General features: G+C 36.7%; 17 protein-coding genes and 2 pseudogenes across 26 annotated transcripts in view; 8 read left to right on the top strand and 11 right to left on the bottom strand.

The window, feature by feature from the left end:
- Positions 1–23,131: 23,131 nt before the first annotated feature.
- LOC132153268 (protein CMSS1-like) lies at positions 23,132–41,887 on the top strand (annotated as a pseudogene).
- A 487-nt stretch (positions 41,888–42,374) lies between these two features.
- LOC132152465 (cell cycle control protein 50A-like) lies at positions 42,375–46,315 on the top strand. The gene is made up of 7 exons (XM_059561222.1): positions 42,375–42,695; positions 43,676–43,792; positions 44,608–44,715; positions 44,887–44,977; positions 45,081–45,230; positions 45,321–45,533; positions 45,792–46,315. The coding sequence occupies exons 1-7, from the start codon at positions 42,498–42,500 to the stop codon at positions 45,977–45,979; spliced, it is 1,065 nt and encodes a 354-aa protein (XP_059417205.1). The 5' UTR covers positions 42,375–42,497; the 3' UTR covers positions 45,980–46,315.
- A 2,081-nt stretch (positions 46,316–48,396) lies between these two features.
- Positions 48,397–72,911, bottom strand: LOC132152988 (discoidin, CUB and LCCL domain-containing protein 2-like). The gene is made up of 15 exons (XM_059562051.1): positions 72,597–72,911; positions 70,697–70,921; positions 68,695–68,832; positions 66,286–66,337; positions 66,107–66,179; positions 55,119–55,252; positions 54,113–54,153; positions 53,695–53,910; positions 53,485–53,609; positions 52,816–52,963; positions 52,607–52,735; positions 50,975–51,068; positions 50,727–50,773; positions 50,534–50,647; positions 48,397–50,449 (listed from the first exon to the last, which is right to left on the bottom strand). The coding sequence occupies exons 1-15, from the start codon at positions 72,700–72,702 to the stop codon at positions 50,076–50,078; spliced, it is 2,016 nt and encodes a 671-aa protein (XP_059418034.1). The 5' UTR covers positions 72,703–72,911; the 3' UTR covers positions 48,397–50,075.
- Positions 72,912–82,842: 9,931 nt separating this feature from the next.
- LOC132152989 (collagen alpha-1(VIII) chain-like) lies at positions 82,843–94,935 on the top strand. Its single transcript, XM_059562053.1, has 4 exons — positions 82,843–82,915; positions 83,098–83,203; positions 91,610–91,829; positions 91,921–94,935. The coding sequence occupies exons 3-4, from the start codon at positions 91,613–91,615 to the stop codon at positions 93,843–93,845; spliced, it is 2,142 nt and encodes a 713-aa protein (XP_059418036.1). The 5' UTR covers positions 82,843–82,915; positions 83,098–83,203; positions 91,610–91,612; the 3' UTR covers positions 93,846–94,935.
- Positions 94,936–95,415: 480 nt separating this feature from the next.
- LOC132152466 (protein jagunal homolog 1-A) lies at positions 95,416–97,205 on the top strand. Its single transcript, XM_059561223.1, has 3 exons — positions 95,416–95,696; positions 96,244–96,359; positions 96,462–97,205. Exons 2-3 carry the CDS (start codon positions 96,271–96,273, stop codon positions 96,922–96,924), a joined length of 552 nt encoding a protein of 183 aa, XP_059417206.1. The 5' UTR covers positions 95,416–95,696; positions 96,244–96,270; the 3' UTR covers positions 96,925–97,205.
- Positions 97,206–97,913: 708 nt separating this feature from the next.
- LOC132152991 (protein TFG-like) lies at positions 97,914–111,119 on the top strand. Of its 2 annotated transcripts, none has more exons than XM_059562054.1 (8): positions 97,914–98,047; positions 101,651–101,838; positions 102,068–102,151; positions 106,885–107,031; positions 107,596–107,745; positions 107,914–108,072; positions 109,396–109,479; positions 110,254–111,119. In XM_059562054.1, exons 2-8 carry the CDS (start codon positions 101,655–101,657, stop codon positions 110,634–110,636), a joined length of 1,191 nt encoding a protein of 396 aa, XP_059418037.1. In that variant the 5' UTR covers positions 97,914–98,047; positions 101,651–101,654; the 3' UTR covers positions 110,637–111,119. The 2 variants fall into 2 exon arrangements, with proteins under 2 accessions (XP_059418037.1, XP_059418038.1); XM_059562055.1 differs by having other exon boundaries at positions 101,654–101,838.
- Positions 111,120–111,979: 860 nt separating this feature from the next.
- On the bottom strand, positions 111,980–127,541 carry LOC132152990 (target of Nesh-SH3-like; annotated as a pseudogene).
- A 5,304-nt stretch (positions 127,542–132,845) lies between these two features.
- On the bottom strand, positions 132,846–145,123 carry LOC132152993 (interphotoreceptor matrix proteoglycan 2-like). Of its 2 annotated transcripts, none has more exons than XM_059562057.1 (20): positions 144,539–145,123; positions 144,250–144,453; positions 141,620–141,786; positions 141,452–141,477; positions 141,284–141,310; positions 141,105–141,145; positions 140,220–140,350; positions 139,890–140,054; positions 139,694–139,752; positions 139,429–139,449; positions 138,991–139,181; positions 138,848–138,906; positions 138,644–138,749; positions 137,353–138,365; positions 136,262–136,481; positions 135,144–135,354; positions 134,784–134,972; positions 133,921–134,122; positions 133,525–133,780; positions 132,846–133,425 (listed from the first exon to the last, which is right to left on the bottom strand). In XM_059562057.1, the coding sequence occupies exons 1-19, from the start codon at positions 144,615–144,617 to the stop codon at positions 133,664–133,666; spliced, it is 3,228 nt and encodes a 1,075-aa protein (XP_059418040.1). In that variant the 5' UTR covers positions 144,618–145,123; the 3' UTR covers positions 132,846–133,425; positions 133,525–133,663. The 2 variants fall into 2 exon arrangements, with proteins under 2 accessions (XP_059418040.1, XP_059418039.1); XM_059562056.1 differs by having other exon boundaries at positions 141,105–141,148.
- A 1,216-nt stretch (positions 145,124–146,339) lies between these two features.
- Positions 146,340–155,504, bottom strand: LOC132153269 (sentrin-specific protease 7-like). The gene is made up of 20 exons (XM_059562657.1): positions 155,403–155,504; positions 154,743–155,273; positions 154,130–154,367; positions 151,632–151,747; positions 151,322–151,396; positions 151,134–151,167; positions 150,734–150,931; positions 150,359–150,580; positions 150,035–150,179; positions 149,205–149,321; positions 148,700–148,819; positions 148,479–148,571; positions 148,066–148,229; positions 147,908–147,948; positions 147,717–147,760; positions 147,435–147,503; positions 146,936–147,086; positions 146,689–146,841; positions 146,512–146,519; positions 146,340–146,361 (listed from the first exon to the last, which is right to left on the bottom strand). The coding sequence occupies exons 3-20, from the start codon at positions 154,212–154,214 to the stop codon at positions 146,340–146,342; spliced, it is 1,857 nt and encodes a 618-aa protein (XP_059418640.1). The 5' UTR covers positions 154,215–154,367; positions 154,743–155,273; positions 155,403–155,504.
- Positions 155,505–169,072: 13,568 nt separating this feature from the next.
- Positions 169,073–170,308, bottom strand: LOC132152467 (mid1-interacting protein 1A-like). The gene has a single exon (XM_059561224.1). It carries the CDS (start codon positions 170,220–170,222, stop codon positions 169,764–169,766), a length of 459 nt encoding a protein of 152 aa, XP_059417207.1. The 5' UTR covers positions 170,223–170,308; the 3' UTR covers positions 169,073–169,763.
- A 2,909-nt stretch (positions 170,309–173,217) lies between these two features.
- On the bottom strand, positions 173,218–176,238 carry LOC132152468 (ornithine transcarbamylase, mitochondrial-like). Its single transcript, XM_059561225.1, has 10 exons — positions 176,101–176,238; positions 175,692–175,830; positions 175,513–175,594; positions 175,293–175,380; positions 175,049–175,202; positions 174,852–174,974; positions 174,158–174,211; positions 173,765–173,914; positions 173,514–173,651; positions 173,218–173,437 (listed from the first exon to the last, which is right to left on the bottom strand). The coding sequence occupies exons 1-10, from the start codon at positions 176,169–176,171 to the stop codon at positions 173,378–173,380; spliced, it is 1,059 nt and encodes a 352-aa protein (XP_059417208.1). The 5' UTR covers positions 176,172–176,238; the 3' UTR covers positions 173,218–173,377.
- A 5,414-nt stretch (positions 176,239–181,652) lies between these two features.
- On the top strand, positions 181,653–191,108 carry LOC132152996 (sushi repeat-containing protein SRPX-like). 2 transcript variants are annotated; one of them, XM_059562061.1, is made up of 10 exons: positions 181,653–181,850; positions 185,594–185,641; positions 186,003–186,194; positions 186,933–187,109; positions 187,214–187,340; positions 187,548–187,669; positions 188,483–188,662; positions 188,963–189,096; positions 189,337–189,458; positions 189,628–191,108. In XM_059562061.1, the coding sequence occupies exons 1-10, from the start codon at positions 181,784–181,786 to the stop codon at positions 189,803–189,805; spliced, it is 1,347 nt and encodes a 448-aa protein (XP_059418044.1). In that variant the 5' UTR covers positions 181,653–181,783; the 3' UTR covers positions 189,806–191,108. The 2 variants fall into 2 exon arrangements, with proteins under 2 accessions (XP_059418044.1, XP_059418045.1); XM_059562062.1 differs by lacking the exon at positions 185,594–185,641.
- On the bottom strand, positions 190,614–218,286 carry LOC132152994 (synaptotagmin-like protein 5). 3 transcript variants are annotated; one of them, XM_059562059.1, is made up of 17 exons: positions 218,069–218,286; positions 211,367–211,740; positions 210,222–210,428; positions 209,893–210,008; positions 209,165–209,267; positions 208,647–208,749; positions 208,419–208,548; positions 207,305–207,405; positions 207,008–207,085; positions 205,430–205,495; positions 205,084–205,262; positions 195,291–195,393; positions 195,019–195,180; positions 194,807–194,915; positions 194,513–194,645; positions 194,198–194,406; positions 190,614–192,708 (listed from the first exon to the last, which is right to left on the bottom strand). In XM_059562059.1, the coding sequence occupies exons 2-17, from the start codon at positions 211,489–211,491 to the stop codon at positions 192,566–192,568; spliced, it is 2,067 nt and encodes a 688-aa protein (XP_059418042.1). In that variant the 5' UTR covers positions 211,492–211,740; positions 218,069–218,286; the 3' UTR covers positions 190,614–192,565. The 3 variants fall into 3 exon arrangements, with proteins under 3 accessions (XP_059418042.1, XP_059418041.1, XP_059418043.1); XM_059562058.1 differs by having other exon boundaries at positions 209,165–209,273; positions 218,069–218,282; XM_059562060.1 differs by lacking the exon at positions 205,430–205,495 and having other exon boundaries at positions 209,165–209,273; positions 218,069–218,281.
- Positions 218,287–219,111: 825 nt separating this feature from the next.
- Positions 219,112–222,146, bottom strand: LOC132152469 (ankyrin repeat and SOCS box protein 5-like). The gene is made up of 7 exons (XM_059561227.1): positions 221,933–222,146; positions 221,116–221,195; positions 220,783–220,890; positions 220,532–220,682; positions 220,311–220,445; positions 219,473–219,658; positions 219,112–219,394 (listed from the first exon to the last, which is right to left on the bottom strand). The coding sequence occupies exons 1-7, from the start codon at positions 222,027–222,029 to the stop codon at positions 219,270–219,272; spliced, it is 882 nt and encodes a 293-aa protein (XP_059417210.1). The 5' UTR covers positions 222,030–222,146; the 3' UTR covers positions 219,112–219,269.
- A 722-nt stretch (positions 222,147–222,868) lies between these two features.
- On the bottom strand, positions 222,869–228,190 carry LOC132152997 (phosphatidylinositol N-acetylglucosaminyltransferase subunit A-like). Of its 3 annotated transcripts, none has more exons than XM_059562064.1 (7): positions 228,146–228,190; positions 227,325–227,670; positions 226,808–227,240; positions 226,193–226,325; positions 225,981–226,113; positions 225,259–225,465; positions 222,869–223,850 (listed from the first exon to the last, which is right to left on the bottom strand). In XM_059562064.1, exons 2-7 carry the CDS (start codon positions 227,619–227,621, stop codon positions 223,593–223,595), a joined length of 1,461 nt encoding a protein of 486 aa, XP_059418047.1. In that variant the 5' UTR covers positions 227,622–227,670; positions 228,146–228,190; the 3' UTR covers positions 222,869–223,592. The 3 variants fall into 3 exon arrangements, with proteins under 3 accessions (XP_059418047.1, XP_059418046.1, XP_059418048.1); XM_059562063.1 differs by lacking the exon at positions 228,146–228,190 and adding an exon at positions 227,940–228,012; XM_059562065.1 differs by lacking the exon at positions 228,146–228,190 and adding an exon at positions 227,878–227,896.
- Positions 228,191–235,693: 7,503 nt separating this feature from the next.
- On the top strand, positions 235,694–242,557 carry si:dkey-18p12.4 (SPRY_PRY_C-I_1 domain-containing protein). The gene is made up of 12 exons (XM_059562658.1): positions 235,694–235,780; positions 236,057–236,181; positions 236,313–236,357; positions 236,440–236,550; positions 236,627–236,828; positions 236,935–236,948; positions 237,082–237,171; positions 237,278–237,412; positions 241,469–241,523; positions 241,652–241,675; positions 241,871–241,897; positions 241,990–242,557. The coding sequence occupies exons 1-12, from the start codon at positions 235,762–235,764 to the stop codon at positions 242,511–242,513; spliced, it is 1,371 nt and encodes a 456-aa protein (XP_059418641.1). The 5' UTR covers positions 235,694–235,761; the 3' UTR covers positions 242,514–242,557.
- Positions 242,558–248,926: 6,369 nt separating this feature from the next.
- On the bottom strand, positions 248,927–253,453 carry LOC132152999 (gap junction alpha-8 protein-like). Its single transcript, XM_059562067.1, has 2 exons — positions 253,288–253,453; positions 248,927–251,577 (listed from the first exon to the last, which is right to left on the bottom strand). The coding sequence occupies exon 2, from the start codon at positions 251,562–251,564 to the stop codon at positions 249,420–249,422; it is 2,145 nt and encodes a 714-aa protein (XP_059418050.1). The 5' UTR covers positions 251,565–251,577; positions 253,288–253,453; the 3' UTR covers positions 248,927–249,419.
- Positions 253,454–261,476: 8,023 nt separating this feature from the next.
- Positions 261,477–275,216, top strand: LOC132153001 (gap junction alpha-5 protein-like). The gene is made up of 2 exons (XM_059562068.1): positions 261,477–261,755; positions 273,676–275,216. Exon 2 carries the CDS (start codon positions 273,691–273,693, stop codon positions 274,894–274,896), a length of 1,206 nt encoding a protein of 401 aa, XP_059418051.1. The 5' UTR covers positions 261,477–261,755; positions 273,676–273,690; the 3' UTR covers positions 274,897–275,216.
- Positions 275,217–282,935: 7,719 nt separating this feature from the next.
- The window catches only part of LOC132153002 (uncharacterized), a 7,864-nt gene continuing 2,441 nt past the window's right edge, over positions 282,936–288,358 (bottom strand). Inside the window, exons 2-7 of one of the 3 annotated variants that reach the window (XM_059562070.1) lie at positions 288,284–288,357; positions 287,874–288,108; positions 285,243–287,473; positions 284,814–285,023; positions 283,934–284,036; positions 282,936–283,846 (exon numbers count right to left, since the gene is read on the bottom strand). In XM_059562070.1, the coding sequence (XP_059418053.1) occupies positions 283,935–284,036; positions 284,814–285,023; positions 285,243–287,473; positions 287,874–288,108; positions 288,284–288,357 (2,852 nt within the window). In that variant the 3' untranslated portion in view covers positions 282,936–283,846; position 283,934. Of the gene's footprint in view, positions 283,847–283,931; positions 284,037–284,783; positions 285,024–285,242; positions 287,474–287,873; positions 288,109–288,283; position 288,358 lie in introns of those variants that run through there. The other 2 variants (XM_059562069.1, XM_059562071.1) reach the window with 2 other exon arrangements.

The raw sequence follows: 288,358 nt of genomic DNA on the forward strand, positions 1-288,358 counted from the left end.
TCACTTTCACTTTGGCCATTCTGCCAAACATCTGCTTTTGTGTCCCATAGAAAAAAGTTTACAACAAGAAAGGATTGATAATCTAAATAATGGTAAATGACGACAAAATCATTATTACTGGGAGAAATATTATGATTACTAGGCGAGCTACTCCTTTAACAACCCATTTCTGTCTTTAAAAGTAAAACTAACAGTACAGACAAGACTGATGACTTTTTGTAGTAACGCAAATATTTAGGCCTATTCACTATAATTTTTTCACATGCATTGGGTTCTCAAATTCAAAATTCAGCAGTTTGGAAATAAGTTTCTAAATGTTTAAACATTGGCTGCCTGTATTTTGATAGTCAATCAATGCAAGAAGAAAGAAATCTAAGGCATCTATAGATTTGTTCTGGGTTATTTCTGCATTTCTGCAGTATTCTAGACTTCTCTGAACATCGCAGATGGTGTCTAGACAGCCGAATGTATAACTACTACTGCATAGAAAAATGCATGCCGGGTGTTTTAATATTGGCCGCTTAAAGGTGTGCATTTAGAAATTAAGCCGCAAGCTGTGAGATGAGTTTCAGAATGAGCACTTATCCTATTGACATCCCTGGAGTTCATTGATTCAAGTCACATTAGTGGACAAAGGATTCAATTTTTCGACATTTTGGCTTGATGAGTAAATTGACTATGTTTCTTTGCTTTTTCTCCAAGTACACACACACACACACACACACAAACACACACTGATCAGCTGGTGCAGACTCGCTTGGCTACACTCGCAGTCTGTTTTTCTTCCAGATGAGTCTTTACCATCGATGCCCAGTGTGTGCGCTTGTGTGCGCCGGTTTTGGCATGTACTTTAGTTTAACAGCACTCCTGTGCACAAACCACAGGCTTGGCTCAGTTAGATCATGGCAGTTGTATATGACAAGGTTTAACCTCAGTAACTGTATCTGGTTAACAGCAGGGTGACACCAAATGAACAAGCCCTCCTTTTACACCGACACACACTCGCTGACCCAGAACGGAGAGCAGGGACAGGGCGAGGTAAAATCCTGGGGAAAAGCCAAGAAAACAGCAGAAGCACAAATCTAATGTGCAGAATATCACATTAATCCAAGCTAGAACACTCTGACAGTGGCATTTTGCATGAAGCATGGGTTGCCTAACACGGGATGTAAGCAGTGAAAGGCCTCCAGGTTTGTGATGAAATATGGACCGGTTCATCACAGGGATCTAATTTCGATTGTCACATCCTCAAGGTACTAATGAATGCAGACTCTGTCGTTGCTCTGTTATGAGCGCTGTCATAGTAATCCATAAAAACCATACATTATGCGTTTCAGTCGGTGAAGATAAGTGTAACACTCGACTGCTGCATCTTCAGAATTGGCATAAAAAGCCAATAGGGAAAGGTGAGCTATTTTAAAATGCATTTCAAGAAATCTCTCGGGAAAAGAGTGGAATCAATCACTCAACAATCCATAATATTACCTGCCCTGATGACACACAGCATTAAAACCTAGATACAAATAAGTACTGCTGACAAGAAATATAAAGAGATACAGAGGGAAGCCAACCAAAAATGGTTAAATATACTGTATGTGGACAAATGCTGCTGATTAACTAAACAGTTAAGTAGCAAATCCAGTGAGGACAAATCTCAATGCAGTGACATCTGAAGAGGAAAATGGCAGAAGGCCTTTTGTGTAAAATAATCCCTTTGCATATTATCATGAGAAGATTATACATTTAAAGTATAACCCCAATCCTCACTAACTAACTAAATAACCAACTAAAGAAATAAATAAATATAGATATATATTGTTGATACCATTAAGCAGTGTGTTATGACATAATTACCCTAAAATGTAATCTGGGACTATTGAAGTTTTGCTAATTATTATTTGCAAGATACTAAATTAAACTAAATAAATTTTTTTTTAATAAAAACAAATATAGAAAAAAAATCTAATATATATAAAAAAAAACTTACACCAGTTACATAAGAGCTATTATTATGACCATTCTGACCATTCTGATCAATTGAAAACCAGATGCAATATTGTCTAAACACAGCAAAGTGCCTCTCAAACCAACTAAAACAGCTTGTAGAGTATTTGATTAATGACTATGCAGGAGATAATATATATAATGTGTGTGTGTGTGTGTGTGTGTGTGTGTGTGTGTGTGTGTGTTGGGGTGGCAATTGTAGTCCTGAGGGAGTGTATTTGTAAGCGGGGATAGTTGATTATATTAACATCTATCTTCACTTCAGCTCAACTCTAATGTAGAACATATGGAACATTCATAATAAGCACTTCACACAGAACGAGAGGAGAGAGGGAGGAGGAGAGACTCTTAATGGTGTCCTGTTTTCCACCACTTAATAGAAATAGGCAGATGCTCGTTAGGTTTTATAAATTAATTCATTTAAATTCTCATATAGTCCAAAACTCACATTCATTCGGCTGAACAGACCTCTTCCTGAGGAGTTTTTCTATAAACAGCTAAGCCACATGTGTGGAAATCTGGTAAGAACTTTGCAAATATGCATGTCAAATATAACTTACATAAATGAGACCCAGCTGTGAAAAGTTGTAATTTAATGTTCCTCAAGAAAAAAAAAAGTAAATGTGATCATATTAATTAATCATTTTGTCTTAATATTACTACAGTACATTGCAGTTAAATACTGTTAGATTGCTTCTTATTTTGTCTCTGAGTTTGAGGTTTAGACAATGCCATCCAATGAATTTCTCTATGTATTCTATGAGGGTAGCTTATAAAGTTTTTCAGGGACTACTGGTAGTATCCACAGCGTCTGATAATATATAGGCTATAATAAACACTCCGGAAGCAAGGGCCTGTCCATCTCGGGAAACCGGTACCGGAGATAGATGACCTCTCTGATCCATGCCCTTGGTTACGGCTTCATAACTCCTTCCCTGAGCCCGGATTTGGCTCATAACTGGCTTCCAGACTTATTCAGGAATTTCATTGGCCACATTTCATTCAGAAACATTAAAACCGTCACTCTGTCAATGAAGCAATGGGGGAAGGTTGCTATAGTTACTCCTTTGTCAAAGTATGGCAGTCTTCCTGCTATCAAAGATGGACGTGTATTGTTATTTAACACAAATAAATCTCTAAAAACACACACAAATACATGTAAACAGATAAACACACCTATTGATTTATTGTGCAGCCTGTCTTTATTTTTTAACCAAACTCAAGGTTCACAGCTGCCTATATCATTCCTCAAACAGACTTTTTGCAGTACAAATAAGGCCATTATTAGCCTTTCTGGATTTCAAAGCATACAAATGGCTTTCTAGCAGGAGCACTTCTCTCGTATATAGTCAATATATGCAGCAAGATGGATGTTGAAATTTCCTATGTCATTTCACTCTTTGGGTGGCTGCATTTGTGTCTGGGCCATTGTAAAGACCAGAGACCTTGAACGGCAGACCAGATAAGAGGAGGTGAACAGGTGAAAAATGTGCTGTCCACACACACTCAATCCTGCCTACACTCTTGGCATTGCGGAGCATAAATGCACTCTGAAAGCAATCAACCTTCACTTTAAACAACCATAACAACAGCATGACTAATAACAGTGCTAATGATAAGATGAAAAAGAAAGAGAGAGAGCAAGTAAAGAATTTTTGTGTGCTTTTCTCTATCTTTATCTATCACTCCAGTCCTGGCACAGTGATTTGCGACCATATGGCCTGGCCCATGTACTCGAATATCTGCTAAAACAATGAATTCAACAGCTGCACCAAAGAAAAACAGATCCTGAAGAGGAAAACAACAGGAAGATAACTGCACAAGCACCGCACATCGCAGACTTAAATCCAGCAAATAAAGCCTATCTTCAAAATGAAATACTTGAGTACTTATTAATACACATTGTGCATTGTGCCAGCATAAACATTTCAGACATTAATATGCAACATGTTGTCACATGACATTGTAGTGTGGGTTATTTCATTCACCAAAAAATAAATACAGTATGTGCCTTTTTTTAACATTACGCTGTTAAAAAATACTTTTAAACATAACAATTCAATCAACTTGAATCATCCTTACTGGTGTGTGCTGTTATTCAGTCTTTGTCCTGATTCTGAGAGCAACAGTTCATCTCGGTTTGTTTTAACTGCTCCAGAATCCATTGCTTGTTTGGACATTTTTTTTCCCATTCCTATTTATTTTGTTGGATTGGAATGGAAAGTGTCAAGACGGAGAAGGAAGGTGGAGCACGCTACAATGTGGGGTACAGTATTTTGGTATTCCATGCATACAGAAAGTGTGTAGTATACATACTGCATTCTGCAATATAGTTTAAAAAGTACGGTGAATACAATTTTTTATTTAAAAATACAAGCTATTGCAGGCTCTCTGGAAAACTTGCCTATGGTGACATTTCTGTAACAATTAAAAATAAATTACCTATACTCTATTTCCTGCAGTATTCAGCTAAAATGTCCATTATGATGACAAGAGCAGATGACTGATTATCAAAGATTTAACTTTGTGTGGTTCCTTGCTCAATATGTTGTTATGACCTAAAAACACTTTTACCACAGTGCATGATTTGTAAACTAATACATACTGACATATTGACAAATTGTATCACATAACCACACTTGCTTAGTAGCTCAGCTGGTATAGAGTCCAGTGAAACATGAATAACAATAAAACAACTCAACAACTTGTATGAGCAAGCCAAAATGGCATGGTTACTTCAGCAAATGTGTTTTTTTCTATTTTTGTCTTATGTTTGCTTATGTTAACACTATTAGTTATTATACTGTATATTATATTTAATTTACAAACTGCCACAACACGTACAACAACCAACAAAATAAAATGTTGTCAGATTCACATTCATCAATTTTTTTTTATTAATCTGAACACACTTTTAGTGCCACTCGTCAGACATTTCACTTTGATTATGTCGCAAAACATGCAAGAAGCAATATAATATCATTTTGCAGAAATGTTAACACATGTACCCTTTTCCAACAAGTCTGGGTTGAAAAAAAAAAGAAAATTACTACTGCTGTCAAATGATTATAATAAAAACTAATTAATTGCACATTTCTTTCTGAAATAATTATGATTAATCCCACCTAACATTAAAGTTTTTTAATATATGTTTATATTGCAATTCAATCTTTGGATGAATGTAGAAACAATATAAAGACAGTATATTTTTTATATTTGTTTAGTGTATAGGCATTTAGTGGAGGTGAGTATCACTGATAGCAATACTAAAAAAAAATGTATTCCTAATATTTAACCATTGACTATAGACATACATTACAGTATAATTGAGAGCTATCAATTTTAACATTTATTAGACTTTCAAAAATAACAACTTCTAATTTAAGTGAACTTAAAACAATCTTGACATAAATCCATTATAACAAATTTCATATTTACCTGTGCCCTTCAGCAAATTAGAAATATACAGACATTGAATTAAGTTATCAAACCCTAAATTCTAAATTAAATATACTGTAGATTAATCTTTACCTTTTCTGACCCACTTCAGGTCTTAAAGTCTGATGAAGAGCTGATGAGTTGAATCAGGTATGTTAGATGAGGGGGACAGTGCCAAGCTGCTCCAGTGCAGTTTAGAAAACCACTGTGTTTCAGAGACATTTTCTTAAATCTAACTCATATATAAAAGATACTTACATGCACGCACAGTTAAGTAGCTTCAATCGCAACCTTTTTGGTAACTTCATGACTTTACTGATGACAGTCAGTAACTATGACTACGCATGCTCGTAGTTTCTTTTGTGCTTTAATGAAATGATATACAGTGCATGCCACTGCATTTGTGTGCCAACTGAAGAGCACGTGCTACAAACACAGTGTAACGGCTGACTGGACAGGAAAATGTTTATTTTTTTACTGACATTGCCTGACAACATCTCATCTGACCACAGATCACTGTTGTTCTACTGAAGCTCCGTCGTCACCTGTACCTTTTCTATGCTCGCTTGACTAGAGCCTGGCATTGAGGCAAATTTGGATTGTGCATTTGAAAATTCTCCCATGTGATGTGGTTGTAAAGATGTTCTGCATCTAAATAAATTCAATTCTTGTCACGAAAAGAGACAGAAGTAGCAGTTGTTAGTGGGATGACCAATTTTAGCTCCGCCCCTGCATTAATTGTGTTAAATGGCTTAGTAAATCTATAAAAATTTCATCTGACCATATGCACCCATTGTATGATGAGTTTGAGCTGTTGCCTTCAGGTTGAAAATTTTGGATGCCAGTGTTTCTTAAAAATAGGTGTAAAAAAACATTTATTTTCATTTTTTACCACAAGCTGTGAAATGTCTTCATAAAAGATAGTGTGTATTTTTTTAATGTTTGTGATCTTGTTGTTATGTTGTATTGTTTTCTATGTGAAACGCCTGTTGAAACCCACTGAAACAGAATTTCCCCAAGGGGATAATAAACTAGTGCTAACTGTGACAGCACTAAATATTGCTTATCAAAAATGTGTATAAATGACAGGCATTACTGATACATTCATTATATTTGCTGATGTTTGCCATTAGATTAGACATGATACACGCCTGATGTTTGCTATTAGGTAACTCAGAGGGTTTGAATAATTGCACATCTACTTCTCTTGAAATGAGTTTCAATATGAAACAGGTGATGTGTTGCAGGCTCTAAGCACTGGCCCAGCTGCTCGTTGTTGTCATGGTGATCTTAATCACCACACAAACACCTACAGAAGGACAGAAACTATAACAATCACCCAACCAGTGCCTCATAAAGAGTGTGATTATGGAATCTAGAATCTTAAGATTCAATCTTCTGCAGACAAACCTCTCTGTTATTACTTTCATATCTTATTCTCTGATTTTTTAAATGGCTGATTAAAGACCGATATGTGCGTCGATTCTCTCCGATAAGGGAATGCTGGTGTTATTGCAACTGACAAACAAGATGACATATGCAAAGTAATGCATATCATACTGATATTTAACACAATAGGCTACATAGAAAATCTATACCATGTGGGTGTGGGTATGTGTGTGCGTGGTAATTAACTACGGAGTGATCTCCGGTGCTTAGCGTTTCCAACTCTCTCGTGTAGAGGCTGCTAATTAAAAAATAATTAAGAGGTGGGGGAAAAAAATCAAACATTGTTTGCGATCAAGCGCCGCATGCCGGGGGTGGACATAATTATGGTATGCCATCAAGAGGGTCATGTCATCACCACGGCTACCTCTCAACATCGATTAAACACATGCCTTATCAGTGACAAAATCCGAGCAATCCACTTCACAATCAAAGAAAGACAAGGGACAGACATGCAGTGGAAGGGCCGTCTCAGTGGACAGCCAATTACGTGCAAATTACTCTGAAAGAGTGTGAAAGAGAGAGTGGAGTGCAGGAGGGGTGGTTACATTAACTCCAGTAGCTACACTCGCTCCAACGTACAGTCACCGTAGTTACCGGTCTATTCTGGGATGTGAGCCCAGCTGACTGCACATTTATCTCGACTCTCATCTGTGAGCCATATAGGCTTGTGTAGGTGGGCTCAGAGAAGTTCGCAAGCTTGGAAACAGAACTGACGAAAAGTTTGCACAGGAATCTAAACCGGAAGTAGCGGTAAGGTTACACGCGCTGCGTTTCAGCAGAGATCCCCGGTGGTCAGAAAGGCTTCGTAAATGCATCATGTATTGTGTAATATTCTTTTATCCCCAAATTACATCAGGCTAGCTTGATTCCAGAAGACTCAGAGAGCGAGTGAATAAAACTCTGTAAGAGTGAGGGAGGACACCGAGATTAATGACACGTATCTGCATTGAAATTATGTCTGATTCCTCATTAACTCTCCAAGTTCACGTCGCCTCCCTCCACCCCATCAAACATAGCCTACCCTTTGGAGGAGTGCTGTGGTTTTACAGAGAATACATCAGCCCCAATGATAACATGACCCTATGATATGGGCACAGAGCAAATGACAGCTAATTAGGAGGAAGTTCACCATGAACACACACACACACACTCACACTCACACTCAGCCAGCAGGTGTCTGACTGCTCGAAGCCAACTGATGGGAGTCTCGTTAGGATGTAGAAGTGATTTGAGCCCAGAGAACAGGACATTTGTCCCACAGTATACCACCATATATAACGCTTTGCATCAGAACGCTAACACATATTTAGCTTAAACTAGAGCCTGTAATTAGATTAAAAAATAATTAATCTCTTGATTTTCTAACTAAAAAAAAAAAAAAATTAAGCAGTATTAATATCAAATTTCATCGATTTATTTCAAAAATCACTTTGTTAAACACATATTTAACTTTATACATTAGATTTGACTGGATTGTGAAAATGAGAAAAATAAGTTAAACAATATAAATTCTCTCACTTCTTTCACAGACCCTCTAGCACCCTCTAGAAACTCCCTGCAAGTCTATAGGCTCCAGTTTGACAACCCTCAAATCAGGAGACTTAGTGAAGCACTTTTTGTTTTTTGGTTGTGTCATTTAAAATCAACATTAAATTAAAAACCTCTATTGATTGCTCAACACCATTGGGAGAGAGCTAAACTGGATGATGACATCACTGAATCATCAATGAACTGACTTTATTTTATTGATCTTAGTGTGAATAAATCATCTGTACATGTTTTTTTTTTTTGATCTTGTAATTTTTAATCAAAATGTCATAACTGGATCTTCCAGTGACTTCTGATCACGTGCACCTTCTACAGAGGGACCATCGAGAGCATCCTGACTAGCTGCATCACTGTGTGGCATGGTGCCTACAACGCGTCATGCCGCAAGACACAGGGCAGCTTAGAAGATCGTTGGTGTCTCTCTCCCCTCGCTTCAGGACATTTATGGAACCTGTCTCACCCTTAATATCCTCTGCATCGCCGGTGATCCCACCCACCCAACACAATCCTCCCTGATGGCAGCAGACTGCGGAGTCTCCAGGCCAGGACCAGCAGACTGAAGGACAGCTTCATCCATCAGGCTGTCAGGAAGCTGAACTCCTTCCCGACCTTGCCTCCCCTCCTCTCTTTTTCCCCAGTCACCACTGAACTCTGAATCCCTTCCCCTCTTTTTGATCCCCTCCCTCCAGCTCCCACATCCCCAGGTCCTTCCACCCCTTCCCCCCCAACTAACAAACTCTGACCTGCACCAGTCACTGAAGCATTGGTCTGTTCACTACCTCATTCAACTACCTCTTCAGTCAGTTTAAATAAAGAACTGCTCTCTGAGCTTTTTGTCACTTTAATCAAACTAAATAAGCTCTTTTGCACAATACTCATTTTATCTGCATTGTTTGTTTACTTCACTGGTTTGCACTCTATCTGTCATGTACCTTATGCTGCTTTAACTGTATTTTTTTAACATGCCCCTATTTGTATAGTTGTATTTTATATTTAAAATGATTTATTCTGTATCTATCTGTATTTTTATGCTCTACTGTTAGTGTTATCTGTATGTATGTAATTTCAATTCTCTGTGCTGTACATGTGGAAGAATTGACAATAAAGCAGACTTGACTTGACTCTACTTCACAATATGGAACCCCATTTCTATTTCAACACGACTTGAATGAAACTGAGATACTTCTTCTTAAGGTCCTTTGAAACATGTTGACAAAGAACATGCAGGTATAAAATAAGTGGGACTAGTGTTCACGTAAAAATGTAAGGATTGCATCATACCAGCAAAACATAATCAGAAGCTCCTGCAAAAACTCTAAACCCTAGAGACTGTCAATGGCAGTACTTCATAAGATCACAAGACCATTTTAACTGGGGGACAAGCCTCAATCAAATACTGCTGTTCTCCTGTAAATTACTACTGATAAATCCTAAATTAACCCAATATTCCAGCTTTCATGTCATGTTTTTTTTTCGGTCAGCTTTTAGATTTTTGCAGTGGTTTCTCACATCGAAACAGGATACCTTATAAATCAGAAATAAAAACTAACTTTGATGTAAGTCTGTGCCCCTGTTGAAAACAGTGGAAATATATTGGATTTTCTTGAGAACATTGTAGAATATTTTAAGCACCTCCAGAAGAGTCACATCTGTTCAGTAAGCATTTAACTGAATCCTGTTAAAGCACACACACACACACACACACACACACACACACACACACACACTTAAACTTTTCTCAGTGTCATCTCTGTTTTACTTTGCAGGAACTTCATACTGCAGCACTTATGTCACTGCCACACTTACAGTGTGTTGTATTCCTCATTTGAAAGTCACTGTGGATAAAAGCCTCTGCTAAATGAGTAAATGTAATGGTACAAGGGTACTCACGCTGAGAATATTAAAAGATCACCTTTTGAATTGAGAAATCTCAAGTATCAAGTATCTTTTCATTTTTACAGCATAGCACAGATATTTGATGAGAAATGTTAGTATTTGCATCAGAATCTCTGACTTTTGATTGTAGACTTTGAAATGAGAGAAAGAAAACCTCTTGAAATGAGAGAAAGATACGGCAGTGCTGTGTATGTAAGTCACTTGACAACTTACATTTCTGTCACAGATGGTGTTTTGTTTCGTTGCCACTGTCACCTTTGGCTTGCTTAGGGAACACTTCATTTCTGGCAATATGTGGACTTGATTGCACAGATACTAGGGGTGTGATGAGATTTCGTGTTGTAATCTTTATCTAGTCATAAAAACAGAATTAAAATTAATATGGAATCTCACGGAATTTGTCAAACTTGAATTGATTATTCATTACATTTAAATCAAATCCAGATATGTATCTGTAAATATAAAGCCACAAAAGTCAACTTAAATATGAATCCTGCATGTTCTTCATCTCTATTAATGAATGGCGCAGGCGCGTTTAATTTACTACCCACAGAAGCATGCGCCTGACGCTCGCGGTGATTTCAGAGTCTGTTGTCTCACTAAATGAGGATGGAAACAAATGAACAACGTCTCCCAAACTGATCTGAGAGTCACTTCGTAAGCATTTTACCATTAGAATTTAGTAAAACTAGCGTCATATCACTTACACAGAACTGTAAATGTATTTGCGGCACCCCATCAAAATAAAAGTCTGGTATTTTTCAGTTGTCAGACTGTACACAGCCTACTACTACTTCTAATACTACTGAAATTAAACAAACATTATTTTTTAAGGATTAATCACACAACATTTTTTCCATGTATTAATTTGAATAGTAAATTAAATTTATTTATTTTTAAAAAATTAAAAATAAAGTTTATTTCAATAATTAAAAAATAAATTATAAATAATAAAGCAATACAGAACAATTAAAATGGAAAAAAAATATATGTTTTTTTTATTATTATTAAAGTGGATATAATTTTACCAAATAATAAACTTGACTGACTGCTTCACTTCAACTTTAATTCAATTCAATTCAAGTTTATTTGTAAAGTGCTTTTTACGATACAAATCATTGCAAGCAACTTTACAGAAAATTAAGTCTACAATATTTAGTACTAGCTTATAAGTGGTGACTGTCAGTTTCCAGAAAAATGTATACAAGACATTATTAGCTATTATGAACTATTAACAGCAATTATAATGTGATTGCATAGTAAGTAGCATAGTATTGCATAGTAAGATTGCATAGTAAGTATATAGCAATATTTGTTAGTTCTGTATGTTGTTTCAGGGTTGGCATCATCTGAGGTCCTCTGAGGGTCAGCATCATCTCTTCTCAGGTGTTCTGGATCCAGACTGGAGCTTGTGTAAATCCTAAGGCAAAACAGAGAAACAAATACTGACATCATTAGCATAGCTGCTGTTCCAACCAAGTAAAATTATTTAGTTTAACCCAAGCTAAAGAATAACAATGTGCATTTGATCCGATACAACTGCAGTCACAAATTATGAGATGCATTATTTGAATGCTTGGTGAAAGAGATGTGTTTTCAATCTAGATTTAAAGAGAGAGAGTGTGTCTGAACCCCGAACATTATCAGGAAGGCTATTCCAGAGTTTGGGAGCCAAATGTGAGAAAGCTCTACCTCCTTTAGTGGACTTTGCTATCCTAGGTACTACCAAAAGTCCAGCGTTTTGTGACCTTAGGGAGCGTGATGGGTTGTAGCATGGTATAAGGCAAGTTAGATATGCAGGAGCTAAACCATAGGGCTTAAAAGTAAGTAATAATAATCTGTAACTGATACGGAACTTAATAGGTAGCCAGTGCAGAGACTGTAAAATTGGGGTAATATGATCATATTTTCTTGACCTGGTTAGGACTCACTTTAAAGGGATATTTGTGTTATTATTTATTTTTACTTATACTATCTATAATTTTTGTGCACTTACTTGGTGTCAGTTGAGTTTGTGGCAAAACCTTCTGCAGCGTTTACATATTGTTTATTACTGCGTAAAATGTAATAAAATAGATGTTTAATTTCATAAAGTAAAAGTTGATTTAAAAAAACCCATACATTTTTTCTATTTTGTGTTTTTCAGTTGAAAATTATCGAGGATTTCTTTAAAAAAGTTAAAAAAATCTTGTCTCGTCTCGTTCTCGTGAACCCAATCTCGTGTCTCGTCTCGTCACACTCCTAACAGATAGTATTTGAACTGCACTGAGCTGGATGATGACATCACTGAATCAATGATGAACTGACTTGCTATTGTTCTCTTGCATTATCGGCATACAATTTTTCTGATTAATACTGCAAACCTGCTTTGACACAATCTGTATTGTACAAAGCGCTATATAAATAAGGGTGACTTGACTTGACACATGTCCTGGTCACATGGCATAAACAGGCTGTTCTCAATTCATACTACCATAAGGTCTGAAAGTGAGAACACGATAAAACCGTAGCACCTGGTCTGCATTACTGCACAGGTCTGGCATAAGGTGCATACTCGTTCTAAACCTCACAATTAATCACCTTACATTAATTATGAAATAAATAATTAGTCTCCAAGTAGACTTGGAATGATGTGATTAAACCAAACTAATTAATGTATTAATTGATTTTATGTTAATTTAATTTTCTGCTAGAATGGTTGAATCTTTGGAGAATCATACTGAGTTTAATACAGAACCTGATAACAAAGGTCAGCTTAATGAGAGGAATGTCGTTATATGACTAGCCGAGTTTCCTTTAACGTGACATTTACATTTATGATGAGAAATATATTTTAAATAAATAAATAAACCTGGTTGGAACATTGGAGTGCCATTTTCAAAAAAGTCCTTAGGATAAAACAGTGCTCATTGTAACCATGAAACCGTGAGACATAAAAAAGAACTTCCTGCATTTTGATTATTTGGTAAATTTTTAAACATAGCTTGTACTTCTACAAAGTGCCGAACAGTTACCCTTTCCATTGCTTGAATATTAACGACCCAGCATCTGTTTAGCTAGAGGAGCTACTTCTCCCTTTAGATTCTATAGAGTTTAAAAAGTTAATAGGCCCACATGCAAATTATTTTAACATATCTTCAATTAACTTGCTCAGAAGATCCAAGTTTCTATGTTTAATCTTACTTATAACAACGTGAAATATAAAAGTATTTACTGGCTGCTTGACTAGTTTACTGCAGATTTGAAAACATTTAAATTGCATACATTTTTATTCAAATTTCAATTAGATCGTTATAGATAGAAAGGGAATATTCAGATAAAACCATTAAAAGTTTATTGTGGAGTGTTTTTATGCAGAAGTGCATTTTTGTTACTCTGCCTATTAAGCATCAGTTGAGGTTATTTTCACACAAATATACCCATAATTCATAAGCAACCAACTCCAGATAAACATGATAATTGACCCATGAGGGTTTAATTGGCATGATTTACTGAAGGGGGACATGAGAAGAGGCATGACAAATCAGCTGTTGCTCTCAAACTCATTTCCACAGATTGTTCCAGAAGCTTTAATAGCCCCAAGCCCCCAATCAGAGAGTACGATAGTGCCCAGTTAACATTCAAATAATGCTAACGTTACAGCAAACTAAATAATAGATTAAAATGCATTTATCACATCTGTAAAGTCCAGTGAATAACCTTGCTACAAGTGCAGTCTGTCAGCTGAATAGCTGTCAGATTCAGAGTGATGGAATGGGCTCAGTTTCTGTTTCACAGTGTGAATATTTTGAGAAAAGTTAAAAAGGACAGATACAGACCCACTGCAATATCTAATTCACAAACATATACAGTAAGCTATCTTAATAAGGAAAAACTACTATAACATATCAAGATTTGCACATACATACACTACGCCATACTGCAGCATGCAAGATAAGAGGTGATGTACTTCACTGATTTAAGTTCTCGATACCATAATCCATTTGAAATGCATAACACTTCATGCATTTGAAGTCACTTGCTTATTAAAGGATAAAAAAGACACCATGTCATCCTGTCAGATGGGATGATTTTATGATAGTGTTTTACTTATCCAACCATCAAAAGATGCTGATTTTGTGTCTGTTGAGCTATAGTGAGGTCGTAACAGAGGGTTGTTACTGTCTTTCTGAAAGTGGGCAGTTAATGATGTGGCTGTGACAGCGTAACCATGGAAACCCTGAGAAGTCACTGCATCTGTGAGATTTCATTTTATTTTTATATAGCTAGGTGGATATAGGCTATTGGGATGGGCCTAATTATATTTAAGAATTGCAATCACATGTAGCAATGTACAGCTTGAGTGTACAATGTAAACAATGTTTATTGTCGCATTTATTGTTCATTGTTTATTGAAAAAAATGTCTCCGGTAACATTACTGGTTATAACGCTGTGTTAGCTAAAATAAACTACATAACTGAATTTTTTTTTTACATTTTCCAAAATAGATATTCAGCTATAAACTATTTATCATAAAAATATCTAAGACCACATATAGCAAACATACAATTAGGCATTAGGCAAGTAATTAAATAAAAAACAGGCCGCAAGCTCTAAGCAAGCTCTTATGGCACTAACATAACCTTTATTCCTTCACAATTTCTGGCTTTTTGCAAATGAACAGACTTTTTACATGAGCAGACAAACAGATAAAACAGCAAAAGTTAAAAAGGAAAGCAGTTTATTAGCACAAAAAACTCGAAAGAACTCAATCGTAGTACATTTCCACTGAGAGGTGCAGGCGCGATTCTGCGAATCTGTTGCCGAGTCAAGTGTGCCGATACCGGAAGCGCCACTTAATAAATTAATATTTCCAAATAATATTTTTATGAACTGTGACTTATGAATTGGGACAGTCCCGGTTTTTGGTGTCCTGTTTCCGACTGGAGTTGTCCCCGGAAACGTCCCAATTTTACAGCACAACAACCCACAAATACACTAGAAAAGCCCGACCAATTTAGCCAGCTGGCTATCATATGATTGGGATTATTTTCAGCAGCAGAAGGTGCTGTGAACTGATTACTTGGTCGCAAGCCATTACTGGAGCTATGAAAAGCTTGGCCGAGAGCAGAGCACTATTATCATCAGTTATCAAAAGAGACTGCGTTATATACATATTAAACAATGTAATACTGTTTGTGTGCAGTGTATAACAAGATATGTAGGTTGCGGGATTGTTTTGCACACAATAGGCCTATTGAACATTCCTGAAACTTCCCCCATCACAACTCTGAAGTGTCTGATATGAATAATATAAAAAATATTTAAGGAATCAATTATACTTGAACAATTACATTTGCAGAAAGCACATACTTTGTAGTCAATATGAGCCTAAAATGCAAAATATTAACCCTGATTAGGGATAGATAAGATCCATTTTCAGAAGCATATGTTTATAAACATAAATTTCGAAAGTCTGTAGGTATGTACACACAGTTGTGAAAATGTTAAATACAGTTAGAAAATAACATATTTGTTGTTTTATTTATCATATTTATTGTTTTATTATAATGTTTTTTTTATTTAATGTGTTAAGCCATAATTTTGTTATAATACTAGCCTACTGTTTTGAGAGTCTGCTATTTGCAGGGGTGTAAAATAATTGAGTAATTTTACTGGATTACTGTACTTAGGTGTTATTTTTGGGGTATTTGTACTTTATTCATTTAAAATTGAAGTAAACTTTATTTTACTTCAGTAAAATTTAGTAAAATTAGTAAAATTTAAAGTAAACTGATTACTTGTACTTTTACTTGAACTGTACTTTTTAAAGGGTAAGTTTGATCCTCAAACACCACTGTATCAATTATGATATTAATGTATGGAACCCACAACAATAAGAAAAACATATTGCCCCCTTTTTAAATTCATAGATAATGACAAGTGATATTTTGCCCACTGAACTAGGAAATATCCCCAGTTTTAATTTAAGAAATCTGGTTACCAGATACAGTCCAAGCAGGAATAGCGACACATCTGGCGGACGGTTATGATGCTATTGCGGTGGCAGAAGTCCGTCATCCATTAAATGAAAACACATCACTTTTTTTCCATATTCCACTATGTTCGTCCCTAAAATTAGACGAGTTGATACGTTCCTATCTCGTCTCAGTGAATGCACTTAATCACTGTAGCAAGTGGGGCCACTATGTTAGCATTTAGCTTAGCAGCATTCATTCCTTAGGATCAAAACAGAGATGAATTTAGATGCCACCAAACACTTCCATGTTTTCCCTATTTAAAGACGGTTACATGAGCAGTTACACGACTAAGTATGGTGAACCAAAATAAAACTTGGCAATTTTCTAAGCGGATAAAAAATGATAACTATAATGTATTGCAGGAGAGCACTTTGCAGCACTATTGGTAGTAGTTTGGGGGAGTTTTCAGGAGTGATGATATTACTGCGCCGAGGTCAAAGTACTGCAAAGTGCTCTTCTGCCATACATTATAGTTATCATTTTTTATCGGCTTAGAAAATCATCACATTTTATTTTGTTCTAAATTCATCCCTGTTTGGATCCTAAGGAATGAATGGTGCACCATCAATAAAGTAGGCTATGTAGCCTACTGAATCTGACCTTTTAATATTTGACTCTCTTAATACATTAAGCCTAATTTCGTTTTTCACGTTAATCGTTATTGAATATCCATCTGTTTTAGTCAATGAAATACTGCAGTGGGTGCTGTAGCCTGTATGGATCATGGGTGCCCAAAACCTTAAGTTCGTTCACATATTTCTGTTTTGTTATTCTTTTTGTGCCTTAAAACAGGTATAACATGTGCTGTGCTGCAGTTTTATGGACATTTTGCCTGCAAAGTATCTGTCACGTGCTTTATATCCTTTATTTGCATATCCTTCATACAGTATTTAATTCAATGTATTTTCCAAATACAGGCATTACCATATTGTTATTTAATACAGTAATTTTAAATTATAATTTTTCTCATAGTCCCATATATAGATTTTGATCATACTACCACTCTATAGGGTCAGCGGTGTAACTGTCAGTGCAGGGTGCATGACAACATCATGTCTGGGAGGGTTTTGATGATGTCACGCAACCTGTGAAAGGGTGGTGATGTCATTGTGTCACAGAATTGTGCGGAATTCTGATAGTGTCACAGCATTCTTAAAAAGTCAGCGGTGACTGTGCTATCGCTGCACGGCGCAGGATTACGGTGGGTGGCATGTTGAAAAGGGCATCTAACTTCATCTCAGTAATCTCTGTCCTTACAAAAACCACACACGCAAATCCCCTCCAAGAGATTCAGCCTCATGAGACATCACGGCTGACTGCTCTTCCATCCTGCTGCTTTTTCTTTACCTCTACCTTCGTTCTTCCTTCACGCATGTCATTCTTTTCTCAGTCATCTGTGGTCAGGGGAACTGTCCCAGAAAAAGCACTGGGAGGCCCGGTCTCTCTCTCATCTGTTCTCTCCTGTTCCTCAATGAAAGTCCGGGTGGACGACTTTAAAATAACTCAGCTGAAGGGCATGCTCTTCCTTTTTCTTGTAGAAATGAGTGGGTGTCCTCCTGGACCCCTTGCCTTTGAACATCTTTATAAGGTGATATGAGAGCAGGTGACTTTTCTTTGAGTGAGATTAATATAGAAATGAAATTAACTCTGGCTTTTCATATAATGCACCAAAGCCCTGGTGAGTCTGAGCACAACGGAGCCACATCTCAGAATACTGTATGTGCCTGTCCTCTCACCTCTTTTTCCTCTCATAACAGCAGGGTTGGGACAGTGCTGCTCACTTGCATATACATTAGCTCCTGAAACAGCCATTCCATTCAAATCCCTGAGAACATAAGCTTATACTAAAATGAACATCGACATATATTTGAAGTACGTAGGCTGCGACCCTGAAAAAGGGGCGGAGACCTCATTAGAACGATGCCTTCTGGGATATACATATCATGAATGTGGTGGCCTTTTTTTGCTAAGCATTTGAAACCCAAGACTGTGATCCAGCAGACATTAGTTGCATGACTACAGCTCTCTTAAGCTCAAAGAGGATTAAAATGTCAGGCACATGAACCAAAAGAGCTCTACAAACTCGTAGCATGCATTAAGCAAACAATTGAATGGTTATTAGCTGCTTTATTATTTACTTACGAGTCAATTGTTTTGATTACTATAATTGTTTTCATGCACTCTGTTTACACAATAAGAAACAGCTCTGTTCACTTTTAAGTTAATTAAAATGTTTAATCTCCTTCCAGATGCCTCAACCAACTAATCAAATGTTATATATTAAATGATAATGAATAATTTTGATGACACAACTTTAAAAGAAAACATATGAAAATAATACATTGATCAAAATAAGAGTTTTGTCAAGAGTTTTTTCATCTCCAAAGGACCATTCAGACAACTCAAAAGAAGGTTCTACAAAGAACCATTCAAGAACCCTATAGAAAGTTTCTATTTACACTGAGTGAAAAAGACCAAGCTTGGTGACAGGCTATCTATCACCCACCATTATGCTATTTGTTGTTATTTCTGGTTGGGGTACCACTATTTACTTTTTTTACACTTTTGTGAAAGCAATAAATAAATTAAAGGACTTTCTTTCTGTATATGTGTTTACTGAGTAAAAAGTAAACCTTGAGTAAAAAAAAATTCTTCACTTCATTTAATAAGATTTCAATGGAGTTGGTAGACAAACTGTAATTTGATAAAACAAGGAAATCTATAAATGACACGGCAGCTAAACTGAGATCATTTAGACATAATTATTGCAATGTTTGCTTTAAGATTAGCCATGACTCGAATCCAAAATGGCCTCCTTAGAGACTAAAGCCCCATTTATCAGAGCTGTCTCTGAAGTGTCAGCTAGTGTAGAGTTCAGGATGATGCTGGAGTGTGACAGATTGCATTAAATGGCCCATGAATCACCGGGGTAGAAATAGCAGGAGAATGCCTGTCAGAATAAACCTCACGGGTTAACATTCATGACTTCAGCAACCCTGAATTTGACCCCTGACCATATGATTTGACCTTTGCACTGATTAAAGCTACTCAGGTGTATCAGGGCAAAATGTATCCAGGGGAAATTATTTTAACAATATGAAAATACTGCACGCTGGTATTTTTTGTCAAAAACTTAAAAGCTGCATTAATATAAATATAATATGAATACAAAATCAAATCAAAACCAAAGTCAGTAATGTACAAATTTTAATAATTGGAGGGTTTTCACGTTGGATTATTCAGTTCTATATTATCACCATATAATATATGAAATATGATTGATAACAGGTTCCACAAAATGGAAAAAAATTGCTGATGGAGCTTTTTGCCACAACTTTTTAAATATATGAGGTACTTTATCACTTTCGGTAACACTTCTGCCACATCTACTCAAATAAAAACATGCACATATCGTTACTGGTTAGTGGTTACAAGAATAGTTGTATTAGCCATACACAAATAAACAATTCTTAGATGAAGAATCCATATTATTTTTCAATAAACATTATTTAAAAAGTTATATTAATATCATGTATCTTAGTCTTCTTATTCTTTATGTTTTTATTGACGGTGAATGTTCTATGTTTACTGTAGATGTCACAGTGCAGATATAAACAATGACTCTGCAGCCATTTTTCAAATTTAGTTTGACAAGTTTTGTTTTTAGCCTAAGAGCAAATGCCTTGGGTTCAGATGGCATTGTGATAGTGGTTTTCATAGGAAATCAAGTCATTATTTAGTTTTTCTCTAGCTGCGAGCATTCTCTAGGCACGCTTCACGACACAATGTGTAAAACTAAACACTCTGACAGACTTTTCTAACAAACCTTTAATCATAATCACCGACTCCTAATTACATTTATTCTAATTAATTTATTGATGTCTTAGCCCTCTGAACACCAACACTGTTCTAATAAAGGTTAATTTAGGGAGGAAGATTAATGTGTGTGTGTTCGTGTGTAAACGGGCGAGAGTACCCGCAGAAAGGTCATCAGCAGAATTAGCATTGTAATGAATTATTGCACTTTGTTCCAGAATACAGAACAATAACCCATTCCTCATACTGACAATAACATACTAAAATTGGCGTGATATCCAAAAGGTTCAGGGCATAGACGTGCAAACACAGAGTCATGTAGAAGCACTCCAAACAATTACACACACTGACACTCTTTGTTGACCTGTAGTGCGCTTTCTTGTTGGCCGTCGTTGAAGAGATACCTTTCAATGGTCCTTGATAGCACAGTCCTGCCCTTACATTATGTCTGTGCCATGCTGAAAAACAGCAACAACAAAAAAACAACAACTAATGTTTATCTGCGAGCTGGTAGGTCTGACCAATTCAATTCCTGAATTTGAATTTAGTTCATTTATTTATTATTATTATTATTCATTTTTTTATTGGTTTGATACTATTTTCATAAGTAAGGTGTGCATTTTTAAAACTCTTAGTACTTGTATCTAAAAAGTGCAATTTTTTCAAACATTTCAACATATATTCACTTGTCTTACACACAATAACAATGCATCCTTTTCACTACACAAAATAAAAGTTTCTTCTATATAAATGTTTCCTTCACAGTAACAGCCTTTCATAGAGCTCTCACTATCAAACTTTTAATTCACACGTATTTTCATTCAGTTTAATACATTTGTCTATCATTTAATCATCATGGTGCATCTATAGAGATCTGTTGCTGTTGCTCAGTGGTAGAACATGTTAGCAGTGCAAAAGATTGTGGGTTCAATTCCTAGGGAACACACGTAATGGTAAAAAAATGTATAGCCTGAATGCACTGTAAGTCACTTTGGATAAAAGCATCTGCTAAATGCATAGATGTAGATAGCTTCAGTAGATACCTGTGGCAGAGCATTGTGTTAGCAATGCAAAATGTTTTGGGTTTGATTCCCAGGGAACACACATTCTGGTTAGAAAAAAAGTTTATCCTGAATGCATTGTAAGTTGTTATGGATAAAAATGTCTGCTAAATGTGAATGTAGATATAGTTTCTATAGAACTTCCCTCCAGTTTACGGATATTCACATAAAATTTTTCTTAGATAATAACTAATATTTTTTTTTTAAGTGTGTGTGTGGTTCAGGGAAAATTACTTCCATTACCTGTGTGTGTGTGTGTGTGTGTGTGTGTGTGTGTGTGTGTGTGTCTCAAAATCACCCAAAACCTCTCTGAGGACGTCCTCATTTGTAAAACTCTGTCTACTTTAACTTTTGCAATTTTTGAACATACAGCAGGATACAAGGGAGAGGAACTGTTCAGAGATTGATTAGAGATGCATCAGAAGAGGAGGGGCAGATGGCATAAAATACAGCATTTTACATTTTATTATTCCATGTGATACTGTTTGTAAAGGCATATAACATGGCAGAGTCAGCACATATAACTCACCTTCCATCAGAAAAGTTAAGATACAGTATAGATTCAGTCATATGGCACAGTGAGGATGTTTACTGCATTGACAGTAAACTCTGTTCTAGCACAAAAACTTATGGCCATGTCATACCTTCATCACACCTTTATATTACACACTGGATAAATAGTTTTACAAACATTATAGATTTTATGTAAGTTATGCAATGTAATGTAAGTGTATTTTCTAACATGCCAATAATTGCCTGTATTACTGTAATTATTTCAGCAAAAATGGTTGCAACATGTCTTGCATTGTTTGCAGTTTTTGAAAGAATGATTAGTGATGTTACAAGTGTGATCAGTTTGGATTTTTGTATAAGGAGTTTTGAAAATATACACTGTACTTGTGAAAGTAGCACCAAAGTGGAACAAAAAAGTAAAAAAGAAAACTGTAACAGGATGCAAAATTGCGATTTGAATTTGAATGTAGGGTAGTAGAATTAAAATGAACTGAAATTCCAAGAAATTCATTACTCTAATTAACAAACGTTGAATGCTGGGTAGACAAAGTCAGACAAAGTTTATGGATGGATGGATGGATCGATAGAATGACAGACAGATAAATAAATATGTATAGCATTGGTACTCTTTATCTTCTGTTGTCTGTGGAGAGGACATACTGCATTTATAGTCTGATTTATAATAATTTGTTGACATTTTTATATTCATTGCCAGTTTCAAAACAGAAATATTTAGTCTGCAGTAAAATAAAAAATTAATGAATATTGAAACTTGGAGATGCATCGTCCACATTACACGAAGTAGCAATTCTGAGAACGTAAGGTGCAATTACAGCTGTACCCCTCATTTGTGTAATTTAATTTCAGCAGTGACAATTATGTAGACCTCTGTACAACTCCAAAACCAAAAGAAACCCACTTGTTCATTTAAATCACATATTTGGCACATATTCAAGTGCATTTCATCTGTCTATGTCAATTTTATATACAGAGTGCCTTATTTCTAGGTATTGGAGCACTCTGATGGTCAAAGCTCCCAAAACACTTGCCCTATCGGCTCGGGTCATAATCCATCTTTGCCGTCAGCTGGCAGCCAACTGGTATTTTACTGAGTTTACAGTATCTATATCTTCTTCCACTTCTGTCTATCATGTACATGAAAAGAATGACTTATTTACACCTGGGAACAAGAATAATCAGAAAAGTGTGTATATTAATATTGCAAACAATCATCCGAGGGCAGTCTTGTAAGGTGATCAGAGGCCAGTGACTAAATATGAGAGTGGAAGCAATAAATCTCAATCATTTATGTAACAAGCAGAGTGAACAAAGAGAATGTAGTTCATTCTCTTCTGACCTATTTCTCTTTGCCCCACTCATCAATAATGGATGAAGAAGATGAGGCTGCCTGGAATCCATCTGGAGAGGACCAGGCCTGCCTGGGTATATTGGCTCAACTTGTTTAAAAATAAATAAATAAATGAAAAAATAACAATATTTCCTCCAGCTTTTTCTCAAGATGCTCTAGATAAGCTACTTGGTTTCATAAGACAAGTTGCGAGAAGCCTGCAGCGCGAATCAAAGATGCCACAGAGTTAAACGAGGACGTGATCTGTTGCGGCACAGGGTGGTTTGTTTGCTTGTTCGCTTGCTTGTTTGCTTGTTTGTTTAAATATGGCTTGGAAAACTTGCTTTAGCATGCTTCTTTTGTGAGAGCTATAGTTTGATCTTTCACATGGTAATGAATGAGTCACAGACGAGAATAAAACAAAGAGGAGCAGATTTTGTTTGGTGCTCGTCGCATAATGATGTGAGCTGGTACAGTGCGAGCACACGAGTCAGGTTTTGGGGACAAAAAGAGATATATTTTAATCAAAGCCCACTCCTTGACAGACAAAAAGGAGGGATGGATTGAGAGAGTGAGGAGACAGAAAGAGAGTGAAACAGAAAGAAAAAGAGAGCTCAAGACAGCAAGAAAACGAAAAAGAGAGAGAGAAATAATGATGAAGCAGTTTGTTGTAACCTGCATTTCTTTGGTTGAGTGGCTTTGTGATGTTTGTGCAGAAGACAGTTTCCTCCTGTGTACAGTCGCTGTTATTTTGAGATATGAAATCATGGCTTTTATTCTAAAAATGGATGCCCTGAATGTGGGATGATGGAAGCGGATGAAAATAAACATTCAGCTTCAACATTTTATAACCTCAAGAAGTGCTCAGTCCAGATAGGCACTGACATCTCAAGATGTTCACAAGCAAACCTCATCTCGTTCCGCAGGACAGATTTAGCACAGCACTTCAGCAAAAATCTCCTCATGCGGAAGTTAGATCCCATAGGAAAGAGAGTCACAAATGAGATCTCTTTAAAAAGGCAGGCGTTTCTGCTAGACAGCAATGAAATTAATGGAAGAGTGAATGGAGACGTTTGCTTAAGGCTCCTTCTTGTCAGATTTTTCCCCTGAGAGGAAGACTTTTGACTGGTTTTGGTTTAGGATGCATATTTTACATTGGACATTGAGTGGCAACCCAATACAGTATGAACAATTATACAAATTAGCCCTAAAATTAAACATGGAAATGAATATTATTAATATTACTAATATAAACAATATTAATAGAAATAGTATTTATCTTACCATGATTAAATTAAACTCAAAAATAAAAATACATTAAGAATTAGTTGGATTAATAAATGTATTAATACAAATGTAATTAATATTATAACAGTATTATTATTACTACCATGAACTACAGAAGCCAAAAATTCTAACAAGACATAGGTCGAACTGGAAAATGATCAATTTTGGTTTTGAAATTTCTCTGAATTTCATTGTTTTCATGCTTTTGGCAGCCAATAAATCACAGCACAAAACAAATTGCGGTCAGCACAAGCCTCATTTATCCATGCTGCAAGTGAAACTGCATTCATTTTGTCTGGGTCACATTTTTATTATGTTGTAAAATGTGTAGTTTTGTTCATGGCTTTCAAGGATGAGTGGATGTTTTCATGCTGGCATCTGCCTGTTCCTGTTCTTATAAGAGACAGATAATTAGACGCACTACCTTCGACCTCAACAACAAGTATAAGTGTTTTCTTTTCATTTAAAAAAAATACTAATTATGCAAGATGAAATGGTGAGCTGCATCACATTATTTCCATTTATCTTTGTATTTTTAAATCTCGCAAGACTATTTATAATTATTATTTAAATGGGACTTTTGAATTACTACTCAATAAGAGTTGAATTATCATAATTCAATAATTTTAATTGTTTAATAAAGGTAATTCATTTATTAAATTATTATTGTTCTTTTAATTATTCATATTATAAAAATATGTATAGCTCTATATTCTCGTGTCAACAATTCCATCATTTGGTTTCCATTCCAAAGGAGAAATAAAAAGTGAAGAACGATCTGAAACAGTGTTGATGCTTAAATAAAACAGAACTTACATTAAATCTCCTGAGATATGAAAGAGCAACATCTAAGCATAGTCAGAGTATGCATTTTTATTAGATGCACATTAAATGCACAGAACATGAATAAATGATCCCTTATTACTGAAGCGCAGTGGCTTCATAATCAGAGCCGAACACTCTCCAATATAAAAGTGAGTTAAACTAAAGCTTAACTGCACGTATTACTATTCAAAGAATCACAACACAGGCTTCACAATAAAGGCCCCTGGTAAATGATATTTGCACATGTCGGCATTGAGTATTTTTCACTGCTTTTGGGGTTTCTTATGGATATGGAAATTTCAGTAGACCATTTGGGACATCTAGTATGCATGTCCTATAATCTTCTTTATAAGGCATATTGATACTACTGAGAGAGAGACAGAGAGAGAGGAACAAAAAGCTGGTTTATGACTGCAATAGAAGCTCAGATCACTGTTATTGATGGTCTTTGCCTAGCCAAATGCATTAAAGGCAATGTTTGTGTGTGTATGCACAGCCTTTTGCTTAGTTTGACCTGCATTACAAACATTATGCTTTTGTTACGATGCTTTGTGTACAGTGACACATCATTATGATAAATCTCTTCCTTAGTGACAAGATGATCTACAGTTTGTAAGACATGAGATATCTCTTTCTTCTCCCTTCCCACACATAGACACACTGACCCTGGTGTACGACCAAAATGGATTGCTGTCAAAAGGACACACACAATAAATAAGCAAGCAAAGCAATAACAGGCCATTTCCATGCAGATCCAAAGGCATCCATCAATAAATACCTGAAGATTCGCAGGCGGGACATATGTGTGCGACGTCTTATTGTAGAGGTATACAGCTGGGTTATGAATGTAGTCGTCTCTGTAATCTATCAGAGCTGAGTTTTAACTGCAGTCTGACTCTATGGGGGCCAGGAGTGTGTCACAATGACAAATGCAGCATTTTACCACTCATCAAGTACTGCTAATGCGCTCCAAAAAAGAGCTTAGAGACTGCTTCCTGTTCTCTCTCTCTCTATATTCACTGACATTTTTTTCCTCACGAGCACACATCTGCCTTTCAACTAATTAGCTGTGTTTATGTTAAGGTGGCACTCGCAAAGACCTGCATCTGAAAACTAATCACAAGACCAGTACATAAAAAGAGTTTATTGTATCAGGCTAATTATTTTCTTCAATAGGATTTTGTCTTTCTTGACAAGTACAGAAAGTTTTGGCACCAAAAATGATTTGATACTTAAGATACACTTGAAAAATAGTTGAAGGCCACTTGCTGTAGATAGCAACATTTCAAACCTAGTGGAATCTTCAAACATAAATATACATTTAAAGTTTTGCTTGAAAATTGTGCTTCTGCTATCATTCTTTTAAATAAATGTTGCTTGGTTTCATATTTCTAATGCAATGACATTCATAAATTTTTAAGTGTGGCTTCAGTGTCCAAATACTTTATGAGAAGTTATGATACTGTTGAGGCTAGACTAATAAACTTTTGGAATTCCTTTTCATATGCAAACCAAAATGCATTCAGATAAAACTGATAGCACTAACCTCAGCCACTTAAAATGATAGGATGTGGTTCTTGTTTAACCAAGCCATATTTACACGAATTAATTTCCAATAATGTTTAATCATCTGCATAGCACAGTGCCAAACCACTTGGTCTCTTTCAGGATTTCACTGGTATTGCATTCAAATAATCACTGGTTTAAAGCCTTTTACAATTGTAGATAGTTTGTAGGTGTGGTTCTATATGGTCATAATTAGAAATTCTGTAAATACATGGGACAATATTGAATTGATTGCCACTGACAGTGTCGTTCTGACATAATAGAAAAAATTTGACGGCATCTGCAACATACAAAAAAATTCTATCATGATTTATTCACCTGTTCCAAACCTGCAAGACTGACTTTCTTCTGTAACACACACACACACACACACACACTTCAGATATTTTGAAGAGGGTTCTCTTGTAAAGGCATAGATGAACATTTTATTGCTCAGATGTTGCTTTTTCATAACTTTAAAAACTTCTACATTTTGTGTATTGTATCTACACATCCCATTTAAATTTCAAACTGTAATATATCAACTTTATCTCAGATTGTCATAGAATACATTAGAATTCATTAAAATAGAGTGGTATGACACAAGAACCCGGCAAAGCTAATTTAGCATTTTCATTATAAAAATGCTAAATACTTCAAAGTATTGTCAAATTATGCTTACCAAAGGCCTTATATTACTTAGAAATAATAATAGTAATAACAACAATAATAATAATAATAATAATAATAATAAAAACATCACAAAACCAGCAGCAAATTTGTATTTTGGGTTTTAAGGTCAACCACTCTATGAGACAATTGTTGAAAAATTAAAGGGATAGTCCACCCAAGAATTTAAATTCTGTCATCATTTATCTGTAAGGAACACAAAAGATGGAATTTATAATGTTCATTGCTGCTCTTTTCAATAATAATGTGTAAATTAAATTAGAGAGATTTTCAGTGAATAATAACATAAATTCCATTGGAAACTTGGAATATAGTGCTCAAGTCATATTTACCTTTTTTTTTTACTTAATGTGACTGCTTTTGCTTTATCGATAGTCTGTATTCTCTAAAACATCTTTTCAGTTCCACAAATGAAAGTTGATGACAGAGGACAATAACATTTTACAACAAGGTTTCATTTGTTAAAATTAGTTAACTACATCAGTTGACATGAACTAACAATTAAAAGTTGTGTCTGTTAATGTTAGTTAATGCACTTTGAACTAACATGAACAAAAAAATAAAGGCCAGGGAAATTAAATGAACAAAAACAGCTCTTTTGCGACCTCGCTACTGAGAAATTTCATATAGATTTTCAGATGCAAACTATTTATCCAAAACATCAATGGCGGGGCAGCATCGATAAGAAGTTTCTGTGCACGCGTATGCTTTCTTCAGTTTTCAAGTGTGTGTCTGTACTGTATGTCAGTGCATGCAGTGAAAGATAAATAATGGATAATTAAACGTAATTTGGTTGGAAAAACATGGAAATTGTCATTTTAATTCCATTGCTAGTTATATATGTTTGTTATATCTGTGTCTTAGTGCGAAGTGATATGGAACTATAATGCCATTGATAGACCTGCATCTACTTGATTCTGTAACTGTGCTTTTACTGGGAAATAACTGCACACCTTACAATGTTCATCAACCAATCAGAATCAACCATTTAACGGCCCTGTGGTATAACTAATGTATAACAAATAAGACCTTATTGTAAAGCACTACAGCTAATGTTAAGATTTTTAATTAAAGATTACGAGCATGAATAAAAAAAAAATGATGTGCATGGATAAATAATTTATAATAAATACTGCAATATTAAAAAAAAAATTGTCTGGTAACTTTATATTTGTTGAAATAAGATATTTCTTGACCTTGTATACCGTAATTTGTGTAAGCATGTGTGAAACACAGTGTGCAACATTACTTGCAGCTCTCTGCAAGTTAGAGTTCGTTGGGTAATCTCCATGCAGGTCGTCCCAGAGATACAATTACATTTAGGACTCATTAGTATTATATGGACTATTAACGCATAGGCAATTTAAAATGGAGGATTTGCATGCTGGCATGTAGTCGAGGTTGACGACTCTCTTTGCATGCATATAAAACGTATGCACGCCCACACACAAGTACACATCACACAAGGGGTGCAGCTGTGCTTACGTGTTGGATGAAAATCCCCCAGCAAAATGGGTGCTGTGTTTTTGCACATGACAAAGTGCTGGAAGGGCAGGTTTGGAACAGGGATTGATTTTTGAATTGAAGAGTGCAGCAACGGCTATGTATCATCATCTCCCTGCTCCTCCCTTCTCTCTATCTCCCCTCCTCTCTGTCTTCTGATGTTGGCGTTTAGACTGTGTGTGTGTGTGTGTGTGTGTGTGTGTGTGTGTGTGTGTGTGTGTGTGCGTGCGTGCGTGCGTGCCTGCCTGCCTGAGTGCATCTCTAGCAGAGAAGCTCAGAGGGAAAGTGGGTCACACTCGGCTCGTCTAAGACTAAGACCAGATCTACAATGCACACACGTTTAAACACAGCACAACGCACTTACACACACACACATGCATACATGCACAAATCCACCTTCACATTAAAATACATATCATATTGCCCCTAATCCTCCAGAGAGTGGATCTCGGTACATCACTATGAGTCTTGAGTTATTTGAGTGGACAGTTCACTATTCAGAAGAGTGAATTACCCTGCAGCTTTTCAAGGGAGAATAGGACTCAGTTTGTGAGGACTTACCTCTCTCTCTCTCTCTTTCTCAACCCCTCCTTATATCTACTGGGTGGATTAAACCAGTGTCTCTTTCATCCTCATTTGGCAGTATGAGCGCTTCTCTGAGTCATGCTCTTCACGGGTTCTGCTGAGCTGTTGGGTATGTAAAATCTGTGCAGGCAAGTGAGCAGCATCACCTGGGAATACATAACTGTACCATACTGTCACTCTATTTTACAGCATTGTGAGCATTTCAGCCGTTTAGCATATTGAGGACATTTTGTACTGCCAGGATATAGTTTCCATTTCATATAATAACTGTTCTGTATCCAGACCAAACCTCCCTACAATATGTGAAGAAGAAGCTTTTTTTTCTTTTAAAAAAAGAAATCACACAAATAGGATCTGTTTAACTTCTTCTTAAACTTCTTTGTTTAAATAGCTGTAAGTTTAAATGGAGAGCAAATGGAGATATTCAGAGGTCTTCTGCTTCTCAGACTCCTCTGTTGGGTAAAAAGACCTGGGCAATATCATGTCTCCTCTAAAAAGCTCAGTCACATCTCAAACTGCTCTCAGATGAGCCAGGATACCAAATTCTGCAATCAAAAGTTCAGAGATTAAAAAATGTATTCAAATATTTCTCATCAAACATCCAACATCAAAATACCTCTACTGTAAAATCTATGTTAACTAATAACCATGTAAATCGTGACTTTAAAAAAAATGTATACCAAGATCCCCTGACAAAAGAAAGAGCATACAATTCATATTATATTATATTATATTATATTATATTATATTATATTATATTATATTATATTATATTATATTATAATACATAAATATATGTATATTGATTATATACTGATACGTTTAAAAATATAAATAAACTGACAAGACATTCTAATGTTTATAATACACACATATTATATTATATTATATTATATTATATTATATTATATTATATTATATTATATTATATTATATTATATTATATTATATTATATTATATTATATACAGACAAACCCATAGTATATACATACTAATTAAATAAAAAATCAACTTGTTGACATGGTTGGTATAGTCAAATCTTATAATGATGTTTAAATAAGACGGATCCTGTCATCACTCTTGCATGCTTGCCACATGCTGCTTTGTGAACACTGGCAGTATTGAATTGTAGAGTGATGAAATACTTTTTAACTATGTACGCAATTATTGCATAGCACTAACGTCAAAACTAGCAGTGCACTATAGGCCTCATGTTTAGTCAATACTTTGTATGGGTCTATGAATATTTCCACATCGGCATGGACTAATGAACTATTCGGCGTCAGACAGCAGGGAAGAGATGCCACACTCAGTGAATAATTTGTTTATTGATTGCAGCATTTAAATGCTGTATTGATAAAGAGGAATTCACTCTAATAGAAAGGAATGGTTGCAGTATCAAAGACTTATTGCATCTGGGAAAATGCAGGACTGACAAACTTTATTGAATATCACTGGGAGTGCTCGGGGGAGAGATAAAAAGATAAAGGGAATGCTGAAGGGAGGGAAAAGAAAGAGAACAGCATTGCTGTTATTTTTTATGCTGGTGGGCTGATGTGCACAAGCAGTACCACCGCTCCCTATATGCAGAGTACGCAGTTTGCGTAGGGCGCCAACTCCCAGGGTGGCACCATCCCAGTTGCTCAAAAAAAAGTTTTGTTTCTTTATTAATATTAACATGAAGGCCTACATATAAAAAATAAATTTCTGAATGCTTGAGAATATAAAATCAATCAGACAACTGTATTAATAAAATCATAGCCATAATCGTCTAGAGCTACAAATGTAATTTATAAATAATAAAATGTAATTTCAATTTATTTATTTACTTTAATATTTTATTCAAGTTCTTTTTTGAGCCTTAACATAGGTGTTGGTTTATTTTATTTTATTAAAATTTTTTTGAAGGAGGGGGCACAACAATACTATTCTGCAGTGGCCCTGTGCACAAGCCAGACCAGCACTGAACCAGCCTTGGGAATTCATTCCGGTTTAAACTGGTCTTTTTATCATACGAGTGGTATTGTTTTGCCAGTCATTTCTTCCAGGACATCAAGAATCATCTTTAACCCAGTTGTAGCTCAAGCCGTACAGTCCATATGGCAGAAATCTGTGTCCTTGCATTCGACCACACACTAACGGCAGCATGTGTCGCTGTGGGCGGATCGGTCCCGTGCGAGTAACATGCAAGACAACGTGGGCGTATTCATTGGTCTTTCCCGGCAAAATACTATATGTTTTATTTGAATTGAGTTCAAGATGTGTTCAAATGCACATATAAAGGAGATGTCACTATGCCATATGCGCGGAGCTTCACTAAATGATGTATGCACTTGGAGCTGGTTTCCTCCTCATGGCCTGTTTGAATGCAGACTCCATAAATTATTTAATGTGAAGCGCTACAATCTGTGCTTGATCTGAAAGGCCGTTTCTTACACACTTACACTAGATTATATATTACACACACTGTGTAATTTATAGACATACTTTGAATGCTATATTAGATGCAGAAAATGCTAAAGAAAAAGGCCTGGAAGTGGCATAGTATACCAGAGAGATTTGACTATCGTCATTTACGGTCATTCACTATTCCAAGTCATGGGTGGAAAGATGAAAAAAACCTCATGGGTCTGTCAAGGAATATTAGACTGCAGATATTCAATTCAATAGTGGCTTTATGAGTTTCTGCATTACCCTAGAAACAACTCACATGGTAGCTGCATTGAAAGAATCAGTGACAACCTTTCTTTCCATCTATTTTCAATATCGGATGAGACATAAGAAAAGGAAAGAGAGAAAGAAAGAGAGAAAATGGGAGCGTGGGTAGAGTCCCATGCTGCCACAGTAGGGGTAAATTATCCATAATCAGGGCATCAGTGTGGATGGGTCCATCGGAACCTAACACTTATACCCCATAATCAGCACCTCCCTGTCAACCAATCGCTTATAGCCACACAAATTGCCACCATTTGAGCTCCCACACAGTCTATATTACAGATGCGTTTGAGTGTGTGTTTGTGTGTGTATCAACGCACACAGCCTCACCACAATAGAGAGGTCAAATTCTCTGAAAAAAAGAGGACGATTAGAAAGAGCGATTAGATTGTTGCCTTTCAAAGCCGTGTAAAATCACCTTTCTTCTTTCAAATGGGGACCTGGTAAATTGCCCTCTAATCTTAAAATCATCATCACAGAGAGGAAGGCAAGCAGTGACAATGACAATTCAAAAAAAGCAGAGGAGATTCTGTGCCTTGTGAAAGCAATTGCAGCAGTTGTTTTCTACTTTTCTGAGGCACTCAAATCTCCAGCCACAATAAACTCTTATTATTTCCAAGTGAGAAGCGCTGACCTGCATTTGTCAGCTCTACGTTTGAGTAAGGATTCTCAGCTCTGAACATAAACCACATTCTTTTGTGCTGCTTAAATTGGGGCTCTCAAAGCTCTGTTAGATTCTCTAGCATGACCTCTTCCTGTTATTTCTCAACCTCTGACAAAAAAAAAAAATGCATCATATGCCATGCTGATATTAAACAGGCTGCTGCAATGTAAAGTCCACATCCACACAGGGAATTGTATTTGTTATACAGTACATACTTATGGCATGTACTAAATGAGGTGCCTGATTTGAGGGAAGTACCTGCTTGGGGCATACAATAATCAATATTAGTGGTATGATAAAATTGAGCAGGCAAGGTTCATTGTATTCTTACAATGAGAGCAGTTGTGGCTAATCGTTAGAGAGTCTGACTTCTTGAGGTCCGAGTCTCTAGTCCAGCAGGAATTGTCAGTGGGGGGAGTGAATAACCAGTGCTGTCTTCCACCCTCAATACCACAACTGAGGTGAGACCCTTGAGCAAGGCACCAAACCCCCAACTGCTCCCCAGGCGCTGCAGCATATGGCTGCGCACTGCTCCGGGTGTGTGTTCACAATTTGTTGTGTTCACTACTCACTTGTGTGTGTGCACTTGGATGGGTTAAATGCAGAGCACAAATTCCCACACATCACTTCACTTTTTTTAAAGGGGTAGTCCACCCAAAAATGTCATTACTTATCCTCATGTTGTTCCATACATGTATGACCTTCTTTCATCTGTGGAACACAAAAACATAAATTGTATAGACCAAAAAACCCCCCAAAAAAACACTGAGGTACTGTTTACACCAGGTTTTAAGATGTGTTTTGGTTAATTGGGTGACAGCCGGGGTTTTAATCTGTCTCTTTTGTCTGATTTCAATCACTATGAGTCTATGGGTTGTTAAAGGTAATGGACGTTTTCTGATATTTCAATCCAATAGACAAAATATGCCATTTTTGCAGCCTGAAATAAAGACAGACACAGTTTTTGTTTTGTCCAGCTGTATTTACTCAGTGCAACTTATAACATGCAAGTGAAAGCTTTAACACCAACTTGTCAGAAAAATAAAATAATAAAATAAAAAAACACAATCACGGATTTGTAAACAAAGCCAATTGACTTTCAGCTGTGCTCAGCTGTGTTCATTTTGATTAAGCTCAGCATGAAAAGAGCTTTCCTGGAGCATTTCAGTCATTGGTAGTCCAACTGAAGCAAACAATCAACTTATGAATGGTAAGTCATAATATCTCTGGGATAAAGTTGTTGACAGGACAGGCACAAGTCAGGAGATGCATACAAAAAAAAAAGTCAAATGCTTTATCAATGCCTACCAAAGCACAGTGATGTCTATCAAGAAGTGAAAGGTTTTTGGTACAACACAGACCCTACCTGGTTTAGGACATTGCTCCAAACCAGGAGGAAACTTGCCAGAGAGGCTACCAAGAGACATACGGCAACTATGAAAGAGGCTGCAGGTGTTTATGACAAAGATGGTTCATTGTGTGCATGTGACCACAATATCGCAAATTCTCCACAAATGTGGCTTGTATGGAAGGGTTGCAAGACCACATGAAGTCACAACTGAGCTTTGCCAAAATGCACCCCGAACATTCTGAGGCAGATGAGACTAAAATGTAATTATTTGGACTCACCAATATATTGTAAAGAAGGTTGACCTTCCAATGTGACAATGATCCAAAGCACACAGCAAAACTGACCACACAGTAGTTGGAAGAGAAAAAGGTGAATGTCCTTGTAAGGCCTAGTCAGCCCCATTGAAAATCTGTGGAATGACTTGAAGGGATAGTTCATCCAAAAATGAAAATTCTGTCATTAATTACTTACCCTCATGTCTTTCTAAACCTGTAAGACCTCCGTTCATCTTCGGAACACAAATTAAGATATTTTTGATGGAATGTGACAGCTTTTTGACCCTCCCATAGAGAGCAAGGGCACTACCACGATCAACTTCTATGGGAGAGTCAGAGAGCTGTCAGAATGCATCAAAAATATCTTAATTTGCATTCCGAAGATGAACGGAGGTCTTACGGGTTTGGAACGACATGAGGGTGAGTAATTAATGACAGAATTTTCATTTTTGGGTGAACTAACCCTTTAAAGACTGCAGTCCACAAATGGTCACCATCAAATTTAACTGGACTTGAGCAGTTCTGCAAAGAAGAGTTGGTTTATGTTATTATTTTAAGGGGAGGGGGGGGGATTCTTTTCAATACCCACTGTACATATGAACACAAAAATGTAAAACTATAAGGAAAGCAGCAGCTTTCGTTTCTGCTCTGTTAGCCACAAAACCATGCCGAACACTGTGGATGCATGTTAGAAATCAGGACTGGTGCATGGAGAACATTGTGCTTGCTACAATTTTTCTTTTGTCTTCAAAACACACTTGCCATTTCTATGTGCTTTCCATAATGTTTGGTCACAAGTGGATAAAAGTGGTCCAAAATGTATGTGTGTGTGTGTGTGTGTGTGTGTGTGTGTGTGTGTGTGTGTGTGTGTGTGTGTATACAATAGAATATTCAATATACAATTTGTAAATTCATCAAAGAATCCTGAAAAACGTATCATAGTTTCCACAAGATTATTATGCTTCACAACTGTTTTTCAAAATTGATAATATGAAATGTTTCATGTGACACTGAAGACTGGAAATTCAGATTTGACATCACAGAAATAAACAACGTTTCAAAATGTATTAGAAGAGAAAACATTTACAATAATTTATTGTAAAACTATTTCATGATATTACTGTTTCTTCTTTATTTTTGATCATATAAATGCAGCCTGGGTTACCATAAGAGACTTATTTAAAAAATATATATATTAAAAAGCATTCACTATTCCAAAATTATATAACAGTTACATAATAATAATAACTATATAATAATAGCTGTAAATATAAAAATATGTTTTTTTGTTGCCATATGAGTTTTGGGGGCCGATGGGTCATGCTAAATAACCAGAGAAACCTTGAGCTCTTATAGAATTACTCATTTGTACTAATTTTTTGTTTCAATAGACTGGGGGAAAAAATACATAACTGGCCATATTATACCAGAAATGTCAGTTACTTAATATTAACTTGTCTAGGCTATATAATTGTTGTAGGGAAAGCAATATCACACAAGCAAGAGCAGTGTTGTTCTGAAAACTTACATTTAAATGAATCACGCACGTCTAAAACCCACAATGCGGTGATCTATGAACTATAACCATTGTGCTCTTGATCAAAGCACTCAACCTCAGGTTACTCCAGAGGGACTGGCCCGGTAATAAAGTTAGGTACTGCAAGTCAGTTTGGATCAAAGCCTCAGCTAAATTACAAAATGTAACATGTCAGTGACTACAATCTGCACTCAGTTTTAAGAATTTATTTGATTGCTGCATTACCTCATTGCGTTCCCGTGAGCCTTAAGTGTTGTTACTCAAAAGAGAGCTCTTAATAACACAGAAAAACTACTGAAACAATGAATCCCATAATGTACTGAACACATTCCACAGTCCATCAGTCTTTTGACCACCGCGGCTTGAATCAAACACAGCTTCACAGTCTATTTCAGAGCATGTTGCCATGACGAGAACCTACTTGTTACTAAGGAGCACTAAGGGAGAGAAGAAATGAGAAAGAAAGAAAGAAAGAAAGAAAGAAAGAAAGAAAGAAAGAAAGAAAGAAAGAAAGAAAAGGAGACAATAAGAGAAAATGGTTGTAATTAAGGGCAAATTACAATTTTTTCTTTTTCTCTCTTTCTTTTTGTGAGTGAGTGATTGAGTGAGTGTGCATGTATATGTGTATGTAAAGGTTGCACTTGAAAGTCTAAGGCTGTAAAATATCCCCCCTTTTCGTGGACCAAAATGAAATTGCCTAATCTTAATGAAATCACATAAAATGCAGCTGCACAACTCCAGTTCATAATAAGAATTTGTTCTTTACTGTAAAATTCAGAGAACCTTCACCAGTAATTGGGACAACAGCATTAAAACAAACTGTTAGGCAACCTTCTCTCAGTTGCCAACTGCTCTTGAATAATTAGATATGGCTTTAGAGGATTTCTCTGCAAAAACATTTCCATCTTTGGTCAACCACAAGTGATCTCTGCGTTAGATGAACAGCCTGTGAAGTTGCTTTCAGTGCTGTACGCTGAAGGGAAACAGAAATTTTTAATTCATGTTTGTGATTAATAAATAATTGCGTGCGCGTTCTTGCTTGTGTGTTTGTGTGTGTGTGTGTGTGTGCGAGAGAGAGAGAGAGAGAGAGAGAGAGAGAGAGAGAGAGAGAGAGAGAGAGAGAGAGAGGAGTAATTATAGAGTTATGACCAGTCAAACAAGTGTGAGGGACAGTGGAACAAATGAACGCACGCACACATTTTAAATGATCCTTCCCCGTCCAACATTCACACAATAACAGAGAGAGAGAGAGAGAGAGAGAGAGAGAGAGAGAGAGAGAGAGATAGAGAGAGAGAGAGAGAGAGAGATAGAGAGAGAGAGAGAGAGAGAGAGAGAGAGATAGAGGAGTAATTATAGAGTTATGACCAGTCAAACAAGTGTGAGGGACAGTGGAACAAATGAACGCACGCACACATTTTAAATGATCCTTCCCCGTCCAACATTCACACAATAACAGAGAGAGAGAGAGAGAGAGAGAGAGAGAGAGAGAGTAAACACCCTGCAGAGTGATAATTATAAGATAATTATAATTTTAAAGGGCTCAGCGCCGCCTAGTGGTTCAGACCTAGTTAATCTGAACACTGCTATAAAACCACACGGAAATAAATAAATAAAAATCACACCGTCTCAGTTAATTTTAGACGTAGGCTATTTTGGGTTAAAAAAAATCCAAAATTAAGTCAACAATCATTTAGATAACTAAAAATAATAATGTACTTTTTAGTAGTAGCTATTTATTTTTCTTTTTTCTTTTTTTTTTGCTTCAAATTATATAAAAGTTGTACTATGAAAATGCTTTTATTTGACTATTCAGGTGGCAAACAAGTACTTCAGCTATAATTTTAGCGTAACGTGTAGTTTTGTTCTGCGCGTGTATGTTTTAAACTGCCTGGTGTGCCAGTGAGTGCACACTTCGTAGTGCCCTAAAGTATTTTGCCTAACAAGATTCTGTTAGATCTTTAAAAATCCAGCTGTATCTTATATTAAATGGAACTCCTTTAAATAAACGAACGCCATTTCGAACTTGGTTAGTTGCATCTTCACAGATCTATAATCGTTATTAAACATCTCTTACTAGACTATTTAAAACACGTGCTTGCCCTGTCCGCAGAGCATCCCGGGATATGTAGTTTTCTGCCATGTAAATAATTGCAGTTCGTAATGTTTGTATTGTAGTTTTTATATTATTTTGGTGTAATTAATTTGCACTGTGACATTATCTTGTGATCCTCAGTTTTTATTTATGTGCCAACTGCTTTCTCATGTAAGAGGAGGACACAGCCACTTGCAGAAGAACAACCGATTAAATCTACATCAGGGTGAAAAACTGATTTAAGACAACACCAAGAAAAAGAAAAGGAAGAAAACGGTTGAGGTAACCCAAACACATTTACTGGTGGAGATAATCGTGAGGCCATTAAAAATATTTTCTGAAAGAATAGTGTGTGACAGTAGGGTTCCGGAAGTAAAAATCGCATTCATTTTCTTTTTAGGGAAATTAATTAGCTACGAACTATAACGTATAACAAAAAACAAAAACAAAAAAACAATCCCATTAAGACCTTCAAATTACATAATCGAGTCAATCTCTCTGTGCTTTCAGACTACTTATATATTTGTATTTGCAGATTTTGCATTACACTGAAATGAACATGTTATATACATATGCATATTATATGAATATATATATATATATATATATATATATATATATATATATATATATATATATATATATATATATATATATATTCAAATAATTTTTTAATGTTCTGCTTCGCCTCTTAGTGGGCTGTTATGGTTTATGGCTTATGACTAGGACAGTCAGTCAATTAAATTTTTTTATCTAATTAATGACATTGTCCTGCAATTAATTAAGCTAATTACTCGCAAACTAAAAAATGTGAAAATACCCCCAAAAGATCGTTTAAAGCTATTATTGTGTTAAATGTTTAGGCTACAGCAGATTAAAATAAAGTATGGAACATAAAAGAAGATAATTTGAGAAACATCTCGGTATTCTTTTTTTCATGAAAAGAAAGTCACTAGTGATCAAAACAGCTTAGTTACCAAGTATTCAAAATACCTTATTTAATGTTGTGCAAAAGAAAGGTCTGAAACAACATGACGGTGAGTAAATGATGGCAGAATTTTTTCTTTATATATTTTTGGTGAACTATCCTTTTAATGTTTATTTATTTATTATTATTACTAGTATTATTATTATTATTATTATTTTATTATTTAATAAATTAAATGATACGCTAAACAAGAAACTAAAACTAACAGGTTAATGTCGTTGAGTCGATTCGTTCAAAAGGCTGATTCATTCAGGAATGTTGTAAACGGTCTTGCTGCGTCCAAAAGCCTAGGCGGCCGACTTCCTTCCCAAAAATATGTTAAAATATAAAGTGCTAACTTTGTCAAGCACTGGCATATCCTTTAGAAACCTGTTAAAATATTCTTATATTTACAAGGGCATCTACTGGTTTTTTTATTTTATTTATTTATTTATTTATTTATTTTACCTTACTTTAAATCATGTAGATGTGTTCTTTCAGACCCCAAAATAAAAACAAGTTGTAAATGAGCATAACATGGGCACTTTAAAACCTGTAGAAACCTTGACTTTGTAAGTCATTTTTTCTTGGGTTCAGGCATTTTAAGGTTTTTCATCAAAGAGATGTATTTGAGACAAAAGGTCTAGCAAAAACAGAACCAGGGCATCTTTAAGCAGGTCTTCCCTTCCCTGCAGAAAGAATGTTTCGTCACACAGGAGATACAAGGAAACGGGCGATAAGGAGTCAAGCAAAAAGAGAAGAAAGGTAAGAATTATGATTCACATGTCGGTTAATGTTACTGTAGATGTCAAACTCTTTTGCCCAGTTCAGTATGCTGCTTCAGAATATTTTTCACTTCATGCATGATAAAAAAGAGGCAAAAAGACATAATAAATAGAGCAAACTTACTGCAGAATTGTTTCACTAAACATAATTCTCCAACTCCTTTCTCATTTTGGTTAACATTTTCTATGTTGAGAAACTTGCTTCTTAAATGATATTAGAGGACAAAGCTTATCTGAATTCATTCATTCCTTTTCTAGTCGCTGTCTCTGCCCCTGATGTATGTGCTGTAAAACATGCTATTGTTGGATAATTCTCCTTTGTCTTTAGAAGAAGAAAACGATCACAGATTTGCTGACGAGCTCTGAGTCTGTGCTGGGCTCTACAGCTGACCTTCTGAGCCTTTTGAAGAGTCACCACAGCCAGATCCGCTGGATCTGGATAAGGAGTCGTCTTTTCTGTTTCAGAGTCTTGCTTCCTCCGCTGTAATGACCTGACACATAGCTTGTCTGCCTACCTCAGAGAAGGTGAAATGCCTTTTTATGCACTGCATCTTGACAGTCATTTTGAATATGTATCGTTATTTCCATATTCGAGAATTTACACCAACATTAAAAAGTTTGGAGTCAATGTTTTTGAAAGATCTCTCTTATGTAGAACAAGGCTGCATTTATTTAATTAAAAATAAAGTAAAACACAAATATTGTATAAAAATATAATAATAATAATAATAATAAAAAATTTATTATTATTTATTAATAAATATAAATATATATTTTTTACATTTCAGCAGCTAATACTCCAGTCCTCTGTGTCACATGATACTTCAGAAATCATTATAATATGCTGATTTGGAGCTCAAAGAACATTTCTTCTTCGTTGTAAATGGTTGTATTGTTTAAAGGTATAGTTCAACATTATTATTAATGTTGAAAATGGTTGCATTGTTTAAAGGTATAATTCACCCAAAACTGAAAATTGTCATGATTTGCTCACCTGTTATTTTTCTCACACAAAAGAAGATATTTGGATAAAAGTTGGTTAACAAACAGTTTCTGGTTTGCCATTGACTTCCACAAACTTTCTCCCATCTTCATCAACCAAACTGTTCAACTTCTCAAGTGTTAGACCCCCCCCCCCCTCTCTTTGTGTTTAAGGCAGTTGATGATGTTCAAAGGACAAGCTAAAGTGCTGAAGCTGTTTGTAAGACACATCAAGGTGGATAATTGAGTTAAGGTGTGACCCAAACTGCTGTTGGAACTCCTGGGAGAATTTGTGCCCTGTTAGAGAATGGTTTGTTTTGATTCACATTTCTTGTAAATTTGTTTTACATGATTCATTGCTTGACTTGTGATGCTTTTGACTACACAAGCACTGTCTGAGATATCTGGTTCTGGACTGGAACTATCGAGACTAGAAGCACAAGAGAATGATGGATTTACCAGAGGTAACACTGATATATGAACTGCTTTCAGATGGGACAGGCTTGTTTATAATTGCATTATAAAGATAAAAAAAAATGTAGTCCTGATAGCAATGAATATAAAATGTGTAACATTTGAGATCTTGTGTAGATTTTGCCAAAATTAATCGGTGACGGTGACAGCACTGAATACAGTTTCTTTCCTGTGTCACTGTTTCTTGTTGAAATGGTACTTAATGAATGACTTATTTTTGTCGTCGTTTTGTTTTTTTTAAGTGACATCACGCAAAAAAAATAAAATAAATAAATGTTTTGCTACTTGCTGACGTTAGTTGTGTGTACAATAATATAATTTGTCAATTTTCCCTGGAAAGAAAGACTAGCTTGTAAATGTTCATATCCGATAAACAAAATTTTTATTATTTAGGATTTAATTAACTTTAAACTTGAACTACATTGTGATAACTGAAAAATAAAAAACAGCTAGAATTATTTTGTTGTTGTCTCAGGTGGAAATGACGGACCATGGTCTATTCCAGAGCTGCAGTGAAGGAACAGTTAAAATAGGACTCTATTAAGCAAGTGTTCTTTAATTACACATTCATGTTCCCTTACTTGTTCAACATAGAATAGAGCCATTGTAATGTATTTTTGCCATATGTCTGCTGCAAGAAAAAAATATTCTGTGTGAATTTTTATTTTATTCTATGATTCTTAAAAAAAAAACTGATTAGTCAAAAACATCCATCCTTTTTTTTTATTTTTTATTTTTATTTTTTGCCAGGAGCCCCTCCCATGATAGACTGTTGATACTTTATTCATGATATACTGTTACAATACACAAACTCGGGCACCAAACACACACACATTCACCCAGATGCTGCTCCCACACATTTCGGCAGAGTCCAGGAATGAGGAGAGACTGAGTTCTAATGGAAAAGCATGTGTGGTGTGCCGGGGAGGTTTAACAGTCTGAGCTAAAAACAGGAAGAACAGTTCTCTGTGTGTATAAGGTGGAGTGGTTGTAGTTAATAAGTAACAGTCCCTTCAGGTTCAAAGGTTCAGTCACACTCGGAACTGGGAAAACTTCCATGGGTGGCAGTTAAAAAACATTTGCGTATTTGAATTTGTGTTGTTTTGTGAAGTTTTGGAGAACTGAGATGGGAAAGAAGCAGGCAGGTACAGGGCCTCTGTCGAGGCGTCCGGATAACTCAGCGTTTAAACAGCAGAGATTACCTGCCTGGTCTCCATCTCTCACCGCACAGACCGTGCTGCCAACCTTCTACATCCTCTCTCTTGTGTGTTTGTTCCTGGGCATATGGCTCTTCATCACTGTTGAGAACACATACGAACTGAAGGTTAGACATGTTTTTATCATGTGCGAGTTTGCAAGGCAGCAGGAAGAGGAGAAATAGACCAGGAAGATGTGTTCCTTTGTGGAAACAAATCCATCAGAGAGTGATTTTAGTGTGTTCTTATAGTGTAACTTAATGTGTTGGTCACGTTCTTTTGCTATATTTTTGTTGTAATAGACCTAACATGTAATTTGATACATTTAACATCTTAGTTTTGCAAAAGACAAACTGTTAATAATACACTGATAAAGACATTCATTCGGTTTTTTAATTAAAGTATAACTACAATGGACAGTGAGCCAACTGTGTTGTTTGTTATTAGCACTGCATGCTAGGGCAGCCATACTGTAGAAATCACTATGGGGTGATTTTTTTTTTTTTTTTTTTTTTAACAATCCTTATAAAAAAAAAATTAAAAAGACATACCACCTAGCAACAGCTTAGCAACTGCATAGCAACATGACAACATATCTATATATATATATATATATATATATATATATATATATACTGTATATATACAGTATACACACACACACACAAACGCACTGTATATAAACTTTTTAATATAAAAATGGTGTTTAATGATTAGACTGGGCATTCAGTAGATAAATTACACTTATGAAATATAGGCCTAAATTGAAACCAGTTGTCGTTTTAATGAGAAATCATGATTTTACACTTTGTTCCTGATGTGAAATACCCTAAATTATAGAATGACTAATATCTGAATTATAGAATGACTGAGGGCTACAGCTCAACATGTTGAAGTATGTCGAAAATAAAAAGTGCATTCCATTGAAAAAAAATACAAATCCACATCCAGGCACTCACATAGCAAGCAAAGGAAAAAGCCTTCAATTATCACAGAGGGTTACATATTAAAAAACACCAATATTGGAGTACGTGTTGCCACGTAACTCCAACAAGTCACATTTTATATTCATATTGTATGTGTCTCTTTTTTCTTTTTTGTTGCATAGGTCGACTACACCAATGCTGGAACATGTGAACGGTGCTTTGATTTGAGGAAGCATGTCATCGCCTCCAAAACACCCTGTACATGCACAGTCAGCTTCCAGGTTCCAAAAACATTTCAGGTGGGTCTGGCCATATAGTCTACTAATATGACTATTTACAATACCTTTCAAATGTTTCGGGGAAACATTTTTTTAAAGAAATTAATACTTTTGAGCAATAATGACAATAAAGACATTTAGAATGTTAGGTTACTAAACGTTTTTATTAAAAAATGCTGTTCTTTTAAACATTCTATTCTTAAAATAATCCTGAAAATAATGCATCCACAAAAACTATTAAGCAGCACAACTGTTTTTAACATTGATAATGTGTCTTGAGCACCAAATCAGTATTATTATAATGATTTCTGAAGGATCATATATGACACTAAAGACTGCTGGTGCTGCAAATTCAGCTTTTATAATATACAAAATTTCAGGCAGATTTTTTCATCCACTTTTTTTCTTTTCTCTTTTATGTAAAGTACTTTGAATTAACAATGTGAATGAAATGTGGTATATAAATAAACCTGCCTTGCCTTGTACAGTCCCACTGCTAAAAGGATGATTTAGGCTACATAAAGTAGGCTAACACATTATTTTATTATCTAATATATCAACTTCTAAAAAATGAGCTGTATTCTGCTCAATACTGTAGATGTCCATTTATTTTTTTTGTATAAACAATTTCCTCCAATTGGCTCCAATAGTTTTCTATGGCAAGTTTCTGTTCTTAGACCACTTAAAACTCAGTTTTTATAAAAGAGAAGATGTCCTAGATTAAAGTCATATTTACAAAAAAGTCTGCTGCCTAATTTCAACGAGACAACCTTGTGAACCTCATTTATCAACAGCCAGTTTCCTTTTAACATGATGTAGTAATTTGTCTCCCTCAGGGCGATGTATTCTTTTACTACGGTCTGAGGAACTTTCATCAGAACCTGCGGAGGTACATGGACTCCCGCGATGATGCACAGATGGTGGGGAGGAAGAACAACCTGAAGGTGCTCGACATCTCTCTCACTCCCCTTCTGTTTTGCACTCCTCTTTCACGCTCTCTCCTCATTCCTCCCACACACTGATTAAAATAACGTCTGTCTTTATTTGATCTCTCATTATGCTTCACACTAGTGCCACTGTTATCACAATTTAAGATGTTGTTCTTGCTCACGTAGGCACCGAGTTCGTACTGCGCTCCGTTCGATTACGATGCAAACAGAGTGCCCATTGCCCCCTGTGGTGCTGTGGCCAACAGCATGTTCAATGGTAAGACCCACTGTAGAATTATGCCATTAAGCTGTTATACTTTCTTCTGTTTGTGCTTGTTTTATATATATATATTATATATATATGTTGTTGTTTTTTTTAGACTCATTAACAGTGATGTATAATCCAGCGGATGGGGCAGAAATACAAGTTCCACTCTACAGGAAAGGCATTGCATGGTACACGGACAAAAACGTCAAGTTCCGTAACCCTCCGACTAACAACACGTTCACACTCCAACAAGCCTTTGAAGGTCGGCTACACACCATATAGGCCTACACCACCTGTTTATGAACATAACGTGTCTTGTTTTTCTCACTGTTGTCTCTCTGTTTGTTTTCAGGCACGACTAGGCCCTTATATTGGCAGCGTCCGGTTTATGAGCTGGATGACACAGACTCCAACAACAATGGCTTCATAAATGACGACCTGATTGTTTGGATGAGAGAAGCGGCCTTCCCTAATTTCAAAAAGCTTTATGGGGTTCTCAATCGTGCTCAAGTGCCTTTCACTGAAGGCCTGCCACCTGGAAACTACACCCTCTCTATAAATTACAGTATCCTTTGCTCGACGGAGAACAGAATTGGTTGTAAATGGAAGGAAATTGTTTAGCAGCACTGACAGGCTTTTGAGTTTGGTGACAAAACCTATTAAACGGCTTACAAATTTACATAGTCACAATATGAAGTCTTCTTTTTTTTTTTTTTTCTTGGTTGAAAAATTCCTTGAAGAGATTATATTTATCAGTGTCAAATGGTTTTCATTTATTTGTATTTTTTTCATAAGCAGGTTTTGCCTTGACCAATAAATCCAGATTTTCCTGTCGAGCCCTTTAGAGGTCGGAAGGAGCTGGTGATCTCCATGGTGACCTGGTTTGGTGGGCAGAATTACTTCCTGCCCATAGCGTACCTGGTGACCAGTGCACTGATTTTGGTGGCAGCTGTTGTACTCACGATGGTGTATGTGAAAGTGGGCAAATACGGCAAGAACATGGAGGACTAAACCAAAAGAAGATGGAAATGTCCAACAGGAAAGAATTACATAAAATTGCACTTCAGAGTCATTATTAGGCACATTGAAAGCTATTGGAATTAATTTTAAAGTTTACATATCAGCCTCTATAACTTTGAGAAAAATGTGTTGACCAAAGCCTATTTGATACGGTTCTCTAATTATATTTATAGTCTGATATAAAGTGGGAATTCTGAGTTCACACTAAAATATGAGTAAAAATAAAATAGTGTGATTTGTGTTTATTATATAATATAATTTGGATGGGAAACAAACAAACCTTTATGAAAGCAGAGAGTTGCAAAAAATTGCATTTTACACATGGAATGTTGAACCCCGCTATATGCTTCATGATTATATTCTGTTGAACTGTAAAATTGGCCTGTATTTTCAGACAAGAAATTATAATTTCAAACGGACTATTAATATTAATAATAGTCTGTAACTGCACACTGTTTAAAAACTATTATATATATATAATAGTTTTAAAATAGTATGCCGACATAATAGTCTGTAACTGCACACTGTTTAAAAACTATTATATATATATATATAATAGTTTTAAAATAGTATGCAGTTACAGACTATTATTAATATTAATAGTCAGTACAAAGTATGTTCCGCATATTTGCAGTTACCAGTAATGTGTCCTAAATGCCAGCAGGAGGCGCCTGTGACAATCCTGCTCTGTGAACGCGCGGCGCGATTACAAACCTCCTGTGTGTGTTTACTGAACACCGCGTTTACTTATTTTACAGCACACGAGTGGCGATTTTTCATTTGAAAGTTGCATTAGAATGCATCAGTTTACAAACTTAGCTTATGTATTTGCTATGGGCTTTCAATACTCCAGACAGTTTACAAAGTAACTCCTTGCTCGTCAGTAGCCTATGGTATAATTCCACTCAGTCGGGCGCTAATATTTGCAGGACATTTTAGGACACTTGTCGGTCTGAATTATTTTTGAGGAACTTTGTATACACAGGGGTGGAAATTCAATAGGAGTAGATGACGTATCAGTGAGTGACAGAAGTGTTTTCTAATTCTTTTGTAATTATTATACGTGCATGACCTATGATATTAATTGAGGGACGACATAAAATATTTGAACTTTAAAATGCTCTGGTCATACTGCAACACTACTTGAACGAACTACAAAATAGTGGGTCATTAAAATATTAAAAAATAAGTGGTGAAATGTGTGTAAAAATATTATTTTCCACATATGTAATTACATTATTTCAATATGAAATTTTGATGTTGAAAAAGACATTTTGGGATTTTAACTGGAGTCGCATTAATAGATGTGTGTTTATATGTTAATAGTTATGTGAATATTAAAAATAAGAAATAGCACTGCTGAATAAATTTGAAAGCCAGGATACATTAATTAATCCAGTTGTCTAAAAAAAGATATATATAAAACTTCAGTTTAACATTTAAAATTGTTTTTTATACAATCAATCTACAGTACCAATCATCATTTAGAGACAGATGTAGTGAACAGCAGACACACATGAACACAAACAGACTTGCACAGAAACACATTACATACAACTCTGACAGGATTTCAAAGCAGACATGCACATACACGACTGAATCTGGTATACTTTTAAACTCACAAAGACATTGAAACATACAGGCACGTCCACAGAGACACCACTGTGGACATTGCATTGCTTTAAGCCAGTAAACTAGCGCAAGTACCGAAATATGACTTTTTTGATATTGTAGTAAAGGACAAATGTAACAGTGTACAAATCTGACTCTGAACATACATCACCCTGGCATCCAAAATCCATAGTGTGAGGCAATGTTTGGTCTGATAACATTAAATCAAATGGATAATATGCTTGGACTGATTATCCATCAGGTTGTTTGGTCAAGTCAACAATAATAAAAATAAAAAAAAGACATATAAAGACAACTTGGCACAGAGTGAATCTTGTTATAGGCAAGAATGTCGGCATCCTGTGTTTTGCTCTTTAACCTTTGACTGCTATAGGGTCACATCTGGTAAAGGTACCCATTAGGACAGTGTAACCATGGAAGCAGTGCATGCTTGGTAGCTTAAACCTGACCTGTTAGTGGTTTGGGAGTATTAATACAAGACACATCAGCAGGAAAAATAAAATGGATGTTTGCGTGGCACAGATATTGACGTGCATGACTAATAATATATTTGGCATGAATGTGTATGTGCAGTCAAGCACGGAGGACTTTTCCATAGAAATTGAAAATGCAGCACCTGCACCATTGCTGTACCATTATTTTTAAGAAAGGCCTTGCTCGTTCCTGCGCTGAATAAATGTTAATCTACTGTAATTTATTCAGACTAAACTAAACAATGCATGCTACCAACATCTGTTCCAATACCTTGTGAGCTGCATACCAAGACAGCAAAAAAGCAGTGCACATTGCAGTGAGTTCAGTAAAAAAAGTTCATCCAAGATGGCTGACAAGTTGTAACAAATATCTTGATAATTATAAATAACCACATCATTCAATAATGAAAACTGTCTATAGCCTAACTAGTTAAATGTATGTAAAAACTGACTATTTTGCCCAATATTTGTGTGTAAAATTTATTTTTGTGCTTATTAGACTGCTTAGGAGTTAGCTTAGCAACATGCTAACCATTCTAAAGCATTCCAAAATAGTTACCCCTAAGTTTCCATATAATGGCTGGAATACACTACAAGATCTTTAACACTAGGCATCACACATTTGCAGACTTTGGTTACAGAGGAAAAACTGGGCACCATTGGGAGTTTGTGGTCATCATAAACTACACAATTTTATGTGAAATCAGTCACTTCAAATTTGTAGACTGACTCTGACTTTTTCGGCAACAAGCATTGATTTTTCCAGATTGTAAATTGGGGCAAAATTCAGGACAAAAGTTGTGTATTCAAGCTTTAAATCAGTTACTTAAGATATGGTGCATCAATGCAATGTTAAAGCTATATATTTTTGAAATATCTAAATGTTTACTAGAAAAACTGTTTGTGATAATAAGACATCAAATTGTCACTTGAGCTTTAATCAAATATTTTAAGCTTTAACCGTATTTTTGACATTTGTTTATATATAAAATACATTTATTTTTCTGTATAAATATATTGTTTCAACAACAGAGTACCTAATTTGGATGTATTTCTTAATGGGGACACTAGATTTGCACAGAAGACTGAAACACTTCTTTGACTGTTGTCATTGCTGTCATTAGATTACTGATGTTCTTGACATGTGCGACTTGATTTTTTTGTCGAAGATACAGGAATTGCAATTTTCAGAGATTTTAATTATATGTTCATGTTATATTTTGACTGGATTTGTGAGTAAAAAAAAGAAAAAAAAATGGACACGTAACATCATAATATTGATATATTGATCGCCGACCCCTGTATCTATTAAACTATCCAAGTCAAGGCATGTTTTAAGGTACGGGCAAATATTGTATCTTTGGCTAAGAAAATCAATGCCAGATATACACCCCTATAAGTTAGTATGCTGCATTGTTAAGGCAGATGTCTATGTAGGCAAGTTTACTCACTAGGTTTTGGAACAGAACTAGAGGAAGCAGCACAGGCCTGTGTAGCTATGTCACAAAGAAGGCACCTATGTAACATCAGAATACAATACAACAGTGCAAAATGAATCACAGTGTTATAAGAGTGTTTGTCTATTAATTTTAAATGTGATCATTATTCTGTGAGGGCGGAATATATCTTTGCCTAAAGGGAAAAATGTGCCTTACAATGAGCAATCAAGATGAATACATCTCCGCTCTCAGAAAAAATGCACAGATATCTAAGGACTCACAGTTTGATAGCAGAGCACAGTCACATATATGCACTCGTACACACACATTTAGACGTATGAACACACACAACACTTACAGAACACAGTAGTGTAACGATATCTCTGCTGTTCTCTCTCTCCTGACATTCCTGTGTGTTATTTCAGTGATAGGACTTACACGGTGTACAATTTGAGACGGCACATTCTGATCTGATCTGCAGATTTCTGGGAAAGGTAGTGTTCAGCCCAGGGTTTCCAAATGGGTCCGCCCTTTTGTGATTGGTCAGTCTTTGTTCTGAGACTGTGCACTGTGGCTATTCTGTGGCACTTGGTACAACTGTCCCTCTGTGGGTGTGGCTTGATCAGATGTGCTCTTGGGTGTGTCATAGGCTGAGCTTGCTGATTGGCTGCTGTCTGTCCGAGCCACTAAACTACGCGCCCTGAATGGTAGAGTGCCTCCTGATAGGTGGTTAGCCCTGTCAATCATGATTGGCGTAGCGTATTCAGTGCCAGAAGCAGGAAGGGGCTCAGCGTAAGCATGGTAATGTTCCGGGGGAATAGGTGCATCATACTCGGGGCCACCAGCCTCTTCGGGCTTAAACGTTGACCTTTGTCCAAGAGAGGCCATAGTACCGGTGACAAGCGGTTGGGCATATTCTACATGGATGGGCAGAAAACAGATTGTTCAATGGTTTGTTGGAGAACATAAAACTAATTTCACCAGTTTGTTTGTATGCTTACCTGCAGGCACCACCCGGGGTCTCTGGTGGTCTACTCGTGCCGTGGTACTGTAACGAACACAGTCTTCTCCATCCAACTTAGAGGGCAGCAACTGTTTCATACTCTTCCACCACACTAAAACACACATCCATGCATGTTTAATAATTAATTTAGGTGTTGATGCAAAAGAGTAAACAACTGAGAACAGACGCACCTGTGCGCTCCCAGTGTGGAAGTTCGTAAGTCACCTCTGGGCTTTTTCTGTAGGTTTGAATACAGATGGTGAAGATGTTATCTCAAATGGGTTGTCCTTTAAGGCTATTCATATTTAGTTTAAAATGTTCATGCACAACAAGGTTTTAATATGTGGCTAAAATATTGTAGCGTAATGATCTCTTGGTGATTTTTAAAAACTATTCAGAAATCCAATAATTTGTTAAGATATTGAAATGTTTTACTGACCTGTTCTTCCACAGCCATGAGCACACCATCACTAACACCAGGGTTGTCAGGACCACCACCAATACAGGAACCAACACTGCCACCAGCGCCACTTCTGTTACATTTACACAGCACATTATTATCATCAATCTTCTGTTAGCGTAGTTATCAAAATGTAGTTAAATATTAATATTTATACTGTTTTGTTTAAATAAATGAATAATAAAACACTGAAATCAAGATTGCTGCAAATATACTGACGTTAAATATTGTATTCAGTATTAAACAAGAATGAAAGATGGATAAAAGAACTCATTAAAATTGGGCTGTTTCACCCATTTTTTTCCATGCAATTTGTATTTTTATAATTAGAGTAATTATAGTTGTTAACTTAGCAACATGCTTAAATGAGAATCAACAGGAATTAACAGAAATGTCTGAAATGTGTGCACTTCATATGAGAAGCATGTGAAAAGCAAGTTTGCTGCCTAGATAAAACATCTTAAATTCAGACATTTTTGAGGTTCCATTTCACCAAGAATGCTGCCTGAGGGGCCGTTCACACAGAATATGCTTTTGCCTTCCAGTGTGCTGCTTTTTCATTGTTTTTCTATGTAAAGTGATTGACCATCGCATTCACTGCTCGCTCATGACAGCATTCTAAAAACCCAGCGGGCAGGTTAAAAGGCCTTGAGTGCATTCTGTGTGAACGAATGACCCCTAAGAAAGTAGATGCCTATATATAGACAGCAAGGCAGCTCACTAATGTTTATTACAAAGCTCATATGTTAAATAACTAAATGAACTGTGTTCTTACTAGGGGTGTAACGGTTCGTATATTCGTACCGGACCGTTTCGGTAGAGGGCTTTCGGTACGGTGCACGTGTTTACCGAATGACCGAATGCAATATTTTGTGTGCGGAACATAGGTACATTTTCGTGTTTCCACACGAACATATTAAGTGGCGGAAGTCTCCGCGTTCAGCGCAAATCCTGCCCTGCAGCTGATTCTAAAGTTTTCAAAAGGCATCACGCGAGTGTGAACATCACAACAACTAGGAAAAAAAATGACCGTAATTCAAATGCAGCTCCCGTCGGCATTTAAACAGACCTTTGCTCTTAATTGCGATCGGGCCAACGCTATAACGAAATCTGAGCAGGTCTAAAAACTGAAACTGTTGTTGCTACATATATATATATTTTAAATATGAGCAGGACTACAAGCTGGGATTGGTAATGCTGCACTGTAATCATAGTTATTTATTTATATTTTTCATTATATTTTATTATATGATATTGGTTTGAGACAGAGTATTTTATTTAGTGGAGAACAGCAGTATTTTATTTCTTATTCTTTTTTTATATTTTATTTTGCAGCAGTATTTTATTTCTTATTCTTTTTTTATTATATATATATATATATATATATATATATATATATATATATATATATATATTATTATTATTATTAAAAAGTGTTTTAAAAAAAATGTAAACAAATTGTTAAAAAAAGTTTATAGTAATAAACAACCTGCAGTTTAATGTTTGCATTTCTTTCCCTTACTGTACCGAAAATGAACCAAACCGTGACTTTAAAACCGAGGTACGTACCGAACCGTGATTTTTGCGTACCGTTACACCCCTAGTTCTTACCATCGTGAGAGTGCGGAGGCATGGTGGTGTTTCGGATGTTGGGTGTGTGTGTCGTCCTCTCCTGTAGGGGGGGCACTGTGCTTTTTCTGCGAGGGGGAGGAGGAGCTGAATGGAAGATTCTTGGCCTCGCTGACCAACAGAAAGAGGTCCAATCATATTAAGCACAGATAGTTAGCCAAAAATGGGACACTTTCTCTGATTAGTCTCACCGGCATGAGGTTGGCAGCCCAGCAGCTCCATTTTAAGGGCGATCCTTTGGTGCCACTGCAAGGGACATATTCTGATAAAGCGTGCTTCAATTGGAGGAATAAAGTTGTTCCGCACTTCATGGAGATAGTTGGTGTTGCCTTGGAAAATCTGTTACAGAGACACAAGGACACATTGTCTTGGCAACAAAGAACATTTGGCCTCATACCAAGGTCCATCTTATTTACGCCTAATCAATGCGGTTCTCGTTAAGCTCACTGACAGTCAATGGACATTTATTATTAATGACAACAGAGTGCACTTTAATTTCAGGCTCCTTAAACCTCAGGAAGGTGAAACCCTTTTTCCTGGAAATATACAAACAGTGATGTCATTCTGCAGCAGTTCTATAATACCCCCAAACACAAAAGAAGATTAGGAACAAAACACATGGTCTGCTTCAAAACCTACTGCACTGGAAATGCTAGTCAATGTATGGTGCCTTAAATTCAATTAGGGTAATATAAATATCTGTTGAAATGAATTGAAAGTCAAGTATTCTGTGCACAGTGGCTTTGCTGCCAACGTAGAACATTCCAAATCATTCATTTATAAAGTTTCTGATGGTTAGGATCCTTTCTTAAAAGATTTTGGAACAGTTAAGCTAACACAATACAAACAATCCTCCACACCTTGTTTTTATCTGATCCCACTTCTTGATAGGGTTTCCACTGCTGTCCATCATGGCTATAAAACACCTCATAGGCTGAAATGTAAAACTGATATTCTTGGAGGCTGGAGCCAGTGGTGGTTATACCTGAGAGGCAGATGCAAATGATTGACCATTCAAGATACAGATGCAAACACACTGATCCTTTCTTTCGCTCTCTCACAAACTCTACCTGTTATTTTTTTTTCTTTCTTCAAGTCCACTTGAATCCATTCTTTTGTGTCGCTGTTGGCTGCTGCCCACGGACGTCCCGGTGATTTGAGGCGAGCCCCTGTGGGGCCCCAGACAGTGGGCTCCTTTCCGTGACCGCCCCATTCCCACTCTGAGGAGGCTGTGATCTGAAAATCACTGACCACCCCTGACTCCAATCCCAAAGTGCCATAGCAACCTTAAAGAGAGTGAAAATTAAAGGTTCTATTATTAGATCATCAATGTGTTGGGCATTTCTTTAGAAGTGACAGGAATAAAGAATTTTGTAAAAAAAAAAAACTTTATTAAAGTATGTAAAATCTCTATTATATTTCTCCTTTTCATTATTAAATTAAAGTTATAATACATTTTTTTTTTATATACATTACTGATTCACTCACCGCTAGTCTTGAAAGTAAAAAGGCTGGGGGAGAGATTTCCACTGTAAGAGGGACAAAGACGCAGAGCTGTCATTCTTTTTACCAATCAATCAGTTTATTACACACAAAAAAAACCTCAAAGAGAGAACTCAAATCAAACTGGATTTGCATTTCCAAACAGAAATAAATACCAGTGGTTGCAAGGCAGTAAAATGCTTTACTAAGTTTAAGGTTTGAGCTTTGATTCTGTATAAATGAAATGCTGCATCAGAGGTGTTTTGCACACAGCATGCATCTAGTTTTCCACTGGCTGTGCACGAGAATCAACAAACAACATAATATCATCTTTGCGGTGTAGACAACCACAGTTAGCTCCAAATAAATGCATCAAGTATGCAAATGTTAAGCTGTCGTTTAAGCTGTGTTCACGTCATGTCTGAATTACCATAATTACCAGATGACAGTTTAGAGCAGTTCAGGTCCTCTGACTCACAAACTGTTCGTTCCTATGGCAACGCTCAATTCATAATAAAAAAGATGAATCCATGTGCCACTTTGCTGTTCATGAAAGTACTTAATTCACTTCTATACGCTCTTGCAAAATACTGAACAAAAAAAAAATATATGAGTAAATAATAAAATAATAATAATAACACAATATTAACTATAATATAAATAAAGCTTAGATAAAATTTATTTTCCAACTTTTAATTGCAAGTTCAAGAAAGACGGATTTTACTTTTAATACACATATTTTAATATACAATATTTACTTTTTAAATATCCATTTTAACTCCCCCCACACAGATAGATAGATAGATAGATAGATAGATAGATAGATAGATAGATAGATAGATAGAAAAGGGAAAAAAGGGCATTAAAAAGTTAAAAGTAATTGATTTGCAGAAAGACTCAGAAAAGCAAATTAAGAGGAATTTCAATACTACACTGCCTTGCAAGCCCTGTAATCAAATGAAAGAGATTTTCCCATGAAGAAAGCCAGCAAGAATGCAAATGGGTTACTCACGGCACAGATGTCACATTGTTGGCCAGTGAGCTTTCGTAGTGTGGGATGCCTTTGCTGCTGACCACACTGATTTGCCCCCCCAGAGTGTTGGAGACCACACCCGCATGAATACCGGCCAGACAGATAGGAGAAGACTGCAGAAAGAGACGGTGAGACATTAGGACAGCTGACACTGACTCACTATCCTTAAACCCACAAGCTGTGACTTGGCACAATGAGGTCGCATCCTTGAAGCAGAACTGCAGTGTTATCATTTATGCCACTGTGATAAAGAATGACATATGATTCATTAGACTAACTTCTTCCAAAGTTTAGACTGAGACTTACACAAAAAACATGCACATACAGTCTTCTTACAGGCCAAATACACACACGCGATTCTATTCATAAGTTTGGGCTTGGTTCATTTTCTTTTTAAGAAATTTATATTTTTTATTCAGCAAGGACACATGAAATTGATCAAAAGTGACAGTAAATATATCGGTAATGTTACAAAAGATTTCCATCTCAAATAAATGCTGTTCTTCTAAACCTTCTATTAATCAAAGAATCCTCAAAAAAAAAAAATCCACAAAGTAATTAAGCAGCACAACTGTTTTCAACATTGATTATAATAAGAAATGTTTCTTCAGCACCAAATCAGTGTTTTTAAATGACTTCTGAAAGATAATGTAGAAAACAGTTATTTTACATTGTGATAATATTTCAAATGATTACTATTTTATCAATATTAATAATACTTTTTCACATTATTAAACAAGTGTAGCCTTGGTAAGCATAAGAAACTTCTTTCAAAAACATTTTTTTTTATCTTACGACCTTAAACTTTTGAACAGTAGTTTATTTCAGTGTTGTGTACAGAATAAATGAGTTGCTCTTATAAACTCAGAACCGCTAACATAGTGGTAACCATACCAACATATGAGATGTTTTTCAAGAAACTAACATTGGCGACCAGAAATGCATTATTATTATCCTGTAATTCTCAGTAAACTACAGCTGACAGACATCCACCATTTAATTTGCTCATTAAAGGGATAATCCTTTAATCACCCTCATGTTGCTCCAAACCTGTATGACGTTATTTCTTCTGCATGTGGAACACAATTTTTTTTTTGTTTTTTTGATCATGTAATGGATGTCATAGAGGGCCAAAAAATAAGATTTTCATTGTATACACTTTTTCCAAAATATCATCTTTTTTTTCTCAGGAGGAAGTTAGTTATACAGGTTAGGATTGACACAAGGTAAATTATGACACAATTAAAATTTATTCTGCTTGCTTTTTTTCTGCTCTCTTTTTGAACATTTGAAACCAACTGAAAAATTGGCTGTCAATGTGAATTCTTAATGAATTCAGCTGTTAGTTGCAGTTGACGCTCAAATAAATAACCAAATATGTTTGTGTCCATTAAAAGAATCAGGTCAGATGCAACTTGGAATTGGTTGAGTTTCAATTGTGAATGTTGACAATACAGTGTAATTCTGCCTGGATTTTGTGAACTATTGATGAAGAATAGAGATAAATTGTCAGAAAATACAACTCATTTAGCAGCTTATGAGGAGACAGGAAATGTACCACATTTGCCATCTTCTGTGGCAGCACATAAAGGACAAAATGCAAGTACCATTTACACACCTTATGTGCATTCCTCCCTCTATTTAAGGGCCTTAAAAGCTCCCTGTCTTTCCTAACTTGCCTAATGTGTCCAAGGCTTTCACAATTAATCACATAAACAAATCAACAGAAATGTCAGTTGTGCATGTGAATGCAATAAATTCAAACGGATTTAAATCAGTCTTATAGTCCTGTAAAAAAAAAAAAAAACAGTCCTAATAAACAATTAAACAATCTGATCCACAGATGCGTGTTTTATGGCACACATACTGTATATTCTCGGTAGCACTCGAATGCACATCATGCTGAAATCACGATTTCCAAACTCATAAGTAGGAACTTCCCAGAAGGACTTCAAGAAAATAACCTCAATGTGTATATGTCCAGAGCCACTTGCTGTCTGGCACTAGAAAAATAGTAAAATTGCTAGTTTAAAAAGAAAAAAAATGACAGTTCTGATTAAACATACACACACAGTTGGGACTCCAAACCAAAAAGAGACCACAAACACTAGAAAAACTCTCAACACCCACAAACACTAGGCAAACTTTCAACACCCACACACAACGACACCGCAAACATACACCACTTCCTCTGGGCAAAATAAAACACTGCTCTCGCCACAAACAACGTTGCGCACACATGCACACACACACTTGTTTGTTTGTCACTCCCTGACTGCGGGTGTCGCTGTTGGACAGTGTTTTCTCTACTTCCTGTTGGCCTTCTGTAGCTAATCGTAGCTCCGTGTAGCTGTTTTTATTTTTATAAAAATAAAAATGTGATATCTAGGTGAAAGAGACTCTTTCACCTAGATATCACACTATAGAGACTGTGTCTGTTCCCCGAACTAGAAAATACAAAAAAACGTCCAAACCAAGTTAAGATTAACAATTTAATTGAGGTTCAACAAACAAAAAACAGATGCAATATGGATAAACAAATGATAAAACTTGGCTTATTGAATATCAGATCCCTTTCTACGAAAACACTTTTTGTAAATAATATGATCACTGATCATAATGTAACCTGATGATTACATTATTTTAAATGAGTCCACCCCCCAAGATTACTGTTATAAACATGAGCCGCGTCTAAAAGGCAAAGGGGGGAGGTGTTGCTTCAATTTATAACAACCTTTTCAGGATTTCAGAGGGCAGAGGGCAGACTTCAAGTATAACTCGTTTAAAGTAATGGCGCTTCATATAACATTATCCAGAGAAACAAATGTTAATGATAAATCCCCTGTTATGTTTGTACTGGCTACTGTATACAGGCTACCAGGGCACCATACAGACTTTATTAAAGAGTTTGGTGATTTTACATCCAAGTTAGTTCTGGCTGCAGATACAGTTTTAATAGTTGGTGATTTTAATATCCATGTTGATAATGAAAAAGATGCATTGGGATCAGCATTTATAGACATTCTGAACTCTATTGGAGTTAGACAACACGTTTCAGGACCTACTCATTGTCGAAATCATACTCTAGATTTAATACTGTCACATGGAATTGATGTTGATAGTGTTGAAATTATGCAGCCAAGTGATGATATCTCAGATCATTATTTAGTTTTGTGCAAACTTCATATAGCCAAAATTGTAAATTCTACTTCTTGTTACAAGTATTGAAGAACCATCACTTCTACCACAAAAGACTGCTTTTTAAGTTATCTTCCTGATGTATCCAAATTCCTTAGCATATCCAAAACCTCAGAACAACTTGATGATGTAACAGAAATTATGGACTCTCTCTTTTCTAGCACTTTAAATACAGTTGCTCCTCTATGCTTAAGGAAGGTTAAGGAAAACAGTTTGACACCATGGTATAATGAGCATACTCGCACTCTAAAGAGAGCAGCCCGAAAAATGGAGCGCAGCTGGAGGAAAACAAAACTAGAGGTATTTCGTATTGCTTGGCGGGAAAGTAACCTATCCTACAAAAAAGCATTAAAAACTGCTAGATCAGATTCCTTTTTACTCTTTTAGAAGAAAACAAACATAACCCCAGGTATTTATTCAATACAGTGGCTAAATTAGCGAAAAATAAAGCCTCAACAAGTGTTGACATTTCCCAACACCACAGCAGTAATGACTTTAATAGTATCGATTTTAGTAGTAAAGTAGTTCATAGAGATAAAATTGCAACCATTCAGCCGTCAGCTACAGTATCGCATCAGACAGTGCACTATAGACCCCCTGAGGAACAGTTACTCTCATTCTCTACTATAGGAGAGGAAGAATTGTATAAACTTGTTAAAGGCCGTGTTGCAGGGTAAAAATTTTTACGAATTTGTGCAATTTTCTTGTTGGTAATAAACATTTAAACTGTTATCCATTGTATTTTATGTTGTTGGGTATCACAAAACGGAATATAATACGAAAAAGTAGGTACTATCTTACAGCGGTCTCCTTTCCCCCACAATGCATTGCATCACGTCACGTTGGGGAGAGAATTTACCAAAGCCCGCCTTGAGAGCATTGAGAGTGACTAGAGAGAGACGAGTAGTAGACGAGAGTATTCAGATAGCGCAGATTATAGATAAATACATATATATAGATAGACTACATATATAGATAGATAGACAGACAGACAGACAGATAGATAGATGGATATCGACCAACAGCGACCCAAACGCACTCACTTCCCTACAGCACAAGCTTTTCAGCGCAGTTTCCATGGGACAGCACCGCCCACACAAGCACCTGCCAAACACAGCGACACACACGCGGCTACGTTTGCAACAACATTTTCACCGGAGGAAGAGATAAACGCTTAGAAACGTCCATATAGCTAGCATGATGCCTTCTATTTCTAGATGACAAAGACAACGTTTACCAGTTCTACGACACTATGACAAAGGTTACCGGTACTTATCTGAACTAACGTCATGATCACTGCCACAAGATATAAAGAAAACGTTTATTTTTTTTTCACTCGGTGCTGCTCATTGACAGTAAAAAAATAAAATAAATTAATAATATATATATATATATATATATATATATATATATATATATATATATGTGTGTGTGTGTGTGTGTGTCGTTATTGTGCACTGCTGCTCGTAGACTAGCTCCAGTGCTCATTGCTGCGATGCTAAATGATAGCAACTCACCAGGACACTTCACCAACTCTCCACTCATTCTCCTCGGACCATGCATTTAATAAGCTTTGACGGACATCAGTTCCTGGCAATTCCTCATTTGCCCTCTCACGTCTGGCAGGTTCGAAATTACACAGCTGCAGGTCATCATACATGTTGGCTCTTGCCACCTCTTCCTCATCCCAGTCAGTCGCTATAACGTTAGTTCTGATGCTGCGTTCCAGGCATGTTTTTGAGCTCGTAATCACTATTTCATACCACGACTAATGACTTTGTACCGTTCCAGGCAAGTTACGCCAAACTTTCTGAGTGCAAGGAATTGTAACTAGATTTTTTTTTTTTATTGCAACGGTACATTGACCTAAAATCGTTTTTTCAATGTGTGCCACTTGCATAAACTGCATCCGTAGGCAGTATTATCCGTAGGGGCTGTCATTGTTGTTTTGCGTGCGGTGTGACCTCGGAACTCGTAGTACATCGATCTAGTACGAGACACGAGTTCACGGGTGGGAAGTCACGAGTTTGATTGCCGTTCCTGTGCACTTTCACGGGTTTAAGGTTGGAAAAACACGGGTTACGGGTTGCCTGGAACGCGGCATGTCATACTAGGCTGAGGCTACCTTTCCTCAACTTCTCCCCAACGTGACGTCATCGCCGAGTTGCATAAAAAAAACGTTAATACCAAAAACTTAAAAAATAGGTCTTTAAAACTATTTTTGAGACATTTTAAAAATGATATACATATATTGAGTGATTTATGTACCCATTAATCGAAAGTGGTGGTTAACCTGCAACATGGCCTTTAAATCATCTAAACCAACAACATGTATGTTAGACCCTATACCATCTAAGCTCCTAAAAGAGGTGCTTCCTGAAGTCATAGATCCTCTTCTGACTATTATTAATTCCTCATTGTCATTAGGATATGTCCCCAAAACCTTCAAACTGGCTGTTATTAAGCCTCTCATCAAAAAACCACAACTTGACCCCAAAGAACTAGTTAATTATAGACCAATCTCGAATCTCCCTTTTCTGTCCAAGATACTAGAAAAGGTTGTATCCTCAGAATTATATTCCTTCTTAGAGAAAAATGGTATATGTAAGGATTTCCAGTCAGGATTTAGACCGTATCATAGTACTGAGACTGCTTTCCTTAGAGTTACAAATGATCTGCTCTTATCATCTGATCGTGGGTGTATCTCTCTATTAGTTTTATTGGATCTTACTGCTGCGTTTGACACAATTGACCACAATGTTCTTTTGCATTAGCATGGTTTAAATCGTACTTATATGACCGCCATCATTTCGTAGCAGTGAATGAAGATGTATCCTATCGATCACAAGTGCAGTATGGAGTACCTCAAGGCTCAGTACTAGGGCCGCTACTCTTCACACTTTATATGTTACCCTTGGGAGATATCATCAGGAAACATGGTGTTAGCTTTCACTGTTATGCTGATGATACTCAGCTCTATATTTCTTCATGGCCCGGTGAAACACACCAATTTGAAAAACTAATGGAATGCATAGTCGATATAAAAAACTGGATGACGAGTAATTTCTTACTGCTAAATTCTGAAAAAAAAACAGAGGTGTTATAGGTGTTTTATAGGACCTAAAAACTCTGCTTGTAATAACCTAGAACACTGTCTTAGACTTGATGGTTGCTCTGTCAATTCTTCGTCATCAGTTAGGAACCTAGGTGTGCTATTTGATCGCAATCTTTCCTTAGAAAGCCACGTTTATAGCATTTGTAAAACTGCATTTTTCCATCTCAAAAATATATCTAAATTATGGCCTATGCTCTCAATGTCAAATGCAGAAATGTTAATCCATGCATTTATGACCTCAAGGTTAGATTATTGTAATGCTTTATTGGGTGGTTGTTCTGCACGCTTAGTAAACAAACTACAGCTAGTCCAAAATGCAGCAGCAAGAGTTCTTACTAGAACCAGGCAGTATGACCTTATTAGCCCGGTCCTGTCAACACTGCACTGGCTCCCTATCTAACATCGTATAGATTTTAAAATATTGCTTATTACTTATAAAGCCCTGAATGGTTTAGCACCTCAGTATTTGAATGAGCTCCTTTTACATTATAATCCTCTACGTCCGCTGCGTTCTCAAAACTCAGGCAATTTGATAATACCTAGAATATCAAAATCGACTGCGGGCGGCAGATCCTTTTCCTATTTGGCGCCTAAACTCTGGAATAACCTACCTAACTTTGTTCGGGAGGCAGACACACTCTTGCAGTTTAAATCTAGATTAAAGACCCATCTCTTTAACCTGGCTTACACATAACATACTAATATGCTTTTAATATCCAAATCCGTTAAAGGATTTTTAGGCTGCATTAATTAGGTAAACCGGAACCGGGAACACTTCCCATAACACCCTATGTACTTGCTACATCATTAGAAGAATGGCATCTACGCTAATATTTGTCTGTTTCTTTCTTATTCCGAGGTCACCGTAGCCACCAGATCCAGTCTGTATCCAGATCAGAGGGTCACTGCAATCACCCGGATCCAGTACGTATCCAGACCAGATGGTGGATCAGCACCTAGAAAGTACCTCTACTGCCCTGAAAGACAGCGGAGACCAGGCCAACTAGAGCCCCAGATACAGATCCCCTGTAAATACCTTGTCTCAGAGGACCACCAGGACAAGACCACAGGAAACAGATGATTCTTCTGCACAATCTGACTTTGCTGCAGCCTGGAATTGAACTACTGGTTTCGTCTGGTCAGAGGAGAACTGGCCCCCCAACTGAGCCTGGTTTCTCCCAAGGTTTTTTTTCTCCATTCTGTCACGGATGGAGTTTCGGTTCCTTGCCGCTGTCGCCTCTGGCTTGCTTAGTTGGGGTCACTTCATCTACAGCGATATTGTTGACTTGATTGCAAATAAATGCACAGACACTATTTAACTGAACAGAGATGACATCACTGAATTCAATGATGAACTGCCTTTAACTATCATTTTGCATTATTGACACACTGTTTTCCTAATGAATGTTGTTCAGTTGCTTTGACGCAATGTATTTTGTTTAAAGGGCTATATAAATAAAGGTGACTTGACTTGACACACGTTCATAAAGGCGTCATATGGGCCCCATACTAATTCTGAGGGTGTATCTGAGCAGAGAAACAAGACTGTTGTCAGCTGGTCTGCATTAGAAAACCATTCAGCCAAACCTGATCTAACATCTCCCAGAGAAACACGCTGTCATACACACATAAAAAACACACGCACATACATCCAAACACACAGACGCACATACCAACACACCCCTAGGAGACCAAGAGCTCTAAAACTGACACACAAAATCATTTACAATGACTCAACTTCAAAAGAACGTCTGCTTCTCGCTCTGTCTTTCCCTCAAACTCATATATTTATACACCCTTAAACACTGCTTTCAAGTAAGAAACACGCTCTCAAGAAGATAACTACCTATTGTGTTCAAACTGACAAAATGAAATCATCTACAGTTTAAAGCAAACAGGAGGAATTAAAGCAGTGATGAGGTCATCAGCAATGACCTAATCAATGTACGGCTAGGCTAACACAGCGTGCGGTCGCTCTAAAAGAAAAATTCTTCTGTTAAATACAGCTTTTACCACAGACAATAATTTAGACTCATACCTTAATTTGTAAAAACATTAGGTGGTCCACTTATACAATAGAAGCCTGGTAACAAAACAGGCAGAACTGATCAATTCAATAAGTGTTGCAAATATGCTGTTGCTTTAAAAGTATAACCAAACAGTTAAAACATCACGTGTTAGCATGACAGCTGTGTGCAATTGTGCAATTTCAAGAGTTTCCTGACCAGTTTACTAAAAAGATGCAATTCTCTGAATAAACAATTTCTAAGTGAATTCCTTGTAACTTGTATTACATCAATATATATATATATATATATATATATATATATATATATATATATATATATATATTCCTTAAAGAATAACACTTTTATAAACACTTAAGAATGCAAAGAACATTTCAAACATGAAGCCATAGAGAATACTTTACTTTAAAGAGCTGAATGACCGCAGTTAAAGAGGATTAAAAAAATATATATATAATGCTGAAGCAACAGCACATGAACTCCTTGTGTCCCTGAGCGGTGTCTGGTTTTTCCGAGCCAGATCTTCTCAGAGAATTCAATGACAGTCATTCACAGTGATTCTCAAGTTGAGAGCTCACTGGAGGAGAAACTAATCAGTGAATAATTAAATGATAGTCAGTTTCTTCATTACAGTGTATGAAGGCTTGAAATGCAATGTATACGTGAGTGTTCATAACTTCCAACCCTCTACGGACACCTTGGCAATTGATTCGCCATTGGCTAGTAAATATTTTAGTTTACTCACCAGACTGACATACATTATATATAGACACTTTTATCGACTTACAGTGCATTCAGGCTATCAATTTTTACCTATCATGTGTTCCCGGGGAATATAATATAATAAATATTATATAATAACTATTTGTAAAATGGCGCACTTTTTTTAAATATCTGAAAGCTTTATAAGCTTTATAATAATCAAGTATTATTTAATAATAGAACTTTAGCAATTAGAAGTAAACTTGATAACCATGTTTGAATGCATATTAGTCATTTTAACAACATTTTAAATGGACTGGTGGTGGTGCTTTTTTGGACATTCAGTTTTTCTTTGTAAAAATAAAAATAATAATAATTTGGAAAAAGTAACTAACAAAAATACTGATAAGATAATAATGATACAAATTCTCATAATAAGAACTATAAAACACACTAAGGATTACTAAGAATTAATGAGCTGCTGGATTCATGAATATTAATCAGGTTTTGTGCGTTTGCTCGAACTGATTTGCTGAAATCAAAACGGATGATAATAGGTGAGCGCCAGCCAATGAGATTGCCGTTTATGCATTAACTCCACCCACTACCAGAAAACCCGGCTGTTCTTAAAAGCTGAAGACTTCCATAGGAACGCTGCGCATCCATTGAGATGAACTGAAAAAAGCACAGATTGCCTGACGGAGAGTCAAACTCTGAAGCCCTCAGTCAGAGTGTTGTTCGCGAGTGAAAATATATCTGTGCTAAACTTATACTTAGCCTCCATCTAACACACTGGCAAGTAAAATCTGAGAATTTATTAGCCATTGGCTAATATTAAACATCATTTAGCCGCCAGAATGAAGATTTAGTCACATATGTGATAGATTTACTTGCAATGTAGAGGGTTGACTTCTGAAGAGAAAGAAATAGCACAGATAATGGACAAGGATTCATCTTTCTAGTGCACGCATGTTTGTACACAGACCATACTTTGAAAGGCTACTGCTGCATCCCAATGCTACTGCTGCAACCAAATTTGCCTACTAACCTTGCCCTAAAAGTATTTTGTGAAGAAAAAATACATACTTTTGAATGTGTAGCAGACATGTAGGCAAGCTTTGGGACATACTACTTCGTCATAACTGCGTCTTAAACGTACCAATCTGTCACTTAGTTACGTACATCCTGTAACTGTTTAAACTGCTGTGTCAATCCTTTAGAATTGGTTTTATTTGATCTCCAACGGTACTAGAGAGAAATGAAGTAATACGTTGACCTGCCAGTTGTGGGTTTTCATGACAAGAAAGAACTCTCCTCATGCATTTGCATTATGATGAATTTAGATGAATTTTACAACCAAACGTATCTTTATAAAAGGTTACAATACTGTTGCAGATTAAATGTAATGGGGGATAACATTAAATATTTTTTGTCAGGTTAGATAATAGTATTAATCGCTCAACCATCACTTATTGTTCAACAATCACTTAACCACTTTATCCAAACCTCTCTACTTAACCATTGTTCTAGCATATGCACCATGTTTGTAACACTTTTTTATTCATGATGTTCTAAACAAATCCTTGTCCAATGCAGTGGGTTGTGGAGAGTATTAGCCGTTAGAATTTCTATGGATCTGCACTTTGACTTGAGACATTCATTCTAATATTGAATACTATTTAGGATGGTTGTATGGAAATGGGGAAGCAGCATATGTGTTCGACTGTACATATGCACTAGCATTTACATAAAAAACCATTGTATACTTGGGCTTAACACATTACTAAAAATGTCTCCTGTACCATTCTTTAAATAAAGTCATACAGGTTTGGAACAACATGAGGGTGAGTGAATAATAACAGTATTTTCATTTTTGGCTCAACTAACCCTTTAATCTAACATCCACTCAGTAGTGGCATACTTACATCTCTGTATCCATGCGGTATGGTTCCCGAAACCTCTCCGAAATCAGTCAGGCATCCAGCAGGACAGAATTTACTGCAAATGCAGGATGGCAAAATGAGACATAGACACACATATACGCAAGAACATGCACACACACACACCCCAGGCAGCTATAAATGATAAATATAAATGTGGGTACCTGAACTCCGCTTCACTGAAGTGGTTTCCTTTTTCCAGACAGGTGATGAGGTCTGAAAGATGAGAAAAGAGACACATTTTCTTTGAACCCTCTTGAAATACATTTACCTCTGTCAGATAAAGCAGCACATCAGATGGTTGCCATGGTGACACTATTGATTAATGTCTTCCTTCCACACAAAGATAATACGCAGTTGTGTATGTGTGTGTTTTCTGCGCACTGGCCATTCAGTAAGTGGTGTAACAGACTGGTGTATTGTGTTTCATTTTTGTGGATAAAAGCCTCCAACTGAATGAACAGATCAATACCAACTAGAGTTACATCCGTTATGCTTTTCTGGAAAAAAAAAATATAAGTGGTGTTCGCCCTTGCAAAACTTCCTGCCACAATGCTGGAATGTGTATGACCACGTGTGCGCATTTCAGGTTCAAGGTATTTTGTGGTGTTATTGTACCCATTACTCACACCCACAACATGGATTCATCTGTCTCTTTCCTGACTCATTGGAAATATGATCTCTCTCTCTCTCTCTCTCTCTCTCTCTCACACACACACAGTCTCTGAGCACTGGGGTAAACAGGTGTAGCCTCCACATGGCAGTGTGAACCCCTGACCGCAGACAGCTCCAGAGGTCAAAGGGCAAATGTCATTGTTAAGATACATCAAACACACAAGTGCACAGCTGTGATTCCAAAGATTTGGAGGTTTAAGAGGACGTGCCATGCTGTACAGAGCACCTTCACAAATGTGCTTACACAGCAGTTTGAAAATTTCTGCAGCATTTGACATTAAACGAAAATAACTATGACTTTTTCTTATGCTTTAGGCTAGTTATTTGAACAAACCCCTAACCCTAACACGTGTCTACAGCAGACACGAGTGTCTGAACTACACGCACAGACAGATTTAAAAAAAAAAAAAAAAATCCTCTGTACTAATTAGTCTGTTGTTTCTCAGTCGAAAAAGAAACAGAGACCAAATCTACAGTATGTAATTTAAATCTATGTAACAAATCATGATATTTGAGTAACCAGACAAAGCTACAACAAAACAAGTAATGCAAATGTCTTAAACCTTATTGTACGCTACAACGCTGGAATGCCACGCTCTTGTGAAAGCGTGTACGGTACGGTGTGGAGCACTTTTCATGATGCATTTATGCTCTTTATTTTGCTTTAAAATCTCGACCACCATTGACTGCCATTATAAATATTGGAAGAGCCAGGACATTTTTTAATATAACTGATTATATTCGTCTGAAAGAAGAAAGTCATATCCACCTACAATGTCTTGAGGGTGATTAAATCATGCGGTAACTTTCATTTTTGGGTGAACTATCCCTTTAACTACATTTTACTGTTGAAGACGCTATTATTTGGAATTGTACTGCATGGTGATGCTGCAGTCAGGTGGTACAAGTCAGAAAACTTTCAGAAAATACAAGTTTACAAGTGGACAATTTTTACAAGCCGCAACCTTGTAGTTGTGGCAATTTAACATGTTGTGAACACACCATATGCATTCATAAGTGTCAAAACTGAAGTTTCCTTTAGGCATCTAAGCATTTAGAGTAGTGCAATTACGTAATTGTTATTATGGATACATTTCTAGAAGTTATTTTTTTTTAATTGTCACCTCACATTGAAGCTGCTTGGAAGCAAATTGTTTTGTATACAGCACTATATAAACAACCTTGACTTGATTGGACTTGACGTTCTAAACAGTCTGACTTGCAATGTAAATCCCAAAGACACTGAAGGAGTGGCCAGAGCTACAACTACAGATTTAATAAGCAATAAGCAACAGCCCACAACACCTTAGCAACATCCAGTTTCACACATGAAAACATCAACATTTGCAAAAAAAAAAGTGGGGAAAATGAACATGCTTAGATGCATTTCTAAAACTGTGAAATCTTTGTACAGTAAGAACCAACAGCCATTACATAATTTCCTCTCATTTTAAATTACTTTAAATTATTGACTCTTTTGAAATTAACTGCGTGCCATTTATAAGCTCTCTGGACGCACCCTGGAACCGGGAAAAACCCTAACACCCTCACAGTCAGAAACATACACTCCTGAAAATAATCTTTCTAATCAGTTTCATATGACGATCCTCAGTCTCATCTGAACAAACACACACAGTTGCCATAGCAGCTCCTTTTTGCATCTTGAGACACATCCAAGTCTACGTCAACACTAATTCATACAAGCAAAAGCTTTCACACATACAGGACAATAAGTACACTACCATTTTTTTTTTAGAAAGCAATACTTTTATTCAGCAAGGATGCATGATTAAATTGCTCAAAAATGACAGTAATGTTACAAAATACTTCTATTTTAATAAGTGCTTTTTTTTTTATTTACCTTTGATGACAAAAATAAATGTTTATTGACTGCTTACCCTTGTGCTGGCTTTTAGTGTAGGAGAGGAAGAGGCCACGGCCGTTGTTGTGTGGTCCACTCATGAATTGCACCGTGACCTGATGCCCCTCAGACTGTATGACAGCGTCTCTCCATTCTCTCCCTCCACAAAACTTTACTGCAGAAAGAGAGATGGGATTAATTTTCAGTTATTTTCCACTTACTCATCAGCACTCCGTACTAGAGCCTGACCGATATATAATTTTGCTGATATTATCGGCCGATATGAGACCGTCCCCAATACATCATATCAGCAAATATTTTTATATTATTATTTATTTTTTTACAGAACATAATGCAGATAAAATGCCTGAAATTGTGTAATTACTTGGTTTGTCGAGCCATTGTTTGCTAGTACTGGCTAACTGAATGAAACACTTTAAAGCTTAAGTCTATGGAAAACCATTGAAACTTTGAACAGCCATATCTCCGTAATGGCGTGGCGAATCACCACCAAATTAGGGGGATCCCTTCAGCTCGAGAATTTCTCTCAAACGCATATCGAGTTTATGTCTAGAGGCCCTCTTTCAAATGAGACCACCCCTTCGTTGATATCCCCCTGGGTTCGGGAGTTAGGGGTGGTTTAATTCGCGGTCCGGCACCGACCGATCTAGCAATCCCGGGGGCTAGTAAATACTATTAAAGTAAATACTGTAAATTACATAATTTCATATTAAAGCACATTGCAACGCAGTGTTAAAAATAATAAATAACAGATTGGAAATTAAAATAATAGCAGATTTGTCTAATTTTAAATGAATAATAAAAACTGAGATGAACATTTTCTTAAGCCAGAATTTAAATTTTACTATGGTAAAATAAATATTCAAACCACATGTGTTACAACTAACCCTGAATTATTTTGTGCCCTGTGCTCCACTATATTGTCACACTTCACACTTTTCTAGTAAGTTTCGTCTGTGTATGAAGACAGTAGTGCAAATATGTGAATGAATGTTCCGAAGTGAAATAAACTTCAACGGAATAAAGTTGAATGGAATTGAATTAAAGATGAATAAAACTGAACTTCAACTTTACTGTTCAGTACATTGATGTCAGACTCATTTTGGATATTAAAGTTTATTTTAAAATTGTTAAATTCCCTGCCTCCATTACATATCTATGTCATGTCATTATAAGTGTTTGATCACCACATTTGAGTGAACATTGCAAATAATGTGTTTATGTATATACATTGTTTATGTATATACTGTATAGTACTAGTCAAATGTCTGGACACACAAATGGGAAAGTGTCAAAATTTTGACTGGTACTGTACTATAATATATCGGCCGATATATCGGTATCTGCCTTTTTTTTTACTCCCTAATATCGGGCTCTACTCCATACATTAGTGGGTGGTTTTGCTGCCATTATATAGACGCTGTTTACACCTGGTATTATAGTGGGTATAAAATGGAAATTGCAAACATCTTTTCTTCTCATTGTGACATACTGTATATTTACATTTACATTTATGCATTTAACAGACACTTTTATTACCAGTATGTGTGGTCCCTGGGAATTGAACCCATGACCTTTTATGAGTTTAAAACAATGCTCTACCACTGAGTCACAGGAACATACAAGTAACATACAAGTATATACAAGTAAACAACATCTTTTTACTATATATTATAAAATATTATTTTAACATTAAGGTAACTGCCAGTGTGAATTGCTCAAAAAGTAGTTTATACTGTTTGTTACTCTTATTTTTATTTGGTTTATTTGAAATTATTTTTTGTTTTATACTTATGCGATAACAACTGCTTTCATATAATGACAATAAAGATATTTAATTAAATTCAACACTGCAGAATTTCATAATTGACTTTAATATCAGTTTTTGGCAACTAAAGTCATTGAAAAGAGGAAATGACTTTATTCCCAGCATAAAATAGTTTTTTTTCTCTCAATTTATATTGGAAGTACAACTTTGACTGAAGACCAGGAAAAAACAACAACAACTGATTTCTCACCAATTTCCATTCGCCCTGGTCCGTGGCCATTATAGAGTCGTAGGTAAGACACTTGGCAGTTGTTTGTGTCTATGTCAAGATCCGCAATGCGCACAATGATTGTGTGTCCAGTGGTCACGCTGATCTCCCATTCACATACACAGTTTGAGGGATAGGACAGAGGGTACCCCAGAGATGCCAGGCTTCCACTGCCCACACCCAGCACTGTGTGTCCACAGCCGTCCCCTGAAAAACATCTAGAAATGATCAAGCACTCATGCAGAGCTCAGATTCTAAGGTACTTTGATATATACATCATGCACCATGATGTTAAGAAGATACTACTCCAAGGTTATATAATTTAGCATGGAACTCTTTATTAGTGTTATGGAAATTACAGTCTAATCTTAATGCGGTACAATCAGCATAGTTTAAGGTAAACTAAGGTTTGATAGAGTGTCCAAATTTTGTCTTAATTATGCAAAAGAGAAAGAGAGAGAGAGAGAGAAAGAGAGAGAGAGAGAGATGAGATCGCATTGCAATGCAGCTGCTTGCGCTGCCTGTCACGCGTTTACACACCGAATGAAACTCAGCTTGCGCTGTTGTTACGTAATCCTTGCTGGACAATATTCAGACCCCCGGAGCAAAAACAACAGCCCCATCCACACACACACACACACCTCTAGCCTCAATGTTTCCCCTAGCTTTACTCCACCCACACAAACCTTATATTTCCAAAGTTTTATGCCCAGAAAGTACTGCCAGCTATTTCAGATAACAGTCTGAAAATAAGAGAAACTGGGGCTAATGTTCATGTTTCACTGAATTTTCCTTGTTTATACTTTAATTCAGCAAGGTTTCAATTTAATTCAGCAAGCTATTAAATTAATCAAAGTGACAGTAAAAACATTTGCTAAAGATATCCATTTCAGTGCTGTTCTTCAGAACCTTCTATTCAGCAAAGAATTCTGAAAACAAAAAATATATATATATATACTATATACAAAAAATATAAAGCATTAAAGCTATTTCAAACATTGCTACTGATAAAAAAAATTATTGAGCACCATATCAGCATGATTTCTAAAATGTCATGCTAGTTTTAACAATATTTCTGACACTTTTAGTTGTTTCAAATAATGATCAGTATGAGACCGTGGCTAGTTGTCACGTTTCCTTGAATATATTTCTCATGTAGGTTTCTTAAAATTTAAAATCCAGTTTCTGTATAAACACATATCTGAATGTCTTGGCTACATTCAATGTGGGAATCAAACTTTTTTTTTAATAGCTGACTGATAGATAGATAGATAGATATATTATATCTTAATCTCATGGGTGTGCATTATTTTTATGATATTTCTCAAATATTTGTAAAACTTCTTTATTTGTAAAACTTACTGAGTTATCTCGGATTGCTTGAGAAGTACTCAATATGTGTGCTGTTAGTTTCTCTGTTTAAATGCAACAGCTTGACACTGGACAGCACATGAACTCTCTGCATATTTGGGAAAGCAGCGGGGCAGGCTCTGCGTCATCACGTCCTTCTGTTGCTCCAGCTGTAGCACAGCAACAATGTAAGTAATGCATGAATGCACGCGCACGTATGCAGCACAAACTCCGTCATTATTTAGCTGTACGTGTCTAACCAGTGAACTTATTACAGGTTCAGTCTTACTTAATTGTCTTCGTTATTTACTAGTGTGGTTAACTTACGTGTCTTGATCAAACACATAATTGTGAGTTAATGAACCGAGCCCGGATTTGAACCAACAACCTTTCAGTTACCAGTCCGATTATTTAACCACTAACGTTAGTTTGTTGTGAAACCGCAATCAGTCCGAAAACCCAGGGTGGTGAAGGTGTTAAGGAGAAGTTTAGCAACCCATAAAAACTTTAACCCCCTCTGAAGTCCACGTACCCTTCTGCGCCCGCGAGCTTCTGGCACCAAGGAGAAGGATGAAGACGATCAGGATGAAGACCGCAGCCCCTCCGGCCCCTCTGCCCACCATTACCGACGCGTCCATCCCAGCAGCCTGCAGTCCGAATGCATAATGCAAAAGTGTACTGATCGAGTCACAGTCCTGATAAGTGCGCGCGAGTGAGTGTGTGTGTGTTTAGTATCAGGATGGTTTTATTGACGCTTCCTGGACTCTTGAGCGGCACACCGTTAGAACAAACACGGGCTCTTCATTCCCCGATCTATTACACGACTTCCTCAACTTCCGCTCCTCCCACCACACAGCGGCCCCTAGATGGGAATTCTGTGGTATTCCATACATCGTTGGGGATAAGGAAAGTTAAGTGTTTTGTTTGTGCATTACAGAAAGATGTGAAAATCAATGATTTATATTATTATTATTAGACTAACTGTTTTACATGAAGACAGTAAAATATGTGCATAAATGTATATTTTTTGTTGTTACATATTTAAAATAATAATAATACTGATTATAATATTAATTACTTTAATGAAATTATTATTATTATCATTAGGTCTATTAATGAGATAGTTTACATTTTATATTAAAACTTTAAAAGCTGTGCATTAATTAACATTTTCTATGGCTTATTGATAGGCCATAATGATTTATTAAATAATAATAATAATAATAATAATAATAATGACATTTCATAGGCTATATTTTACATTATTACACCTAAATGGAAAAACAAAAAAGACCAAATATTTATTGTAGATACTGACAAATTGCATTCACTTTAATACATTATTGAATTAAGACTTTTATTGATCAAACTGTTTATCCTCAGTCAGACATGAAATGTATAGTGACATAGGCCTCTTATGAATATCACACAGTAGCCATTAAGTTTTTCTGGTTGACACCATGGTTGTATGATATAAGATGACATAAGCAAATTTATCTAAAACTATTAAACTCACCACACTCTGTGTGACCTTGTTGATCTCATAGGTAGTGAAGTATAGAGGACCATCGAGATGAAGGCAATCTTTGATTTCTTCTTTGAAGTTTCTTGAAAATGTTGACAGGTTTTTAAACAGCTTTTCAAATGAAACATTAAAAAAGAGTTAGCCTGTACTGTAAAAGCATCTGTTACAAATATAGGAATCTTTCTTTTAAAGATCCATGTTTAAATTTCTATGTAATATCTGTTGAAGCGGGAGCTCAGTTACTTGAGTTTACTTGAGGATGGTGGCTTTACAATGTCCAAATTCTCAAAGAACCACGGAAAGATGACTTATATCTGTGAATATGATATTTTGCTAAAATAATTATAAGATCAATTATAAATTAAATCAGTGGTTTGGAGGTTTTATTTCACATTCCCTTACAAATGAAAAAGTGTAGATGTTATAGAGTGGAAAGCATAATTTACTCTACATTTAAAGCCTTTGGGAAGTTTTAATACATCTACATGGGCTTTGATTGTTACCACAAACATAAATTTAGTGCACATTTCAAGATACTTTCCACTGCAATGTAAAAATGGTCAACCTCAGTACAGATACCATAAAGAAGTAGGATATATCTCCACAAAAACGAGTTTAAAATGGAAACAAAATGTCACAATCTCTTCTGAGTATTTGCTGACGCTTAATATAATAATAACAGGACTTCTGTTTTTGATATTAATAATATGTGTTCTCTTTTAAATGCTTCACACGAACTGTGTTTGTTCATTTTGGTCCAAATATCTGAGAAGGGTTCAAGTTTCCTATGTTTTTCTCCCCTGGACCGGATTCTGGTCTCTTTCTTGTAATCATTGTTTGTTGCTAAATCTAATTTCCTTTCTTTCTGTCCTTGGGATAGCTCAGTGGTGAATCAGAGTCCTTCAGCCAAGGCTGTTATCTTAAATCTTACAGCAAGGTCTGCTCTGCACGTCCACGGTTAGTGAGCGGGACATCGGAAATAAAAGAGAATCATAAATATTAACGCTATGACCCCACCTAGTGGTAAAATACTCCTTGTCATCTATTTCAATTATTAAAAACACACGACTGCCACGCCGTTGAAATAAGAGGTAATGCAAGCAGTCTGTGACCCCACAACAACAATAATAGCAATAATATTATTTATTTATTTTCATTATGTGACACTTAAGACAAGTAATGGCTGCTAGCTTTGCCATCACAGGAATAAATTACATTTTAAAATATATTAAAATAGAAAACAGTTTGAATCTAATTAATCTGATGCAATAATATTTTTAAGTCTGGCTTAAGGTTCCAAATGCTTTTTGGGGCACTGTATTAAAGATAATCTTCCACCGCACCAATCATATCCATTGATAGATTGATGCTATAATCTTTGTGCTGTTTGAAAAATATTCTTGACCTAATGAGATTGTTTTTGAGTATGTCTGTTCTTTAAAGTGTGATTTTGAGTTCATGTGGGTCCGAGATGTCTGCTATGAGGGAGTGAGTTGATAAAAGCACAGTACATCTCTAACCTTGATTACAATATTTATCATGGTCTTTTACATATATATGCAATACCATACATACCTACAATACCATAAACATATTACATGTTACTCAAAGGGACTTCAAAGAATATTGTGTCACTATTTATTTTTATTTTCTTAGCCTTTAAGCACAAGACTTGATAAACTGCTTTCGGATCTGTTTAAGGCACTCTGCCTCATTATCTAAGAAAAGACAGAGTGAAGCTCCTCTGACCTCCGAGAGTCGACATTGATCATCAGCACCACGGTGGCCAATTCAGGCAGTCTATCAAAACAAAGAGTTCAGCAGAGCAGCGCAGGACACATTGATCACACAGTCTGTGTTTCAGCAGTGCTCTGCAGCTGGGAGACATGAGCACATCAGTCACAATACTCAGAGCTTTGAACCTTTCATTAAATAGTAGACAAGAGGGCCCAGAATATTTAATGGGCTCCTGCTGTGTTCAATACTGTTCACTTTTTGCCCAACAAAAATATTCAGATAATATTTTACATAATTATATGTACGGAACAGAATTTACTTCTGTGGTCACAGTACAGTTGTGTGTGTGTGTGTGTGTGTGTGAGACACCTGCGTGTCTGTCAAATACTGTTAAAAATGAGTCCTCAACTATCAGTCACTCACAGAGTGTGGTCTGTCTCATAAGTTCATGTGTCACAGTATCTTCATGTGATTTTAAGGAGAACATTCACTGATTCTGTCTGTTCTAGAGGATAAACTATATACAGTAGCATGAGTTCAGATGATGTCTAAAACCCTTAAGCAAATATTAATCTAATTCAGACAGAAGTCCGTATAGACTTAGATGAAGGAGATAGAGACTAGTAAATCACGTTGAAGTCCCTTGGTCCATCAGTACTCTCTCATTCCTACTTCATGTGTATTTTCCTTTCCAGCAAGCATGGATTCCCACTGTAAACACAGCCCTTCTGAGAAATGTCTTCCTTGATTCCCTCAACCCCACCTCACATATATACAGTACATCTATACACACATGTCGTTTTATTCCAATAAACAGTATGTCCATTTAACCTTAAGGTCAGAGACCCTCCACCTTTGGAAGCATTTGTTTATGTCATTTGGTTGGATTCAGATTTGGTGGGTTGCAGAGGAGTAGAGTTTGACAAACCATGCCGTAACATTTCATTCACAGCTGAAGTCTAAGCAGATCACAGAGAGGAACTCAAAAATGTTCTATTCTATTCTATTCTATTCTATTGTAAAATGTATGAACACAATATCAAAGTGGTGTCTACAAACACATTTTCTCAGAACTTCATTTTTCACTGTTTGTCAGCTACTGTGTGTCCACTATGTATCATTTAAAATATAAGATTTGTTTTATAATATTTTGTTTTGCTGAAAGTAATTTGCTTCAATGTATTTTTGTGTGAAACATGAATTATGATTGAGAGAGCACTTGTCTGGTGGTCTTTGGTTTATAAAGGTCACAGAGGTTATGTCTGACTTGTTGGATGTGCATGCATAAAAGTGTGTGTATTTAACAGCCATTTTCAGGGTGATTAAATTAAAGGCTGAAAAAATAACTACAAAAAGGTCAAAAGTTGTTTCTCTGCGGCACACTTTAGCCTCACAGAGTCAGACTTGTGACAGTTAACATAACGTCTGGTCATGACTGACATGGAAAGCTACCAACACATCAGTGAGTTTATCCAAAGTTTATTTTGTTTTTATGTCACGTTAACATTGTGTCGCATGCTTGTGTCCAGTGTGGGGTTATATGAAATACATAAAGGCAGAACAAAATCTTCTAAATGTGTATGGTTTCATATTTAGAACGGACAAATTTTCCTGTTGGTTTACATCAAATTCTGCTGAGACTAAATGATCTAAACTATATGATCAACTTTACGTTATTGCTGTATGCTCTTACTTTATGTCCACAGTTGTCTCTTTTTTTTTTTTTTTTATGTTTTCATTAATTTTATGAGAAACATCTGAGAGAAAGCTGATATATGCCGTACATGAAACATAACTTAGAACTCTTTGAAAGAGCAACATCTGGGCAAATATTTTTTTTTCTGGGCAACAATCTCAAGAACTACAGAGAAAGAAAACACTTTACCCTGTCTGTAACAAAGTTCAAATTAAGGAAGAAGGAGGCAGGAACTGGTGAACATTTAAACAATTTTAATAATAAAATAACATTTAAAATAGTGCGACAGCCCATCATGGCAACTGGCGCGCACAAACACAACCAAGACAAAATAAAGTGCAGGCCTGGTCCTCTCTCATCTTGCACTGTTGTCACTCCTCCTTCTATTCTTCTGGAGCTCTTTGGTGGAACTCGAACCAGTGAGTGGCACAGGTGTCGTGCATTATCACTTACTCCACCGGCCTCACTCCATTCCCATGGCTCTGGGACCCCCGACTCGTTACACTATCATTTAAACATACCAACAAAGAGGGCTAGTAAGACCAAAAACTTGCCGCTGTCCTTTATTTTCTACGCACATACTTGTAAACCAGTTTCAGTATCACAATGTTCATAACAGGTTATATATTTTGATTTGTGGTTATATTGCTATTGCGGTCCAGTATTGAGGTGAAATGTTCTGTCAATAACTAATCTTTGACAGTATAATAATCTTACAGATGTGATTGTGTGTGTGTGCATGTTTGTCACAGGTAAACATGCTAGACATTCTCCACATTTCTGAACCTCAGTGTTTCACAAAATCTTCCTTCTTTTCCAAGTGGCCATGTTTATTGTCCACTGTGTGTGTGTGTGTGTGTGTGTGTGTGTGTGTAGGCACGTGGTTGGGTTGTTGTGTGCATGTGTAAATTAAAATGATTAACAATTTTTTTCATTAAAAATAAAAACTACATACGAAACTACATAGTACTTGTTTAATTAGGTCACATATTTATTTATTTTCAAAATGGCTGAAATGGTAGACATGCATATTTTATTATTATTATTTTTATTTATTTATTTTTTCTCAGGGTCGCCTGTATATATATATATATATACACATCTATCTATCTAACTGTCTATCTATCTACTGGTTGTGTGATTTGGTTGTGTGTTCTTTAAAGCATCGGCCATCATGGGTTAGTTAAGATTTCATGAAGGTTAAACTCCCTCGTCATGTCAAAATGCCAGACCTGTCACACGCTTATCAGAATTGCTGAGCAAACATTTCACATTTTAAATATGTCATCAACCATGTACTCAGACATTATAACACCTCCTGCACAGACATAATATACACATGTACAACTAGACAGACGGAAAGGAGCCCAAGGAATAGTCTCTGCGTGGGAGGGGTCATTCATGTAATCACACATGGCTATAGGGCATGAAACTACAGCAGAGTGTACTAGCTTTATTTTAGAGCCATATTTAACATCAACAGCCAAAAGGTAACGCCATATAATTTTTCCTTTTCCTGCTGCTTCTAACATAAGTGAAAATGCATCACTAACAATGATTTGCAAGGACAGTGAACATTGGGGGAAGTTAAATATTATATCCCTTGAGAATAATGACATCTATGATTTGATTTGCTTAAAAAATTATTTACTGTGAAATACTATTACAATTTAAAATAATTTTATTATGTTTTTATAAAATATAATTCATTCCTGTGATGGCAATGCTGAATTGTCGTCAGCGTTACACGATCCTTTTCCACAAAATCATTTTAATATGCTGATTTGGTTCTCAAGAAACATTTCTTACTTCTTAATCAGTGTTAAAACAGTTGTGCTGCTTAATATTTTTATGAAAGCAGTGAAACTTTTTTTTTTCTTATTTTCAGGTTTCATTGATGAATAGAAAGTTCAAAAGCTTTTAATAGCTTTTAAAATAGAAGTTTCAATAGCTTTTAATTGAAATAGAAATATGTTGTGACTTTTCAAAGATAGAGGACATAATAAATATTTAATATATTAAATTGTTTTAATTTAATAATACATTAACATAATATTTAAGAGATTTGTGTCTTTTTTTGGGTAGTTGTCATTTGTTATCTTTCTTCTTGTTATTCTATATTCTCATGTTGATATTGAAGGTGTGACTTAATACAAAATCTGGCAGTGTTGCAACTATATAAATTCATATTTTTGTATGTATGTGTAAAAGCATTCAGGGAGGTTTGTGAGGTCGGGCTCTTATGGAGAGGGGTTTGCCTGTCCACCCTAAATGAAGCTTGGCAGCCATTTCCATGGTTCTTTGGGAACTGTCCAGCAGGCCACACACACACACACATGCATGCAAACACAAAGCCAGAAGCTTAGAAAGTGTGTGTTGCTTTTAACATCAGCATGTTATTTGCCTTTCTGAACTTCTTTGTCAAAATATATTGTGATGACTTTGTCATTTATCTTATGTCAAGCAAAATGGCTCCAGCACTTTTAGTAATAGGTTTTCACACATGTGTGAGCACAGACACATAGACAGTGATGTCTCAGAGGCAAAGGTGACAGACTGTAATGAGAGACACGTCAGCCATCAGCTGAAAAATTACAGCCAGTTGGTTTATTTCTGGTCCATTTTAGGGCCATTATATAAAAGCTTTTTTAAATGCAGAAATGGCAATAGTCATAATGTCATCTGACTTTTCCAGAACGATGATGTCACCTTCCCCACAACAGTTCACGGTGCTGGAATGTTACAGGCTATTGACCGAGGCAAAGGATTGTGGGTAGTGTGTACAGAGGAACATGGAGGTGTAAGGGGTGAGCCATCTGCCTCACACACTCACAGTAAACTCCTACAGCTAAACACACAAGCCACACACTCACTTCATACACTCACACACATCAGTAGGTCAAACACGATGGCACCGGCAATACTGTATGCATGACATTTAGACAAGTTCACACACACACACACACACACACAGAGAGAGTCAGATAATTTTGTGATAACTTACTGACAAGAAGGCATGCTGGTACTAAACTGACTGTATGTCCACTGCGAGATAGACAAAGTGTGTGCGATGGGAGACAGTAACATAGTAACGTGAAGTACACTACACACATGCAAAAACATGCACAGTCACACAGACACATTATTACAACATTTATCTAGAATGACCTTTTCTTATAGCTCTGTCAGACACAACACAAACAAACAAAATAAGATTTCTGTGTGTTAGCTCTTTAGTATTTGGTATTGGGTTAATTTAAATAAAACTTATAAATCCAATAAACTGATTATGGATATATTGGTGTTGGAAAAATTGAAGCAATTTGTTTGTTATTATATTATTATATATTATATTATATTATATTATAGTATTGTTATTATATATTATAATTATATTGTTATATATTGAATTTTCAGCAGTTATTATTCCAGTCTTGAGTGTCACATGATCCTTCAAAAATTATTCTAATGTGCTGATTTGATGCTCAATAAATATTTCTTATCAATATTAGCATCAATGCTGAAACAGTTGGGCTGCATAATACTTTTGATGAATATAGTAAAAAAAAACTACATTTATTTGAAACAGAACTTTATTGTAACAATGTATATATATATATATATATATATATATATATATATATATATATATATATATAAAGGGTACTATCTTTTGTATGACAATAACAATTATTAACGCCATTTTGACTATTTTGATGATCAATAAATTGAAGTCATTTTGATATGTTTTTTTTTCTACTGAACAATAAAAACAGCAAGTGGATACTCAATAGAATTAAAATGCATTGTTTTTGTAGCTGTACAGCCCAGAAACACAAGTACCTGCTTCTTAATCTAATCTAATCGTAACATTACAGTGCAATATGAAGTTATTTCAGAGTGACAAACTTTTGCTGCCTGTTCTCTGAAACCTTTAAAACAACCTCTTGGGCCCTTAAATCTTACTGGTGACAGGTCTCTTTGGTGATGGCTTTACAAGTCCCAGAAGGAACAGCCGATTAGCCACAGGTCTCCACAGGAAAAACAGATTCTGGCCAGGTCAGCATCCTAGAAACAAGGGGGGTTCAGACCTCACACACACTCATTTAAACACACACCTCGATGCACACATACAAACACTGAAAATGTGTGGATGCATGATTAGTAATTCATAAAAGAAAATTCCAGTAAAAAAGGGCCAGAACCACCTGGGCTGGAGTGATTTTGATGATGTGTGTGGTGTGGGGTACATTTACAAGAATGATTTGAGCTACGTTTGATTTGCCCTTTGTGGGTTGGTGTCCCATGATAGGTTTCCGTGGTAATGATTTCTGCATTCCAAGGCCTTAATACAGGACAACAGCAGCTTTGGGAATGTAGCAATTTTACTGCCATTGCTGACTATACAATCTACGTAGACCCTATCACCTGGGAAACCTGGCTTACCAACACATTTAAAATAGCTAATCGCAAACAGTACAAATATTTACAGATAAGTATGATGTTAATCAGCTGCATTGGCAAGCTACACCTTTTTAGAATGAATAAATACTGAATGAGTAATTAGAGTTTAGAGAATTAGAGATTTTTTTTATATAACAGACTGAAGAAGTCTTAGAAAACCATTTCGTTTCAAATGGTAGCATTACAGTGGACACACTCTGCCCCCTCTTCAGACCGCAAAGCCCCGTAATAGACTGATAACACAGGGCTGAAGGCAATATCAGCCTGTTTCCCACACTGATTACCAAAGGATAAGCTAATATGTTTGTGGTGTTATGTCGCAAACTTTCAGATCTCATATCTGGACTAATGAGCTTTGTTCAATTAATACTGCATACACTGTAAAAAAAAAATTGAATTAGTGTAAATTAAGCCAACTGAAAAAATTAGATGTAACTAATCACTAAAAAGTTTGTTGGAGAGGTTTTCCATTTTTTACAGTGTAAGGCATAAGTCCAATATAAATTTGAATTATAAATTATAATAATATTAAGACATTTCCTTTTTTTAAAGCACAATATAATACATAAAAAAGAATAAATAATTTTAAAAAATCAAACGAAAGACTGCATATATATATATATATAGTATTAGTGATCAATATAATATTTAATAATTTTATTCAGCAAGGATGCATTACATTGATGAAAAGACATTTAGAAAATTACAAAGGATTCATGTTTCTAATAAATGCTGTTCTTTTGTACTTTTTATTCATATAAGAATCCTGGGAAAAAAAGGTATCACAGTTGCTACAAAAATATTAAGCAAAAAATGTTTTAAAAAATGACTATAATATTTTTAAAAAATCATTATTTATTGAGCACCAAATCAGCATATTAGAAAGATTCCTGAAGGATCATGTGACACTGAAGTGGAGTAATGGCTGCTGAAAATCAGCTTTGCATCACAACAATGAATTACATATTAAAATATGTTAAAATAGAAAAAATATATCTGAAACTTATTTAGCAGCATAACTTAGTTTTTACTGTATTTTTATTAAATAAATGCAGCATTTGCAAGCATAAGAGGCTTTCAAAAACATGTAAAAAGTATTAATGATCCCAAACTTTTAAATGCCATATATCATATCATATCATATCATATCATATATCAGATTAGATCACATTAGATTCAGTACATGTAGATATTCAAAAAGGTTTAAATTTAATTTCAAATTCATTTTTGTGGATTGCTACTTTTGATACATTCAATATTTATTTCCTATTTTTTTAGGAATATTTCCTAAGTGGAAATGTTTTTTCCACATTTTGAGTCAGGAGTCTTATAACTTTTCAATGATATCCCTTACAGTGCAGCCCTACCTCAGCTGAGAATGTGGTGACTAATCAGTGAACAGGAAACTCTATGGACATCTTGCACCACAGTAAGGGTTGAGCTGCCCATCACTAGACAGCGATTTTGGAAAATCAAACAAATCTCAGTGTCTGTCCTGAAAACACTGCATCTTTATGTTGTCACGTTCATCCACACTGTAGCAATCTCTCTCTCTGCCGGCCTCTCTTCTCCCTCCCCTGCTCTCTGACTCCACCCTGCTGTGGATAAAAGGTGGTCATCTGCAGAGTGTTTCCTGTTTAAGTCCAGTTCGCATTGGTCAAGGTGTGTTTCAGAGAATCCTTGAGATTATCTCCTCCTACGGCCATTCAAAGGAAAGGTAAGGAAATACATTTATATATTCATAATTTCATTTATCTGTAACTGCTTGTCTTGTTGCTTATTGATGCACCCTTGTAATTTGCAAAACCATTGCAAAACTGATGACCAAGCAGACAAGTAAAGACAATTGGGGAAATTGTTGTTTAATGAGCATAGATATACAGCTAAATACAGCTTTTCCACATTTTATAATTCTACATCAGCGTCAGGAAGTGTGTGTTGAAAATCTAAATTCTAAACTGATTGTTACAGGCAAAGATGTGAAACTGTGTCTCATTGTTAAAGGTAATACATTATCTTTAGGCTCTTATATGTGTCTGACATATTAATCTGATTAATATAAAGCAACAATAAACTGTTTTGTAGCTTGTTTAATCATTTATGAGTGGTTTATAAAGTGTAAATAAACATGTATTTAGTGTACAGAGAAAACTTTTTATGTTATGTTTATCAAGTTTATTATAGAAATACTGAGCAGAAATACATATTGGATGCTTTAGCAAGTTTGGTGGGCTAATGGTTTTGTCTCAAAAGATGATGTGTTAGCTCCCTCTCCTGGTGTCTTTTCATACATGTGTGATTGTGATGGTGATAGTGGACTGTCAGTTTAACTCTCAGTTGTGAGAGGAACACAAAGCAGACATCTATTAGATGCACAATGGGATGTGACTTGTGAAGGTCAGCCTGTCATTGTTTTAGCAGAAATAAACGGTGTGATTGACAATCTAACAGTTTCAGCATTTGCCGTGAGCCACTTTTATTAAGTTCTGTTGAAGTTAGCAATAGATTGATGGTAGATTAATTAGCAAATATTTGGCCAAAAACCATGTGTACCTGCCTATTTTGTGTTAGCACTCCTTCTGTTAGTAGTTTAATTGCTACATAAATGTTAGAGGAGCCCGACAGCATCTTCGTATTACTAAATTAACTAATCAGAATGGAAAAGTTGTTTGCTTGAAGCAGAAATGAAATTCCTTCCAAATTAATTCCAAAGTACTTGCATTGGATATGTGTACTGATAAAAACCATTTTAAATATAAAGCTCCTCCAATAAAAATAAATAAATACATAAATAAGTCTTTAAAAACATCTTGCATTAAGAAACTTTTTTTTTCTACAAATTAAATTTTTCTGTCTTTCTGTATTGCCGTATTAGTTCTCTGTGACGTTGTATTATTGTTGGAGATCAACTCTTGCGAATAATACTAAAATAAAATAAAAGATAAATAAATAAATAAAGTTGCCTCTATCTGCAAATATTACCAACATTGTCGTAGGGAGCCATATCAGCTTTCAGTATCACTTTAGGGTATCATCAAACCTACACGTGAGACAATAAGTGAAGAGAAATGTTCAGATTTATCTGAAATGTCAATCCAAATTAATAAATGATGATAAGATAAGTGAAACTGAAAGACTGGGCCATAAATTAATTTGCTAGGAGTTCATCTACATTTAGATGAGTGGATGATAAATCAATCATAAATGTTTATAATGGTAATCATATGTATATAATATGTTCAGTTTATTTACTGTATTGACTAGTCTTGTACTGGTGATTGAAGAGATATGTTTCATTAATCAGAATTTCTGTATGTAAATAGCTTGATTATCACTAAATATATAAACTGTTTTACAAATTTGTTTATAAATCCATTATATTCATCTTGCAGAGATATATTCTTTCTTTTCTACAGACATTTTTCTCTCCCCACACATGCACTTTGAGGCTAGTAGACCCTTGCTGTGTTTCTCACTCTTATAAACGCTCAGCTGTTAAAATGTTTCTGTGACACAAACAGATGCTTAGAGAGAATGAAGACCCTGTTTGTTTCACAGCTGGGCTGGGAGTTGTGACTTCCACGGCACAATATAGTCTGCCTGCTACATCATACAGTAGATAAAATGAAAGATTAATTGTTTACATCACAAGACCATATTGACTGGCATATGAATTCTTTACGCACCTGTTGGTCTGCTACTACAACACAAACATGTTAATACATTCTCGGTTTCATCTGTTTGGTTTTGTTCCTGAAGCAGTTTCATATATAAGTTAACTGAACTCTTATACAACTCTGATACACAGTTTTGTTAGTTATGATGATAATAATAATTTATGCTGAATTTGTATTTGATTGTTGGCATATACTTTTCATGGCTGTTTTAGTTTCTTGTCACTCATATAAATTAAAATAATTGAATGTGCATCAATATATTCATGTATGAAATTTTCTGTTATAGAGGGGGGAAAGGTATTAACCAAGTAGTTCAACTGATAGTCTGGAATATATTGGTTTACTGCATCATGGCCTCTTGAAGTCCTCCCTTGGTGCACCAAGAATCACCCCTCTCCTTTTCTTCCCATAGAGAGCCAGAATAAAAGTGTTGTCAATGATGATTTATGTGTTTCTTTGTGAGTGCACCGCTCTGTAAAGATGGGAGTAAAGGGTGTGAGAGACTGAATGAAATGAAAGACAGAAGGGAAGAATGAGGGACAAGAGAGAGGAAGAATTTCTGTAAACACTGCTGACCATCTGGGTCTCAGTGAGAGGCTGAATGTGAGTTTAACTAGACTTATTTGCTGAGGTGTTCATGCGTTTGGTTACTTGAAGCAATGAGATTCCAGAAGAACATTTCACAAATAGTATGGAGGGCATTTTTTACTAGGTTCAAAGGTCACGTTTAAAAGTATAGGCTATTTAGATGCCACAGAAAGTCAGGTTGAATAATCTCAAATGAAAAAGACTGAAGAGTGCATAATTATGGAAGATGATGTTAACAACGTTTTTATTTGATCAAAAATAAGATAAAACTGTAATATTGTAAAATATTACTATTTAAATAAAATAAAAAATTAAAATCTATGTAAAATTGAACCCTAACCTTAATTTATTCATGTGATGGCAAAGCTGAATTTCTGTCAAATAAAAAACAAAACATTTTTGTAACATTATAAATGACTTTACAGTCACTTTTTATTAATGCACCCTTGCTAAATAAATGGAATTTTAAAAATCATACTGGCCCCTAACTTTTGCACGGTGATGTATTTTTTTTCTATTCCAAAACAATATAAATGAAAACCAAGAGTTATGATATTCACTTATGATGTGCCATGTTTAACTTATGATATGCCATATGTGAATTAAGGTGTCACTTTAATTTGAAAATTGACATTAACATATACATTTCTAAAATGACTGTGAATTTATTATTATGTGTCAAGTAGGTTTTGGGACATAAACATTACCTCTTACAGTTTGTTTATACCATCAAAAAGTTTGCATCACTTTTAACTGATTGCCAGGATTTGGGTCAAAGTGCACATAAATAGTTTATTTTTTTCTAATTATGTTTTCCAATATAATTATGAAAACGTTGTTAATGATCACTGTACAGTATGTTGTTCTAGTTATTGCAGTGATGCCTATAGCTAATCAAAATGTTAAAGGGGTCATATAATGTTGCTAAAAATAACATTATGTTACAAGTGAAGTCGATTTTTACAAAGCTCATCATTCTGAAAAGCGAGGTGTAAGCTGATTGGCCAGCTATCCAGTGCATTGTGATTGTCTGAATACCTCAAACATGTGACGGAAATATTATGCCCCTTAACATATTGTGATGCCGTCTCCCTGCACGATGATACAAAACCAATAAAACCCAATACAAACGAGGCATTTGTTGAATCCAATGAGAACATAATTAATGATTATAATGACCTATACTGTGTTTGCAAATTAAGAAAACAACTACATCAATTTGACAACACACACACACACTGCAAATGCTCACAACCAAATAAAGAAACACTGCAAATACCCACAACACAACCAAATAAAGAAATGCACTGGAAACAGATAAAAGCACCTGCAAATTAATTAAACAACTTCATATGTTTGGTAATGTTGTGAGCATTTGCAGTGCGTCTCTTAATTTGGTTGTGTTGTGAGCATTTGCAGTGTGTGTTTTCAAATTGATGAAGATGTTTTCTTAATTTGCTGGTGCTTTTCCTATTTTTGCATTAGTTTTCTTAAGTTGCAGCACATTAAGCTCTCTCGACCACCGTATAATTCCCTGCAGACCAGACCTGACATAATGTCACATCATGTGCACATACACATTTCAGAACATGTGTGATTTGATTATTATGCTCTTGTAAGCAACAATAAATAAAAATAAATAGTTGAATAAAACGATATCCCTTATACCATGTAATTTGATAAATGTCAAATCTTCTGATCATGGGCGTAGGTTTGGTCTCAGCTTTGGTGGGGACATCCCGGGACACCCCCAACCCCCGCCCCACCCCGGAATTATTTTGTAAGATACAAGTGATTTTATGGTGATTTCCTTTTTTATTTCAGACTGTTGGCAATACAGAATATCACAATACAGAAGTGAATCTACTTCATCTCATTATATTGTATCCTGACCCCGATATACCATCCTTTATACTGTCCCTAAAGAGCTAGTATAACTGTATAATCTCAAAAATGCACTCTCAAAAAATAAAAATAAAAACCTGAGACTGTGTAATGCTGAACAACAAAACGTTTTATTAACATAAATTATGTACATTAGTATTTACACTAACAAAAAATACTCTGCCACAAGGAAAAAAATCTAAATAAATAAATATAATAACCCTTTTCTATTATAAACACTATTTACCCTCCAGTACACTCACATTTACGTTGACTGCAAGATTCTAAGTTAAGGTACAGGCTAATTGACATTCAGTTACTTGCTAACGTAGCATTCTATCATCCTGGGTAACACATACTATCACCAGTTAATACTATTTTCCACAGTAGAATCTTCATTTGAAAGCCTGGTCAGTCACTACTGCTAGTTTATTTGTGTGGCTACTGGCTAGCTAGTTATTTTGCCTAATTAACGTTACACTCTGACTCTGCTTTACGAAAAAGCTTCTTATGTCCCCTTTTTTCTTCTTGGGTGGCATCTACAAAGTACAAAAAAGGGCAAAAATACTGAATATTAAAATGTTTTTACTAGCCTTTGTATGTGGCACAGAGACAGCCCTGGTAACTTACCGTCGGCCGTCGTCAACATGCGCGCGCGCGCGCACACACACACCACCCGCTCGCTGCTATTGCAAGCACAAAAGTAGTCCCGGCCCGCAAGTGTAGCCTGTCAGATAACCCGCCGCCAATCAAATTACAGCGTTTCTTGTACTGGCGTCGTGGCCGTTAGAATCGATCCAAATAGCAGTGCAAAGATACAAATAGCAGTTCAAAGGACCTTGCTAAATATTGGTGAGGACAAATTTGTCATCTCAAAATATTGATAGGGACTAGTACCTAGCGTCCCCCCTAAACCTACGCCCATGCTTCTGATGTCATACATACTTAATTAGTTAATGGCACATATAAATCTTAATGATTTCTAACTAGCTTTTGATTCGTAGTGGACGTTATTATTAGTATTACATGATGCTAAATCAGCTTAAAAATGTTTTAGGATAGAGCTCAATCTGCTCAGTCTGATTGGTCTTTGGCCAGTAACTATATCCTTGCATCTCAAAGAGTGGAAAAACCTAGATGGCTCATGGCATATCTGTGTGATTCTCAGCAACCTGACAAAAAGCCAAAGGTCAACTCCATCACTTCCATCATCTTGAGGCAAACTTTGTTTCATTCACATCTAAGTTTTTATTTATTTTTTATTTTTTTAAATATAAAATAAAGCATCAAAGTTAAAAAAAAAAAACGTATTTGGCTAAGAGACAAGCATAACATTAAACTTAAATATAACAATGTAAGCATACATGAACACCCACTGTTTACTGTCTGGGATTCCTGCAGTGTGAAAGGTAAATTACTGAAAGGTTTTTTTCTAGTTACTGAGAACTTCCCTAGAGATTCTTAGAAGTGAGAAATTCCAATAAACGGGCTGCTTCCTGTCCTTTGACTTGCTTTTACAGTTTGAAAGTAAGGTCACGTTTAAGAGTATAGGTTACATTTACAACCCGAATTCCGGAAAAGTTGGGACGTTTTTTAAATTTTAATAAAATGAAAACTAAAAGACTTTCAAATCACATGAACCAATATTTTATTCACAATAGAACATAGATAACATAGCAAATGTTTAAACTGAGAAAGTTTACCATTTTTATGCACAAAATGAGCTCATTTCAATTTTGATTTCTGCTACAGGTCTCAAAATAGTTGGGACGGGGCATGTTTACCATGGTGTAGCATCTCCTTTTCTTTTCAAAACAGTTTGAAGACGTCTGGGCATTGAGGCTATGAGTTGCTGGAGTTTTGCTGTTGGAATTTGGTCCCATTCTTGCCTTATATAGATTTCCAGCTGCTGAAGAGTTTGTGGTCGTCTTTGACGTATTTTTCGTTTAATGATGCGCCAAATGTTCTCTATAGGTGAAAGATCTGGACTGCAGGCAGGCCAGGTTAGCACCCGGACTCTTCTACGACGAAGCCATGCTGTTGTTATAGCTGCAGTATGTGGTTTTGCATTGTCCTGCTGAAATAAACAAGGCCTTCCCTGAAATAGACGTTGTTTGGAGGGAAGCATATGTTGCTTTAAAACCTTTATATACCTTTCAGCATTCACAGAGCCTTCCAAAACATGCAAGCTGCCCATACCGTATGCACTTATGCACCCCCATACCATCAGAGATGCTGGCTTTTTGAACTGAACGCTGATAACATGCTGGAAGGTCTCCCTCCTCTTTAGCCCAGAGGACACGGCGTCCATGATTTCCAACAAGAATGTCAAATTTGGACTCGTCTGACCATAAAACACTATTCTACTTTGAAATAGTCCATTTTAAATGAGCCTTGGCCCACAGGACACGACGGCGCTTCTGGACCATGTTCACATATGGCTTCCTTTTTGCATGATAGAGCTTTAGTTGGCATCTGCTGATGGCACGGCGGATTGTGTTTACCGACAGTGGTTTCTGAAAGTATTCCTGGGCCCATTTGGTAATGTCATTGACACAATCATGCCGATGAGTGATGCAGTGTCGTCTGAGAGCCCGAAGACCACGGGCATCCAATAAAGGTCTCCGGCCTTGTCCCTTACGCACAGAGATTTCTCCAGTTTCTCTGAATCTTTTGATGATGTTATGCACTGTAGATGATGAGATTTGCAAAGCCTTTGCAATTTGACATTGAGGAACATTGTTTTTAAAGTTTTCCACAATTTTTTTTACGCAGTCTTTCACAGATTGGAGAGCCTCTGCCCATCTTTACTTCTGAGAGACTCTGCTTCTCTAAGACAAAGCTTTTATAGCTAATCATGTTACAGACCTGATATCAATTAACTTAATTAATCACTAGATGTTCTCCCAGCTGAATCTTTTCAAAACTGCTTGCTTTTTTAGCCATTTGTTGCCCCCGTGCCAACTTTTTTGAGACCTGTAGCAGGCATTAAATTTTAAATGAGCTAATTAAGTGGATAAAAGTGTAAAATTTCTCAGTTTAAACATTTGCTACGTTATCTATGTTCTATTGTGAATAAAATATTGGCTCATGTGATTTGAAATTCCTTTAGTTTTCATTTTATTAAAATTTAAAAAACGTCCCAACTTTTTCGGAATTCGGGTTGTAAATAACAGAGAAAGTTGTGTATAAATTCAAGTCAAGAAGGTGAAGGTGATCAAGTGAGATGATTGCATAGTTATTGGAGGTGATGTTAACATTGGAATTTATTATTATATTATCAATTAATTTACACTACATTTAAAACGTTTGGGGTAGTTTAGATTTATATTGTTTTTGAAGGAAGTCTCTTATGTTCTTAATACCGTAGGTATGACTCAGTTTCAGGTTAGAACTCTTGTTGATGTTTTTTGCTTTGTTTAAGCTAAAAGAATATTAAAATTATAATAAATAGTTGCATAATCTTCCTTTGTGAAGGAAATAGTATATTGCTTGTATGTGGTCTCTCAGTATGTCCTGTTATTTTTGGTAGTTTAATGTCTTAACATTTTTTTTTTTTTTTTTTTTCTATCAGAGAACAGGGTATGTTGCAGAGATTATAATTGATACTGTTAGCAATTGGCAGTATATTATACATTACTTGTTAGGTCCTAACTTGTTAATGGTTATTATTTTTTTTATTTAGTTATGTTAAAAAAAAAAAAAAAAAAAAAAAAAAATTATATATATATATATATATATATATATATATATATATATATATATATATATATATATATATATATATATATATATATATATATATATTGTTATATATATTATTGATGTATTAACATACATTTATGTAATTTATGTTTAATTAACAGTCAATTGGATGAATGACACTTATTGATTTATTACTAAATTGGATACTTAATTGGTAGCATAACTGATCATTGATTGCATTATTAATTCTTTGATCCACCCCACAACAGGCCATGGCCATGGCTGCTTTCCTAGTTGCTTTGGTGCATTTGACTCTATTGCCATCAGCTTTTGGAGGTGCATATTATGGACACAAACCCAATCCTCAACAACATCAACCCTTACCACAGATGCCTCACATGGGAATGGGAAAGGATATTTCACACATGCTATATCCACACTACAGAAAAGACCTACCAATGCACCTAAACAAAGGCAAAGATATCAAAGGTATGAACACTTGTTTATCTTAACACTTATAGTCACATTGTACATGATATATATGGCTTTGCAGTACTGACCTAGCTTTTCACTTATAAAGGTGAGACTATTCCCAGAGGTGAGCAGGCTGTTCAAGGAGAGACTGGACCGCAAGGGCCCCCTGGTCCGCCTGGGCCCCAAGGATATCCTGGGCCTCAAGGTATTGGTATAAAAGGCCCTCCTGGAAAGCCAGGACCTCCTGGTCCCCCAGGATTTCCAGGAGTTGGTAAGCCAGGAATGACAGGTATGCCTGGGAATCCAGGAGGTATTGGGCAACCTGGACAGCAAGGTGAACAAGGACCCAGAGGTGAAGAGGGACAACCAGGCATGACTGGGCCCCCCGGTCATCCTGGACCCCCCGGTCTGCCAGGAATAGGAAAGTCTGGTGAACAAGGATTACCAGGACAGCCAGGGGCTAAGGGAGAGCCAGGACATAAAGGTCTCCCTGGTCTCCCAGGGTTACCTGGGCCTAAAGGAGACAGAGGAATTGGACAACCAGGCCCACTAGGGATAAAAGGGCCAGCTGGGCCACCTGGCCCGCCAGGGCAGGCAGGATTACCGGGAATGGGTAAGCCTGGTCTTCCTGGTGTAGCAGGTCCACCTGGTATTCCAGGGAAACCTGGACAGTCTGGGGAACCAGGTCCAGAGGGTACACCTGGTGGACAGGGCCTACAAGGACCAAAAGGGCCTCCTGGATTTGGAATTCCAGGAGAAAAAGGATTACCTGGACGGCCAGGTGCACCTGGCCACAAAGGATTACAAGGGCCACCAGGGTTGCCTGGGAAACCTGGATTACTTGGATTTGGCAAACCTGGATACCCTGGCCCAAAGGGTGACAAAGGGATGGGAGGGCTTCCTGGTGCTCAAGGACCAAAAGGAGACAAAGGTTATGCTGGTCAACCAGGCATGACGGGTCCCCCTGGTCAAACTGGTCCTCCAGGCCCTCTAGGACCAATGGGGGCACCAGGTGGAATTGGTTCCCCAGGACTAAAAGGAGAAGGAGGTTCACAAGGTGCCAAGGGAGATCCCGGACCTATGGGGCAGCAAGGTCCTCCAGGATTTCCTGGCCAACCAGGCCTCCAAGGTGAAGATGGAGAACCTGGGCCAAGAGGATCACCAGGACCCATAGGTCCCAAAGGAGAAGGAGGAAGCAGAGGTCTACCTGGTCCCCCAGGTCCATCTGGCCTGCCTGGTCTTAAAGGAGAACTTGGTCAGCCTGGCCCCGGAGGACCACAGGGTCCTAAAGGCATTTCAGGAATTGCAGGACCAGGAGGACCAAGTGGGCCTCCTGGACCTCCTGGGCCAAAGGGAGAAGTTGGTCTACCAGGTCAAGCTGGTCCACCTGGTCAAGGCCTTACTGGAACCCCTGGTCCTATTGGTCCAGCAGGTCCACGTGGCCAGAATGGATCCCCAGGACAGCCAGGACTCCAAGGTCCACCAGGGCCTCCTGGACCCCCAGGCCCCCCTCCTTCACCCGACCTGATGGGTGTTCTTCCTGAGATGGGACCTGCGCTGGATGGTATGAAAACTGGTGTGTACAAGAAAGGGAAATATGCAGGTGGGGGTGATATGATGGGTGCCAATGGTCTGGAGATGCCTGCTTTCACTGCCAAGCTTACCACACCATTCCCTCCAGTTGGCACACCAATAGTGCTTGACAAACTACTGTATAATGGGCGCCAGAATTACAACCCTCAGACTGGTGTATTCACCTGTGACCTCCCAGGCATCTACTATTTTGCCTATCATGTGCACTGCAAGGGTGCCAATGTATGGGTTGGGCTCTACAGGAATGGGGAGCCACTTATGTATACATATGATGAGTACAAGAAGGGATTCCTGGATCAAGCGTCTGGGAGTGCTGTCATTCCATTACAACCAGGAGACACAGTTTATTTACAGTTACCATCTGACCAGGCAGCTGGATTTTATGCAGGACAGTATGTCCACTCCTCCTTCTCTGGCTTTTTACTGTACCCGATGTAAACCACAAGAATAAGTGAAAGAATTTTAAGGAGAATAAGGGGGAAAAAGAACTGACATTAAAATATTAGACTTTTTAAAAATGTCAGTATTTTTAAGTACACTTTCACAGGGAAGAAAAGAGACTCATAGAAACAGCTCCTTTAATCTCAACCTAACAATATCAGTCTACAGTTGAATATGTGCAATGCTAAATTACAGATTGCTGTGTCTGTAAAGATACAACCTGCACAAAGGCTCTGACAGATTGTAGTAAAAATATTCAACACCACATTTAAACAGATTTTTGAGAAGATTGTTTTTGTAACGTATTTATGTATTTGTTTTATTGATGAAATCAAACATGAATATAAGTGCTTTAAAATGTTAAGAACACTATTTTTAATGTCTTTGTGACATTTGCATGATAACAAATGTATTTGCTTTGAATGAGATGAGAAAAAATATATTTTTTTAAATATCACATATCATGTTTGTTTTTATCAATAATTATTTTTTAAAGGTTTTGCATACTTGCAATATTGTAACACAAGTGCTGTGTGAACTGCAACCAAAATATGAATTTGTTTGTATGTGTGTGTGTGTGTGTGTGTGTGTGTGTGTGTGTGTGTGTGTATGTGTGTGCACTAGAGAGAGCATGTGTACGTGTGCTAGATTTTATTTTAGCCAAACTCCCAGCCCCCCAAACTTTAAATAATAATTTGTCTGAAAACCACTTCTATTTCTATAATAAACTGTCATCAAAATGAAAATTTTACTCACAATACAATACCTCTCACTATCATCAATCATATCAACACTTCCCTCATTTCCATCCTTTTTTTAATTACTTATTGTGTAATAACCTTTGTCTTTATATGTGGGTCACTTTCAATAACGATGCTAAAATTCTCTAATCCAGTAAAAATCTGTCTCAGTACCTTCCACCCCCCTTTTATTAAAGTGTGTGTCTTTTTCTCTATTTTATTTTATTATTATTTTTTTTTAATAAAGATGACTTACATCCATAACTGTATTTCCATCAAATTCTTGAATTTTGCAACAATGACATCATCTAAATATGGTCACTTGGGGAATTAAAATATCAAATTTAAGATCTTATTACCATGTCTAAAAACAGCTACAAAAAAAAGGTCCTATAAAAATTATAGTTCAAAGGTGATCTGTTTGTAATTCAACTCTGCATCTAAATCCTATGCTGCTCATTTATTGGTCATTTAAAAAACGTGACAGTTACTATTGTCAATTATACTATTCAATAGTAATTATTTACAATAGAAAACTACCGTGGTAACTTGGTCTTAGTCATCAAAAAGAGAAAAAGACTTAAATATCCCTTGGTTTGAAGGAAAGCTGTAACTGTATTTAGGAAAGTTTAACACAATACAATCGGTAGGCTTATGCATTCGATGACGTGGGGGATGGTGTGTGTGTTTGTGGGTGTGGGTCAGGGGTGGGTAAGGTTACGATGGCGAAAGCTTGACATTTTATTGTGCTCAAATTCTATGATGACCTCTCTGGATCTGTCCAGTCACATGACCTCATTAATATCTATGAGCCCAGCCTTCACCATAGTACGATTTTTTCGCCAGCTGTTACATCCTCTTTTCCCAGGAAGTCAGAATGGTCAGGATTCAGGAACCTATTTAATACTAAAAAGCCAAACCACCGCATCCTGTTCACTACTCGGTCAGAGACGCTGCGCTATCAAATCAGATTGCGCGAAGGGGCGGAGAGAGGATTTGTGCGCATGAGCATAATATTATTGCCTTCATTGATAAAAACCCTTTGTGATAATATTTCCTCATCTAATCCCCTCACAGTCGCTTTCGGCGCGTTTCATCAATCCATACGGTAAGTTTTTATTATTGTTATTATTATTATTGAAATGCGCATGGCATGAAATAGGGCCTATACTTTCAATTTACACAGTGATCCGTCTGTTAATTCAAACGATCAATGTATCGTTCATTCGGAAACCGGATGGCAATATGTGCCTAATTTTTTTTAAAGAGATCATTTATTTCTTTATTGTATAGGCTACAGCCATATATTGTTATGCTTCACCTTGCATATTTATATGTTACATGAAAGTCACACGCTTTGCTTATATATATCGGTTTAGTTTTCTGTTGGAGTGTTTTAATGTAAATTGCACACTAGAATGTGCATGAGATATTATGCCATTTATCTATACTGGGCCCCTATTAGATGTTGGTGCAGTATTATCCTTTTCAATTATTGTCCGGCTTGATAGACTAAATGTTTATCAGTTGTACAGTTTATTTTAACATTTAAAAGATATTTCTATTACAATTCAAAGATGCTCTGTAGAATAATAATTGCAGTTTGCTAAACTATAGTTTATGTATTGGGGCCTGTGAATAACATATGTCTACAGGGTGTTACAGTCATCTGGAAATTGGCAATGGCATCACGTGCACGCCCAAGAGCTGCAGGGACTGATGGCAGTGATTTTAAACACAGAGAGAAAGAGGCTTCTCACTATCAGATGAGGTAACTACAACCCTTATACTCTCACAGCAATATAACAACCAATAACTGCATATATGTATATCAGAACATGTATTTGAACTTAAAAAAAAATATGTCTTTCAGTGCTTCATCAAAATCAGAAATAAAGAAGCTCACTGTAGTTCATTTCTTCATATGGATACTGGTGGCAGCGCAGGTGGTTGTTAGTCATCTCAATCTGGTGTCACATGATCTGGTGGCCATGCCCTATCAGTGGGAGTATCCGTACCTTTTGAGTCTCCTGCCCTCATTTATTGGAGCCCTGGCCATGCCGAAGAGCAACATCAGCTATCTGGTGATCTCCATGATCAGTGCTGGTTTGTTCTCAGTGGCACCCTTGATTTTTGGTGCAATGGAAATGTTTCCACTGGCTCAGCAGCTATACCGACATGGAAAAGCTTACCGGTTTATCTTTGGCTTCTCAGCTGTATCTGTGATGTATCTACTCATGGTGATTGCTATTCAGGTGCACGCATGGCAAATCTACTACAGCAAGAAGCTTCTAGATGCCTGGTTCAACTCAACACAAGAGAAGAAGAAGAAATAAAGATGCTATTATATAATTTAATTTATCCACCCTCTTTTTCTGTCTCGGTTGTTACTGTACAATGCACGCAATGTTTAAATATACATTTGTAAGCAACAAAGCTTACTTAAAAGGTGGATTTTAAAATTTTTCATATATATTTAAATTAAGTTTGCCTTTTGTTTTAGCATCTTATTTAATACCTGAAATTCTGTTTAATTACAAATTGTTTAGTCAAGTATACAGAGCCATTCACATCATTTGTAATACTTTCTAAATAAAATGTTTCTTTAAATATATAATGGTTGTGTATTTCAAACAATAATTTCATTCTAAGCTTGATTTTAAAAAGCATGGACTATCATTAGCTGACTTTTTAGCTTGCATTTCCAATAGGAATTTACACTTTCTTTTATTATGTTGGTTTTAAATTCTACTTCGCACACCACTTTTTTTATGGACTAGGTGCTACATCAGAATCTTGTGAGAGTGTAGAGACATGTTTTGCCTTACATGAATAGAGACTTCAGTTATAAACCTATGATGCTTCATGTTATTGATTATAGCAAAGATTTTTTTAAAACTATTGTAAAAACTCTTGATTATTTATGGTTAATTTGATGGGTTAGATCCAGAAAAAATGCTTGCTTACCCAAACTCAGGTTATTAAAAAAAAAAAAAAACAGAGGAACAATTCAGAAGGTCACCTGAAAGAAAAGAAAGGGAGTTTTAATTAAAATAATTATCAAATAGAAGGTTTAAGTTCATATTAAACACATTGTCATATAGTCATTTCACTTTACAAGAATCAAATTTGTGGCTCATGTAAGGCATCTCTGCTAGATAGGCTAAAATAAAATCAGTTAAACTTGTCAGTTTTATTTGTTTAAATGAACAGAAACTTTTAATATAAAATATATTTATATTATATTGGTCAACAAAATGCATTCAGTCTCCATATAGGCTAACTATTTATAATTTAACAAGACAGTGACAGTGGCAGTGTCCGGGTAGCGCGCATGCTCGTTTGTGGTTTTGCCACGTACAGATCGCTGAGGCGTTTCCGATCAGCCAGTCAGGCGTCGTTCAGCTGAAGTCCAGGACACACAGGCTGCTGCTGGGATTGACCCGTCCAAACCACCAGGTAGAGAAGTTGGGCTTCTCGTACAAACATTAACATACTTTTATATGGTCCCTTTAGAGTTTTTAGGGCACTTTTGGAAATGAATCATTAGTAGTTAGACGGTTGTCACGCAAACCAGCATTAGCTTAGCTTAGCCTGTGGGAAACTAGGGCAAGCTAAAAAAAAAGAAAAGAAAAACAAGACAGACTTTTTGTACAAAAGTCAGTGTTTTTGAACAACAATAAGGCGTAGTTAAATAATCGTATTTAAAACACAGGAATAATAGTTGCTGTATTGTAATTGAGATTTGGTTACAAACAGTTATCTTATACCTTTACGCCGGGAGAATTGACACGCTCCGATCTTTATTTGGCAGGAAGTTGCTGCATCATCAGGTGAATGAGGCCTAAAGAGATGGTTTAAATGGATCACACTTTGATAATACTTTAAAACGTCATGCTGGTGCGATGAAGGGAATGGCCTGTTCCTAAATCCACATCTTCTGCTCTTCTAAACGATGTTCAGTAAGGATTTCTGACTTAGCTGATGTGCTGGTGTTACTGGAAACTGCTGGCTGCCCTGTTTTACATGTCCAACCAGAGAAACCCTTCATTCGCATGACAAGTTCATACAAAGTTTTGAAATAGCACTGTTTATTGAATTGGGACATTATTACAAATAAGACCGAAATAAATCTGAGTTTGATTGATAGCTTGCCAAGCAGTCAGTTCCCTTATAGTTTTGTCATTTTCTCAATCCAGCGGGCAACAAATCATTAAGTATGAGATGAAAAGAATATAAGATTATCAGGAATATCAGGATGAATGATAGATAAACCAGAGTAAGAGTCTTGATTCTTCTGATATGATTTTCCCTGTCACACACACTGGTCTAAATCCCAAAATGTTTCTCCCTTTAATCATGCCTGACTCTTGAGGCCAAAGTCTGTGTGTGTTGTGAAAGATGTGGGCCATCTACATGTGCCAAATCATCTTATATCTCGTGACCCTTAGACTTCTATATAAAGCATGTCTAATGTACAGTAGCACTTGTTCAGATATAACTTCATAGATGAGTCATAAGACTATGGGTTTCCAAATAAGACTCAAGTAATTCACTGAAATTTTTATATCCATAATAAAAGCAGGCAAGTTAACGGTGAGTGAAGACAATCACTGAGTTAAAACTATCAGATTTCATGGTTAACTTTTGTGTTTTGAGGGGAATTCTGTGCTTCTGATAGAAGAAAATAATAATGTCTTGATAGGTCATGTTGTTGGTTTAACTGTAGTCCATTAGTCCTGCAAGACTGTATATCCCTACATTTAGTGTATTTATCACTGCTGCATCTCTGATAGCATGTTTGGTTTCAGTTTGTTCCTGTGCTATCAAATGACATCTGATGTGCATGTGATGCATTAAATGGTGATAAATTGAATTCTTCTTTAATAAACTTCTTAATGGTAAAGCTGTAATATATAATATAATAATAATATAGAATATAATAAACTGGACATTTTGACAGTAACATGTGACATATATCACATCTGCAGTACATATATACATACAATAAATACATTTTTGAAATATATATGAATTAGTTTACAGATAAACAAGGGAAAAGAACAATGCGTAATGTAAGGTAGCCTATGTACGCTGAGTTTCTGTGCAGTTCACATATTTATGTGCAATAAGGGATTTTCATTTATTATTATTATTATTGCTTATTTATTAATTATAGATTAGTGTGCAATATATACTATAACCACTGTATTTAATTATCATTATCTCACTGGACTTATACACAACATTTGTCATTCTATTGCACCTAATTAATTTTAGATTGGATCAAAACTACCATTTTTATTGGTATAGTATTCTTTATTATTATTTGTATGTATTTTATTCATTTAAATTTTTAATTTATTGATATATGTAGTATGAGTATATATTGAGTATATATTTATTCATTTTATCATTTTCTTTTTCTTTCATTTCTTTCTTTTTGAGAGTAATTGTAACATGGAAAGCAATTTCCCCTTGGAGTTAATAAAGTTCTTTGAATTTAATTTAACTGAATTGAATTTCAGTAATTTTTGTGAAAGGCTTCATTGGTTCACAGAAAGGAAACCTAATGGCAGAAAATGACATCCTATTTGTTTTCTTTATTTTAAAAATAGCACAATGTTTTGTTTCTATTGTGAGTGTACACAAATAATACACCTTTATAAAGTGATGCATTATTAATAAGACTATTTTAGTTTAATGTTTAAAGTTGATTCTGCGCACACACAAAACACACACATCAGTTCCAGTATTGCTAACTTAACAGCACAGTTTGTACTTTATCAAAATAAAATACAGTGAGCCAAACATCAGTGCGTCCGCCTCTCTGTCACCGTTGGAATGTGACTGAAGTACAAACTACAAAGCCTATAATTTACATAATAAATAATAGTTTAGCATTCAGATATGTTACATCACTAAGATAAAAATATTATGGAATATTTGGATTTATGCCGAATGAGAGAAGTAGGATACACAAGCACAAAGCTAAATTTTGGTTGAGTGCACAAGCCTTTAAAGTATACTGCTTTGCCAATCTGTGAGAGACGCATTCAGAATCAGCAAATGGTCACTGTCTAGTGGGCTATTCTCACTATATGGGGAGGCAGCAGACCTATGACCTACTGTAAAATGTATTATTTATATTTATAAACTTTTCATATACAGGAGACTGACTGATATATGATGTTGCTAAAGCAAACACACACCTTTATGAGATAGAAGAAAACTAAAGAAATAAAGACAGAGTATGATAAAACACACATTAAGTGCACATACATTTGTCCAGATTAGTAAGCTATTTTAAGAAAACTGTATATTAAGATATACATTAGAGAATTAGATCATCTCATTTATAAGAAACAACTCCAAAATCCAAAACCAAAATCTACATTCAAACCATATGGGACCAAAGTTTTTAATGTGGGTTTTATCATGCATGACGTATGTATTATTTGACAATATACTTGAGTGAGTGTGCAGTTCATCTCTTTTTACTTAGAGACTTAGAGCTTTGCATACATGCATACATACATACATGCCTATTATAAATGTGTATTTTGTGTGTTCACATCATAGACTGTCAAAAGTCATAGACTGTGATTATCTGCTTAAATGTTGATACAAGCCTTAACGTAAGATACAAGGCTTTTTATACATTTTCATGTTTCTTTAGAAATAATTAATGGGCAAATAGAGTCTTTAAATGCCTCAGATGTAAAGTTATTCGCTGTCAAAGTGACTCCAAAATGAATGGTAGTCAATGGAATGCTAACAGCAGGTGGGGGTTCCCTAATCAATGGTGGTGCCCGGGGAAGCTTAAAAAAAATATGAAACCCTGCCCCCCTGTACTGGACGCATTTGTTGTTCTTCTGGCGGCCGGTTATCAAACAGTATTGAATTGCTGGTGGTGTCCTCTTCTGGATTGGGGGCAAATTGCTTGTATTCATTGTAAGGTCTAATGCCGAGATGCCGGTACCATCACGGTTCGGTATGAATACATGTATTAGACCCAGTATTTTAAATAAAATTGTATTTCATTTATTTATTTTTTTGCAGCAGTATGAATGGCCAGCTGGACCTGAGTGGGAAGCTGATCATTAAAGCTCAGCTGGGTGATGATATCCGCCGTATCCCCATCCACAATGAAGACATCACCTACGACGAGCTCCTGCTGATGATGCAGCGGGTCTTCCGTGGGCAGCTACAGAGCAGTGATGAAGTCACCATCAAATATAAGGATGAAGGTCAGTTTTACAACTTAAAGAAGGTTATAGTAACTGGACAGCATGCATATGTTTAACCATTTTTTTTATCAGTCATGTAGTATAAAACTATAAGATCTGTACACCTATAGATGTTCTTAATAAAATCTCTTAGTAGGTTTGTAGCATGAGGCGTTGCTATAGATTAAAGCCCGGAAAAAACAAACAAAAAAAAAACGGCTAATCCTATTTCTTTTCTGCCTTCTTCCAGATGATGACCTTATCACCATCTTTGACAGTTCTGATTTGTCCTTTGCGATCCAGTGCAGTAGAATATTGAAGCTCACTCTTTTTGGTAAGAAACCAGCATTGCTTAAGGGTTTTTGCTCATCCTAATGTTAAGGAATCTGCACAAAGATATCAGGAAGGAGTATGAAAAGAATGTGATGTTACTCCTTGTAAAGCTTTTAAGTTAATCAGTGTAATAAACAGTCCCACCTTAAAAGTGTATTGTAGAATATTGTAGTTTAAGTGATGTGCTATAAAAATTGAAATGTAAAGCACAGCCCTCTTGCCTATTAGGTACCTGAGTATAAGCCGCATCAGTCCAAAAATACGTCATGATGAGGAAAAAAACATATATATAAGTCGCACTGGAATATAAGTCATTCTCGCATTTATTTAGAACCAAGAACCAAGATAAAACATTACCGTCTACAGCCGCGAGAGGGCGCTCTATGAGCAGCATAGAGCGCCCTCTCGCGGCTGGAGACGGTAATGTTTTCTATTGGTTCATTTCTCTCAGTTCATTTCTCTCGGTTCATGTCAAATTAATTTGATAAATAAGTCGCACCTGACTATAAGTCGCAGGACCAGCCAAACTATGAAAAAAAGTGCGAGTTATAGTCCGGAAACTACGATACTGTTGGTCGTCACCCAGTTTGTAAAATAAACCAGATGTTTTCTGTTATAATGACAGAAGGCCATAGATACAGGCACAACAACACTGCTCTCGTCAGTCCTAATCATGCCTAGAGTTAAGGTCAGTGAGCATGTGTAGGTTTATCTTACCTGCAAGAAGATCATATTCCAGTGCTCATAGTGTCCCTTTACAGAATACCAGAAAGGTGCACAAGACTATAAGAACCAAGCAACTCATGTTAACTACATACATTTTTTATTGTTACAGCTCTAAAATATTGTATGAGGTAGAATGTAGTCGAGGCTTATAGCTGTTTCATGCTTTTTGACTCGTGTTTTACATACTAAAATAAAAGAGGCATATCATGTTAAAGCTGCTTGATTCCTCTGTGTCTTTGTGACCCAGAAAACTGTTGTACTGTAACCTTTGGGTCAAAAAGGACTCGAAGTACATGATTTCACATTGCATGGGTTGTGTAATACTGCGGAGTTGAGCTCTTTTAATCTTTAAAAGGCTGAACTTGAAAATATTTCATCCAACCAGGAGATGTCGTGTTTTTTTTTTTTCTCGTGCGATAACACAGCTGCAGATTTTAATGTCCAGCAGAGGGCACAAAAGAACAAGATTTGAACTGGTAATGAGTCAGTGTGTCTGGCTTTGTAAGGTTATGAGCAGGGTTACAATAGGATTTTGGAGCCAGTGGAACATTCAATTCTGTTGGTGAACCTATGAAGTGTGACTTGGGTGTCCAAGTATTTATTGGGCCACTAATATGGTTTAATAGAACATAAGGATTTTAAACGTTAACAATGAAAACGTCTACAATGAAAGGACATTACTTATGTTCTCTAAGAACATAAATGATGACCAGTGGCCTTGGATATTTGAAAAAGGAAGGTTTACATAAAGCCATTTTGTAAAAGTAAAAAAAAAAAAAAAAAAAAAAAAAAAAAATATATATATATATATATATATATATATATATATATATATATATATACACACACACACACACACACACACACACACACACACACACACACACATATATATATATATATATATATATATATATATATATATATATATATATATATATATATTAGGGGTGTAACGGTTCACAAAATTCATGGTTCGGTTCAATACAATACACTGGTGTCATGGTTCGGTTCGGTACGTTTTAGATACAGCAAAAAGAAAAAATTGGCAGATAAATTTCCTTGATTTTTAAAAAATGTTTTATTTATTAAAACTAACAAAGTATGTTGTTTTTTTTTACATTGAACAATGATGGAGCTATTCTTTACCCATCTTCTATGGTGTTTTCTTAGCAGCATACTGTATAAAACAAAAACAGCTCCTTATAAAAAAAAAATGAAAATGTTATATTAGTTATGAACAAATACAAAGATGTAACTTTCTATATGGAACTCTATAACTCTTTATATTGAGTGTTTTTACTCAATTGGTTCTCTATAGGGCTTATGTTTTTTGGAACAAAGCAGGAATTACGGTCTGTCTGAAATGGGCTCGTGAAGGAATATTGTAACAGGGCTCAATTACATTAAGCATGTTCTTAAAACCTAGGCGCTCGCTCACTCAGTACGCGCTGAAGGCTCGTTGCAAAATGGCTAATGCGTTTAACAGACCAGAAATAGAAGATCCTCCAATAACCAACAGGTCTGGTGTTTGGGTGCACTTTGGATTCCCTGTAAGCTATAATGGTGATGATAGAATCAATGGTAAATAGTAAGGTCTCGTATCCGCGGCTATAACGTAAATGTAGCCTATCGCCGTGGTGATGTCTTTTGCCCTGTTTGAATCCGTTGGAAATGTCTGTCTAAATGCTGCGTGGATAGTTTGTTGCGGGTATGTCTCTCCTTTTTTCCGTCTTTTCCCAGATACTGACACACTAAGGTGATGTCGGCGTAAATGAGTTGACATGTTTCAAGTATTCCCGCGGGTGTTTTTTTTTTTTTTTTGTATTCCCGCTGGTGATGCGACATAGCTATCGTTGTTTTTTTTATCCACCAATCTCTTGCCATCACCATCATAGCTTACAGGGAATCCAAAGTGCACCCAAACACCAGACCTGTTGGTTATTGGAGGATCTTCTATTTCTGGTCTGTTAAACGCATTGACCATTTTGCAACGAGCCTTCAGCGCGTACTGAGTGAGCGAGCGCCTGACTGAGTAGCCTAACATAAACATATAAGTTGGTGTTTTTTTCTTCTTCTTGTTGAACGCATATCATTTATATTTCACAATTTTTTTTATTTTCCAAATATAATTAATTAGTCCATCGAACCGGTTCAATACGAATACGCGTATCGTTACACCCCTTATATATATATATATATATATATATACATATACATATACATATACATATACATACACACACACACACACACACACACACACACACACACAGACAGACAGGCAGACAGACAGTCCGGTGACTGTGGAGGCCAGGTCATATGAGATAGATAGATAGATATCTTGTATATTAATTTAGAATCAGAAGGAGCTTTATTACCAAGCATGTTTACACACACACAATGCTTCCAGGGCAGACATGGTGCTAACATACATGATAGTGATGCATATAATTACACAGTAAAGATTAAATAACTCTAATATAAGAATAACTGAAAAATCAATTATTCATCCCCCCCAAAAAACTTTGCTTTGAAGAAAACCTAGATTTATAAGGAAGCCTATTTTTAAAGTGTGGTTTCTAGACCTAGAAATGTCATAAATTAATAAATTCTATACATTTATATATATATATACATATTATTATACATATACATTATTATATACATATCCATTATTATTATATATATATATATATATTTGGGATGTGAAGAGACTTTTCAACCAGTATAACAACATTTTTTTTCTGAAGACAATCACCTATTGCACCTTTAACCTAAGTGGGATCCAATGTTGTTTGGTCCAGAAAATTCTTAGTCGTACAGGTTTGGAACAACCTGAGGGTGAGTAAATAATCATAGCATCTTCATTTCTGGGTGAATCATTCCTTTGAGATAGATTAGGTCATCTTACAGACTTAAAGTCTGCTCTAAATTATGTGAACTGTGCTGACAAGCCACTCTCTTTAACTGGTACATGGCACAAACAAATATTCTCAAAAGAGGAAAATTGGACCCCTATACTTGGCCAATAACGTCATGCTCTGTTCTAAAGATGTTTGGCTTATACAGGTTCATCTGCACTGTGGTGTCAGTGCCAGTTCTTAAATGTTTCATCTTAAATGCTGAAGAGGCTGCAGATTTGGGCTGCTTGATTCATACACTATTTTACACCCAGATTTATTTGACAAGTCTGGCCAAAATCAAAACCCAGTATTTATGCATATATTCAAGACACTGTGATCTGAAAGAACTGATTTAAGTACCAACTCAAAATACTATGAGTTTCTCTTCCTAATGATAAAAAAAAAAATAATAAAGTTTGGTGAAGTCTGCACTGTCCAAAGCCTCCGTGTTCCAGGGTTTCATTTGTTAGCAAATGTAGCCCTGCCCTTTGTTGGATGGTTTAACTAGTCAAAGATAATTTGGGGAAGATTTAATGAGTTCAAATGTGCTGGTTCACAGTTGTATAATATCACGTGCATGTATGCATCCCAAACGTGTGACTGGCGCCCAGGGGCTGGGCTGGACACTTGCTAGAGCTCATGTGATCTCTGAAGAGTCTGGAACGGTTCAAACGGCAGCCGGTTTAAAACATATGGACTTAAGAAAGAACATTCCAGACTCACACAGAATGCCAAAACTCTGTATTACCTCATCATATCGGCATTGTCTGGCTATCTAAATTATCTAATTTTGTTGTTCTCTTGTTGACTTTGACATCCTAACCAGGCGAATTGGGACATGTTTTCGGCACGGAGTAATTTATCTGATCTCACTTGAAGTGAAAAGCTGAATGAAATGAATAATTCACAGCAAATCAGAACATGTTTAATATGTTATGATAGGGTTTTGGATAAATGAAAACATGACGAAAATAGAAACAAAGTGGTCAATGAAATGTCTGGCAGCTGATTTGGACAAAAACTAACATGGACAGATGCATTTTGACAACTTTGAACAAAGTGTTACACAGTGCTGTGAAAACGAATGTTTATGTTTTTGCAGTGAATGGGCAGCCTCGGCCACTGGAATCATCTCAGGTGAAGCACCTGCGTAGAGAACTGATCCATTTGAGGAATAAAGTCAACAGCCTGCTGGACAGCCTGGAGCCCCCCTCCGAGTGTGTCCCAGAGAGCACCAACCCAGAAACCGGTACTTGAACTCTCCCTGAGTGATAGTCATGTTCTTCAAACCCAGTACTTTAATCCAAAGCATTTAAAGCACATAAAATCTCATTTTATTATTTTGATAATAAAAGGTGGGGAACATAAAGGGTTAGTTCAATGAAAATATTCTCATTTACACATCTTTGTCATTCTAAAGCCATAATACTTCATTCCTACTGTGGAACACCAAGAGAGATCTTTTGATAAATGTTCATGCTGCTCTTTACCATACAATCAAAAGTATAAAGTGGCCAGGGGCTGCCAAACTCCGAAAAGCTGGTCCAAAATTGGCAATTTGTCAGTTAGTCAAATGACATCTTTATTTAATGAAAAGGCTGATATTTAAGGTGAAAAGTGATAATTTGACATCAAAATTGCCTTGACCTTTGAATGAATGCATCCAGATTTATTGCATGGGTTAGAAACAGAAGGATGATGACAGAATTTTCATTCTTTTCATCTCTTTACAATGGAACCTCGTAAATGTGACTTGAGAGGTGAAGACAGGCTTTACTAAAGCTGTTCTTGTTCTGATGTCTCTGTGTGACAGAATGTGTGAATGAGGCAGTAGATTCAACAGTGAAGCAGGCCCCTCCAGTCAGTGCTGCTAGCATGTCTGCTTTTGACCCCCTGAAGAACCAGGAAGAGGTCAACAAGAATGTCATTTCTGCATTTGGCCTGTCTGAGGAACCTGCCCAAGGTACCATATACATGTAAAGATTTCATAGTGCTGGTTTATAGCCTAGTGCTGCATTTTAATGTGCTGTCACAGAAGTGTTTCTCTGCAATTTTATGTCTTCTAGTGCGTCTCATCCATCCAGATTTAAGATCTGGAGCCAACTGATTTTTCCTCTTCCCTGTGTCCCAGTTCCAGCTGTAGCTGCCACCGCTGCTGCAGAGGAGCGCTCTGCTACTCCAGACAGTATTGCCTCTTCATCCTCTGCAGGGCCCCCTTCCGCTGTGGCTCCCCAGGCTCCCCCAGCTTACTCAGGGGTCCAACAAACTCCCTCTACTACTACTATGGATGGTAAATCTACCACTTCTAAAACTGGTATCAAAAGTCTGAAACAAGACTTTTATCAGATGTAGAATGTGATCAATGGCGTGGCTTACAAGCTGTTTTTTTTAACTGTAAAGTGTGTCTCATATAGAACGCACTAACAGACAATTCTTATGAGTTTTGGGTGACCCCGTCTAATTATGCAACTTGAAATCAGTCTACAAAACTTCCTTAAGACTGGCCATTCAATTTAGAGAAAAGCAGTTTTGCACATCCTTATTGCAGATGTTTTCTTCTGATGCTTACGAAGAAGTCAGAAGTCTTTGTAGTGGATTCAGAGCATGATGTTATTCTCTACTTGGCCACTGAAATATCAGTCCAGTGGATAAATGCAGGACGATTCTTAATTTGGCAGGAAGGTCACACACCTGTACTTAAACATGTTCTCTCACACTCATACACAAACCCAAACAAAACTAATTTGTTTGTAGCATAAAATCACCTTGCAGATGTTGTCTTGGGAAGTTGTCCAGCGGAATGGCCTTCAAGTCAAGAGCATAATGTTATCCTCTGCCACATAGACGCCTCTTACATGAGAAACTGTGCAGAGCTATTCTAGATTTGGCAGATTATGAGAACTTTCATCATGGTTTCATGGAGTTATGGAGCTGTGATGCTTTTCTCTGCTTTATTGTTGCCATCATATGCTGCAAAGGGACACAGATACACAGCCTTTTCTCATTAGTATCCTGGTGCGATACACACAAACATTTATGAACTTTGGATAATCTGTGTGCTTTGCGTCCGCTGTACAATGCAAGCTTTCTGGTCTTTAAAAATATTTGGATCTTTTTAAGTCTATATAATTTGGATTACAAATAAAGCATTTAAAATGAGGTGGTCAGACGTCGCTCCTTATTTTTAATCGGGAGCTGTGCTCTGTGCAGATGGTCAGGCTGTCACCGACTGCCAGCGTTTGGATGATCTATCTTCTGCTCAATTTTATGTGGTTATCCTAATTGTATGTTTTCAATCAGCCTCTCTGTATTGGCTGTATTGTTGATATTCCAGAGTAGCATGCCAGATATCCCACAATAAAATATATTCCGATAGAGTGAGAGAGATCAGTTCTTAATATTTATAGCCCTCTGGTATACCAAATATTCCTCAAATGTTTGATGATGAAACCAAGTAACAGTGGAATACCCTCCCTAGGATCCACAAGCTGCTTTCGGATGTCCTAGACTTTTACAGGAATTCCCTCCCATAACAGTGTGGATCTTAATCCTGGACAATAACATGCATTTATGTTATTTTAAAATAATAAACATGTTTTCTGTGATTAAACAGGTCAGATGTATCAGCAGTATCAGGCTCCAGGAGGATATCCTCCACAAGCTGTACCCCAGCACCATTATGGGGGGCAGTACCCTGGTAATTCTTTAAAAAAAACTACTAATGATTCCTTCATAAATTAGAGCTCAGCTTTAAGCTCTGTTCCTAACAAATGTGATAGTTGTTTGACAATGACTAATTAAATAGACCGATACTAGATTTTCTCTAAAAAGTTTGTACAACATTAGTTATTGATATATGCATTTGTTATTAATTAAAAGTTGCGGGCAGAGTTGACAAGTTTCAGTGAAGCGACTCAACGTTCCTTCATTACCTGTACTGATGTGACATTTTCAAATTATTAGCGGATTATTATTTGGCTCAGCTATTAAACTGTCAACTTGAGATTTGTTAGTAGTTAGTAGACTAGTAGTTGCACACAAAAGAGTTTTTTTTAAAGACACTTGTTTCTTATGTATTTACTCATTCATGCAGTCAAACTGTTGTATAAATGCAGTATAGTATGAGTAGCCATGCGATACGGCTGTATTTACCTACGGCCGATCTTTGCCATGCTGATATACAGCCATATTGCATGGCCGACTGCATGAACGAGTAAATACATAAGAAACAAGTGTCTTTAAAAACACTTTTTTGTGCGCAACTACTAGTCTACTAACTACCATATGCATATATATTATTATTATTGTTGTTATTTTTCTATCCCCAACAATAAAAATATATATTTTTGGACAAATTGTATATTATTAAATATTAATAATATATTTAATATAATTAATATTAAAAATATATTTGACAAATGAATTTGGTTTGTAAAGGTTTTTTTTTATTTTTTAACCCTTTTTTTTTCAGCTGGTTATACTCAGTCTGGTGTTCCTCAGGCTCCACCTCAGCAGCAGTTTCAGAATTACCCTACTGCCCCTACCTCTCAGGCTGCCAGCGCTCCCGGCTCCGCCCAAGGGTTTTCTGGCCAATCACAGCCTCCTGCTCCTCAAGGACCCACCCAGTACCCACCTGGAGCATTTCCGCCTCAAAACTACACATCCCAGGCCTCTCAGCAGCCAGCTAACTACAGCCTGCCTCCAACCTCCCAGGCCACAGGGGGTTATCAGCCCCGTCCTGCATACACCCCTCCACCTGGCACCACCCCTCCATCTGGGGGTGCCAACCCCTATGCCCGAAACCGCCCCCCTTTTGGCCAGGGCTACAGCCAGCCAGGCCCTGGGTATCGGTAAAAGGCCTTTAATGTCCCCACAACACTTACCTACACGTATTCTCTGTCTCCAGCACATCATGCCCAAAATCTGTTTGACATTCTAATATTGTGTTTGTTTGTGCTTTTGGATGATTGTATGAACGCTTGTGAGAATGAACTTGAGGTTGCAAGTGTGTGTTTGCACACATAGGAGACCAAATGGTGTGGGAGTGGACAGCTGTGTGTGTATGTGGGTGGGTGTTGTGTGTGCATTTTATTGTATCACTGGTCTCCTCATTGGTGTTATTTTGTCATAAACCTGGAGTCGGTGTAAACACTAGAAAATTATCATAATCAAAGTTAGTGATGTTTGTTAGTTTTATTTACCGGTATTCTTTACTTTTTCCAAATGTCCTGGTTTTTACTAACCCCTGACTGGCCCTCTGCAGTGAAGCCTGTCATTTCTGTATAAACTGTAACATTGTTTTCAGGAGGTGAATAAAGACTTTGAGTCTTGAGGTAATGGAAGTGTTGCTCATTTGTTCATGGAATTAACATATTTATCCTTAATTTTGGTCTGTCTTTAACTGATGTTTCTGTATTTCTGAGAGATTGCATAAAAAATAACCTGAAAACAATATTTTTAAACTGTAGCTACAAAAAAAGATCATAAAATAAACTGCTTATGTTTTTATTGGTTAAGCAGATTCATTGTAAACCTTATAAAATATATCAAAGTTTCAATGTAAAAACATGTTACATAAATTCTGTCATTTAAAAGCTTTGTCTGGAAATCATGAGTCACTAAACTTCTGTACAAAACAATAGACTTCCCTGTTAAAGAGATGCTGCATTTCTAACATTCATAGTATAATTACAGCAATTACTTGAAAAGCTGCATGTCTTGAACAATTGTTTGTATAAACTAGTGTTTAAATTCCTTGTTTAACAGTGCTTGAGCTGTTAAAGGAATGTTTCAGGTTTAGTTGACTTGCGTTGTTATCAGCATCTGTGACATACTGACGATAACAGAAAAGTAAACTGAAAAAGTGTCAAAACAAAGCACTTACAATGAAAGTCTATGGGGCAAATCGTTGCACCTGGGTACACATTAAAATACACAGTATTTCATGAAGTCAGTATTTATTAGGACATTCAAATGAGACTCGTGTAATAACTGGACAGAGGTACTGTACGTTAAAATTTTCAACTGCCATGTCCATATAAAACCAGTAAACCTGGTAATTTTTGCACAATACTTGCAAGGTCCAAAAAAGGACTGTTGACAAAAATCCACCTTTATAAATTACGTTGGCAATGTATAATAAGTTCATCATCCCAAACTAAATAGATTACAATCTTAAAGCTGTATAAATATTATATATATATAAACATTAAAATATATATTTTTTATAATTGTATATAATTATATTTCTAAATATAATTTTCTATATTCAGCTTATAAATAATTCTGTATGTGACTGATACCTCAAAATGCAGATACATACTCCAATTAAATCATTTTCTGTACACACACGTCCCGTAAAAAGGCTGTTCTCCCTTGGCAACAGATGTTTCTTATCTGCCACGTCTTCCATCTGCTCCTCAGGGTCCTACCACTTCCCAGGAATGGGTATCCCACACTCGTACCAGGCCACGTAGTTGATCATGGAATTGCCTCCGATCTCCCCAAACCTGACAGGCTCCTGACGCATGGCCCGGTAAAAGCCTTGATAAGACAAGAGAGATCGTCATATCTCATGCACTAGTGTTAGATTATCGTGCTTTTGTTTTTTATTTATTAGAAACCTTTTCTGGGTGGTAACTGATCTGGTGAAAGAGGACCACCGGTTCGTCCATCCAAAAACGAGTCAACAAACTGGCAGTGATCCTCCCCATACCCTGTTTGGTCTCCGATGCTGTAGAACTTACCTGGAGAAAGAAAGAATTAAAAAGTAACCAAGTGACTTATTAGCTAAATAGCAGAAATAGCTGGTGAGTCTGTAATTGGTTGATACGGACCTTTAAGAGAGTCGCTCAGGTAGATCTTGTATCTAAGAGAGTTGCACAACTGGATACCCACAAACTTGCGGTACCAGGTCCGCTTTATTAACTGCTGCCCATTGCACTCGGAGTACGAGTCAGCTTTGAATGGAAATGATGTCCAGATGGCATTTTTACCTATGAGAGCCAATATAAATTAGACACAAATCAAGAGTTTGTATATTTTGTCTTTCTGTTTGTAATATCGTAAGCTTGAGGTGACTGGAGCTCTTACCAGTTTGGATCTGACTCACACGAGGATCAGCTGCAGTACAGAAGAATGATGATGTCATTGCAACTTAATGCATTTGTTGACGTGACATTTTGGGGTCAGCAAGATTTTGTTACTGTTTTTGAAAGAAGGTTCATCAAGGCTGCATTTTTTTTCATCAATACTGCAGCAAAAACAGCAATATTGTGAAATATAATTGAAAATAACTATTTTAATATATTGTAAAATGCTATTTATTCCTGTGATGGCAAAACTTTTCAGCAGCCAGTCTTCAGTGTCACTTCAGAAAATCATTTTGAAGTGCTCAAGAAGCATTTCTTATTAGTATCAATGTTGAAAAATAGTAAATAGAAACTGTGATATACTTTATATTTTTCTGGTTTCTTTGAAAAACAGAAAACAAAGAAAAGATTAAATTTGAACAACTTAATGCATCCTTGATGAATAAAAGTATAAAAATCTTACTGAAAACATTTGAACAGTGCATATGCAAATGTACATCTAAAAGTTACTAAACTAAAAGTTACATAACTGTGAAAGGTCAGAATCCTTTCCATAAATATAAGCCAGACAATATGCCATTCAGGTAACTATTACTACACTCAATGCCTGAAAATAATGAAACGGCATGTTATGGATTTCTTTAAGTTTCTAACAATCCAAAGCCCCAAGAAATTCCACTGAGCTGTCCTCAGTGTGCTCATCATGAATTGCAATTTTCCAGAGCTTGTGTCAGATATCCTCATGCTTATTATTATTTTCTGGCAGTCTCTAAGGGCCCCTTTACCTACATTAAATAAGTGGAATGGACCCAGAAGAGTGAACACGTTGGAACTATTAGTTAAACATAAGGCACGTTACTCTCACAGCTGACAGTAATGCTTATGCTAATTCTACATATACATTACAACAAAGTAAAAGTTCATTGCCAATTACACACACCTGTAAGCCTGATGTCTCATTCAAGTTACCTTGGCCAGCATGACTCTATTATCATATAAGTGCCAGTTTCTTTAAATTGTTCAGTTTTCAGTTTTCACACAACACGTGACTGACTGCAAACCTTTCGAATGTTTTGAAGCGTGACTGAGATTTAAATGAGATTAAAGTGAATAATGATTTCTAATTAGGTCGGTTTTTCACACAAGGCTCTTGTTTGGCTTGAGATTACTTTCAATGTAGTGCAAAATCTCTAAAACAAAACTCTACAGGTAAGAACCATTGAAGCTTCTCTTGATGATATAAAAATTGGCCCAGTGACATTTCTGCAACAAACAGAGCTCAGATTGACTGGATGAGCCAAATGATTTCACAGTGACCTCAGACCAGATTGTGGTTTCAGCTCTGGAGCTTTTAGTTGAGACTCTTACACATATTCTGAACACACAATGTAATTTAACATTCTTCTCCACTTACCTGACTCAGTACTGAAGGTGACCGGTGCACTGGCTGGGCCTGAACCCAGCTCATTTTTGGGTGTAACTTTGAATTCATAACTACAAGAGAAACTGAAAAATTAACTGAACCAATATTATGTTGATCAGACAACCGAACATTACTAGTCAGATGTATTTTATTGTAACATTCAGTGGACCTTTACGGCACCACTGCAAGAACAGCTTCATAGCAGGACTAAATGATATATTATTTTAAATACGTTTAAAGGTGTCTGTAAGGGTAGGACTATGGGTTAGTGTTCAGCAATTACACTTAGCTTAATTTAAGAACTACTGAAGTCCATGACACAGAACTTGACGTCTTTGTGTGTTTGTCTTCATACCTTTCGCCTGGTGGCATGTTTTCCACAACTGTATGTGTTTGATTTGTTGTCTGGATGGACACCTTCTCTCCGTGCGGACCCTTGGTGGAGGAAATTACCTCATATTCTTTTGATACAACAGAAACATAATTTGTTGTTTTACATTTTTAAACCGCACAATTAAGGAGATGTTTCCTAGAATCTTTGAGCTGCTTTATCCTATTAAGTGGACTACATTAGTGTTCAAAGTTTTTTTTTTATTTTGTTTTGTTTGTTTTTCTAATTATCAAAGAATATCCAATTGTGAAAAGAGTTTACATTTTCACAAATTTCACAATAATTTCACAATATTAATAGTTCTAATTCATTTATGTAGCCTTAGTGAGAATAAGATGCTTCTTTCAAAAACATTGAAACATGGAATGAAGTAATATAGGTTTGGAATGACAATTTTAGAATGAGGAAATAATGACAGAATTTAATTTTTGTATCTCATATATCTTGTTAATTCCAGCTACAGTACGTTTAACCAAAGTCCCATCAAGGCAAGTCAGTTCGCTTGGTGATCATCTTGGCATCTATTTTCTATGCAGGTAATGGGCATAAAGTATAATTTCTCTTCGCTGGAATGGAGAAAGACTAAAAATCTGCAAAGATTTGTCAAAAAGAACTTTTCAAAGCCATATTTCAATAAAGTCTGACAACAATGGTATTATAAATTTAGCTTCCTAAACTCAAACCAATTCTAAAAACCAGTATTTTTCAGGCTTGCCTAGCTAATGCACATACCAGAGGTAAAAACAACAACAACAAAAAACAGACTTTGCATCCATCAAAAAGGCAGCTGGCTCTTTTAACTTTTATATTCCAACACTTGCCGTACTGGGCATTGTAACTTTTCCCATTCATTTCTCAAGCTATTCATCACCTCGTTCAATAATGCCTCTGGTTTAATCCAGTAAAGACAGTAATCAAATCTTCTGTCTACCTGTGGTCTCATTGTCTGTTTTGTCCCAGTCAAGGATGATGAAAGAGGGGCATCCTTCCACTGTGACCACAGTAAGGTTGGATGGAGGGGTCTTGGGTGGGCCAGTGACATTCAAGGATCCTACCTCCTCATCAGGAAAGAAGCTGAGAGACTGAGTGACAGAGCAGGGCTCCTCTGGACGTTTGTCGGTTCTATAGATCACATGAGGTGCTGCAAATATGGGACAGCAAATCAGAGGTCCGACACTCATGTAATAGACTGTGAATCATAAATCAGACACAATTCTGTGTGACAGTGCTGTAGGTCCAGGCCCATATTCTTACCTATGAAACGTTTCTTCCCTGTGGCATCCACCTCAGATAGAGGATGAGAACTGAACACAGAGGAGTTGTCACCGGTATCAAAACGACTCCCTAAGATTCGAAGGCATACATGAAACACCACAAGATCAAGACCCCAACTCCATTAGATACACTAATTCTCTCATTATCAACAGACTATCTTGCATGTTTCCAGTACTTTAGTTGAAACTGGCACAGAAACTAATCTAATTTCAGCATCCAGTGTTTTCTCTTCAACAAAGTCTTTATTAAAGAATCAAACAAATGACAATTCGCATTAGAGCAGCATACCCTCAAAAACAGATTGTGGAGTTGTTGTCGATGAAGGCTGTTGTTTGGCTGGTCTTTCAGTAGTGGGTGGAGCTAGAGGTTTGATATCTGGTACTGGGTCCACCTGCTTCAGATCAGTAACCTTCTCTAAAAGTTAAAGAGAGAAATACATGTGCATTCAGTCCAGCAAGACAGTTGCCTTATTGATTTTGATATCTTTATCTATTAGTGTCCTCACCCTTTACTTTAGTCTTTGAGACCTGGTTCAGTTCTGTCTTCACTGTAGAAGAAGTCGACAGATTAGTAAGAGCTAGAGGGTGATAGTTTGAGTCAGTGAAAAGCCTGACCACAACAACAACAACAAAAGCATTTAAACCCAAACAAAATTATGCTGTAGCTGAGATTAATCTGAAAAAAAAAGACAGCTTGAGATATTCTGGCATTTGTGTTGGTCATTTTAATTTTGTTTTCACTTAAAAAAAAATCACATCAGAATAAAGAAACAGCTATTTCACATTATTATAAATCTCCAAAAAACTGCACACTAGCTATCATTCAGAAGTGAAGGTAAAGTATGTTCTGCATAACATTCACATGGTTGGAATAAAAGAAATAAAAAAATAATGCATGATGTCAGGCTAATGTCCGCACAGTCAGAGTACTGTGTGAGCCAAAAGGGATTTTTTTAATGCTGTCCAGACTTTCAGGACTGCGGCTTCTCCAAGAACAGCTCTGAGGGACCAATGCTTTGATTGAGTGCAGACCTACAAGGCTATAATGCTGGATATTCACTCAAAATAGAAGTGCAGGATAATACTGACCAAAGCCTGTCAATGAATCAATTTCATTATTTCCAACAGACATTTCTCTGATGGTCTATTATTTCAATATGTGATTCCCAAAACACTCAAGATCATTTTCAGGAATCTAATTTAGTATGAATAGAGGGTTTTAAGAAAAGTTGGATGAAGAACAGTTTCACATTTTTCTCAAGTAATCATACACCAGCCAAATGTTATTAACTAGACTTTCTGATATGGGTTGGATTGGATGGTAACTGGGTAAGGACAGTGATTTGAATTTCTATTATTCAGTGTAAATGTTGTCTTTGGTTGGGAGAGGGTGATGGAGAAAGTGAGAGAGGGTCTTGGGTTCTCATCAGTGGCTGGCTAAGTTTACCAATGGCTGATCTGTCATGCTTTTCCATAGAAACATAAGGTCTGAAAATTCATCATGACATGAACAGCACATTAATATTTTCTTTGGCCCAGAATGGTCATGAAATGCAGCTGCAAGGGAATGGTTCTTTAGACAGGAGATGTTTTCATAAACATCTATCTCCGACATCATGTTAAAACTATATCCAGACTAACTAATTTTCTGGGACAGGGACTACAAAATTACTCAAGAAACTAAAGAACACAACACCAGGCTTTGCAACTACAGTAACATCACATGGATTGTAATGGAAATATGATATTGCAACCCCCTTATGGGATAAAACTAAGACAACCTCTAAATATAAGCATTCAAAATCCAGTTTACCATGTTGCTCTCTGGTTCCCTTCTGCCCTTTGTCCCCCCAAAGTCCTTGATGGTGCTCTGTCATGAAAAGAAAAAAATAACTGTTTTAATCAAAGGCGTTTAGAAATTAAAAAGGAATCCAAGCCACACAATTAAATTGAAAAATTAAAGGGAAATGACAAAAATAAAAAAGGTGTCAGGTGTCACAGGAGTAATCAGCTGTTTAATTAAATGACAGTGTGAAGAGGATAAGATTGGAGACAGATTTTTTGACAGAAAGAGAGAATGTGTGTGTGTCTTTTCATTGCAGATAACACATGGATCTTGTCAACAGGTGCTAAGAGTCCCTTAATATATATATATAGTTCAGTCATAAAACTCTAGATGGCACAGGCTCCACTTGAGATTCCTGCAGCGTGCTTTCAGAGTTTCTCTGAAATCCTCCACCTTCCCCAGCTCCACCTGTATAGATCTGCTATGGGTTATTTTATATACTATTTGTGCAGCAGGCACCGTATCGCCATATGTATTGGCAGTAGCAAGTTCCTGTACTTGCGTGCAGCAGCACCAATAATCTACATCTACAGCAATAACCAACAGCAGCAGCAGCAATTCAGCAGTAGTAGCGTAGCAGATCTGTTCCGCCAAGACCAAATACATTAAAACTGTCATATCAATCACCATGCTAAAATCTTCTGAGAGTTGACATGATTAAAATACATTTAAAACCCAACAGAAAAACCATGTGCTAAGAAGAATGTCCATATAGAGTCAATACATAGGCCCCTAACTGTTTGCCATGTCTAACAATGCCAGGTGAACTGAGAATGTTAAATAAAATAATGAAGAATAGACTATATAGAATCTATAGAATACAGAATCCTTTTGATTCACTCAGACTGATTATGTATGATTCATAAAAACTAAAAAAGTTATTGTGTAACTGTTTTATTTACTTTTTCTTGTCAAAGAATTATATTGGACCTCAAATAAAAATGAGACTAAGGCTTGTTTCATTCCACACATGTAATCTATCCATATTTATATTGTTGTCCATATTTAAAGGCTACAGAATTCACACTGTGCATATAGTATTTGTTTTGCAATATATTGATTTATGTAGCAAAATAATGTATAGATTTAAATTGATATAAAATAAATATAGCTTAATTACAGTGCTATAACCTAAAAATCTGTTTTATCTTTTCTCTTTAGAAATGTTACAGCCCCACTTAACATCCCTAACAGTCCTAGTGCTACAGATTTATGAATCTGCAAAATGAAAGTAAAGATGGCTGAATGCATTATTAGAAGCATAAAAGGAAAGCTGAAAAGTTAAAGTTCCTACTTAAAATAAAAAAAATATGTTTGTGTCGGTGCGAAAACCTCAAAGATTTTATACCCCTTTTCTTGTTGACAGCTGAGTTAGGATACCCATAGGGTGGCCCGAAAAACCTTTTAGGGGGAGCTGGAGGGACATGACCATGAGGCCTCAGTCTACGTGTAGCATTTCGTGCCAAGGGGTGGAACACAGAAGAAGAGTTGGGGAAGATACCTCTCCCTAGATAAACACAAACACAGTCAGCAATGGGAAGGAGACAATGATTAAAGATTATGGCAACAGATCTGTTGACTGACTGAGTGAGTCTGGGAAGCTCAGAAATGAGCACCAGCTATCCAGAAACAGAAGCCAGCAGTTCTAGAAGAGAAAATGGTGGAAAAGGTATGCGTAGCATTATGACAGTGCAAGTGTTGGACATTAAGAGTGGATGAAGAAGTCAGACACTTGAGGTGAAGGAATGTCATAGTAATGTGAGAGCCGGTGCTGCTGGTGATGGTTTAAAGGTGATTTAGGGGCAGTGGTGGGACTGTTTCAGCGCTAGTCAGGTGGTAATGGCAATGCCAGGACGACATTTGGAAGTGGTGGTGATGTTTGGTGGTGAAAATCACAATGCTACTGTGTACAATGAAGATTTATGCGGTTAATACGGACAGGTGACAAACAGCACAATTAAGAGAAAAAAAAACTGGAGCAGATATCATTACCCTCATTCCTATTGGCCACCTCATTTGTAAGTGTTGGCTGTTACAGTAACTGTTCATCCTTTGGTTGTGAACTAGCTGACATACAGAGGCAGACTTACATAAGTCTTATACAAAGTAGAATATATTGTAATGATAATATATTCAGAAAATCTCAGCCCAATAGCGTTTAGCCTATCTAGATTATCCATGATTGTTAAAGGAATATATGCCACCAGTTATTTTATATTTAATGAAAAACATCAAAGAACTTCTTAAAACAGGGTTATCCAATCCTGCTTCTAGAAGGCCAATGTCTTTCAAAATTTAGCTCCAACCTGCCCCCACACACTTGAATGGAAATTTCTGCCAATCCTGATTAGATGATTCAGGTGTGCTTAATTAGGATTGGAGCTAGACTCTGCAGGACAGTGGCTCTCCAGGAACAGGACCTGACACTCTTGTCTTAAGTGATACATTTTAAGTTGCCGGATTGCTTCAAATTACTAAAACTAGCTTGTTTCTACATCATATGTCTGGAGAAGTTACCAGCTGGTCGATTTGGATGACTTGTCCCCACTGTTACCTTCTCAGCCACGGGTGAGTTTTTAATGGCATCAGATTTGGTGAAAGCTGTTTGAGGTGTGAGTTTTAATAGGTTTTTGGGGGTAACTGGCAACCATTCTTCAGGAGTAGGTTTCCCAACCTGGGAATCCATTTTTAGGTTGTATTTAGCAGTGTTAGCTTGCTGTTTAATGGTGCTGGCATGCTTTGTTGCGGTGCTGGGTCTAGACTGGTACCAAAAGGTTATGGGTAGATATAAAGGATTTGGAGTCAATTCCTGTATGTTTTCAGTAAAAGGTGGATATTCAGTTGTGGGAATATGGGATGTAGAGTATTCTTCAGAGATGGATGGATTAGTGCTAAATACTGGATGTTTGCTAACATTGGTTTTCAGCTTTGATACTAAGACATCTGTATGTTTGTCTGTTACTAAGACAATATTTGCTAAAGTAGTGGGTAAAGTCAACACTGTGTTTGTAAGAGAATGGCTGTTTGTGGACCAATTCTGTGTTGGTGGTGGTGGTTTGGTGTTTGGCTGTTCAGAATGTGCAATTGTGCTGGACTGGTAGTGACAAGTGGTTTTTGGAAAGTAAGTGTGAGTGGTTTGGTGTTTGGACGTGCCTCGTGAACGCTGGGTTGTGCTCAATCGATGCAGCTTGGTACTGGGCTGAATTTTTCTTGTATGGAGACTGTCCTGAGTTATGGTGTCTTGTTTCTTAGATGGGTGGGGATGTTCCTTGATAGTGCTTGTGGTGAGTTGTAGAGTTTTGTGAATTAGCGGTTTGGTTGTAGGTGGATTAGGGGAAGATGTTTCCCTAAAGTGGTGTTGGGCTGTATTCAGTAGCTGTTTGGCTGTATATGGTTGAGCTTTGACTGAGATCTGCGTTTTGATGGTATATTGTTGGATTGTAGTGGGTGGTGGTAGGGTTGTGCTGGTTTTTTGTTGGGTTCTGGAAGGTTGTGGCTGAGATGTTGTAGGTTGTTGTGGGGTTATGCTAGTATGTTGCTCTGTGATCAGATCTGTTTGGGCTGTACTGGTATGACTGATGAGGTTTCGAGGTCGAACTGTGCTTGTGGTCTTTGGCATGAGCAGAATGATAGATGTGTGAGAGGATGGAAGGGCCTTGGTTGAGGCAGGTAGATTGTTAGGAACTGTCGTGGGATTTTCCGCCCCTGTTGATGAAATTGTAGAAAAAGACACATTTTGTATGACAGACATTCAATGGAAATGGCACACACAGGACAAGAACATAAATAAAAAGGCATTGATTTCAAATGGTTGATAATGAGATATGTAGATCTCCTGTCTCCAGAGGACAATTGGACATTTTTAGGTTTTAATAAAATCCTTTAGCAGGAATTAATTTGAAAAGTGGTTAAAATCATTAGATGAATTTCAAATGTTTCATAAATGCATGTTTTTCCTCCATTTCCTCCAGCTTGTGCATCTTTCAGAAAATTCACATTGGACACATGGAATTACGATACACATGAAAGACATTTATTTTGAATTTATATTGAAACTATACTATGACGGGACCACTACATGTGCAGTATGTGCGGTACAATTTAAAACCCAGATGAAATGTTTAGTCTGCTTTACATGGAAGTATAATTAATGAGTAAAAGCAGGTGTACTTGATTTGGTTCATGTTTATAGATGTCTAAACATTTAAAGCTGGAAACTTAGCAAAAAAAATGTTTTTCATTTTAGTTCTGTTGATTCAGGCTCTCCGTTTTACGAAGAAAACCAGGTGTGTGGTCATAAAGTCATACTAATTTTGTAGTCATAATCATTCATAGTGCATATGTATATGGTGGGTATCTGCATTTGCCAATTTTAGTGAGTGCAAAATAATCACATTTCTTTGAGGTGATGACTGAAGGTCAGCGTATATTATGGGTTGTATGTCACTAATGCGGCAACAAGGCAGCATACAACTTTTTCAAATGTTGCATTCTTTCACATAAATAAAAACAGTATGCAGTAAATACTGTTCAGTATGCAATGTGCATTACGCTTGTATTCCATTCTGCTAATGTAATATTTTGCTTGACTTCAAAGGGGGAAAAAATGTCATTTACCTGAAGTTTTCCTTGGTTTTGAAAGTCTAGTGTGTAGGAGAAGAGGGGCTGCTCTGGTCTGGTTAATGTTGTTTAAGACTAGAACGTGGCAGGAAAAGTCATTACATATTTTATATTCATTACTACTATCACTGTCTGTGTAAAGGAAGGAAAAATATGTCTTTTACCTGGCACTGGGGGCAAGAATAATTGCTGGCTTGCTAAAATAGGCTTCTGTTTAGAGTGCAATATCCAAAGTAAAAAAAAAAAAAGAGAGAGATAAAGAGAGAGAACAAAAGTATTATCCTTAAAGCTTAGTTATTTACTTACCTTAGGCTTTGCCTGGTTCAGTTCCTTGAATGGCTCTATTATTTGATCTGAGAGGGAAATTTATAAAGTTTCTTAGTTTCAGTATGTTGTCATTTTTGTGTCAGATATTCATCCTAAACATCCATAGGAGAAAAAACACAAGACAATTGTTTACACACAATAAAAGTCCATAACTATAGTCTGAAGACTTCATGATAATCTATGACTCATTGCAAAATGGATGATCTGTAGTGGGACACACCAGCTGTGTTATGGATGACTGCTGGACTCCACACTCCACAGTTTGTGACGGTGTCTGCACGGACTGCAAACTCATACAGAGCATCTGGTTTGAGGTTGTCAATGACTGTGCTGGTGGATGGACAGGTCTGGTAGTTCCAGGTATTGCTAAGCTCCTTCTCTCTGTAGCGGACTGTGAACTGTCTGAGAGACGACACAACAGTAAACATGACTCTATAACTAGATGTAAAATGATCTGAATAATTTACACAGATACGTATTTTCTCAGTAGAATTTGGCATTAATGGGCTAAACTCAGACATTGTGTAGGTTTATAGATGCCCTATGCTTACCCTTTTTTTCAACATCTCTCTCTCTCTCTTTCTGGCATTTGTAAGGTTTTTATGGGTCAGAGGGATCAAATTAGGCATTTTGTAGAGGGCTGAGGTCAAGTTTCTCACTAACTTGTCCAAGGACAGTGTGTATGGGTCATATTATGTCTACATTGTGGGGACATGGACAGTAAAAATGAAAAACAAAGATCGAAAAATAAGTGTGTGTATTTGTCTGTGAATTTTTCCCCATCCAAACATCTGTTAATTTTATTACTGGTTTAATGTTTCACTTTTCTTTTCTTTTTTTTCTGATACTGTTTAGTTTATAAAAGTATGTTGTTTTTCCCACTCGTGTGTGTGTGATCAGAGTGTCTGGTTGTTTCTGGAACACATGGGCATCTGCACACAATCCTGTACCTGCTCTGTGTCTTCTGTCAGTGTAATAATTGCACATCTTGAGACAAGGTCAACAACAAACTGATTACATCCATAACACCCATATGGTACATGTATATGCACTCATACAAGCTCAAGGACACATACCCTTCATCAAAACAGTCATCCAGAACGGTATCCATGAAGGGGCTGGTCATTAGTGTCCCCCAGGACAGCAACACTGACGACTGTGTTACTGAGACGATCACAATGTTCAATGGTTTCTCTAGATCCACTTTCCCTGGAGGTCACATGTCAGTAATCAGCTAAGATTCATTACACAATTTTCACTCAGACATTGCTAGTAAATTTCACAAATTACAAAGAAATGGCAAGTTACACAGTTAAATGAATGTGAAATTTTGAGGTAGAAAGACTGCAATAGTACATAATCTTCAGGATAAATTCCAATCAACAATATTTGCCATTCATTGTAAATGTGGGGTCACCTGTATGCACAGAAGGTGTTTGTTTCTTGTTCTCTGATTTCATTTGTGACACTGTGTTGCTTACCTGCACATATTTTCTTAGGTTCCTCTAGATTCTTTGACCGTAATGCAATTAGATATTTGGGCTCAGCATCTAGAACATAGAGAAGATACTGTTAAATAAACAACCAACTCAATAAAAGAAGTCTTAAGAGAAATACAGTACCTATCTCAGTTTCATAGGGTTGTCCATCTTCAGGTAGCTGGATGAATTGTTTGGAGAACATGCTGCTGCCATACCCCAGGATGTATCCCTCCAGTCTGGTGTCCACATGGGGCCGGATGAACTTCAAAACAATGGTGTCTCCAACAGTGCTGATGCGCACCCTCATGTTTTGTCTCTGCACTGGGATTCAAATACACAGGAAAAATCATCTCATCAGATTCACTAAAATCCCTTAAATTTACATTATGACTTCAGCTAAGTATATCAGAAGTCGTGTGATTGTATCTACAATGTTCTTGCAAAGAAATTTGGAATAACAATTAGTCCAGTGTCAATTTTTCCTTTCTGAAAGCTACACTTCTACAGTCTAAACGAAAGTGTTTCGGTCATGCACTTGCCAGCAAAGATGCTTCCGTCGCAAAACATCACATGCTGCTGTTATAATTACCCAGTTTTGTGAGCTATGACAACAAAACACAAACACGTAAAATAATCCCAGTACGAGACCCCTGTGGTTTGTTTCTCTTAAATGTGCGTGTTTGCCATTTCTGAAGAATAAATGATGAAACCGTGCATGTCCTATGCCAGAGAAAGTTGTTAACGCTTAGAAGGAAACCCCTGGCATTGAGCACAGAGTTTCAGATCACACAAACAGCCCATTTACTACATCAGAGCTGGTTTCTGTATGACTCCCAGAGGAATCGGCAGATAAACTGCTGCGCTGCAGAGATGTGTGTATGTAAAGTGAGAAAACACTTGTTGAATGCATGTTTATTTATTGTTAAACATAGTCACACACTGAATTTAAAACTATGAGAATGATGATTTCATCTAGACAGCAGTGAGATTGATCGATTTCATGCTTTCATATTTCTCCTTTTAGAGTTTCAGAAGAGATCTTCAACAATATCACAGATTTGCCAGGACTCTAGAACAAAAAAGATTTAATTGAGGTTAAATCTTTATCATGACATTCTTCCAGAATCAAATGATCAGAGCTAGAAGAGAATACAAAAATTAAAAGACTTCCCTAAAATACTTTGTTTGCCAAGTCTGCATTTCTTTGATCAAAATAAAAATAATAGTAAAATCAGTAATATTGTGAAAAATTATTACCATTTTAAATAACTCTTTTAATACATTTTAAAATGCAATGTATTCCTGTAATGACAAATCTGAAATACTGCTATTTCTCCAGTCCTCAATCAGTCCTCAGTCACATGATCCTTCAGAAATCTTTCTAATATGCTGATTTGGTGCTCAAGAAACATTTCCTATTATTAGTAACAGTTGTGCTGCTTAATATTTTTGTGGAAATCACAATTTCTTTTCAGGATTCTGTTATCAATCTAAATAACTTTTTTTTGTAATATAATGTAAATTAAAAGTCTTTATGGTCACTTTCAAGCAATTTAACTCATATTTTCTGAATGATTAACATGATGCACTTTTTTTCTTCTATTTTTTTACTTCTACTGTACAGCCTATCAACATTTATTAACATGTTTTTTGAGGAATTTCTGGAGAAACATCTGAGACAAAAACAACAAAATTAAATGTAATTTGCTACCCATTTTACCCATTTTCAGAGTAAATCAGGATATTGTGAAATTGAGTGAATCATTAAAGTGGGTGCTCCACACTAGAATGGAGCAAAATATAAATGCAAGATCTCATAGTCTGAATTGTGAAGCACTGCAACCATATCTCAAAAATCTTTACACTGAGATGTGGAGGACAAAGTTCAAGGTCATGTTCAGTTTCAAGTTAGTTTGAGAAAGGCAATAATATCCTAAAACAATGCCAAATTAACATAAAACAATAGCCTATATGGCTTACTTGTAGTCATCATTTCTAAGGTGGCAAATTTTTTTATATTTTGTGAAAAATTTGAAAAGAGAAACTAATTTTCCTTTAATGAAACATGCACTGATTAATCATACACTATGAGATCAGGAATGTGTATTAAACTTGAATTTCATTCATTAAAATGTATCTGAGAAGTGCTTTAAGTCTTCTGAGCTATGAACGAGCAAAAAAAAAATCCTATGGGAAAGTGTGGGCAACACAGGATGATGAGGAATCGGTAAACAAGGGTTTCCATGGAAACTAGGGATTTAGAGAACTTCACTGACCTAACAGATGGGTGGCCTGTGGTAAATTATTCAAGGCTGAGGTGTGTTACAATAAGACAGCATTATTGTATGTAGGGGTCAGTGCTTAGTGGCAGCAGAGTTTATGATCTTTCAGTATATATTCTTTGTCAGTTTGCACAACTTGCAAAAGTCAAGGGTCTGCTCTTACATGCACCTTACACATGACAAAGGACAAGGAGAGTCCAGACACAGGCACACTGAGTACAGACTCTGCGTGTGAAGTAATTTTTGATTTTGCACATCAAAGCAAACTAAAATAACCGAAATTAATCCACATTCAACCAACACCATGCACTCAACATTCATGCACTCAATTTATTTCTAACAATCTCACTTCACAGATTCAAACTTTAACAGGAAACAGGTAATAAACGCATGCAAACAGAGCTGCCTCCTGATGTGACCTTGTATTTGCTGCCAATACAGACATCAACACACACAATATTTTAGGAATTTCAACAGAATCCATTACTGACATCCAATAAAAATCCATTCTAATGACCCGCAAATAGAAATGTGCATTGTTGATATAATACAAATTAATTACTGTGTAATAATAAACAACAATTAATTATTTTAATGTACTCTTCAAAATGTTCACAATAACAGAAAAATCATTGCACTATCCCAACTCCAAAAAGGAAACTGATATATTATGTATATCTGTATATACAGACTGACAACATCCTTTTTTTCCTTGCTTATAAAAATGCACGAATAATATGTATGATCCTAGAATTGGACTAGAATCTAAAGTTGAATGGCTTTGTTTTGGTACCTTTCAGTGTGGTTGCAGAGGTCAGTTTCAGCAGCAAGATTTCACTGAGGAAGAGGAGGAGGAAGGCTTGCATGTTGTCCCTTTCTCCTAGAAAACAAAACAGAGCTCATACAGTCCACTCAAACCGCTTCTCTCCAAACTTCTACAGTTGTTCTATTTTTGTCCTTGTTCTGTGAAGTGACCTCAGATTAAGTGCCAGTGCACACTCTGTGTAAAAGAAACTGTGTGGTATGATTTTGTGTGTTTGGAAATGGGTGTGTGTGATTTGTATGACCATCTATACTGGATTATTAACAAGAGGGAGGGACCCTATGATGTCACAGTGTTGTTAAACCTTTAGCTTATCTCTCTGTTTCTCTCGCCACACCATTTCAGCACACTTTTTCTCCTTAGCTGAATCTTTTTCTTTGACTCAATTCAGTGTTTGGGATCAACTTTATATGAAAATCATTACTGTAATAATATCACAAAGCAGGATTTGGGTACCCTCATTAACGAAGGACCCTCGTTAGAAAGAAAGAAAAACATATTTTGGGGTAGTGTTGGCGCAGTGGATAAGGCACATGCCTTTGGTGTAAGAGACCCGGGTTTGAATCCACTGTGAGACACCAATGTGTCCCTGAGCAAGACAATTAACCCCCTTGCTCCAGAGGCGTGCGACCTCTGACATATATAGCAATTGTAAGTCGCTAAAGCGTCAGCTAAATGAATAAATGTTAATGTAAATATTTAACCAGGATAGTTCAAAATCTCTTTCACAGTGTCCCGGCCAAAATGGGCAGCAATACAATCAGTTTCATCACAAATGAACAAAACAAAAACAAACTAAGAACACTTTTACACATAATTACACATAATTGAATTATCTTCCATTTGCAGAATAACCATTTAAAAATTTCCCATTTCAATTTCTATACATTTGTGGCCAAATATTTCTGTATAATGTATATTCTTGTATTATTTACATGAAATATATAAATACATGAAATAAATGTGATTCTTAAAAATAAAACTGTATTTTGATCTTATAAAACTTATATTTTGAATGTCACATCATAGGATAACAAAATGTACTGTTTTTGTTAATAAAATGTATCTAAATAATACAGGATGTAAGAATTCAACCAAGATATTAAACATAATTGTTTACAGAACAACAATACAGGATTACACTGACAGATGGTATATACTTCACTATTTTCTCAATAGTCACAAATACTAAGAAATTGGAATTACTTATAAAAACACATGGTATAATTCATATTAGAAATATGAAACCTTAGAATACAATGTCAATTTGCTGAATTGACAAGAATGGCTAAACAAAGTACTGTTTAGTCATTGAAGTTTATTGTTGTTGAGAGAAAATTCATGCATCATTTTCCTTATTTTAATTTATTTTTATCCTTTGATTCTTTCCCAGCGATTCTACAGTGTGGCTGTTTAAAATATAATGTAATACCATATGTTACCAATTTCTCCGACTTAATCTATTTAACCACAGCTAAAGGAGAAAAACATGATGAAGTGTTTGAGGACCGATTGGAATCCATTCATTAATAAAAGAAACATGTTCAAAATGTACCAAAGCATGTTATTTAGCATCTATATCAGCGTTCCAGGTTTCTTACCAAGCATGATTGTTTCCGGTTGATTTTCCAAATGTTTGTTTGTACTTGCACTCAATTGTCTAGAAGGGCTTTTGAACATGTCATTGTGTCTCATGACTCTCCTGTCCCCTATTAGCCCTGTAATAATAAATTATGGGTCAAATGTACTTAAATCATCTTCAAAAATATACTGTGTGTTGATGACATCATTGTGACCAAACAAATGATTATGAAATGCTGCAGTTTGTTAAAAACTACTGTGGTCTTTGCAGTCACTTTGGAAAAGCTGAGGATGTTGATACCAGGGTATAAATTCAAGGTCAGTAATTTATCAAACGTAATAATTTAATAATTGTCCATTGAAAAACCCATACTTGCAACCCTCACTCTTGGAGGCGTTTCGCGATAAATATTTGAAAATAAAGCACAGATGTTTCATTACAAAAATCCCAACTACCTCACAAACAGACACACAAAATCCCAGCCTTCAGCAACATAGCACCATGAATATGAATGATGTATTCATGAATTCTACTCTGTAAATATACAGTAAAAGTGAGCCAGGGACATTTCAGTTGCTAAATCATATGTGTGACAGCTAGACTGATATAAACGGATCTTTCCTCATTGTTTTCAGGACTGGTGTGATTCTGCTGTCAGCAGTAGACACGTTTAAGAGTCATGTTTTTGGATGTCAGGGAAACGGGAATCACCACTCTTTTCTCTCTGTCTGTTTTCTATCTGCTCTCTGTCGTTGTTTGTTTGATGTTCCAGTGTCTAAGGCAGATGTACAGCACTGCATCTTTCAGAGTCTAATCAAGAGGAAGTTGCATTTGTGATGGAAAGTGAATGCATTCATCTGCTCTGGGCTCAAAGGATCCTTGTCATGGGCTCCCTGTCAGCGGGACAAAACCCTCTGCTAATGAAATCATAGTGCTGATGGCAGTTTTTCCTTGGGCACAGTGATAATGCCAATGTGCCAAGAGGTAACAAATGGATGGATTAAGATTAGTCATCTATCTCTGTGCATGCCAAACTGCACTGCCAGAATCTGAGCTCCAGCGGGCCAGGTATGACATTCCCACATGACATATAGATTTGGCTAGGGATTCCCAACCTGGAAATACTTTGAAACCAGTCTTTGTAACCTGTCCTAATTTGTCATTCAGATTACTACAAATTATAGTGTATTCTCTCTTTGATGATATACTTTTGCTTTTCTGTCCTCTTCCAGTGTCAGCTGCTTCCAGTTGTTGTAGCTGTATAAGTATAGTTAGGCTATGTGATATTGCAAATTGGTATTTGTTACCATATTTATTAGTTAACATGAAAGGGTCAGCATGTTTTACTTATGTTCCATGATCATTGTGGAGAGTCACAGGACTATGTGGCAATGGGAAAATCAGTCGGTTGCTCAATGACAGATGCTAGGGAGAGGGGGAGAGCAGGGACGATGTGTTCTTTGTTGACCAAAACTAGAGTATATAACATCAATGAAATCTATTTGTGCAGTAAAAGTAGTAAAAAGTACTTTTCTGCCTTACCTATATTTATTTTTTACATAACAAAAGCATCGATTTATTGTCTTTAATTTGAGACAAAGTATCCAGAATATATTATTATAATCATAAACACACTTGTTGCACAAATAGTTTTACCATGCACTGCACTTTTTTCTTGTTTTCTCCAAAGCATCTAGGCTAGTTAATTCTCGCATATTCACAAATAGCTTACTACTTTGCTGAAAAATATGGCAGATACTTACATTACAAAAATTGTCTATAAAATTTGGTCATTGGTGGCTCTTGGCATCAGCGATCAGTGGTGTTAAATATTGTGAGAATTTGTATGTGTTTGTGTTTTTTACGAGGAAGAAAAAGTGACTAAATTCAGCTGTTGGCAGCATATGTGTGTGGGGGGAACTGATGAATTCTACTCAGGAGGGTGATTCATTATCAACGTTGCCAGAATAGTTGAAGTACACAGAATCATTAGGACTTTAACACTGACAAATATTGTACAAGCGTGCCCTGCAGCAGGACATTTCTCAGATTTATCACTAGATGCACACAAATAACAGGAAAAATCTTTTTCTGTGTCTGTCTCCAACACTTATCTCAAATTTACAGTAAGCAAAACAAGTCTCAGATCTAGCATACTTTAATATTCTGTCATGGGTTTCATTTGTTCTGATTATGTTGCTGTTATTTTAAGCAAATCCATGTAGTACTATAAGATATAACCCCATGGCATAATGTTTCTGTGTAACAAAAATAAACATGCGGAAGGTGTAGAGATGATTAACGGGTGTTTCACGCCAAAACTAACATTCTTATATGCCTGTTTCTCCTGCTACTGTACTGTACAAGAAGTAGTACGTCAGTAATGAACAGAGTGAATGGAAAGCAAAGAGTAGCCTCACGTCACGTTACCTGAAAGAACTACTTCCACACATTCTGAAGAAAGACACTTTACTAATCCACAAGACCTCGGTCGTTGTCATTAACAGTGAATAGCTGATGCTGTAGATCAAATGACAATTTCGACGTGCCATCGTTGTCCATTAAATTTTGGATAGGGATGTAACAAGCAGATCGAAAATCGATTCAAATATGTGACGACTCAAATCGGTTGACACGCCAAACAAAAAGCAATACAATTGGATTAGGTGTTTTGTCAAATGTCGACAAAATCATTGGACCATCAGTTCTTTCACTACTGACATTGTAAAGAGAAAAACAACCCTTTCTTTGTGGCTCAGGCCTGGTTCTGATTATATTCGTTTCTCATGCTCTCTACTTAAAATACTAGCAAACAAATAATGGATTTGTTGATTCATAATGATTTCTCATTATGTCAACAAAATGAAGAATGTGACTCTGGAGATCTTTTTTCTTTATCAATAAATGGTCAATTATACACCCAAACCTGAAGCTATCACTAATCTCATGTCATTTCAAACCCACATGACACATGACATAGTTTTGTACATACTGAGTCTGTCTTAGACTTTTGGATCTCACTATGTAGTATAACATATTAGAGCCATTTACATTTTCATGCTACAAACTGGAAAACACAGTCATATCTCACACTTTCAGTACAGGCTGCAGGTAAGGATCTGTAATTTGGGCTGTAATCTCTTCTTTGACTAATTGTAGTGGGCTCTCTATTCTCCTAGCTCTGATATGTAGAAGACCATCAGCCCAAAGCAAATTGTATCGCTCTGCAGGAAAATACACACAGGCAAACATGTAATACAAACTCAAAAATGTTTGTATTACAAACTCAAACACTAGCACTTTTCCTTTTCTTGTCTTTTAATTAAAAAAAAAAAAAAAAAAAACCTACCTATGCGTTCTATTCTAGACTAACTGAGACTTGTCATGGCGCTTGTATACTGTTGTTGTTCTCTTGTTGACCTGACTGCTTCTATTGTTCTCATTTGTAAGTCGCTTTGGATAAAAGCGTCTGCTAAATGATTAAATGTAATGTAAATGTAAATGTAAAAATGTATAAATAAAAGTCTCCAGGATAACAAAGTTTTATTTTATTCTCACAAAAAGTCAAAGGTATCAATCACATAAATATGACAATTCTGCCAAATCATTTACTCTCTTAAGTAATTATGCAAGCAAATGATGACTATTAGTTATACTGTAGATGAACTATCCCTTTCACTGATACCATTTTAAATACAGTAAATAATGTAAAAAATAAATAAATAATACATACAAATGTCCATTATTACAAGGAGGTGACTGTGCACTCACTTTAAAGAAATAAATAGAAGGAAATGCAAAACTCAAAATGGCAACTGCAGGAATGGAAGTCTGTATTTCAGTTAAAGAGCCAATCACCTTTTTGGTAGAGGTATTGTTTTCCCCCTGTGATTTGAGCATATAAAGCAGATCTATAAAAACCACTGCTGTCAGATTTTACTACTTATTTAAAATGTCTTGGTGGTTTTGGTCAATCTTCAAGTATATAGGAGCTGTACTTGTAAAAATGTTAATACCTACATAGAAAATAGCTGCCCGGATGCATCCAAGATGGCCACGAGTGAACTTCTTAAACGTCTTAAAAATTAAAATAAGCAGCCTGATTTGACTTAATACAAAACAGCTTGTAATCTCTGACAAGCAGTGAAGCAGTGAAGGTACAGCAATGTACTAAAAGGGTAATACAAGATTAATGGTCTATGATTCAAGTAACTTTCAGGATTAATGCATCAAGGATTTTTTTTGTTTAACACCAAAGATTGATTGTCTGAGAGATGGGCCACAGCTTTAAGATCAGAAGGCACTTACAAAACATTTCAATGAATGACAAGGATATTTTTTTTGTGACCAAGATCCTGTTCTGTGACAGAAAATTCCTTGAATCTTATTTTAAGAAGTATCCATAGGTAGCCATTTTAATTTGTGATGGTAAAATCTGAGAGGCTGAAGAGAAATTGCTCTGGAATCACTAAGGTGCCATTTACCAAAAGACAATGCAAGTTTCTAGAAGAGGAACACATGACAGAAATCAATACAAACACTGTATTTTAAAAAATAATAATAATATGTTAACATGTTGTTCTCATAACACTGTTTACTAACCTTCATTGTTTTGCACTCAGCAGGCTATTGGACACTGGACAGCTATTGATTATTGGAGGAACTTTCCCTTTGATGATCCATCGCTCTGATAAAATAAAAATAAAATGACATGAGGGAAGAAAATAAGCAAAGCTATAGGTTAAGGCATCTTAAAAAAATAAAAATAAAATACTCGCATTTGATGCTGCTTCAAAAAATCTGCAAACTGATGATCTCTTGTGTAGAGTTCAAGAATGCGGATGCGGTCTTGAATATCCTATGGAACAGAGAGGAAGAGAAATTCCCAAAAACATGTATTACACACTTCCTTACATATTTAGCAGAAAATTTCACTTGCTTATCTAAAGTGCTGTATACAAAGTAATTTGCTGTAAACATGCATTCACAGACCCGTACCTCCTTGGTGAGTTCACTGTTCTCATAAACATGCCGTATCTCTTCGCTGCTGAACTCTGTGGATGCCTCAGCACTGGGGCTGCTGTGAACTAAGGGCCCGGGGTACTGCTGGTAGTAATGGCTGTAACCTGTAGTGAATTCATTCTCGAACATGGGGTTATACTTAGTGGCCCTGTCTAGAAATGGTGGGCTGTCCTCTCCCCTGCATACAAACATGTATCCACACACAAAAGAGGTCGCAACAGCCATTATTACATCCACAAGGGTAGGAAGTCATGACTTAAAGAGGGTCAAAAGATCAAAGATCAGCCATGTTGATGAATTAATACAAATCTCATGAATAATGGAATTACTGGAGATGTAGGCTTCTTCCTAAGTGCTGCATATGCAGTAATTAAAGAGATTTAAGAAAAGCGATTTAATGAAAATATAACTTACTCATTCATAAGTGACAGCTCTTAAAAATATTTGTTATAACAATTATTTACATGCCAAAACTACTCAGGCAAAATATTTATATATACTGTAATAATTCTATTGTTTGTTTTTTGATGGGTAATATGAACCTTAGTTTTGTTTTTGAAACTTGATTTTCATTGAACAATTTGCATGTACTCATTTAATCACTGTTGATTTAATTGTTTAATTTTTTTTTTTATTAGAATATCATGGTTTCATTCTAATTTTTATAGGTTTTAATTATATAGCACTTTTCCAGAAGCTCAAGTATGCTTAACTCAAGGTCAAACTCTAATCAAGCGTTCCCTTACGTAAGAAAAAGTCCATATTAGAAAGAACATTATAATACACAGTAAAAGAATGTGAGTTGGGATGAAGCAGTAATTTATGAGATTGACTCTTACCGTACTGGGTCCTCCGTTTCATCCTTATCATACTGGTGTCTCAGAGTTCTTACTAAGAAGATGATTACTCCTGACGCCACCAGAAGGAATCCGACAACAGATGCTATGGCAATGCCAACCACGAGTGGCTCAGAAACATACTCTTCACAATGTTCTCCTCGGTACCACCAGTTTTCCCCAACACGGCACCTATAGAGAAGACAAACATACAAAGAAACTTAAAATCCTTAAGCTAACCAGTCTTGCAGCTACATGAATGAGAATGCTGTTCTCCAGGTAGTACAGACAGACAGACATTTTTTCAAATGTACACATTTGCATTCAAAATTTCTTGAGTGTCACATAATAAAATATACAAACCTGCAGATGGCTCCTTGGCCTGGAATGACATCGCATTTCCCATGATTCAAGCAGAAGTCATGTTGAAGGTCACAGATGCTCTGGCAGGGTAGTCCGTCCACGCTGAAGTAACCAGCATTACACACACATTCAGCTTCACCTGACCATTGGTTCACTGTGCATTCAGCAAACTCATTACATGCCTGAAACCTGCACGGGTCTGCCTGTTGCCCTAAAACAAACGAACCCACATAGATTAGCCACAGCTAAGGGGGGTACAATGCTGTTTCATGGATTCAGAGTTGTTACACTGATAAAGAGTTGGATCCTCATGCTAAGCATGGACAAAGTAAAAAAAAAAAACAACCAAACAAAAAAAAAACATTTTGGAGTATTCCTGTGCCAAAAATCATACTTCCAGGTTCGTACAAGTTTCTGAGAATTTCTTTCAATCGTGGCACTTCATGAGGTAGGTGAGGGTGGAACTCCTTATATGGGCATTTCTCCCAGAAAAACGTGCCAACACACGCATTGACCAGAGTGAGAGTGAGATTGTGCCCATCAACAAGCTTCATCTGGTGGCAGTGCTGCACAGGACTCCCAAAGAAGTGTGTTTTTGTTTGTAACTTAAGGGAAAGATAACTTTCTTCAACTTCCTAAAGAACCCAGCATTATGTAAACCGTGGATACTGTTTGTTTTTCCAGGGCAGCAACGGAGATTCACAAGTGTGTTGTTGATGAATGTTTTATAAACAAGGCCCAGTTCGAAGCTCAATTTGCACATTGTTTGATACTGAAGATGGAGCGGTCCCAGCTATAAAAGATCCCAGTCATGATTTAAAACTACAGACGGTAAGTGAAATGGCATCAAATGTCTGTTTTGTTGGCATTCGGTGCTCAAGTGCTCATCACTCTATAGCTCCACCCACGGCGTGCCTCCAGAAGCTCAGCTCTATCTTTGTTTTATAAATACTTTTTAAAGATATGAATGATGCAGTACTACTCTATAGGTACTCAAGCTTAACATGATATTGGGTGAAATTGTGTATGTTATACCCCCTTTAAGTTGGCATGCGATGAGATACATAATATGCAGGCTTTAGGACCAAAGTGATAAAGGTTTTCTGATCTTGTCTTACCTGATTCAACATCCAATGAATATTTGTCAATGGCGAGGTTCATGGTCTGGTAAGCGGTGTTGCAGAAGTCCTCTAGAATGATGTAAACAGCAGTAATGACTTCACGAGGAATAGGCTTCCCAAACTTCATTCTGCTGTTCACCACAATGCTTCCATTTCTGAAGTTCAAGATCTCCAGGTTCTCGAAGTGACTGAGGTTTGATTGCAAATATGGTACCAGCTGAGGGACATAAAATCCCAATAATGAGTTCATAAACTTAAATAAATGGTATATAATAAAACTCTTCAATTTCAGTCCTGGAGGTTCAGTACCCTGTATACTATAGAAACAATCCCAATCTTACCTACCTGACTATAACTTGCAAGCAATTCTGGACACCTTGATAATCTTGTTTGGGTGAGTTCTGGCCAATAAGACTGGAGTTAAAGAGCCCTGGTATATAAAAGTGGTTCCCAAACTTGGACCTGGAATACCACCCAACATTTTTGATGTCACTCATATACGACGCACCCATTTCTGGTCTTGGAGTCTCTACTAATTAGCTGATGCAAGATTTTAAGGTGAGTTTGATTATGGAATAATACAAAATGTGCAGAGTTGGGAATACTCCATGACCAGTGTTGGGAACCACTGGCATATAATGTAAATTATTAAAGGGGTTCTTGGGGTTCTCAACTCTTGCCCTCAAGGTCCACTTTCCAGTTTGATTAAGGCTGGAGCTAAACACTGCATGAAAGTGGACCTTGAGGGCCAGAGTTAGTGAACCCCTGAATTAGTGAATTATTTCATCTGGATCACGCATGTCCATTTCTGCTTTTGGAGGGTCACCTTCCAGCAGAGTTTAGCTTTAAACCATCTACCTGTAAATTTATAGTAATCGTGAAGACCTTGATTAGCTAGTTCAGATGTGTTTAGTTGTGGCTTGAGTTAATTAAGCTTTTCATCATCACTTAAAAAAGCAAAAGCGGATGTGCTGAAGCAGGTTGGAAATAAACTCTGCAGTACAGTGGGTCCCCAGGAGCAGGGTCGAAGACCTCTAGGATAGGGAAAAGGAAAAACAATAGGATCAAACATAGAGGAGGTACACTACCAGTTCAAGGAACTGTTGCTCCAAGGCTTTGTACTCTGCAGAGCTCTTATTGAACAGATCCTCAGAGAATATCATGTTAGTTACACGAAGACTGAAAAACACCATCAAAGACCGCCCAGGGTTAGTTGGCAAGGCAACGCTGGAAACTTCACCGCCCTGGATGACACCAGGGATGCCACTACCCTCTACCTCTTTGTAATGGATCACATCTAGAAATGTAGTCATGACTTCTGAGTTTAAGGTATGCACTAACTCGACCTCCGCTGGGGTCATCATGGGGTTGAGGGGGAAGGGTGGTTCTTTCTCAGGTGGAATAAGTGTTGGGTAGACTGGGCTTGCTGGTTCAATGGTGACCAATATGATCTCATCCTCTGTTAGAACTTCCTCTGAAAACTGTATATCTGAAACATCTGTTAGTACGAAATCATTCTGATGTGCCATTGTGGTACTGTCAACAGATTCTTCCAATTCCTCTACTTCAACCTCTTCTGATTCATCCTTTGTGATCAATGCAACTTCAGTTTCCCCATCCTTCTGCTTTTCTGTTAAAATAGTTCCCTCCTTGTCTTCGGGTAGTATGAGGTCTTCTTCGGGTTTTAGGGTAGATTCTGCCTCAGCCACTTTGACTGGTGGCATTGTGGGCACATTGCTACCAACCTGTAGGTTTCCATCTTCTCCAGCTTTAACAGTAATCAGTTCAGGAGTTTTCTCAGGCAAGATCTGGTCCTCTTCAACCACTGTTGCAATTGTGTAGAATTCATAGTCCTCTATTTGTGGTTTGTCTACATCACTTAAAACCTCTTTCTTACCCTCTGTCTCTCCATCTGGCTCTTGAGCCCTAGTAAGAACAGTTACCCAATCGTCTTCTGCACCAGATCCAGAAGCAAGATCAAAGTCATCCATTGTCAAGTCAAAGTCTTGCTTGTTGTCAATAAAGGGAGCTACAGCTTCACCTTCCACAGCAAGAGTTTGGTTAGGAGGAAACTGTGACACCAAGTCCTTGTCTTGAAGGTCTGAAAACAGGAATAAAAAAGCATCTTGAATTAATTCTTTCACCACTATGTTGGTGTAAATGAGTATTGTCCAGTCCTGCTCCTGGAGGGCCATTGTTCTGCAGATTTTAAAAAATCCAGTGGGTTGGAAGGCTGGAACAAAATTCTGCAGGGTGCTGGCCCTCCAGGAGCTGATTGTACAGCCCTGCTGTAAATCATTGTACATGTAAAATTTGATTCTTATCCTCTGAGAAACTACTGCTAGAAGATCTATAAGGGGTGGAAAGCTGTCATCATACCTTCCTCTTCTGACATTGTAGAATCCAAAAGTTCACCAACAGTAAAGACCTCCTGCACCACCTCTTCTGGCAGCTTGGATGGTGTTTCTACTGCTAAAATATCATCCTAGAAAATATACAAAATAAAACAGCTGATTCCCAGACTTTGTTGAAGTTATCGGTATACTGTGACTTCACTGCCACCTTGACAGGAATGTGATTCACCTTGTGGTCGGGGTCTATAGATTCCTCTGCAGGATGGGTTTCCTCTGGAGAGATTTCCACTGACAAGAGGATATTACACCATTACAGACTGCTGAAATGTACTGCAGAGGACTAATAGCTACAAGCAGATGATAGAGCAGTACCATGCAGAGCCTCAGTGATGTCAAGGTGGAGGTCAATAATGGTGTACTGAACAGTGGGCCTCTCTAAGTAACTAAAGGTGCCCTCTACCATGTTGGATTGAAGATGAATGAAGTCTAGTGTCTCACTGCTGATCTTTTCACTGCTGGACTGGAGGGACACAACATATTCCACCAATACTGCTTTATCACCACTGCAAAAAGAAAACAACAACTACACTTGCAATAAATGTTTACGGGTTTGGATTGGATATAACTTTGCATAGATAAAGTTAGCAAGTGACAATTTAAGGTGTTTATATCAGAATGTCTTGACCCATAGATTTCCATTGTAATTGCATGACTATAAACATAATTATTGCTTGCTCAGTCTTGCTCAAAGAAAGACTGCAACAAATACATTCTATCACTCACTAACCAACATAATCAAGTATAATTTACCTTAAGGGATCCAGCTGTGGCCTACAGGAAAGATAAAGTTCAAATTATTAGCACAATTATCACCGTTTAAATTATTGTACATTTTATAGTGTATGTATTGTGTTGTCATTTAAAATTAAAAACAATTCTTTCTGTTAAATAAAAAAAAAATGCATGATCTGTCATGTTTATAATGCTACTTTAAGTGTAAATTAAGTTTCTGAATACTCTTTGGAGCCATTGTTTAGCAACTGTACCTGACAAAATTAAACATGCATTAACAAACCTGATGTTCAATACTGATACACTCTTGAATTCTTTTAATTCCTCCAAAGCATCTGAAATCTGTAAGAAATGACAACCATGACAACACAAAACCAAAACAATGTATTAATTTAAAAGGTTGGAACAGAACAAGCGTTATATATAAAATTAGTGTAAAAATTATAGCAAATGTGTGTGTGTGTCTGTGTGTGTTGTACCTTCTCTGTGATCCTCTGAGTGAGTCTGCCATGTTTACTGCTGGTGGAGTTGAACAGCTCTTCACTCCATGGTTCTCCAGTCAATAACATAGCCAACTCCACCCTCTGCTCAACCAGAGGACCTGAAGGCAAAGCAGCTGCTTCCTGTTCAATCTCATTAGTGATCTACCATAGACAATACACACAAACTTTGTTTAGCAGGTGTTCAGTATTTATAATTCAGGTATACATATATATATTTTGGTATGTATTATGAGATCAGATTAGATTTGAACCAGAATTTACTTTATATCAGTATGAATGGGATGTTTCACCCTGTCAAACACCTACCTCAGTATCCATCTTCATTATCATGACAGCAGATGGTGCTTCTGCAGTAACTTCTTTCATGCTCTCTGAGATAACCTCATCTGGAACTGCTGTGGTCACCACCACAGTGGTCTCTGCTGGAAGCTCATCACCTACCAAGTTTTGAAGATGATTATTTGTCTCTTAAGAGTGCAGGCAAATGTTATAAGATATATTTAGGTTTATTTCTTGCCATTTCTGATTACAACATTTAAATCTGAATTGCACACATTTGCAAATAAGTTTGCATTAAAATAACAGTGTAGAACCTCACAGAAAATGTGTAAGCATTAATGGTTTCAGGCCACAATCTTAGTCTAGTTATCATCAGTTGTATTTTTTTTCAGAAATATTCAAGTTTAGATTCAGTGGTTCAATTCAGTGGTTTGAAATGAAATGCAAATCAAGCTCTACAAGACACGCATCTTATCCTTTATGTTAAATTAAATAATTAATATTTTGCCACAATAAATGTGCATTGGCAACTTTTTAAGGCAAGCTAGTTGCTGAACAAATTAAAAAAATATATTATTTTAATAAATCATTTAATATTTAATAATACAACATTAATTAATACAATATTAATGGTTGTGTAAATTAACCCTTTATGTAAAATAAAACTGAATGGTCTTAATATATAATATATATTTTTTGAAAGCTTCATTACCAAAATAAATAAATAAATAAATAATAAAAATGAATTGGCAATTAAGCTTTTCCTAATTATTATTCTGAAAATCTAAATATCAAATATGATGCAGACATGCGTCTTCACAGTTTTCATGAGATTAGGCCAAGATGATTTTCTAAGGGTTATATACATTTTATATAAGAAACTGTCAATAACAACAATCATAATAGACAGACCTGGTGGCACACGGTCTTGCTCTTGGGAAGACTCCTCAGTACTGCTTAAAAAAAATAAAAATAAAAAATATTACGCAAAGATCTTCACAATTAAGAGTTAACTTTTCAACCACACACAAGTTTTTTAATTACCAGTACATTTAATGAAAAAATAAAGAAAAGATATAAAGAGTGTATACCTGCATACAGAGTATGTAGGTGTCTTACTGAGAAGAAAGAGGAAAACAAAAGGTGAGGAGAAAAACAGACTCAGTAACTCATCTATTATAATACATGGCTGGGGAGAAGGGGGCATTTGTAAAAGGATGAGTTGAAGATGAAAACAGGTTTTTAAAATATTATTGCACCTTTTCAGTCTTGTCTGCGCAAGTCTCTGCAATGGACCATAAAGACCAAAAGACAGAAGTCAGACAATCTGACATGCACATGAACCAGTCACCCATAATACTCTATCCACACCAAAAGCTAACATAATTAGTACAATGTTAAAGATACAGGTCTTATGCTATACGTACTCTGTGGATAAGTGCTAAGTGTTCTTCTGATTGGCTAAAGGCAGCGCCAATCTCCTGTATGGAGACTCGTTCTGTCTGGCACTGGCTCATCCAGCTCTTGTATTCTTCTTGATTGGGGAGGCGGTCCAAGAAGATTTTGAAAGCCCCCCACACGATTTCCTGACACACTTATGTAAAAACAACAACAACCTTGTATTAATGCAAAACACAAGCAGAACAGTAAGTATTACAATCAGACTGTTTTTTGTTTTTTTTGTATAACAGAAATGCTCTTGTCTGAATAAAAGAACATGTCTTTCATCTGAAAAGTTAAAGTTCAGCTACCAGTGTTACAGTTGAAACCAGACCAGAAGAGGTTTAAATCTGAGTCAAGACCAGACTAGGACCCTTCTCTGGATTCTGCCTTGACTCATACTCAGCGCTCTTAGTCTTAACTCTGACTCAACCTTCCTCTGGTCTTGGTCTTGACAGGACAGGATTTCACCGGGCCATCTGATATATCACAGTTATTTGGACATATGGGTGCATTTTCTTGACAGACACAGCAATTATCTTTCCAGATGACATTGTTTCGCAATCCCAAACTCTACTTTTACAATTAGTGTCTCAATGGTGCACAAGATTTCTCACACCCTCAATCTCCCTGTGTGGGGAAGTCGCGGCCTAATGGTTAGATAGTTGGACTCACAATCGAAAGGTTGTGAGTTTGAGTCTCGGGCCGGCAGGAATTGTAGGTGGGCTGAGTGCATGTACAGTTCTCTCTCCACCTTCAATACCACGACTTAGGTGCCCTTGAGCAAGTCACTGAACCCCCAACTGCTCCCCGGGCGCCGCAGCATAAATGGCTGCCCACTGCTCCAGGTCTGTGTTCACAGTGTGTGTGTTATCACTGCTCTGTGTGTGTGCACTTTGGATGGGTTAAAAGCAGAGCACGAATTCCGAGTATGGGTCACCATACTTGGCTGAATGTCACATCACTTTCACTTTTTTACATTCACTTGAATCCATTTTTACATCCTCTTAGTCTTTTTTGTAATAGCCCTTTAACTAACAGAATATATACACCTGATAACATCATTCTACAAGGAATTATATAATTTTTGTTGGAAAACAACTTTTGTGTCAAGCTATAATTAATCAAGTTGAAATGCCTGAGCTCAACCAGATCATATTTCGGAGAGTCTGATATACCCTTTTATAGTCATTCATAAAAGGGTATGTTACAACAAAGCGTGTTTATTTCTAACAGTTACAGAACTCAGAAGATACTGCATGAAAGTTTAGGCCCAAATACTCAAAGCCAAGGAGTGAATCTGGACTCGTAGCTAATGAAGTACTGGCTTAAAAAGTGTTCTGTCTCCTAGAAGGAATGAGACCAGGCTCACTGCTGTAAACTGGCCAAGAAATAACTAGTGTCTAAACAAGGAGGTTTAGGACTTTAATAATGGGTAAGAGCAAGGTGGCAGAAAGTTATACCTTATATATTGCTAGATATATTAAAACCCATGGAGAATCATTAAGTTCTTGCAGATTATCTTCTTGTTCAAATAATCATCATTATTAGCACATTGTAAAAAGACAACATTATAGACCATAACCCAAAACCCAGACCAAATCTTTACCCAAGTAACATGAATCAAAACCACATTTACAGTATGTTAAGACCTCAACATAAAGACTATTATATATTATATACATGTATTAATCTACTAGTGCAAGCTGTTCTGTACAGCTGACATCTGACTATGTAACCATGAGATCTCATTAGCGTTTGGTGGTCAGATCCACTCAAACGTCTCAGGTTAGTTTAAAAAAAAAAAAGACCTCAAGACAGTCTTTCACAGTTCATGTGTGATTACTCCCTTAACAAATTAAAAGGCAGTATGGTGGGGTTAAAAGTCAGCTAACACATTAGAATGGGGCCAATAAGGTCAAAGCTTTTATGTCCATGACTGAGATTGAGGGTGTGAGAAATCTTGTGCACCATTAAGACACTAATTGTAAAAGTAGAGTTTGGGATTGCGAAACAATGTCATCTGGAAAGATAATTGCTGTGTCTGTCAAGAAAATGCACCCATATGTCCAAATAACTGTGCTATATCAGATGGCCCGGTGAAATCCTGTCCTGTCAAGACCAAGACCAGAGGAAGGTTGAGTCAGAGTTAAGACTAAGAGCGCTGAGTATGAGTCAAGGCAGAATCCAGAGAAGGGTCCTAGTCTGGTCTTGACTCAGATTTAAACCTCTTCTGGTCTGGTTTCAACTGTAACACTGGTAGCTGAACTTTAACTTTTCAGATGAAAGACATGTTCTTTTATTATTCAAACCAGAGTAGTGAAAATATTTAAAATACACCCGTGTCCATTTAATTGTGATTTTGTGACAAAACTGTGCGATCTTCATATCTTTAATTATGTAATTTTTAATTATATCTTTAAGGAACACTAAAGTTTGTGATTTTAGAATGTTCAAAAAGGGAAGCTGCAGATACAAATCTACTTTGTGTTCACTGAAACAGAATTATATATATATATATATATATATAATTAATACATGTGCAAGTAATAATTTACTTTGCTATAACTAATAATGCTTTATATTACATAAAATAGCAATATTAATAGTGTCTCACCTCTGAGCTGGTAGTATTTGAGGTGGTCAGTGATGGCTTGCTGCAGTGTTTCTTGACTGCAGTGGCGTACTCCACTGGACAGAAAAACATTACGCTTATGCCTTGGCAATAGTCCATGGTCTCCAGGCTTTTCGACAAACATTCGAAACAATCTTTGTGAATGCTTATCTGGATTTCCAAGCATGGGAATCCAGTCAACCTCCCCTGAAAAAGAAATACACAAACAAATTACTTTGTGGTAGCCATCATCCATTACACTCCTAACTAATACATACACAAATATACATACCTGCAGAAATATCCAGCTGGCCTACTGCAAAAATACAGCCTAAACAACACAGGACACTGGTCCATGTGAGCTTCCACATAGTGACTTCCTGTGAGTTGAAAATTAAGCTTTTGTAAAATAGTCGCTGCTTCACTCCGGACGATGTGACCAAACCTTCCCACACCTGTGCATACCTGTTACACCGTATCCACTGATAGTTACGGCAGTATATTGTTGTTATAAAGTGCTATCCAGATTGCCAAAGAAGAGCGCAGGTGTATAACTGTGGCAATCCTTTGGCAGGTAGGCAGATGGAAGGGATTTTCCTTTTTTCCCTTCTTCTAATCTTGTTTAGTAATCCTGTAAAGCAGCTAATTAAGAAGTAACTGGAGTAAACCAAGTGTGCTAACCAAAAAGACACGTGCAGGGAATGAGGAGAGAAGGAGAAAATGCGGAAAAGGTGATTTGCCAGATTTCCACGCACCAAAATAATCTGAACCCAATATAAAAGTTCTCAGTGGAGGCATACTAATTTAACGCTTTTGTAATCACGTCTCTTCCAAACACCTGACCACCTGTCAGGTTACAAGGTAATAAACAAGTAAACTACATGACCAGAACTATGCAAATGGAAGTAGTGAAGTTTTCTTCCATTTTGTGACATACAGTTGATTGTAAGACAGGTGCAGGTTTTATGCAAAATGACTAAATGACTAGATAAGTCTGGCATATATCGATATATACCCATATATACCCTGTAAAGACTTGACTCACAGGGAAGTCACAGAGACAGGTGTGATTTCTCGGATTCAATTCAGGGGCATTTTTTGAAATAATTAATTCTAAACAAGATTTTGTTTTAGCTGTGGTCGTGTGTGACTTGCACGGCTAAGACTAAGACAGGATTTTGTATCCCTTGTGCTCGCACACTGGTTTAACTGCCGCAATACAATTACTGTACAGGTGGCTTAGTGTCTGTGTCCTTAAAAATTAACCACCACAGGTACAGTAAAGTAGAAGGGTTTGTAAAACTACAGCCTAATGTACTGTTAATATGAAGGGATTTGCGCTTGTGATTTTTCACAGGGTTTTAGTGTTTGTTTTTGTTGTTTTTTAATTACACTGAATTATGTTGTGTTGTGTTTGAGGATTGGAGGGAATGTCCATAAACATAACGGAAAATGCACCGTAAATTTTCTGTCAGGACATTATCCATTAGTTTTTTTTTGTTTTTTACAGTGTAGCTTATTTCCATACTATTTTTATATATTACTGCTACTATTTCTGTAGTATATATACTGTGCACTTTCCATTTTGTATAAAACATCTCTTTACCTTTGTCAGTCAACAACCACTGTATTGACAAAAACGGTTCAATACCTGATATTTCCAAATCATTCATCACATTGAAAACGGAAGACAAATAGCAGAAATAGTAACAGTATGGTAGCAGGTTTTCGAAAATGGGAATGCTAAAATATAGCTTTCACCAGGTATTAAGAATCACCATTTACCAGCTATATACTAGATTTAATGGTTTTTTTTTTTCTTTTTTTTTTTAAGAGTAATGATTTGTAAGCAAATAAACTGAGACAAAAACTGTACATAGACTGAAATGCTGGGATTACTGGAAGAAGTGGGTGGTCTGTAAATCAGTCTAATCTCTAACTGTCTGATTAGTGTTAAACCTAAACTATCCCTGCACGCACCTGGCCTTTTGATGCTCTACTTGACCACTACTAATGAATTAGAAAGAACACGGACTCGTGCCACACTGACTGCTTATCCAGTCATGTGTTTTCCAGGCTGGCTTCTTCAACATTCATTCATCACAACCAAAGCCACTGTTAAGACAGAGCATAAACATAGTACAAATGTTCATTTTTAAAATGGTCTTTCAATTTGTTTGTTTGAAAGATCAAGGAAATAGATTTTTTTTGGCATATGATCCCTTTAAAAAAAATGTTGCTACTTACTTCAACAAAAATACATACAGAGAAAACTGAGATTAAAAAGAGAAAAACAATTTATCATCATTTTATCTGCATTTATTGCTTTTTAAATTTTTTCCAGCAATGTATAAAAAAGGCCTAAAATTTATATAAAAGGTTTCGAAACAGTTAAATATAAATATATAGCATTAAATAATCATGTGTATCTAAAAGCTTCACTGAATCTTCTAGAGCTTCATTTCCCAGAGAGCCTTGCTGAAATCTGTACAGGTGTAGGTTCAGGTCTCGAATCTCCTCCCGTTTACTTCGCACCTTTTGCCGTGAAAACCAGTTATCCAATCTCAATGGCAAGTCAAAGTGTAAAACAGGGTCCTGAAAGATATACACATAGCATTGCTGTGAAATTAGACTCTTATACAGATTTTTGTATTTGAAAATCTTGAATAAAGAATGGGTGTAATTCTACCTGCAAAAAACTTTCTGCATACTGTAGCAGATAAAGGCCGCAGTCACTGCTGTTGTCCTGTAGGGGGACTCTAGAGTGGGAACCTATCATGTCGTCAGCACTAAATTCCCGGTAACCACCTCTTTTTGTCATCCACTCCACCTGAAGGTATCTAAAAAAAACAACTCACAATTAATCATGTCATGTAAAGAAATTTCATTTTACACATTATATAATGTGTTAATTATCATTTTATATCTATATCTATATCTATATCTATATATATCTATATCTATATATATATATCTATATATATATATATATATATATATATATATATATATATATATATATATATATAAAATTCAAAGACTGAAAATCCAGGCAAAAATATCTTATTACACTAGTATAATTTACATAATACTAGTAAACAAATAATAATAATAAAAATAGCAACAACAGCAACACTTAACATAAATGTTAGATTAAGTTGGACTGCAGTAAGTGTGCGAACACTCACTCGCGCAAGAGTTTGAAGATATGTTCGTGAACAGACAACTTCAGAGAATCCATGATGAGAATACACGGTCTGAAAAAAAAAAGGGCGAAACCTAATTCTTAAAATTCTGGGTTAAAAAATGTTAACTGTCAGACTGTTCTGAACATTAAAAGGCCCATATACAATACAACGTTTTTTTTTTTTTTATTGGAAAACCTAAATTATTAACTTTTCCCACACTAAATTATGACACACTTTATGACAAAAAAATACATTTGAGTTTATTTAAAAATACACACATACCTTTTACACACAATTTGTCTCTTGCAGGTATTTTCCGTACAGTCCTACAGAGGGAGAAAAATTATCTGTCAGCAAATTATCTGTCCACATCACATTATATCAAATCAAAAGCTTTTCAACAATTACATTTTTCAAATGAAATATTTCTAACTAGCAAGACCTTACCGTTATTAACGTTTATTTTGACTTACAGGAAGATGAGGAGATGTGCTTGACTTTATATGACTGTCATCTAGATTAAGAACAAAAGTTTGTCTTAAATCATCAAATGATACTCAAAAGTAGTAAGCTTTAGTAAATTTGTAGTAAAGCATTCGAATTCAAATTGTTCAAAACTGACACATCTTACCTTTGTCCTCATCACTGCTGGATCTATTCTGTCCATGAATCTCACCCTCAGACTCACCCAAACCTTCACCTCCATCGCCCCGTATGAAGCCACTGCCATCCCTCTTCACATACCGTGGCTCTTCTAACCCGGGGAAACAGATCACCACGAGGTACCAGTGAGCTCTGAAACAAACACCAGACATGATATAAGACACTTATAAGCATGATATGATTTACACTGGTACATTCAAGGCACATAAAATGTTTTATAATGTCCAGAAAGAGCACAAATTAGCAAATGAAAATACAAGAAAACTAAAAAGAACTAAACTAAAAAGAACTAAAAAGCAAACACAGCTCTAAAAACACTGGATCTCAAAAGTAAGTAGGGCTTAAGTGTCCAAAAACTGTATTTATATTGCTAATACTCACTCTTGATTGACAGGCACAAACAGGAAGTCTTTGTCGAAGATGTCTACATGGCGCGTCCATGTCCTCACACGCTGATGTCTTCTGACCTGAGCTCTGATGGACAACCAAAGTTGTAAAAGCAAAGACTATTTGTAACAGTACCCAATATAAAAGGAAAGTGTATATCAGTATTGCACAAGCTCTATATGACAATATATGTGTGCTGTCTAACAAATACTCACAGTGTGCTTGTATTGTCCTCATTAGCATTGTCTCTGCGTGTGAGCTGTTTATAGAAAAAACTGCTGAAAACATGAGATCTGTCTACAGATGCTCGCGGGGCCCTTTGCACCAGAAGATACCTGAAAAACATGCATACAAAATGCAATATCAATGTTTTTGAAAAACACTTCTTATGAACACCAAGGCTGCATTTAGCCTATCGGTTCAAAAATAAAAACAGCAATATTGCAATATATTATAAAATATTGCAAAGCTGAATTTTCAGCAGCTTTACTTTAGTCTACAGTGTGACATAATCCTAAAGAAATCATTCCAATATGTAATCATCATAATAAGCCTTTTTGACCCCAGAGATTTGAATAGTAATGTAATAAATTAAAATAAAAACTGGATCAAACTTCATGCATCCCACTTCTTCTCAAATAGCTGTGAAGGAGTGACTGGATCTAATTCCACTCCTCCCACTGATACGTCCTTCATAAAAGCCATCCTTGTTTGTCTTACTTGAGGTAGAAGTCGATAATGACATCATTGAGAAACTCGCCACTGTCTAAACACTCCAGGTCCTCTGTCGTCACGGTGATGGCTCCTTTCGAGGGTGGAGGAGGGAACTGAATCAATCTAAACAGAGTTGAATGAAAGTAAATTAGGACTGAGGTTCAGACAATATGTGTAAAAACAGGGTTATGTAAACGCTCTGAGGCCAAGAAGTTTAAACTACCTTTTAAAATGAACACATATTCAGGAAGGACAGATTAAATTAATCAAAAGGGAAAGTAAAGACATTTATAATGTTACAAACTATTTCTGGTTAAAATAAAGGTTTATTAAAACTTGCTGTTCATCAAAAGATCCTGAAAAAAAATGCATCACGGTTTCCACAAGAATATAATGCGGTTTACAACATGGCGATAATAAATAAGGAATGTTTCTTGAGCACCAAATCAGCCTCTTTGAATGATTTCTGAAAGATCATGAGATACTAAGAAGTATCTAGAGTAATGATGATGAAAATTTGGCTTTGATATTACAGAATAAATAATATTTTAAAATAGTTTAATAATAAATAAAGTTGATGCATTTAGCAGACACTTTTATCCAAAGCGTCTTACAGTGCATTCGGGCTAACATTTTTTACCTAACATGTGTTCCCTGGGAATCGAACCCACAACCTTACGCTGCTATTGCAATGCTCTACCACTGAGCCACAGAAACAAAAGTTGCAAGTTTTTTAAATTGTACAAATATTTTCCAATAGTACTGTTTTTACTGTATTAAATACAGCTTTGATGAGCATTAGAGCTTTCTGTCAGAAAGATTAAAAACGTTTTTACCTGCGTGCTGAATTACAGTGTCGGTACGGTGTCCATTCTGCCCCAAGTGTAGGTGCCAATGTGACACTGTATGAACCCTGACCTCTTCTGTGGCACAGCGTGTAAACTGGCTTCAACTGAACTTCAGAATCCTGAGATGGCAAACACATTCAATCAATAAAATGGCCAAAACTGTTTTGTAGCCTAATATTTTGTAACTAAATACAAACATTAAAAGTTAACTGCAGGAAAGAAATTAACTTGCAAACAAAAAAAAAGCAAGCACGCAAGATACTACGATGCAAAATTTTGTCTGAACCTTCTCAGCAGATCCAGCTGCAAGATCAGTACTGGCTTGAGGATCAGTTTCTGGCATCAGCAGTTGGAGAAGGTGTGTTTCCTGGGAGCTCTGAAGCAGTTTCAGGCTTTCTGGCTGTGTGAGGGGGGAGTGGAGTTCAGAGCTGTTCTGGTTCAAACCCACTATGTCCATTAAAGAGGCCAAGACAGCACTTTCAAACCCAGTTACAGGTTTATCCAAACACAGCAACACACACATACTGCTTTCAGCTGTAGACACACAGCAAACCGTATATGTAAAAGGACAAAGAATATAAAAAGTATTGTCATTGCTTTCAAAAATATTAACAATAGTAGTAAACTATATAAAACTATTTTACATTTTCAAAAATAAAGTAACCAAGAAAATAGACAAGTGGTGACCTGGACATGTGCCTGGCAGGATGACGGACAGGTCATTGTGTAATTGGTGTGCCTGGGCTTCAGACAGCCAAAGGAATAATAGACAAGGGGGTGGGACCTCGTTGTCCTTAAACAGGCCACACCCCTTCAGTACAGGCTCCTCCCATACACTGTATTTACACACACTAGCCGTCAATATAGAAATGTTCACTGATGAATCTGAACAAAAAAAGAAAAAAGTTTTAAACATGCATAATATATCGTTTAGACAGATACAATCTTATCTATAGCTAATATAGAGTAATAAAGGTTATAATTATTTTGCTGTTAAATAATCTACAAAAGAAAACACAACAAATGCTTAATGTACCCTTCACCAGATTATTTCTAATAATGGTAATTGTGTTTAAAACGTGTTTACCTTTAAATGAAAAGGTGATTTTGTCTGTAGTGATCTGAAAAATATTAAAAATCAAATAGAGAGATTCATAAGCATTCTTCATACACCTGTTACACTATTTTCATGTAAATCATTGCTTGAATCAGGATTGGGAATGATTCAGACATATTTGATCACCCCAACCCATCAGATTAACATATCACTCTCACCTTCATACTCTCACAAGCTGCACTAACTCCACCCATGTGCAGGGAAGACAGCTGCAGCTCCATCTCAGCAGAACTCTGACAATCAATGCACACATTCACACATCAGTGCCAGTGCCACACTGCAACAGCCCCCTGTTAAGCTTGATGTTTTTTTACATCAAGATAAGCTATTATGAGACACCATAAAATCAGCTGTATATTAGTTGGTAATTATTAAGTAAATAAAATGAATTATTTTAAATGTAGTAGGTCAAGTAGGTGGATCATCATACCCACCTGTGTGTGTTTTTTGCTTCTTGTAAACTCTTACCAATTTATCCACTATATCCATGTCTTTTGCTCCATCCAGTGGCTGGATATTTGGGGCAGAGGCTTCCAACTTTTGTCTTTCCTCTCCTTCCTCCTCCTCTTCACTGGACAGAACAACTAAGCAAGACAACAATAGAATAATTGGCTTCAAATAACAATCATACACACACACACACACACACACACACACACACACATATATATATACTTGCATATAACTGTGTGGCATGTAAAAACAAATAATGTTTGATATTAGAGAAATTACATTTATCAATTATATACACTTCCGTTCAAAAGTTTGGAGTGGTTGAGATTTTATAACATGTTGTCAGAAGTGCTCACTAGGGCTGCACTTATTTGATAAAAAAAAGTGGAAACTGTAATATTGTGAAACATTATTCTGAATAGAAATAACTGTTTTCAATGATGAGATTATCAATTTTAAGTGATATTAATATACATTTATGTTGTTCCTTGATCTCTTTAGCAAAGGACGTTTTTAATCTCATTGACTCTTTTGGATTTAATCAGATTGTGAAAGCTCCTACACAAACCCATGGTCACACATTGAGCCTTGTGTTATTTTATGGCATATTTACTGATATTGAGATTTGTGATGTAATATTTACTACTTCCCTTTGTTGTCCATCTGTAAACTCCCAGACCTCCATAAAATGGTCTCGAAAAATTATTTCTGATACCGGATAGTTTTTTCTGCAGCCTTTATTGAGGCTTCGAAATCTTGCAATTTAGAATGTCCCATTTAGGAACTGTGTGTTGAAGACCATTTTATTCTACCTGTATAAAGATTATGGATGAAATTGCTCTCTTAAAACTTAAAACTGTGCTACCAAAATCAGGAGCCTTGGTTAAATGATAGTATACGCTCTTTAAGGCATTTGTATGTCTTTGCTCTCTTGTTGATTTTGATTGCTTCCATTGTTCTCATCTGGAAGTCTCTTTGGATAAAAGTGTCTGCTTAATGACTAAATGTAAATGAAGACAGATCTGTAGAAGAGCGGAACGAAGGTGGAAAAAAGACAAGCTCCAGGCGTCATACAAAATTTTAAGAGATTCACTATCAAGATTTCAAAAAGTAGTAAAAATTGCTAGGGCTAAATATTTTTCAGAGATCATTACAAAAAATTGTCATAGGCCAAAACTTCTGTTTTCTACAGTTAACTCTGTTATAAATACCTCTTTAGTTGTTCTCCCAAATTCATCACATACACTTTGTGAAAACTTTTTACATTTCTTTATGAACAAGATTTCAAATATTAGATTGCGTATTCAGCCTCCCTTGTGTGATCCGTCTGATTTAGTTATTTGTTACAGTGCTCTATTTCAGTTTGAACCAATTTCTTTTGAAAGTGGCCAGTCAGTCAAAAACTACCACCTCGCATCAGGACAAAATCCCTAGTTAGTTACTGTCAGACCTAGTTTATGCTGTATAGTTAATAAATGCCTTACCACAGGGAATATGCAAGAGTGTTTGAAACACACTGTTGCATCTCGATCCTTCTGATTTGTCACATTTTTAGACCAATTTCTAAACTACATTTTATTTTCGAAAATCATAGAGAAGATAGTTCTTCAACAATTACATACAGTCATTTGAACAAAAATAATGTCATTTAAATATTTCTGTCAGGTTTTATGAAATATCATAGCACAAAGTCTGCTTTGCTGAAAATTTTAAATTACATTATTTCAACTGTGAACTCAGGCGATCATGCTATTCTTGTGTTACTAGATTTGAGTGCAGCATTTGACACTGTTGACCATAATATCCTCATTTCCCCTCTAGAACATTATGACGGGATTAAATAATATGCTGTTAAACAGAATTTTTTCAGTTAATCTTGGATAATTTTCTTCTGCTACAGCCCCCCAAGTTTGGTGTCCCTCAGGGTCTATTTTAGATACCGTACTATTTTCTCTTTACATGCTTTCACTAGGTTCTGTTTTTAGGAAACATGGTTTTTATTTTCATTGTTTTGCAGATGAAAATGCATATTATATATGCCATTGAATGTGAAAGTTTCTAAAGCCCTAAAACCTCTATTGGATTGCTTAAACGATCTAAAACTTTTTGAATTTAAATGAATTCCAAACAGAGATTGTAGTATTCGGTAGTAGTACCCTTCCTAAAGATTATTATTAATCTTCAAAACAGTTGTGCTGCTTAAAATTTTTGTGGAAACTGTGATCAATTGTTTTCAAGTTTGTTTATAATGAATACAAAGTTTTTTTTTGTTTTTTTTTTAATTCAGTAAAAGTCTTTGTCACTTCTGATCAATTAAATGTGCCTTTGCTGGATAAAATGATCAATTTCTTTAAGAAAGAAAAAAATCTTACTGACCTAAACTTTCAAACAGTAATATATAAGGACAGATGGCAAGTTATACGTTTTAAAATGTTTCTAAAAACTGTTATTACTATGTACTGTTATGTCAGTGCATATTAATAAATGCTGAATATGGAGCACTGATCACTTACTAGACTCTATGATGAAGCTCCGCCCCTCTGTTATCCCAGAGGCGGGGTCTGAGTTGGGAACATGTTCATCTGAAAGGCTGTCCATACTACATCTTTTGACCGGGATTTCCCCGTCAGCCGCGACTGAGAGCCATAACACACTTCTTATTCCATCCACTTCCTGCACAACCTCTCCATCTTCTGAAGCATATTTTGGGCACTCTTGTGTTTCTCTCCTTTCTTTCTTATTGGGTAGATGCTGCAGAATCAAAGATGATTATCTACAATAAATATTAGTAATGTTTGAATCCTAAACAGATGTACGGTACTCAAGCAGGTTCCAGGTCATACTTTATAGATTGGTTTGATAAACCTATAAAATGTCATTTAAATTAATTAAATGCATTTTATATATATAATATATAATTTAATCTTGTGATGTCAAAGCTGAATTTTCAGCAATCATTACTCCAGTCTTCAGTGTCATATGATCTTTCAGAAATCATTCTTATCATTCTTATTATTGTCAATTTGGAAAACAGTTGTGCTGCCCAATATTTTTATGGAGACCATCTGTGATACGCTACACTTTTTCAGGATTTTTTTTATTTTTGCCAAGGTGTACAGTTCTTACCTCGCTACCTGATTTTTGCTCTTTCAGACTACCACTCGTTGCTAACGGTGATGAGAGGCTGCATATAGATTCACATCCAGAGGAAAGTGCTTCCTCACACTGTGGAGATCCTAAAAGTAATACTTCATTTTCTTTAAAAGTAGATGGTTTGGTATGTTTAGGCAGTTGTTCACTTTCTCTGGGTGAACAAAAGTTACCTGATACTTCAAATGCCTCTAATAGTTTCAGTGATGAGTTCAGTTGTTTGGATACTGGTTTTGAATTTCTTTGTGTAGACGTGATTCATTTTCAGCAGATGATTCAGTCTGATCTTGGGATGGTGAAGTGCCTTTTGGTGCAGCAGAGTCTATTTCTTCTCTTTTTGTTTGTCTGGTTCTCCTCTTGTCTTTGAGCGCAGCTGTTGAGGTGTGATCACTCTGCCTTTTGCTCTTTAAATGGTTCGTCTTTAGGCAGCTCTGCCCACCACATTTTAGCAATCTCTGCCCAATCTCTGTCTGAAGGACATCTTCTAAGACCACCATGACCTGACGGCTGTAGAAAATAAGAAAATCAAATTAATGTTGCTCAAACATGCACATATAAAAAATAAAGACTGTCACATAAAATCAACTTAACTAATGTAAAGAATAACAAAAGCTGTAATTCCTCAAACATACTTACTTTAATTGTGGATCCATAACTACTAGGCAGACAGTTTAAAGACATTCAGTACAATCTTCACCGCTGTTTATTGACTTATCTTGTTAACTAGTGGCACTGAAAAAAACTCAGTACAAAAGTAAACAAAGCCAATCAGAAACTACCAAAACATTAAGAGAGCTCAGGTCCAATTGTTGACAGAGGTTTTAAATAGTCAAATAGTTCACTAAATCTGTAAAAAAAAAAAAAAAAAAAAATCTAAAAGCAGTTAAAAACATTATATATTAATGTGCCAAATTAATTCAGTGCCTGGTGACTGCATAGTTAGGCTAATAAACTATAACATGGTTAAAGGATTGTTTATTCTGATTAATATTAATAAGCATAGCTTTTCATTGAACACTGGTGTATTTTTTCATATTGCTGTATGCACTGTTTTATAAATGCAATAAGGCACAAAAGAACAATAATTATACATGTTCACTGGCAAAATAATGCCTTTGTGGTTCAATTGTAGTTCTTTACTAAAACTTAAAAAGAATTTGTCAACAAATGCACAAACAACTTGTTCACATCATGCATCGCCTCCGGTCCGTCTCATAGTCACCTTGGAGTGGCTCTTTTTCCGATCTTTTAACATCTCTGTATCCACACACTCATCCTCAGCTGTGAAAACTCTCCTGGGGATCTTAAGAGGACTTTCAGTCTGGAACACATTAAAATATATATATATATTTTTTAACTCTTTTGGATTAAATTAAAACACTGTAAACACCACTATTCCATATGCCATGCATTGACTTACCTGACATATTTTTTATAAAAAAAAATATGTAAAAAAAAAAATAAATTCACTCGTTCACTCATTCTGGCGCCCCTATGGATGAGTGGCGCCCTTAGCATTTGCCTATACCGCCTATGCCGCGGGCCGGCCCTGGAGCTAAACTCTGCAGGACAGCGGCTCTCCAGGACCGACGTTGTCTATCCCTGAACTAGCATAAACTTTTATTTTCACTGAGTGAGGTTAAATAAATACATGGCCAAAAGTAAGCGAACTCACATTTATTTAAAACACACACACAAACACACTGGCGTTATAGGGAGTAAGCCCTCTCAAAAGGTTCATGTAAAGCTTTTTTATTGTGTGTAGCAACATAGCAGTGGAGATTTCCCATTCAGACACAAGATCATCAGTGACAGACTATATCTGACTCACAGTCAGCAATTCATCCCAAAGGTGTTAAATAGGTTCCAGGTTGCATGTTTGTATATGATACCCAGCAATCGAACAAAGTTGATAACATCTGAGAAATGAGAATTTAAGTCACACTTAAAAAAGAGGATGTCTAGAAAAACAAATGGGGGAATCATCTCCATTTTACTGATAACCAGCGAAGAATATCAAACCAGAATTTAGAAGTAACCCAGTTAAAGAGTAGGTGAGCATGTGATTCAGGAAAAGAAGAACAAAGGCCAAACAGGTCTCCTTAACCGTCAAAGCAACTATTATAAAAAAATTTAATACTCAGAGATGCGGCTGCACTAGGGTGATATCAGCTAAATTGGGCCACATTTTGGTAAATCGTTTGGGACAATAATACAATACCATATATGCCTATTCCATGTGTATTTATGATTAATAATGACTGTTTTTGATAATTTTGTATTGAAATTATGTAATAAAATATAATTATTTAGGCCCTACAGTTCTTGAAACATCAGTTGTGCCAACTTTTTTTTCATGAGCAGTTTCAGGTAAAATGGGCCAGCTGCTTCAGGTACAATGGGCCGGTCAAACTGCAAAGGAAAATAGTAATTTATCATCAATTTAAATTTTAAAACCCAACTGCTTATACAGCCACATAACATTTAAACTGCATTAAACAAACATATTAAAAAAAAAAAAAAAACATTTTGGGTGCAAACCCACATATTCAAAAATGCAATTAAAAAAGTAAATTTTGGAATAACATAGATCAGTGAACTGATGTCAGTTGTGTGTGTGTGTGTGTGTGTGTGTGTGTGTGTGTGTGTGTGTGTGTGTGTGTGTGTGTGTGTGTGTGTGTGCGTGCGTGCGTCATCACAGATACCATTCTCTTCACCACAGCTCTCATGAAACCAGCCAGAACATGGATCACATTTTACCCATTCCTCAGTAGCCTTAGGGTCATTTGGGTCACCATAGTGGGTGTTGCAGGCTTTGCAAGGTGATTTGCTTCTCTTGTCCTGTTTTTTTTTTCCTTTTGGTTGCTTGCTGCCTGGGTACTTGCTTGCTTGGCTGGTTGCTTGCTGGATTACTTTTTTGTTTAAGCTCCCTTTCCGCCTCCTTTGGAAGGTAGGGCTTCCGCCCTGACGCATGTTCACTGCCACTCACCTTTCCACTGATGCATCTTTGCAGTGTGGATCGTGGCACACCCCATGCTCATGATAAGAGGTGCACACTCACAGTAATTCCTTTCTTCACTCCCTTCCTGTATTCATTCTAAGGCCTCCTTCACCCTCTCCTCTTTCCACAGATTGTAGTTGTTTGGCCTTACTTTCCCTCCCTGTTTTATCTTTGTATCCTTTCCTCTCTGGTCCTTGCTCTTCCTTTCTATTCTCTCTTTCTGTCTATTCTCATTTCCTTTGCATTCCTTTCTCCTCACCTGTTCTCCGACTTCCTGTCTCCTCTGCTTCTCTCCTCTCTCATCCTTCCTCCTCCTCTCACTTCCTCTCTCTTTCCTTCTCCCTCTCTCCTCTCCTCTCGCTTCCTTCTCGTTTGCCATTCTCACTGTAAATAAAATATCTACTACCATTATTACTGTTGGGGGGGTCATGGTGAGTGTGTGTGTGTGTGTTTGTGAGGGTGTGTCACACACACACACACACACACACACACATGTGTATGTGTGTTTGTGAGTGACACAGATGATGGCCCATTTTAGCTGAAACCATGTGGCCAATTTTACCTCAGTGTGTTAAGGTAAATTGGGCCACCAAGAAAAACATCACTTTTTCAAAAAATATGTTCCTATACCAAACTAACAACATTATTTCTGATTGATGCCATCAAGACAGATATTATGCATATTTTTTTATGTGCATGTTTTTTTTTATAGATTTATCATCCTTATAATAGTTTAGTTACATGTGGTATGCCAGGCTACTTACCATGCAGCTCTCTGGTGCAGTCTTGATTAAAATTATTGCCCCGCCCACCATAGCAACCATAAACCAATTAAATCACCTGTTACTTGTCAAGCACAGTTATGACAATAGTTTAAAATATTTTGTAGTCATTGGTTCTAAATTCCAGAGGGGCTAGGACCCCCAAACCTTAAATGGCCCATTTTACCTGATATCACCCTACTATCGCTTTAGGAACTTGATTTTGTTTATCATTTATAGTTTTAAATATCTGAACATCCACAGAAGGATTTGAGAAAAACCAAGACAGAGATACTGGCAATGCTACAGGACTAATATTGATATTATTAATACCTATTTGCTGAGTTTGCTTTTTTATTATTCATCCAAAGCTCTTCACCTGTGTTTGTTCATATGCCCAGTAATTTCCCAAAACATTTTAACTGGATGATTTGAAAAATGACCTTTATTATTTGACCAGTATACATAGCTGAAGCTCACTTAAATCTAAAGGCATTTCTTCCATAGGCATACCTGCAGTGCTATTGCAGGAGAGGATCTAATAGCTCCACAGCATACCCTAAGGGCTTGGACATGCAAATCAATATTTCAACAAACTTAGTTTGATATAAATATAGTTTGAAGTTTGTATCATTGATATCCCTTTTATAATGTCTTATTCCACAGGGCCTTCTCATTAATCTTCCTGACTTAAGTGCTAAGAGACTTAATATCTAGACTTAATTAACTGTTAAGAGTGCCAGCTCTTTCTACTAGACAAAAGACACACAAACAATATAAATATTATTAGATTTGTATTTAAAATTTGTTGAATCTGCAAACAATACAAAATATAGCATACATTTTCATAAATAAAATGATAAAACATGCTCAGCTGTTTATGTCTGAAATATTAAGCTAAATGAAATGGGAAAAGGCAATCTTTAATTCCATTATATACAACAAAACATTATTTAGAGCCTGTAAACATCTTGATTGAAAACTGTATTATTTCGAAATTAACAAAGTACACATAGTTTTGCTTCTACTCTCATTAACAGCAAAGAAAGACCATCAACCAATCTCTTTCATGTTTTTCAAGTATAATAATACGTTATAACTAAGTTGTCAACATGAAAGCTGCAACACGGAAACACTGAATGAAATTCTTTAAAGGCAAAGAGTGTAAAAATAGCACACACACATACTTCTTTTTTAAACATTCTCCTAGGGTCCCCTATCTTTTAAGATCGTGTCCAGGCTGTAAAAATAGGATGTTGTTGTCCTTGTCATCGGAATTGGAGTGTGTATCGAGGTCATGTGTGTATCTTACATTTGCAGCATGGTACTCTCCAAATCTTGTGCTGTCACACAGTGAGACTGAATAGCCATCTGAAGAAAACATGTTACATGAACAATAGATTGAAACCATACAGCATGTAACAATACATGCTAAGGTGATGAGTAGTGTGTGTATGTTAGATGACTAACCACAGCTAAGACTAATGAGCATGAACTGTACCTTTATTCTCGTTACACTAAGTTGACTCCAAGTGTCTTTACCAAAGACAAGAGCGTTCACAATGACGTGAGCCATGTATGTGAGCCAAAAAAAAAAAAAAAAAAAAGTTTTCCCGCATTCAATATGTCGGAAAAATAAATAAATAACAATAATTATATGATAATAATAATATCATTGTATAAAATTATGAAAATTTAACCAATAAAGAAATGCATTATTATAATTGCAGTAATGGTTCCTTACCGTAAAATAAAAAACAAATATTTAATAATAATAATAATAATAATATTATTTTATTTGAAAGAACAAAAAAAAATTACAATACTAATACTGATAGTTGTCTTAATTATTTTCTATTGTTAAATTACAAAACATTCATTTAGGTGTAAAACTGCTGAGAATCCTTGAAGCGCCTTGTTGATTGATTTATAAACAGTTCTCCAATACAAATTCAGACTTCAGGTCTAACTACATGGAAATCTGTATGCATGTATGTATGTGCTAGAGAGATTTCAGCTAGAGAGATCTGCAGGAAGAATTAATACGTTAATGATGTATGATCCAGTAGATGGCAGCATTGTTACAGCTGCATGTGCATGCACACACACTTTCCTCCTCTCTCTTTCTGGATTTAAGGTGCCTAACCAGGAATGCACCTGAAATAAATATATATTTTAGACATGCATTTATACTCCTTATGCATGGATCATTATGTTTTGTACGGCTCATGAGCACTGATCCTGCACAAATACCATCATCTTGTTAGTAATATTTTAATGTACACTGCTGAGTGTACCTCTGTAGAGTACATAGTTGTGTGCAAGTTTGAGCATGTATGGGCTGATTTACTGCGTCAGTGTGTGTCAGAAAATGCCGGATGTGCAAATTGTTCTTAGAATGTGGAATGTCACTCTCAACCACACTGTGGTAAATCAGCATTTACAAAGAATAGGGAGGAGATAAAGCTTTTTGTTTAAAATGAATATGAATAACACACCTAGGTTAGACAGCAAGTTGCCATGAAATACAATTTAGGAAGTAGTGAGACAATTAAGCCGATGTTTGTGAATTACATTCACTCACCCTCTGGTTGGCCACACAGATGATTCGAGCATAACAGCAGATCATGAGGATAATCACGCTAAACAGAGGAATGTACCATCTCCAAATAAACAATACACAAACAGAGGCCTCAAAAAGTATTTGGACACTTGATAATGTTGTTAACTTAACTACTATCCTTCTCTAAAAGAGATACCTAGGGATGCACCTATATTAAAACTATGGCTGATAACTGAGGACAATAATTATTTTCATTTTATGGTTACAAACTTATAAAAGGTCAATACTCAGTTATATAATTAATACATTATATTATATATTAATTATATTTGTAATGAGTCATAATTATAAATTAATAATAATTATTGAGTATGAAAAATGTATTCATTTAACTGTGTTAATGTTTTTTAAAGATTACTTTTAAAGAGTTAATTCACCAAAAAAATTCAAATTAAGCCATAAATTGCACACCCTGAGGTTATACTAGATGTACATGACTTTCTTCTTTCAGACGAATCCAGTTGAAGTTATTTAAAAAATTGTCTTTGATATTTCAAACAGTTTGAAGTTTGAAAGCGGGTGTTGCACTGCATCAGTCCTTGAGAATTATAATAAAAAAAGTGACAAAGTGACGTGGCATACATCCAAGTATGGTGACCCATACTCAGAATTCGTGCTCTGCATTCAACCCATCCAAAGTGCACACACACAGCAGTGAACACACACAAACTGCACTTAAAATTACAAATGACCTGCTTCTTGCATCAGATCAAGGCTGCATCTCATTTCTAGTCTTACTTGATCTTAGTGCTGCGTTCGACACCATAGATCATGACATACTCATAGATCGATTACAAAACTATACAGGTATTCAAGGGCAGGCTCTAAGATGGTTTAGATCCTACCTGTCCGATCGCTACCATTTTGTTTACTTAAATGGGGTGTCATCTCATTTATCATCAGTAAAATACGGAGTGCCACAGGGATCCGTCCTAGGTCCCCTTCTATTTTCAATATACATGTTGCCCCTTGGTAATATTATTAGAAAATACGGAATTAGCTTCCACTGTTATGCTGATGATACTCAGCTATATATCTCAACGAGACCAGATGAAACTTCTCAATTATCTAAGCTGACAGAGTGTATTAAAAATGTAAAAGATTGGATGACAAATAATTTTCTCCAATTAAATTCGGATAAGACAGAGATATTAATTATTGGACCAAAAAACACTACACAGAATCTTGTAGATTACAATCTGCAACTAGACGGATGTAATGTTACTTCCTCTACAGTCAGAAATCTAGGTGTTATATTAGACAGCAATTTGTCTTTTGAAAATCATATTTCCAATGTTACAAAAAATGCATTCTTCCATCTTAGAAACATTGCCAAGCTACGAAACATGTTATCTGTTTCTGATGCAGAAAAGCTAGTTCATGCATTCATGACCTCTAGACTGGACTATTGTAATGCACTTCTAGGTGGTTTTCCTGCTTCTTCAATAAACAAGCTACAGGTAGTCCAAAATGCAGCAGCTAGAGTCCTTACGAGGTCAAGAAAATATGATCATATTACCCCAATTTTACAGTCTCTGCACTGGCTACCTATTATGTTCCGTATCAGTTACAAATTATCATTACTTACCTAAGGCCCTAAATGGTTTAGCTCCTGCGTACCTAACTAGCCTTCTACCACGCTACAACCCATCACGCACCCTAAGGTCACAAAACGCTGGACTTTTGGTAGTTCCTAGGATAGCAAAGTCCACTTAAGGAGGTAGAGCTTTCTCACATTTGGCTCCCAAACTCTGGAATAGCCTTCCTGATAATGTTCGGGGTTCAGACACACTCTCTCTGTTTAAATCTAGATTAAAAACGCATCTCTTTCGCCAAGCATTCGAATAATGTATCTCTTAAATTGTGAGTGTTGTTGCATCTGATCAAATGTGCATTTTTATTCATTAGCTTGGGTTAAACTAATTTTACTTTGTTGGATCAGCAGCTATGCTAATGATGTCTCTATTTTGTTTCTATGTTTTGCCAACTAGGATTTACACAAGCTCCAGTCTGGATCCAGAACACCTGAGAAGAGATGATGCTGACCCTCAGAGGACCTCAGATGATGCTAACCCTGAATCAACAAAAATAACTAACAATTATTGCTACATGTGTGACTGCATCTTATAATAATTATTAATTAATAATATTCATAATGTTCATCGTCTAGCTGACTACATCTTGTATTATTTTTTTCTAAAAATCCTGTCAAACGTGCACAAACTGACAGTCACCACCATAAGCTACTACTAAATATTGTAGAAACATAATTTTCCGTAAAGTTGCTTTGTAACGATTTGTATTGTAAAAAGCGCTATACAAATAAACTTGAATTGAATTGAATTGAATATTACGATTATTACGTATTACGTTAAAGTAATTATTCGCTACAGGAGGCCTTAGTTCATCCCCCGGATGTGAGACACTTTTTTTAATGGATGCGCTTTTTATTAAACTTCTCAAGGACTGATGCAGTGCAACACCCGCTGGGTGGCATCAAACAGCTTGAAAGATCAAAGACAATTTTTTAAATAAAAAATAGACTGGATTCGTATGAAAGAAGAAAGTCATATACACCTAGCATGACTTCAAGGTGAGTAATTTATGGCCTAATTTTCATTTTGGGTGAATTAAGGGCTGGTATTAACCCTTTAAGTGATTGTTGGATGATAGCAAAGGTAATCTAAATGTAAAAATATGGTGAATGAGCACAAACAATTAAATATTAATTATCGACCAATATTGATAAATTAAATATTGCCCAATAACTGATACAGTACAGGTATCTTGTGCATTCATATAAATATTATTTTATCTAATGTTTTGTTATGTAATGCAACAACATTCATGCATTTTAGGTGTCCAAATACACTTGTTGCCAGTGTGAACATTCTTTAACCCACCAATAACCATAATTGGACATACTTAGAGAGAAAAAATGTTCTAAAGAACTCCAATATGCACAACAACCTGTCAGAGTGGGATGTAAATTCCTGAGATTTAAACAGCATGAGCTACGTGAGCCACGAAAAAAGATGCAACTTACAACATAGTTTCATTTGTCCAACAAAGATTCATTCCTAGACACAGCATGCATTTCCGCAAAAACTCACACGCATACTGAACATTACAAACTTACATGCCAATCCACCCAACATGATTATCTGTGATCCAACTGCAGTAAAGGAAGAGACAGAAAGGACTGATGATCACTATTAGTGATCCTATTGCAACTAAGAATATATCAAAAGTCAAAAGTCATTCACTACCCCCCACACCACCACATGGTATGGTCTGGGAAGCACATCCAGATGTGAGGAGCACTCTGTCTGTATGTATACAAAACTAAACATGTTTATCCATGTGTGTGTCTAGTGACTCACATATCATAATGTTCAGTTCTAATTCCTCTCGCTGCAGAGGAGATGAATGCAAAAGGTGCGATGAAATAAAGTTCCCTAATCAGTGCAACTCACCATAACATAAGCAACACTGTCAAAAAATGCAGCTACTGTCAGACTAAATATAATTTTCAGAAAAACAAATGAAAAAAATACATGCACTTATAAAATACAAACAAAACAAGGATTCAATATTCCTCCAAATAATTCACAATAATCAACAACATGATTGTATATCCTTTTTAGATTAGAATTACAGATATTAAACTATTGGTGTTGGGTCTATAATAGTTTTGCACACACTTCCTTTATTTTATTAAAAATACATACGAACAGTAATGTTGTGAAATATTATAAGAATTTAAATTAAGGGTTTTCTGATTGAATATATGTTAAATTGTAATTTACTCATAATTCAGCAGCCATTATGCCACTTTTCAGTGTCACATGAGAATTCAGAATCATTCTAATATGCTGATTTAAAAAAACATTTCTCATTATTGTCAGTGTTGAGTTTTGCTGCCTAATATTATTTTTATTCAGAGTTTTTTGATGTAAAGAAATTTTAAAATGAATGAATTAATAATTGAATTATTTTATTGATTATTTCGGTTTTGTGTTACAGTGGTAAAGTTTTTATAGTCACTGTTAATACATTAAAGACTAAAGCATTAATTTCTTAAAAAAAAGAAAAAAAAAACCTTTGAACCATAACTCACACATTGTACCTGAGCCAAAGGGTAATATCGGCGGAGTAACCATATCACAAACAGCATGAAAAAGCTACACAGCGGAATTTTTTTTTATATAAAATTAAGAATGCTCAAACATGAGAAATTAGGAGATGCTATTATACTTTAAATCAGATTTTACCGGTTGTATGTGTTTATTTATTAAATGTAGTGTTATGTGCAGCTTAAGTTTTCATAGAATGGCAAGAAACATGAAGGCGAGGTGATTTATCATCCAAGGAACATTGTGTGACAGTTCACACCTTTGTCAAAATGTTTGTTTAACAAACAAACATATCTTTGAACAATAAGGCACTGTGCAATAATAACAAATGAATTAGGGATTTATATAGCGCTTAATTGTGTATTGCTGTACACCCAAATTGCTGTACAACCATATCAGGGGTCTCTTCTCAACCACCACCAGAGTAAATTTCATCTACTGTAGGTGCAGCATCATCCTGGATGGTGCGACAGCAGCCACAGTTCAACGGCGCCAGTGTTCTCACCACACACCAGCTACAGGTGGAGAGGAGAGAAAGATAGAGCCCGTTCAGTGGATTGGTGGATTAATGTCCGTTGTTGACATAGATATAGATATATCTGTAAGTAGCACTTAAGGCCTTCAGGCACATGCGTAAAAAAGAGTTAGGTTTTACTTGTCAAGCATGTAACCATTTAAATCATAGCTGGACAAGAAAATTAACAGACAATCAGTGTTGTGGGTAACGCGTTACAAAGTAACGCGTTAGAGTACTCTAATTACTTTTTTCCTGAAATGTGTAACTTAACGCGTTAGTTTCGTGCGTAAGTAATCAGTAACTTCGTTATTTTTTAAAAAAAGCAATCCGTTATTTTAAGGAAAGGAAAATCCCGACTGCAGCCTTCTTTTTGTCAGACAGTAGGCCTAGGTCTACTGTGCCACCTGCGGATGTATCAGCGGAGCCGAAGCTCTGTGATCGTAAAGTCAATGGCTGTGATAGCCTACGTCTGTGCCCTGCGCCTGACCCTGTTTGTGGGGGTTTTTTTTTTCGAACTCGCGGCAAGATGGCAGAGAGGACAGCGTTTGGTTTATGGACTGTGTTAAAGCGAATTTAGGCTTGTGACTGTGAGTGACACTTTAATAATAATTAGTTCGGCTATTAAGCGATTTGTCATTTGCCTGTGTGGCAGTGAAGGATTTAATTTGGTTTGTTATCATTTTTGTTTGACAGGCAGCTGTTAATTTCTGTTAGATCGTTGGCTGGCTGGTTGTTCATCATTTCTAAATGGATTTAAATCTGCAAGCCTGTTAAAGGTTGTGTTTACAAGTAAGCATACTTGTACTTTGATAACTGCATTATTTAAAGTTAAAGAAAAATCAGGAGTTATCTTGTGGTGCTCATAATATACAGTAGCCTAGGCTACCCGAGCTGGGTAGGTGCGAATTTTGATTAATAATATGTTCTGTGATAATAAATAAATAAAACGCCATGTGGAATAGCCTATTGCTGACTGTCTGTCCTGTTATTGTTATCCTGTAGTGTTAATTTAGTCGGATGACTGACGTTATTCATTGTCGGGAGTCACGACTTCTAGGTGCATTTAAAGGGGCCGGAGGCTGTGTCTTATGGAATGATATTGCGGACTTTATTCAAAAGGCATTGCAAATTGTATTTGCAATTGCGTTTTCAATTTGTGGACGCATAAAATGTGACATAATCCAAACACAAATGCAAATCACACATTACCGTTTTCATTTTCGATTAAGTGAACGCACAGTGTCTGCCAAATTTAAAATGGAAATGCAAAGTCCGTTTGCAATTGTGTTTCCCATATCTTACGAGCTATGAGCCTGTCATATTTAAATAGCAATATTAATTACCACATTTGCCTTTTCACTCTCTCTGCACTGTGCATGTAAACTGCCAAAACTCAAATGAAATCGCAATACCTTTTGCATTTGAATTTCCAACGTCTACACGGAAACCTGTCAATCAAGTGACAGGGGTGGGGCCATTTTATTGGGCGTGTTTGCATTGGGAAGTGACGATCGTACTAAAATGTACCATGTTTTTACTAGGGTAAATATGAGTTAACGATAGTGTTTATAATTAAGCCACAGTAGCCACAAATGTACAGTTGTCTGAGACGTTATGAAATGTTCTTTAACATCATGAACCATAAAATGTAGTCAGTGTTCTGCTATTGTTTATTTTCATAATAGGTAAACACAGGCCACAAGTTAACACGGTCACATTTCCTTAATTCAGCAGCTGCACGATGTAAAGAGTCCTGTCTTGAATCTAGACATCTGGTGCTGATACAGTGTTGCTTGGTAGCTCAGTGGTTAGTGACTGTCATATCTCACGGCATACTGTCTTTTAGCGCGTGTTCGAAACCCAGGCCAACACAGACGTTCTTTGCTTTTTTGTTTATCCTAGTAAAAACATGGTACATTTTAGTACGATCATCCCTTCCCAATGCAAACACGCCCAATAAAATGGCCCCACCCCTGTCACTTGATTGACAGGTTTCCGTGTAGACGTTGGAAATTCAAATGCAAAAGGTATTGCGATTCCATTTGAGTTTTGGCAGTTTACATGCACAGTGCAGAGAGAGTGAAAAGGCAAATGTGGTAATTAATATTGCTATTTAAATATGACAGGCTCATAGCTCGTAAGATATGGGAAACACAATTGCAAACGGACTTTGCATTTCCATTTTAAATTTGGCAGACACTGTGCGTTCACTTAATCGAAAATGAAAACGGTAATGCGCGATTTGTGTTTGGATTATGACACATTTTATGCGTCCACAAATTGAAAACGCAATTGCAAATACAATTTGCAATTCCTTTTGAATAAAGTCCGCAATATCATTCCATAGTGTCTGTCATGTGTGAGCCGATGCAAACGGCTTTTAATTTTTGGTAACGCATGAGTACTCTAACGCGTTACTTTTATGAATAGGTAACGCTGTATCATAACTGATTACCTTTAATTGATGGTAAGGTTGTAACCTAACTAACTACTTTCCAAAGTAACTATACCCAACACTGCAGACAATACAGAGAATAATTCTTTTTTTCTTCATCTTTTAATTGTTATAGCACCACATATGGACTGATTTCCATTAAAGTTTGAATGCTTGTTTAGAAACATGTTGCATGTTAACCTATTTTTGTAAAGTTCTGAGTTTTCTTTTTGGAAATAAAGGCTTTTGCATGCACTTGACCACACCATTTTTTCTAAATGAACCAATTTTACCTTAAATGGTAAGTTTGTTTATATATATAATTATTATTGCTCTAGAGAATCCAGAGAATTATACTGTACAGATTTTATTGATTTTGAGTTGAAAACCAAGGAGTAGTTCGCAAAAGTGTGTTTTTCAAAAATTCCAAAACACCAGAAAATGTCATGAGCCAAGGCTTTGAACAACATAAGGCACTTGAGCCTGCGACTAATGGTTTAGGAGTTTTGAGTGATTTCATACTTTTTTTTTTATTCCTGTAGCGTCCTCCTTCAGGCCGATTGGGGCAGGCCTGGGTGATGTTGTAGACCGGGCGTCTCCAGACTCGATTCTGAAGGGCAGATATCCTGCAGAGTTTAGCTCTAACTTGCCTCAACACACCTACCTGGAAGTTTCTTGGCCATTCTATATGCATTGCATGCATTCTTGTATGTGCATGCTAAATTGGAATTGATAATGGATAAATGGTAATTGAATGGGAGTCTCCGAATTGTAAATAAGGCACAGGGTGTGTGTATGCATTCTTAAGCATAATGAATAATAAACAACCACATATTAGATGTTTTCAAATTACAAAATTTTATTTTGTAGTAAAAAACAATTCAGTACAAAATACAGGAAATGTTTTTAAACAGTCATACTGGCATAACACAATCATAACACAGAATCTCATGGAGCTCATCATGACTCATAAAGTGATTTTCAGAGCCATCCACATCATTGATTCACAGGATGATTCACAGATAGATTCAAGTCATTAGCAGGGAACATTCCAAGAATTTTCTACAGGGTCTCTGCTTCATCTATAGGAGTTCTCACTATACAAGCTATCATACACGGGTCTTAAAGTCATCAGTCCTCCGGAACACACAGCAACATCACAGGACATGAACCTTTCTCTCTAAAAAAGAATTTTAAAAAATCTTTCAATTATACATAACACATAAATAGTTTTAAATACCAAGATAAGGCATGGCAACCAGCCATTTGAACGGAGATTTTGTTTTTAAAAAAGGGGAAACTCAGTGCAAATAAAATGCCATAAGACATGAACCAGCCCTTATAATACGTCAGTGATCAACACCAAAACCAATACTACAACAAACCCATTTTCCCCTCTTGGTTCGCCTTGCATTTAAACTTTTGACAGCTTAACTTCTGTTTGGGGAATCCCTTTAGTAGGCTCTTCCAGTAGATCTTATTAGATCAGAATAGTTCATCATATCCCAATAGATCATGAAACAGTTCACTGTCCCCAGCCAGCAATGCCAATCTCCTGCTTGTATCGGTTGGTCAGGTTGTTGGCTTGGCTCGTCAGTTTGGACAGCACCCCATGCAAGCCCTTCAGGTGGTACTGCAGGAGCTGCTCCAGATCGATGTCGCTCTCCGGCTCTGTGCGCACTGGCTCCGGCGCTGTCGTGTCTTTCTTGCGCCTCTGCTCCTCTGCGCGCATGAAGCCCCATTCGATGTTGTTTCGGATTGACTTGAGCTGGCTGTAATAGCTGTACATGTCGCCCTCAGCATCCCGCAGATAGCTACCCGTGTCGTTGGTTAGCTTCTGCTCCTCTTTCTCTTGGTCCAGTGGCACATCTCTCAGCAGACTCGGCACCATGACCGTCTGATCCATGTTGTTGACGGCGCCGATGAAGCGGTTCATTGCCGTGAACAGAGAGTTCTTCTTGCCGAGGGGTTCGGACATCTGCATTATGGTGGTTTTATTTGGATTAAATCGAGAGTAATATGTTTCTGTATGTCTCTCGTGCGCTTAGTTTCCTTCTGTTGGTCTGCATTCCTTACGTTTAATTTATACCTGACTTGTTTGCTCCTGGGCGTGACCGAAACCTGTCGGTCCGGTCTGGGATGTCAGGTCGGCAACAACCAGATTCCAAATGCAAGACACAAACTTCTGCAAAGCCCATAGAAACGCAGGGAGCGGCACGAAAGTGCATTAATCGATTGGTTGCCATAATAATTTACATTACACGGAAACTTAATCCAGAAAATAAAAATAAAAATAGTAGTGCTTATAGGTCTAGATGTGTTATGGCTATATGCAGCATAAATGAAGTGTAGGTCATAGGCTAATGTTATTGATAAAGGTTAAAAGGGTAGATATTTTTGACTTGAATAAATAACATTTGTCTCTTGTTCGCAAAATCTAATCTTTTTTAATTATTTTCTGATTAGTAAAATTGAGGCCAAAAGTTGCATGCTTAAGTTATGAACAGGCCTATCAATGTTTAAAATTATCATGCCACATAAGCAAAATATGAATGAACCCATCACGGAAGACTCTCAGGGAAGACTTCATCACAAATCAGATATGAGATGATATCTCAGTTGTTTCTTCCAGGTAGCCTAACAATGAGATCAAATACAGAGAAAAATTTGACTTTTGTTTAACTCTCCAACTTGTTACAGTTTTCTCCTGATGAAGACTCTTCTTTTTTTAAAGGAGAATAACATTTCAAGCTTTCCTCAGATTTTCTAAGATGCTAAATCTGAAGTCTCCACATTAATAGGTTTCAAAATGAACTTTACGAACAATTCATTTTCAAACATGAAATGATCTGAGCTGTGTCATGATCCACATACATTTTTATATTTTGATATTCTTACTCTGTCTGCAACGGTGTTTGGCGAAAGTTACTTTTAAAAGTAATGCCTTCTAGTATTGCGTTACTTCCTAAAAAGTAACTAATTACGTTACTTAGTTACTTTTTATTGAAAGTAAAGCATTACGTTACTTTTACATTACTTTTTAAATCTGGGCTGGGGATGCTTGTTTGCTTTTAATATAAAAAGTTATAGTTTTTGGCAAATGTAAAAGCTCTTTCACACCAAAGTGAAAACTAAATCAGTTTTTTTTTTTTTGTGAGTGTTGGATGAATTCATGCATGTTCACATTTATTATAGACCTAAAGAAACATCTTACTCCCGATTTCTCTCAACAAGGGGACAGGAGATCTTAAATGGGAAAAAAGTAACTGGCGTCACTTATTTGATAAAGGAACCCAGATATTTTCTTTTAAAGTAAAAAGTAATGTGTTACTTTAGTTACTTGAAAAAAGTAATCCATTTAAATTCACGTTACTTGTAATGCGTTACCCCTTAAAACTGGTCAGCAATTGCTTTGTGTTTTTAGAAGAAACATCTAAAAGCTGAGACAAAGCTTAGCAAAGCTGATACTTAAAGGAATTGTAAAAGGAAATTAAATGCAATCTCATTTAAGTCTCCTAAAAGAAAGGCCATTTTCCTCTTAAAAAATCCAACCTGTGTGTATATTTTGATAAACTCGGACTGAGCGCCAAACTTGATACAGTTGAAAAGCTGAAAAGATGTCTATTTATTCCTTAAATGGGTTTTAGGGGCATGCTTCTGTCCTCTCTTTTATGGACTTAAATCTCTCAAATATTTGAAGTGCTTATGTAAAATGCTCTGAAACTGTCCCTTCTGGCTTGTTGAATTAATCTAAATGCCCAGAGGGGATTTGTTTTGTTGTCCAATTCAACACATTAACACAAGAGGACGCAAATAAGTATTCAGATGCAAATTTCAAACAATTAGGACCCCGATTATCTACTACTAACGTGATAGTTATGATAGATAAAAATGTACAATGTTTTATTTCTTATGTATCTATCGTGCAATCACATCTGAAACCAATTCATGTACAAAAATGAAAACAAACAGGCCTAATAAGGTCCCAACTGAAGAGGGTCAAACAATGTTTAGATGAGATAAGATCACAACAAGGTTTCAGTTTAAACAATTTTACATACCAGGTCATACGAAGGGAAGCCGAAACACCTTTGCAATGACGAGAATGTCTCGGATGGTTTAGAAACCTGTTCTTCTACTTTGCTTTTGATCTCCACCCTTGTTCTGGGTTCTTCTCTACCTCACCCTGAGAATGACTATTATTATGCTTTGCAAAAGTGATTTCTTTTTATAATAACATTGTCTTTTTTTCTTGCAGTGTACCTTCACCTAATTCAATTGCTGATAGTTTCACTCACAGTCTAATAGCTTCCCAGCCTAGACATCCTTTGACTGTTATGCACATATACATACATATTTGCCTATTCACTCTTAATCACCTTGCACTGCTGGACTGTATTGTTGCCCTGCAGAATTAGACATGCAAGGGATGACTTAAAGAGTTATCTGTTATGTAAAATGTTTATAAGTGATTTGAGGTGACATAAATGCCAAATTCCATATTACATAGAAACCGTAAAAGACACAATGACCGTTATTTAAAGACTGAAAATGAATTGTATTGTTGTTGTTTTTTCTGAATGCATTTTGCAACCCATTTCTGTAGGGAAAACTTAAATGCAGCGTCCATTCAACCCTTTGTAATTTTGTATAGTAGGAGTGGCGAATGTTTGTACTGGAGAGCCGCACCCCTGCAGAGTTTTGCTTCAACCCTAATCAAACACACCTGAACAAGCTAATCAAGGTCTGAAGGGTTACTAGAAAGCTACAGGCAGGTGAGTTTTAATTAGGCTTGGAGCTGAACTCAGCAGAACTGCTGCTCTCGAGGACTGGAGTTCACCACCCCTGCCATATAGTTTTTCTCACAATGTCACAGCACCCTCTATAGGTCTTAAAGATATTTACATCACTGAAATATTTAAATAATTGAATGTTGTAAAAAGTATTTTTCATACATTAAATCAAAGGATTCATGAATCAAATACAATAATTTATTTCTGTATTTCTTATTTCTTTCTTAACCCCCCCCCCCCCCCCCCCCATTGGCCAAGAGTGCTAAATATGATAAATTAAAATGTTATCTTGCAAAAGCAGATAGATGACAGCATTCTGTTGTTAGTGTTTTTCCCCCACATTTGTTTAAAATTTGAGTTTTGGAATTCGTGGCGTATAGTCTGTCAGGATGCACACCATCAAACCCTGGAAAACATACAGAAACGATTACTTTACAAACATAAATGCATTTATGATACTCAGGTTTACACATACACTTTACCATAATGGTCCACTTGCGGTTTTCAGCCTCTGTGAACACAAGGGAACGTGGTGAGTAGAAAACTTCATCATCTACTTCCTCTGCTTTACGTGGGAGACAGTGCAGAAATGTCCAGTCTGGTGCAGCCACACTTCCTGTCTGTCAACCAGTCAACAGACACATACAAATTACCTAAATGGAATTAAAATTCTGTCTATTTACAAACATTTTGACTGTATCAGACCAGAAAAAGTTGATGGACATTTCTCTACCTGCATGGTGATCTGGTAACCATGGAAATCTTTTAGTCTCCTCTTCTTCTCCTCCTCTTGGCCCATGCTCACCCAAGTGTCAGTTACCAGCACACTACTGTCCTGTGCTGCCTCCATGGGATCCGTCAGGAATTGCAATTTGGTACCAAACTACAGTATGGATATAATAGGTAAACACTGTATACTGTAAACGAGCTATTGATCATAAAAAATAAAATAAAATGATGTCAAGATTTTTACAAGTGTTGTTAAAGACAATTATTAAAGACGAGTCATTTCACATACATAGTCAAACATATAATGCAAATGCATGGTAGTTAAAGCAAACAAAATGCTTAATTATTTATATGTAGATCTTATGAGTAAAGCTGATCATGACTTCTCAGTCTATACCTGCTTCGACAGAAGCTGAGCCTCTTGAGTGACATTAGCATCTGGCTCATAACCCTAAAGACAAAAGGTTAAATTTAAGTAAAATGTTGAAATGAACAAAATTTTAAAGTGTGAAAGTGATGTGACATTCAGCCAAGTATGGTGACCCATACTCAGAATTCATGCTCTGCATTTAACGCATCAAAAGTGTGTGTCTGTGCACACACACACACACACACACACAGCCATTTATGATGCGCCACCCAGGGAGCAGTTGGGGGTTCAATGCCTTGCTCAAGTGCACCTAAGTCATGTTATTGCTGGCCCAAGATTCGAACCCACAACCCTAGGGTTAGGAGTCAAACTCTCTAACCAAAAGGCCACGACTTCCCAACAAATTTTGGAGTGGTGCAAGCTGAATTTGCAGCAGCCATTACTCCAGTTATCAATATTACATTATCCTTCAGAAATCATTCTATTCTATTCTTATTATTATCGATTATGAAAATAGTTGTGCTGCTTGATATTTTCGTGGAAACTGTGATGACATTTTTTTTTTTCATGATTCTTTGATTAATAGAAATGCTCACTGGAACCAATTTTTTTTTAAATAGAAATCTGTTGGAACATAAATATCTTTCACTTTTTAGTAAAATTTATGTTTCCTCGGAATAGTTGTGTATGCAAATATAAAACAGCTCTGCAAGAGGCAAACCTTGGGTGTGGCCACTTTTAGATTGACACCTAGTTTAGCCAATGACATCATAAAGGAGTGAAGAACGTTGTTTCCATCACCTATCCAAGCTAAAGTGAGGCCTTTTAATGAGCCATAGTGCTCCTGTAAGAGTGAAAAAGAACACATGAGTGCATGTACTTGGGTTTATGTGTATGCATGTGTGAGTGTGTGAGTACCTGTAGTGTTAGTAGGTCAGCCAGAATCTGTATAGGGTGGTAGAGGTCAGACAGGCCATTGATGATTGGTATAGAAGCCTCTTTGTCGAGGTGCTCCAGAGATGAGTGACTATACACCCGAGCTAACACGATATCTGCCAAACCAGAGAGCACCCTGCCATACAAACACACCCACATATCATACCATGTCAAGGGATCAGTGAACTGAGTCCACACAGTGTTTGCAATGTGTGTGAATTTAGACCTGGCTGTGTCTGTGGTGCTCTCATTGACTCCTAGATGAATATCCTGGGGTGTGAGAAAACATGGATGGCCACCCAACAGAGAAAACCCTAAAAGAGAGAGAGAGAGAAACTGTGTATGCGTCAAATCTTTTGTTCTGTACCTACCCTATTCATTCATTTTGTTCAGAGACCGCACTGATAAATTTAAGCCCTTTCACAGGCTCAGACTTTGAATGGCACCTGTTTCAGTGGACATGCGGGTCCTAGTGCTCCGCTTCTCAAATATCATGGCAATAGATTTGCCTTGAAGTACTGGGACATACTGTAAATAAAAGAGGAATATATGAACATTGTTTATTTTATGAGTCCTGAAAATGGGAAGATTATTGATCGGTAACTTGAAGTATATTTCGCAGTACCTCGCCCCTGTGCTTTATTCGATTCTTAAGGTCAGCAGAAACCCACAGGATATGTTTAATTTCCTCTGCATTAAAATCCTTCAGTGTTAGAAAGCTGCGACCCTTCAGGTTAACACTGTTTAAAGATGCTTTTCCCACGCTGTGGACATGAAATTTACTTGATACAGATTGCTTGAGCTAAATAAATAAATGTAAAAACTCAAATACACTTTATAAAAAGTCAATAAAATAACATTTTAAACAACATTTTTTAATTCTTCCAAAAAGCAGATTTTATGACTTTATAAATTGAAAGAATTTAGTTTATATTAAAAATATTTTCCAAGTACAAATATTATTTAAAATGGTTAAAAACTTTATACAATTATACAATGTCACTCAAAATTTTATGGCAAACTTTCCGACTCACCTAAAATTCTTGCTTTGGCAACATTTTGCAAATTTCAGACTGTAATATATTCTGTTTTTAAAAGCAAACATTCTACTGATGTATACAGAGCGCAAAGCGGCACAACCAATTCAAAGCATTGCCACGCGCTAGCTAGCTGTCATGCAGCATTGAGGGCGTGACTAACGGGATTAAGAGGGGGCGGGGCAAGTAACTGTGCGTGGTGATTGACAGCTCTTGTGCACGTGCTCTGTTATCCCACCCGCTTCTACAGACTCTGGCAATCGTATGAGAACTCCTCTCTCTCTCCCTTTACTCTCTACACCTTAGTTAAAATAATATTCCATTAATATAATACGTTTCTTAAATAATTAACTGTGACGTTACAACAAAGAGCTCATCAGGGAACAGCTGACAGTTTAGGAATAAAGCTGGAGGTGATGACAGATGAAACAGACTACATGACTCAGTCTGTGTCTGACTGACTCAACATATGCTGACAATTATGCTGAGAATATCTATCTGTGTGTAGGTATGTGTATTTTACAAGCAAGGCTCACAGTGTGTGACACTATAATCATGTTTTTGAGCTCCTAGCATTACCCACAAACAGGCTATTCTGGGAAAGGAAATGGACCGTGTTGCTGAGCTTGTGTGAAAGTTTGCTGCTCTTTGCTCCATGTGAACTAGGCTACTGTGACCGAGGGCAATGTTTCCTTACTGCAGAAAAAAGTGCTGTATTCCCCTTTGGAAAAAGTAAAATAGCAAAGAATATACTTGACAGGTTATGGCTAAAGAATTATATACCTGTTCACATCTCATGTGGACAGTCACACTCAGCCTTTGTAACAAGTTGTAATCTCTCTATATTCACCCTGTAATTTTGTAACTGTAGCTATATTTTGTAATGAACGTCTCTTTAATTATCTCTTTCCAGAGCAGGGCCATATGCTTGCTTTTGGAAATAATAACAGAGGTCAGCTCGGTCTACAAACCAAAAAGACCAGTAAAAAAAAAACGATCTGTGTTAAAGGTGAGATGCATGTTGTTTTATAAAGATCATGCTCGGTTTTCTTATTTACCTTCTTATTCGTCCATATAGCTCTTAAAGGGGAGAGAGCTCAGTTTGCCTGTGGGACTGATCATACACTCGTCAGAACTTGTAAGTAAAGCTTTTTATTCAGAGGCAAACTTTCACACTGGTGTAAAAACTACCAACATTTTGGGGTTGGTAAGATATTTTAATGTGTTTAAATACATCTTATTTCTAATTAAACCCATGTTAGAAACAGTTGTGCTGCTTTATATTTTTGTGGAAACCATGATAATTTTTTTTTCAGAATGATTTGATTAAATGTTCTAAAGCACTTGGAGTACAAAACCGTTGTAAGATAATAAATGTCTTGACTGTCACTTTTGATCAATTAAATTAGTCATTGCTGAATAAAAATTATTAATTTCTTTAAAGACAATTTTTGAACCTTTGAACAAAAGGAGTTTTTCACAGAATTGTGAGTAAAATGAAAGTGGGTAAGTGAAAATGTCTGTGGGGTATTTCTCCAGCAAGATTTTTGCAGCTGGAGGAAACCGTGATGGTCAGTTGGGACTGGGCCACTGTAAAGACAGCCTTTCTTTCCAGCGGCTCCACCCCTTTTGTGACTATGCTCCAATCAAATTGCTCTATGCAGGTGTGCACACCTCTGCTGCACTCACAAGTAATACTGATATACAACTGATTCTCTTCTATACTAGATATAATCCTACAGTTATAAATACAAATGCATAAATCTGTGCATATTTCAGAGGATAGCAGGCTGTTTCTGTGGGGTGATAATTCTGTTTTGTCAACTTGGTTTGGGGAATGAGCTGAAATTGGGGCAGCCCATTCAGTGGGTCTCATGAGTATACAGACACTCAGCTCTGGTCACAGGTGGGTGCTTGTCAATCAACACTATTCACAAACATGAAAATGAGAACCATGCTGTTGTTTAGTTTTGATGAAGTACTTTAATGCCTGATTAAATAAATTTTTGGGCATTTTGTATGTTACAGAAAATGGGGATGTTTCCGCTTTCGGGGAAAGTGCAGATGGCTGACTGGGTCTTTCTGCTAATCGGCTGGCCAACCACAGTCACCCTCAGCGAGTACAATCTCTGCACAGGGTTTTGCAGGTGGCATGTGGTGGCTAGCCCTTACAGATGCTGGAAATATATGTGACAGTGTCCTAAAAACATCTGGACACTTCAACTGCAAGAATGTCAATCAATTAAATAAATGTTAATATGCATTAGATAACAAAATATCAAACCAAGTGGCATTTAAAACCGAAATCAAACTTTGATATGATATTATCTAATGCAGTGACAAATGAAAATACTGTTGTGTGTGTGCGTGTGTGTGTGTGTGTGTGTGTGTGTGTGTGTGTGTTTCAGGAGAGCTCTTCTGTACAGTTTGGCCCAGAATTTTGCAATCTTCCTCCTCCTACAACTGGCTTTACTGCAATAGCCCTGACAGGCAACGTCTACAACCCAGATCTCCGACTGACACTGCTAAATGCTTGAAAAAAAAAATGTGCTTTTACCTCAATCACACTGCCTGCCAGGACATCTCCATGTAAATATTTTCATATTGTTTTATTTTTTATGTTCTTCTAAGACCTGCCTCTCCATCGATCTATTATCTGTCTATCTATGATTCAAATATCTCTTACTGCAATTACTGTATGTCGTATAGTGAAATAGTATATCACTAAATAAAGTCATTTTAAATGACTCAAAAACAAAAGCAAAAAAAACTAATACTTGATTGTCAGTATTGACCAGCTGTCTTTCTTGTGAATACAGTTCTGTTTCTTATTCATCAGTGACAGAATTTCCACCACTGTTTCTTTTTAGTAATCTAAAACGCAAGAAGCCCAGGTCCGGAGATCCAAAGAATTTTAACAGTGGTGGAGGAACATTCTTCTGCTACAGCATCATGAAGCAAAATGCAATCCAAAACATACAAAAAACCTATCCAGAGTACAAATAATAACTCTAAAAGTCAACGAGAGGTCAGACTATCTTCAGATAGAATGTCAGCTATAAGGAAAAAGAGAGAAGCAGTGAAACATGTACTAATATTGATCCAAGAGACAAGATTTCAAAAGTAGACAAATATAGTAAAGTTCAATACGCAGATTCTAGGGGTCAAGAGGTCACTGCTCTTGTTTAGATGGAGCAGGAGACCACGTCAAGTCCAATCGACATTCAAAAGACTTTCTCCAGAAGTTCTACAGTTCAGGAAGTTGAACAAGTTAAAACAACACCCACAAAAGTTCAACAGGTCAAATCTCCCAAAATCAAAGAGTGGGGTTTACAAAAAGGGTCAAGTCACCAGTCAGGGTTCAAGATGTGCCCTCCGGTGCCATAGATGTTAGCAGAGTTGAATCAACACCTCAGGCAGATGCTCAAAGAGACATCAAGACATCCCTTGGAAAAGCTCAAGAGGTCAGATCCACACTGATTGACACACAAAAACAGGGAAACTCAACACCAGTAAAAATTCCAGCTAAAATGCAAAGCACCCAAAAAAAAAAGGTAAAGAAATGAATGATGTTGACACAGAAGAAAGCCCAAGTGGACTTACACCAAAGAAAAAACAAAAAATTAGAGATCAGATGTGGAAAGAGCCCCTATGTCAGAAACAGCACCCAAAACACTCAACCATCTATAAGTTTCCATACCCACACAAATTTCTGAAGCAAAAAAAAAGGAAATCCAGTGGAGTCTGAGAACATACTTCTAACTTAAACCAGCAATTCTAGCACAATAACAACAAAAGTCAAAAGGGAAAATGATAGAAAAATACCTGGAGGATCAGGAGGAACTGAAAAAAGCCAGTCTGCTTCCAACTTGCAGTCTGGTCACAAAAACAGTCAGTTGCCCACTGATAAAGTGCTTACTGAACAGAAACATGAATTTCCATCTATTAAAAGCTTAGCTCCAGAAAGAGGCCACTCATTTTCCAGTTTATGGTCCAATAACCAATCAGCAACCAATAAATCTTCTGCCACAAAAGAAGCTGAATCATTGTCTGGTAAATTAAGTCCATCAAGTTCTTCACCACAACACAAGCAGTAACCACTAAAAGAAAATAAATTAGCCAGAAAAACAGTTGAACCTGGAAAGCCAGACAGGAAGCCTCAAGCTGAGCAGAGCATTACGGGTAGTGTAGTTTCATCACTACCTGCCCTGGCTACAGCAAGTGCTGCAACTCTACTGATAAAAGCAGCTGAAGTTCTTTCTCAAACCCTACCAGAATTAAGTAGCGGGATGTTCTCCCATGTATCAGTGTCCAAGGAAACAACAGGAAGCATTATCTTGCTAGAACCGTCAGTGGACCAGGACAGCACAGTTCAGGACATATCAGCAATCGAGGAAACAGATAATGATGTACAAGATGTACAAAACAAGCATTCAAATGAAAGCAGTGAGTGGTTTAGTGGTAATGGAAAAATAGAAGAAATAAAGAAAGGAAGAGGGAGGTGAAGAACAGTATTGCTGAGGAAGAAGATGAAAGTTAGGGGGTTGGGCAGGAACAGGAGAACAGTGCTGTTAAAGATGAAGAAGAACGAGTGAGGGAGAATTATGAAGATAGAGGAGAGAGTGCTCAACAGGGGGAGGAAGACAGTGAAGAAGAGGAGGCAGAAGAAGAGGAAAGTGAGGCAAAGGAAGAGGATGACAGCAATAACAGCAGCAAAAGTGAGGGAGAGACGAGTAAAGGAGAAGAAAGTGGAGATGAGACTGAAAGAGAAAAAGCTGAAGATGAGGATAAAATGTAAGAGACAAATGGAGATGAAGATAGAGAAAAACAAGAATGGATAGAACAGATTGAGCAAGAAGATGGAGAAAAAGGAGAGGACAAAAAAGAAGGGAAAATGGATAGAGGTTAAATTAAGTTTGGAGAAGAAGAGAATCTTGACGTTTCAGAAAAAGACAAGAAATTATGAAGGAGACAAGCTGAATGAAAAGAAGGAAGAAAATAATGAAGAAGAAAGTGGAAGAAAGCAAGAAGCTGAAGAGAAAGAAATAGACAAGAGGGAAGAGAATGCAATTACAATTCAGAGAATTCAAAGGAAACAGAGAGAAACTAATGAGGAAGAAGAGGAGGAAGAAACAGAGCAGAAAGAAAATAATATTTAAACAACAGAGAAAAACAGGAGGATGTTCTCAAAAACAACAAGGTTCTAATATGAACCACACACTAACCCAATAAAGCCAACTTTGACTTTTGAGGACCTCTTTATTCCCCAGTCTAAAATCCTAAAGAAATTCAATTGGAATTTCTATCATGAACTAATTCTAAGGATCGTAAATGGAATGACGGGGGAGGTTTATACACAGTTCTGAATAATATACATGTAGGCAAAATTTCAATGCAGAACAAAATTAGAACGAAAACCTAACATACAAAAAAGATCTCTAATGATAAATGATAAATAATAAAAATATTCACAATTACTTTATGTGTCACTGATCCAAACTCATAACAGTGCCATTGTTTATACACGTATAGCCTAGAGTCCACGCGCTGCTCTGTGCGCGCGCGCGCGTTGGTCGAAGAGCTCTAGTATTTCTGGAGAGTAGGCGGGCTCGGGCTGGTGCTCTGATTCTAGACTAGGAATGCACCAGAGGTCTCCCAGCAGCTCCTGGACTTCCTAAAGATGGACAACTGGACGTGTGTGTATATGATAGTGGCACTTCAACTGTCCGGGAGTTTCGCATATGACGGTAAGAGATCCATCCAAACTGTTCCTGTCTCGCGCTGTGAGCTCTGATCACTCAAAATGTGTTGAGCAAGACTCATTAAACTAATGCAAAGTTAAGCAAACATCAGAAGATACTAAGCCTTTGTGCATCTATGAGTTTTCCCATGCTGTTTCTGCTAGCGTTCCTGTATTAGACACAGTGTACAACAGAGCTCAAGAGTGTTTACGTGGACGCTTTGGGGTTTGTTTGCGGGGGAAGAAGGGGGTAAGTTCACTAAATCCAGGGAAAAGACACTGAACTCTTTCATATGAAAAGGCACTTATGACTTGTCACCAGTAGGGCACTGCGCTCCCGGTCGATCTGCTCAATACTGATGATTCTGATATATCTTTTGAGTGCGTCGTCTTTAAAAAAATCTTCCAAGAATTAGTGTCTATAAATAATGCAATGTCTTCTGGAAGTGGGTCAGCAGAATCAACAAAGCTTTACTGGGATGACTATCAGCAATGCATTTGCAATATTTCCAAAGGTGCAGACATGTTCATTGGTCTGAGTCATCCTTTTTGGATATATATCATTTCCTCTCTCTCTCTCTCTCTCTCTATATATATATATAGTAGATACTATTTTTATAAAATATAAATTTTGAATCTTTCATTACATGCACATTTAAAACGAAAAGTTTATTATCCTCTCATTTAGATAATTTCAGTCTTTGATACCATACACTTTCCATACATGAGCAGTTTGTACACTATCCTCTGTGTCGGAAACAAAGGGACTGTACAAATAATAATAAGAATAATAATAAACTAAGCAACGTTTAATTGTTAGGCGCCTACTCAAGGATAATATTTCTTCTTGCAGGTCTGAAGATAATGTGTTACTGCGTCATTTGGATGCCAAGTCAAATCATGTGTATCAAATAAATTGCTTTAAAGGTGTCAAGTCAAAATAATGAAATAGTAATCATAGAATATGATACAATGACCATGAATTTACATTGCAGAAACTCTACATGCAAAACATGGATCAACTAGTAATACATCTTTATTGATATGCTAATGTTGTGCTACTCCCTGTCCCTCAGGCTTTGAGACACTGCTACATTGCTGTGTTTACCTGATCTGTTAGCATGTGGTCTGGATCAGATATCGCAAATGTGACTCTGATGTTTTGATATTTTTCACATTTTAGAAAAAAAAGAAAAGTTTTTTTGTGTTCACTGTTCAGAATTGGAGGCTCTGTCCACTTTTCCATTGCCAGATTATAGTTGATTCCTGATGTAACTGATGTAGCTTCATGTCACATATTCAGACAACTCATATGATCTTATTAGGTATTTGTAGCATTTTAATCTACTTTGTATTTTGGGTCATGTTTGTATCAGTCTGGTTGACTGGTAAAGGGCGCTTTTTTGGAGTATTTTGTGTATATTAGTAAGAACAAAAAGTACACTTTTGCTTAAAACATTGTTTATATTCCAGCAGAAGTCCAAGATTTTTTGTTTAGAGAATAAATTGAAAAAGCAAAGAGACTTGCTTGGACATGTGAATATCCTGTGGTGCTGGAAACACAATACAAGTAGCTGAAGAGATGCATGTGTTGTGGTGGTAGAACTTATTGCTCTAACTTACCAATTCATCTTCATTTTGAGGACCATTAAGAGTTAAATAACAAATGCAAATTTAATTTTGTAAAATGGTGACTGTGTGAGGTTGTGGCTCATGTCATTGGATTTTAGGTTGTGGTCCAGACTCCAATTTGTAAATGCACTGGAGGTGGTTGCTTCATTTAAATGTTGACCTAGTTTCAAAATAGAAAAGGAAAGTTCATTAAGACAAATTTCTGTGGAACTTTGCAAAGTTGATCTGGATGTTTGTTAAGGTGCTGATATTGTGCGAAGGGGTTCTGGATGATTCATAGGCCATTTTGCAGTGGCTTATAGTTGGATATGAACATAATTAGTCTGTACTTGACTTTCAGACTGTAGTGTAGAATGAGGTTAACTAACTTTCACACAAATAAGAGTTGTGATCTGAGTCTGGAGCTGTTGCAGACACTGAACATGGGGAGCCTGAGCGATCTTACTTTCCGATGACTAATGACTGCAGAACATCCATCCATGAGTGAACGGTTTTTAAACTAAACATTGTGGAAGTTGTGAAATCTTTTGTGATCCTCAGGACTGTGGTAAAACAGAAGGTGCAGCAGAAGCTAAATGGTTTAGTTAAAATAAAGATTTCTTAAGTGGAAACGCCCTCCATTTTTAGTATTTAAATATTTTAGTATTTATATGTCTGTGTGTGTGTGAGAGAGAGAGAGCGAGAGAGCGAGAGCGAAACTGAGCCAAGTCAGTAAGTATTCTGGGATATACAGCATTCTGCTGAGCTTAACAGAATGGAACAGGAAAACTCATCTGCCAAATGGAGCGAAAACACACACACCTACACACATGATCCCTGTGGAGTGTTTTCCATGATAGAAGTTGGAAAACTGTGGACCTGTCATGATTTGCTTTTAGCTCTGCATTAACATTGTGTGTATGTGTGTGTGCTGCTGAGTTTCGAGTTCTTGTTACTGCATCAGAGGGAGCTTTGATCTAACTTGCTGTGTGATCTGCCATCCACACAGTTACACACTCACAAAAGACAAATGAACAGAACTAGAAGGAATAAAAAAAGCTAATCCGCATCAATTTATATGCATTGAATGCAGGCTCTTGTTTTTTGTGTTTGATCCCAGTCTAAGAGGGTGATCTGTGGGTAGGCCTAATGGAGTTTTCCATGATTTTGTAAAAAAAAAAATGTGTAAAGTACAAATCACAGAATTAGATGGAATAGAACGCTGAAAAAAATGTTTTGTTGGAGAACATTAAGATTTTTTTCTGCAGTGTTGTTGATGGAAGATGACTGTTGTAAAAGAGCTTCTGCCATGAAAGTAAATAAGTAATGTGAAAATTAGCAGCTACAAGTCTGACCTCTGATTGAAGCCATGCCAAAATCTATTCCATCTAGTCCTTCCATGCAAAGCATGTTATCCTAATATAGTGTTACATGTTATTTTATGTGGCTGCCATTTTCACTGCATCGCCCTATTAGCCTACACACTTTAATTCACATCTTTACCTGCAGAGGTCATTGTTGCACTTCATGCCATGTCCATAAATGCAACAAGCCCAGATTTCAGATGTTAGCTGTGTAAGCATCGGAGTAAAAAGTTTTAAAACCAAACCAAAAAAAAAAAAAAAATATTTGCAAGGAAGTTTGGAAAATGAAATAAAGTTGCATTTATAAATTGAAATAATGTCACACTATCTAAAGATAAAGTTTAAGAGGGGAAGAGTGATATAAAGTTACAAAATGATGAATAAATCCTAAAAAGTGTCTGTGTGTGGGGTGGTTGGGGGTATACATTAAATACATACACTGCATACAGTAAAATAGAGAAAACAAAGTTGAATTTTCAGCAGCCATTGCTCCAGTCTTTAGTGTTACATTATCCCTCAGAAATCATTCTAATATGCTGATTTAGTGCTCAAGGAACATTCTGTATTATCAATGTTGAAAACAGTTTAATAACTTTAATATCTTTGTGGAAAATGTGATTTTCCTTTTTTCTTAAAATTATTTGATGAATGAAAAGAACGGAACAGCATTTTGAAAGTGAAACATTTTGTACCAATATAGAAGTTGCTACTGCCGCTTTTCACTTTAACGCATCCTTGCTCTTTCTTGCTTTTGCTGTCCTAAACTGTTTTGCAGGCTCTGGATACTGGCCGTACACTGATGATGAAGATGTGCGATACACAGGTGAACACACACAAGGACATACTAAATAAAATGAGCATCATAAAATGAGAAACCCATCTTCTCTCAGTAAAACTCTCTTACCACATGATAACACATGAGCACTGCTGTCAGAACACATACATTCACAACACAGAGGACACTACATCTCTGACTGCCTTCTTAAAGCCTCAGGCCCCTGATTGCTTCCTCTCTCTGCTTCCGTGGCTGTGCTACTTAATCTTTGTTCACATTTCTCCATGCATGTCTGAATGATGGCAGTTGTCAAGGTAGGTTTGTTTTATACTGTATGTGTTTTGGTATGACTCAGTGTCTTTCTTCAGTGTATGTGCGTACGTGTGTGATGACGTATGTCTCTTTCTAGGTGCTCCATGGTGTGCCCCAGTGAAGGTTAAACATGGTCATGTCAGCTGCCAGACACCACGCGGAGAACGTAATAAGAATGTTCTGGGAACTCGGTGCAAGATCCGCTGTAAGACGGGCTACGAGATGCACGGCAGCAGTGAGATCCTCTGTATGGCCAGCAAACAGTGGTCAGGAAACTACGCTTGCAGAGGTCTGACGTCAACATCCACACATCTCAGCTCTAAAATCATATTGCTTATGACTCACTTCAATGATTAAGATGAATTTGTGCATAATCAGTTCTATATTTTATTGCATTAAACATTACATAATCACAAATAATTTGTTCATTTTATTTCCTTTATTTTTACAGTTTTTTTTCTTTTCATTTACACTAAACATTTAGGGTTGGTAAAATATTTAAAAGTTTTAAAAGTAAGTCTCTAATGCTCACCAAGAATGTATATATTTGATAAAAAAAACTGTAAAAACAGTTATATTATGAAACATTGTTACAATTTAAAATAACAGTTTTCTGTTTGAGTATATTTTAAAATGTAATTTATCCTTTTGATGGAAAAACCAAATTAGCAACAGCTGTTACTTCAGACTTCCAGTCACATGATTCTTCCGAAATCATTCAGATGCTGATTTGGAGTTCAAGAAACATTTCATACTATTATCAAATGCTGTGTAATATTTTTGTGGAAACTGCTACGTTTTTGTCAGGATTCTTTGATGAATAGAAAGTTCAACTGAACAGCATTTATTTGAAATTTCTTTACTCTCACTTTTGATCAATTAGTGCATCCTTCTTAAATAAAAGTATTATTAAATTCAAAAACTAAAAATACTTAAGACCCTGAACTTTTAAACAGTAGTGTACTGTGTTTTGTATTATGATTTCTATATTAGTAATTGGTAAACTTAAAATGAATTATGTTTACAGAAGTCCGCTGTCCTAAACTGGCCATGCCATCTAACGGAGGTTATAAGTGTTCAGACGGATCATACTTCAACTCCCGCTGCCAGTTTTTCTGCTCAACGGGATACACACTTCGAGGAGACCTCAGTGCCACCTGCCAAAGCAGCAGAACGTGGAGTGGGGGCAACAGTGTGTGTGTGGGTGGGTTAAATACTCATTGAGCACTCTTTAATATTTATTTACAGATATGGATCCATAACATAGTATTTAGGACAAGAGGCATGTAAAGGTGTTCTCTGTCCCAGATGTGGATCCCCCAGTTATTAAGTGTACTAATATAAAGGAGAAGACCGCTGAACCAGGGAAACTCACCGCCAAAGTGACATGGGACACCCCAGAGGGCAAAGACACAGCAGATGGCATCCTAACAGAGTCAGTGTAACACTTTTATCTTCACCATATAGGAAAGTTACCATGTCAATGGGCAAATTCATGTCTTAATGCAAAAATATTTGACCGGTCAATGCCACAATTGAGAATCAAGTAATTTCAAGTTGAATTCAGATTTAAATCTAATAATTCTAATAAATCTATTCCAAATTCTTGTTGTGAGAAAGAGACCATTTGTTTGTGTTGTAGTGTTATACTGAAAGGAAAGCCGTCAGGCTCGCACTTCCCAGAAGGGAATCATAAATTATCATACACTGTGTTTGACCGTGCTGAGAACAAGGCGACCTGCAGGTTCAATGTCCGAGTGAGAGGTGAGTTCTTCTGAAACTTAGCTTTCTAAGCTACGAGTTACTCATGTTTAAAGTAATCAAAATACAGTCAAACTATTCTTTAAAAATTATGAGCATCTAAGAAATGTTAGCTATAAATCCTCTATGTAAATAAATACACTACCCTTCAAACATTTGTGGTTGGTAAGATTTGTTAATGTTTTTGAAAGAAGGGTCTTGATCCAGTTGAACAGTATTGTTGTGAAATATTATTACACTTTAAAATAACTGTTTCTATTTGAATATATTTTAAAATGTAATTTATTCTTGTGATGGCAGAGTTAAAAATTTCAGCAGTCATCCCCCCAGCCTTGTGTGTCACATGATTTTTCTTATTTTTTTGAAATGCTGATTTGCTGCTCAAGAAACAATCCTTATTTTTATCGGTGTTGAAAACAGTTGTGTTGGTTTTAATATTTTTGTGGAAACTGTGATAAATGAATTTCAGGATTCTTTGAAGAATAGAGCAGCATTTATTTGAAATGGAAATCTTTTGTAACGTCATAAATGTATTCACTTTAATTTCATTGTGTCAAGTTTATATATCCTTGTTAAATGTACAGTTTAAAAAAAAAAAAAAAAATCTTATTGAGCCCAAACTTTTGAGCAATAGTGTAGTTATCAGATCATATAATGTAAGCCACTACTGATTTGAATTTATTATTTTTTTTTACTGAAAAATCTAAATAGTTTTGAGAACTGGTAAACTACTCTCACATTACTGAAAAAATGTCATTGGTTGATTTAGTTTCAGAACGTGCTGGCATTGATGTGTGTGTTATGTGCATGTTGCAGTGCATCGCTGTACTCCTCTCTCTGTCCCTGACAATGGCTGGATGAAATGTGACAGCGCGGGTGATAATTACGGGGCCACGTGTGAGTTCCGCTGTCTGGGCGGCTATGAGCTGAGGGGCAGCGCCGCCAGAGTCTGCCAGTTTAACATGGAGTGGTCTGGCCTGGAGACGTCCTGTGCTCGTAGGGAAAAAACACATTAACACTTCACAAACACTTACAATCAGCTTAGCAAAAGAAATTCCTTGCATTATACTTCATGTTTAAGATTACATTGCATTCCTGAATGATGCTGCTTATTAATTTAATTATATTGTAAGGTAGATTGTTAGAATAAATAAATGATGGCAGAATTTTTATGACAAGAATTATTCTTTTTATTCTTATGAGATTAAACCTCACAAATCATGTAAAATTCATGATCTTGCTCTTCCTGTCCTGCCCTCTGGTGAATAACATCATAATCATTTGTTTTATTAAAAGCCATGAATATTAATGTTGGTGTGCGGTCTGCTGCTGCATTACTGGACCAGTTCTATGAGAAACGTCGTATTCTGATAATCTCCACCCCTTCAGCTGCCAATCACTACTACAGATTCCAAATGACTAATTTACAGGTATAACATCACTATCTGCCTTTTTATTCTATGTTAACTTGCACACTAAGGGCTGAGAGTCAGTGTGAGATCTTTATTTATTTTTTTGTAAAAAAAAAATATAATTTGTGTGTGTGTATAGATAGATAGATTGTAAGATTAATTTGTCTGAGAGATGGAGATGAATTTTACAGTACTGTGTAAGACTATACAAGCAACTAAACTGGAATGATTTATATTGCGTGTGTGTGTGTGGTTCAGCAAGCCCAGTGTGGTCTGGACTTGAGACATGTGACAGTGATTGAGTTGGTGGGGGTTTATCCAGCTCAGATCGGCCGCATCAGACACAGACTCATCCCTCCAGCACTAGCTCTACAGCTCAGGTACTTCATTACTGTATTTCAGTCACTTGATTCATGATTCTTTAAATGCTGTTTTGTATATAATTTCAAGAACTTAGTTTCTTAGTCAATTTAGTGAATTGATTCCAACATTAAACACATCACAATGTGCATCTGAACTAAATGTGTGTGTTTTGTTTGTGTGGGGCAGGTTGCTGCTGCAGCTGTCTCAGAACTCATTTAACATGGTGCTGCTGGACAAACAGGGAGTGGATAAGGAGCGCTACACTTTCCCCATCACCGCAGCAGAAATCTTTACCACCATTGACACGTTTCCGCTCCGCACTGAGGAGGTCACACTACAGAAAGAGGCTGGACAGAGCTGCTAGATATATATACACAGTACACACATTTACACATCTGATCCTACTGGGTATAAAGCTACCAAACCACACAAGAGAGAGTCTGGTTAGTGCTACATCTTAATCACATATTGAAAACATACACACATCTCTAAACATGAGTCTCTGTTTTTAGTCTTTTTTTATGATGCTCTACTCTGTTTTATTTGCCCGGTGTCTCTATTTATGTCAGAGTGGACAGTTTACTTTTTTTTTTTTTTTAATATATTAAAGCAATATTATTGCAATATTTAATGCAAAAATGTTTGATGATTGACTTTGAGAGCATGGGACTCCGCTTTCTTAAAATGCCAGTCATGTTTATCTTGGTTCTCTGGTTTGTCAAATAAATATACTCAAATTGAATTGAGTACAACGGAAGTATGATAAATGTGTTTTCAATTTATTATATATGGAATAATTTATTAAATGTCACAGTGGTGAAAAAGGGAGAAGGCTAACATTATTGGAAGTACTTTGGCATAGTCAGTTTCTTAGAAGAAATACAACAATTTGAGATTAAATAAAAGGCTAATAAACACAAGATGAGTAGGGAATGCCACATTTTTAAATAGATTGAAACAGAAAAGTTATTTTAAATTGAAATCATATTTGTACTGAATTTTTGATCAAATAAATACAGCTTTTACGAGCATGAGACTTCTTTCAAATAATATACAGTATACTGTATATAAATGTGTATGTGTGTCTGCATGTATGTAGAAAGAGAGAGTAATATAGAACACTGCAAATAATGATTAAGACGCGGAAGAAAAGAGTAATGAAACAGCAACAGTTGTTTAATTATAGTTTATTCTCTTTCTGAAGATGATAAATTACAGTGCAGAACAGTCCTAAACACTGTCTTTCTGACGAGAGTGTGGAAACAGCACACATACACTGAACATGCTGTGAATCAAACAGCTTCAGACTATTTTAGACACTGTAACACTTGGATGTCAAACAGTGAGCCTTATACATGCCATAAAATCTAATTTGTTTATACAGTAAGTTGTCTATAAGGTCTATTCACTTGACTGATGCTAACAAAAGTATTATAGATATTAAGGACACATTCATGGAGACCTCACAGCGACACGATGGCTCAATAGCATCGACTGGGGAATTATCTATTAAACTCAGCTCAAAACTCAATATAGGGGCTCTAAGCATTGTGCTTATGCAGTATGTGTGCATATGTATGTGTGTGTGTTTTGTGATCCTTTCCTGTATTAAAATCTAATATTTTCTATTTCTACCCACTTTTATGCTATAAATTCAATTCAAATCATACATTTTTGTAGATAATTTTAGTCTTAGTTTTTCTTTGAATTATTGGTTTCGATTATATTATATTATAATATATAGTCAATTTTTTTTTCCTTCAGAGTGGGGTGATCTACCGGATAGCAATGATGTCAATGTAATATTTGCATGCTGAATTGGCTAGTCTCTATGAAACAGGGTGTGGAAACATTTAATGGCGTACAAATGTAATTAGCCTACTTTATCTACTCTACATTTGTGTTTACAACAATCATTTTACCAAAAACATTGGAATTTCTTGAAGGAACTGTAAATCTAGTTCAATATAATGAATTACATTGGCCCCAGATAAAGATTTTTTTTACATTAAAACTGTGGTAAAACTAGCTATGAAATTTAACAGTCAGCATCAGTCTCTCTAGCCAAATTTACGTGTATGTGACAGATCTGACATGATTATCATAAGATCTTTTGTGCATGGCTATTTAAATGTGCTCATAGAAATGATTGATCACATCCAGTACATTGTTTCAATTTATGCAAGACTTGTATGCAGGTGGTATCTGTGCAAATTGATTTATTTTTTTATCGTGTGTGTCTGTGTGTGTGTGCTTGGAGGAAGTGCTTTGTGCTTTGTTCTTTCAGGACAAATGTTTCTTTGATTGCTGATATGTTCACTGCTCTTTTGAAATAGTCTTCATGTGCCGTTCAGAGCTATGACCAATGAGCTTTTCCCATTTACACCTGGTATGAGATTCGTCTCGGCTGTTCAATCACTAGCATGCAGTGCTAAATGAAGACAGGTCAGTGAAGGAAAGTGTACACATGCCCATCATTCACTGCGACAGAAAAGTACAACTCCGCTTGTAACATGTAGCTTTAAAATCAACTGTCCAATTAAAACATTTTTTCAGTTAGCCTGCTATCAACATAATTTGAAGCACACACTTTTGAAGGGTGTTTAATACAGGCACTAAAAAAAATTTTTTATATGCAGATTGAAAATGTGTGAAAATGTAAAATTTCAATATATTTGGAAGAGAATTTGAACAATTGTTTTCTCTTCCCATTTCTTTTTACATCAACATGCAGTACTGCACTGACAGTGACAGACTAAATGATGTATGTAGTCATAAAAATCTTGGTAATCTGATCCCATGTGGTCACAAGAGACATATTTGAGAAACATGTTAACATCAGGTGTAAATGCCAGTCTGTCTCAGTCAGCCAAGAAGGATCTTAATGCCAGGTGTAAATAGGACCTTAGAGGTGCATATGTGAGTATAAATATATATATATATATATATATATATATATATATATATATATATATATATATATATATATGTTTTGAGAATTTAGAGTGCATATGAATGTTGGAATGAGAATCTGGGAGAATCTAGTGCGAGTACTGCCAATGAACATGAAGAGCACTTTAAAGTGTCTAGAGGTGATAAGATGTGATGAGTATTGCCAGGGACACTATGTTTTCCTCTTAGCCATGCTGGATCGCAGCATCAGTGTGCACTCCTGCGGGACCTCAGGGTTGTCAATCATGCGTTGCCACAGTCGCTGCTCCTCCCCGTAGGCATCGTTCCAGTCTACTTCTTTCCCATAACTCAGACCTGCAGATCACAAACAGGTCAAGTCAACTGCTCTTTATGCAAGAAGAAAATCTAGCTGTGCTGCTTGAATGTCAGACACACTCGTGGGGGAAACATTCTAACAGTCGTTTAAAGAAGTTAAATATACTTATTTTACCAAGCTAACTTGACAATGTTTTTGGCTGTTTGACTGTAATTCACACCAAAGAGCCCATTTGGTGTATAATGGAGAAATATTTCAAATTAAAATTGCAACAATGGACTGTACTTAAGCTATTTTGAAAACAAAATATGCATAAACAATGGCTTTTACAACTAATGGCTTCCTAAAACATTTTAGGAGATAGATTACTTGCAGAAACGGATGGGTTGATGAATGAATGAATTAATAATTGAAAGAATGAATGAATGAATACACTAAATGCTCACCAAGGCTGCATTTATTTAATTAGAAATGCAGTAAAACAGTAATTATTGTGAAATATTTTGTGAATATGTTGAGCAGGATCTCCCCAGAAACCTGCCTGTTGCCTATTTTAATATATTTTCAAATGTATTTAAAATATATTTAAAGTATATTATATTTTAAAATTTAATTTATTCCTGTGATGGCAAAGCATTTACTCCTGTCTTCAGTGTCACATAATTTAGAAATCATTCTTATATGCTGATTTGAAACAGTTGTGCTGTTTAATATCTTTATGGTAATATCTATATGGTAGCCGTGATATATCTTTTTCAGGATTATCTGTTGAACAGGAAAAAAAAACTGGATTTTTATGAATTAGAACTACTGAAATATTTAAAATATAAAAATAAGTCTAATTACTATATATATTTACAACACAAAGCCACCTCCCCAATCCATTTATGAAAGCTAAGCTGCAAATACAACTCACTCAGAACATTTTATGGTTATGTCTAAACTATCAGCACATAAACATATCACTGTCTACGTTCACATATCAGTGACTTACAATCAGTTTAGTGGAGGTGTTGTTAGTCATTTCACAAAAGGTTAACCAATCCTAATATGGGCCATTTTAATAGAAGATTAAAAGGTACTGTTGCAAAAAACAGACAGTTTCATTAAAATGGCAGAAAGGATGCATTTGATTTTAATGCAAGAAACCTTGAGTAACACTGCTAATTATAAATGCAGCAAAAGTGTAGAATTTGGTCGCTTTAATACATAATCATCAATGAGAAAACAATTGATCTGATCATGAGTGAGTGAAAATATGAATAAAACATTTGTAACAGTAAATTAGTTTAGCATGAATACAAAATGTGTTGCACAAAGTAGCACTTCATGCATCATTGATGACTGATTAAGGAGATGTTTGGAAAGAACATTACAGTGGAAACTGTATTCAAGAACATTTGGGACTAAATGATTATCTTAACCTGAGTCAGATCATATCACAGTAATAATATATTATTTCAAATTATTGACCTGATACAAAATTAAAAACTGTAGTAAAAAAGGCTGTGCTGAATAAAGACTCACCTGTTCCTGCCCCGAGCCGCAGACCACCCAGGAAGACGTTGCTGGCGAACGGCTCTCTGTCCCACACTGTCAGCTCCAGACACACGCTGTCCAGATCACTGTGCTGCAGGCCGCAGTATGTGAAGGTGTGATTCCAGCGTGGGTTTACAGTGCGCTTCACCACGGCCGTCTTGTGCTTTGTGCTTTTCTTGTCATCAGGCAGCAGGTATCTGATACACAAGAAGAAAAGGAGTGTGAGTTTGGGAAGTGTAAGGAGTAGGGGTGAGAGTTTACAAAGTGCGCTGTATATGAGGGAGAAACTGGAAATCAACTCACCCTTTGACAAATGGGTCAGAGGACCCTCCTTTGACGGCTGTCAGGCTTTTTGCCTCTTTAACCAGCAGCTCCACCATTCCCCCTTTAGGAAGAGTTATGGTCTTCTTCTTTCCTTTTAGAAATCCCTTTTTTACTGAGATACAAAAGATAGCTGGATTAAATACTAATAATATACAGAGAGCTTCTAGGAGCTCAAATAGAAAATTCAAAAGAATTATTATTTTTTTTTGCTGTGAAAATGAGTACATATTATAGATAAAATCATATAAAATCATATCACATTCTAAATCATACCTTGAACTTGGTCCAGAGGCAGGGAGAGATTTCTCTCTGCAGGAATGTACTTCAAAACCACCGTCAGTTCCCCTTTGTAGTGTATCACTGAGTCCACGTAAGACTCATTCTGACACAAACACACACATTTCAGTATCGAACTTATGTCAGCACACTCCTCTTTATCTCTAGCTATTTCTGTTTGTCTGTGTGTGTGTGTGTGCTCAGCTCACCCTGGGCTGCAGAGAAAACCACTCCTCTATTTGCGTGTCAAACTCCCAGGAGTCAAAGGTCAGCTCGGTCTCCCCCAGGAAGCTGTTGTGTCCAAAACGATCATGATGCCACACAGAAACCTGCAGTGTGCGTGTCTCCAGCTGAGAGTGACTGACCACGTACTATACAGAGGGACAAAGACAGATAAGAGCCTTTAAATCAATATCTCATTTGCACCTTTCTCATCAATCTCAGTACAAAACCTTGTGAGGCAGGCATGAACGACTCTTACCCTCAGGTTTTCATTGAACACTGGGTTAGTGGTGTTGCTTTTGATGCTGGTTTTCCTCTTGCTTTGACGGGACTTGTCTGGCAGGAGATATGTTTTAACATAGCTGCAAACACACACATAATACCAAAATCATAATACCACAGTATCAGCCTCTGACACCTTGGTAGTGATATTAAATTGATATAAGAGGCAACAAATAAGCAACTTCAGACAATGTCAATAATTTGTGATTAGTCTCAGTCATTGGGTTAAATCATTTGTTTAGTTTTAAAGGGGTCATACGATCCCAGATAGCAAAAATCATGTGGCCTGGGCCAATTGGAAGTTCTGGTCCAGATCCGCACAATGGACTCGGGTTGGTGTCTTTTTGGCAAATACCGGCACTGGGCCAGCTCTGGACCAGATGCCGTTATATATATATATATATATATATATATATGCGCGCCTACACACACACACACACACAGACAAATAAGTTATATACATATCTAGAATTCAAATACAGTTTGTTTATTTGTATTGTGCTTTTCACAATACATATTTCAGTACAGCTTTACATAAAATGCATGTTTCTTTGTTTTTAAATAAAAAAGTAATATCCATATGCCACAGTATTTGTACATTTCCCGGATAATACAAATCATATAAGTAGATTATGACTGTATTTTAGCAGAAATGAATAATACTATTAAAGAAATCATCACAAGCATCTTACATAATAGATAATTAAATATTTTAATGTCTTATGCCACTGATATTTTTTTTTATATTAAGTTGTTATACGAAAGCTCTTAGACAACAAAAAGTTTAAAGTACTAATTTAGATGTATAGACAATAACTGCTGAACATTATTAAAACAATATTCACATTAAAACAACTGAATTACTACAAAAAACAACGCAAAAAATGTGCCACTGTAGATCTTATCTTTCCTTTAATTTTTGCACAAAAAAGCAAAATTAAAATGTATTTAAATCTCTACCCCAAGCAGTACAAGTCTCTACTTCTAATGCTTCCAGTACATAATATTTACTAAGCTTAAAGGGTTAGTTCATCCAAACATTTAAATTCTGTCATAAATTACTCACCCTCTTTCCAAACCCATAAGCCCTTCGTTCTTCTTTGGAACACAATTTAAGATATTTCTGATGAATTCCGAGACTTCTCTGACCCTCCCATAGACAGCAATGTAATTACCATGCTCAAGGTCCAGAAACGTGATAAGGAGATTGGTAAAATAATCCATGTGACATCAGGGGTTCAACAATAATTTTACGAAGCTATGAGAATACTTTCTGTACGCAAAACAAGAATAACAACTTTATTCAACAATTCGTCTCCTTGATTTCACCCTGGTGCCATTTTGGAGAATATCCATGCACTGAACGTAAACAGTGCATGCTATTCTGAATTCTTCAAAAATATCTTAATTGGTGTTCCGAAGTTACACAAAGGTCTTACAGGTTTAGAACGACATGAGGGTGAGTAATTAATGATATAATTTCCATTTTTGGGTGCACTTATCCTTTAAACCAATGCTACACAATGAGAATGAGAATAATCTGAATAATTACCAAAGGGAATTGGTTATACCACAGGGAAAGTTCTTATAAATGTGTGTCACCATTGTGTGCTTGAGTTGGTTCTAGTTGTAATAGAGTCCTCTGCAATGCTGTTTTTGAGGTAAATGTGAGGCCTCCATCTGACTCCACAGCTTAAAGACAGTTACCTCCTTTTCATTGTCTCTAAAAAAACAAAAAAAAAGTGAACAAAAATTTTATTGCCATATATACACATGCATGCATACTGTACATACTGTATATACATTCACAAGGTCAAGTTTACATACTCCTTGCAGAATCTAAAATGTTACAAATTTTAACAAAAGAGGGATCATACAAAATGCATCTTATTTTTAATCTACACATCTTCATTCTGTTCAGAAGTTTTCACCCCCTTAATGCATTGTGTTTCCTTCTGGAACAACAGTGAGTGTTTTTCACTTCCAGTTCATATTGATTATATAATTATAAGATATATGATTATAAACAAAATGAATAGTGATTGATGTGGTTTGGAATTGGTAAAAGTGCTTAAAAAATATAATCAGAATGTTGACTTGCCTAATAATTATGCAAGCACTGCATATGCTTTTCCACATCATAAATGTTATCCATGGTAAGCATTTTTGATTTTCCTGTAATCGAGTAATTTTGTCCTGCTTTGTGTTTAACGAAGATAATGTTCATTCTGCTTACTGCCCATAGGTGTGAACTGATATAAAAGAGACGAAAGCATGGGTAAAGGTGACACCTGTTTTATATAATAAAAAATACACAACTAATTGCATATTACACAGATATGTTATGAATGCATTTGTTTAATTTAGTATTAGAAAGCAAGGAAGGCAATGTTTAAGCCTTACACATAAGAGTCTCAGTTTATTAACATGCTGTACTGTGAAAATTGCACATGACATCAGTGTCACACACACTTCCTTTAATCACCAACTTGAGATGAAAAATAGTTTGTGTCAAAATGACACACAGACTTATTATAGCATTGCTATAGGACTATGACTCATAACATGTATATTGTTCAGGATGCTGAGTGTAAAGTTATTTGAAGGAGCATTTCTTCAGAAAGCTGCAAACCACAATCGGCCATAACAAACAGTGTTTTGAACAGCACTAGTTGTAACATTATCAAGCACTCAATATTATAAATACTCAATTATACATTGTGGCATTCAAATAGAGCTTGAATAACTCAACCTCCACTGAACAATAAAAAAAAAGGACTCACCTTACTATTTGACAGTTCTGGCTCTCAGGTGGCACTTGAAATTGAAACAGATTGTTATATAGTGTTGCTGGAAAATTTCTCAATGAATTTACTCAATTAACATGGAGCATACCGTTAACAGAAATAAAAGCATCTTTTGGCAAAAATTTCATATATATATATATATATATATATATATATATATATATATATATAAACCATACCGAACAATATAATGTAACACATGTCTCTCTCTTCAGTGCCTGTCTCTGTTTCTATCATTCAGGATGCACCTGCTTAATAATAGGACTGGGCTGGTCGAAAGTTTGGACACACTACTATTTTTTATATTTTTGAAATATGTCTCTTGCTTACGAAGCCAGCATTTATTTGATCAACTGTAATATTGTTGAAGAATTCAAATTTAAAATAATGGTTTTCTATGTTAACATACTTCAAATTATTATTTATTGCTTTGATCAAAGCTCGGTGTTGGAAACAGTTGTGCTGCTTATTATTTTTTATTTTTTATAATTTATTTTAGGATTTATTGATGAATAAAAAGTTATTTATTCAGCTTTGCCATTGCATAAATAAATTATATTTTAATTACAATTTAAAAGAAGTTATTATCAGTTAAAATATTAATTTTATTTGTCAATATATTATAAAAAGTAATTTATTTCTGTGATAAAATCTGAATTTTCAGCATCATTACTCCAGTCTTCAGTGTCACATGATTTTTGGAAATCATTCTAATATGCTGATTTGCTGTTCTAGAAACATTTCTGATTATTATCAATATTGAAAAACAGTTATGCTCTTTAATATATTTAGAAACCATGATATACAACCATTCAAATGTTTGATGTGTTTGTGTGTGTTATTACATAGAAATTACTGTTTTCATTTAGCATACAGGCATTACATTGTTAGAAGTAAAACATTTATAATGTTGAAAATATATATATTTCAAATAAAATATGTTCTTTTGAACTTTCTGTTTATCAAAGAATCATAAAAATGTTTCCATTAAAATGTTAAGCAGTAATAAGAACCATTATTCATAACTGAGCACCAAAAAAAATCCAGCACTAAATCAGCATGTTAATTTCTGAAGGATCATGAACTGAAGACTGCAGTAATGATGCTGAAAATTTACAGGAATAAACTTCATCTTAAAATATATTCAAACAGAAAATAGTTATTTAACATTGTAGTAGTATTTCACAATATTACTTTTAACTTTATATTTGATCAAATTAATGCATGCAGTCTTAAATGATTAGTTCACTTCTAAATTAATTTCCTCATAATTCCCTCACCTTTATTTATTCATTCGAAAAGAAATTAAGGTTTTTGAGGAAAACGTTCCAGGGTTTTTCTCAATATAGTGAAATTCAGTGGGGTTCACTGGGTAGAAGGTCCAAATAACGTTGGCCGAAGGTCCCACTTAAATGTTAACATTGCTAGCTCATCACTACAATTACCACACAGCAATCTTAAACAAACGTTAAAACGACTGAAGTTTAAATTAAATAAGTAAAAAATCTGTTAATTACGTAAAATTACAGACCTCTGGACGTTTTCTTCGTGTTAGCAATTCCTCTGATAACCTAAGGCCTTATTCTTCGCCTGATCTGAGGAACAATAAAAACACCAAACCTTTAAGCCATTGAGTACACAGCTTAATAAGAAATGAATTTATTAGTAGAACAGTTTGATCGCATGGTGTGACATACCTTGGTGAGGTTTGTAATCTGTATTTGCCTCATCCGTCTTGCTGTCTCCAGAAAAAAAAATGCCTGCTGGTTCCCTTTCGAACATTCACTCCCGTTATGTATGGATGGTAAATGGACTGCATTTATATAGTGCTTTCAACAGACCCCATGGCCATCCAAAGCGCTTTACAACTTGCCTCACATTCACACTACTCATTCATACACCGACTGCGGTGTCAGCCATTCAAGGCACCATCCAGCTTAAGTGTCTTGCTCAAGGACACCTCGACACTTGGGCAGGTGGAGCCAGGTATTGAACCGCCAACCTTCCGGTTTGTAGACAACTTACATGAACCACTTAGCCACTGCTGCCCACATGGGAGAATCATTGTTTTTCCCATTCTGCTGAAGCCTGATTTGTTCACGTTTGTGTAGCTGCACAAACCAATTGCACTTCAGCCCGCCAGAAGTAGTCAGAAGTAGTAGAAGAGTTCGCTGACTCTTCTGAAAAAAGAAGCCATGGAAGAAGCTCCAGCTCTGCTCACCGCTGTGAAAGAAGCTGAGGCAGTGACTTAAGCGATCTCTGCAGGCATCCGGCAATTTTAACACGCGTTGTTGCAAATGTCACACGGCGAGTGTGGTTCCTGCAAGGAGCTCTTGCACGATGAAGACGAACACATCAAGTGCGCCACCTGCCTAAGCCATGCCCACCCAGAGGCTGTGCTCGCTGATGTCTCATGTTCTTTCTGTGAGAGCATGAGTCTCTCTCGTCTACGCTCACAGGTCGCCTTGATCCCCCCGGCAGGCCCTCCCATCTTTCTCTTCCCCTAAGAGGAAAAAACAGCGGGCAGCGGATATTTTCATATTTTCCGCCCTCCCCATGTCCTCTCACGCCGGTGTGCTTCACAAATGAAGACCAGTGCCCCTCTTCAGCTGTGAGTGGACTGGTCTCATTTGACACGTCCAAAGAGGACATTATCATCAACAATGTCACCGCCGACGACTCTGTGTCCCTGGCGGCATCAGAAACGGAGGAATGGGGTGATTCCAGCAAGGAGCCCGAAGCAGCCCCTCCCCCTCAGGTGCCGAGGCCTAGGCCAGATGCCAAGCTTATCCGCATCCTCCCAAAGACTGTGGAGGATCTGGGCCTTGAGTGGTCGGCTCGGGATGAGCCCCCCATGGCTTACTGGATGAATGTTTCCTGCCAGAGACCCATTAGCAATCCTCTCGCCAGCGTCCAGCCCCGTTCTTGCCAGCCATCCACGACAGGCCTACCAACATGTGGCGCGCCCCCTATTCGGCATGGGTAAACCCCTCGACTGCAGCAGCTCTCACGAAAGAGGGTACGCCAAACTTAAGCCCTGGAGGAAACAATCACCACACATCTGTTCCCACCATTTGCTTTCTTGCTTAAAGGGCTATGCAAGAAAATGGCCTTCCTTGATTTGCCAAAATGGCTATTTGGCTCCACTGTAAATGGGTTCACTGTGTGGTTTTCGGAGGCTCAGAAGATGTCGCAGGTGCTGTGCCATTTCCTCCATAAATGCCTCGACACCACGGCTGCGGGCCGCCAGAAGAGTTGCCTACCTAACGATTGAAAGATTTTACTAAATATTTGTTAATTAATAATGTTTTCAACACAAAAGTAAATACGCATATAATGTATTTTAATATATTTTACTGTTATTTATTGTAAGTAAATTAATAAATAAAATCAGACTTACTAATAATCTTTCCCAATCTTATTTGCGTAAGAAGTTGGCGCTTGACGAATCTAAATATTAAATTAAATGAATTAAATTAAATTAAATATTATTATAATATTATTATATTCTATATGGCTTTGTCCCAACCTAAAAAATCTTCCCGCGCCCCTGTCTTTGCAATGCAGGGAAAACAGAAGCTGCATCTCAAGTGCCATTTAGATGTTTTTACACATTGTTTCTGTGGGACATGGAATACTTTAACCTGCAGTTACAAATTAATAAATAATGTTTTGATATTTAAAACATAAAATGGGGAAGTCGTGGCCTAATGGTTAGAGAGTCGGACTCCCAATCGAAAGGTTGTGAGTTTGAGTCCCGGGCTGGCAGGAATTGTGGGTGGGGGGAGTGCATGTACAGTTCTCTCTCCACCTTCAATACCACGACTTAGGTGCCCTTGAGCAAGGCATCAAACCCCCAACTGCTCCCCGGGCTCCGCAGCATAAATGGCTGCCCACTGCTCCGGGTGTGTGCTCACAGTGTGTGTGTGTGTTCACTGCTCTGTGTGTGTGCATTTTGGATGGGTTAAATGCAGAGCACAAATTCTGAGTATGGGTCACCATACTTGGCTGAATGTCACTTCACTTCACTTTTAAAACATTGAAAATTTATGTGAAATGTGAAATTAAAACTGCCAGTAGGTGGCAGCGAGTCACTGTTAATAAGTGAGTCATTGCAATTGAACTGAACCACTTCTTAAACTATTGTGAATTCATATTATATTATATTATATATTATAAAATAAATAAATATATTTATATTGTGAATTTATATCATGCATTTAAATTAATAGTTCCCACTGCAAATCATCCTAGGGGTGGCCACAGGGGGCGCACCCCATCCACATTCAAAGTATAAGTGGCAGCCATCAAGGCGAATCATTCTCTCGAGGCCAGCCATTCAATAGGCTGAAACGACTTGGTCGTTAAATTTCTGAAGGGCATGAGGAGACTGAATCCTCCTCGCCCTCAGACTGTGCCATGTTGGGACTTATCCATGGTCCTAGGGGCCCTAAAAATGTCCCCATTTGAACCATTAAGTTCTGCTGACTTGCAGCCCTTATTACTTAAAATGGCCCTTCTCCTTGAACTGGCATCGGTTAAGTGTGTGGGTGACTTATAAGCACTGTCAGTCAGAGCCTCATGTCTTGAGTTTGGGCTCAATGACTGCAAGGTCATTTTGAAACCGAGACACGGCTATGTTCCTAAAGTGCTCTTTACTCCCTTTAGAGCACAAGTAATATCCCTATTGGCTCTCAACGCTGCAGACGGTGAGCAGGGACTGAACACTCTCTGCCCTGTTAGGGCTCTGAGAGTCTATGTGGAACATTCTAAACTGTTTAGGCAGTCTGAACAACAGTTTATTTGCTTTGGAGACCGCCAGAAGGGTCTGCCGGTTGCCAAACAAAGACTGTCTCGCTGAATTATTGATGCAATAGCTCTGGCTTACCCATCAGAAGGACTGGAATGCCCTATTGGTGTGAGAGCCCACTCCACAAGGGTAATGGCCTCCTCATGGGCGTGGTCCAGCAGCATTTCTATCAGTGAGATCTGTACGGCTGCTGGCTGCTGGTTACAGGCGCAGATTCTGTCTAACCTCCCATGTGGGTAGTGGTTTCTCATGCCCTCAGCTAAGCTTGGGGCGAGATAATGCCTAAGTCCCTTAGGGCCCTTATTAGTGCTCTAACACTAGGCTCGCAGAGCAGCATGTGATTGTTGCTTGTAGTGCAGCGTGATTGGATCCGTTCCTATACATAACAAGAGTGAACGTTCGAAAGCGGATGCTTTCAGTTACTTAATGTAACCTCTGTTCCCTGAGATAAGGGAAAGAGCGTTATGTCACTTACCGCACTACAAGCTGCACAAATCAATGATTGTTGCTTCAGTCGAATGATCTGATGAATGGCGCTACAGGCCAACTTTTATAGATGTCAGCCCCGCCCCTTCTGGCCGGCTGAAGCACCATTGGTTTGTGCAGCTACACAAACGTGAAAAAATCAGGCTTCAAAAAAAGGAGTTTTCCAATACATAATGCTCGTTCCCTTATCTCATCTTATACCAAGGTTAAGTAACCAAAAGTGCTTACACAAACTGTAGTTCCCGCCCACTGAAACCACGCCCAGGCAGAATCCGTGTGCACTGAAATGGATGTGACTGTGAAGCGGATTTGCCGGTTTGAGTCATATGATGTCTGGGATGCTTTTTTAAAGATCATTATTTTGTGTATTTGGTGTAAAAGAATATGTTGACATGCTTTAATGTTCAAAAAATACATTATTTTTCAAATACTGTACATTATGCCTTTCTCAAACGTGTCGTTTTCTACAAAGTCCCTCCTTCTGACAAGCGCAGTCTGTTCTGATTGGCCAACTGACCCAGTGCATTGTGATTGGCCAATCACCACAAGCACTTGATGGAAATATAACGCCCCTTTTCCATAATCACGAGCTTCTTCTTTCAAAATAAATGTAAAGACAGTTAATAATGTCCTTAGTTTTACCATCAATTAAAGCCCGAAAGAGGGACAGAGTGGCCTGACAGACACAGTGATGATGCTCTTATGTGTTTGCAGTACACAAGCCATGGATACAGCTGACTCCACTATGTGACCCTATTTCTTTCTCTCTCTCTCTCTCTCTCTTTCTCTCTCTCTCACACACACACACACACACACACACACACACACGTGCGTGCACGCACACACACAAACACAAGCGACGCGCAAAACTCAGCATTTGAACTATGAATAGCAAATACTTAAACTAATAACATACACTAGCTTATTCAGAAGCTCCAGATTGTTGTAGCAAAGTCAGAATTACCTCATCTACAAGGTTTACGAAACGGTCGTCCATAAAATGCATTGCTGTTCTGTTGAAAGCAATTTTAAAGATTCCTAAATGCATCTACTTTTGGAAGGTCAAATAAAGTGCTTTTGCCTAGATACACACAGCATCTCCCTGACATGGCTGCTTCAACACCAACTGTGGTTACAGAAACTACACCTTCTTTATTTTCATGAACTTTTGGGCCGCATTATACAAATATTTCCACATAGTGACGTAGATATGTGGGGCGTGTTTAAACAAGGCATTTTAGGGGGGCATGGCCACGGCATGGCAAAGTCTTGACTTTGATAAAGAATATCTCTATGGATTTGAGACTTTAGTCTTTGCAACTTCACAGATCTTCATTATGCATGAAAGAAAAATTTTAATCGCATCATATGACCCCTTTAAATTAAAGAAAACAAAAAGTGTTTGGTTTGGCAAATTATTTAGATAGGAATATATTTGGGTACTGAAATTATTAAAATGCAAGCTTAAAATATTAATTCAAAACAATAAATACTGGTGAGTAAATAATGACAGAATTTTAATAAACTAATAAAATAATTAATAGAGATAAATCTAATGTTAATACATTGACATTCCAAATACGTGCAGAGCAGAGATGCTCTACTAGGGCTAAAAGTAAAGTGTATAGTGTGTGTGTGTGTGTGTGTGTGTGTGTATGTGGACTTACGCATCCGTGCGCTGTCTCCTCTCATCCCCGGTTGCTAGGCAGCGGCACTCACGGACGAGCACGTTGAGTGCCCCTGTTTTATAGCTGTAAGAGATGTTGAGCAGGATCTCCCCGGAAACTCGCACGTTGCCATAGTCCCCTGTCTCACTGTACACACTCATGATACTGTTGATGCTGGTCTGGAGAGGACATATAAGGAGAATCTTTGGGTGTGCATCTTTCACAAGCTTGTGTTTGAGTGTATGAATGTCTCTTCGGTGATACAGAACAGCAAGAGAGAGAAACTGAAGCAAACAGAGCAACAGACAGACACACATCTGCACGCAAACACACACTGAACACTCACAGTGTCAGCATCTGAGTCAGGTACATTTAGGAAACCCCACTTTCTCTCCGAGGCAGGTGTGGAAGACTAGAACAAGACAGAGAAAGAAAGAGAGAAGAGAAGATCGATAGAAGTAAAAAAAAAGAGATCAGAGAAGTAGAATAAGAAAAACATAGATAATATGACAGACGGCAGATTGCTGGAGTCAAGAAGGAGTTTTTTCATATTTTATTATGACTGTCATGTTTACTCACCCTTATGTAAATTTCTTCCATAAAGGTAGTGTTTTTTTTATTTTCACATTAATTACCCAAACATTATCTTCAGTTTAGTTTTTCAGCTAAATTAAGGCTTTCATTTCTGTTTCAGTGTTTTGTAACCATTACTCCTTTCCATACAATAAAACTGAATGGGAACTGGAGCTGATTGTCTCCAAAAATGACATAAAGGTAGTCCATAGGTCTTTTGAAGCCATACAATAGATGTAAATTCTGGCACAATACACCTTGACAAAGCATATTTGAATTTACATGAAGATTTATAAGATTTGAGAGCTATGGCACAAAGCAATTTTTTCAACAAGTAATAGATATTGCATAATTTGTGTCTGTTCATTAAAATATATATTTGGGATATAGCACAACAGTTTGGATCACTTTAATGATACATTTAAGGTGCTTTTTGTCATTATCTGGAGTTTGGCCACTCCAGTCCCCATTCACTTTCACTTTATGTAAAAGAGCAGCATTAACATTCTTCAAAACATCTTCTTTTGTGTTGTTCAAAAGAACATCATGCAGGTTTAGAATGACATGAGGGTGAATAAAAAGAACCTTTTATTCTGTGAAAATATGATTATATATGAATAGATTTTTGCTTTTCTCTTGTGTTCCCTCTTTATTCTGCATCTGACTCATCTAGCTATTAGAGACTGTGTGTGAGCTACGAGCTATGTCAGCTTTTTTGAAAGAGGCCACTTGTCTTCATGTTTGCCTGAATTATCTTTCTTTGTTGAATCTTAATGCATCACCCGCATCTGTATGTGTGGCTGGAAAACTGAGAAGTATGACAATGATGCACTCAGTAGTTATTGTGTTTTTTATCTATGCTAAATTGTGTGTATATGAGATTGGTTGATTAAAAAATGCAAGCTTGGTTCTGCCAGGTGATTCAACAAAATTGGTGATCTCATGTACCTGGATATTTTGCCAGAAGGAGGAAATGCTAATATCAATAAGGCACAAGCTGGAACAAGTTTTAGAGCGTATGTGGTACATTAATATTAGAAAAAGGAGGTAAAGAGATGGGTTTCTGGCTCCCCTGCCATAAGGCAAACAAATAAAAGTCTAAACAGAGTACACACAAGCAAAATACAGAAAGAAGAACAAATACATATTTTGTTTGAGTCAGACATCTGCACAAAGCCAGCAAACACAATTGTAGCAAAGCTGTGATTATGGTGTTTGTTTGTGTGTGTGTGTGTGTGTGTGTGTGTGTGTGTGTGTGTGTGTGTGTGTGTGTGTGTGTCTGTGTGTGTGTGTGTGTGTGTGTGTGTGTGTGTGTGTGTGTGTGTGTGTATTTCTGTGTACATCATTATACCATTGATTGCGCACTGCAGACGCTCCGGTTGGTTTTATAGTGTGCTGATAACACCGCATCAACGTCCTCATCTGAGTCCTAGAGCACAAACACTGCCTTCAGCAAATATTATATTGAAAACAGCACCAGTTTCCTTCATGCAATCACTTCACTCAGTGATACGATATCAGAAATATCACATTACAGAAGGCAGCCTCTTATCATTTCAACTCCCTGCCAGGAAATCATATCCTGCATACAGGAAAAAAAAATGATTGCAAGTGAGAAGTGGTTTAAGAAACTGTGTCTGAGATCTACCGCATCGTTCAGGCCTGGAACAGAGCGGCATCGACTAATCAGAGGGTCTTCACCGAAAACCTCGACAGGATTACTGAGGTCCACCTCAGAGCGACTGCGATCTGTGAAGAGAGCTGTTTTTAAACAAAGTTCTGGCCATTTTATATTTTATAATACTTCTACTTAAATACAGTGAGGTCCAAAGTCTGAGACCACTTGTCAAATAGTAAAAAAAATAAAAATCCTAAAAAATCCCTGATAATCATGTTCCCCAGCATGATCTGAGAAAGATACAAAGAGCATCCAGTGCTTCAATGGAAGCAAGAACATCTGAAAGTCTGTACAATAATGCTAACATGGACTTATGTTAAGTCTATTACTTAAAATAGACAAAACCAGCATAAAACAAGCTAATACAAGTAAAAGTATAATTCTTAATTCAACTCCTTTTTTCTTCTTTGAAAGAACAGTGTAATCACTGTCTTGAAATACGTGGATATATGAAGCAGCCTTATAAGTGTGAAAAAAGTGTTATTTCTAGACCTGTAGAAGTCATGTAAATGAATAAAATTGTATAACTCCACAGGATGTTTTCATACATTTTATAAATGATTTATTTAAAAATTGTATACGTTTATCTAGTTGGTCCAAACTCTAAAATATCTGGTAGAAATTGTGAGTAAAAAATACTGTTTTAAAAAATGCTTATTTTATTAGTGACCTAGAGTGCCAGATCTTAATAGAGCAATAGTGAAGAATCTTAAATATTTCTACATATGTTTCTTTATTTTTTACTTATTTTTTTATAAAAAAATTTAAGACATATATATATATATATATATATATATATATATACACATACTGTTTTTGGAGTAAGTACAGGTTTACAAATTCACAGATATTAATTATTGTTTAGATTTAGATTGTTAAATTTTGTCTACATCTATTTCTATTTTACATAATGAAACTGTTTATTCCCATGTTGAAATTAAATTCTGAAATACACATTTTCAATGTGGTCTCAGATTTTATTTTAAAGTTTTTAATATTACATAACGAACAGTTTTGAAGGCAAATGTTATTACTGGTGTTAACAGCAGTAATAGTTTATGTTGAGTTGTTGCCATGGTGATACCTGATGAGAGGGAGGCTCTGGATATGGCGATAGAGGGTGTGCTAGAATCTGTTTGTCTCAGCCCATCCGCCATCTTTTCAGGAACACTGTCACTGCTTTGTATACTAGACGCGCTCTCTGCCCCATCCGGCTGAATAAACACATTCACGCACACAGACCGTAAACACTGCTTTCTTGTCATGCACGCAAATCAATATACAAGAATGCAACTATGCTATCATGTTTTACCCTGTTTCTAGCCTCTGTGTGGGTTGCTGTTTTGACCATTTGTGCTCTCATGTTATTGGGTACTGTTGGTAACCCCGATGATTCCACTGCAACCGCTCTCTTCCTAAAACACAAACACTTAATGAGTCTTGATGAACAGACACATGCCGGCACCGAATGAAATACTAGTTTACTGCACTCAAATTTACACTGCCTACTATTTTTCCAAATTAATATGTGAAACAGTATGCACTCTGCAACAAGATTCATTTCAAAATGTGGGATGCTAAATTGTTGTCATACTCAGTGTACTGCATGTTCAAAATCATGGTTGCTATTACTCCTGGCTCATTTGTCACATTGTAAATGGCTGAGTGCATTGCATTATGAGATACAATGTTTACAGTGTTACATTTAAGCAGTTCCAGGCATACAGAAAAAAACATAAAAAGTGCAAAAACTATTAACAGCAGGAATTGTATCACAGTAAGTGATTTCAAACATTGACAGCTCACTGGACTGTAAATGATGCCCCTCACCCTTTCCTGTTCTTCCCTGTGCTTTTCTGGGAATGGGGCGTAGCTGATCTCTCAGGCTGTGGTGTGGATGATCTCTCCATCTCTGATGATCTGTGAGCAGAGCCTCCATCTCCATAAAAAAACATAATCATTAAAAAAAGAATAAAAAAGTAAATAGATTTAAATAGATAAGCAATAGATTTATAAAATGTCTTGATGGATTTATTTATTAAAAACACTTTAACACTTTAACTTTACAAGACATTAATTACGGGTCGTGTGGATTATCATCTGTTTGGACTCTCACTCATTGGTGAGAATGAAATATAATGCTTAATTTATCAAAATATGTTCCCATAGAGAAACAAACTCAACAAAGTAAAGCTCTTTGATAGCCTGACGGTAAGTAAATCACATCATTGGAGAAGCGTTAATTAAATGTCACTGTTTTGGTCAATGATTCTGTCGGTCTAAAATATTTTCTCTGAAATTGAAAATTTGTGTTTTTTATGTTTCGCTGTTTCGTCCTTATATTTCCAGTTCCTAGAATTCACTATATATGTTTTTGTATATACTGAAACATATAACTATTCTACTTCAAATCATCAAAAAAATAAAGGAAAAAAAAGCCTTTGAAAGGAAAAAGAAAATGTTCCATTATGTCACGGCTGTCAGTGCGTATGTATGGCAACATTTCCAGGAACTGTTGATGGATGTCTGCGTTGACACAAACTCTGATTTGGTCTCACCTGGAGGACTGCTGAGGATTGACTGTTTGACTACATCACTGCTGGTAATGCTGGCATGTTGAAACCTCTTGGATCTCTTTTCCAAAAACCATTCTCCTGTAACCACCTTCAGCTCCCTAAATCAGCCAGTCACACGCAGACAACACTGTGTAAGCACCAGTCATAGAAGTGACAATTACAGCCTAATTGGTTAACCTATTAAAGAGCCTATGAACTGTTGACATTTCCTACTGAAAGAAAACGCTGTTTGAGAAAACCCAATTTCTTGTTGTCTTACATCTATCCACCATTATAGACCGCAGTGTGTATGGATGTTGTGTGTGACTCACGCAGTCTTCACACACACGGTGCATTTGCAGTTGCTGCCTGGAGGCGTAGCAGTGCAGAAGTTGCAGATGCGCCGATGACAGATGGTACACACATTACCCCTCTGCAGGATGAGACCCAGAGCACGCAGACATATAGCACACTCGCGCTGATCTGCTGAACTACGCCGCCCGGCTCGCTTCAGTTCCAGAAGTTCATTTTTCAACTTCCTGTAGAGGCACACCTGCCATCACTGTTGGGGAGTAACTTAATCGTCTCCTTGGAATTATAAAGTTCTATCTGCCATTTTTGTCAAAATTGAGTTATTCACATATTATTATTCAGTAACAACTTTTTACATTATGTGGTGTTTTTTTTTGTGTATGTGTGTGTATGTGTTTGTGTGGGCACTGTCTACATTTTGGGACTGATGTATGATAGAGGCTTTTTCCCATATCCAAAATATCACTATATGGAATGCAAAAACTTTGAAGCTCAATATCTACAAGAATGCTCAGAATGCAGACAGAAGCTTAAATTCCAAGGTGACAATCCTAAAAATGAACAACAGTAAGTCCGCTGCTTTGAACATAGTTCATCTATTCCAAAATGAAGCAATATTTTCAACCCAACATGGAAATTTTTATGTTGCTTTCAATGAAATAAAATTCACTGACATATAGTAAGTAGTGCTGGAAAGGCTTCATTCCAGTGAATTGGTTCATTTGGAATTCTGTGTAATTTCACAGGATCTAAAAAGGATTCACAGATTCGAGTCACTACATTTTAAGTGTTTTTATCTGATCATTTAGTGCATCATTATGTGATCAAATAAGTTATATAAATTAGTTTTTTTGTTGTTGTAACTATAATTTATTAAACATTTCGATGCACCTTAAATGGGTTTTTTCAATCACTCAAAACCCATTTTTTTTGTGTGTTGGAAAACTATAGCTGCAATTAAATTATACATCTTTTCAATGTAGCTAGTTACTTTTCTTATAAGTTTACACAGTAGCTAACTATTCTTGCAAAAGAATATATATATATATATATATATATATATATATATATATATATATATATATATATATATATATATATATATATACACACACACATATAAAATGTCTGCTTGTGATGAAATGATGTGTGTGGAAGACGCTACCTGATGCGTTTCTCCTCTCGTTTGCGGAGTTTCTCGTCTTTCTGGAGAACACCCAAAATCATCTGCCTTTCGTGCTCCAGGAGGAAGGACAAATTAAGCGACTCAGTTGTTTTTGCCATGACCATTTAAAGAACTGCTCACAGAGCTCCAGGAAAACTTAGCCAATCAAACTGGCAACAAACCAATTACAATTATGCTTCATGAATGCAGCTGGAATCCTCAGTCAGTATGGAGGATTGCTTTAGTTCATCTACACATCCCAAAAAGGTCATCTGCCTGGTCCTTCAGACGATAACATTCATCTCTTGACAGTTGTGGCAGGTCTTGCGATCCTATTGGTCAGTGCATTGTTAACCTTTCCACCTGCTGAATTCCTGAAAGCATAACATCCATATAAAAACAAACAGTTATCTATCAGGGTATTTGAGGTCTAATACATATTGTATAGCTTCTAGTGAATCATGATTCACCTTCTAACTTAGCTGAAGTCAAAAGAGTTTAATATAATATATATATAACATACAACAATGTTCAGAAATTAAAAGATACTCCAAGCAGGGAAAAAAAACTTTAAAAATCAAGCTGCATTTCTATCAGTTTACTTGTCACTGAAGTCAGAGAGAAAGAGATTATTACTCTTTTACAGCAAAAAAAATAAAAATCTTCAAAGAGAGACATATTTTGTCATACAAGTATGACATGGCTCCTTAAAAAAACCATAATGATTTTGCCTCTAATATCAGACATTAAACACAAAAAAGTAACTAAATTCAGGGAAAAAACTTTTTATGTGGTTCAGCATGACAGACTATATTATGGATTATGTCTTTATTATCTGCTTTATGAATAGACTGACAGTCCGGATGTCAGTATGAAAGCCCAGCCAAACCAATGCAGCTACAGCTACCATTTAGGTTTTTATCTAAAGTGACAATACACTAATTGCAGTGGCAGTCTACCAGCGGCAATCTGGGGTGAAGTGGCCTGCTCGAGAGCACAAGAGTAATAGAACGGGACAGTAATCACTGTACATCATGCATACTTGGGACTGAACCTATAACCTCTGCATTAATAGCTAACACTTTCCATAAATAGGGTAGATAATAGCACTTGAAGTCAATTAAATAATGAAGCTGTATGTTCTAATAAAATAAAAATACACCAGAATGGGTATTCTATATGTAAATTAAAAAAAATGTATTCTTACAATAAGTTCAGTAATACGCATTAAATGATTTAGCATATCAAATTCATTCAACACGTGGTTTTATTAACAAAGTTCGGGAGGAGCACGATCAGATAATCATCCAATTTGGCACAGGTGCATCTCGTTTAGCTAATCATCTTAACTAGCACACAAGCATATATATATCCAGTCTTCCTACCTCCTGTCCCACGACAGTTTCTCGGCATCCCTCCTCCACCCCAACTCCTCACTTCTAATCTATTTATCCCAAATTAGGGATAGGGGGAGTTATTTGGGTTCGGGCTATGCTCCGGGCCCGGACCCCTCCCCCAGGACAACCAATAATGAGTTTTATGGTTTTTCTGATGAAATACACCAGGGGGAACATCATGCTATAAAATGATTGCCAGAAAATTGTGCATGTGAAAATTATGTTTTTGGTAATTAAAACATTTTAATTATTGAACATTTTTATTCTATTTATATGATATTTACAAACCATTTTTACATTTTATTAACTTATTTTAACTTTTAACTATTGAATGTCAGTAACGACATACATACGATTATATTATTAGAATATTATTGTTAATCGTTTTTATTATTAACATAAAATGAGCTTATGTCATTATTTTGATATTCCCATGATTAAAATGGTTGGATACAGTCAAGACAATCAAAACCATTGACTTGATTAAAAGGATTCCATCCATTTTATGTTACATTTAACAGTTTGTTATTGTTTTAAAAAAAACATCATGGGACACTGATTTGTATTTTTAGAAAGTGCCAGCTCTGATCTATAACTATTTCAATCATGTTCAGTTGTCTTTGCTGGAAGCCCCGTCGAGACTGAAGCAATGTGCTGGCTTGGATCCGTGGAGGACTTTATTTTCCTGTTTGAAGTACTGATTTATGGGTCATATCCAACACCCAACCCTGTCTAGTAAGTGCATGATCTGGGTTAATATATAGCAGTAACTACAAGTGTATATGCCATCTCATCTTCGTTCCAGGTTTGTTTGTAATCAATATTGAGTGACAAATGGGGAGGACAGAAAATGTGTTCCTGTGTGTGTGTGTGTGTGTGTGTGTGTGTGTGTGTGTGTGTGTGTGTGTGTGTGTGTGTGTGTGTGTGTGTGTGTGTGTGTGTGTGTGTGTGTGTGTGTGTGTGTGTGTGTGTGTGTGTGGACACAACTCACTTTCCTGTATTCTGTTGTCTGTCTGACAGGATCTGATACACCAAGTCTGACGGGCCAGCCTGAATAATCAGAACCTTCAATAGCTGTTTTTCCCACCATCATTTACACTTAGAAAAGTGTCTGCCATCGGTGACACAACCACACACATACGTGGATGTGTCACATACAGGTGACAAATTATTTGCAATGTCGCAGCACAAAACTGCTTTAAGCTGAATTGCATGTGCGTAAGTTTGTGCCTTTGTGTGTAACTGAGGTTCTTGTTCCATTAAGTGTCTGACTCACCAGGAAGACGTGGAGCTAAATTAATTCAAATTTCTCATGCGAGAACTGTTTAAAGGGACACACACACACACACACGCACACACACAGTGAGATCATTGAAAGTGTAACTTCAATATCTCCACTTAGGAAAATGACACAGCATGAGCCAGCAGTGTCTAGCAGCACTAATTAAAAAAAATGTCTTCTCCCCCTTTCTGACATCAATGTCAGATAGTTTTTATTATGTGTTTGAGTCTGAATGTTGGTGTGTCTATGTGGGAAGTCGTGGCCTAATGGTTAGAGAGTCGGACTCCCAATCGAAAGGTTGTGGGTTCGAGTCCCGGGCCGGCAGGAATTGTGGGTGGGGGGAGTGCATGTACAGTTCTCTCTCCACCCTCAATACCACGACTTAGGTGCCCTTGAGCAAGGCATCGAACCCCCAACTGCTCCCCGGGCGCCGCAGCATAAATGGCTGCCCACTGCTCCGAGTGTGTGCTCACAGTGTGTGTGTGTGTGTGTGTGTGTTCACTGCTCTGTGTGTGTGCATTTCGGATGGGTTAAATGCAGAGCAAAAATTCTGAGTATGGGTCACCATACTTGGCTGAATGTCACTTCACTTCACTTCACTTCATAGTCTCCTGTGCAAGGTTTATACTGCTGAGCTGCTTTAATAAAAAACTTACAGGGTTACAAAAGGTGTGGTAGCTCTCTGGATCCCACCCTCAGCATACACATTAATATACACAAAGCCTTGTATAAACATACATCATCACACAGCTCTCTTATGTTATCAAACAATGTACAGTACAGTTCAAATGTCTCCATATGCAGTAAGATTTTTTTTAATGTTTTTGAAGATGACGTTTTTAAAAATACAGTAAAACAGTAATATTGTGAAATATTATTACAATTTATGAAACTGTTGTCTATTTGAATATATTTTAAAATGTAATTTATTTCTGTGGTGCAAAGCTGAATTTTCAGCAGCCATTACTCAGTCTTCAGTGTCACACGATTCCTCAGAAATCATTCTAATATGTTGATTTGGTGCTCAAGGAACTTGTTGATTTTGCTGCTTAATATTTTTGTGGAAATCAGTTCTTCACAACTCTTAAATTCAGAAGTATTTATTTATAAATTGATTTTTAAATAGATTATAGACTAAAGTATTTACTGTCACTTTTGATAAATTTAATGCGTCTTTGCTGAATAAAATTATTTATGTCTTTAAAAAAAAAAATCTTACTGACCCCAAACCTTTGAACGTTAACATACTTTAAAGGAATAGTTTAACAAAAAAAGGGGAAAAAAGATGGAGATGTTTAGATAAACATTTGTAATGTTCTTTTTCAATGAAAGCAATAAACTCAAAAGCATCTGCCTCCATCTTTTCTGATGTAAGTCATGAGGATTTGAAATAACAGGACGTTGAGTAAATGCTTTTCTGTTAAAATTTTCAAAAAAGTTTATTTTCATGTGTAAACTAAATCCTCACATAGCAGTAAAGTTCCACACTGCCATATACCTGGAGTGGACTAATTTAAAAGACATAACAAGAACACTTTCAACAACACCCACAAGGACTGTTATTTCATTGTTACCGAGGCAGGCTCTAGTGAATATTAAGACACCAGGCAGGAATAATGCTCCCTTCAAGTCTTTCAGGGAAATTCCTTTTTACCAGCTGGAAATCAACTTTACAATGTGATATGAGTTCAAATGATTGTGGTTGGGAAAAAAGGATAGGGTTTCATTTTTGTTAATCTCTTTTTACAGACAAAAGACAGGACGTTTTCAGCCCTACTGCAACCTAATGAAGAGCCCTGGATGCATATTTGGTTTATAATTGGTTCTTTATCTGTGCATTTTTTCCTTTCTCGTGCTGAAATGTATTTGCATAAGCTTGTCACTTCATAAATTGCTGTAGCATTGTGTAGCAATGTGTAGCATTTTCTGACAAGCTTTATTTGTATTATCTGTCAACGGTATGCTAACCACATGCAAAAGAAAGTAACGTTTCTACGTTTTATAGTGAAATGCAAATTCAGATTTTAGGATATTAAGACACTGTGACGCTGTTCATGTGTAAATACAATCATCCTGACATTACCTGAAAGCAAAATTAAAGATGACAAGAACCATGGGAAATGTAGTTCAGTGCATAAATCTCAAGAGAGCACGTCAACAGCTCTGAGCTCAGTAATTACTCCTCTAATGATGGAGACACGTTCACCAACAACACCTGGTTTAATGGAGATTAGACTCATACATGTTTTATGCTTTTCAGAGTTGATGCATTAGCATAAAAAAGGGATTCTAAGCTATGAAGATTTGCAAGACAGAACTGGGTCTTGGGTAGTAAGAATAGCAGTGGCTGACCAATATTAGATTTTGAGTATTCAAATTTAAAATATCCAAATCTAGACAGCAGGGTGGAAAATGCCCAATATAGTGCCAATATACTTGTTTATAATATGTAATGACAGAAATGACATTATATTACACAATAAAGATTTTTTTAATCACCAAAAATGAACATGGTCTATTTCAAAGTCATTATTTATGGCAAATATATGGTTCACACATTTAACATGCATGTAAACGGGCAGTTATAAATAAAATTATGGTATCAGACCAAGTATACTATGAAGTATACCATGGACTAGTGGTGGACTACCGACATGCAATGTAATTGCCCTTCTCTCCAGCAGTGCCCCTTTGAATCTTTAACGCATGCACCTTATTTGAACACAAATACATACAAATCAATAGAAAATGCCACTTCTGGAGAGTAAGAATGTGAGAGTTATAAAGGACATCAGTAGAGCAATATGTGCAGTTAATCATAGGTAGAGCACTTTATATTGTCCATTTATCTGTGATGCTGATTAAACTTTTCAACCCACATTCTCTTTGTTCAGGACCAGTACACATTGAAATTACAAAAAGGCCTTAACATTTTGACGGGTTTGCTTTCAGTCTTTTTAATGAAATTTATTTAGTTTTATGGTCCTGCTCCCTCCACTGTTTCATGTCTGTACATTTAATAGTGAATAGTTATCTTTAGTTAAGATATGTATTAGTCACTCTATTTCAAATATAATGGACACTCAGAAAAAAATCTAAGATTTGCCAAGAGACACTACAAGGAAAAAAATGTCAATTAAAAAAAAAATGTGTGTATATATATATATATATATATATATATATATATATATATGTTAACAACTGTCACATCAGCGACTGCTTTTATTTCTTCTAAGAAGGTTTAGAAGGAACATCTAATACTTAAATTAAACATAAATAAGTGTCATGAGATATAAAAGAGTATGAACATCTAAGGAATACAATGTTCCCTGGTCAGTCAAATTGATGTGCTGTTCCTTTAGCTGCCTCTTATTTTGATCATGTCTCACTTGGGTATAAACAGTTAATGCTTTGGAAAACAGTGATTTACTGTATGCTGTTTCTCATAGTACACAAAAGATAGCACATCACATCTTAAACAGTTATCAGCAGCATGTGACAAAAGGCTACACAATTGGGGCACATAAGACATTTTGTCCCCAATACTTTAAAGCATTCATCTACACAGAAACTGACTTTCGGAAATAAACCCTCTTAATATTCACTGGAGTAAAATGTGGGACAACTAGCCTCATATAATATATTAAATAAACACCACCAATTGAACCGTGGTGACACTTCTGAACTTTAACAAAAATTGCCTATGCAAAAATAAAAAAACGACTTCAGGCTACCTAGATAAATACAAAAACGCTCTGCTGCATTGCACCTGTTCAAACACCTGGTGAGACGACATTACATGTAACGCATAAAACAGGAGGGAATATCCTCTGACACTGACTTTTGTTGGGTTTAGACTGTTTTAAGATGATGTAACTGATGTATAATGAAGATACAGACAGTTGAAGATGAGACAGGATGGGAACACTGAAGTTCCTTCGTCCATCTCACCGTAAAGCAGCGTTTATTCCGTCAACCCGCGCTCAAACATGAAACACACCAGGATATAAACTGATGTCCTACCTGCCGCATCGCTCGCTCGTGAAGATCCCGTGAACTGCACTCCTGTTACATGATCAAGAGCAGATTTGTAGTGGTGTGTTCACTGCAGCCCGAGCTCCGAGCGCGAGGTAACCCCCCCAAGCACCGCACTCGCCGCTGGAGATCTTCATGGCGGGGGCGGAGTTTGCGCTCCCACGGATTCCCCGTGACCGTGACACACGCACACACACACACACACACACACACACACACAAAAGAGAGAGACGAGTCTTTCGTCTGCATTATACGAGTGCCAGAATCTCTCTCAAACGCTGCGCAACGGATAATGGAGAGGGAATGTCCTCAGCATAATTGTTGAGTCAGTCAGACACACAGACTGAGTCATGTATAGATAGATAGATAGATAGATAGATAGATAGATAGATAGATAGATAGATAGATAGATAGATAGATAGATAGATAGATAGATAGATAGATAGATTTTCTGAGTCACCATTTGTTGTTTTGTATTGACACTATACAAATGCATAAAAGTCTAGCACACAAAACACGTATAAACTAAAAATAAGATATAATTTTAAATTCATTTATAGGGTCTTAAGTGCAAAAATAAGTGAAGAAAAACAAATGTCTCACTTTTGTTAGAAAGCTGCCACCTGCTGGTAATGCTCGTCTAGGGAGTTGATAGACATTTAAAAAATACATTTATATGTATATATTTTATGACACTGTTTGTCGTAAATTTAGTCATAAAATTAGTATGCTTGGTGAGTGTTCATTTGCGCATGTAGGCAGTGTCTTAATAGCAGAAAAAAATGTGTGAAGGGTATGTTTAGGGGTAGGGGTTATGGTAAGGGGATAGAAAATACAGTTTGTACAGTGTAAAGATCATTAGCCTACATCAATGGAATATCACTATAAAACTTGGAAACCCAACATGAACGTGTGTGAGTGTGTGTGTGTGTGTGTGTGTGTGTGTGTGGGTGTGTGTGGGTGGGTGTGTGTAACTATACAGTCATGCATTCATTTCAACAAATTAATACAAACAAATTAAAGTCTTTGAATCATGTATAAAAAATATTTATTACAAAACAAAAAAAGCTTCACTTTTACTAAAAAAGGTTATTTACAGATAAAAATGTATACAAAATGTTACTAAAAAAGAACAAGATTACTATGTAAATCGTGTTTGGACACTATGCAGGGTATGTTTATGTTTGTTTTAATGATAGAGAAGATAACTGTGCAGGGTATGTGGTAAGCAAAGCATCTTGGTTTTGTTTAGTCCTTTTTGTCCCAGGGAACGTCGAATACACCATCTGCACAGCTCTGACAGGGAACATGGACCTGCAGTACCAAACCGGAATCAGTATCGCAGCATACAGAGGGACATTGAGTGTTTACATCTTATGTGTTTATATTTACCTGTAGCATGCAAAAGCTGTTTGATGCTCTGATCTGTTGTCAACTCCAAAGGTTTCTTTCCCTTAGAGTTCCTTGAGGTCCGATCAGCCCCATGTTTTAATAGTAGCTCCACCTCCTTTACTCCGCCCACCCTGGTTGCAGCATGTAAAGGTGTGTCTAGGCCCCGCCCACATTGCACATCAGCGCCTTGAGAGAAACATGAAGCAGTGTTAAAATTTCCCCCAATTTTTTTTTTTTACTGTATTAAAGAAACATTTTATTCTCATTAGTAGTTTTTTGTATTATTAACTAAAACATTGAGAACCTCTCCTATTTTACTGCTACATTTGAGTACTGATGCTATTTAATAATCTGTGAAATAATGTAACCTATTATATGCATACTTATACATTCATATACATACAGCACTATATATACTATACATGTATATGTTTATATAGTTTGGGTGCATTGCCTGTTCAGAATTTCATTGTACTTACCCTGTACATATGAAGATTAAAAATAATAATATTAATAAATAATACAAAAAAAAAAAAGAATGATAAACTTTGACTTTTAAAACTAAAAGTTTTGAAAATCATTTAGGTATAAAAATTAAGCTGAAATAATATAATGAAAATATATTTTTATAAAAACATATATATATATATATATATATATATATATATATATATATATTGAAAACTTAAAAAATAAAATCACAAATACATAATCTGTCAAACAAAATCTACCCTGTATTGTTATAAAATGCATTATCAAAACAAAAATTATATCCATGTAATGATCCTAATTGCACCAAAAATGTGTTTATTAATTCATTAAGAGTGGTGTGTCTGACCTGAGATTAGCAAGCTCTGTACACATTCTGTTGCCTTGGACTGACATGCACAGTACAGCGGTGTTCCTGTGCTGGGAACCTCCATGTCCACATTCACACCATGAGACAGCAACACTTCAACGCATGCTGTGTGACCTAAAACAGATACACATAGACATCCGGTTTACTGATTACCCAGTGTTTGCAGTGCATTACAAATTCACACATATCATCACACATACCTCTCTTTGCTGCTTCATGGAGAGGTGAGCTCTGCAGATGAGCTGGATGGTGGACAGAGCTGTACATCAGAATGAGGCTGACAAGGGCAGGGTTTCCACTACAGCATGCACTGAAGAGAGGAGTGGCTCCATCAAAAGAGACAGCATTGGCCTGAATGCATATATATGTTAGCCACTGATGCATGTTTATGCAGAGACAATGAGCAAAATAAAGGCATATACTCTAAATAAAGAGAAAGGTGTATACATACATCAGCACCATGCTCCAGTAGAAGTTTAGCACAGGTAAAATGGCCTCCAACACTTGCTTCATGCAGAGGTGTGATTCCATCTAATGTAGCCATTCCCACGTTGTACCCCTTTACACGTGTAAACATGGACAATTCATTTTCTTCATTCATAAAAGGAAGCATTTGGTTCATACAAAGTTTGTTTTTATAACAGTTACCTACAAAGTAGCACTTTGATTGATTTTTATATTAATGCAAAGAAACATGCAAGTGTGGTTTAAGCATTTAAATCATTTATTTGTTTAGCTATTCAGTGTGAAAAATGTTATGCCACTGTTTCTTCCATCAGTATACCTGTGAAAGTAGTCTTCGCAATGGCAGCAGTCTTCCTTGCAATGCAGCATCGTGCAGAGGTGTTCTGTCATCCCAGGAGCCTAATAAAGCAGAGACACAGACATTTACACAGATATTTAAATAAGGACGTGCCATATATACTTTTGCTGTTTTTAAGATAATAATAATGTTTATATACAGACAAAGCCAATCCCACTCCTTAAAATACACTTTTTGTATTTTAAGAGGATAGTTCATCCAAAAATGAATATTTTCTTATATTTTATTCTCCATTATATTGTTTCAAACCAAACTGTGGTAGCCATTACCTTGAAAGCCAATGGGTCGTATATGTTTTGTAGATGTGCATAACCCACCGAGTCACAGCTCTGACCTCAATGAGAGGTCAAATTAGCAAACATCCAGGGACAATTTCATCTCCAAAGTATAGCCAAGTAAATTTATTCTAAAAGCAATCCCTATCTTTTAGAACAAATGTATCAATTTTAAGCACTTTAAACTAAACCCTCTCCAAATTCAAATTGGCGCATCTAGATCATCATTCCAAGCCAAATTCAGTTTCCTTTTTCTGTTTTCAGTGTATGATTGTATAAATGAATTGTATGGAATACTGACTTGATGCTTCTTTCATGGTACATGTTTCATACTCCAGTGATGGCAATTTAGTGGATATCACAACAATGAAATATTATAGTGTAAAAAAATGTCATGCAGTGTAAATAGTAAGGGCTTGATCCTTGTGGTAAACACAGTATGTTTGACTACTGAAAACATTTAAGAAGAGAGAAAACACAAGAAGTAGAGGAGGAAAACTCACCTGCCATGAGTGTATTACACACTTGTCCTCCGTACAGGTTAAACCTGTGATCCCATGGCTTACTCCAGACGCTCTCTTCAGCATGAACCACAGCCATCTTTAAACTTCACAGTACAAGAAGAGACCTTGCAGGAAAAGAACAATTGAGATAATGGAGCACAGAGAAACTTTTCAGAGTTGTTTATATGGCCTTCAGAGAAACAAGAACCCCCCTTGGCAAGAATGCACCTCCCACTGGTATCAGTGATATGTGTTTGCACCCCCATCTCCTCAAACTCAAGAGGTGAGCATCCCCCGCATAAACACACCCCCTCAAAATGAGTCCAAGGGACAGAGGAGCTAAAGCGGTGTTAAAAACATACATATACAAAAACCCTTTTAAGCAGTTTCAGAGAACAAATAATTGAAATAAATGAAATAGTACAATAGTACCCTCAATAGTACAAACTTCGATCTACAACCTCAAAAATAGATATGATTATGCAAATACAGCAAGTAAAATGTAACTGCATATGTAAGTGGTAAAATGGTATCTGTCTCTTCAGCAAAACATGATTTACATGCAGTGTTATGCATGAACGGGATGGTTCTAGCTGGATAGGGTGGCTATTGAATGTGCATGTGTGTGAAAGCAGACAGAATGGGCGATAAGTATGTGTTGACGGCTCCTGGTTTTAGCCTTGAATGAACGAGGGCGTGTATTATCTGCCCTGTTTCTGTGTTAGCATAAGATTCCTGATCCAGAGGGACCCTGACTGTTATCTACAACAAAACAACTACTTTATCATTAGATTCCACACTTACACTCAACAGTTGCATATTTAGAGAAAAATTGTACATACATTTAATGTTTTTGTCTAGACAGAATCCTAAAAGCACCCACAAATGCATTCATATCAAAGTAAAATAAATAAATAAAAGAATGTATACTTATGGCATGTTAATAAAGTTTATTGTGTCAACAAAAATAATTCCAATACATATTACCTCAGGTAGTGGGAACCTTTGTGCTTTTTAATCACAGAGAAGGTCAATATAAAACACTAAAAAAGTAAAGTATAGCGCCCTAAAACAAGTTTGCTGCATGTGAAATTAATACATTTACACCATTATCCAAAGAAATCAGCAATGGAAATAAGGACAGGCTTAAAGAGAAACAAGCACTGTCAGATCAAAGAAATAAACAGATAAGATGCATCTTACATTTCACAGCTCCACCAGAGCTCAAAAACTGGTATTAAAACTTTCAGTTCAGCTCATTTATTTCAGTCTGAATCACATCTACACCATACAGATATGCTGTGAGAGGAAAACAAATGTAAAGGTGATACAGGAAAAGCTGCCACTGTTTGTCATTTATCTCAAATCTAGACATTTAAAGATATTTGTGCAACAATTTCAACAAGTTTAGACCATTATCTAATGGGGGTTTACATAAAGGCAGGTTTTCAATGTGTAAGTGCAGGTGCTGGACTATAGGAGTAGCTGAGGATAGCTTTTAAAAGCTTTCTCTTCACCTGAGTTCACAGTTTTATACATCACATGTTTTGATGTACCATAGTGCACTATGATATACCAATACTATAGTTTCAGTTCAGTTCATTCCCCTTCTAAATAAAGTTCATCATGAGCCTACTGAGAGGCCATGTTAGATCATTAGTCAGGACACAGCCGGGTTTGGTGCTTTACTTTTCTTCTTACTAAGATGCTGCCCCATGCGGCTGTGGGGGCCTGATGAGTCTATAGCAACATCAATCAGATGATCTGGGCGGAGCCACTGCAGGAAAAGCAGGAAGATAAAGTTGATAACAGCAACAAAGGAGAAAATGGAGCCTGCCACCGCACCACAGTGAGAGCGCAGTCTATGCAACCGCGCAGACAACGGCAAAACGGGCTCCCTGCACACCCGATTATACACCTGAAACACACACACAGAGAGTGGGAATGTTATAAAATAATAATAATGAATAATAAAATATACTACCATTCAGAAGTTTGGGCTCAGTAAGATTAAGTTCTTATATATAAATATATGTGTGTGTGTGTGTGTGTGTGTGTTTGTTAGGGCTGTCAAAATTGCTCAATATTGACGTTCGAATATTCCCTCTAAAAAATACACGAATATTCGAACTATTCGAACATCTGGTTCGCATGTTGTCAATGACGCGCATTACGTCAATAACAGGCAAAAATAATACAAAGAGACATAACTACTTGTATAGATAGTTTATTTAAGTTTAAACATATATGACAACGTATTACCTACACAAAAACAAGGAAATCAACTAATGGCCAAGACTGCAGACCTCACGCTCTCTCACCCTCACGTTCTCTGCGCATAATGGTTTAAATGAACAAACACATTTTTGTGCAAGCAATTTAAGGTCGCGACTGTTGTCCCAAATATAGCAGGCTTCATTCAGTGATTGAAACAAATATTATTAATATTAATTGAAGTTTTACAGCATATAGAACTGACATTGAATGCTCCGAGCGAGCTGTGCTGTGGTAAAAATGGAACTTTTCCTTGACATGAAACGATAAATAATCAAACCTCGGATCCATTGCTTGACAGAACTCCCCGAAGCGTGCCCCATCCATGACACTGATCGGTCTCATGTCCTTAAAAATGAACGAAATTAATTTATCCGTTATGGCCTCTTGTCATGTTGTAGACAAAGTGCTTGCGGCGGGCGATGCAAAGTAACGTTAAGTGTCAAGACGTGACTGTTTAGCTGGAGTTCCACACATTATGCCATGCTCATTTGGGTGCACATTTTTGAGATGTGACCTCATGTTGCTAGCTGTCGAATGGTATGCTAACTGTATCTTAAATAACTTGCATACAACAATCTCGCGGGTCAACAATTTTACCTCATTTTCTCTGCTGCGGTCGAGTTGGGCTCTGCACTTGCTGGCATCTTCCATGAAGTCGCGTCAACTTTCAGCAGTGATGCTGTGCCAGAGAGTGCGACTCCTGTGAGGCTGTGACCTGTCCCTGAACCCCCCACTCGCAAAGCAGACAACCACGCCTCTACTACCGCAGGCCTTTTTTTCCACATTTTTTTTTTATTCGAATATTAATTTTCACCTTCGAAATTCGTTTTTTTAAAACTATTCGAATACATATTCGAATTTAGAATATTCGTTGACAGCCCTAGTGTGTGTGTGTGTGTGTATACTTTAATTAGTGAGGACTGTCATAATTTCCAGTTACAGCTTTGGTGAGCATAAAAGACATCAAAAACTGAAAAAACGTAACAATCATTTTTTGAATGTTAGTGCGTACATCCTACAAATATTTCAAGCATGCTTTTAAAACTGACCTTTTCTGTGCGCTCAGCAACGTTTCTCCAAGTGTACAGTGTTCGGACCTTGCGGTGGATGGTGGAAGGAGACTCCACGTTTCCTGTGCGTATTCTTGCAATTACAGTTTCCAAGCCGTCACAAATCGAATGAACTGATGGTTCACACAGAGTTACCAACTCATCAGGCAGGACTTCAGGTATACCTCCGACACGGGTGCTCACCACCTGTACACACGCAGACACACAGAGCTGAGCTTATTTAGATTTGATCACTGATGAATCTCCATAAATCAGGGCTCAACTCTAAGGGTGGCATGTTGGCCAGGGGTTTCTTTTCTTTTGGTAAAGGAAAGAATGTGTAAAAAAAACATCCAACAAAACAATATCTAAACATATTTGATGTAAGAATTAAAGAAACAAAAATAACCAATAAAGAAGTATTATTTTGTGGGGGAAGTAAAGCAAAAAAATCTTAACTACTAGTCTGACTGCGCCAAAAATCCTTGCTGTTGACCCCGTCATAAATAAATTACATGTATTATATTTTCATCCAAAGAAACTTAAGAAACATGGAAACCAGTTAATTTTACCTTTAAAACATGTATCAATCTAGCATGTATTGTGCATAACGTCAAACAATATCATTTTGTACAACTTAGTCAACATGGTATGCCATTTGTAACCCATTTTCTTCCATAATATGATTTCACTAATACATATTCATAGAAAAAAAAACATACCTGCAGCCCACAGCTGGCCCCTTCCACTATGGCCATACAGAAGGCCTCAGTGAGAGAAGTGTTGAGAAATATATGACCCTGAACAAGAACATCCCTCACATCTTTATGATCCAGAGCTCCCAGCAGACGAACCCTATAAAAATAACAGAGTAAAGAAATTCTACACAAACTCACAGCTAGAGATCTTTTCTCATGCACAGTGGATTTCTTACCTGTCATGAAGCTGATATTTCTCTCGAACCTCTTCCAGGATGATTCTTTTGGGTCCCTCTCCACCAATCAGAAAGCAGAGATCTGGATGCTTGCCACATAACTCAGGAATGATTCCACTTAGTAAATCAATCCCTGCAAAACAACCAGCGGACAAATAAGACAATGCAATTTTCATACACAGAATGCACCTCTTTAATCATAAGCACCTTTTTATTTCTGAAATTAATTAATAATTAGATTCATTAAAATATATATTTGTGTAATTTGTTTAAAAGGTAAAAAAACTATTCAGGGTGATAGTACAACTGTCCTGATATCATAATTTAAAAATTCCCTTCAAAAGGAAATCTTATTTAGTAGCTTGACATAAGCTTTTATTATTATTCTTAAATAAAATAAAAATAACTAATTACATTGTTAAACACTTTTTTTTTAACCTTTTTGATGATTTTTTATTTTATTTTTTTACTTTGATTTACTCTAACATGTATTTAAGGTGCAAATAAAATGGTTTTAATTTACTTAGTAAATTTACATGATTGCCCCCCCCCCACAACCTGCATATATCAATACATTATTCTGTAATGCAAATAAAAACACTATCCTCTACCAACCTTTCCTGTAAACCAGTCGACTGATGACCACAATGGTGATCTTGTTGTTGTCACGGCGACAGGGGTCAGGGGTGAAGTCAGTGGGGTCAACAGCATTAGGGATGACAGAGACAATTTCAGGGTCCAGCGCAGCCCGCAGTACAGTGTTCTCTTTACTAGTGTATGACACACACACAATGTGATTGGTGTCACACAGAGAGACAGTCAGCAGCTTATTGGTCAGTACAGAACTCAGGTCTGCAAATCCAAAGAGAGAGTGATCTGTGAATACGGTGTTGAGTCCCATAGTCTTGGCGTGGAACAGAGCATCATGGGCCATCGCGGAGAAGGAGCTGTGAGCGTGCACGATTGTGATGCGTTCACGCACGAACACACACCGGAGTAACGGCAAGCTGTGGAAGCAGGTGGTCGCTGTGGACTGATTATACATGACCTGAAATGAAAAGACATGAGGATGTGAGTGGTACGGTTGATATATACAGTATACTAACAAATATAATACACTGTAAAAACACACCTGCAGTGGTAGGTAATAAACCTTCAGTCCGTTGATCAGGTAGCGAATGCCACGACGGTCTCCATACGCATGTGTTGCAATCACAACCTTGTGGCCCTTCTCTATGAGACACTGTGAGAGCTGGTAGATGTGACTCTCCACGCCTCCCATGTTTGGGTAGAAGAAGTCTGACACCATACAGATCCTGTGCTTCAGGCCCTGCTCATGATCAGAGAGCCGGAGACTGTTGGAGGAGTGTGTGTCCAAGGATGGGGGCGTTTTAGGTGCATGAGTGTGACCTCTCTTTCTGTGGCCCATGGTGATGTGAACTCCTCAGTGCTCTTACATACAAAACATACAGATCCACCTGTAAATAACACAGTCACACACTTTAATATAGTTTGTAGTATATTGCGGTTTAATACGTGACTACAGAGCTGCATTGTTGTTGAGCATGCACTTAAAATGTCATCCACCGTTACGGCTGATTGTGACAATAGTAATTTGATTTGATAGACGGTGACTTAAGACAGACAGACAGGCAGATAACACGGATTTAACACTCCTTACGTACATTAACATTACGTTGCATTTACATAAATGTAAATAAATGAAAAAGACAGTGAAAGCACTCACCCAGTCAATGCCGGGCTAATAGAGCATATTACTGAATTCTACACAACTGAACAAAAAATGATTTACGATGTGTTACATCCCTAGCACATTTTAAATCAAGCGTTAATTTGTAAAGCATCGACATCATAGAACTGAAAAGATTTCTACTGTATTTCTCTGGAATACAATATAAGCAAAACAGTAGACAATCATGTCTACTTCCGTACTTCCGTGATGTTTGGATTTTTTTTCTTCATGCTGTAAAATAATATCATGCGGTGGTCGGTGCTGCCCTCTAGAGGCAACTACATTTTGATTTCAATAATACTACAAAAATGATTTCATTTAGCGTCTCTTAGTCGTATTTTGTTCGGACTAACAGACCAGTATAATGTGACTGAAGTTCGATTTGTTCTATCGTGTAAAAAAGGGCTGCACCAACTCTGGAGTTCTTAGATTGAGAATTAACATGGGTGGGTGTGGGGTTTGTTTCCGTCCCAAAACACGTCAGTTAGGTTTTGTCTGACATTTGGACTTGCCTATAGCAGTTAACGTCATAGATAGTGACTAATAATGTGTTTTGATCATAAAACTATGTACATTAACTGCTGCAATAATGCAAAACAAATAACTTGACAATAAAAATAGCGTTGTACAGTGAGAGAGATTTACAAGTCATTGCTTTCATAAATAATCGCAGCTGCATTTAAAAAAATGTTTGATACAAAAATTCAAAGAGGTATTTTTAAATTAATCTATTACTAGACTGCATTTACATTGCACATCTTTTTTGACAAATTATATTTTGCCTGTTCATAGTTATCAATATGTTAAACTGCAATATACAGCAATATTAACACAGTCTATGTAGGCTACTTTACACATTTATTTTTTCCCTTTTTTCAACAATTACTAAAGGAGAACATGAACAGTCAAAACACTCAAAACCCTCAGTGGCCCCCAAGGAGGAGAAAAAAACTTCATTAAAAGTTCATTAAAAAAGAGTAAGAAGAAGAAAACAACCACATTAGCACCCACATGAATTTAATATATACATATAAAAAATTATGGAAAAAAAGAGATCCATACATTAAAAATAAATAAATAAATAATAGCAAATTATAAATCACGATATGCAGAGTATTCTTGACAAAATTAAGTAGAGGATGCCAGTTTTTATGAAATTTGTTAGTGGAGACTTTTAATGCAAACTTAATTTCAGTGAGGCAAGGAGAGTGAGTTCTGACTATGGCTAATACGTGTTCAAGAAATCAACAGACATAGGGCACTAAGGTCAAGTTCCTCATTCAAGCCTGGATATTTAGTAGCCTGTAGGCGAAATATCCAGAAAGTTTCCCGTTGATTCAGCTGCCTTTGCCTATTGCCCTTTCTTAAGGACAAAGGAATGTGGTCAATCCCACAGACCTGTAAGGTGGATTGGTCACTATTGTGATGTTCCATATAGTGTTTTGCCATGGGATAGTTGGTGTTTCCTGTGCGAATTGTGTATTTGTGTTCAGCCAGTCTGTCCAATAAACGCCGCTTAGTTCTTCCTACATAAAAGACTTCACACATAGGACATTCCAATCTATAAATGACAAAGGTAGTTTGGCAGTTTATAAAGTGGTTAATAGTGAATTCCTTTTGAGAACCAACATCAGGAAAAATTTTGGTTTGTCTTACATTAGCACAATGGTTGCAGTGATGGCATTTGTAAGAACCTCTGGGCCTAGGGCCTAACCATGTTTGTTTTACTTCTGGTTTAAGATAACTGTGAACCAGTCTATCTTGTAGGGTGGGACATCTTCTAAAACTAATGACAGGTGGTTCAGGAAAGACCTGACTAAGTACCTCATCACTTTCAATAATTCCCCAGTTTTTTTTGTATGATTTGCCTTATCTGTTCAGCCTCTGTACTGTATGTAGTGACAAAAACAGACCTCTCTTTTGTTAGTTTCGGTGTATTCCTTTGTAGTAATGATGCCCTATCTATATGTTTGGCTCTGGTGTAAGCTTTTTGGAGAGTGGAGCTTCGATATCCCCTTTCCTGAAATCGTGCCATCATCTCTAGTGACTTACTCTCAAAAACATGATCTCGGTCACAGATCTTTAAACAGACCAAAGGTTGTGCCATGGGGGCATGCTACAGCCCTTCCTATGCAGGTCTGTACCTGGGCAAATGGGAGGAGGACTTTGTTTTGAACCAAGAAAATAATGCGTTTCACAAGTTTATTATCTGGTGGGGGCGCTATATTGATGACGTATGTCTTTTTTGGTCTGGCTCGGAAACAGAGTTGATTGAATTTCATGGTTATCTGAATAGCATTAATCCAAACATCAAGTTGTCTTTAGAATATAGCAAAATGTGTATTAATTTTCTTGATTTGACAATTTCAAAAGATAACCAAGGAACCTTGCATACATCAGTGTATAGAAAACCGACAGACAGAAACACAATTTTACACGCCAAGAGTTTCCATCCAAATTGGCTTAAAGAGAATGTGAAACAAAGTAAAGAGGCCGCACTATGCATATAAAACGTTTATTTTGCACAAACGCGTTTCGGCGTGTGCCTTCTTCAGTGTGCAATCAGGAAAGCTTGTAACCAATCTTAAATACCCACACCCATTGTCATTGACACACCCATCGTCGTCATCATCATCAAAATTGATACCAGGACCAATGGTGTCGCTATATACTGCAATATAATACACATAATACATCAAGAATTTTAACACATTCCATACACATGTAGTATTAACCTGCATTTATAGGAAACAGCTTAGTGACAGATCTTCATTCATCCCGTGCGGGATGCAAGTATTCAAATTAAAAATATGCCAAGCCTCTCGCTGCAAGAGGAGGTTCTCACGGTCTCCACCTCTTGGAGGCCGATTGACCAGCTCCAAGCCCATAAATTTGAGCATGTTGGCATTATGTCCCACAGCATTAAAGTGTCTTGCAACTGATGATTTATCGTCATTCTTTCTGATGGCACATTTGTGTTCGAAAATTCGGGTTTTCAATTGTCGCTTTGTTTTGCCCACATAAAGTAAACCACAAGGACTCGTTAGTAGATACACAATAAAAGTTGATAGACATGTGATTCTGCCCTTTATTTTATACACCCTGCCTGTTTTTGGATGTGTGAAGTTATTTTCTGTGATCATAGAATTACAAGCAGCACAATTCAAACATTTGAAATTCCCGTATGGTATTCTAAAGGGAAAAGGCGAGTGAGTTGGCGCAGAAAGGTGCGAGCGCACTAGCTGATCTCTGAGGTTGGGTGCACGTTTAAAGCAGCTGCGCGGCGGATCTTGGAACGTGTCGCCCAAGTTCGGGTCACTACTTAGAATGTGCCAATGGCGATATACAATATTCTTTAAGTTATTTGAAATCTGACCATACGTGGATACACAAGTCACTGCAGTGTTAGCGTTATTCTTATCAGTCCGTTTGGTCAACAGATCAGTACGTTGGATGCTGCGTGCGCGTTCCAAACAGTCACGTACTAAATTATGTGTGTATCCCCTGTCAATAAATCTTTGACATAATTCATTTGCTTGTCGCTCAAACACCTCATCATCATCACAAATACGGCGTACTCTTAATAGTTGACTGTAAGGCAAACTGCGTTTGAGAGCAGGTGGATGGAAACTCTGGAAATGTAGGAAGGAGTTACGATCCGTTTCCTTACGATAAATTTCAGTGTGTAACACATTCTCTACTTTCCTTACCAAAACATCCAAAAAGGGCAAGAGCGTATCGTCATGGGTCAATGTTAATTTGATTGCTGGCAATCTCGTATTAACAAAACCATGAAAGGCAGACAATTCCTCTTTTGAACCCGACCACACAAAAAAAATATCATCTATGTATCTGTACCACACTTTTAATTGTTGTTTCAAAGGATTATTGTTATGGATAAAATCCTGTTCGAATTTGCCCATAAATAAGTTTGCATAATTGGGAGCCATGGGAGAACCCATGGCAGTACCCTGGGTTTGTAAGAAAAACTTATTTTGAAACATGAAATAATTTTTCGTTAAAACTTCATTAGCTAATAATAAAATAAACTCTGAATGTGGTACTTTATTTAACTGTAGATAATATTCCAAGGCTGCTAAGCCTGCATCGTGAGGGATATTAGTGTACAAGCTGGTCACATCCATGGAACATAACACATCGGTTGGATTCAACTCTCCAATACCTGACAATTTAACCAAAAAGTCAGTGGTATCTTTTAGAAACGAGGGCAGGTTATGTACTAAATTTTTAATATGGTGATCAACAAATTTAGACAGCGGCTCAGTCACGGATTGATTTCCAGAAACAATTGGGCGACCAGGCGGACTATCCAACCTTTTGTGAATTTTTGGTAAGGTATAAAACACTGGTTTATAAAACTCCATCAGATAGAGCTCTTTTCATTATAGATTTTATCTCTTCACTAAACCTCATAATGGGGTCTCCGTGTAGACTATGATGGAATCATTGATGAAAAAGAATACAAATATTTGTTACAGTCTAACCCTTTAAGACCAGTGTTTTTAAGGAAAGTAGAGAATGTGTTACACACTGAAATTTATCGTAAGGAAACGGATCGTAACTCCTTCCTACATTTCCAGAGTTTCCATCCACCTGCTCTCAAACGCAGTTTGCCTTACAGTCAACTATTAAGAGTACGCCGTATTTGTGATGATGATGAGGTGTTTGAGCGACAAGCAAATGAATTATGTCAAAGATTTATTGACAGGGGATACACACATAATTTAGTACGTGACTGTTTGGAACGCGCACGCAGCATCCAACGTACTGATCTGTTGACCAAACGGACTGATAAGAATAACGCTAACACTGCAGTGACTTGTGTATCCACGTATGGTCAGATTTCAAATAACTTAAAGAATATTGTACATCGCCATTGGCACATTCTAAGTAGTGACCCGAACTTGGGCGACACGTTCCAAGATCCGCCGCGCAGCTGCTTTAAACGTGCACCCAACCTCAGAGATCAGCTAGTGCGCTCGCACCTTTCTGCGCCAACTCACTCGCCTTTTCCCTTTAGAATACCATACGGGAATTTCAAATGTTTGAATTGTGCTGCTTGTAATTCTATGATCACAGAAAATTCCTTCACACATCCAAAAACAGGCAGGGTGTATAAAATAAAGGGCAGAATCACATGTCTATCAACTTTTATTGTGTATCTACTAACGTGTCCTTGTGGTTTACTTTATGTGGGCAAAACAAAGCGACAATTGAAAACCCGAATTTTCGAACACAAATGTGCCATCAGAAAGAATGACGATAAATCATCAGTTGCAAGACACTTTAATTCTGTGGGACATAATGCCAACATGCTCAAATTTATGGGCTTGGAGCTGGTCAATCGGCCTCCAAGAGGTGGAGACCGTGAGAACCTCCTCTTGCAGCGAGAGGCTTGGCATATTTTTAATTTGAATACTTGCATCCCGCACGGGATGAATGAAGATCTGTCACTAAGCTGTTTCCTATAAATGCAGGTTAATACTACATGTGTATGGAATGTGTTAAAATTCTTGATGTATTATGTGTATTATATTGCAGTATATAGCGACACCATTGGTCCTGGTATCACTTTTGATGATGATGACGACGATGGGTGTGTCAATGACAATGGGTGTGGGTATTTAAGATTGGTTACAAGCTTTCCTGATTGCACACTGAAGAAGGCACACGCCGAAACGCGTTTGTGCAAAATAAACGTTTTATATGCATAGTGCGGCCTCTTTACTTTGTTTCATATGTGTTATATAAGGCCAGCACTCTGAAAATCTAAAAAAACATAGTGAAGCCTGCTCCCAACCTTATCACTTAAAGAGAATGTCCCATATGGGCAGTTCCAGAGAGTGAAGAGGATCTGTGACCAAGATCATGTTTTTGAGAGTAAGTCACTAGAGATAATGGCACGATTTAAGGAAAGGGGATATAGAAGCTCCACTCTCCAAAAAGCTTACACCAGAGCCAAACATATAGACAGGGCATCATTACTACAAAGGAATACACCGAAACTAACAAAAGAGAGGTCTGTTTTTGTCACTACATACAGTACAGAGGCTGAACAGATAAGGCAAATCATACAAAAAAAAACTGGGGAATTATTGAAAGTGATGAGGTACTTAGTCAGGTCTTTCCTGAACCACCTGTCATTAGTTTTAGAAGATGTCCCACCCTACAAGATAGACTGGTTCACAGTTATCTTAAACCAGAAGTAAAACAAACATGGTTAGGCCCTAGGCCCAGAGGTTCTTACAAATGCCATCACTGCAACCATTGTGCTAATGTAAGACAAACCAAAATTTTTCCTGATGTTGGTTCTCAAAAGGAATTCACTATTAACCATTTTATAAACTGCCAAACTACCTTTGTCATTTATAGATTGGAATGTCCTATGTGTGAAGTCTTTTATGTAGGAAGAACTAAGCGGCGTTTATTGGACAGACTGGCTGAACACAAATACACAATTCGCACAGGAAACACCAACTATCCCATGGCAAAACACTATATGGAACATCACAATAGTGACCAATCCACCTTACAGGTCTGTGGGATTGACCACATTCCTTTGTCCTTAAGAAAGGGCAATAGGCAAAGGCAGCTGAATCAACGGGAAACTTTCTGGATATTTCGCCTACAGGCTACTAAATATCCAGGCTTGAATGAGGAACTTGACCTTAGTGTATATCTTTGATGTTCTGTTGTCCTATGGTGGTTTGAAATTTATGTACTATGCTTGTATTTTACTTTTATGGGTCACCGTGTTGGGTACAGGTATGGTCCTTTCATGAAGTTAGTTTTTGTATGTACTAAATTGATTTGTTAAGAAGTGGAAATGATGACATCTGCTGTCTCTTGTGTGTACTAACAATTGTAACCTTAGCACCACAGTTGACAGATGGAGACTTCTGATTGGTGGACTGTTAGTTCATAAGAAACTTTGTTTGTTTGAGATCTGTTTAACTCCCAGAAGAAGGCATGTAGCCGAAACGCGTTGGTGTTTTTTAGAAGGTTAATGTGACCAAGCCATAATAATAAAGGCTTTTTTACTTTTGTAATTGAGAGTGCCTTGGAGTTCCTTTTTCATTTTTGATTTTTGGCATCTAGTTTTCCCATCCAAAGAGCACCTCTATTTTAACCAATTTTGGAGTCCAGGAAGCGCTCCTCTCTACCATTCCTTTTTTCATAAAAACTTTAATGCTTGCATAATATAAAGATTGTGGTTGCCCAGAGATCTCTGGGTCCTATGCACTCTGTCACCCTTTCCCTCCACTAACAATGCCTCTGATAGGCTGCTAAACCTGTTTTGCCAGTAGTTTCAACTGAGGTGCTTTTTCGTTTAAGGGGGTGTGGGGTGCTTTAAATCTTGTGAGAAAATGGATGTTAGAGTTGGCCGTTAGGACAGACTAGTTCCTTTTTTTAAAATCTAAACTGCCACCCACTGCTTTCATTTTCTGCTTATGAAGTAAATATATACCCTTAACCGCTGCTCCAGGAACAGTACCTTATAGCAACATCTAACAAGTCATGCAATGTTGGACAAAACAAAAAAGCATGAGTTAGATCAGACATATGTCATAATAAAGGGAAATATCACATGCAAACTTTACAACTCATACAGAGAGAAAAAAAAAGACAGTGGTTGAGTCAGACACCACACAAACATGTTTATGGTTTCAGAAGGGCGTGTCTAGGGTATATAAGCTGTTGTACAACTACAACAACAACCCCTCATCTTTCGACTGCAGTGACAGTCAAGGATGTGTACACAAGAGCTTTTATTGGATTATGCTATACATGCAATATGGCATTTGCAGCAGCTGGTATGGATTTTTATTTTACTTTCATATCTTATATTTGGAGTGCTAAGGAAGTAAAACAAATTTTCACAAATTTCTGAAACATTCTTTTATGTCAGAAATTTGGAATAGTGAAATAGATTCATTCAAAAGTATTTCTGTTAATGCGTTACTGTGTGCATGCATCAAGCGAATTTGTTAACATCACTCAGTGTACATAGTTCAGAATCACTCTACTATCACAGTACTGTTTCAGTTCCTGCAACTGCTAAATTCACAGAATGTCTATAAATGTTGCAGAAAACAAAAGCACTGGAATTACCATAAGTGATATTAGTCTCTGTGAGCCGCACATAAAGAAGAATACAAGAGCTTCTGCGTCATTCCCATTTATCAAGCCATATCTGAGTGCTCAACCATTAAAGGTATATAATGTCACAAAATAAAAATGTAAAATATATTTTATTTTAAACATTACCAAAATACATTGTAGTTAGTTTCAGCATGTTTTTGAGGTTGGTTAAATAAGTTTTTGTTATGTTTTTTTTCCTGACAGTATGCTGTTAAAATAGTCCACCACCTTGGGAATGTCTTTTACCAGGTAAACACATGCATGTACTGTAATATAAAGTGTTATTAACTATATATAAGCCAAAATCGACTAAAAACAAAACTTTTTGCAGAGGTTTGAAATAACAGCCACCAACAGTACTGAGCAAAAAGATGATTTGTCTCTTGATGAGTCAGTGTCCATTATCAGAGAACTGGCTGCTGAACTGGACAGAGTGGTACAGGTAAACACTTGGCATTATAATGTGAATTTATTATGAATGTATCAGAAGTTTCAAATGATCTACATTGTGCCTACAGTCCAAGAAGTTATCGATGGCTCGAAAGATTAAAAATAAAGGAAGTAACAAAGAACAGGAAGAACAACAGTATTATATTATGCAGTGGGCAAATGATCTGGAGAACATACGGACAAAACAAATGGACAAGAAAGAGGTTTGGATTTACATTTTTAAGAGTAATGAAGTTTTAAAGAAATATTCCTGTTTAAAGATTATTTCCTGTGATAGCATGTCCTAACCAGATCTGATGCCATAAAGCAATAAGTGATAAGTACTAAAATGTCTTCCTGTATTGTAAGTTTTTGTTACAACCATTCTGGAGTAAAGTAGCAACAAGTCTGGTTATAACTCAGTGAAACAGGGAAAATAATATAATTACCCAAATTAACATCAATATTATATTTAACGTTGTCAATAATATATATATACTTTCTCTTTCGTTTCTTCTGTTTTGTTTTTCTTCTAAATCCACAGACCTCTGAGAAGCTGTCTAGTGAAATGAATCTCAACAAAGCAAAAACAATCCTGTCAGACTGGTCTGGGAGACTGAAAGATTTGAAAGAGGTATTTGTTCTTGTATGTTTACAGAGATCAGAGGGTTATGACATGTTCCTGTCACGCAAAAGATTTAATCATATATCTCATTTATTTATTTTTGTCTGGTGACAAGAACTCAGTTTGTCCAAAGGGGGGATGGGAAGAAACAGTGAGGGATCTTCACAAAGAGTGGAAGCAGGGAGAGTCCAGCATGCTTCCAGTAATGGACTGGATGGTATGGGCTGTTCTACAGTCAGAATGCTCAGAGGTAAAGAATAAAAAAAATGATCATATAATGAAAATCTAAGTTTAAGAATCCCAAAGATATAAGTAGTCTATGCCTGTATAATTATGTCCATGTAGTTATTGGCTTTTCAATATTTATTTTCAACAGAAAATATATAAATGATTTACACATGAGATTTTAACTAATGTTGTAAGCCTTCAATAAATGTCACGAATCATACATTTTTATAACAAATTTATACATTCATTTTATACAATATTTTTTATATATTCATTTGATTTTACAAAAGTATTTTTATTAATCGGCAATCACATTGTAGTCACAACACAGTTTTGTATCCACCTTATCTTGCAACCTGAAAGTAACCTATTTTTTTCTGAATGTGCAAGACTTCTGTTTCATATTACCTGCTATTAGAGATGGGTATACAGTTGTGTTCAAAATTATTCAACCCCCTAGAGACTGCAGTACTTTACAAATACAAGCTTTTCTGAAGATCCAGGATATAATAAAACTTGCACCTATAACAGTTCACTGGCATATTAAAAGTGATATTGTCAATATATAATGTAATATATTTGAGTTATAAGATTTTTTAATAATACTGCTATGTCATAATTTTTCAACCCCTATTCAACATTGCTGTTTTTAAATCACTTATTTGCATGGTGGGGAATAAAACCATCTCAAAACACAATTAAGCCTTTAGAAACTCTATTAAAAACAGAATTAGCTTGAGCTGTTACACATACAGTTTGGCCCATGCATGTATTGAAGTTGAGTAGCAAAAATGTCAACAGAGATCTCACAAAAGCTAAAGAGAATAAATATCGTAGTACTTTAGAAAGGCTAAGGCTATATGAAGATTTCCAAGACATTGAAAGTTCCTAGAGACACAGCTCTCAGCGTTATTCCTTAGCTTAAAGTGTGTTTTACCAGAAAATCTTTAAGGTTGTGGAAGAAAAAGTACAATATCATAAAATGTTTAATCAGAGCAACTGAGAAAAAACCTGCAATGTACAGCCAAAGACTTGCAAGATGACCCGATGAAAGGAGGAAAACAATTTCAATGCAGTGTGTAAGAAAAACACTAGACAAGTATGGCCTTCATGTTGAGACATCTTGATCAAGAAGAACAAAAAGCCAACTTGAACTTGATAAAATTAATTTGTGCGGACCTGTGGAGCTCTGGAGGAATGTTTTATGGAGTGATTTGACCAAACTGGAACTTTTTGGACCCATGGATCAGCGGTATGTCTGCTGCAAAAAAAGGCAAAGCTCATAAGCAGAAGAACACCATCTCCATCCTCAAACTTGGAGGTGGATCAGTCCTGTTATGGGGTTTCTTTAATGTAGAAGGAAGTGGAAATCATGACTGTATGAAGGACATCATGGATTCTTTAAAGTGTCAGGCCATTTTGACAAGAATTGTGATTCCTTTGGTGCAAAAACTGAAGCTGATGATCAATGGACTTTCCTGCAGGCCAGTCATACCAAAGTACACATCCAAATCTACTACTGCTTGGTTCAGGGATCAGTCAAAGAATGTACTTGAGTGACCTGTTCAGTCTCCAGGCTTAATTCTCATTTCAAATATCTGGTTGAATTTGAAGAAAGCAGTGGCAATGTGAAAACCAAAGATTATCAGTGATCTGAAAGCTTTTTCAGGTGTGGAATGGGCCAAAACTGTAGTAGAGAGGTGACAGAAGCTTCTAAACACTTACAGACAGCGTTTATAGGTGATTTTAAAGAATAAAAGATTCTGCACAAAGGAGGTTGAATAATTTTGAACATGAATGTTTAGAGCCAATTCGAATTTTATCATGATTCATCAATGTTCCATTCTCAGAATCACTCAAAAGTGTATTAACAAACTTTCTCTAATACTTTACTGATGCCTTTGTTAAATTGATTTCATAAAATGTTATCCTCCACAGCAAATTGTCTTGCAAGTCAAGGGGGTTGAATAATATTGAACACAACTGTAAATACACGAAAATGTATTTAAATGGGTCATATGATGTTGCTAAAAATAAACATTATTTTGTGTATTTGGTGTAATGAAATGTGTTTATGTGGTTAAAGGTAAAAAAAAAAACGCATGATTTTCCACATAAAGTACATTATTGTTTCTCCTCTATGCCCTGCCTTCTAAACACATAGATTTTTACAAGGCTCATTGCTCTGAAAAGTGAGGTGTGCTCTGATTGGCCAGCTATCCAGTGCGTTGAGATTGGCCTAATGTCGATTGATTTAAAATGCGTCTAACGTAAATTTTATGGACTCAACATATACTGTTATTGTGTGTCCTGGTCAGAACACTGGTATGACAGAACAAAAACAATAAAACCCATTACAAACGAAGCAGTTGTTGGATCCAGTGGGAACATAATTACTGATTATAATGACTTACTCTGTTTTTTATGTGTTACATATCGTGTTACGTACACATAAAACCACATCTGCATTTGTGATCGGAGAAAGGACAAACAACAAGCTCTACACTACACTGCTCAAAACTTGCGTTTGAATCATCAGTGGCAAATGCTTTAAAGGGTCATGAAACCCCAGACTACTTATTCTAAGATTTTAGCAGAGGTGTTTGTGTTGCACATCATAGAAGACAATGTTAGCATCCGCTAATTTTAACTGTTGGAGAAAATTGGTTAATTTTAAGCTTTTTTGCTCCATTTTCATCTTCCGGATTTAAAATCTACATTGTGTTGACTTCACGATTTTTGACGTGGCAATGGACTATAGTACATTGATGACGCGTCGGTGTCTATTCAATTATTCATGAGATTGCGTGTTTATCCTATGAGAAGACGCTTCGCTTAATTATTCACAACAGCATGTGTTCATTTGCTATGAAAGACTCATCAGACTGTGAAATGACATCGCACACATTAACAGAGAAACATTCATGGATTGCAGAAGAGTGTTTGTTTTTTCTTTGTAATAAGAGTTCGGCACAAACACGATTCATTCATTTGGTGAGTGTAACCGTTTTTATAGCTCTGTGACACAACCTGTCAGAAGGCTTATATAAACGCCACAGAATAATATATATGTCTGATTTGTGAGTCGCTTTGAATAAAAGCGTCTGCTAAATGACTGAATGTGTAATATGTTTTCGATGCAGAGTGCAAATGGCTGTGCATTTATTTGTGCTTTTAGCTCGATGGGAGCGAAATGACACTTTTTGAACGCAAAGCTTTGTGTGCTGTCTGTCTCCCCTCTTCCCCCTCCCCCGGTCCGCTGCACACCACGCCCACTTTTTTAGCATTTTTTAAAACCGTGGTGAGAACTAACCTGTGCTGAAATGGGGGGTTTCATGACCCTTTAAAAATGTAAACCATCAGTCAGAAGTGCCAGAAGGCCAAGCAAAGTAGTTTCACTTTCACAATGAAACACACAGCTTCTCCACGAAATGGAGTCGGCTGCATCAGAGAGTATAAAACGTAGGCCTTCTTTCTTTGCGTGAAGATTTGGGTGGCGTTTTGCAAATCTTACCACATAGTGACTTAGAGATGTGGGGGCGTGTTTAAACAAGACATTTTAGGGGGGCGTGGCAGAGTCTTAACTTTTATAAAGAATATCTTTTTGAGGTTGAGACTTTAGTCTTTGCAACTTTACAGATCTTCATGCACCAAGAGCTTGTAACACTCCAAAGAGAAAGGACAAATTGAAATCACATCATATGAAATACAGTGCGGACAAATACAAATACAGTATTTGTATTTTGAAAAATACACAAAATACATGTGAAATTAGCCATATAAGATTAAATCTATCTGGACCTTTTCTGAATCATTTAGATGTGTACAACTGCTTAGAAACTTCTCTTCCCCTGCCCCGTAGGAAATACAAAATTACACACACAAAGTTTTTTTTTTTACTAGAAAAACAATACAGTAGTAAACGCTAAAACTATTTTTGTTTTTGTAATAAAATAATAAAAAAAATTAAATGGAACTGGAAGCAGGAAAAACCTGGTTCCAAATGTTATGCTAAAATATAGTGTAGGGAACAAAGACTTTTCTTGTGGTGGTAAAATGTTTCTCTTTTGAATGAAAGGTGGATTTCGTCCCCAGACTGTGGGTGAGGAGTAAACAGAGATCCAAAAACACAGGTAAAGATTACTTTGGTCTTTATATGCAGTACTTACATGTCTCAGAGAATAATTATAGAAAATGCATTTAAATGTGCAAAAAGTTGTCAAAAAGTTTTTTTCTTCTTGTTTTTTCTCCTCACCTATAGTTGGATTACGGATTCCTAACACAGGTATTTTCTTTAGACTTACTGATCTTCATAAAATCATAGCTACCTTTTTAATTGTACTTTAAATATTTGGTAAAACTGAAAAATATACTTTGTGTAATAATTTGCAAAACATATTTGTGATTAAATACTGATAGTCAGTTTAGCATAAATTTCCAGACAGGTAAAAATTCAATGTTACTTCCATTTTTTTTTCAGTTTGGAATTGGATAACAAAATCAACAGGTAAAACTCAACTAATAAAGTTAGAGCTTTCTTAATCAAGACATACACGTGTGTAGGATTCAATACAATTCCTTTTCCTTTTATTCTTGAAGCTGATGTAATTCTGGACCCGAACACAGCCAACCCAGATCTCCTGGTCTCTGAAGATGGAAAATATTTGAAAGCAAAAAAATATGGTCATGAATCCTGGAAAACGTTTCAATGGAAACATTCTAAATTTGATGGCTGGACGTGTGTCCAAGCTAAAGAGGGTTATAACACAGGTAGACATTACTGGGAGGTAGATGTGAGGAAGAAACAAGAGTGGAGAGTAGGAGTTGTAAAGGAATCTGCCCCTCGGAATGGCTATGTCCCAATGAACACAAAATCAGGGTACTGGAATCTGCGTTTGCAACTGGGAACTTTGATAGCTTTGACTGAACCAGTCACTAAAGTCAACCTGTCGACACCCTCTAGGGTCGGAGTTTATCTGGACATAGAGGAGGGCCATGTCTCTTTCTATGATGCAGTCAAAAGAAGACATATCTTCTCTTTCCACACTGACTTCAGAGAGACTGAAAACATTTACCCAGTGTTTGGTACTGTTGAGACAGACAGAGCATTGATGATTTCATAGTAAAATGTATTTCCAAATTGAGTATATGAAAAAAATAACTAATGATCCTTACTTCACTTTCACTGTTGTAGAATAATCCCAAACATTAAGAATTTATCTTATTTTTAGCAAATTTTCTCAAAATGTTAGTTTAGACATAGGTAGCCTATGTTTTTTTTACATTTTCTGTGTACAGAATTGTTCAATAAAAATAATAATAAAAAATAATAATAACAGCTTTGTTGTTGCCTACATACTTTGGGGACCTTTGTACACCCAAATTTCCATTTTCTGTGTAAAGAGAAAGTATAGTAGATTTTTAAAAGCAAATTAATGTATAGGTCTTGTCTTTTCATACTTCTGCTATCAGCTAATCTTCAAGACAATTGCAATATAAATATATTTACTGATGTAAAAAAAATGTTAAATGTAATTTGAGAAATGTGTAACCAATTAAAACATTTGGTTTTTAAAGCATGACGATTGAAAAGTTCAATCATCTCATGATGCAAACTCAATGAAGTCTCATGTTAATCTTGAGTATCCATAGAGTAGTAATGCATCCTTCTTATCTCCAAAAAGTCTTTAGTTTTATCATATTTATAACAGAAAGATTTATGAAGATTATCTTTTTGGATTTTAGACTTTAGTCTTTGCAACTTTACAGATCTTCTTTATACACCAAGAGCTTGTAACACTCCTAAGAGAAAGTAAAAGTTGAAATCGCATTATATGACCCCCTTAAATTAAGCCTGCCACAAGGAACAAGGAACAAGGAAGATGGCAAGCTGTTCCATGGATAATTAGTAATTTTGTTTACATTTCGTTTTGAACATTACCCTCCTTAAGGTCTGCCCTTCAAGAAACAAAGGAGTAATGAAACTGCATTTATTTGGGAAGATTTCTATGGCTTGTAGTAAAATTCCAAACCTGCTATAATTTAAATAGTTTCTGTTTTTCCCCTATTGATTTTTAGTCTCAAAATTAGCATCATAATGCTTTCACACTTAATGCTTCACAAGAACATTTTGGTGCTGACCACCTTCGGTACCATTAGACATTTATCTGCATCTTAATAAGACGCTTCAAGTTTCACAGTATATGTTAAAATGTTTACAAAAAATTCCAGTTCACAAAATCATTCTGAATGTTTCATTTACAAGTTAGTCTTTAGTCATTATTTATTTAGCTCTTCTTCATTAAATTTGTTGAGTCATAACTAGTTGTCTAGGACTAATAAAACTAGGATAAAAATATAAACTAAAGATGATAAAAACACACCTCAGGTCAACAATGAACCAAGAGAGGCTGTCAGCACTGGGACTAATTTCCACTGAACTTTGGAGTTGGAGGACATAGTGACAGCATTTGCTGTAGCTAAGGCTCGTAAGCACCATTTTTAAACTGACAGTCCATTACTGTAAATAAGAAGATTGTACTGTATCTTCAAGATTGTCTTGTACAGTTTTGTATCTTCTGCCATAAAGATGAAGATTGATAATTTGTTAAAGAATAAGCACTTTTTTTTTTAAATAAACTATTTATGTTTGTTTATATGTGTTTGAACTACTTTTTGTATGTTGTATAAATATAGGCCTATATCTTGGTAGTGGAGATATATTAACAAAATAATCTTTTAGAAGGTCCTCATTTATTAATTTTGCAGGGGCCCCCACTTAGTTTCGGTTTGCATCAGAACAAACTAATGGATTAATAGGATTTTAATTTTCTTATCAAAATATTTTTGATGCACAATTATTTGAAACTGTAATGACTTCTTGCAGTCTTCTTGCAATTCATAAATCTTTAATTCTCTCACTGTTTATTCTTGTTGGTGTTAGAAGTTCAAACTTGTTTTGCAGCAATGCAACAGCTATTTGACATAATTTAATAATTCTATGATAAAAACACAGTAGGCTACCAGTTATAAGCATTAATTATAGCCATGACCCCAGACAAAATGTATGTTTTTATGTTTCCATGACATATTAACAGGCCTTCGTGAACATTCTGAGCAGGTTTTATTAATTTGTTCCCACGTTTGATCTATTTTTAGGTTGTACTTTTTCACAGAAGTAGGCTTTATATATATATATATATATATATATATATATATATAGTAATGTTACCACCCACGCCTGGCTTCCTTGTAAATCAAGTGATAACTAAAGGAACAAAAAGTTTCTTTATAAATGGCTGTTATGTTCTCAACTCAAGAGTTGGTCAGTCTGGAATACGATTATATGAACTATGGGGATTTGATCAAAGTTTATTTTTTATTTATTATTTGTTAGTTTTTTTGTTTTGTTTGTTTATTTAATCTATTTGTACAGGGAAAACACACAACAACAGTGTTGTGCCAAAGTTAGCTGTAAAGCTAATTTGCATCTGCAGTCCCTGGGCAGGATGTTATGACAAAATTACATTATTAAGTCACAAACAATACAATATACACATATAACACATATAATATCACATCATACTACATTGAATTACAAAGCCAAGTCAATGATCGGATATTTGGTTTTCCTGAAGCCATACTTTAAGCTTTTTAAAAATTATAATTAATTTATAATTTTTAATAATATTGCAGTAATGATAGCTCCTTGGCTTTTTAGCTAACATTTTCACAGCTTGTTTATAAAAAGTATATAATGGTTTTAACATAGCTATAGCAAGATAAATGAGGGAGGCTCATTATATGCATAAAGAGTTTAGCAGCAGCCACAGTCAAATGGGAACCTGCATGATTTGCCAAGGAATGGAAACTAAGTACAAGTTTACAGATAGCATATAAGAATTATGACCTATGTGCTGATGAGAAAATGGTTCTGGAGATATATATTCGTTTTATGTTAACAATGACCTTTTATTAAGCTTTCTTAGTTGTTAATGCAATATTTAGATGTACAAGCTAATTTCTGACTTCTTTTAAAGAACACGATGTCAGGAAAACTATTCCTTGGCAGATTAATAAAACAGAATATGATTGTATGTCTGAACCATTCATAAAACCAAAATTGTCATCTACAAAGGTAATTTTTCATCATGAAACATCTACATGTATAAAATCAACACTGGTTTAAGCAAACAAGGGTTGTAACAACTTTCCTCATTTGCATAAGCTGAAAATTAGTCTAAATTTATTCTGCTTTGTTTGGAAGGACAGTTATACATTTGTTTGTTTTTGTATCTTTCCAGAATGAAAGAGTCACCTTGGACACTTTCAACTTTAATAGGCCTAGCAAGACAGTTGGATAGAGTCACAACAAAGGTAGATTACACGTGGTTTCTGTAGATAAGTTTATGTAGATAAGCTTCCCATATAAAATCATCTCTGTCCTGACATGCCTGAATTATGAGCAAGTGAGAGATCATCTCCATTCTCAATCTTCTTGTCGAGACACTGAATGATTAACTCTACCTGCTATTTTATATTTCAGGTTTCTGGACAGTCCCAAGCCTTTAATGTGACAGATGACATGAGTTTATGAGAATGTAAAGTGTTCGGAGGTATTTTGATGTCAAAATGCAGGAACAACATAGACAAGGTAATAGTGACTCAAGAGCTAAAGTGAAAAAAAAAAAAGGATTTGAAAATGCAACATGTTTTAAGTAAATGATTCCTGCATAAAAGGTCAAAACGATTGATTTATGAAAAACTGAAAAGAACAAGTAAAAGATATCATCCAAGAAATCACATCATTTTGAATCCTGACTACACCCCTTAAATCTTTTTTTCAATTTTTTAAGTTTAATTTCCATATCAAGAACATATTCAAGTCTATATACAAACAGATGCCATTTTAATTGTCTACATTTAAAAAAAAATACACATACACACACATATACAGAACAGACCAAAAGTTTGGACACCTTCTCATTCAAAAAGTTTATTTTCATGACTATGCAAATTGTAGAGTCACACTGAAGGCATCAAGGGCTATTTGACCAAGAAGGAGAGTGATGGGGTGCTGCGCCAGATGACCTGGCCTCCACAGTCACCGGACCTGAACCCAATCGAGATGGTTTAGGGTTGAGCTGGACCGCAGACAGAAGGCAAAAGGGCTAACAACTGCTAAGCATCTCTCGGGGAACTCCTTCAAGACTGTTGGAAGACCATTTCAGGTGACTACCTCTTGAAGCTCATCAAGAGAATGCCAAGAGTGTGCAAAGCAGTAATCAAAGCAAAAGGTGGTTACTTTGAAGAACCTAGAATATGACATATTTTCAGTTGTTTCACACTTTTTTGTTATGTATATAATTCCATATATAATTCCACATGTGTTAATTCATAGTTTTGATGCCTTCAGTGTGAATCTACAATTTTCATAGTCATGAAAATAAAGAAAACTCTTTGAATGAGAAGCTGTGTCCAAACTTTTGGTCTGTACTGTACATACACAACTTAGGTCTACAGCCCTTACATTTTTGTAGAATTTTGAATGCATTGGAATTTATGATATGCTTGTGAAGGTTGTGGATAAGTTAATTTTTCATGTACTTGCATCAACAGTATAAAGATACTAATGCCTAATGCCTTGCAAACAATGCATAATCAATCACCCTCTACCATATCTTTTAGGATTTATGACATATTGACATGCTATTGCAGATTCAACAAAAACATTGGTTAATGTTTAAATCATGGTACCTTATCAGATTTCCAACATTGGGAGAGTCAGGAGGAGTCTGGAAGGTTTGAACAACCAAAGATATCAAGATCAGAAACAGTGGTTTATTAATGTTTGCAGTCCTTTCCAAAGTTTCATTGCTTTACTATATTGTATGCAGGGTAAATATAAGCCCTTACATGTGAAAATGTAATTCTATAGCATTGTTTCTCTCTTTTCATTTAATTTTCAGTGTTTCTAGAAGTATGCACTAGAATTGAGCTGTTGAATCTCAACAGACAGTGGAAGAAAGGGCAGCTGATCAGCATGCTTCCTATTGTGGACTTTATTATGAAGACACAACGGGAGGAAAAGGTATCATTATAAGAACATAACATAACAATCTACAGCGAATCCTATGATTGAGTGACTTGATGTAAGGGCTTATCCTATTAGATTTAACTGCCAATTGAAAGCCAGTTAAAATTTTAATTGAATAAGAAGAAACCTAAATAGATGGTGGTATATATCTATGTAAATCTATTTGAATAACTTTTGGTTTCCATGATTTTAGGATTCTGTTTTGAAACTGAGGCTTCAAAATAGATCTGCACCAATGGAAACAGGTCGAAGGTTTTTTTTGTGTCATGTGTGTGGACTTGTTTGTGTGAACACAGGAAGTTGTGTGGTTATGAGAAAAGTGAAAGAGAAATTCTTACTTTGGCATCACCATACCATCAGTGTGATCAAACTCTGAGTGACAGCTCTCAGGACAGCAGAGAAAACAAGTCATTCACTTGCCAGGAGTAAAAATTACAGGAGACATTTACCAAAAGACTCAAAACACCAATGTGGTACTTTTTTGCATCAAGGTCACAGAAGTGTTGCATTGTCACTGCAGTGCTACAGCTATACACCCACAGTAACGCTGAATTTAGGCATCAGTGAGAAGTCTTCCTGATTTTCAAAGTACTAGTTCAGCCAATTAGATTGGCAAATTAGTCGAAAAGATAAAAGAAAAATATTTGATTACATGACTTTTAGTTTTTTGTCTTTTTTGTCTTTCCAGATTGGCCTAGTTGTTTAATTTCTGTTTCGTTTTGGGGATTGTAGTTGTTTGTTTCAGGGTGTATGTGACTTTCCAATGGAAGTTTAACTGAATAAACTTTTAAAATGAAAACAAAAATGTGAATTTAATGAAATTTACTTGAAATTAAAAGAAATTAATAAAACCTTAGTAAAATCAAATGGCCACTAGAGGTCATAAAAGATTAATTTCAGTCCAGTGTTACTCTGTGAAGGGTGAAGTGAATTATATTTTTTAAACCATTTTGTGTCAGATAGAGGCTTGTTAATATAAAACTCTAGGTTAAACGCTTTATCCTGCATAAGAGACAAACACAAGGTTATTTTGGGTTCAGTCATTGTATTACCTTTATTTGGGGACCTCAACACATAAACCAGTAAAAGATCATTGATGGAGAGGTACTACACACAGCATAATATTATTGGTATACGTTGTTTTTTATGATACAGTCCTATATATTGAATGCTAACTAAGTTATAGAAGAATACCAGTTTCCAATTACAATATTCTGTTATTTTAAAAACCTCCTTTTAATAGACTTGAAAGCATTGGTAGTAGCAATTCAGATTAAAGTATATATAAATAAAGGATGTGAATGTTAGACACAAATTGGTAGAAAATTTATAAACAGTAACACAATTATTTCTATGGTCCAGGATCAATAAATGGCAAATGTATATAGTAAAATAACCATAAACAGGGTGGACAAATAAAGCATAAATTTAGAATGCATGGGATTTATAATAAATAGTGTGAATAATGAACTTATTTAAAATCAAGACCATTTTTGTGTTTTGTAGACAATAATAATAATAATTAAAATAATATATGTTTAAAATACTTTTTACAAATTGGCTACTTTTTACAAAATCTGAGGATATTTATACTTTTACCCTTATTTTGTTTTTGTTCTGCGTTACTTTTGCTTTGCTTTTAAGATCTAGAACAAACATGGAACCCGAGACACCTAGGGCACCACAAAGGTGTATTGGGGGTCCATGAAAGTTTTGAGAAAATTTTTCTCCAGCAGTATAAATGGGATTTCAAGCATGAAAACATATAGCTGCCTTTATACTTCAGAAAGGGAGCTCCTCGCAAGGGGAGCATCATTTGGCTTCAACATTTGAAAAACCTGTTTGAGAAAACATGCTTGTAAGCTGGTTTGGGAAATTTTGCATCAAAGAATTGACACTATGACCTCTGGTGAAGTTTCTGTTTGTTGGTCAGTCATATAGTTAGATCATCTGACCTGGCTCTGCTGCTTCCTTTGCTGAGACGACTTAACAATCTTGTTCCCTGTGTCATCTCTAGTTCCAGAGCTACAAGTGGAACATCCATCATCTCCTCCATGGCTTCCAAGGCTTTTGATTTTTCAGAACACTCCTCCTTCTCCGGGCTTCCAGTTTCTCCAGAATCCTCTTCTTTCACTGACCTATCCCACTCCATAGAGACTTGGACCTCCTCTGGATCCTCCTTTCCCAAAGTTTCCACCTGTTCAGTGTCACCAGCAAACCCTACAGTTTTATCTAGAGCCCCCTCACCTTCATTGACAGCAATCTCAAAAGGTGTATCTTCATTTAGATTTTCTAAAGCTTGATCCATACCTGTGTGTAATACATCTTCTAAAGCACAACTTCTTCCTGCATCCACTAGACCCTCTAGAGATTCCCTCTTTCCTATATCTAGTACTTCCTCTAAAGCTCTGCCCACGTCTGAGTCTACCACATCCCATTGAACTCCATCCCCTTTCACATCTTCTGCATCCCCCTTAGCTTTGTCCTTTCCTATATCCACTTCATCCCCAATGGGCACTATGTCAGATAAAATTGACCCTGCAACGTCCCCTAAAGACTCAGACTCTCGCTCCCCCTCAAATATTTTAGACACATCCAGATCTCTAGTATTCTTACCATCATCTAAAGTTTTCTCCTTTTCCAAAATGTCTTCATTTACAAAAGACTCAATTTCACCTAGTTCCCTCTCAGACTCCTCAGCTGCTGTCTCTTCCTCAACCACGTCTGGCAAATTCCCTTCTTCCCTCAACTCCTTGACCATAAAGGTGTTTTGCTCCTTTTCCAAAATTTTCTGTGAGGCCTCCTTCTCTTTTCCAGTTCCTGAAAGTTTTTCCTCTTGTGTTTTCTCAGCATCTATTAAGCTACTGTCTTTCATTGATGTTTCCTCAATCATCTCTCTACAGGTCAGTTCTCCTAGATTTATATCCAAACTCTCCTCAAGTGATATTAAATACGTTTCCTCCACACTTTCCCCTTCTGATCGCTCCTCCAGTACTTCTGGTAAAGCTGTCGGACTCTTTAAGTTGTCTATCTCATCACCTTCCCGAAGTGGTTCCTCTGGGGGAAGCTCTGGTAGTGTCTCTGTGACCTGAATGAAGGAGGGTTGAGTCTCATTACATAAGATTGTCTCCTCTACAGGTGGCGCTGTTGGCTTAACCAAGTCTTGACTCCTTTTCTGCTCCTTCTCCAGCTGAGGTGAGAAGATCTGGCCCTCTTCCATACCAACCTCAGCTAGTGGATATATGTGTGCCACCTTGTCTTTCTTTTCCTCTTCAAGATGCCTATAACCTTTAGGTTTTTGGACAGGGGTGGTCAGGAGAAATGGTAAGCTCCTCTCAGGTGGTCCAAGAAGCTCCAGCTGTGCCGGAGCTGGTCGGTGGAACACAAGGCGAATCTTCTTCAAGGCGAGGTGGCTGATCTCCACAAAGTTGAGGAACAGTGAAACGCAAGCAACTGCAAGCATAAAAATGATAAAGATGGTCTTTTCGGTGGGCCGGGAGACGAAACAGTCCACTGTGTTGGGGCACGGCCAGCGACTGCACTTGTACAGTGGCAGGATGCGGAACCCGTAGAGGAAGTACTGTCCAATTACAAAGCCTACTTCAAAAAGAGCTTTGAAGATTATATGGCATATGTATGTGAAAAGCAGGGTGCCCTCGAGTCTGAACTTTTTGCTACCCTTTGTGCTGGTTTCCTTGGTGGTCGCTAGTGGAAGACCCATTTCCTGTTGGTGGCTAACCTCGGCTTCTTCACGCTCCTTTCGCTTTTCTTCCATGTGGATGTAATGGACAGCATGCCCAACGTATACAAGAGAAGGTGTCGATACAAAAATTATTTGTAACACCCATAGACGAATATGGGAGATTGGGAAGGCCTCGTCGTAACACACGTTCTCACATCCTGGCTGCTGAGTGTTACATACATAATCTGACTGCTCATCTCCCCAGACAAACTCTGCTGCTGTGCCCAGGATTAAAATGCGAAAAATGAACAGAACTGTGAGCCAAACGCGGCCAATCACAGTGGAGTGTTCGTTTACTTCCTCCAAAATATTACCCAGGAAGCTCCAGTCTCCCATGGTTGTGTATTAGCTGTGTACAAGAAAGACAAATTGGAATTAGGGAGAAATAAGATGATCCAAAAGTATTTTACATTCATAATAAACCATTACATTCATAATTGCTGTTGTGTTTTAAATTTTAGACTTGTGTATTAAATAAATGCAAGGTGGACTGAGGTAGTTTAAGTCTTTGGTTCTTTTCATTGTGATGATTTAGGCTCACATTTAACAAAAACCCACCATATCACAATCTCAACAGATTAGAATACTGCATAAGACCAATAATAATAATAAAAAAATAGTGAATTGTTGGCCTTCTGGAAAGTATGTACATTTACTGTACATGTACTCAATACTTGGTAGGGGATCCTTTTGCTTTAATTACTGCCTCAATTCGGCGTGGCATGGAGGTGATCAGTTTGTGGCACTGCTGAGGTGGTATGAAGCCCAGGTATCTTTGACAGTGGCCTTCAGCTCATCTGCATTGTTTGGTCTCTTGTTTCTCAATTTCTTCTTGACAATACCCCATAGATTCTCTATTTTGCTTTTGGCAGTTTGGGCAGGTGACCAGGTGACTACTGGAAAATAAAACCAGCATCTTTAAAAAGCTGTTCAGCAGAAGTAAGCATGAAGTGCTCCAAAATATCTTGATAAATCAGTGCAGTGACTTTGGTTTCCAAAAAAAATGCAATGTTATTGCACCCCAAATCATCACAGACTCTTGGACCTTGGTTTCCAAATGAAATACAAAACTTGCTCTCATTTGAAAAGAGTACTTTGAACCATTGGGCAATAGTCCAGTTCTTCTTCTCCTTAGCCCAGGTAAGACGTCTTTGACATTGTCTGTGGTTTAGGAGTGGCTTAACAAGAGGAATACGACAACTGTAGCCAAATACCTTGACACATCTGTGTGTAGTGGCTCTTGATGCCCTGACCCCAGCCTCAGTGCATTCTTTGTGAAGTTCACTGAAATTCTTGAATCGATTTCGCTTGAGAATCATCATAAGGCTGCGGTTCTCTCAGTTGGTTGTGCATCTTTTTCTTCCACTCAACTTTCTGTTAACATGCTTGGATACAGCACCCTGTGAACAACCAGCTTCTTTGGCAATGAATGTTTGTGGCTTACCCTCCTTGTGAAGGGTGTCAATGATTGTCTTCTGGACAACTGCAGATCAGCAGTCTTCCCCCTTATTGTGTAACCTAGTGAACCAAACTGAGAGACCTTTGCAGGTGCTTTGAATTGATTAGTTGATTGGCATGTCACCATATTCTAATTCTAATTTGTTGAATTGGTGGGTTTTTGTTAAATGTGAGCCAAATCATCACAATGAAAAGAACCAAAGACTTAAATTACTTCAGTCTGTGTGCATTGAATTTATTTAATTCCCGAGTTTCACAATTTGAGTTGAATTACTGAAAACAAAATATTACTAATTCATTGAGGAGCACCTATATATATTTCAAAATATAGTTACTGATAAAATATTATGACACATATTTTTCAAATGCACCTTCTCACTAAGTAAATCTACTTGATAAACAAAACTAGACTGAACTGACCATTTATGAACAGGACCAGGAAACATCTGTAAGACTCATATATGCCTTTGCCAAAACACATCACCAGTGGGCTCACATTCAACAGTATAAGTCATCTGCACATCTTAGACAAAAAAGAAAACTAGACAAAAAAAGCTATTGCATTAAAAGGACACAAAGTGAACTGAGCCTAAATGGTCACCTTTGCACAGTGGCGGGTCCAGTTCAGTCCGTTGCTCCTGGGGACTGTGGGGTAAATTGAAATCCTGTCCCCCAGTCACCCAGACTCAGTCCTCGTCCTTGTCGCACCACTGAGCAAATGTGAGCGAATGAGCTATGATGGCTGCTTTTCATGTCTGCCATAGAGTTTAAGCTGCTAACCAGATGCCCTTTATGCACCAGACCACGAGTGTTGATGCAGAAGACAATAGGATCAACAGACCCGCAGTCAGAGGGGCCAGATGGACAGGACACCGTCTACAGGCCCAAACCAAAAGTTGACTTTAAAAAATGTAATTAAATCGGGGCATAAGGTCCACAGCAATTGTGTACTTCATCATGACATGCTTTAAGGATGCATCAGATGATGTCTTGTCTTTCCAAAAAGTTTGACAACCAGAATACATCCAAGAGTTGTTTTTATTATATTTTTTGATCAAAGTAAAGTAGCATTGGCAAGAATAAGACATTGGCGAGAATCTTACTGTCCCCAACCTTTTGCATAGCAGTTATATATAATTCATATTGTAAAATTAATGTTGTCCAAAACAGACAGTACTGTTTTATATGATTAATGTGTTGTACATGAATGTGAAATGGGAAACTGATATAGACTTCATGACGTGGCTTCTCATGTTAAGTGGAGCAGCATTCTGGTATTACAGTGTTTGCGTTTCAGTGTAAAAGTGGGATACACACATTAAATTATCCACCAACAAATCTTCAACAAAAAGTTGTTGGTGTAGTCTGAGCCAAAAGACCTTATGCCAACAGTGATATTTCACACGAGAGACAGCCTTAGGAAATGGTGATAATAACGCATTTGTGCAATCACATACATGCAGGAAAGCTGGGTGTTGGAGGTATAAGGTTTAATGGTTTTGTGATAACAGTGCAATAGTGCAGCGCAATGGCATATATGATATTGCCCAGAAAGCTCAAACACACATACAAATATGGACAAACTTCAACTACCCTGTAAAAAACTTCCTGCACAGCTGAATCTTTGGCCAGACACATTCTTGTCAGTGCTGGTTCACACCTAGATTTTAAACATCACAAAAAAAACAAAAGTTAAAGGTCAGGAAAGGTGTGTATTCTAAGATAATTTTTTTTTTTTTTTTTTTTTTTTGGTTTACACGTTTTGTTTGGGGTCAAAATCACTGTATTCCTTGCTGTGGCAGTCTTGACTAAGAGTGTACATGCAATGGTTGGCAAAACCCCTTACAGACTTGGGAATGGTTTATTTAAAGTTCGGGATTGTTTAGCACTTAAACTGTTGAATTATTGTTGTCAAGGGAAACAGTTTGTGCTACAATTTCGGAGGGAAAACAACATGATTGACAGTCAATGGGCAATGTTTTGTGGCACATTTATGGAGTGTTTATTCCAAGTTACACAATTCATTTCCCCATTCTGCACAGTATCTCTCATAAACATTTGACTGGTTGCTGTGTACATTAGGACCAAACATCAAGATAAAGAGAAGAGCTCTATTAACTAACGTTTAATGGAACTGTGTCACATAGGTTTCCCTTCTATATGTGTGTGCGAAAGGCTATATAAAAATAAACTTTTTAGTGGACAAATTCTTTAATTGAGTCATCATTTAATGAAATTATGATGCCAAATGTTTCATCAAAATTTGAACTTTTTAACAAGTTTTGTCCTATGTTACTTTCCCACTGTTGATCATAACCTGCCATTGACTATGTTGCACATCAAAATTTGTCTATGTGTCTTCAGTTAAACCAGGCCGCAGACTTGCACGGCTATGAGTTTGATATTATGTTTATGCAACAAGTCAGTAAGGACAAGAACAAGTAATAAACAGAACAAGTAATAAAGTAATAAATAGAACAAGTAACAAAGCAACATTGAGTGCCCTGGAGCTCACATATCCAAAAACGCTGAAGCAAATTTTAATCCTTTTTTTTTTTTTTTTTATTAACACACTGCATATTTGAAGTCTAAACAATTACACTGTCACCTAAAAAACTCTTAAAACTACATTCCATGACACAAAAACAGTATTATGTATAAAATTGTAGTGGATTTAGCCGTCTGCTATGACACTCGCTGTGAGAAATACTGGAAGCAGAGTGCTGCAAACGGTAAAATGGTTGGAGTTCTTTTATCACTGGAATATCACACTGCTGGAAAAGATCAGATCAGATTCATGGACCTAATAAACGAATAAACGGTTGTATAAAACTAAATATATTGTCAGTATAATTTATTATTTCAGTATGACATATCAGGAAAGAACACAATGACAAATTTTGGGGGCTTTTATTCAGAAAGCATTAGCAAACAGCATGAGCACTATTACACATTAACTTACTGACCCCCAGATACCCCAAAATAAGGGCACGTTTCTCTTTCATAAAGATGTGGATATAGCGGAAAAATAAAAGTGGAAAAAGAATGTCATGAATACAATATTATTAATAATAGTGTGTAAAAAAATAATATATGTTAGAGAGTAAATTATATTCTCATTTTACATACATTATCCATTTTTTATTCATTAAAGATAAAAAATAGAAAAAAAAAAAAACTGTTTATATCAGACTGAAAAAACTGATATTATATTTATTTGACTTCATGGTATACCTTGCATTTCAGGCCCTGGTAATTGTGCCCTAGAGGAGTTTGTGTGTTGATATAGTGGACACTAGCAGGATAAGCCACATGAATAGTGATAGGATGACACAGAAAGACATGATGTCATTCTAGAGCATTGAGCCTATGGAGGATGAGCAGTCAGGCGTGAGCTCACATTGTGCCAATACAGCAGGCACTCATGAAGCTATAACACAACTATCAAATACTAATCTGCCACAATACATTTCCTGTTCTCCTTTAAAAGAACAAATGTATGATTAGATGTAATAAATATTTAGATTTTTTTTTTTGTCCTTTTAAAATATTTATAGTGTTATAAGCTCTTTCAAAACTTCATACAAGTCTTTGCTGTCAGGCATCATTGATTGCAAATGCCACCTTGTTGGTTGCTTTATCTAATGTAATTAATTACATTCATATATTTTTGATAAGTAAGACTTAAGAGTGTCAAATGCTTTTTGGGGCACTGTAAAGTTGAAGTATGCATTTGAAACCAATGCACTTTAGGTATTACAGTAATACATGCACAGTCCAGAAATTAAAAATGCTTGAAGATTGCTATATCAAATCTGAAAATTATATTTCCCTACCAACATTCATATGCGTCATACAGAGATACAACCATTTGAATTTAAGTCAAAGCAATTTTTTCACTCAGTCTAACATGGCAAATCTCCTACAGCTGAATGAATGCAGACCTCAGCAGTTCCTCATTGCTAAAAAGAAGATGAAGATGCTAAGGGATGGATGGATTTAAATTATATTTAAATATAATTATTATTTAAAAGACACTGGATTATGAAACAGAAATAACAGTAAGATTTTTTTGAAAAGTCTTCAAATAGACAAAGTCATACTTGTCCTTAGTCTGGACTTGAAGGAAAAAGGGCATATAAGACATATTTTACGAACCATTACATTTAAAGTTGGTGAAAAATGACAGTCCTTTCTTTCCTATGAACTCTCAACCTTGTTCACACCTCCAGTTATTCCTCAACTGAGCATCATTTCCTTTGGGAACTTTATTTTCAACACTTTACATGATTGATTCATTAATTTACCTGAATATACAAAGCATTCTCTTCACTTCCCTCCATGCACATACAAACTGTTCTCACTGATCACAGTTTATACACTGAAAGATCTGGCCTTTTCCATTCTTCCTCTAGACAGACCTGACAGACCCTCACCTCTGCTGACCTGCTGATTGCCGGTCTGTCTGACCAGTGTGCTTAACTGACCTTACTGATATAAAACATACGAGAACGTACATAATGTATTAAACGGAAAGTTTTTTTGTGGCTTAATGAAAACTTCTGAAAATTTTGAGTATTTGACAAATATTGCATCCAGGGACATCGTAAGACTCTTTTTACTAGGGCACGAGCCCCAGTGAAATACAGCTGTGCCTCTGTGAATTATTACTGATAAATTTTAAACAAATCCAGTATTTAACAATTATGTTGAGTGTTTTCTATCAGCTTTTCAGAATGTCAGAATCACAAATTAATCATTCTGATGTAATCAGCCAAACGGGTTTACAAAAAGACTTTGTAGAAAACTACCCGTCTGAGAGAGGCGGAGCATAGAGAACCTACAATTATGTACAGTATTTGAAAAATAATGTCTTTATTGAACATTAAAGCATGTCAACATACTCTATTACACCAAATACACAAAATAATGATCTCTAAAAAAGCATCATATGACCCCTTTAAATTTTGAGTAAATAAGTTGCAATAAAATAAGTGAAACTAGCGATTCTATTTACATTATATGTAAAAGTTTATTATATATAAAATAAACTGCAGGGCCTGGTTATTTGACATTTACATTTATGCATTAGGCATCGAACCCATGACCTTGGCATTGTTTGTGCCATTCTTTAATAGTTGTTGAATACCCTCTGATGAAATTAGCTGAACTGACATTGAAATTAGCCAAAGCCTTTATTGATGCAAATTTTTTAGACATATCTGGGGTCGCTGTCTCAGGGTAGCTCCTTTCCTGTGTTTGTCTGAATGGCTGTGTCTGTCCTCTGAAATCCATGTTTCAGCTTTAGTGCAGAAAAAAACAGAACATCTACATGTCCAGCTTCCTCCTTTCTCTTAGAATAACGTCTGTCAGTCTCCTTCTTTCCTGGGCTAGTTTTGAAGGTGTTTATTGTTGTGCTTCTGTAGGGGTGGAGTGTCCCTTGCACATCTCTGCTTGCTTTGCCTTAGCTGTGTCAGCATATCATATAATCGGCATATTCAGAATAGTAAAGGGTGATAGAAACTGACAAAAAAAGATTGTTGTGGCTTCAGGGTGATAAATATGTGTAGGAGACCTGAGATATGCTGTGGAAATTGTTCTAATTATGTGATCCATGACTTGATTTGATTAGAAAATACTATTTGTTTATGTAATTCTGTAGTTGTACAATTTATTAGTTATTTGAAACAAATAGAATACACATAAAATAATTACATATTATGTTTAACATTGTGTTTAATATTATAGTATGCTTATATTACTTTTAACTTAAAGAAATAATTTACCCAAAAATTAAAACTTGTTTCAAAACGACCTCCTTCTTTGTTGTTCCAAGAATGTTAGGAACCAAAAAACTTTTTTTCAGGATTTTAATGAATAGAAAGTTAAACAGAACAGCATTAGTTTGAAATAAATGTTATATATGTTTTATAAATGTTTTATGTCTAAAAAAGGTATTCATTTTAACAAAAGGTATACAAATTTTACTGACCCAAAACTTTCGAACAGTAGCCTAGAGTAAATTAGAAGTAAAAAAACAACAACTATATCTCATTTTATGATTACAGATATTTTACTAGGCTATGTTTTTCTCTGATTTCCAGTTTATACTTCAGTATTGGAATACTTTTTTATTCTGAAATAACTATTTTATTTAATAAAAAAATGGCTGCCTTACAATTTTAAACAAACATTACACATGCACAGACAGAATTATGAAGAAAAGAGAGAGCCAAGGATGCCTTCAATGCCCCATGTTTAAATCCAGAGCCACCTGTCATCTCTTGACTTTTAACATTTTTCCCAAACTACAAAAATGTATCCTGGTTATATATGTGTGAAGAGATGGGGAAACAGCCAAAGAAGAAAAAAAAAAAACACTTACACATACATATACTCAGATTCACTGAGGTGATGTGTGGTGCTAGATGAGCCCAAATAATCAATGATTCAATAGTAAAACAGATGGCTGATGGGAATTTTCATCCATTTTCCATTCCATTTTCCATTTTAATGGAAAATGAATACAAGGGTATTAAATAAAATAAGTGGATCTTGTGGAGTGGAGGTTTAGAAAGTTTTCCATTTACTTGTTTTTCCTTACTTTCATTTCTCTATGGCTCTGAATGAGTGAGTGAACTTGTTATGACACAAAGTCATCAACAGCCCTCTGGTGTCCCTTACACCACATTAGCGTCATTGTGCACATTATGCTATATATATATATATATATATATATATGTACAGACATACACAAATACACATGGACCCAGCAGCAAGGAGTACTCAAATATAAAGGGTTCCCACCACACACACACACACACACACACACACACACACACACACACTGACACATACACACACAAACACACACAGACCCTGGAGCAAGGAGGAATGAAATCTAAAAGATTGTCATTATATAAAGCTGACATACATCTTTCGGCTCTCAGCCAATGAGCAGCATAAGCAATGAAGAGAGAGACAGAGAAACTATAGCTCAGGCTTCTGTTTAAATAAATCTCTGTGAAGTTGGTTGAATTTCATACAGTTGCTTCCTCACTGGGATACGGTAGCCTAACAATACTGTGTGAAGGAGAGAGAGAAGGACACCTGGATGAAGAAGAGAAAGAGATCATGTAATCAGGTACAAGATTTAATATCCTATTACTACTGATACAACCATTGCTGCTATAATTCTTATGCATCATATTGTTCAGCTGATGAAAAAAATACAAGCTACAAAAACTACTACACTTTTTCTTGGGAAAATGTGAGTGGGGTTTGACTGTGCTGAACTCACAAGCATGATGCTAGGATGTTGTGGGTGGTTGCCAGGGTGTTGCTATGTAACTCATTGCCCATTTTGTAAGTTAGGTGTCAAGAAGTAACTTAAGCTCTAACGTTCATAATTATTGGCCAACTTCGTCTCATTGAGAAAACCTTGTCTAATTGAGAAAACCTTGTCTCATTGAAAAAAAATATAATTTTTTGCAAACTCCAAAAATAACATACCATTCACTGCATTTTTACAGCTTATAGGTTAACTAGTGGCAGGAAACCCCCCAAAAACTTGTAATAATTTTTACACATATGATTATGGAGCAGATTATAAATTAATAAAGACTTTTTATTTGCACAATGCTATGACCTCAAAACACTTTTACAAATCACACACTGTGGTAAATCAATCTTTTGGAAATATACATCTCATACCCAACTCTGTATGTGCTGTATAACTTTTCCAGTGAACTTGCTCAGTAGCTCAGTGGAGCGCTTGGGAATGAGGTTGGTTTAGGGGAGCGTTTGATGTAGGTGGTATACGTTGTGTTCTAACCTTTTTTGTTTTTTTGGAAACATTGACCTTTTTTGTGCCACTCACTGAATGTTAAATAACTGAACTGCCACGATACTTACAACAACCAACAGAATAAAACATCTCCAGGCTCACAGTAATCTGTTTCATATAAAACTTAACACACTTTTATTGCCACTTCGTTTAGAAAGTCTTGTGACACATGATAGAAATAACATAATATCATTTTGCTGTAATGTCACTCCTGGCACGTTTTTCCAATTGACAACTTGCAAAAGTATTTGTATTTACAACCCTGTGACTGTACTCACCCATTCATGAGGTTATTTGCAAATTAGTGTAAATATAATGTCAAATCACCCACCCTAACACCAATTATATTTTCTCTTTAATATGAAATGTTAGATTTTCAAAATATCAAAGCTAATATTAAACAGTGACCAATGGCTATCTCGTTGTTAATATTTTTCTTATTTCTTAAAAAATAGTTTTAGTTAAATTACATCAGCATTTGAACCAGTGTGCCCTTGCATTCTAAACAAAACTGCGCAACAAGACTGTTTCCTCATACAATTATAAATATATACACAGAAAGAGAGAATTACTTAGTTAAAATGGAGGTCAAAGTTTACGCGTGGAAGTGCATGTTGAAGATATATGGTGGGGGGGGGGGGTGTAAAACTTCAAACTTTAACAAACACATAGTGATATGAGCACAACACATCAAATCCCAAACAAACAGCCTGAGAAGAAAAGCCATTGTGTTCTATTACAATCTCACTTCCTCTCTTTACACGCTGGTATTCTTCTTACCAAAATAGAGTGACACCAAGGCATTCTGGTGTGGGGGGGGGGGTGTTGTAGATAGGGATGGGGTGGGGGGGCAACTAGAGAGAGAGAAGGAGAGGGGGAAGGAAAGAGGAAGAGAGGGGGAGGAGGAAAAGGAAGAGTAGAGGGTGTTTGAAACACTCCCTGAGATATTATTTCTCAGAGTGCTCTATTCCCACAGTGGGATGGGCACGAGGGGGCCTCCGTTATTTATGAACTCCAGTATTTGCATACTACAGTTTTGCATAGAGATACACTGCCATTTTTCTTCATTGCTTAGTATATCCCCACTGTCATACAGACACCAGAGCTGGGCTACATCTACAGGACCCCCGGGCCACAGAATAACACCCCACTCATTCATCTGAAGAGGACAAGACCACAGAAGACTCAACCAAAGACAGTCTCAGAAATCAGAAGTCAGACAGGTAATGAACTTTTATGTATCACTTTAATAGTTCAATAGTATTGTTTTTTTTTTACTTCTTTAATTTATTTCCATAATTTTGAGGTATAGTGTACTTTTTTGTTTTTACATTGTCAAAAATAATCATTTTGAATCCAATATTATTACATTTGAACATTATGACATCACTTTTGACATTATAAAGGATTATGATTTTATGGTACTTTGGCCAAAGATTATTTCCGTATCTGACTGACTGTCTAGACTATTTTAAGTAGGAACGTGAATTAGATCACCTGTGCTGTGATTGGTGTGTAACCAGATCAGTTTTACTTGTATAATTATGTACAGGGGCCCCACTTAATCTACACCTACAAATGTATTAAAGTAATTAAATTAGATGTCAAACCAAGTTGCAACTGCAAACAAATTATGGTAGATTTTTTCTTTCAGACCTAATTCCATTTTTCTCAGCTATGTTTTAAATTAGAACCTGACCTTTTTTTTGCTTTAAAAGTGAAAATTATATTGGTCCTATTGGTTTGCTGTTTTGTTATTTAATGCAGTGACATTCATACATTTTTAAGTGTGGCTTAAGTGTCCAAATACATTTTAAGGGTCATTGTATGTTAAATATATCTTTCATATCACACTTGCAAAGTGCAGAAGCCCTGTATGTGATGACAAGTAGTGGCTGTCTTGATTAACAAGACATTGTCTGATCAGTGCAGTTTCTCTGACAGTGAAAAGAGAAACAGTACCACCATGTAAGGAAACACATCACCCTGTTAGCAGCCTGACAAGCAGAGAAACGATTGCCTTCATGGCTCATATGAGGGATCCCACTGGATGGCAGGTGATGATATGTGCTGGTGTTTTTGTATAATGGGGTTCTGCACTGGGCCAAGTCAGGAGAAGATTATTCTCACTTCAAATGGCAAAAGCTTGAGTCCTGGAATGCCTGGCTTAAACAGTTGTTCTGTCCTTTGTTTTTAAAGCATGCATTTAGCATTGGTATGCAAGTTCAAGTCCAGGTAACAAGTGCATACACAGGATTAGACTTCCACTAGAAATGATAATAGTTTGCTTTGTCCAGTAATAACAGTATATTAAGAGCCAGGGGTAAGTATATACATGATACATTGTCATGTGGAATATATGCTAAACTATTAAAAATTTTAGAGTTAGTCCCTTTTTTTATGCTTTTGCATGCAATTAATCAAAAATACAGGAAAACAGTAATATTGTGAAATATTATTACAATTGAATAATAACAGTTTTCTGTTTTAATATATTTTAAAATGTAATTTTTTTCAGTGGTGGAAAGCTAAGTTTTCAGCAGCCATTACTCCAGTATTCAGTGTGCATGTGATTCTTCTGAAATCATTATTTCGAATTCGTGTTTCATTATACTGATTTTTTTTTGCTCAAGAAATAGTTCTTATTAATGTTGAAAACAGCTTTTCAGCTTTGGTGAATAGAAAGTTAAAAAGAACAGCATTTCTTTGGAATAGAAATCTCTTATAATCTTTTAAATGATTTTACTGTCCCTTTTAAGCAGTATCATGTGTCCTTACTGAATAGAAATATATTAATTTTTCAAAAACAATAACAAAAATGTTGTCGACCCTAAACTTTTAAACTGTAAATTAAACTTTTAAACTGTAAATTTAGGTGACAATAGCATTCATTAATTAATTTATGCAATTTTTATCATCCCTCGTACTTGAAAAAAAAAAGATAAACATCATGCAGATTCTGCAAGGGATAAACTTATAAGCAGAACTATATAAACCACAGTGTTTGTCTTTGTGTCTTGCCTAGTTTACACTTCTGGTAATATTGGGACAAAGATGTGACTGCAATCTGTGGTGTCATGCTGATTCTGGTAGTCCCTGACATTAGTTTGAGGGGAAGGGGCTTAAGTAAATATTTATTCAGAGTTAAGGAATCAGTCTCATGCTTGGGCAATGCAGTGCCTCTTATGGTGTGAGTATCAGTGTGATCACTGTGAGAAAAACCAGCATGCCTTCGCTTGCCAACAGTGCCTGGCACCTTTGTGAAGTGCTACTAGAATGTTTCAAAGGTGTTGTGCCAATGTTCCCAGCTTGTTAAACTGATGCAAATGGGAATGCGAGGCTGCATGTTCTTCTAAGTTTATTTTTGTTACTGAATGTTTGACAGTGGCTTAGAGTCATAAAGAACAGATGAAGAGTCCTTAAGGGCTAAGGGAAGCTCTGATGATTCCTAACAAACAATATAAAAGAAGTTCAGGGATAGTTTGGAAAAGTTTGTTTTAGATTCTGATCCATAAGCACCTTTCCACTGGAACCAGATTAAGTTATTAAAGGGCCATTTACATTCACTATAAAACAAATCCATCCATCCATATTATTTATTAATTATTAAATTATGAATCTATATTCAAGTAAATAGCAGAAACAAAAAAAACACATTAACTAAGTATTAAATATTAATAATAAATTAATTAATAAATATTCATATTAATATCAAATTAAAGATTCCTTAGTTGTGTGTATTGACGGGGAAATGGATCTTAATTTAAACAATAGTGTGTGAGTATATACATTAAAAGCCCTTTAAGGTCATAACCAATGTCAACTCTTTTCTTTTACAAACAGAAAATCATATGAGAACAGGTGAAAGTTGCATGTCATGCATCTCACAAATTGAGATGAAAAACTGTCTTCGTGAAATACAGCAGTCTTTGACCTCTTGTTATACCTCATGATAAGTGTTTTCAGGTTTTATGATTTTGTGCATTAACCAGATGCAAAATAATCAGCACAAATGAACTCTTATCTTGAGTTGTTCTTTTGCTCTCTTTGGGAAAGAAAACACCCTAAGAGACTCGTTTCCTAGTAGCAAGTCTGGAGAAAATCATATTGTTTGAAATTGCTTCCTAAGAGAAGAAGAAAATGAAGACGGAAAAAAGAAAAATGGAGAGACAGAATGAGAAGGAGAGAGAGCACATTGGCGACAGAGATTGCCCAGTCAGTGTGAATCAGATGGATATTTCCGTCTTCCTTCTGTTTTTTGTTTTTTTAATGAACATCTAAGATTCCGTTCCCACCAATGCCATTCCGAACAGCCTTTGCCAACACAACATATGCTCACGTGTTTACTGAGTTCCCATCTCTGAATTACAGTAATCTCTAAAGCATCTGATATCAGCAAGCAATTTTTTGTTTAAAAGACGTCTGTTAGCCGTCTAAATACAGCCCAGACGTCTAGGCTAAAACAAGGCTAAATTTGGGCTGTCAGTGAAAATTTAATAGATGTCTAACCACAGCCCAAGAATAGACTAGTCATCAAATAGACAGCTAATGAATGCCGACATATACACATCTAATAGACAACAAAATGGCAATCCATCCAAACAAATGAAATATACTGTACAGCTTATAAGCAAAATAACATTTTTAACAACTTGGACAATTTAAGAAAATACAAAATGATAAAAATACAAAAGAAATAATGACAAAATACAATTTTATAAATACAAAACATTTAAATATAAAAACTAATAAAGAAAATCTGGAATTTTTAACAACTTAAGATAATAAAAATATGAAAATGAAAAAAATTTATATTTTAAATAACTTAAGATATTTAAATGAAAAAAAAAATCTAATACAAATCAAGAGCATTTTATCCAACTTAATGTTATGGATAAATGAAAAAAAAATTAACCCTTTTGTTGGTTTACTTATTTTAACAAAACAAACAACCAACAGTGAACTTGAAGGAAATTATTGGTTTTATTTCCGGTTTAAAATGCTTCCCAACTGCATTCCTCAAGTCCAACTCTGTTGCTGCTGGGAAGTTGGTTATCACAGCATCTGCCAAAAAAGAAAACAAAAAGGAAAAAAAGCTTTTTGACATAACTTTTAACTTTAATTATACTAATTGTGACAGGGAGTCATTCTCTTTTGTTTGGATGACTATTAAAAATAAAGATATATAGCCTATCACCATTCAGTGTGTGTTAAAAAGGTCCGATTACGCTCTTTTACAAGTTCCTCTGTCTGCTGCGGGGCCTGTACCATGAAGCTAGATTAGCTGGCTAGCCAGGTAAGTTTCAGGTTAGTTTGCACCAATCCTGGGTTTTAGGTACCACATAAGTGGCTTGCCTTTTAGCGGCATTCATTGCCATAGTAACTTACACTCCATGGCTAACCTGCTCCGGGGCAGGTTATGTTCTGGGTTAGAGATCTCAAACTGAAGTTGGACCAATCAGATGTGAGCAAAGTGACACATGTCTGACACAAAGTCACTCCCCCAGTTTATCTTGCTCCAAATTAAAGGTCAGTAATTCTAAAAAAAAAAAAAAATAAAAAAAAATGAGTACAGTCACGCCTGTGTTTAAGATAGTGCTCCCCTCTCATGCCCTACTGTAAATATACAATATACAGTATCATGACACACAGCATGTGAAATTATATAATTTATAAGCAGGTGGTGTCATGGCATGGGTAATGCGCATTTCAAATGCAAAGGTGTCAGCCAATCACAGCAGTTGGCGTTTACTCTGAATCTCACAGCAGACATGCCGCTTCAAACAGAGCATTCAAGCCAGAGGACTAAAATCAGGATATAAAAATGCCTTTTATTTCTAAATTTTAAATGTAAAAATCATATTAACAATATAAGTACACCTCAGGAAAGATTAAAAAAAAAACATTAAAAAAAAGAAAATAATCCACATCATGGGACCTTTAAAGGTAGTAAAAAGTACAAAATGCATTTAAGTGAATACAATAAAATAGGCTTTTTTATATACTTATAGATAAAGTCCAATTATTTTATTTGTTCCAACTTTTTTGTCATCTCTGGATTAACTCTCACTAAATACTAACTGTAGAACAGATATTTTGATTATTTTACATCTGCTCAAAAAGTAGGTGGGCCTCTATGCAAAGTTTGCAAACTGTCAGTCCATATTTGTACAGAAAAAACAGTGTTTGGTACAAGGTGGGTGTGAGAGCACAGGCAGGCACAGAACCACATGCACTTTCAAGTTAACTCTCTAGTGTGGATGCAGTTAGTGCTTCATAAAACCTTTGAGATTTAATGGGTATTCGACTGACAACCTCCTGTAAATAGCATTAAATTGAAAACCCTTTCCAAGTACCCTTGACTGGTGCTGAAGAAAACAATTAAAACAGGCACGTAGAGACAAGATTGTATGTGTCAGAGCAAAAGAAACATAGCACACTTTCTCACTGATTTTACAACTAAAGCTGATAGAGAAATAGTATCAACTTCATTTAGAATTAATCACTTATTTTAGAGATAAACAAGATGCTTTATAAAATGACTGGAATTTAGAGTGATTTATTGAAGGGGAGACTGAAGTGGCTGGACTGGCATTTACGCAAATGAGACAGTGCTCACTGATGTTATTTTGGGAAGCAACACTGGACAGTGTTAATGTTAATGTCGAAGATTAATACACCTGAAGTCACGTTTGACACATTTTAGAGAAACGGAAAGGTAACTTTTGAAGGAGTTTATTCTTAGTATTTACTTCTTTAAATAATATAGAATATACAGTACTATAAAAATCATCTCTTTAGGAAAGTTTTTTTGTTTTGTTTTTTTGCTCAAAAAATATCAAAAAAATAAAATACTATCTTTCTTCAAATTAATGGTGTGACATAGCTTAATATATTAAATGCTAAAGAAGTTGTTTTGATTTCAACAAACTTTCAGCCATTTATATCCCAACTATTAATTGTTATTCTGGTTACTACCCTATATATAGATATACACACACACACACACACACACACACACACACACACACACACACACACACACACACACACACACACACACACACACACACACACACATATACAGAGCCCTCCATAAGTATTGGAACAGTAAGGACAAAATTGCTTTCTCTGCTGTGAAGTCAAGACATTTGCAAATATGATTAAAATATGAATATGCGACAAAACTACAGAATGTCACATATTATTATTAGGTCTTTCGACACATATTTTACCATGTTTTACATGTTTTACCAAATAAAAAGGACAACACTTTTAGACTTCATCCCACTATTTGATGTAAGCGTATTGGAGCAGTTGAATTTAAGGCAGATGAAAAAGATTAAAAGCTGATATTTAGTTGCAGATCCCTTGCATGCAATCAGAACAGTGATTCTGCAACCCATAGACATCATCACCAGACTCTTGGTCTTATGCTTTGAAATGCTTTTCCCCAGACTTTAATGCAGCCAATTCCAACTGTTGCTTGTTTTGGGGAGTTTCTGTCTTTCATCTTCAGCTGATGAAATTAATGTTCAATCAGATTTAAATCTGGAGATTGATTTGGGCAATCTAAGACTTTACATTTCTTTGCCCTGATAAAGTCCTTGATTAAACTGGCAGGGTGTTTTGGGTCATTGTCCTGATCCAATATGAAGTACTTTCTAATGAGTTTGGTGGCATTTTATTGAATATTGGCAGCCAAGATGATTTTGTACCCTTCCATATTCATTCTGCTACTGCCGTCATACATTACAGTTTTTTTCAATCGCTAACAAGCGCTTACCCATACTTCAGATCATTTTTCTAAACTCTTTACACAGACTTACACCTACAAAACACAATTGGCCAAATTGATCATTTTCTTCTCAAAAACACATTTTGTTAAATATATACTAACTCTCCATTTTAAAACAGAACACATGTTTCTCTGCGCACACACTAACTTTACCAAAACACTGGAAATCTGACTCAAAATGAAATTATTCTTTCAAAGAATAACACTTGTTTTCACTTCACAAAGTATAGTCAATCACAGTCAATCACAGTACACCAGGTTTCAAAATACTGGTTATTGTTATTAGAAAAACGGCATAGACTTTTATGTTTCAGGTAACATGCAATCCACCTTTTATACTAAATTTCTTGGTTGGGACCTGCATGTCCACATGTACAGTAATGTTCACATTCAAACGCATTCTAGTAAAAAGCAAATCAGTTTTTTTTTTCTTTATTGTTTACTGAAGGAGGTACAGTAGAAACACAGTATAATAGAACAGAAAACTTTTACAGTATTGCAATGCTTACAGTGAACAAAATGCTTACAAAAACAAAATTTTCTTCTGAAAAGAAAAGAAAAAACAGCCAAAAGCTCAGATAAAAAGGGGGAACTAAAAATAGCACAAAATTAATTTATCTAATCCCTGCGATCTTCAGGGTTAGGCCACATGTTTTCGTCAACATCACATCTAATATTATCCAAGGCGATGCACCTGGGATAAAACCGCTTTGTATGTCGGATCCACCCTTGGCAATCTTGAACTGTTATGTCCCTGCAGCCAGCATCCATGGCTTCAAGGAGGGACATCTGGTCATGTGGCTGATGGTCATAAACCTTCCACCTCCATGCAGAAAAGAACTCCTCTATGGGGTTGAGGAAAGGTGAATAGGGTGGAAGGAAGAGACTTACCAGTCTTGGTTGGACTTCAAACCATACTGTTATTGCTTGCGAATGATGGAAAGCAACATTGTCCCAGGTAACTACAAAGGTCCTCGTGTTTTCACCCTCCTGATCCTGCTCTGGTACCAGGCGCTGGTGGAGATCATTGAGAAAGGCAAGGAGGCGCTCGGTATTATAGGGTCCAACCTGACATCTCTGAAGGAGTAATCCTGCATTTGCCATTGCTGCACACATGGTAGTGTTTGCCCCTCTCTGTCCTGGCACATCAACTGTGCCCCTTTTTCCAATTATATTTCGTCCACGTCGACGCCTTTTGGACAGATTGAATCCTGCCTCATCTATGTAAATTAATTCATGAGGGGCCTGGTTGGCCTCCAATTCCATAATTCTCTGAAACATGGTTTATGTATATCAAGTCATTACTGTATACCATACTGTACTGCAACCTATTACTGTGTAGGTTACCTACTTGCAATGTGCAAAGCTAATACAGTAATACTGGACATTGAATTGAATATACACTATACCTGGACATATTGTCGTCGTAGCTCCTTGACTCTCTCACTGTTCCTCTCAAAGGGAACAGTGTAGAGCTGCTTCATCCGCACTCTGTGTTTGGACAAAGTCCGTGTAATGGTTGTGAGGCTGATGCTTTCTTTATTGCCAAATATCTCATGGTCCTCCACAATTCTAGTTTTAATTTCATGCAGTTTTATTGCATTATTTGCAACAACCATTTCCACAATGGCAAGCTCTTGATCATTATTGAGGAGCTTTCCTCTTCCCCCAGAGGGTGGAAGACGTTGCAGTCTTTAGAGGAAAAAAAAAATTCAACATATGCATTACTGTATGACCTTATTGACATGTCAAGTGAGAATAGAAACAGTCCATGTAAAATGCACTACTTACCTGTTGGTTTGTTGAAAGATGCGAATAATGGAGGCAACGGTTGACCGCCTCAAATTGGGTTGCACTCTTTCACCAGCCTCTCTTAGTGAGAGACCGTGGTTGATTACGTGGTCAATGATAGTGGCACGAATTTCATCACTGACTACTGTTCTTGCAGCCCTTGGAATGCCACCACCACGCATCCTTACACCTCTACCTTGCCCTCTCCTTGGGCCTGCTCCTCTTCTTGCACCTGCTCCTCTTACTGCACCAGCACCTCCTTCTGCATCTCTCACTGGACCTGCACCTCTCATTGCTCCTCTCACTGCTCCTCTCACTGCACCTCCTTCTGCATCTCTCACTGGACCTGCACCTCTCATTGCTCCTTTCACTGCTCCTCTCACTGCACCTCCTTCTGCATCTCTCACTGCACCTGCACCTCCTTCTGCATCTCTCACTGCACCTCCTTCTGCATCTCTCACTGCACCTGCACCTCTCATTGCTCCTCTCACTGCACCTCCTTCTGCATCTCTCACTGCACCTGCACCTCTCATTGCTCCTCTCACTGCTCCTCTCACTGCACCTCTCACTGCACCTCCTTCTGCATCTCTCACTGCACCTGCACCTCTCATTGCTCCTCTCACTGCACCTCCTTCTGCATCTCTCACTGCACCTGCACCTCTCATTGCTCCTCTCACTGCACCTCCTTCTGCATCGCTCACTGCACCTCTTTCTGCATCTCTCACTGCACCTGCACCTCTCATTGCTCCTCTCACTGCACCTCCTTCTGCATCTCTCACTGCACCTGCACCTCTCATTGCTCCTCTCACTGCACCTCCTTTTGCATCTCTCACTGCACCTGCACCTCTCATTGCTCCTCTCACTGCACCTCCTTCTGCATCTCTCACTGCACCTCTTTCTGCATCTCTCACTGCACCTGCACCTCTCATTGTTCCTCTCACTGCACCTCCTTCTGCATCTCTCACTGCACCTGCACCTCTCATTGCTCCTCTCACTGCTCCTCTCACTGCACCTCTCACTGCACCTCCTTCTGCATCTCTCCCTGGGCCCCTTGCTCTTGCTCTTCCTCTTCCTCTTCCTTGTCCAGACATTACAGTGTTTGTCTTTTTCTGTTTCTGTTTCCAAAAACATCACTCCTCAAAGTCCTCCTTTTATAGTAATAGAAAAAAATAACCCCTGCCACTGAGTCTAAGCCAGACTGGAACCAGCTGTGGTTGTCCCAATTTACCCAACATAAATCAGCTGTATGTCAATTATTCAATTGTTTGTTTATTATCAGCTGATATATATTGTTTTTGAACTGATATCATTGCAGAAGCAGAGGTTTTTTTATACTGTATCTAAGGTTTGGAATATTGTTTTTGCTATTGTGGGATGTTGTGTGTTAACATTCGTAAATACTACAAAAACAATCCATAATTTTGTTGGGAGGTATAGCTTGTCTGTTAAGAAAATGTAAGCATTTTGGAAATGTGTTCACTGGCTGCATATTGTGTGAAAACGACATGAAATGTGTGAATGGTATGGCCACAAAAGACTGATGCTGTGCTAACTGTGTTTAGAGTTTTGGAAATGTGACAACTGTTTGGACAAACGCTTGTTAGCGACTGAAAAAAACTGTGTCATCATTAAAATTAAGAGGTCCTGTTCTAGAGACAGCCTCGCATGCCCATGCCATGACACCATCTCCACCAAGCTTTACAGATGAGGTTGTATGCCTAGGATCATTTGCAGTTACCTTTTTTCTCCACAATTTTGCTTTCCAGTCACTCAGTTCCAGAACTCTACTGGCTCACATTTGTGAAGAATCTTGCCTTTTTATTTTTTGTGCTGATCAGAGGTTTGCATCTTGCTGTGTAGCTTCTGTAATTTTGTGTCAAATTATCCTGCATACTGTAGATTGACAGAGCATCACCCCAGCTTTCTGGAGGTTGTTGGTGACTTTACAGACATGATTTTAGGGTTCATTTTCACAGCTTTTATGATTTGTCTGTCATCAACTACTGTGGTTTTTCTCAGCCGATCAGGTAGTCGTTGGTTGTTGATGTTGCCGGTAGTTTCCAAACTCTTGATTTTTCCATGCCCTCTGTTTTTTCTTTAGTTCTAACTGACTTCCTCTTTTCTTTTAGCATCCAAATTGCTTGATTTTGCTTTCAGAGTCTGCTTCCTCATCTTCATACTGGTTTGTGTGTGTCATCATCAAATGCAAGACTTAGAATGCAGAAGCAATGGATATAACTGATAAGACACATTCCCTGCTTTTAATATCTGAAGAATTAATGCAGCAGGACACAGCTGAACATTAAGACCTGTGAGGCAACTGTTCCAGTACTTGTGCTCACATCAGATAGGGAGATGAAACTCTAAAAGTGCTGATCTTCCTTGTGTTGAATCACCCAATAATAAAATGTGACATTATGTAGTTTTGTCTCATATTCATCTTTTAATCATATTTACAGATTTCTTGACTCCACAGCAAACAGAACAATTTTGTCTTTACTGTTCCAATACTTATGGAGGGCACTGTATATATATTATTATTAATAATACAGAAAATAAAGCTTCATCACTCACGCAGGGACAAAACCAGAAGCACAAAGGCTGGTACACGTGATGTAGTTGGGAGACAGCTGTATGTGGTAAAATGTTCACTCTATCTAGTCCTGGACAGGGTCATTCAGAGAGGCGGTTCTCAGGGCCCTTGGCATCACATTGCCCTGATCTACCCTGCCAAGACCACTGTTCCCATCATACCCCAAAAAAATAGGGCAGGCCAGACTAAAATTAGTACAGTCATGCCTGTTTAAGTTCATAGTGCTCCCCTCTTAGGCCCTACTGTAAATATACAATATACAGTATCATGACACACAGAACAATACAGTCAGTCTTTTCAGATGCAGTGTCTTTGAATTCGACAACACATTTTTCACAAAAAATACGTTTTTAAATTTGTTTCAAATGATAAAACAATAGAAATCAATATCATGCACAAGTACACAAATGAAATCCCTTTGATATTTATATTAAAAAAAATAATAATCTTGACTGCCATATTGCAGGGGTGTCCAAACTTGGTCCTGGAGGGCCATGTCCCGCAGAGTTTAACTCCAACTTGCCTCAAGTTTTTTTATGCCTGAAAAGACCTTGATTAGCTGCTTCAGATGTGTTTAATTAGGGTTGGAGCTAAACTCTGAAGGGGACAGTGGTCCTCCAGGACACCCCTGCCGTAATGTAATCTCTCCAGTCAACTACATAAACCAATGGAGCAGCACCATCTACAGACTAAATTATTATGCTGATTGGTTATGTACAGAGAGAGAGAGAGAGAGAGAGACTTTTTCAATCTATTGAATAACACATATATGAACAATATAACCATGTAAAAACCCATTTTTTTCTTTCTTTTTTTTTACAAAGAGAATAAACAGTTTTCACAAAACTTTTTTTTTATTTGTATTTGCATTGCTATTTTTCAGTAGGCTAGTATGCATGAAAAATTATCTCAATGCCAATCTCTTCTTTTTTTTTCTTTTTTGCTCTCTCTGCATCGATAGTGTTGGCGTGGAGTGATGGGGGACTGGAGTCTCTTGGGGAATTTTCTGGAGGAGGTGCAGGAGCACTCCACAATAGTGGGGAAGGTGTGGTTGACCGTGCTGTTCATCTTCCGTATCCTGGTGCTGGGCACGGCAGCGGAGTCATCATGGGGCGACGAGCAGTCCGACTTCATGTGTGACACACTGCAACCCGGTTGCACCAACGTCTGTTATGACCGAGCTTTCCCCATTGCCCATATCCGCTACTGGGTGCTGCAGATCGTCTTCGTATCAACACCATCCCTCATCTACATGGGCCATGCCATGCACACTGTCCGCATGGAGGAGAAGCGGAAACGGAAGGAGCATGAGGAGAAGGGTGAAGAGGACAAAGGAGAGAAGGAGTATTTGGAACAGAAAGAGGATTTCAAAGTTCCAAAGACAAATATCCACCTAAAGGGGGCGCTGCTGCAGACGTACATCCTGAGTATTGTGATCCGCTTGGTCATGGAAGTGACCTTCATTGTTATCCAGTACATGATGTATGGAATCTTCCTGAATGCTCTGTATCCTTGTAACATGTCGCCTTGTCCCAACCGTGTGAATTGTTACATGTCCCGTCCAACTGAGAAAAACGTCTTCATTGTGTTTATGTTGGCAGTGGCAGCAGTTTCCCTGCTCCTCAGTGTGCTAGAACTGTACCACCTTGGATGGAAAAAGTGCAAGCAATGCCTTCGAAAATATGCCGACAAAAATGCCAGTGATGTCAAAAGCAAAAGCGTTAATGTTGTTTCTGTAGCCAAACTTGGCAAGACAAGTATTCCAATGGAACTGAGTGAAACAGCACAGCAACATACCTCCCAAACGTGCACCCCACCCCCAGATTTCAACCAGTGCCTAGCGTCAAGCCAAGGTCTGACATCACCACCGCATCTGCATCACCATCACCTTCATCACATCCACCAATCCTGCCAGCCCTTCACCAACCACCTGGCCCACCAGCAGAACTCTGTCAACATGGCCACTGAGCGGCATCACCACAGCCACGATGATCTGGAGCCGGCTGTGGACTTCCTGCAGATGAGTTACGAGAGTCCTGAGACTCGAGTTCTGGGTGATATGACACCCAGCGCCCCCTCCACGCCGTCCCCCCAACCAGGCTACTTCAGAGACAAGCGCCGGTTTAGCAAGACCAGTGGTACTAGTAGTAACCGAGACAGACCAGGTGATCTGGCCGTGTAGGTTGGATTAAAGGACCACCCTGGAGGAAGATATTTCTTCTAGATAAATTCATTTCATCTAGATAAGAAAGGCTCGAATAAAACCATGAATCAGAGGATAATGGAAGTGTGTAAGACAGAGAGAATCTGTATCATTCTGGTTTCATTGAAACTGTTGAAAGTGCATGTACATTTTAATAGTGTGGGTCAGATAATCCTGAATAAACGTGTGTTAATATTTAGATGAATGGATGGTTGAATGGAAGATAAAAGGACTACTGAAATAACTTTGTGGCATTTACAAGATAGAGTACTTGATAGTTTTGCACACTGATAATGTTCATATTTAGGTTTTTGTCTTCTGTCATTTAAAACACGCCAACACTGAGCAAAAAAGCAATAAAGCACTTAAACATATCTTAATAAAAATCATTGCAAAATAAATAAATGAAATAATTGTAAATAAATAAATCAAAAGAAAGAAAAAAATACCATGCCTTATGTGTGATGATTTTACTAAGATTTATTTTAGATATTCCTATTATTATGATATTCCTAATATTATGATAAACTTACCAGGAATGCAAATATGTGCGCATTATTGAGACACAAGAATTATTGGTTAAAGAAGTGAGGCTATACTTAAGTGAGATATCAAAACAGAGGAACTCTCAAATCATTTTTGGCATTAAGACAATAAATAAATAAATAGGCCTATTGAACGAAAACAAAACATAACATATGTATGCCTGTAGAAAGTGCCTTGAAAGAGTAGATCAAAAAGATAAGAGGGCAAGAGCAAACAGCTTGTAATAAAATATTTATCTTTTGATAAAACATGCACGATTGCATTAATAGCCTGAAAACAATAATTTTTATTAATGAAAAGCAGGGTTTGTTTTAATCAAAAGCACTTTCACAGATGTCTGCTATATGTATGTCAAGTGAATTGTTCCATTGTCAGTTAAGGTCATAAAATGTCTATGAAATTATCTGTCAGAGTGTACCAGTATTCAGGAAAATGATTTACTGTCACTGTTTTACCTTTCAAAACCTTGTTTAGTCTTTTGATGTAGTCATCTCTATTCCTTTATATGTTATATTTATTGTTGCATTAGTGTATGGAGATCTTAGAATTAAAAACAATATGACAAGATTAGAGTTAGTCTAGGTACTGTAATCTTTCTTTCACAGTTAATGACATCTGAGCTTTATTTCACTTCATTCTGTGGTCACATGGTGTCTCATTTCTGCTGATCTGTTAACAGTACACAATAAAAATATCCCAGCAGTAATAAAAACATGCGTGATGGAGTTCTTTTGTTGTTTTTTTCTGCACACTATAAAATTACAAGTCAGTACTATTACACATTCACTCACATTCTTTTATCCTAGTGCACATATCTTACCTTAAAGATAAATAACAGTAAAAGTTGTAATTTGGCCTATACCTCAGTGCCAGCTTCATAGTTAATATGTTATATTAATGCAATGATATAGTGATATTATACTAATGCAACAGCCTATAAATTAGATATTACATGGTTAACCTATTTATTATTTTATTATTATTATTATAACTAAGAATATACAAAACCAGTTCCAAAGTTAGTACAATTGAAAATTCTATTACAGGTTACAAAATCAAGGAAATATCATAAAAATGACACAAGTGAGACAGTTTTAAGGGCTTTGGAGTGTACAGGCTGGATTTAAGTTCCTTACAAAAAAAGAATTAAAAAAATAAAATAAAAAAGGCACCCTGACATATACATTTGTATGCATGAAAAAATATAAAGAAATATTGGTCCTTAACTTTGTCAAAATTGTGATGACCAAATAAAACACCTTTGAATAATAAAGATAAACTGAAAATGCACCTGCAAAGAGAAATTCTTCCAGATCAAAATTGTGAGCCCCATCAGACCCCCAGCTCCTGTGGAGGACAGCTACAGAGCCAAAATACTGACAGTGAGTTTGTGTTTATAGATTTGTGCCAAATTCTTGAACAATGTAGAGTTTTTACACACACAGTGTTAGAAAGGGCTCAGCTAGTGTTTTGCCTACTGAAAAGGAAATTTGGTTTAAAATGGACCGTAACCATCTAATTAGCAGGTTTTGTCATTACTGTCCACACAAATAGTAAAGAAATTGTTCACACAAAAATGTACATTTGCTGAAAATGTACTCCTCCTCAGGCCATCCAAGATGTAGATGAGTTTGTTTCTTCATCGGAGCAGAGTTGGAGAAATGTAGTGAATTTGACTCACTAATGGATCCTCTGCCGTCAGAATAAGGGTCCAAACAGTTGATAAAAAAAATAAATAAATCTAAATCCACTGTCACACTTGTTTAGCACTGTTTTGGAATGCTTATGCTTGTAGACACTGCTTGGACTATGCATCCTCTGAAGTTTTAGGTTAAAAACATCTTGATGGATTTGTTTTTTTTACAAACATGCAGCTTTTTAACTTTAAAAGACATTAATTGATGGACTGCAGTCACATGGATGTGGATGTGGATTACTTGAGAATTATTGTCATGTTTTTATCAGCTGTTTGAATTCTGACCACACCCATTCACTGCTGAGGATCCTTTGGTGAGCAAGTGTTATGCAAAATTTATCCAAATTCTCAGGTGAAGAAACAAACTCATTTACTTCTTGGATGGCCTGAGGGTGAGTACATTTTCATTCCTTTAATGTTACTCCAAACATTAACATTCTAGAGATTTGTGTGCTTTCAACTTAATGGGAACAGTTTGGCAATGCTTGCATGTGCACAAAGTGAGGTCAAAAAAAGAAAAAGGTTTATTAAGTCTGGTATAGAAGCTCAGACCTGAACCCCATTGAACAGCTTTGGGATTGCGGCTAAAATCCCATTACTCAGTGATGCTGTTGGGTCTGAATGGTGGCAAATCCCTGCAACCATATTCGAACAAATAATGAAAATCTTTCTGTGAAAATGCTCAACAAATATACACTGTATGGCATGTTGTTTGGGTGTCCACGTAGGTTTGGCCGTATAGTGACATTTTCAGGCATGTTTGTGTAGCGTTTGAGTGCATGTTTGGAATAGAGTGGATTGATGGTACATTGCCGTTTCATACCAGACGTGATGTAAAGATACTTAACTGTGTTTGAATAAAAATGTGCCAGGCTGTCATATTAAGAAAAAGAATGACTTCTGCTTCCATAGGGTGGAATTTATCCAGGTCAGCTGACCACACTGGGCATGCACCAGCTGTATGATCTTGGAGTAAGGTTACGAAAGAAATGCATGCAGGAAGAACCCTTCCCTCACACCTTCTTTCAATCCTAAAGAAGTTTAGTGAGTGCTGTTGATGATTCTTTATTTAAATATATTGTTCTGCACCATTTGTGCTACAGACAAGAATGCCACCCTAAACTGTCTTATTGAGGAGAAAAATCTTTACAATAAGGTTCCATTTATTAACATTAGTTAACTACTACATTAATATGAACTAATAGCAATAAAAATAAAACGAGAATGTGTTATAATGTAGGCCTTTGTATTATTAATATAAAAGTTAAAATTTCATTTGCAAAACCTGAGAGATGCCGCCCCACAGTGGCCAGACTCAGAGATTATGTGTGTAAAAGTCCAACTGAAAACAAGACTTTTAGAGTTGCTGTTTGTGTTTGATATAGAAAGTTGTTCCTTTACTCGGTGCATGACAACACACCGATACCAAGTCTCATGGCTTTGGGGGTTTTTGTCATGAAATGGCCACCGTATGCAGCTGACATCACACTAACCAGCACTATGTTAAAGTGTCCTACATTGGCCAGGTAACAAACACACAGGAATCAGGGGGAGAAATGCTAAAATTGTGTTGAGCTATATGTAGGGGTCAGTATGATTTTTAAATGTTTTTGGAAGAATTCTCCTTTTGTTAATCAAGGCTGCATTGATCAGAAATACAGAGATGCAGTAATATTGTGAAATATTATTGCAATTTAAATGAACAGTTTTCTATTTTATTTTATTTTAAAATGTAATCCATTCCAGTGATGAAGCTGAATTTTCAGCAGCCATTACTCAAGTCTTCAGTGTCACATGATCCTTCAGAAATTATTCTAATTTGCTGATTTGGTGCATATTTCTTATTATTGTCAGTGTTGAAATAAGAAAGTTACTTAATGAAAATGATTTAATTTAAATGGAAATCTTTTGTAACTATTCAAACATGACAGTAAAGATATTTACAATTCAATGCCTCCTTGATGCATATTAACACTTTGTGGCGAGTGGGGCGGGGCCGAGGGACGTGGGAACAAGGAGTGAGGCCGGCAATGATTGGGAAATCAGTGACACCTGCGACCCACTGCCGGTCTCGAGTCCCACGTAGGAGATGGAAGGATATAAAACTGGAGCGACGACAGTGAAGGACGAGAGAGGACCAGGGGCCTCATGTATCAACACTGCGTACGCACAAAAACACGGCGTACGCCAGCTTTCACGTTCACGGTCAGATGTAGGCTACTAACAGTGAAATTAACGTAAGAATGTGCGTTCCTCCACGTAAACTTCATGCCTGGCGTACGTACATTTGTCGTGATTTTTGTCCGTTGGCGACTCATAGAGGCAATAAAGTGAAGTGGCAAACATTACACTACGAATTGTTCTATCGCACCACCAGCTGTCAGATTGCTTATAATTTGTAATTGATAAATTATTTGACATATTATTGTCACACGAGTCTTATTAAAATATTCCATTAATTATGCAATTAAGTAACATATATAAAGCATGTGCAAATTGATAGCCTACAACCCGTCTAGCAATGGCAGTGTTGGCTTTATTAGAGTACATTTTCAATGGACGAATCCGGAGAGAACGAGTTTTTAGGGACCACAATGATTTTCTGGCCCACGATGATGACTGGCTTATCAGCCGTTTCAGATTTCCAAGGGCTATAGCCTACTCTTGGAGCTCTGCGCTGAGTTGGGTCCGAATTTGGAAAGAGAGACAGTGAGGAGCCACGCATTACCCGTTCCTTTACAGGTGCTTACTACACTTGGTTTCCTGGCAACTGGTTCTTTCCAAAGAGAACTAGCAGACCGCTCAGGTATAAGCCAGTCGTGTTTGAGCCGTGCAATGCCAGCTGTATGGGACGGGATCATCCGCTTGTCTACCCTGTACATAACGTTCCCATACGATGCAGGTGACCAGCCAAACATTAAAGCGCAATTTGCAGCGATAGCCGGTTTTCATAATGTAATCGGAGCGATCGACTGCACACATATTGCTATAAAGGCGCCATCTGAAGAATTTGCATATGTGAATCGGAAACATTTTCATTCAATAAATGTGCAGATTATATGTGATGCACAAATGCGCCTAACAAATATTGTGGCAAGGTGGCCTGGGTCAACCCATGATTCATTTATCCTCACAAACAGCATGGTTGGGATGAGACTCCAAGCTGGCAGGGTGCGCGATGGGTGGCTACTTGGTAAGTTATGCACTTAAATGTATGGTTCTATCTAAAAGTTTAATGTTTGTGTGTGTAATTATTCAACTGCCCATCAGGAGACAGTGGTTATCCACTAAAGACGTGGCTGTAAACCCCCCTCACCAACCCACAAACTGACCGAGAGCGCAGATACAATGATGCCCATTCTCGCACTCGGTCAGTTGTGGAGCGGGCGATTGGGCAGCTGAAAAGTCGGTGGCGCTGCCTTGACAGGACCGGGGGGATGCTGTTATACCGCCCTGACAAGGTTTGCCGCATCATACTGGCCTGTGGAGTGCTGCACAATGTTGCGCACAGGCATGGCATACACCTTGGTGAGGTGGGGGCACCGCTAGATGACCCTGACCCAGGACCAGTATATGTGCAGCACAATCAACAAGCCATTCAGGCCCATCAACGTGTAATTGCGACAATATAAATGGTACTCAGACAAAAGGTTTATTTTTTGACCAATTCTTTTAATGAATGACTTATTTCTGTAAGTGCGTCAGTGACATTTTTTAAGTGACTGTTCATTTCTTCAATGGCCCTAACAATTTGTTGCTGTGACTCCAGAACAGCATGAGTCAAGACGCGACCAGATGGACGGGGTTCAGCACTGGGGGGAGCATTAGAGACACCGGAGACGCTGGACTGAATGGGCTCTGGCTGCTCTGGTGGTGCGGACTCTGAGTGCGTGCCAGTGGACGTTTCTGCTGTTGTTCCTGCGGTTCTTAAGTCCAAATAAACACAGGCACATGTTAACTGTATTTGAGTCTGTTCCTTATTAATGGGTACATTACTACATTGCATTTTAAAATTAAATGGTGGCTGGTAGGCTATGTATCAAAGTTAAGGAAATAAATTTTAAATTAGTCACCTTGCTGGCAGTCCTGTAGTATATCCGAGTCTCCCACATCAACGGATACGATTCCAGAGATTAACGTGTCTCCTACAATAGACGCAACTCTCTGATCAAAGGGTGCGAGTTCATCTGCCCCTGTACCACCGCCTGTTCTGCCCACACTTTGTCGGTGCGCAGCAGTTCTCCGCTTAACTTCCACCTTTATGTCAGACCATTTCTACTTCAGTTCATTTACGGTGCGACTCTCAGATCCCACCACGTTGACGGCATCAGACAAACTCTCCCACTCTTTTTTCTTTCTTTTATTATTAATTCCAGAGGACAAAGTTCCAAATAAAATATTTTTTCTTGTTTCTACCTCTGTTAGTAGGACCTCTAATTCATTTTCAGTGAAATTTCGTTTCTTGCTTGCTTTAGCCATGTTCTAGCAGGTTTCTTTTGCCAAATTAGACTAATTACCATATTTAAATTAATTTAATTGAGGGAGGAGACAGGGTGTGGGGTTGTGCTCGTGCATGTGCGCTCAATTTCGCGTTAATTGGGATGTACAAAGAAAATGTATGTGGAATGCTGCGTACGCAGAGATTAATACATCTGATTTTTTTTGTGCGTACGCACATTTACAGCTTTGACCGTAAGCAATGTTTTAGTATGAATTCAACGCAAGTCTTTGTACATGAGGCCCCAAGCTTGGGCTTTTAGTTGTGTTTTGGTTTTATTTTGTGTGCATCAGTCGTCCGTGAGGGGCTGGTGCGCTGTTTTGTTTATTTTGTGATTATTAAAATGTCCTTTGATTGTCCGCCGGTTCCCGCCTCCTTCTTCCGGATGAATAGGAAGTTTTTATTCATTACACACTTATTGAAAAAAATTTAAAGGTAACATTATTGTAACTATATAGAATGTTTATTGAATGTCACTGAACATTAGCAATAACTTCTTGCTTGTCATCAAGTGCCCTTAATTTCTTTAATCTTTCTCTGACATCGGCCCACATTTGAAGCTGTTATTATTTAAACCTACAGAATCCCAGGTGCAGTTATGTCTACTGTCCACTGCACGAGTTTAGGGAGGCATTGGCTGTTCACACTCTACCCTCTACCCAAACTCTGACCTCTTACTAACTCTCAACTCAACCTTGCCCCAGAAAACGCACAGATGTTTTGCACCAACCTGGTCTCTAGAAACCTCTGGAGCTTATGTCTCTCCAACATGGATTCAAGTGTTCATATGAACAAAAGAGCAATATCAGAAGTCTCAAGTTTAAATTGTCAGGTCCTTTCCTATTGTTTAAGGAAACTGCTTAATAACTCAGCATACACTGCAGATAAACATTTTGCCATCTGCTACATCTGTAAACAAGTTCTTTTACAGATAGTCAGAATATTAAGCAAGCATTTCACTGCAAAAATATTGATGATGCTTATGAATTTGTGCACAAGTAGTCAAATGGGCGTTAGTGTGGAATATCTTTATTAGATGCCTTCATTTCAGAGTATCAGTCATCTGAAACTGCTACAGATTTTGCTGAAACATTTTAACAATATATGAAGTTTTAACATCAAATTAAGTGCTGTTAAATGTAATATCAAAGCAGAAGTGGTGAACATTTTCTTACATATTCGCTACTGCTATGCATATTAAATTAGGATACAATAAAAAAACCAGAAGTGTTTTAGATGTGTTCGATATTTTAATTCCTTAATTTTTTACTTTGTGCACTCACTACTGTAAAAAGACAAAATACCAAAGTACACAGACATAAAGTGTAATTTTTTTAATTCAAAATTTATATGGCTATTTAGTCATTCTACATTTTAAACTTGTGTTTTCAGACAAAACACCTCAACATTTAAAACTTCTTCATATAAGTCCATTGCATTTTATGCTAAAGAAGGATATGCATAAAAAGTCAGACAAGGAATTATGAAAGGAGAGAAGAAAAAAAAAAAAATCACATTAGACATTTTGGGATTCCCTTATTTAAAAGACACATTCAAATGTTTTCAGAAAATGGTACATACCAAAATAATGGTATTTAACCAACACAGGTTAACCATTTTGTGATTTTTAGAATAATCTAACCCAGTTAACAAACTTTCATTTTAAAATTCTTGACTAATTCTGTAATGGCTTTCTAAAACACTGCCAGACAACCACACATTTAGGGCAGTCCACTGGCTCCACTCCAACCATCATTCAAGTACATCCCAGTCCATCGCATCTCTCTTAGGTTTCAAAACAAAGCGAACATTAAGTGCACTCAAGACTATGCCATTTATAAAAAATAATAACAATAGTAATAACAACTGTAGTAATTAAATTAGTAGTAACAAATTTAAAGCATTCTTCACAATTCTCATTATACATATATCACCTAGACCATCAGGCTCCGCCCCCCTGAGAAAAGTTCTGGTTCAGCACATCTGTATCAATTGCAAAGCAACTTCTTAACAGCTTAGTTACTTAAATAACAACAATAATTATTGTGAAGAAAAGGACAATTTAAAACATCATAGTATTATTTACATAAACCTCATTGTCATACATCACAGATCCTTGGTATTTACAGCATTAATATTTAAAGAAACAAAGCTTTGCTCCTCTTCTTTTTAAGCCTGTGGCTTTTTACCTAAAATAAAAGACAAAACATTTAAATTCTCATGGAAATGCAAAAACCTATGGAAATATTGAGACAATCTCTGGATCACAGACTGACCTCACTGAGCAGCAATGCACTGGCGGCATTTGTAGATCTTGGGATTGTGTGTCCTTATGTGATTCCTCACATTTCTCTGTCTGAAGAAAGTTTTGCTGCACAACTGCAAGAGAGAGAATTAAATATTAAAGCCAGATATTGAAGTCGGTGTGGGAAATGAGAACTTACTGTAGTGTTTTTTTTGGATCTTTTGTTACTTTTATAAATCAGAGAGTAGACGGAAGTGATGGAGTGAGCAAAGAGAGATGGGTTTAAGAAATTCTGCGAGGCAGATTCAAACCCACTCTGAACTATCAATATGCTCGACATGCGCAGACTGCTAGGTCGCAGCTCTGGTCGCAGTTTCTCTTTTTTGCAATAATAATGATAAGCAGGGGTGCACATAAGTTTTTCAGTCTGGTTCTCATGAGAGCACCTGGAGATTTGATTGGTATTCACATGACATGGTGACTCTTTAAGTGACTATAATAAAACAAATATTAATAGTGATGATAATTTTATTGCATTTATTTATTTTGTATTAAATTAAAATGATCAGTGTGATACTACTATATTTAAAAATAAACGGCGTATAAAATAGTTATTTTACAGTACACTTAAAAATACAATGCTAATATTAACGCAGCACAGTGAAGATTTATGCTTTCAGTTTGAGTGGAAATCTTATACAGTATTACCGTTAGTCGATCTAAAACAGTGATTGTGTATTAACAGATGTCAGTACGCAAATGAATGGTCTGAACCTATTTACACATTACATTTTTATTTTAGTCGCACATGCGCACCACTTATGTGCACCCCTGACAATAAACTTTGTTCAGAAGACATTGTTGGGAAGGGAAGGGAGCACCTCCAGGACCTCAGGAGACATGATGCATACCGGGCAGGGCCAGTGTTTGCCTTCAATATGCCTGATCCGGTGCATAATAAGGGCATCACAGTCCCTGTAGGAGGCTCTGCACTGCAGGCAGACATGTGCTCCACTGGAGGCCTGACTGCGAGGACCCTTCTGCTGTTTCAGACGTGCCTGTCGGATGGTTTCCAGTAGGACGGAGCGGCGACTGCTCAGAGGAAGCAGCTTATTTACATTCTACAAAAGACAAAAAAATATTTTACCTTTTTAAGTGACATTTTGTGTTTATTACTAGTTTAAAAGTAATATCATTCTTTTCAATGATTGCCATTTGAGTACTACTTCCATAAACCAGAGTGCATTATAGTTTACAAAACAGTTATGTAACATGCTTTGTTATAAGAATTAAACATCAACTACTAGCACGAGGAAAAAAATAAAATAATAATGCATCACCTGTGTCTTTGTAGGTTCCTTCTTGATTTTACGACTCCTCTTGCTGACCTGGGAGTCTCTGGGGACTCTGCTAACCTGTGACCCTTGGGACACTCTTGTTTCATCCCTCTCAGTCTTTACTCGAATAGCAGTCCTTTGGGAAAAGGGTGAGTGCCTGTTGCCAAGTCCGGCCCAGTGAGGCCCATTTAGACCCGTCCGGTCTGGCAGAATCCTGGCCCTAACCCGATCTCTTCTCACCATGCCAGGTGATGAATCGCAATTGGAACTACTTCCATGAGAGACTGACCGAGTCAGGTAGATGTCCACACTCTCCTCCTCCCGTTTAATGGCACTTGGTGGCCGACAGAAGCCAAAAAGGAATCCTTGGTCCAACAGTTTGACAGGTGGTTTGCTCTGACGCTTGCCCAGGTCCAAGGAGTCACTGGTTGGGAATGGCTGGGTTAGGGGCAAGGGCTCAGCTGGTTCTTCCTTTATCATTTTGTAAAGGGGATGGCTGTGAAGCTGCTGATCGTTGGAAGTATCCCAGTTCACGATGGCATACTGAACTTCAGGACTGTCTTTTCTATTCCTGCATTCCTTAATCTTTCTGTTCTCCTTCACCTGTGTTCCTCTTTCAGTTCTGTTGTGCTTTGCTTGTGGCATTCCTTTAGCATGGTTGCATTTTGACGTGCTTTCTATTTGTTTTGAGCTCTTAGGTTTGTCTAATGGGGGGCGCCCAGGTTTGTGTCGCTTTGTGTGCTGCAACTTTGTTGTGGCTACCCTTACTGTGCGATCTGCTGGTGGGCGACCCCTACGTCCTGGTGCTTTAGGAGAAGTTCCCTGGGGGTTGTAGGCAGTATTGCGACGATGAATGGGTTGCAGGATGGCACTGTCTGAAGATTCCTGCTTTATCCTGAGCATAGTGCTTTTTAAAGGGGAAGAGGTATTGTGTGCTGGTACTCTTCCTCTTCGTGCAGGTTGGGAAGGTGCTTTATCTTGATTTCTGTGGTGGCGTCTGAGTAGTCGATCGGTTGCACTGGAGTCTGTCTGCAGCAATGACCTGCTACGTGTAGCTCTTGCAATTGGCTGCACAGTTCGCCCTGCAGGATCATGTCTTTTCCTTTTGGACCTTTCTTGGTTCCAAGGTTCTACTTTCACTGGTCTGTTCAGCAAGTCCATTCTGCTCATGTCACAGAGGGATAGAGTAGGATTAACGGCAGCAAGCACTCCTAAACTAGTTCCGAAACTCATTGGGATGCCTTGTGCACGAGGTTTACGTCGTGCTGTGAGTGAATAATCGCTGACTTTTAACTTCCTAAGCCGTTTTTTCTGCCCCCAGCCAGACAGTTCCTCTGGACCAGGCACTAGGTTTTTTCTCTGCAAGCCAAGGAAGCTAAGAAGACGGTATTTCTCCTGAGCACGAGGGCTGTGCACCTCATCCTGAAGGACTGTGTTGCATACCTCCTCCTCCACATCCTCCTTCTTTACATTTACTGAGGTACCATGGGTCAAAGAAGTTGCCTGAGATTGGGATGGAGTCACTGAGAAGTCACAGTGGGGCTTGTATGACCGGTAGGAAGAGGACTTCCTCTTTCTCTTGGTAGAAAGGTTGATTTTGGGCAGGAGTCTGCGCAAAGCAAGTGCAGCGCCAGGTGAGGACCGAAGCAGACGGTGTGATGGAGAGGAAGAACGAGTAGAGGTGCAAGGAGAAGTTGAGATGATTGAAGATGCAGGGCGCGACGATGATTTTTTCTTGCAGGATGGAGATTTGAAGTCCATGAGCTTCATTCTGCGATTTGGGCTGCACGGAAAGCCATTTTCCTCCGCCTGATAACTGGACGGGACTTGGCATTGCAAATGAGGATTTGAGGTTTCTGTTACAGATTCCTCTGTGACTTCATCAACAGTGTGCTCTCTGTGCTGTGCCTGAATGTTCCAGGAAGACCCAGAGCCTTCTCCTTGCTCATCCTTTCTCCTCCTCCTGAGTCCCACTTTCCCTACTGAAGTTGAGGAGTGGTCTTTCCTAAAAGGTTCATGCATTGAATTCTTTGGTTCTCCAGGAGATCTGTGCATTCTGGAACGTAACTGACAAGACTCTCGCTCCCTTTTGATAGCAGAGCAAGCCTCAAGGGCAGGCCACATGCGTAGATGGCGAGCCATGGCACAAACCTCTGTCAAGATGTCCAAATTCAGATTGAGGGTAGAAGTGTAAGAGAACTCTAGTAAAGCAAGCAAGCTCTGCTCACTGAAACCTATATGAGAAACCATAAACGATAACTGATTAATGCCCTGAAGGATAAAATACAAGATATAAATGTGCTGTGTCATAGGGTTTAAAGACCGTCTAAAGGTTGATGATCTGCTCGAACACAAATGTAGCAGGTTCATTCTTAAAATTAATTCTTTTTTATGACTCCAGTCCTTAAAAATCACAATTTTAATGTAAACTTAAATATTCCTTAATATTCTAGGTTGCCCATGACAGTGGAAATCCTTTAACAAAATGTACAAAAAATAAATGCGACATTAGAGATGATTACGTCAATGAATAAAATATTCTCAACAATTTTAATAATGGCATTTTTTAATGTATAAGTGTGAACAAGCACTGATTTTGTAACTGGTTTATCCTGAATATATAATGCACCATACCTGTGAGATCAACATGTGACTGAGGATCAGTGGCTGAGTCCATTTCAGTAAATAACTCCTGGAAGTACTCGCTCACCGCTGCAAGGACTGCTTTGTGGGCGACGAAAGACTGGCCACCACCAGTTTTCAATGTGATATCACAGAAGAGCCCTGCTTCCCGTTGGCTATTGAGCTTACTTAAGACTTGATGACTATGTGATTCCACAATCCTGGAGATAAGTCCGACATCAGAACACTGGAGACAGATACAAAGTGAAAGTAAGAGACAAATTCAAAACATACAAGATTCAAGATTTTTATTTGTCAAATACATGGTTATATGGAAAGCATATGACCAGCAGTGAAATGTAAGTAACAACAAGCTATCCTGACTGAGATATGGATAATTATGTTTGGAAAGCCAATCTTACTGCTGATCTTTCAGACTGACTCCGTCGACATTCCTCACAACCAAAGACATAGTCTCTGACCTGAAAATACATTCC

Source organism: Carassius carassius, chromosome 11 (genome assembly GCF_963082965.1).
Source record: "Carassius carassius chromosome 11, fCarCar2.1, whole genome shotgun sequence".
NCBI lineage: Eukaryota > Metazoa > Chordata > Actinopteri > Cypriniformes > Cyprinidae > Carassius > Carassius carassius.

Excerpts from the sequence above, each read along its gene's own strand:
- LOC132152997 (XM_059562064.1), bottom strand. The coding sequence starts at position 227,621 with ATGGGCCACAGAAAGAGAGGTCACACTCATGCACCTAAAACGCCCCCA. Across the intron at positions 227,241-227,324 it reads TTTATTACCTACCACTGCAG|GTCATGTATAATCAGTCCAC; the intron begins GTGTGTTTTTAC and ends TTTTCATTTCAG. Across the intron at positions 223,851-225,258 it reads TTGCTGAGCGCACAGAAAAG|GTGTATAATCGGGTGTGCAG; the intron begins GTCAGTTTTAAA and ends TGTGTGTTTCAG.
- LOC132152988 (XM_059562051.1), bottom strand. The coding sequence starts at position 72,702 with ATGGACGCGTCGGTAATGGTGGGCAGAGGGGCCGGAGGGGCTGCGGTC. Across the intron at positions 68,833-70,696 it reads ACCAGGGCGAATGGAAATTG|TAAAGTTTTGTGGAGGGAGA; the intron begins GTGAGAAATCAG and ends CTCTTTCTGCAG. Across the intron at positions 54,154-55,118 it reads AACAATGTGACATCTGTGCC|TGGAAATCTCTCCCCCAGCC; the intron begins GTGAGTAACCCA and ends TCCCTCTTACAG.
- LOC132152469 (XM_059561227.1), bottom strand. The coding sequence starts at position 222,029 with ATGGCTGTGGTTCATGCTGAAGAGAGCGTCTGGAGTAAGCCATGGGAT. Across the intron at positions 220,446-220,531 it reads CCATGAAGCAGCAAAGAGAG|GTCACACAGCATGCGTTGAA; the intron begins GTATGTGTGATG and ends TATCTGTTTTAG. Across the intron at positions 219,659-220,310 it reads ACAGAGCTTGCTAATCTCAG|GCGCTGATGTGCAATGTGGG; the intron begins GTCAGACACACC and ends GTTTCTCTCAAG.
- LOC132152996 (XM_059562061.1), top strand. The coding sequence starts at position 181,784 with ATGGACAACTGGACGTGTGTGTATATGATAGTGGCACTTCAACTGTCC. Across the intron at positions 186,195-186,932 it reads AGGAAACTACGCTTGCAGAG|AAGTCCGCTGTCCTAAACTG; the intron begins GTCTGACGTCAA and ends TTATGTTTACAG. Across the intron at positions 188,663-188,962 it reads CCTGGAGACGTCCTGTGCTC|CCATGAATATTAATGTTGGT; the intron begins GTAGGGAAAAAA and ends TTTTATTAAAAG.
- LOC132152466 (XM_059561223.1), top strand. The coding sequence starts at position 96,271 with ATGGCATCACGTGCACGCCCAAGAGCTGCAGGGACTGATGGCAGTGAT. Across the intron at positions 96,360-96,461 it reads GCTTCTCACTATCAGATGAG|TGCTTCATCAAAATCAGAAA; the intron begins GTAACTACAACC and ends TATGTCTTTCAG.
- LOC132153269 (XM_059562657.1), bottom strand. The coding sequence starts at position 154,214 with ATGGACAGCCTTTCAGATGAACATGTTCCCAACTCAGACCCCGCCTCT. Across the intron at positions 151,748-154,129 it reads GAGCTTCATCATAGAGTCTA|TTGTTCTGTCCAGTGAAGAG; the intron begins GTAAGTGATCAG and ends TGTCTTGCTTAG. Across the intron at positions 146,842-146,935 it reads ATGCAGAAAGTTTTTTGCAG|GACCCTGTTTTACACTTTGA; the intron begins GTAGAATTACAC and ends TATATCTTTCAG.
- LOC132152999 (XM_059562067.1), bottom strand. The coding sequence starts at position 251,564 with ATGGGAGACTGGAGCTTCCTGGGTAATATTTTGGAGGAAGTAAACGAA.
- LOC132152468 (XM_059561225.1), bottom strand. The coding sequence starts at position 176,171 with ATGTTTGCTTTTAAAAACAGAATATATTACAGTCTGAAATTTGCAAAA. Across the intron at positions 173,915-174,157 it reads CTCAGCTTCTGTCGAAGCAG|TTTGGTACCAAATTGCAATT; the intron begins GTATAGACTGAG and ends TCCATACTGTAG. Across the intron at positions 173,652-173,764 it reads GTTACCAGATCACCATGCAG|ACAGGAAGTGTGGCTGCACC; the intron begins GTAGAGAAATGT and ends ACTGGTTGACAG.
- LOC132152467 (XM_059561224.1), bottom strand. The coding sequence starts at position 170,222 with ATGCAGATGTCCGAACCCCTCGGCAAGAAGAACTCTCTGTTCACGGCA.
- LOC132152991 (XM_059562054.1), top strand. The coding sequence starts at position 101,655 with ATGAATGGCCAGCTGGACCTGAGTGGGAAGCTGATCATTAAAGCTCAG. Across the intron at positions 108,073-109,395 it reads CTCTACTACTACTATGGATG|GTCAGATGTATCAGCAGTAT; the intron begins GTAAATCTACCA and ends GTGATTAAACAG. Across the intron at positions 109,480-110,253 it reads TTATGGGGGGCAGTACCCTG|CTGGTTATACTCAGTCTGGT; the intron begins GTAATTCTTTAA and ends TTTTTTTTTCAG.
- LOC132153001 (XM_059562068.1), top strand. The coding sequence starts at position 273,691 with ATGGGGGACTGGAGTCTCTTGGGGAATTTTCTGGAGGAGGTGCAGGAG.
- LOC132152994 (XM_059562058.1), bottom strand. The coding sequence starts at position 211,491 with ATGGTCATGGCAAAAACAACTGAGTCGCTTAATTTGTCCTTCCTCCTG. Across the intron at positions 208,750-209,164 it reads ACAGGGAAGAACAGGAAAGG|GAAGAGAGCGGTTGCAGTGG; the intron begins GTGAGGGGCATC and ends TTTGTGTTTTAG. Across the intron at positions 194,916-195,018 it reads GGTTTTCTCTGCAGCCCAGG|AATGAGTCTTACGTGGACTC; the intron begins GTGAGCTGAGCA and ends TGTTTGTGTCAG.
- LOC132152989 (XM_059562053.1), top strand. The coding sequence starts at position 91,613 with ATGGCCATGGCTGCTTTCCTAGTTGCTTTGGTGCATTTGACTCTATTG. Across the intron at positions 91,830-91,920 it reads CAAAGGCAAAGATATCAAAG|GTGAGACTATTCCCAGAGGT; the intron begins GTATGAACACTT and ends TCACTTATAAAG.
- LOC132152465 (XM_059561222.1), top strand. The coding sequence starts at position 42,498 with ATGGGAAAGAAGCAGGCAGGTACAGGGCCTCTGTCGAGGCGTCCGGAT. Across the intron at positions 42,696-43,675 it reads AGAACACATACGAACTGAAG|GTCGACTACACCAATGCTGG; the intron begins GTTAGACATGTT and ends TTTGTTGCATAG. Across the intron at positions 44,978-45,080 it reads GGCCAACAGCATGTTCAATG|ACTCATTAACAGTGATGTAT; the intron begins GTAAGACCCACT and ends TGTTTTTTTTAG.
- LOC132152993 (XM_059562056.1), bottom strand. The coding sequence starts at position 144,617 with ATGTGGAAGCTCACATGGACCAGTGTCCTGTGTTGTTTAGGCTGTATT. Across the intron at positions 136,482-137,352 it reads AGCAACAGTTCCTTGAACTG|CTGGTACCATATTTGCAATC; the intron begins GTAGTGTACCTC and ends TATGTCCCTCAG. Across the intron at positions 134,123-134,783 it reads GAAACGGAGGACCCAGTACG|GGGAGAGGACAGCCCACCAT; the intron begins GTAAGAGTCAAT and ends GTTTGTATGCAG.
- si:dkey-18p12.4 (XM_059562658.1), top strand. Across the intron at positions 236,182-236,312 it reads TGAGTGCTCAACCATTAAAG|TATGCTGTTAAAATAGTCCA; the intron begins GTATATAATGTC and ends TTTTCCTGACAG. Across the intron at positions 236,551-236,626 it reads AACTGGACAGAGTGGTACAG|TCCAAGAAGTTATCGATGGC; the intron begins GTAAACACTTGG and ends TTGTGCCTACAG.